The sequence below is a fragment of the Taudactylus pleione genome, unplaced genomic scaffold (assembly GCF_031769625.1).
Source record: "Taudactylus pleione unplaced genomic scaffold, aTauple2 ptg000070l, whole genome shotgun sequence".
Classification (NCBI taxonomy): Eukaryota; Metazoa; Chordata; class Amphibia; order Anura; family Myobatrachidae; genus Taudactylus; species Taudactylus pleione.
Window position 1 is genome coordinate 16,030,862 of NW_028284472.1, and position 288,358 is coordinate 16,319,219.

The window sequence follows — 288,358 nt, forward strand, 5'->3', positions numbered from 1 at the left end:
TATGAGGTAATGTATTAGATTATGGCAGTCTACCTGCAGCCTAATCATCCAAGGCTTCTTTCATAATAATAATGAATACATTACTGTAAAAAAAAAAAATACAAATAACATTAACAAGTATCTCCTTGGAGTGGAGCTTAGCATACATTATATTAAGAGAACACTGAAAATAATCCCTAATGTGTAATACTGTGTGAAAACATGTATGTGCATTAATATGTAAGCTACTGTCCATCCATCAGCAGTGACCAGTGACAGTAATTCTCACCATGTTGCTCATATGTAGAGTAGAGATTTAAAGTGCCCAATATACAGTATCCAAGTGTGACACGAAGTATCTCAGTGAGGCCGTGATACAATGTTGCAATTTCCAATAGAGATAGAACTGGATTAAACAGATGAATAATGCAGGCTGCTCCAGGATCAATAACCACATGTGTAACTGTTGTCATAGGCGCCCATGTAGCTGCTGTTAGGCTCGGAGCTACATATAAAGGACCTGGCAGTCAGCCTGACTGAGCCGCACGCTAAAGTGCACACAGCTGCGTCTTTTGTTAGTCGCCTGCCTGCGGGTTAATGCGGGATTATGCAAATGTAGCTACAAAGTACTTCCCATGTGTACATCTGAGACACCCACAATTAGCGCCCGTACACGCTGTAATACTGATTGATATGTCCTTATACGACTGCAGCGGTCGCACCATTGACACTTGCCCTATGTGCAGTTTCTCCGTCTGACCACGGCCTCCTACAATATGCCTGTGGCTGTGCTTCTGGGGTGAGGTATAAGAGATAGACAGTAATTAGATCAGGGATGGGGAACCTTTTTTCTGCCGAGGGCCATTTTGATATATATAACATTTGTGGGCAAGGTTCAGGCCATGCCCCCTCCATATGACGCCACACGGGCCGGGCCACGATCACCAGTGATTACAGAAATGCCCAGATCATCCTGAGGATGCTGCGGGGAGCTGTAAGTGCAGCGGTGTGACCGTCTGAAGTGTCCTAAGAGTGCTCCAGGCGGCACTGCTGTATAGATTCAGGCTGCAGGGTGCCATTCTAGGCACCCAACTACCCAGATGAGGCTAGCAGAAAAAAGCTCCAAGGGCCAGACCAAATGATTCTGGGGGCCTTATACGGCCCCGGGCCTGAGGTTCCCCACCCCTGAATTAAATAGACAATGTCTAGGTAGACACCGGATGTTAGACAGTCAATACTTCAATGGACAAAAGGTCGACATGTAAAAGATCGTCAGGTGCAAATGGTCGTCAGGACCAAAAGGTCGACACAAAAATGGTCACACAGGTTTTTTTTTCTAGTCCTAATTTTCACCCTAACCCTCCCCTTGGTGGCTAACACTAACCCTCCCTCCTGGTGCCTAACCATCGGTATAGGTGCCTGACCCTAACCGTCCATTCTAGTGCCTAACCCTACCGTAAGTGCCTAACCCTCCCTTCTGGTGCCCAACCGTCGGGATAGGTGCCTGACCCTAACCGTACCTTCTAGTGCCTAACCCTTACCCTCTGGTAAGTGCCTAACCTTGACACCAAACCTAACCCTAACCCTAAAAAAAAAAAAAAATCATGCGTTGACAATTTTTGTGTTGACCTTTTGTCCCTGTCGACCATTTGTACCAGTTGGCCTTTTCCATGTCGACTTTTTGTGTGTCAAACTTTTGTCCCTGTCAAACTTTTATCTGTGTAACATGTGGTGTCTAGACATTGTCTATCTACAGTCCGGAACCCATGCGTCTGTATACACAACCACTTGCACTGAAACACCAGCGACACTTCCATAACACGCCCACTACTAGCCGCCTCCCAGACCCCGCCCAGGAACACCCATCACTTATTCACAGCATTTCTGATATAGCCCATCTTAGGGGCAATAGCGCCTTTGTGTGTACACTCAGGGTAATGCATGCGTCATGAGAGATTTCAGAAAATTTTGCGCATGCGCAGTATCAAAAAATATCGCTCAACTGCATGGACATCAGAATCAAGACCGGTATCTGGTGTTCTAAGATTAGATTTTGTCAATCGGCATGCATGCGGGCTGTGTGTCCAGCCCAATCCTCGCTACTATGTTTTAATTTTTTACTTTTTATTAAAGTGAAGTGATGCAGGGAGCTCCGTCACCAGACACCTGCATCTTATGGAGGATGCCCCAGAATACTGCTCATGCAGCCTGGGAACATTTACACTTACTTAAAGAAAAAGTGATTCATTTATCTGTGACTATGGCCATGTGCAAATGAGACAGCCACCAGCAGAACGCAGACAGTGCGGGGAATAGGAGACCTCTTCTACTGCAGCTTAACCCCTGCCGTGCTGGAGGCAGCTTCACACTTTGGCCCTCATTCAGAGCCACTCGCTAGCGGCAGTACGCTCGTTCCGAGCGATGTTCGCACATCTGCGCATGCGTACGGTTTTTAGTACGCATGCGCGAACCGGTCAGTGCAGCCGAAAATCATTTGTACGCAATATAGCGAGTGCCTGCTATTTTGAGTGACAGAATGAGGTGTATGTGGGTGGTAACAGGGGAAGGTGCTTGAAAACGGGGAGTGGAGATCCGTTCGCAGGCGTGCTTAAAGGTCAAACGGGCGTTTTATTGGTGTGCATAATTAATACAGCAGCGTCAATGACCACGTCACTTGGTTTTTTTTAACTCAGAACTGCTCGCAAAATAGTAGTTGAAAAAACCAACCACAAGAATAGCGAGCAGTTCTTATCCTGTTCGATGTACTCGATTAATCTAATAAATAGCGGACATGACGTATGGTGCGAGCGGCCAGGGGGCGTTTTTATCAAATAAACGAGCGTATGTTTTGCTCGCTCGTTCAGACTTAGAGGTGTGAACAGACTGCAATGTGCGAACGGATCATTTGCATAGCCACCCCTTGTTTTTGAACGAACGAACGCAAATAGCGAACGGCTCTGAATGAGGGCCTTTGTGCCAATGGCAGGAGAGCAGATCTTCTCTACAAGTGATTTTCCTGCAGATGTCCACGAAGCCAGCTGATAAGTAGCTCTGTACTGGGCATATGAAAGTCATGTATGTTACATGTTAAGCAGACCTGGCTCCCTGAGTGTTGGACTAGAAGAATTATATAGCTGTATATTGAAAATACTAAGAGGTAGATTTACTAACCTGCGGTTTTGATAATCTGCGCCTTTGACCGATGGATTAAAAGCGGTGACAGAAATAAATGCTAAACCAGGCCGGTCTACAATCTATTTATGTTGCCTTTTTAAATCCATTGGTCAAAGACGGCGGTCATCGACAGCTTTGACAAACCTCAGGTTAGTAAGTCTACTTCTCAGTGAGACTATAAGTCACATGTTTTTATGACGGGGACAAAATGTTTTCTTTTATGGCCATTCACAGTTAGAAGCAAAGTAAGAAAGAAAGAAAAAAGTAACTTTGCATCTGGAACAAACTATACTGCAATGCACGGGGGGCAAATACATTTGCATGTAGCCCACAAATGGTGGACAGCTACATTTTTACACTGCAAATTAGATGAGAGTTTGGACACTCACCTCTTATCTCTCTGCACATTATACAGTACATGACCCCCACCTGCAGTGTAACATGCTTTACTTGTCTTTTATGTTTTACTTTGCTTTCAATCAGAATCAGCTCTTAGGGGTAAATTTACTAAGCTGGGAGTTCTATTTAAGAAGTGATGTTGCCCATAGCAACCAATCAGATTCTGCTTCTCATTTATCTAGCACCTTCTAGAACAGTGTTGGCTAACCTTGACACTCCAGCTGTTGTGGAACTATATATCCCAGCATGCCCTGCTACAGTTTTAGCATGCCCTAATAGCAAAACTGTAGCAGTGCATGCTGGGTTATGTAGTTCCATAACAGCTGGCGTGTCAAGGTTAACCAACACTGTTCTAGAAGATAATACCTGGAATCTGATTGGTTGCTATTAGGGATGTGCAGGCTCGGATAGGTTCGAGTTTGCACGTGGAGTTCGGATTTTTCCCTCCAAAAAAACGGAACTCAGAACGAGGCAAAACGTCATCTTACATGGACGAACATCATCATTCCTGGACAAAAGACCAGGAATGATGATGTTCGTCCATGTAAGATGACGTTTTGCCTCGTTCTGAGTTCCGTTTTTTTGGAGGGAAAAATCCGAACTCCACGTGCAAACTCGAACCTATCCGAGCCTGCACATCCCTAGTTGCTATGGGTAACATCACTTCTTAATAGAACTCCCATCTTAGTAAATTTACCCCTTATACCCTATTATGATTTATCTCCTTCTGATTGACTAGATAGGTCATACAGCAGGTTTTTGACGTTCCTGTCAAGCTGGGTACACACTAAGCGACGTGTACTAGTACAATATTTCGGGCAGAAGGGCCGACATTACGTACCTCGGGTACACATTAGAACAAGGTAATGAACAACGGAACGGTACCTTGTTCCTACCTGCAACAGGGTCACCTGCAACATGGTCCGGTTGGACGTGCAGCACGGCCGATCAGGCGATACCGCATTTGAGCATGCATATTGGCCGATATGTCGGCTGTAAATATGTTAATTCATGTCAACAGGGGCGCCGAGAGGAGGGGGGACTGGGTACAATTTACCCGGCCCGGGCTTCCAGAGTCCAGAGGGGCCCTGCAGGGGCCCAGGTCCAGCACCGCCCCCCCCCCCCCCACTTCCTCCCTCCCTCAGCAATCTCCTATGCCTGAAGGGGGGAGAGATCACACTGATCGCGCCCCCCTCTGGCTTTGCGCCGGGCTGAGGGTTTTTATTTATTTATTTTTTCAAGGGGGCGTGGCCACGCCTTCCACGATTAGGCCACTGCCCCCTCTTTACAGGGGCCCGGCGTGGCTCTCTATGCCCCTGCATGCCAAAGCACAGCCAGCATAAAGATGCCCACTGCTGCCTTCTCATATGCGTACTACGTCGCTTACCTGCATAAATATCGGTAACATCGATGCATATTGAGCTGCCATCTTGCCCTTGCGTCAGGTCTACTGATAGGCAGAGAGCTCTTATGCTGCGCAGGAGATTGCAAGGGCTAATTTATGCACGTCCATGTCAGACACGCCTGCGTTTCACTGACCGCCCCTCGTTACCTCCCCAAATGCTGACTGCCTGTCACACGCTTTGAGAGTGAATCCTCTGTGCATCCTTAAGCGCAATGTGATTGTTACGCACGCACAGTGAAGCTTATACATATGCGCACTGGCAGACAATCACACGATCTTCGTAAATATCAGCATTGCGCAAATCTCTGAATCAGTTCATAACTCGGATCTGAAAAATGGATCTTGCGTATTTCATATTGCATTAAAGTCCCTCCCTTGTGATTTCAGGTGCTATGAGGTGGTCAAAATTGACTGGAAATGAAAGTTATTTAATAGCACTATAGGAACAAAAATAGCTCCAAGCTGCTGTACATGTGTTTAGCTGTTTTTTATCAATTTTTTAAACAATCCGTACCCGAACCAAAACACTTTTTGACAGAACCAAAACCAGAACCAAAACATGACGATTATTTAGAACCAAAACACAGGGGTCTGCGCACTTCTCTACTTTCCATCGGTTTGGCCTTTAGTGAACCAGTGGGACGCAAACATCGGAGTGATAATATTCATTTTCATAAATATATACAGCAAACTGGAATTGTACACAGCGGTGAGTGTCTAACCTTCTCGCCATTGCGGAATCATATCTTTCATTTATTATTCAGGCTGCAAGCCCAACAATCTAATCATATTACTTTTCATTACTGACTTTCTTAGTTATCCCTGAACAGCAGTGCTTTATAGAGCAGAAATCAGAAAGGGCTACTGAGAAATTCAATTTACTGTATTTGCATTCAGCTTGACCTCTGGTGTTTGGGGAGAATTCTAAAGAAGGAAATGCTAAATATTATGTAAAAAATGATGAGCGATGGTACTGTCCCTGAAAGCAAAGATGTATGGAGGGGATCGGTATGAATCCCGGCGCTGGAACACCGGCAGTGAAGATCCTGATAGGTGAGTATTTTCTCTATTTGCTAACTTAACCCCACCCCTAATCCTCCCTTAGGGGTGCCTAACCCTAACCTCCCCATCCAAGTGCCTAACCCTAACCCCCCTGTAAGTGCCTGAACCTAACCCCCCCTTCCCCACAACCTAAATCTAAGTCTCCCGGGGGGTGCCTAACCCTAACCTTCCCCCCGGGAGCCTCTAACCTACCTCCCCACCCCTGCAGCTGTCCGTGCCTGACACCCGGCTTACCTCCCATCGTTATGCCGGGCGTCGGGCTCCCGGCATAGATAAAATGACAGGCATCGGGATCTCGACGCCTGTCATTAGACCCCTTCCGGGATTAGACAGTCAGGAGGCCGGTGGTCGGCATTTTGACCATCGGCTTCCTGACTGCATCCCGGATGGAGGCCCAGCATGTTGAGATTTTATTGCATCAAGCGATTCTTGAGTTGCCATTTTCCATCGTACATAGGCCCTGATTCAGAGGCACTCACTATTTGCGAGCGCTCGTTCTGAATCAGGGCGGGCCGTCATCGACATCGACAGTATAGTACAATATTGGCACACATTGCAAAACTAAACATGAGTGGTTCGGTTTTGTCTAAAACCCAACACACCCGAACTTAGGGATTCCGAGTCGAAACGAGTCCCGGCTTAGATCACTTTGAGGTTCTGAGGAGAACAGATTCCCAACTCGGGTCTTCTCGACAATTTTGGAACTCAGATCTGAAAACCAGGTCTCATATATTTCGTATTGTATTTAGGTTCCTCCCTCGTGATTTCTGGTCCTGTGAGGTGGTCAGAATTTACTGGAAATAATTGTTATTGATTTTAATAATACTAAAGGAACAAAACGTTCCGAGTCCAAGTTACATGATTTTAGTTGTTTTTATCATTTTTTTTTAAAGAAAACCAAAACACCTTTTTGGCCAAAACCAAAGCACGACGAGGATTTAGAACCAAAACTCAGGGGTCCTCGCACATCTCTGTGCATTAATTAGTTCATAGGTTCAGCACACCGTATAGATTTTTACAGCGCAAACATATGACAGTTGGGCTCATTGGGCGGGATGCACTAAACAGAAAATGCGGCAAAACCCTTGTTTACTGTATTTTCCGTATGCATCAATCACCAGGCCGCCGGGCAGCGATGCGGAGGGTAACGCCAGCTATTGCTGGCATTACCCTATAGAAGCCCATAGGCTTTGCGTTGCTATGAGGGATCGGATCGGATACCTCCCAGCATGCCCCACGGCCGCCGCGTCAGTCTGCGCATGCGCAGATGGACTCCCGGGTCATAAACTCGGAAGTCCACACGGTGGCAGGGATCGCAAAGGACAGCTCTTATCGGAAGAGCTGTCCTTTGCTGTACAGATCGCATATGTTAGTGCATATGCGATCTGTACAACTGCGGTATCCGGCGGTAAGTATTAGTGCATCCCGCCCAATGAGTGAAATATTCTTGTGAGCTAAAAGTCCCAGTTATTGAATAAATATAAATACACCAATAAAGAACACCTGGAGTATAAACTAGTCTAGTATATAGTGTAGATTCATCACGGGCCCCCTCTCGGTCCGCGCCCCCCCCCTCTGCTCTCACCCCCGCACCCTCCTCATTCCCCTCTCCACACCTGCTCCGTGGTCGCGCTGCGCAGGGCGGCACACCTCTGCCGGTTGGCTCCATTGCTCCTCACTGACTGATGCTGGGAGGAGGCGGTCACCAGTATCAGTCAATGAGGAGAGACGGAGGTGGAGCTGACCAGGAGGACACGACCACGGAGAGGGAGGACACAACCATGGATGGGGGGCTGCGACCACCAAGCAGGTAAGTGGAGGAGAGTGAAATGGGTGCGGGAGCGGAGTGCGGAGGGGGGGGCAGCGGACCGAGGTCTGGCACCATATGTGCAGGGGGAAGGCTGGGCCCCGGGTCAGTCCGGGCCCCATAGCAGCCGCACCCCATGCATCTACGGTAGTTACGCCTCTGTGCGTCCAGTACAAAGATAAGATATTCACAATCATCATCAACTTGTTTATTGGACCAAGCTGCGTTGCTAATGATGATTTGCATCTGCAAATAGTACCCTATTTATTAAAATTAATTAACAAGCACTACGGCCTGGGGCTTGTTCCCACTAAAGCAAGTACTGCGCTTAAGACTTCCGTTTTATGAGAGGGACGTTAGGTGCATTCCACTCTGAAAGAGAGAATCACTTTGTTTAGTTAGAGTCATACAGGCCAGAATTTACTTTTATGTTTTATTTATTTTGTGTTACATAATAAAACTAGCTGCGGTTACTTGTACCAGGGCCCTAGACTGATGTACTTCTACTTGGCTGCTGCATGATATGTGCATCCGTTTACCCCAGGGGCGTATTAAGAGGAGAGGGCCCGTGTGCATTGCCCGTCTGGGACCCCCTCCTCTCTCCCTGCTAGCTGGCAGCGTACTGACCGCAGCAGTAGACTCTGGGCACTAGTCTGTACCGAGAGTCTACTGCGCATGTGCAGGTCACCGGGAAAATGGCACAGCCACCATTTTCTCTGCAATTTCCCCACTGTGTATGCGCAAAACACTGGGAAAATGCCCGCGGCAGCCATTTTTCAGTCACTTAGTGCAGCACTGCTACAGTCGACGCAGAACTTCTGACAGGCATTACAAAATATGGATGCAGGTTGTGTCGGGGCCGATGGGCACCACACAACCTGCGCCCAATATAGATACGCCCCTGACCCTGATCTCGCCACAACAGTTAATCTGTAACAGTCTTATCTTGCCACTCGGTCAGTGGCCAGATTGTTGGGATACAAGACCTCATTCAGAGTCGGTCATTGCGGCCGCACGGTCGTAAAGGTAAAAGGGGCCGGATATGCAAATGAAGCGCTCGCAAGTTGCGTCGTTACGATAGGATCGTTAGCTGGACGAGGATGTGGCCGTAAGACTAAAAATACGCCTCCTTCTCGTTCGCATTACACGTCATCTCCGGGCATATAAGGATTAATCGAGACCATCGGGAACCATCAGAGCTGCTCGTAGAGCTTAAGGTTGACCATACCCTCTCTTAAGCACTACGATCATGTCAGTGTAAAAACCTCCCATGTCACATGTGCCATGACACTACTTAGTTAATTATGCACTCCCATAAAAATGCCGTTTGCATAGTCAGGCACGCCTGCGTTCGGATCTCCACTCCCCCGTTCACAAGCACCTTCCGCTGTTACCACCCACAAACGCCTCATTCTGTCACTCAAACTAATGACCTGGCTGTGTTCAAGGAGAGAGCAATTTCTGATCGTAATAGCTAGTTTGCGCACGCGCATTGCGAATTTTACGCATGCACAGTTTAGCAAACATCGGTGGCGTACGGCCGAGCGGCCGCAACGACCGACCCTGAATGAGGTCCACAGTATCTACAGTGCGGAAGGTTGTTAGACACATGTCTATTGGTAAATGGCTAAAATGAAGGATAGAAGTTTTGACGGATGGGTGGATATTAAACCCTTCTCCAGAACTGGGACCGTCAGTGCTGGTTTGTGGTGCCCAACGTCACTGTCACAGCAGTGAAATTAGAGCAATTACCAACACACCTGAAAAATGATAAAGAAAGGCTACAAAATATCAATGATATTACCTTGTGTATGGGAGTGCGGAGGAAAGTGGCAAACCTTTTCTGCTAATGGCTCCTACGTCTTTTCGTTTTATGTTCTTAGTGGTTGTAGTAGGTTTGTGAAATCCTTGGCTTTGTAGCACTGTTTAGTATCATTCCCGCATACTGGTACCCCATTACACATAAGATCCCAATCAGCCCCCCATATACTGTACTTAGAATGTGAATTTAAGTTCCGCATTCTGTGTTACGTTTCCACATACCAGATAGGCTGCAGGAATGAACTTTCAGTTACAGATAAAAAAATAATAATATTGGATTAAACTGATAAATCTGCTAATTCTAGGCCTGATTCTGAGGTGTCTGTAATGCTAGCGAATCTCCGGATGTCCGCTGCGAACAGAAAGTGAATAATACGCAAATGGCATGCTAATGCAACTATAGCACGCTTTAATGTGTATGCTCTATGCGATTGCTCACTCTTCCATACATGAGAGCAGCTGTCATCATTCCCTTTGGCATTTACCCCTATCCCATGCTAGGTGCAGGAAAACCGTCTCAATTTGGTGTCCTCTTTCAGAATAGCAAGTAACTCTGGCTACGCACCCAAGACACACCCACAAAATGGTTCTCTTGCATGTATTCCCGTTGTTACTGCCCGGCTGTCAGTTGTACCCAGAATCAGTGATGCGGTAAGGTCAATAGCTGGGGAGGCACACATGGAGATGGGTCTGAGTACTGGGAGCCTGTCTCACCCCCTACTCACTGTAACTCTCCCCTCACTACACTAATCTTCAGTGTCCATTGATTCTCCTACCTGCATCACTGTGTCTACTTTTGCTGCTGCTGGCTGAGCTCTGATCTCTAAACAGTGCAGTGCACTTCCTGGTCACATGACACATTCAAGGTGTCTGTCAGTGCTCAAGACACACCTCCATGCCTCGTATTAGCTCTCTTCCTGTGCAGCTTTCTGCCCATGGTGTGGCCCCGTCCCCAGCTCTGCAAGCAGGGTCTGACTATACAGAAGTGAGGCTCAGCTGTTGCTGCCTCATCATTCAGCCTCCTGCAGTCTACTGCTAACCCTGATTGCACACCCCTGCTCAGAATCACCCGTATAGAGTCCGGAGGGAAGGCTGAGTTGCGTACATTCACCCACGGCACATGCGCAGTATTACACATTTTTTTAAAATGCCACATTCGGTAGTATTCAAAGTTGCATGCAATTAAGAATCGGGCTCTCTGTATCTACCAGATCAGATAAATAATTTACAAAATTTTTGTAAAGTTTGATTCTGGAATATTTTGTTGTACATCCAGTCAAATTAATTCTCCCATCCCCAACTTCACTATAAACTAATTGTAATTCTGATTAATTGTCACAAATTATTTATGGCCTTTGTTGAGGTCTCCGACAATTTTATGGTTGGTCATATTTTATAAATAACAACATTTTTATGCAACATTCTTAAAATTCAGTCATTTTTTTTCCATCATACACCATCCAGAGAGAAACAGTTTAAAACGTCAAATTTAAGCACTGCAAGGAGACAAATGTACAAAAAAAGAAAAAAAAAAAAGATTTTTTTTAATGAGATTTTTTTTTCCAAGTACTGACAAATGAGATTAACAATAAACTGAGCATAATAAGTATAACCACCTCCATACTCCGTAGGATGACCCCTATTTACTGTAAATCTAGTTTATGCATCAGGGCTTGTCTTTGGTGTGTTTTAGCTAATTATGTATCTGAGGATTTGATCCAGTGAATGTTTTTGCATACAGCTGCCATTGCATGGAAGGTTTTTTTTGTTTTTAAGTTTTAAATAAAGCCACTGTACATTTTATACAGTGTCACAGATAAGTATTTTCATCAACAGTCATATTGCATAACTACATACAGTATATTCTTTGTCTCCAAATATAGTGTCATGCTCTGATAAAGTTAGCTAAGTATAAAATTACAAAATGGTTCTCCTGCTGTTTAACCCCCTGAGAGCACTAAAACATTTTAAGTGCATTATAGGCTACATGCATAATTATTGTGAGGGGTTAACATTTAAGGTCAGTTTGTTTAAAAAAATAGAAAACGTATATATATATTTATCACTGATCAGCTTGGATATGATAAGTTATTGGGCAGCTCCCTTCCGAACAGTACCAAAACTGCAACAACACAGCGAAACCTTTTGAGCGCAAATTCTAGTACTCAATCCCTCTGCATCTGTATTTCGGCAAATTAAAAGCTGAATTCCATAGGCCGGTTACAGTGAGACCAGCTAGATTACGGGTGGATGTTTAGATAAGCATTAAATTAGCAATTGTAGCAAAAATGTCCGGAAAGTCATGCATGTTACTTCTGAAATGAGCATTGCAATCTTTTTCTATTGCTCCTTGTGTCTGTCTACAATACATGTTGCCGACTCGTTCTAGAGAATGAAGGAAAATGGTTACACAGCACCTCTGTACATTGACATGAATACAGGTTTGTTTTGCAACTCATGTTTCAGTGTAACAAACAGTTATTCCAACACAATTACATTTTAGAACACACTGGGGATCAATCATATTGCTATAAAATGCATCGAACATTTAATTTTGCATGCGTAACCGCGCTATTTTTACCTCAATATATTTGCCTGCACAGCTACGCTAACAAGTGGAAATGTCATCCTAAAGACCGTCCTATCATAATATTTTTTAATTACTAATTCATTTAAACATTCGTCTCTCTCCTAACATTTTGTGTAATGTTAAAGTAGTGAAGATAGTACCAAGTCTGACTAATGCTACCTCCATGTTTTAAAAGTATTGAGAATTTTCCAGTTAACTCCCACAAAATGAAGTCTAATTTTTTCGCATATTCTGGTATTTTGCAAAAGACACACTATTCATTTCCCATACAGGATGTCCTCCTCTGAAAACAATAACTGTTATTGCAATCTATACCATAAACCATGAACAACTTGATACAGACAAATGTGACATGTAAACAAGACATCACAAAACACAACGTAAAAGGCTCTAGCACTGGGACACTGCATTTTTTTTAGCAAAGTAAATGACCCTAAATAAGACTTATTTACATGTTGACAGTATCATAAGTGTAATCCCTCAAAAATCAGTTAGATTTTGCCTTCATTTGTCTCACACTGTATAAATACACACTTTTGGTGTGTGTTGGGAACCATTTTAAACCATTCTACATTGGTATTTGATAACACATACTTAATTCTGATTATTTCTTACATTAAAGTATACATTTCATGTTCACACATGGCAGGCAGACATTTTGTAGGCTACACCAATGAATGAGGATACAGCCTAATAAATCAATAAGAACTATTGACATCACTGAAGTTTCAAAATGGCTGCCTCCATGTGTATAAACCACAGGCAGACTATGGGAGTACAAACATGAGATTGTCCTCTCTGACCATAATGTCTTCCATTACAAATCACTTTCAAACTGAGCAATGTAACACATGTGGGCACAGTTTTTTTTTTGAAAATACATAAATATAGACATAAAGGAAGGGAATTCAATTGTTTGTATTGCGGCTTTAGCTAAATGGCCGTCCGCCAGTGCAATTCAATTGTTGCTCCGATCGGGCGCGAGTGCCTCAGGGTCAAACATTTCTTCACGCAGCCTTCTGAAGTGGGGAGCAGAAGTGTGCGAAAAGTCTGTATGGGAATTGTTCCGTCGGGCCCCCATTAATTATTGCCGCCCAAAAAAACAATTAAATTCCTCCCAAAGAGGAATCAAGTGAGCAAAACATGTAACTCTTTTTTAATCAAGTGCATCTAAAAAATATAATTTTCTTGCTTTATCTGGCAGCTCAAAAGACCTCTTATTGTCACGATGGAACATGACATGTATATATTTAATAATAAAGAATTATAACCAGTACCTGGTCTCGAGCTACCATTGTACATAGCAATAATTCTGCTCATGATAAATGATTTAAAATGATAAAATAAATATTTCTTGCAGCACTGCAATTTGCTATTAAAATATATATTCTGCCAGCTAGTGCTTTATATAGTTAGCAGCAGTATGGCTGTGTTAGGCATCAGTACATATACTAGATGGTGACAGCAATTAATGAAAATTAAAAAAAATGTAAATAAAAAAATAACACAAGTTCTGACAACTTTGCATAGAATTCGCTCCCTTCACGTACTCTCTGGTTTGTTGTTAGCGTGATAATTACCCTGATAATCACATATTGAACATTATTTTAATTCTGAATTTCAGAGCAACCAGTATTTTTCCTTTAAAAACAAATGGCTAAAATGGAATCATGTTTTCTGTTTTGTGGAAATGAAAAGGCTTCTGAGAGATATTTGATCCTTGCTTCGCAATGTTTGCAGCTGATTTGATCTGTAAGGAAAAAAATAATTGATAGTGGTTGATGTGACAGATCCTGTTATACCAATAATATATCACATGCAGTGTGTACTAACATTACCATTTTTGAAGTGCAACTGTCACCAAGGAATGTTATGATTAATTAGCACATAATAACGACTTGCACAAAATTCATGCTATTTGCTATAGAGCAGGGGCAGAACTATGGAAGACAATGGAGGCGCCTGCCGCCGGGCTCCAGCACCGAAGGGGCACCTCCTCCATTGCCTACAATATATTCACCCCACTTAGGACTGTATTCACCCCACATTATGGCCGCCCAATACATGGCACCTCTTCCTGACAACTAAGAAGCCACCATACACTAGTGGAGAGCTCCGTGTCAGACCATCAACTGCTGCCTCTGTCTAACTAGAGCCTGTCCCTACTCATTGGTGTTGCTGCTCCTCAGCATCTTCTTATGTCAGTGTGACCCGTCCGCGCCCCCCTCACCCACAACTCTCTGTCTCACTCCTCCATACAGTGTCAGCGGCTGAGACGGAGGGGCACCAAATAAGAACTTGCCTCCGGGCATCTGGTATGAACTTACACCACTGCTATAGAGGTTAAGGTAATGGGTAAGATTTGCAGGTGCACGTGGCATTGAGTTGTCTGGACAGGAAGCACTGCCATGATGGTGGGTTCTCCACAACTATTCAGTGTCTGAGGCAAAACATACTTTTGATTCTGCTAGTTTGTGAAAAGGGGGGGCTTGTAGACCGGTTATATACTCTAGGCGGGTTTCTTATGGTTGGTTAGAAGACCCAATACCAATTTTAGTGGCTGTTGTCCACAGTTGCGTAATTGCTTCATGTAAAGGAAGTGTCTCTGGGCGCCAGCTATCAGGAAAGGTTGTGAGGCACAGAGAGGGATGAAGGCGCCTCCAGAATATAAGAGACCAGGGGCCAAATGTAATAGGGTGAGAGTTTAGAAAATGTGAGAGTTCAGCAGTAAGCGCTCTCACTTTTTAAACTGGGCCAATGTAATAGAGCCCGAGAACAGGCAAACTCGCTTGTTTTTAGACTCAAAAAACTCTCATGATTTAGACTCTCATCCAGATGTTTTCCCATTTCGAAGATAAAACTCGACCAATGTGAGAGGTTACTGCTATACTCTGACATTTTCTAAACTCTCACCCTATTACATTTGGCCCCAGGTATTTGTAGTCTTGGCCAGGCGCCGGGTTTGAGCCGTGAATGGCCATTTACACTGTACATCGAGCATCCCGCCCCCTGCTGCACTTCACTTTTTGGGTGGTTAGGAGTGCACGTCTACTCTTTCTTCCATATTTGCATCCTCTCTGTCGCATAGCGTGTCCCTCTGCCAGGGAGAGCGCTTCTAGCGGGGGAAAGGGTGAAGCAAAAATCATGAACAAATAGTGATGAGATTTATCAATACCATGCGGTCAGTGTGCTGCTCACCCTAACCCTCCCTTGTATGAAACAAAACCCTCTGTCACATCCAGATAAATATTCGAATGCTTGAATAAGCTTGAGAAGATATACTGTAAGCACACTGTTTTTTATTTGGTATAGTACTGGATAGAGCTGGTTTTTGCTGATAAGTTTATAATTGGTAGAGGTCGGTTGTCAGTCATTATCTGTTAGTCTATTAGTTGCCCCGTCGAGGCGGGGTTTAGCAGTAGTATATTAGGGCTGGAGGAGGAGTCGACTTCCTCTTTCCAGTTTGTGATCCTACCCACCCACCCGGCATATTGAGAAATTGGTTTGTACTTTGTACCAATATTTATTCGTTGGAATATATTGCGTTCCTTGTTCCAGCAGGTGAGGCGCAGCAGGCGGAAAGCAGTGCTCCTCGGCGGCTCAAATTAGCGCAGCAGAGCTTGGCTAGCATTCCCCCTTTGAGAGAGGCGAGTCAGTTACTACTTTAGGGGAGAACCAGGTCTTCATCCTAGGGAGGGACCAGCACTGTGCTAGTTAAGGAGAGGTGGTACTACCCAGGATGGTTTGCGCACGGGGTGGAAAACTCCACCCCATTTTTGGTAAAGCAAATTATTATGAGCTGTAGTCCGAGGTAGCACTGTTTTTTCACCACCAGGATTAATTAACTCAATGCTAATTCGATCTAAATAAATTTGTCTGTGACCTCTTTTTTCCAATTCTATACAGTTGTCTGTATCTTATTTATTAGTTAAGTTAAGCTTAAGAGTGGTGTTTAAAATAATAAAACTATGGGTGACTTAATGGAGGGGACAGAGCAGGATTAAGGTACACATGGAGCTATAGGGAACATACTGCTTTGGGGCCCCTTTCCACCTCTGTTTGTCCAATTACATAGTGACACAATGTAGGTTACGATTATCTGGGCCTATCATTGAACTACTGCCCCTAGGCAGAAGTCTAGGTAGCCTGCAGGATGATGAAGCCATGGGTAGATGTAAGCTCTACTAAGTTATGGAGTAGAACTATACTGTACGTAAGAATCAATATTTACAAACAAAAATATGGAGCGCGACAGTGGCTTGGGAGGTTCCGTGTACCTTTTACTAAACTTAGGCCATATTCTGGCTTGTATGATACTGTCCCATAACCACTTTTGCACTGAAAGAAATCTAGTTTATGTCTATTAGTTTCTTAAGGTGGACCGGTTGCCCTCACAATATGCAGCCGGCAAATGTACAGGATGAACCAGTATTCAAGAGACAGCAACCTGTCAACGTGCTGGGAATCAGTGACATCACTACGCATGAGTCTCTATTTGCGCGGTCAGTTAATAGACTGTATGCTGATACATTTCATCTGCTTCAGCTGTGTGTAGACAATTAAAAAAATCACAATAACCAAATATAGGCTTGTGCGCTTCTACAGTGCAACAATGCTGCAGCAAATCCATGGTGACCACTGCAATAAGTGCAAGACAATAGTGTTTAGGTAAATGCTACTTGAATTTCCAATATTTTCCTGTTGAGGCATGTTTGGCTAGTAGCGGCAAAGTCCACTAGGTGGTTCCAAAGTGCCAATATATTAACATGCAGTAAAATTTACCTTCCTATTACGCCGGGGGAGTATAAAAAAGGTTATATGTCCCAGGTAATTTATTATAGTTTCAAAATATTGCCCATAAAAATGCATATTTACACTCGGCACAAAGGAAAATTGCATTCGCATTTTACAGTGGTCACCATTTAGGCAGCTTAAAGTTAGTTGCCACCTATAGCTGACTTAATTTATTTTCCATTCAAACTTCCTTCTTTCTTTTCCAACAATGACTTTTGAACATCAGGCGCAGGTGTTTTCTTTTGTTACCAAGTCATGTGACACACAGCTGCTTCCTAGATACAATGATACGATTGAAGAGCAGGGCTGAGATGTTGTAACCAAGGGCAATGTAAACAATCAATTCTGCTCTACGATATAAAATACATAGCTACAAAGCACAGACAGAAGCCAGAAAGCTAAAGCACTAACTTAGGGAACATTGTAGGGCTTTCATCAGCCACACAAAATTAATGTTCTTTCATGAATTATATAAAAATAATAATAATAAAAATAATAATAATAATAATACTAAAAATAATAATAATAATAATAATAATAATAATACTACTAAAAATAATAATAATAATAATAATAATAATAATAATAATAATACTAAAAATAATAATAATAATAATAATAATACTAAAAATAATAATAATAATAATAATTATTATTATTATTATTATTATTATTATTATCCTTTCACTTTAAAAAGGGACATATGGCACATTGATGTCATGATGTTGGACTTTTGTTTCAGCTCCCTGGATATGTTCCAGTGATCATGATGCTACATGGGTTATGAAACATATTGAGAGACACAACCCAACAGTAAAGAAATTTCTAAATAAAGCCTAATGTGGAAACATGTGCTAGCCAAAGGATGGTCTATGGAATGCCAGCATTAAGACGGCATTTAATGAATACAGATCTTTTGCTTAAGTCATGTTGAAAGACCAAAACAGCTGCAAACGAGGGCAGTTACCAGCCATATTTCCACCAAACAGAGTCGTTATGAAAATGAGGTAATAGAAAATTGAACTGTATACATGTTTATAAAAGGTATAAAAATCTTGCACCTCAATGTTTAATAAAAAAAAAAAAAAATACCCCTTCTTAACATGACTTGCAACTTTGGCCAGCCCAAGCGGCTGATTCTCCCTTCTTTCCCTGCGAATGTCCAACCTTTGACAATTATTATCAGTTTCTCAGACGGAGGTCACATGGTCTGCATTTTCCTGAATCTCTATGCACTCAATCTCCTCTCTCTCCTTCCGTCTGGCTCTCTTCTTTTTCTTGTGGCGTTTCTTCGAAGGAGGGAAGAAGGTTAAGAAAACAGGCAAGATGACGAAACAGTGCAATAGGGTACAACTGCCAGTCAGCAGCAAGCATTTGAACAGTGTGGAGGTCAAGTTTGAAGGCACAAACAGAAGGGGTACCAGCCCAACGAGAAACGTTACAACATTCTGCATAATAGCTGTGCCATGCTCCTTGAGTGAGTCTTGTATGCATAGAGTTCTTGTGTGTTCAGTGGCTAGGACAAATGTATAAAGCAGAGGGGAACAGTGATCTATGGCAAAATTCAAAGAGTACATAAGGCACAGTATGGATACACAATCCATGTCAACATTCCATAACGTCATTAAACCCAACACGCCCAACTCAATAGAAATGACGGTGATTATCAACCAGAAGTTCCCTAAAGGGTTAATGACCAAGAACAAGGTTAAAATTAACACCAGCAACACACTAAAACCAGAGATCAGGACTGGCATAGTCACGGCCAAGCCATAGTGGTCCATAAACACGAAGGTGGGGTTGAAGACGATAAACTTGATGCTCTGTATTAAAGAGAGCGGCCTTAGCTTTTCCAGTAACTCAACTACTTCCCTTTGGGTGTTCTCACTAGTCCTCGCTACCAGATACATCCGGGAAGCTATAATGTTCAGCTCATCTCCTGACCTGGAAATAATTATGTCATTCTTGAAGTGCTGAAATTCTGCTTTCTTCAGAAAAACATTTTGGAGGACATTGATAAAATCACTTTTGTTGGATGCAGAAATATTGGCAACCTTCAGAAATTGGTAGAACTGCTCGGTCCAAGACTCTGTGTTGAATCCATAACTTAAGGTCTTCAAGTCTTCCTGAACCGTCAAGTTCCAGTATTCAAGTGGTTCGTAAATATAGAATCCGATCACAGGACTGTAGTTGCTGAAATACTTCTGCTGTATAAAAGCATAAGAAACACTAGGGGAGTCACTTGCTAAAAGATTTATAATATTTGACCCACCACTAATTTGGAGGCAGCCCATGAATGAGAAGGAGGCATAGATGAGGTATAGTATGACCACAAAGGGCTTTACATATGTATTTGTGATCCATTCATTGTAATGTTCTCTTAGGAAATGCTGTATGAAGTGGTTCTCATAGGGGTCTGGCTCATGGTGGGTGGAATGCTGGTGTCCGTCACTCATCATGGTTTGGAACCATATTGGTTGTCTATCTAAATATTCTTCAGAGGGAATTTTACAACAAAATACACTGTGGTAACGGTTTTGCTCCAGTTGGCCAGCAAAGACCAGGCACGAGCCGTAGAAGGAGAAGACGTAGAAATAGTTCAGGACAATTGTAATGCACATGTTCTGGCAAAATATCTTGACGGCCTCGATGTTTGTAAATGGGCTGGCTCCCATTCCAAAAGTGATGATGTAGAGAGAGCTTGTCATGGTGTATGAGACCATCACATCAGAGTAAGCGTCAGCCACTCTGTCCTTAAAAGGCAGACTCTCCCTGGTTCTTCGCCACCCAGAAAGAAGCTCAAAGACTCCTTTTGTCCCATGACCTGGAAAAAAAAAAAGTTTTTTAAATTACAGTCTACAGTTTATATTTAATTTGCCCTAGGTCAAGAAGTAATATTCAAGTTAGTGCTGTGGCCATTACAGTTTTATCTCCTGCCTTGCCTTTTTCCAAACCTGCCCAAGTACTTCTTGACACTCCTGACTCCTCACCACACCCCTCTCCTTGATCCACCATGATCTACACATCTTTGCAATCCAGGCAAACTCTGGATCCGCAACCACCAGAATCCCATTCCCTGCTGCATGAATTCCAGTAAGCAGCCTATCATCTGGCCTGTAGGTTCAATCTTTTACCTGATGGCCCCTGATACCAGCAGCTCAACTTGGCTGGGTTCCCTGGAATTACATGAAGAGAGAGGCAGCTCATTCTCATCAGCCTACAGCTGCCAGATGCACTGTCTGTGGGTCTGGATATAGCTATTTTGCTGCTTGCCCTGCTGCACTTCTTTTCCACCTCAATCCCCTTACTATTGGTGCCAGATTCACCAGGGATACCACAGTCTCAAGCCGATACTCGCCTACTTGATCCAGCTACCACCTCTCACAGGCAGTGGTAATTCTGTCCCCTCTCACCTGCACCCTCTAATACCTCCAACTACTGACACATCTTCGCATGACCTACCCACATTATTAAACTGACATGGTTATATCCCTTTATATGCACATAACCATAATTTTGCATCAGGACAATGGTGAGAGGTATGTGGTGCAAATGCATCATCATGTCCCTGCACTCTGCATCCCCATGGGCAGGGCTGTGATGATGTGAATAACTATGCCACACCCCCGCCACTCCCACGAGGATCTCTCTGCATCTCCCAGGGCACAGAGTATGGTTATTGGTAGCTCTGTTATAGATGCAAACTTCAACTTTAGGTTTAGTCTCCCTTTAATGCAATATATCAAAATGTGATTTCATTCTGCTATAAGATGTTGTACTGCATTAAATTGTTACATTTATCAAAGTGAATCTGGATAGCTGGAGTTATAGCAAAAAACACATAAAGGTCAATGAAATATTAAATAAAAATCGCAGCCCACTAAGTAATTTTTATATTAAAAAATATATTTTTTGCAAATGTTATGAGGATGAGTGTGTTCTCTAAGTGCATCAGAGTTTTAAAGTTGCATCTGCCTGACACTAAGAGGCAAAATACACATGACGGCTCCACTTCATGAATTAATGATGAAGGTGAGATATTGTAATTGGTACAGCTACAAGCTGGATCTGTGCAAACTCCTGAATATTTTATTCTCTAAGCGATGACTAGGTGTCATTCATTTTCAACACTTCAGTAAAGCAATCAATCAACATGATGGTGAGGTGAATAATCCATGGCAAAGTTTGCATAGTCTAACAAAAAAAATATATATTTTTTTGTGGAATGAATAAAAATTAAAAATTTTGGGGTAAAAAACTGCACTATTTTTATGTGATTATGAATGTTATGGTCGCTGTCATTTGTGGTGAATCTTCAAACAAATAGTGTATACAAAATAAAGGAAGAGTTTCTGGATGTTTTTTGGCTTTAAATATTTTTATAGAATGTCTGGTGAGAAAAGATGAGGTACAACTTCGCGTCCCATTGGGAAAAAAAAAAAAAGAAAAAAAAAAAAAGCAATACCAAAGTTCTGTAAAGGAATTATTTGAAAAATTATAATACACTTTTTTTTCCAGTTAATTTTAATAAAAAAAAAAAAATGGCCAAAATGGCTTTTTGAAAAACATATATGACCATGGAGAAAATATCGGCTTTCCTTCATAACTTGTCCCATAAAACACACCCAAATCTGGCGGGATTAGTGTATACAGTATTTATAATAAAGTATTTCCTCAAACATCAGAGACCCCTCCCAATGCCTTTCGCACCTTTACTTGGCCTTAACCATGACATTTGCATTCTGAGAACACAATTTACCCCATTATTTCTCTGTCCATTGGGATCACATAGTCCATGTGTGGTATGTTAGTTCAACATTCTATCATTTCTACAAGGTTGACATGTCGACATGATAGAATGTTGACCAAATGTACTTGGTGGCCCAAAGGTCGCTTACCTGGTCCTGGCGACTGCAGGGTCTTTTTCCGGGTCCAGGCGGGAATGTGTGTAGCAGTTCTGCCACAAACGTCTGAAGAGTGACGGTAAGTATTATTCCCCTATCCTTAATCCTAATCCCTATCCCTAACCCTCCAGCTAGTGCCTAATCCTACTAACCCCAAACCGCAGCCTAACCCTAACTCCCCCAACAGCCTAACCCTAACTGTCGGCATTCTGATGACAACATTGTGATATGGACATTATGAATTTCGACACGGTTACTGTCGCCCATGTCACTGGATCCCCTTGCCACCACCTTTCCTACCATCCTCTTAGTGATTTTTATTCGGTGATTGTTCTTTCCTGGCCATACTGTTAATGAGATCTGTCTTGTATGTTCATACTGAATGTATATGCATGTGGGTATATATATACAGTATATATATACAAGTCCAGTTTTGTCCCGGCACTCCCCTCCAATGTCAAAGGACAGCTTGCTCCTGGTGCCCTCCACTGGGGTACGAATTTATTTCTACAGTATATATATATATATATATATATATAATTATTATTATCATTTATTTATATGGCACCACAAGTGTTCCGCAGCTCCTTACAAAGTACATAAACAAATAGGTTGATTTATAGTGACTTACAGTACAGCACAGTACAATACAATACAATACAGGACATGGGTAATATACATTGCTACATTCGTGACCATAACACCCAGATAAGCAACAATGCAAAGCAACCAAGTGTTAGGTGCCCTGGTAGAGAGCAAGAAGTAGATGAAGGTAGAGTAAGGAGAAGCACAAGAGGGTAGAGGGCCCTGCTCATAGGAGCTTACATTCTAAAGGGGAGGGACAGACAAACAGGGGTGACAACAATGGGGTAGGCATAATGCAAAAACGTGTTTAATTTCACCATAACAGGTATAAAATACAGGGGAAACCAGCCATCTAATGATCAAAAAGCATGAGGCAAAAGTGAGTACTTATCCAAGTTTAACGTGGCAGCAGCACACTATAACCCTCAGTGTCCAAAGTCTCATGTAGTAGGAGCATGTCCAGCAGCTGTTTCAGGGGAAGGAAGGTGACCATGAAACAGCTGTCGGATGCGTAAAAGGGATAATGCTGAGAGGAATCACAGACAAAGCCAGGGTCAGTACACTGGGAGGGCATAGGTACGTAACAGGGATAATGCTGAGAGGAATCATAGACAAAGCCAGGGTCAGCACACTGGGAGTGGGAGGGCATGGGCACGTAACAGGGATAATGCTGAGAGGAATCACAGACAAAGCCAGGGCCAGTACACTGGGAGGGCATGGGTACGTGACAGGGATAATGCTGAGAGGAATCACAGACAAAGCCAGGGTCAGTACACTGGGAGGGCATGGGTACGTAACAGGGATAATGCTGAGAGGAATCACAGACAAAGGCAGGGTCAGTACACTGGGAGGGCATGGGTACGTAACAGGGATAATGCTGAGAGGAATCACAGGCAAAGCCAGGGCCAGGACACTGGGAGGACATGGGTACGTAACAGGGATAATGCTGAGAGAAATCACAGACAAAGGCAGGGTCAGTACACTGGGAGGGCATGGGTACATGACAGGGATAATGCTGAGAGAAATCACAGACAAAGGCAGGGTCAGTACACTGGGAGGGCATGGGTACGTAACAGGGATAATGCTGAGAGAAATCACAGACAAAGCCAGGGTCAGTACACTGGGAGGGCATGGGTACGTAACAGGGATAATGCTGAGAGGAATCACAGACAAAGCCAGGGTCAGTACACTGGGAGGGCATGGGTACGTGACAGGGATAATGCTGAGAGGAATCACAGACAAAGGCAGGGTCAGTACACTGGGAGGGCATGGGTACGTTACAGGGATAATGCTGAGAGGAATCACAGACAAAGGCAGGGTCAGTACACTGGGAGGGCATGGGTACGTAACAGGGATAATGCTGAGAGGAATCACAGACAAAGCCAGGGTCAGTACACTGGGAGGGCATGGGTACATAACAGGGATAATGCTGAGAGGAATCACAGACAAAGCCAGGGTCAGTACACTGGGAGGGCATGGGTACGTAACAGGGATAATGCTGAGAGGAATCACAGACAAAGCCAGGGTCAGTACACTGGGAGGGCATGGGTACGTAACAGGGATAAAGCTGAGAGGAATCACAGACAAAGCCAGGGCCAGTACACTGGGAGGGCATGGGTACGTAACAGGGATAATGCTGAGAGGAATCACAGACAAAGCCAAGGTCAGTACACTGGGAGGGCATGGGTACGTAACAGGGATAATGCTGAGAGGAATCACAGACAAAGCCAGGGTCAGTACACTGGGAGGGCATGGGTACGTGACAGGGATAATGCTGAGAGGAATCACAGACAAAGCCAGGGCCAGTACACTGGGAGGGCATGGGTACGTAACAGGGATAATGCTGAGAGGAATCACAGACAAAGCCGGGGTCAGTACACTGGGAGTGGGAGGGCATGGGCACGTAACAGGGATAATGCTGAGAGGAATCACAGACAAAGCCAGGGTCAGTACACTGGGAGGGCATGGGCACATAACAGGTATAATGCTGAGAGGAATCACAGACAAAGCCAGGGTCAGTACACTGGGAGGGCATGGGTACGTAACAGGGATAATGCTGAGAGGAATCACAGACAAAGCCAGGGCGAGTACACTGGGAGGGCATGGGTACGTAACAGGGATAATGCTGAGAGGAATCACAGACAAAGCCAGGGCCAGTACACTGGGAGGGCATGGGTACATAACAGGGATAATGCTGAGAGGAATCACAGACAAAGCCAGGGTCGGCATATGGAGATGTGATGACAATAAGCCACAGTAATTTTGCAGAGAGGAGTCAGATACTAGCTGGGTCATACACAGGAGCTGGAGCTAGGTAAATTTGGCAGGGCAGTCCCGCTTTTTTGACACTGTCCCGCTGTCCCACACGCTGGCCACAGGGCCCGCGGTGGAAAGGGAGGTTGGGAAGCGCCCTCTCACCCGCTGTTTTGCTTACAAGAGCAAGCAGTAAATAGATGCCATACATTAGCATGCAGTGTCTACTCAGTAGAAAGAGGGTCTGGAGGCATGCTCAGCAGCAGCTCCCGGATTGCTGGGCATGCCCCTATCAGGATAAAAACTAAGGCATGGAGTGTGGGCATGGCATTTCCCATGAGTCCATGCTCCTGTCACAAGGACATGCCCATTTGGACATCTCTATTTGCACTTCCCGTAGGTAGTCAGCCTAATACCCTGGTAGTGGTCGCCATTGATAGGTGTTAATGGTGTGAGATGGAGGTCAGTCCACATCATGAATAGCTTAACCAGGGATTGGTTTATTAAACAGGTGGAACAGAAATATGTGAGACAACACAGGGTTAATGCAGCACAACTCAGGAACATGCAGGTAATACTGATGGAGCTAGGAATGGGTTAATTGCAGGTGGCGTGCAGTGTCTGGAGCATTCACCAGCACAAACATGTAGAGGTAGCAGTGGGACATGTAGTGCAGTCAGCGGTGGTGACACAATGGTATGCAGGGGCACTGTTATGTCTCAGTGGCACAGTCTCTCTTTGCAGGCACTCGTGGACTAAATATTTTTTGTATTTTGGTGACTAGAGTGCTCTCCGATTTGTGTGACTGTCTCTGGAATGATCTCCGTATTGTATACAGTGTATTGGAGTGCTCTGTGCATTGCATGGCTTCTGTGTGCTCCCTGTATTTTATATAGGTCCCAAATACACAGTAGATACCATTATTGTGAGCCTGAATATAAAGATTAGTGGGGTTTATATGAGTGCATTAGCCTATGGGGGCCTGTACCCTTCATTAGTCCAGGTGTGTAAACTTAGATCTTAGAAATGTCTAGCCCATATAACCAAATAGTAATCATGACACAATTACTAGCTGTTAGGATCTGTGACAGTGGATCATCTTGGTGGCAGGACCCAGCTATAGTTGTCACTAGGATACTGCATCTTGTCCTGATCCATGTTCCGGCTGCTGCAGGCAGCCAGATTCCTGTCTTGTCTTTATACAGCTCTAGCTGTTTGTCTGTGTGCTGGATTCAGCTGCACACAAATTAATCATGTCTTGTCTGTGTGCACAGTTCAGGTGCACACTAGCAGTCATTAGGAAGTGCTCTCTGCAGGAAATGCCTTTGTTTGCATCCTTCACTCCCTTCACTCCATGCCGACTATAACTTTGTTGTGACTTCTGGTTCCAGTGAGAGGTTATCCTTCTGTGTGTTCCAGCTTCTCGTGTTCAGTGTTTTGTGATCTCCCTGCAAGTTACATCTAACCAGTGGCTTCCGCTTCCCAGCGTTTGTGTGATTTACCTGCAAGTGACAACAGAGCAGTTTCGGCCACACCTCAGTGTCTGTGTGGATTCACAGCAAGTACATTAAAGCAGTGTCAGCTGCATTTCATTATTGTGGACTTTTGTTTATTCATTCCAGCACTCTCCGAAGCCTCTCTGTGTCTGTGTGGCCAATCAGCTAATAACACCAAGCTGTATGCACTACTATTGAGTGCTATGTGCACTATCTAAAATTTACAACTCTTGTCTGTATATTCAAGCAAGCAATAACATTTACAGCAATTCCTGATATCACTCAGTGCATACCAGCTATTCAGGCTGCAATGAGCCAAGTGCACATTGCAATTCTTGGCTGTATATTCAAGCAAGCAACAACTTTTACAGCAATTCCTGATATCACTCAATGCATACCAGCTACTCAGGCTGCAACTAGCCAAGTGCATACCAGTCCTCAAGACTGCAACTAGCCAAGTGCATACCAGCTATTCAGGCTGCAATTAGCCAAGTGCATACCAGTCCTCAAGACTGCAACTAGCCAAGTGCATACCAGCTATTCAAGCTGCAGCTAGCCAAGTGCATATCAGTCCTCAAGACTGCAACTAGCCAAGTGCATACCAGCTATTCAGACTGCAACTAGCCAAGTGCATACCAGCTATTCAGGCTGCACCTAGCCAAGTGCATACCAGTTCTCAAGACTGCAACTAGCCAAGTGCATACCAGCTATTCAGGCTGCACCTAGCCAAGTGCATACCAGTTCTCAAGACTGCAACTAGCCAAGTGCATACCAGCTATTCAGGCTGCAACTAGCCAAGTGCATACCAGTCCTCAAGACTGCAACTAAACAAGTACAATTCAACTAGGAGCCATCTTGTCCTCACAATTCCTTATCGATCGACTCTTTTATCAATTGACTCTTTAAGTATCTATTATCAATTGTCTCTTGATCAATCTATTCACTATACTCCCCTGAGCTTCATGTTCCTGGTATGATTCAATTATGAATCTTTTCTGAGATTCATAACACTAGCACTATATGTACAATCCTTTATATATATTTACTGCTAGGACAACCCAAGAATGCCAAGAAATCCACATGAGGCTCATGTCATAGAAAAAAATTCTGCTGACCCCAAATTCCTGTGGTATCATGGACAATCCTGGGAATGGAGATATACACAGAGGTGCACACATTTCTATCTAGTGAAAGGTGACCATGCAAGCTAAGGGCGACCAGGGGTCCAAGCCAGTAATGTCCTGGACAGCACCAGTCTTGGGCAAACAAATCCAGACAAAGCTACTGGCAGAAAATAAGTTTATCTAGACCCATTGTAGGCTAAAGCAATATTCAGCTAATTAATGAATTCATGCTTCTGGTGTTTACTGCAGAAATATGGCACCGGAGATATTACAGACAAGGCCATTAAGAGCCGGCTCATTACCGATGAGGTGACCTAATCGGGGGAGGTGCAGCCATGCCCCCTTTGAGAAAATGAAAACCCTACTTGCAGCGCTGTGAATCGGTGCTGCGCGCTGGTGATGCAGGTGCTGTGAGCTCCTTAGCCCGGCACTAATGCAGGGGGGGGGAGGCGTGATCAGTCTGATCACTCCCATCCACAGGCAGAGTAGAGGAGACTGATGCTACTCACCATAATAAGGGTGCGGGAGACAGACATGAAGGTAAGTAAATGCAGCAAAGGGTGCCGTGTAAGCCCCCGTTACCCAGGGGCCCATGTGCGCCGCTCACCCTGCACCCATTATAACTACGCCACTGGAGGTAAGTAATATATTATATAACTGCTACATGGAAGTTATGTTATGAACTCCTGGCTAATGAAGTTAGAAAGAATATTCTCATTCTATTTCATTTGTTACTTATCGCTTCAGATATAGTTCATTCTTAGTATCTCCTGAAGGCAGAACTGCAATTTAAGTTAACACCGAAAAAAGAAATTTTAATTAGTGAGATGTTAGGCAAGCACCAGCTCATGCTGTGAAATAAATAATGCATCGCCACATTAGTCAAGTGAAAGCCCTTATCAATAGCATTGCGGATAGTTGCAGAATCCAGAGTCAATTAGAGTGATGTGCTTTTGAAGAAAGATTTATATCTTTGGGAGAATTCACAAGGTTTGATTTCGTAGGCAGAAAACCGAAAGATGATGTTTATTTCAGAAGCTGTATGATGGGCCTTATAGGATTAAATAAGTATCCATTAATCAATGAAACCATGGGAATGTGTTTCCTATTATATGCTTGTGCTAATTATCAATGCTTTAAGGGCACTGTGCTCCCCTGTTTCTTCTAATCTTTGCAATCGAGAGATATATTGTCAAAAGAGCCTATGACCTTAGTCATGGATGTTATCTGCCCCTCTCTTCTAAACACGCTCTTGTTAATACAACCCAAGCAAACGACACAACACATTGAAGCTGGGTGGTTCTCTTTACCTGTAGATGAGAGAACTCACCATTAAGAGATGAAGGTCACAGGATGAACGAGTACCCAGAATTGGAAAGATCTGTGTGGTTGGACACAACAGGAGGCAAGTCCAGTGAGCATGTGGGCAATTATTCATTCAGAAATATAAGGAGGTCTTCTTGGATTCCGGATCCATGGAGATTTTCATAGAATTGGGCTTCAGCTGCAAGTTGAAACTACACTTGGCTGTGAAGATCATACCAATGGCCTTATAAGATTTGGGTGGATGACCTATAACACTGTGACCAATGAGACTATCTGGGTGATGATGTGTATTGATTAGGGTCACTGGGTACTGATATCATTCAGTCCAATCTGGGGGTAAATGTCAGTTTTACATGCACAACACAGTTAACAGTTAAAGGTCTAAAAAAAATATACAGGTTGTGGAACAAGCCAATCTATATGTGTACAGCAAATAAAACAAAGGGGATTTTGTCATGATTTGATCAAAGCATGTAAGCCTGCTGCCCAGCGTCAAGGGACCCCTTCATTTCCTGCAGGTCCCTACACTAGAATATATGCCCAGCACACCATTACACTGCAGTTAAATGGTGTGCTGGGCATATATGCTAGTGTAGGGACCTGAAGAAAATGAAGGGGTCCTTTGATGCTGTGCTGCAGGCTTATATGCTTTGATCAAATCATGACATTGCTGCACACGCATATATTTACAGTATATTATTGTTAGCGCCGATAGCAAAAGTTTTTCTGTTTTGTATACATTTATGGCATTAATATTGCCACGCTGCTGGTACCATGTATGATATGGGTAAAACCGAGTGCGGGCTTATTTCTTTTCTGTGGAACAAGCCAAGCCTGATGACTCGGCTGCAGCCAGCAAAATCAACAATGATATATGTTACTTCTAAAAGAGAGGAGATTAAGTCCAGGCCAGAAGGAATTCCAAGGTTTCAGCAGGGTCTGTGACTTGGAAATAAGAAAACAAGTCTGGACAAGAAAGAGAACCATGGTTAATGCAGAGTCTTTGACAAATAGGCAGAGATGCTACCATGTCACAGAGAATGTCCCTTTCCAATAGACTTGCTACCTGGCATTCTGCCACCAAGAGGCAGTAAATACCTGCTGTCCGAGCATTCTAGTCACTAACATTGGGTCACAAATTTATTTGCCCCAGTCATCTTACAAGCATACAGTATATCAATTCTCTCTTTAAGGACTTACTGGAGACACCAGTTCTCATATGTCTGGATAATATCCTCATTTTCTCCAGCCCGCTTGAGGAACAACACAACCATGTGAGAGAAGCATTATAGAAGCTCTTGGATAGATGACTATGTCCCAAGAAGGTGGGAGCTTCCTTAAACCAGATCAGTGTTAGCACCCTGGAACACATAATTTCAGCTTATGGCTTAGAAGTGGATCAGAAGAAGCATTTTACTTGGATGAAGTCAATACAGATTTTTGTGGGGTTTAGGACCTACTGCAATAATTACTCAAGAGTTGTTAGCCAGATAACCACCGTGACCAGGCTCCACTGTAGCCGATGTCGGATACAGTGGAGTGATTTTTATCTTCTGCACATGCGTCAATGTTGCACGGCACATGCATCCAGATAGCATGTGCAAAGACTCGGTGTTGCAAAAGAGGCACATGTGAGACCCACAGTCTCGGGGTGGTGACAAGCAGGTGGCTCAGAGCACGCACAGAGATGGTCCGTCGTTTGGGCCTCTTATGGGAGTGTCGCTAAAAATCGTTCCACACAAAGACGCTCAACCACTCACATAGGAGGCCATACTCAGACGGGAGGGCTAGTGCAAGTTTCGATTGTGTAACCGATAGTGCATCGAAAGAGATCCTGTAATGAGAACACAAGTTATGATGATTGGCAGGGCATTCCACCACCAGGAAAATATTCAATTTAATGCTGTTTGAATTCTGTTGGCCATCTGTAATTTGGGATGTCAATTCTTGTCCAATCTTGCACTGCCTGTTTATGCACCAAGGTGCCACAAACCCTGTCATCCAGGCTTCTGGTGGGCTTGTCTATTCCAGAAAGAACATGTCTCCATGGCTTTCATCATTGACCTCCCCAGCTCCGATGGAACTGGGAATTTCACTAGACACATCACTTTTTCCACTCCCAATCAAACAGACAGCCAAAGTGCACTGACAAATCCATCAAGTAGTTTCTATCACGATTTGTCGAGTGTGGACAGAGTTATCATGGAACAAGTTGGTACAGGTATCCATGGGGGTATACCAATTGTAGCTTCAACATGGTTTCCACGTGGAGGTCGTCCCTGTTTTCTAAGCCCACTTCTGCAGACAAACATGTGCGGGATCTCTAAGGAGGTAATCTAGCCGACAGTGTCTTCAAAGCTTCTCCCACCACCAAATTATCTGACCTGAAAACTGATAGTCTGTTCTTTAGCTAACTTCCCCATAGTTCTATCACAATTAATACTGGAAATTGCTTTAGCAGGTCTACCCCCAAACTCCTTGGCAATGACATGAAAGCATACCAATGTATCACTGTAGCTTAGAGAACCTGTCGCCCAGCAAAAGGAAGACTATCCAGATAATTGCAGACACCGTTGTTACCATATTCTTATTTTACTACCTATTACAGGAAGGTGCTAACTGCTTCAAATAATTTACATGATATAGTAAAACCCATAAGAAGATATCTACCTATAAAAATAGTGCCACTCAAGTTTATGCCCAAGCAGATGGATTGTCACCAGTAATGCTCCTTTCCCCCAGATTATTGACTTTTTGTATGGCCTTGTTCAAAGAGGTTTAAACTGCCTCCCATACTTAGGAGTCATTGGCATCATTAACTGACATCCCTATGGAGAATCATACTCAGTGCACCTGACTGTTTTTAGTACTTATTGTCTGTTGAAAATTGAGGAAAAAGTAGCAAAATTGAGCAAAAAGTACACAATCGAGGTTAAACAGGCAAAAGACAGGTATGATATGAGTCTACCTCGCCATGCTTAATCTGCGACTTTATATCAACTCCATTGCAACAAAAAATTAACCCTAAGTACCTAGTTTACTATATGCAAACTAATACACAAAATTGAGTTGAGTAGCACAATGAAGGAAAAAGTAGCAAATTTGAGGAAAAAGTAGCAAAACTGAGCAAAAACTCTTCAGCCTGGGAATCACGCCAGGAGCGATTGTATGAGGACACATTTTTAAAGTCTATGGGTGCAGGCAGGATATGCCGTGTGGGCCCTCCGAGACTCAGGGACCCATGTGCAATGCCCACCCTGCACTCTTTATAGTTACACCCATAGTTATTTAGCAATTGGCCCAATATTACAGCATGTGTAGCTGTAAAATGACCATTATATATGTGTATATACATATATATATATGGTCAGAACAGCAACAGCAGCAGGAGATCCTGGCCAGCATTAGCATAATTCTATCACGCATTCTGTTTCGACACCTCAGTGCACTTACTGAGTCAGAAAACAGAAACCTCCAGCAGGATTAATATGCAATTTATGGTTTGTGGATTTACTTTTAATACTAAAAAAAATTCTTGATGTTTTTATTATATCACCAGCGGGACTCTGGAGAAAGTCAATGAAGCAGAAAATTATATAAAACACAAATTCAGTATTGATTCTACAATCTGTCATACTCTCGATATCAATTCCTTTTGCCTTCTTTCACAGAGCAGAAAAAAAAATATTATTGTTTTTATTGCAAAGCCTTCGGGAAACTTTCATCTACGTCTTACAAAGTGTTGGGGTTGTGCACGATACATTATTAATACCCTGCTGAAATAATTTAAACTACTAACCAGTTTATTTTATAGATTGTATGAAGTGACTCTGGAGCAGACTGTATAAATGAGATTGAAATGTACTGTAGTTTTGCTTTCACGGTTCGGGTGTGAAATGATCTGGATGGGCAAATAATACCGGTTCGGTTTATCAGGTACCTCACCGACCCAGCAGAAAAGAATGGTTACCATCTACTGCTGCGCTTTTGATCGATGACCGCACAAAGATATTGGATGATGGGTTAACCTAGCTTCTTACTGTAGGTATCCCCAGTGTTTGCCGAGCTATAGTTCCAAGCATGGTTAAATGGGCGATCGGTATGAAAAACCGCCGGACGCATATTCAAATCCCGATGGCGGAAGAACTATTACTAATCTAACACCCCTAACCCTCCCTTAGGGGTGCCTAACCCTAACCCCCCCCAAGTGCCTAACCCTAACCCCCCTATAAGTGCCTAAACCTAGCCCCCCCTTCCAATAACCTAACCCTCCCGTGGGGGTGCCTAACCTTAAGTCCCCCCCGGCTGCCCCTAATTCAGCCCTCTCCCCCCCCCCCCGTGGCTGTCCGCACCCGGCGCTCGACCTACCTTCAGTCGGTACGCCGGGCGTCGGGCTCCCGATGTAGGTAAAATGAGACCCCTGCTGGGATTAGACAGTCGGGAAGCCGGCGGTCAGCATTTCAACTGTCGGCTTCCTGACTGCATCCCGTTAAATGGATACAACCTAATGCTTCTTCTGTAGATTTACTACACTTTAATTTAAAAGTGTAAAATTTTTCATAGATGTCATGGTTCTAACTAGAGATGTGGGGTTCAGGTCTCCAGAAATCCGAATCCACACGAATTTCATGAATCCGGACAGACCAGAGTCCTGAGGAGATCCGGAGAGGTCGAATCGCAGTTCTCATCTTCCCGCGGTTTAGAATTTGGATTTTAAAGCCGGGATTTGGATTGCAAAAATTACATGATTTCAGCTGTTTTTTGTTTTTGTTTTTTTTTAAACCCAGATTCAAAACCAAACAAAAATGTGGGAGCAGCACACATCTCTAATTCAAACACATGCAATGGTGCTCATACACTATCGTTCACACTAAATAATTATCAGACTTAATATCCAATATTTATCATTTCATTTCGCCACTTATAGCGGCAATAAGAAATTATGGTTCGGGCAGATGTATTACAATACACATGCAGGGATACAGACTTCGACAGGAACACGTCCCTGTGATGTGTTAGAAGTGAAGTCATCACTTCTCCTTTGGGAGCCGGACACGCTACTGCACATGCGCGGTTTGCTGACTGCACATGTGCAAACGCCCATTGCCGAGGTGGAACCCTGCAAATCTGTCTTCTGATAACTATTGCGGCTATCAGCATCTGACGATGACATCAGCTATTGGGGCCAAGCTCTCTTCGAATTTCGGTGCTTGGTACTGTAAATTTGTCAATTAAGCAGCTCCCATAGAAAACTTATGGGGGCTGCTTTTGTGGGCTCTTATATCAGCTGGGCCCCCCCTACCTATATAAATACAGTTAATAGGGCCCCTGGGCAACTGGAAACCCTCCCTTTATTTTCCTATGAATGTGTGTGTGTATATATATATATATTAGGGGTGAGCGGGTTCGGATTTCTGAAATCCGAACCCCCCCGAGCTCCCCCAATCCGAGGCAGATCCGAGTCAGGCTCGACTTTTCCCGCCTGACTCGGATCTGAAATTGAGGCAAAACGTCATCATCCCGCCTTCCGGGTCTCGCGGGTTTTGGATCCTATATAAGGTACCCGCGTCGGCGCCATTTTCTCCCTCGGCTGTGGACAGTGAAGAGGGAGGGTGGGAGTTAGGGCTGGCTGGGCTGTGTAGTGTAGTGTAGTGCAGAGTAGTGTTGTGCTGTGCTGTGCTGCGCTGTGCTGCTGTTGTCCATAGGGGCTGTGTCCACTACTTCAAAGTCCATAGGGGCTGGCTGTGTTGTGCTGTGCTGCTGTTGTTTATAGGGGCTGTGTCCACTACTTCAAAGTCCATAGGGGCTGGCTGGACTGTGTTGTGCAGTCAGTTCTCCATAGGGGCTGTGTCCACTCCAAAGTCCTGTGCAGTGTCCCAGTCCTAAAGGTGTGCTGTAGTGTTGTCCAGGGGGTGCTCTGTCCATCAGGGGTGCTCCCCCCAAGTGCTAAAAAAATTATATTTTTTCTGTGTTTGTGAATTGTGTGCGCAGTAGCCGCACGTGCATCAACAAAGTAGTGCCAAGCGTGCGCCTGTGTCATAAGTAAAGGGCCGGCTGGCTTGACCGTTAAAGGGTGCTGTAACCCCCAAAGTACACTCCAAACCAAATAACAAAATATTTTTTCTGTGTTTGTGAATTGTGTGCGCAGTAGCCGCACGTGCATCAACAAAGTAGTGCCAAGCGTGCGCCTGTGTCATACGTAAAGGGCCGGCTGGCTTGACCGTTAAAGGGTGCTGTAACCCCCAAAGTACACTCCAAACCAAATAACAAAATATTTTTTCTGTGTTTGTGAATTGTGTGCGCAGTAGCCGCACGTGCATCAACAAAGTAGTGCCAAGCGTGCGCCTGTGTCATACGTAAAGGGCCGGCTGGCTTGACCGTTAAAGGGTGCTGTAACCCCCAAAGTACACTCCAAACCAAATAACAAAATATTTTTTCTGTGTTTGTGAATTGTGTGCGCAGTAGCCGCACGTGCATCAACAAAGTAGTGCCAAGCGTGCGCCTGTGTCATAAGTAAAGGGCCGGCTGGCTTGACCGTTAAAGGGTGCTGTAACCCCCAAAGTACACTCCAAACCAAATAACAAAATATTTTTTCTGTGTTTGTGAATTGTGTGCGCAGTAGCCGCACGTGCATCAACAAAGTAGTGCCAAGCGTGCGCCTGTGTCATACGTAAAGGGCCGGCTGGCTTGACCGTTAAAGGGTGCTGTAACCCCCAAAGTACACTCCAAACCAAATAACAAAATATTTTTTCTGTGTTTGTGAATTGTGTGCGCAGTAGCCGCACGTGCATCAACAAAGTAGTGCCAAGCGTGCGCCTGTGTCATAAGTAAAGGGCCGGCTGGCTTGACCGTTAAAGGGTGCTGTAACCCCCAAAGTACACTCCAGTCCAAACCAAAAAAATATATATTTTCTGTGTTTGTGAATTATGTGCGCAGTAGCCGCACGTGCATCAACAAAGTAGTGCCAAGCGTGCGCCTGTGTCATAAGTAAAGGGCCGGCTGGCTTGACCGTTAAAGGGTGCTGTAACCCCCAAAGTACACTCCAAACCAAATAACAAAATATTTTTTCTGTGTTTGTGAATTGTGTGCGCAGTAGCCGCACGTGCATCAACAAAGTAGTGCCAAGCGTGCGCCTGTGTCATAAGTAAAGGGCCGGCTGGCTTGACCGTTAAAGGGTGCTGTAACCCCCAAAGTACACTCCAGTCCAAACCAAAAAAATATATATTTTCTGTGTTTGTGAATTGTGTGCGCAGTAGCCGCACGTGCATCAACAAAGGAGCAGCGCCAAGTGTGCGCCTGTGTCCCATAAGTAAAGAGCCGGCTGGCTCATTTCTTAAAGGGTGGTGTAACCCACAAAGTGCACTACTCTCCAGCAAAAAATAAAAAAATATTTTCTGTGTTTGTGTGCGCCTTAGCCGCACGTATATATCAAATCGATATAACATAAATGGAGGACCAAACTTTCTCCGATAAAAATAAAATAGAGAAAGATCAAGAACCACTTCCTCTTAGTGCTGAAGCTGCTGCCACTAGTCATGACATAGACGATAACATGCCATCAACGTCGTCTGCCAAGGCCGATGCCCAATGTCATAGTAGAAGCCACATACAATCCCAAATGACAAAGTTCAGGAAAATGACCTTAAAAAAAACATTTAAATCATCTGAAGAGAAACGTAAACTTGTCAATATGCCATTTATGACACGGAGTGGCAAGGAACGGCTAAGGTCTTTCCCTATGTTCATGACTAGTGGTTCAGCTTCACATGACGATGGAAGCCCTCCTCCCACTAAAAAAATCAAACGAGTTAAGCTGGCAAAAGCACAGCGAAGAACTGTGCGTTCTAAGAAGATATCACAAATCCCCAAGGAGAGTCCAAGTGTGGTGGCGGTTGCAATGCCTGACCTCCCCAGCACTGGACGGGAAGAGGTGGCTCTTTCCACCATTTGCACGCCCCCTGCAAGTGCTGAAAGGAGCACCCACAGTCCACTTGCTGATATGCAAATTGAAGATGTCACTGTTGAAGTACAACAGGATGAGGATACTGGTGTAGCTGGCGCTGAGGAGGAAGTTGGCGAGGAGGATTCTGATGGTGATGTGGTTTGTTTAAATCAGGCTCCGGGGGAGACAGTTGTTGTCCGTGGGATGAAAAAGCCCATCACGGTCATGCCTGGGCAGAAGACCAAACATTCCACCTCTTTGGTCTGGCAATATTTCTATCCAAATCCGGACAACAACTGTCTTGCCATATGTACCTTATGTAAAGGTGGAATAAGTAGGGGTAGGGACGTTAACCACCTAGGAACATCCTCCCTTATACGGCACCTGCAGCGCGTTCATAATAAGTTACTGTCAAGTTCAGAAACTTTGGCTAAGACCGTAAGCAGTCCAGGGACACCTAAATCCCGTTGTCCTGTTGTATCCAAGCGCCTGCAAACCACACCGTCAACTCCCTCCTCGTCAATTTCCTCCTTAGTCAGGATCGGAAGTAGTCCTGCAGGCCATGTCACTGGCATGACTGACTCTCCTATCCGGGATTCCTCTGGAGGATCCTGCATTGCTACGCCTCCTGCTGCCGCTGCTGCTGCTGCTGGGAGTCGTTCATCATCCCAGAGAGGAAGTAGGAACACCAGTACTTTTACTAAACAATTGACCCTCCAACAGTCCTTAGCGAGGAGGATGAAGTACGACAGCAGTCATCCTGAAGCAAAACGTATAACTGAGGCCTTGACTGCTATGTTGGTGTTAGACGTGTGTCCGGTATCCGCCATTAGTGCAGTGGGATTTAGACAATTGATGGAGGTAGTGTGTCCCCGGTTCCAAATCCCGTCTAGATTCCACTTCACTAGGCAGGCGATACCGAGACTGTACAGAAACGTCAGAAAAAGTGTCCTCAGTGTCCTGAAAAATACCGTTGTACCCGATGTCCACTTAACCACGGACATGTGGACAAGTGGAACAGCGCAGACTAAGGACTATATGACTGTGACAGCCCACTGGGTAGATGTATCACCTTACGCAGCAACAGCAGCAGGGTCACCAGTCGCAGCATCTCAGAAACGCCAGCTCGTTCCAAGGCAGGCTACGCTGTGTATCACCGGTTTCAGTAAGAGGCACACCGCCGACAACCTCTTAGAAAAATTGAGGGAAATCATCGCACAGTGGCTTACCCCACTTAGACTCTCCTGGGGATTTGTGATATCTGACAACGCCACCAATATTGTGCGGGCATTACATCTGGGCAAATTCCAGCACGTCCCATGTTTTGCTCACACAATAAACTTGGTGGTGCAGAATTTTCTGAAAAGCGACAGGGGCGTGCAGGAGACGCTTTGGGTGGCCCGAAAAATTTCTGGCCACTCGCCATTCAGCGACTGTGTGCCGAAGACTGGAGCGCCAGCAAACACTCTTGAACCTGCCCCGCCATCACCTGAAGCAAGAGGTTGTGACGCGGTGGAACTCAACCCTCTTTATGCTTCAGAGGATGGAGGAGCAGCAAAAGGCCATTCAAGCCTATACATCCACCTATGACATAGGCAAAGGAGGGGGTATGCACCTGACTCAAGCGCAGTGGAGAATGATTTCCGTGTTGTGCAAGGTTCTCCAGCCCTTCGAACTTGCCACACGTGAAGTCAGTTCAGACACTGCCAGCTTGAGTCAGGTCATTCCCCTCATCAGGCTTTTGCAGAAGCAGCTGGAGAAAGTGAAGGAGGAGCTAAGACGGAGCGATTCTGCTCGGCATATGGGACTTGTGGATGAAGCCCTTCATTCGCTTTGCCAGGATTCCAGGGTGGTCAATCTGTTGAAATCAGACCACTACATTTTGGCCACCGTGCTCGATCCTAGGTTTAAAGCCTATGTGGTGTCTCTCTTTCCGGCCGACACAAGCCTGCAGAGGTGCAAAGACCTGCTGGTGAACACACTGTCAGCTGAAGCGGAACGTGACACGTCAACAGCTCCTTCTTCATTTTCTCCCGCAACTGGGGCTGCCAGGAAAAAACTTAGGTATCCTAAGCAACCCGCTGGCGGTGATGCAGGGCAGGCAGGACCAAGTTTGGACATCTGGTCCGGACTGAAGGACCTGGCAACAATTTCTGACATGTCTACTGTCACTGCATATGATACTGTCACCATTGACAGAATGGTGGAGGATTACATCGGTGACAGCATCCAAGTAGGCATGTCAGACAGTCCATACCTGTACTGGCAGGAAAAAGAGGCAATTTGGAGGCCCCTGTACAAACTGGCTCTATTTTACCTGAGTTGCCCCCCCTCCAGTGTGTACTCCGAAAGAGTGTTTAGTGCAGCCGGGAACCTTGTCAGCGAAAGGCGTAGGAGGTTGCTTCCACAGAATGTGGAGAAGATGATGTTCATCAAAATGAATTATCAGCTCTTCCAGGGAGACCAGCCTCCAGAAAGTACAGAGGGACCTGTGGTGGTGGATTCAAGTGGGGACGAGTTAATACTCTGTGAGGATGAGGATGTACACACTGAAGAGGGTGAGGAATCGGTGGATGAGGAGGATGAGGATGACATCTTGCCTCCGTAGAGCCAGTTTGTGCAGGGACAGATTAATTGCCAGCTTGTTTTGTGGGGGCCCAAACGAACCAATCATTTCAGCCACAGTTGTGTGGCAGGCCCTGGCGCTGAAATGATTGGTTTGTTAAAGTGTGCATGTCCTGTTTATACAACATAAGGGTGGGTGGGAGGGCCCAAGGACAATTCCATCTTGCACCTCTTTTTTTTCTTTGCATTATGTACAGTTTGGGGCCTAGCTTTTCAAACTGCCATCCTGTCTGCCACTGCAGTATCACGCCTAGATGGGTCACGTGTTTGTGCCGCCCACTCGTGTCGCTTAGCATAGTCATCCAGCTACCTCGGTGCAACCTTTTGGACATAAAAACACTATTGTGAGGTGTGAGGTGTTCAGAATAGACTGGAAATGAGTGGAAATTAAGGTTATTGAGGTTAATAATAGCATAGGAGCAGAAAAACCTACAAATTCTGTGATTTTAGCTGTTTTTATGCTTTTTTAAAAAAAAATACTGATCCAAAACACAAAACCCAGAACCCAAAACACGGAAAGGTGGTTTTGGCAAAACCAATCCAGATCCAAAACATGAAGAAAGATCCAGATCCAAAACCAAAACACGAAAAGTGGCCGGTGCACACCCCTAATATATATATATATATACTGTTTATATTTGTGTGATATTTTCAGGTGACTTATTGATACTACAGGGACAGTTTAACAAAAAAGCCATAGGTGCTCACTCTGTGTGTTACGATCTGGGTTTCAGGAGACTTCTGGGACAAAATATTCTATTGCCAGCACATGGGTTCCCTGGTAAATAGTGATTAAATACCTCTGAGATTAGCACCCTGTGCATTAAATCTTTAGACTACCTGTCGCCGACACACAGTAGAGGCAGCCATTTTGTGGACCGTGCCAACATTCATGCAAATGTAGTGTATCATTTCAAATAGGAACCAGTGACGTCACTAAGTGCATTCAAGACAAGTAACCACGACCAACTATGAAGCGTAACAAATGCTCATGTATCACCTGTTCTTAGCGAGTTAGGTTGCGTTCACACGGAAATTGTCCTGTCCTACTGTGGGCAGCAAGCAGAATAAAGAGGCAAAATGTGACATAGGAAAATACATATGTAGTAAAATGCTGAAGTCTATGTTTTTTTCTGTATGGATTTGCCAAATAACTCTAGACATAAAACACTGCATACTAAGATCAGGAATATGGTTAGATGGAGCTACCATACTACAATCCAGTCATAGACCTATGGCTCTTTTTACAGAGCTAGATTTAGACCTCATGGGGCCACAGGCAATATACCGGTTCGGGCTCTGCCATTAGTTTTCAGCAAAGGAATGGGACAGATAACATTCTGTGCAATTTACTGCAGAAGAGTATACAGACTTCAGTTAAATCAGATAATGTATTGGCATTTGCTAATAGACTGGCATACGCCTCTGACCTGCATGACCTGTTCAGTTTCACTTGACATCATTAAGTCTGTGTGGCCACAGGATTTGTGATAAAATGATGCAAAGTTGAAACATTGGCAAAATAACATAAAGAAAACAGCAAAAGGCCCAGTCTCAGGCCAATTATGTGCTGGTGTAGGCTGTTTGCAGATCAAAGACCATAGAAAAGAGGCTCAACAGCACATTGAGTGGATCTAATGAGGTGAAATGGACAGCCCCAAAGACCACATGGGTGATAGATGGACACACATTAATGTCAAACAAGGCCAGATTGACCATGGGGTGAATGGGGCTAGAGCCCCAGGCCTACATATAATAATAGCCATGCTTCTCAGTTGGTCACACGGACATCCATAAACCATAAGTGCTAAAATTGTAACTGCAATTGTTCTACATTCACGCATTTAGGGAGACATTGGGGTTAATAGTGTAGGGGGTGTAAATGCCCACATGGTACTGGCCACACCCACATAGCACTGGTCACACCCTCACAACACTGGCCACACCCACATATCACTGGTCACCCCCACACGTCACTGGCCACACTCACATGGTACTGGCCACACCCACACAGCACTGATCACATCCATACAGCCCTGGTCACACCCACATATCACTGGTCAACAGCACCACTCACACACACGTGGTACTGGTCACACCTCCTCCACTTCTCACAATAAATCATTGATCATTTTTAGCCCCAGCCTAAATCTCATTGCTTGGCGTGCCAAATGCACCAAGATAATAAGACCTGCCAATGCTTGTGAATTCAAAACAAGCATGCCCAATAGGAACTGGTGTCATTTGATATCCTAGACCCACATCAGCTTGGTAAAAGCTGGATTAACCCTTGTTCACCACTCAATCAATCATGTTTCTATTATAATACATTATTACCCATGGCAAAGAATGGTATTCCCAGCAGAGTTGAGTTATATCTTCCATCAGTAACGAAAAAGATCCCTGCCGCTGTGACACTGGAGATACAGATCGTCAGTACTCCCAGTAGGCCCAGAAAGGGCTTGCTACGAAGACAGTCTTTCATAGAGCTGGAGACAGTGGCAGCCAGAAGGACCAGCATAAGACTCACCACAATCTTACTTCTAGTCAACTCTATGGTTTTCTGAAAGTCTATAAGCAAGCTGAAAGATGTCAATGAATACATCTGGATGTCTGCATGTTCATCTTGCAGCTGGTGAATGAGTGTGCAAAATTCCGTCTCCCACTGCTCATTGATGTGATCCTGGGTTGCAGAGTCATAGTTTTGGAGGTAGTAGGTCATTTGGATGGCTCTTGCAGACTTCACCCTTTGATCCTTGCTGTTCGGCACCTCGGCAACGCCGCCCAGCTGGTGTCCAATAAAACTCTGTCTTCCATTCTGTGGAACCATAAAACAAACAATTGTATTTAATAAAGGCAAAAGGGACATGTTCATTTAATGGGCAAAGTGTTAATATCCTATGAGGGGAATTCAAATCCACGGCATCGAAGCCAGAATGATACATCACGACCACCAGCATCGCGAGTTTTCCCTTTGCTCTGCATAGAGGTGCGAGGGAAATCTTGCGATGTTGGCACTACCTTCACTGGCCGATAAGTGCGCAACCAGACATGGCACAGAATTGAGGGTCTCATTCAGAGGGTCGATGGTGCCCAAGTGCGCATGCGCACGACAGAGGGAGCTCCGTCGTGCGCATGCGCGAGACCCGGCGAGCGACAGGGAAGCCGTCGCTCGGGGTCTCGCACCAAAGGGGGCGTGCTGTCGATGGTGAGTGACAGCACGCCCCCTTTGGTGGGCGTGTCGGGGGCGTGGCTGCCAGATGGAGGCGTTCCCTTGGGAACGCCTACCGTCTGGGTCCGGCCCCACTGACATCACTAGTGATGTCAGTGGGAGTGATTTTGGCTCTGATAGAGCCAAAATCACTCCAGGGCTTGCGGCAACGAGACCCTACCGCAAGGGTCTCGTCGCAAGCCCAATGGTCGCGATGGTCTTGACCATCGCGACCATCATCATGGACGCTTGCATAAGCTGTGGGTGGTAACCCACAGCTATGTGAGCGTCCAAAAGGCCGCTCCAATTTTAGGTAGCCCGGCCCTGATTCAGAGCGAGCGCTCTGGTCAGAGCGTCTGGCTCTGAATCAGGCCCTGAATTTCCTAAGCGTTGCCAAAACAAGTCTGTGGATTGTGGCATGCAAATACAATGCAATTTTGTTGTTGTTTTATTTTATGCCATAAAGAAGGAAATGACAATTGAGAGATATCTAGACTGTTTTTTTATATAATGTTTCATATTAGAAATTAAAGGTGAAATCTTAACAGGAATTACTCCAATAAACTTTAAAATGACATATAGGGGAAAATGTATAATCAAGTGGATTTATTGAAAAGATTTTCAAATGATACAATTACAATGAACAAAGAAACATGCAAAAATTAAAAATAAGTATTAAGAACATAAACAAGTTGGTAATAGAAGTACACAGATAAATACTGTAGTGTCAGGCAATTAGTAACAGGACAACAGAATGACAAACAGTATGAAGAAATTACATTACTCCCAGGAATATGAACGTAAAAAGACAACTCTCCCATACAACCAAATAGAAGTATGAAAGGCAGCGAAGTCACATGGACACACACACAGGAAAACAATGGGAGGTTCAGCAATGGGAGGACTCCAAGTCTAGTGCTTATCTCATTGAAACCCAAAGAGACCAAATTCTATCATATTTTAAGGGGCACTTATGTTTAGTGTATATGAAACTCTCATGGGAGACAGCAGTATTAACTAAACCAATCCAGGAGGAGAGATTGGGGGCCTGGGGAGCCATCCGGGCTCTAGCAATACACACCTTAGCCAGAGTAAGAAGAACTTTAACATGGGTTTGTAGGTAATGATTCAACGCATCCGACCCTAGCCAAAAATACAAAGCCTCAGAGAAGAAATTGACTGCCGTCTCCCAAAATCAGTTATACAACCCAGTACATGAGTCCAGAAGCAGGAAACCATAGGGCAAGATCAAAAGTATTGGGGTAATTGCTAAGACGTTAAAAAAAACAATATGTGGAGGTGTGTCTCACGTCAACCAATCAGATTCTAGCTATCATTTATCTCGTACACTCTAGAATTGATAGAACTTAATTGGTTGCTATGTGCCACACTTATGTTTTCCCCTTCCAAAGTTTTACTAAACCTACCCCATAGAGTTGTTCATTTTTAAATTTTTGGATTTATGATGCTATTTATGCTAAGTGTAGTGTGATAACCATGGGAAACACTATGCAATGAGCACAGAGGTGGGAATGTTCATAGCTTTATACCTCACTCCCCCACCTCCTCTGCCATCACATGTCTATCAAGGAGTATGGTGACTGTAAATCCGGTTTCACTATCCTGGAAACAAACAAACTACAAAGCTTCAAAAGAGAGACACATTTACAATGGAAGTCAGATGTACTGTACTGTGGGCCTGATTCAGAGACGGTCGATGGTTCCCGACTACGCATCCGCCGCCTCCGGCGTGCGCATGTGCAAGACCCGTACTGCGATGTCAGCTCAGACGCAATGGGTCTCGCTACAACACGGGGCGGCTGTCGATGATGATTGACAGCACGCCCCGTTTTGTAGGCGGGGAGGGGGGGTGGCTGCACAAACGCCTGGCGTTTGTGGGCGGCCCTGCTGACATCACTCGTGATGTCAGTAGTGGACTTCCTGCTCTATTAGGTCTCCTCGCAAGCCCGATGGTCGTGACCATTGCCAGGCCGCTGGCAAAAGCTGTGGGTGGTCACCCACAGCTTAGCGAGCGGTCTGGAGGTCGATAAAAATAAAAATAAATCCCCGCCCTGATTCAGAGCGAGCGCTCGCAAACAGTGAGCGGGTCTGAATCAGGCCCTGTGTCTCTTCCACACAGGGATTCTGCTAAATTAACACTGAGTTACATGTGAACCTCTGGGAAAAATGTTTCATTTTCACTTTGTAATAAAAGGCATAACACTAGCTGTTAGAAATGTTCCATCTGGGATTGCACCTTTAATATCTGTTTCTTAAATGTGAATAATTGTGTTTTCATGTTTATAATTCAGGAGGTAGAGGTATTAAAAGAGAAATATTTACAAATCTCTAGCGATATTGGTGAGCTAAAAAATAATACAAAAAAATCAAAGAACAAATGTCAGTATTCTCAGCAACTGTAGTAAAGGAAACTATCATTCATCATTTTCTTTTGCCTCTGTGCTAATTTATGGACTGTCTTGCTGAATATATGCACTGTGGGTCTGAGGGCCTGATTCAGAACCGCTCGCAAGCGCTCGCAAGCGGGTCGATGGTGGCCCAGTGCGCATGCGCACGACGGAGCCGGCTCCGTCGGGCGCATGCACGAGACCCGGATAGTGACGGGCAAGCCGTCGCTCCGGGTCTTGTACCAAAGGGGGCGTGCTGTTGATGTTGAGTGACAGGACGTCTCCTATGGTTGGTGGGCCGGGGGCATGGCTGCACAGACGGAGGCGTTCCCATGGGAACGCCTACCATCTGGGGCTGGCCCCACTGACATCACAAGTGATGTCAGTGGGAGTGCTTTCGGCTCTGGTAGAGCCGAAAGCACTCTAGGGCTTGCGGCAACGAGACACTACCACAAGGGTCTCGTTGCAAGCCCGATGGTCGCGGTGGTCTTGACCATCGCGACCATCTTCTTGGCCGCTCGTTATAGCTGTGGGTGGTTACCCACAGCTATGCGAGCGGCCAGGAGGCCGCTCTAAAAAAAATAGAAGGCCGGCCCAGATTCAGAGCGAGCGCTCTGTCAGAGCGTCCGGCTCTGAATCAGGCCCTGAGTCAGCACGGATCGATATTGCATTCATGGCTGCGTAATTGCACGCAGGTCTGCTGCGAAAATATGCTAATGTTTGCAACAGCTCAGCCAGCATAGAGACGCCCGCTACCGATTTCTCACATCCGTAATACATCGCAGTCCTTTGTAAAGTCGACATTGAACACTATCAACATGCTGCCTGCCGAAATGACGACTGTGTCAACATTCTCATGTCGACTCAATGCAAGTTTACCTGATATCTATCGACCGAACACAACACACCCATTCTACCTAGGAGTGATAGCTGAGTTTATCCAAATAGAAAGCTTTGGAACCAATTGCCCGGCTACTACACACAAATGTATGGCATATATACATTCTACCCTAGTATAGTCTACCAACTACACTGTACAATATATTTACTGATTTATTAGTTCTGTCACTGCTGGTGAAAGGTGACATGAAAAATCTAATATTTAAAATTTCTCCTTGGTATGATTATCAGCTTGTTATTGATGATTTATATCTCTACAGAGTGCAAATGACTATTATAACAACCACAGTCACATGGCTCATGATAGTAAGAGACAGAGCCGGCCCTAGCCAAATTAGTGCCCTGGGCAAGATTTTGCGTGGTGACCCCCCCCCATGGGATCCTGAAAACGGGTGTGGCCTCATGGAAGGGGCGTGGTCTCACTGTGCTATAGCCCCCTTCCCCCATTGTACTGTGCACCGCACAGCACCCCTCTCCCAGAACAGATCACACCACTCATCATCCAACACAGCACACCACCCATCGCTACTCTTCCAGATCATCACCCCTCTCCCAGCTCCACATCCACCACCCTAGTCCTCACCCAGCAAGTAACCCAAGTTTGCTGGGAGTAGTTATTTTCACATAAAAATACTGCTTAATGCTATTCTTCACCACTTGTATTAATGCGCTAATTGGCACCAATTGGCACAACTTAAGCACCCCAAATACCTTCATTAGGGCTAATCGGGGGCATCTATAGTGATCCTCAATGTTAGTGCATCTTTTCGGGGGTGTCAGGCTGAGTCCCCCATTTTTTACAGGACTTGTCGCCTGTTTCAGTTTCGCCGGGTGCCGTTTTTGCGTTCTAATTGAATACAGCGAATAGCGGGAGTGCACCCGATACTTTTCCGCATGCAAAATACGCGATGTAGGCGAAAAGTCCAGCATGTGAAAAAGTATTGCGGGTGCGAAACTAATTCAATTGAGCTGGTCACACATCTAAAGATTATCTGTCTAGTTGATTGGTTGGAATGAAAATCTGGTAATGTATGGGAGTAACTGATGATCAGCAATTTGCTCCTAAATGCCAGAAAACAGATGAAAATGGTCGGTCAGACAAGTTTGTTAAATGTTTGATCTAAACAATTTGTTCAAACAACAGTTTTTGTCCATTTTCCGGCGTTTGGGAGCAAATTGCTGATTGTCATTTGCTGTCATACCTTACCAGATTTTCATTCCAACCAATCAACTAGTTGGCTGGTTGGACAGAAAATCTTTAGATGTGTGGCCAATTTACGGCCCATAGTTGGCAAGCATCCCTGGGTCTCCTTCCAATTAGGAGCCATTTTGAGAATGCGACTTTGTTTAATGAAACTAGCATACGTCATGTGAAAGCGCACACCACAGAAATACAAGATCTAAATAGAGAGTGTGAGGCTTTTATACAAAATACAAAATGGAAGAAGTGTATGAAAAAGTGGGGAAACCATCCTGTTAGTGGCTGTAAGGAAGTGCTGGAGGTTTCTAAAAGGTGTCACGTAACTGATTTTTGCACTTTTTATTAATGGTTGAAAAATTATAGCCAGCAAGTGTTTTCCAGCAAATTAAATTAAAGTCTTTCCAGCATTTTGTGGTCTGCAGAGTAATGTTTTAAACAAGTTTGTAAAAAGATGGATTCAACACTTTTACCTCTCATCAGCAGGGCCGTAGAGAGCCACGGTGGGCCCAGGTACAGAGGGGGCGTGACCTAATTGCAGGAGGCATGGCCACGCCCCCTCAAGCAAAAAATAAGTTTTGCAGTGCCGCGAAGCCGAGGGGGGGCGCAAAGTCAGGGGGGCGCGATCAGTGTGATCGCTCCCCCCCCCACAGGCAAAGTAGACTGCAGCTCAGCAGCCATGAGCAGTCTCCCACTGCAGCTCAGCACACGCTGTGTGCTGGGCTGCTGAGAGAGAAGGGAGGGAGGAACGGTGCCGGACCCGGGCCTCCGCCAGCCCCTCAGAAAGCCCGGGCCCGGGTAATCTGTACCCGTTCCCCCATCTCGGCGCCCCTGCTCATCAGTACAACACCCCCACATAGCTGACCAACATCATTTATCCCTCCACATAGCTGACCCACATCATTTACACCTCCACATACCTGTTCCACATCATATACACCTCCACATACCTGTCCCACATCATTTACACCCCCACATACCTGTCCACATTATTTACGCCTCCACCTACCTGTCCCACATCATTTACACCCCCACATACCTGTCCCACATTATTTACACCTCCATGTACCTGTCCCCCATCATTACACCTCCACATACCTGTCCCACATCGTTTACACCTCCACATACCTGTCCTACATCATTTAAACCTCTACATACCTGTCCTACATCACTTACACCTCCACATACCTGTCCCACATCGTTTACACCTCCACATACCTGTCCTACATCATTTATACTTCCACATACCTGTCCCAAATCATTTACACCTCCACATACCTGTCCCACATTATTTACACCTCCACATACCTGTCCCACATCAATTGCACCTCCACATACCTGTTCCAAATAATTTACACCTCCACATACCTGTCCTACATCATTTACACCTCCACATACCTGTCCCACATCATTTACACCTCCACATACCTGTACCACATCATTTACACGTCCACATACCTGTCCCAAATTATTTACACCTCCACATACCTGTCCCACATTATTTACACCTCCACATACCTGTCCCACATAATTTACACCTCCACATACCTGTCCCAAATCATTTACACCTCCACATACCTGTCCTACATCAATTGCACCTCCACATACCTGTTCCAAATAATTTACACCTCCACATACCTGTCCTACATCATTTACACCTCCACATACCTGTCCCACATCATTTACACCTCCACATACCTGTACCACATCATTTACATGTCCACATACCTGTCCCAAATTATTTACACCTCCACATACCTGTCCCACATTATTTACACCTCCACATACCTGTCCCACATAATTTACACCTCCACATACCTGTCCCAAATCATTTACACCTTCACATACCAGTCCCATATTATTTGCACCTCCACATACCTGTCCCACATCATTTACACCTCCACATACATGTCCCACATTATTTACACCTCCACATACCTGTCCCACATCAATTGCACCTCCACATACCTGTTCCAAATAATTTACACCTCCACATACCTGTCCTACATCATTTACACCTCCACATACCTGTCCCACATCATTTACACCTCCACATACCTGTACCACATCATTTACACCTCCACATACTTGTCCCAAATTATTTACACCTCCACATACCTGTCCCACATTATTTACACCTCCACATACCTGTCCCACATAATTTACACCTCCACATACCTGTCCCAAATCATTTACACCTTCACATACCTGTCCCATATTATTTGCACCTCCACATACCTGTCCCACATCATTTACACCTCCACATACATGTCCCACATCTTTTACACCTCCACATACCTGTCCCACATCATTTTCACCTCCACATACCTGTCCCACATCATTACACCTCCACATACCTGTCCCAAATAATTAACACCTCCACATACCTGTCCCACATCATTACACCTCCACATACCTGTCCCACATCATTACACCACCACATACCTGTCCCACATCATTTACACCACCACATACCTGTCCCACATCATTTACACCTCCACATACCTGTCCTACATCATTACACCTCCACATACCTGTCCCACATCATTACACTTCCACATACCTGTCCCACATCATTTAAATCTCCACATACCTGTCCCAAATCATTTACACCTCCACATACCTGTCCCATATAATTTACACCGCCACATACCTGTCCCAAATCATTTACACCTCCACATACCTGTCCCACATTATTTACACCTCCACATACCTGTCCCATATCAATTGCACCTCCACATACCTGTTCCAAATAATTTACACCTCCACATACCTGTCCTACATCATTTACACCTCCACATACCTGTCCCACATCATTTACACCTCCACATACCAGTACCACATCATTTACACCTCCACATACCTGTCCCAAATTATTTACACCTCCACATACCTGTCCCACATTATTTACACCTCCACATACCTGTCCCACATAATTTACACCTCCACATACCTGTCCCAAATCATTTACACCTTCACATACCTGTCCCATATTATTTGCACCTCCACATACCTGTCCCACATCATTTACACCTCCACATACATGTCCCACATTATTTACACCTCCACATACCTGTCCCACATCAATTGCACCTCCACATACCAGTCCCACATCGTTTACACCTCCACATACCTGTCCTACATCATTTAAACCTCTACATACCTGTCCTACATCACTTACACCTCCACATACCTGTCCCACATCGTTTACACCTCCACATACCTGTCCTACATCATTTATACTTCCACATACCTGTCCCAAATCATTTACACCTCCACATACCTGTCCCACATTATTTACACCTCCACATACCTGTCCCACATCAATTGCACCTCCACATACCTGTTCCAAATAATTTACACCTCCACATACCTGTCCTACATCATTTACACCTCCACATACCTGTCCCACATCATTTACACCTCCACATACCTGTACCACATCATTTACACGTCCACATACCTGTCCCAAATTATTTACACCTCCACATACCTGTCCCACATTATTTACACCTCCACATACCTGTCCCACATAATTTACACCTCCACATACCTGTCCCACATCATTTACACCTCCACATACCTGTCCCACATCAATTGCACCTCCACATACCTGTTCCAAATAATTTACACCTCCACATACCTGTCCTACATCATTTACACCTCCACATACCTGTCCCACATCATTTACACCTCCACATACCTGTACCACATCATTTACATGTCCACATACCTGTCCCAAATTATTTACACCTCCACATACCTGTCCCACATTATTTACACCTCCACATACCTGTCCCACATAATTTACACCTCCACATACCTGTCCCAAATCATTTACACCTTCACATACCTGTCCCATATTATTTGCACCTCCACATACCTGTCCCACATCATTTACACCTCCACATACATGTCCCACATTATTTACACCTCCACATACCTGTCCCACATCAATTGCACCTCCACATACCTGTTCCAAATAATTTACACCTCCACATACCTGTCCTACATCATTTACACCTCCACATACCTGTCCCACATCATTTACACCTCCACATACCTGTACCACATCATTTACACCTCCACATACTTGTCCCAAATTATTTACACCTCCACATACCTGTCCCACATTATTTACACCTCCACATACCTGTCCCACATAATTTACACCTCCACATACCTGTCCCAAATCATTTACACCTTCACATACCTGTCCCATATTATTTGCACCTCCACATACCTGTCCCACATCATTTACACCTCCACATACATGTCCCACATCTTTTACACCTCCACATACCTGTCCCACATCATTTTCACCTCCACATACCTGTCCCACATCATTACACCTCCACATACCTGTCCCAAATAATTAACACCTCCACATACCTGTCCCACATCATTACACCTCCACATACCTGTCCCACATCATTACACCATCACATACCTGTCCCACATCATTTACACCACCACATACCTGTCCCACATCATTTACACCTCCACATACCTGTCCCACATTATTTACACCTCCACATACCTGTCCCACATAATTTACACCTCCACATACCTGTCCCAAATCATTTACACCTTCACATACCTGTCCCATATTATTTGCACCTCCACATACCTGTCCCACATCATTTACACCTCCACATACATGTCCCACATCTTTTACACCTCCACATACCTGTCCCACATCATTTTCACCTCCACATACCTGTCCCACATCATTACACCTCCACATACCTGTCCCAAATAATTAACACCTCCACATACCTGTCCCACATCATTACACCTCCACATACCTGTCCCACATCATTACACCATCACATACCTGTCCCACATCATTTACACCACCACATACCTGTCCCACATCATTTACACCTCCACATACCTGTCCTACATCATTACACCTCCACATACCTGTCCCACATCATTACACTTCCACATACCTGTCCCACATCATTTAAATCTCCACATACCTGTCCCAAATCATTTACACCTCCACATACCTGTCCTATATAATTTACACCGCCACATACCTGTCCCAAATCATTTACACCTCCACATACCTGTCCCACATTATTTACACCTCCACATACCTGTCCCATATCAATTGCACCTCCACATACCTGTTCCAAATAATTTACACCTCCACATACCTGTCCTACATCATTTACACCTCCACATACCTGTCCCACATCATTTACACCTCCACATACCTGTACCACATCATTTACACGTCCACATACCTGTCCCAAATTATTTACACCTCCACATACCTGTCCCATATAATTTACACCTCCACATACCTGTCCCAAATCATTTACACCTTCACATACCTGTCCCATATTATTTGCACCTCCACATACCTGTCCCACATCATTTACATCTCCACATACATGTCCCACATTATTTACACCTCCACATACCTGTCCCACATCAATTGCACCTCCACATACCTGTTCCAAATAATTTACACCTCCACATACCTGTCCTACATCATTTACACCTCCACATACCTGTCCCACATCATTTACACCTCCACATACCAGTACCACATCATTTACACCTCCACATACCTGTCCCAAATTCTTTACACCTCCACATACCTGTCCCACATTATTTACACCTCCACATACCTGTCCCACATTATTTACACCTCCACATACCTGTCCCAAATCATTTACACCTTCACATACCTGTCCCATATTATTTGCACCTCCACATACCTGTCCCACATCATTTACACCTCCACATACATGTCCCACATCTTTTACACCTCCACATACCTGTCCCACATCATTTTCACCTCCACATACCTGTCCCGCATCATTACACCTCCACATACCTGTCCCAAATAATTAACACGTCCACATACCTGTCCCACATCATTACACCTCCACATACCTGTCCCACATCATTACACCTCCACATACCTGTCCCACATCATTTACACCACCACAAACCTGTCCCACATCATTTACACCTCCACATACCTGTCCTACATCATTACACCTCCACATACCTGTCCCACATCATTACACCTCCACATACCTGTCCCACATCATTTAAATCTCCACATACCTGTCCCAAATCATTTACACCTCCACATACCTGTCCCATATAATGTACACCGCCACATACCTGTCCCACATCATTTATACCTCCACATACCTGTCCCACATTATTTACACCTCCATATACCTGTCCCACATCATTTACACAACCACATACCTGTCACACATTATTTACACCTCCATATACCTGTCCTACATCATTTATACCTCCACATACCTGTCCCACATTATTTACACCTCCCTATACCTGTCCCACATCATTTACACAACCACATACCTGTCACACATTATTTACACCTCCATATACCTGTCCTACATCATTTACACCTCCATATACCTGTCCCACATCATTTATACCTCCACATACCTGTCCCACATCATTTATACCTCCACATAGCTGTCCCACATTATTTACACAACCACATACGTGTCCAACATCATTTACACCTCCACATACCTGTCCCACATCGTTTACACCTTCACATACCTGTCCCACATTATTTAGACCTCCACATACCTGTCCCACATCATTTACACCTCTACATAACTGTCCCACATAATTTACAGCTCTATATACCTGTCCCACATCTTTTAACCCATTATTGAGCTTTTTAGAGAAATTAACATGAAAACTGACATGTCTTAATTGCCAATATACGCTAATTAACACTCTTTCCTCTTGCATAATTATTCATTGGGAGGGGTGCACCAGAGGTTCTGCGATGTGTCCCGACATTTTACCTTAAAATAAAGATTTTCCCTACCTTTTTTTATCTGCTTAAGGGACTGTGCGCAAAAAACATGAATATCCTCTGAAAAAACAATGCAAGTTTGGTATTGGATTGCAAATGAAATTTGCAGTGCGAGTTTTCAGTGAGAACGGCTCGCAGAATCCAACTCGCACCTAATTGGGTTGACCCCCTAATGTCCAGATGCATTGCCATTGTTTAGAGATTTTTACCTAGAAATGCCCATTCAAAACTCACTATAATTGCTAGTTTTCTGTCCATTATAGATTCCCTGTTTTAGTATTTATCAAGTTAGTATTTACAGAAGATAAGTATTTAAATGACGAGAAAAGTGTTCTATTATTACATAATCTTATACTCTTCACATGTCTTTTTAAAGTCCTTTTTTCCCCATAACTCTCGTACCTGTTGCAAATTCTTATTTTTAAATAACTATTCTGTCTGTACGTTGTGTTTATAAATACAGATAAAAGAGATTGTTGCCCAGAACACAACAGTAAATTTCATTTTTATAGTGGCTGCGATGTTGCTTTTGTAAGCTAAGTAAATGTCTTTAGGCTCAAATAATGCTGCACTTGCCGGCTTGCTGCGTATGGAACAGATAAAACATCTGTGTGCTTTAGAGGTTTTAGGTTGTTATTCTTTATAAATATGCAACACACACATTATATAGAGTTTACACTCTGCTGCAATGCTATCTGAATAATGTACCCTAAACAACAAAATATTATGCTTTTTCTCATCTATCTATCTATCTATCTATCTCATATCTATCTATCTATCTATCTATCTATCTATCTATCTATCTATCTATCTATCTATCTCATATCTATCTATCTATCTATCTCATATCTATCTATAATCTTATATCCTTATCCTTCTGGACCACTCTGCGGTCTTTGACACTGTGGATCACCCTCCCCTACTGCGCACCCTTCAGACCATGGGCTTCTCTGACACCGTCCTTTCTTGGTTCAACTCCTACCTCGCCAACCGATCCTTCTCTGTCTCTACCTCTGGTTCCACCTCCCCAAGGGACGTCCCCAAGGGTTCTGTACTTAGCCCTCTACTATTTCTCTGTACTCATCAGTTTCTTTGGCCTCCAGTATTACTCCTAAGATGATGACACTCAACTTTACATCTCCACTCTCGTGATCTCTCCCATTCCCTTCTCTCTCGGGTGTTTAGTTGCCTCTCTGCCATCTCCTCCTGGATGTACGAACACTTTCTCAAACTCAATATGAAATAAGCTGAACTCATTGTCTTCCCTCCATCTAGAATCTCTACCCCTCTTGACCTCTCTATAATTGTCAACAACACCACTATCTCATCTGTTCCCAGGATGCCACCAAAACCATTGTCCACTGACTGATCATCTCTCGCCTTGACTTCTGCAACAATCTCCTCACTGGACTCACTTTCTCCCATCTTGCTCCTCTCCAATCTACACTTAATGCTGCAGCTAGATTTATCTTCCACTCCCACAACTCCACATCTGCCTCCCCTCTCTGCAAAGCCCTTCACTGGCTCCCCTTCCCCTGCAGACTCCTTCCTGAACTTCTTACTACCACGTAGAAGGTCCTCTCCAACTCCACAGCTCCATACATCTTCAACCTCATCATAAAACCCACCTGTTCATAAAATCATAGCTGTCCTCCACTTAACCATGTCACCACATAGTCTACCTCTTAACTCACCTTACACTGGCCAACTGGTTAATCCCTTATGTCTTCCGTTTGTTTCCCCCTTCCCTTTAGATTGTAAGCTCCATGATCAAGGCCTTCCGCCCTCCTGTTCTCATCGCCTACTTCTCTTGCACACCTGCTACACATCCTCCTTGGGTTCTCTGCTCTGGATCCCAATCATCTGTTTTTGTTTTTTTCAGGCGAACTAGACCTTTAATTTGTGCCCGCGCTGAAAGCTACTATCTATCTACTCATATCTATCTATCTATCTATCTATCTATCTATCTATCTATCTATCTATCTAATATCTTTCTATCTATCTATCTCATATCTATCTACCTATCTCATATCTATCTATCTATCTATCTATCTCATATCTATCTATCTATCTATCTATCTATCTATCTCATATCTATCTATCTATCTATATCATATCTATCTATCTATCTATCTATCTATCACATATCTATCTATCTATCTATCTATCTATCTATCACATATTTATCTATCTATCTATCACATATCTATCTATCTATCTATCTATCTCATATCTATCTAGCTATCTATCTATCTCATATCTTTCTATCTATCTATCTCATATCTATCTACCTATCTCATATCTATCTATTTATCTATCTATCTATCTCATATCTATCTATCTATCTATCTATCTATCTATCTATCTATCTATCACATATCTATCTATCTATCACATATCTATCTATCTATCTATCTATCTATCTATCTATCTATCTCATATCTATCTATCTATCTATCTATCTATCTCATATCTATCTATCTATCTATCTATCTATCTATCTATCTATCTATCTCATATCTATCTATCTATCTATCTATCACATATCTATCTATCTATCACATATCTATCTATCTATCTATTTATCTATCACATATCTATCTATCTATCTATCTATCTATCTATCTCATATCTATCTAGCTATCTATCTATCTCATATCTTTCTATCTATCTATCTTATATCTATCTACCTATCTCATATCTATCTAGCTATCTATCTAGCTATCTATCTCATATCTATCTATCTATCTATTTATCTCATATCTATCTATCTATCTATCTATCTATCTATCTATCTATCTATCTATCACATATCTATCTATCTATCACATATCTATCAATCTATCTATCTATCTATCTATCTATCTATCTATCTATCTATCTATCTATCTATCTCTCATCTATCTATCTCTCATCTATCTATCTATCTATCTATCTATCTATCTATCTATCTATCTATCTATCTATCAAGAGCTAGCAGTAGCCATTACAGTAAAACATTGCAAAATAGATAGGGTCTCTCATGGGAGAGCTCCCAATCCAAAACATCGAGAAGTTAATTACTGCTTATTCACCTGGATTAGCTGTTCTCCTGTGCTACAGTATAGCACCCTAGAAATTGCGGTAATAAAAAAAAATATTATTAAAATGGCACCGGTTTTGCTATCCACAGATTTACTAAGGCCAAACCGCAAAAAACTCACCGTCAAAACACATTTTAGAATAGAATAGTACAGGGCTGGCTTTTAGAAACTGCCACCAAATCGCCACCGAACCGCCGGGGTTTAGAACCCGCCGCTTAGTAAGTTCTGCCCAGTATCTCCAGGGAGCAGAGTTTTCGCTCATCTGTCCTGGGGATTTTTTTCGGCAATCATCCCTGAATAAATATTTGCTATTGCGGCAATGAGCATCTACAGAAGACCTGTCTCTTTGGGGCTATTTGCTATAGCTAGTTAGACCCCTCAGCACAAAAGATTAGCTGCTATCAACAGTAATACACCCTTACCGGGCATAACAAAATGTTCTATTTCCATGTATTTCTTATACCTTGTGCAATGCCAAATGGCTCAGCTGAGCAGCCTTTCAGAGATTTATTATGCAGATTTGTCTCGCTTTCGCTACAACTCCAGGCAGTACAAAACAGTGATGTCGCTTTTGCAATACAAACAGAATAACATTACACAAGGTGCCAAAATATAAATATACAATGTAGTGCAAATGTATCCTGGTGTTGTGCTTTGAATTTAATGACACATAATGCTCCAAGGCTCAGAGCTCTGCTATTAATACAGCTCTATGCTACATCCAGGTCTTATTATTAATTCAGTTATAAAAAAGGGACATAAAAAGGAACAACTTAAGCACACAAGGAGTACTGGGTAACAATAGATGGATTGCACTAATCAACTGTATAAATAGATCCACTTCGCAAGCAGCGGCTTTAGGTAACGTCTATGTAAATGAATGTGCTTCCTCTGAGCTCAGGGCTCAGTCGCTGCTGACCGATGTTACTGAACTTTTTTTGCTGCTAACATCTGAAAATCCCATTATAATAGGATTATGTCTCTACCTATATCTCATGCTTTGATGTTCACTTCCCGTACAAGAGATAGCATTAAGCGCTAGGCAACAAAAGGACATTAAAAGTGCGCAGTACTTTACATGCTGATTAGCCTTTCTCTGAGCACGCAATGGGGCTAATTCTGTATTGCTCGCTGCTGAGACCAATTTAGTGTCTTTGACCATACTCGCATCTGCAATAATATGTTAATGCTAGTATCAGACCTTCAGTGGTGTACAGCTGTAAGTCTGACTGTGCAGGGACCTATATACCCACTTAGAGTCTTAAAATTGGTGCGTCTTTAAATGCTACCATCAAAACTTGCACCAACTCCATGCTAGGTGCAGATTCCCTGTCAGAGTACAGCCTCCAATGTGAACCTGTCAGAGTACAGTCTCCAATGTGAACCTGTCAGAGTACAGCCTCCAATGTGAACCTGTCAGAGTACAGCCTCCAATGTGAACGAGTGATGTTCTTGTTATTACTAGTTACTAATCTTAAATGGTGCTCCAACCAATCAGCTTCTGTCATTTTTCAAATACATGACAGTTAGGAGATGATTGGTTGGAGCACCATTTAAGATTGGTAACACATACTTACCTACTTTAGAGATATCCTTTCCGGGAGCAGCTTCGAGAGCTGCCGCGAGAGGCCGGTTTGAGGGGCGGGGCCGGACTGATGGGGCAATTAGGCACCACCACTTTCCCAGAAAAGTCCGCGATTCACAGACCCGAGAGGAGGGGACGGGGCTAAGTGATGCCTTTTAGCCCCGCCCCACTACTCGTGGGCCCGCAAATTCCCCATTAAATCTCCCCATCCTGCCCGCTTCACAAGCAAGTGGGCAGGATGCGGGAGATCTGGCTACACTTCCGGGGCTGCGGGGGGCTATCCAAAAAACCGTGAGCCTCCCGCGACTTACAGGAGTGTAGGCAAGTATGTGGTAACAAGTGATAACAAGATAACAAGAATATCACTCAATGATAAATCTGGGCCATGCCCAGGACACTCTCATAATACACCCATAAGATTATTTTCATATATCTGCATGCGCAGCAGCAAGAAATTGCTTAAGTCTGTGACCATCGATATTGCGTGTGACTCAGAACAAGCCCACTGTACACAGGGATGGCAGGCCAAATACATATGCAGTACAGATGGCCATTGACTATCGATTGTTTGCCACCAATGGTCAATGGTCCGATTGTTTCCCGCCATCTGTAGTAGCTTTTTTTTTTTCCAGACCCAGGGGACACTGCACTTAGCCCAACATCGCACCGCATAGATCCCCTCCCTTCCCTAATTGGCCTGATGCCCACCATGACAATAGTTCAAACCATTGATGGTTTTCCGTCAATGATTTTATGCCATCAATGCAATGGTGAAACCTTTGATGACCATCCCAGCGCATACAGATTCATACACTGTGGCTTCAGTCGCAGCAAACAGCCACTCTCAGTGCGCCAGGTTCTTTCTCGCTTAAAATGTGCATCTTATTCATATATTTAAAACTGTAAGTGACAAAACTTTAGTACTTTGCTAGTTTGCGATGATCAATTTGTTGTGCAAAATTTCTACCTCTGTGTGCAAACAAGTCTGAATCTGTATATGAAGTGCTATGATGCAGCGGCCGTGGCATTTTCTCACGCCAAGTCCCGTTGTGCTCCTTTTGCCCCTTTGCACACAGATAGAACTAATTCCCGTGTAGTTAATGTCGCAGCCCAGCATCTGTAGTACAGAGTGAGTGGTGTTTCGCTGGTTCTGCGATGCAAACGAGATGCAAAAAGAAAGAAAAAGACTGTACGTTACTCCTCTCGGTGCGTCTTAGTTGCGCTGGGTGTCTTGCGCGATGCGGCGTCTAGATGCTCGGTGTATGTGGACACATCTGTATGTGTGAACAATCCCTCAAAACCAGGAAGCAGAACATATGAGAACCACGAGAGTTGAGCAAGACATTAAAATTACGAAGTTGTATAAATGTTGGCATTTGAGACAAAATATACACGATTTGTCATTCCAATTTGACAAAACGTACTGATATCATTTAGTGTGTACCCGGCCTTAGTGTGTATTTTTACAGTAGAGTTAGGCCAGGTACACACCAGAGGGATATCAGCACAATTTGACAAATCAGGTATATCGTATAGTGTGTATGCACAATTGTGTCATATATTGTATCCTCTGGTTGGCCTTGGTGCACGATCAATCAGAAGATACAGTGAATGATGTGGTGCACGTCGTGTAGTGTGTACGGCCAACCGGACGACCAGGACATATGTCGATCCGATTTGGCCTCTGAAGACGTCACCTCTCCCAGTCAGTGATCTTAAAGATGGTCATTATAGTGTGTACAGGAGCAACGATACATCATATATGATCAAATGACACGTTAAATCGTTCTGTCCCTTGAAGGATTGCACAATGCTCAATATTGTTTGTTCTGGGCTCAAGAGAAATAGGGTCAACCATCGTGCCAACTGCCCGTCGTTCTGATATGTACCCAGCCTTACACACATGAGATCTGGAGTGCACAAGGGCAGTCCATGAGAGAAGGGGGCCCATATGCACGCTCAGTGCAGGCCCCTTCTGTCTTGCTGGCACAAGGCACTGAGTACACTCTAGCACTGTGTCTGAGTCCATTGCGCATGTGCAAGACTCTGGGAAAATGGTGGTGGCTCCATTTTCCCGGTGACTTCTCTACTGCACATGCGCAGATCTCTGCAACACTCAGTGGAGAGGTAAATATAATTTATAGGTGCATGGAGTGGACCTCTCTGGACCCAGGTGCCCATGGGCACCACACACCCTGCACCCATTATAGATATAACCACGGGTGTTTATAATATAGGATAAGTTCCCCATGATCACAGCTTTATCTCACATATCTTGAAAACGGAATTTTCTCCAAATGTCACTCTTACAATGACAGTATACAAAGCCACCTGCACTAAGGGTTGGTGGTCCCCTAGGAGTATGGATGGACATGCTATAAATAATGACGATAAACGTGTCCCAGTATACTAATCTACTCCACAGTATACAACATAAACACAAGACTCCCCCCATGTTTAAAACATTTAAATTAAGAAATTGTGATGTCAGCTTGGTCTTTAATTAATTACTCAATAACAGTTATTGACGCAAGAGCTTGATTGATGGGAACACCTATTGGCAGCTATATTAGTCGCTCGTACGCTCCAGGGAGAATGGAAATACTTAGAATGTAGTGTACATTACAGGATTGGGGACTGCAGAATATAGGAACAGCCACATACTTCATATTATCCTACTATCTGCCCATTACACTATGCGATTGTCACTGCATGAAAAGACAATGGTGCTAATTGTTTAAATGAAAATGTTACAGCTATTGTGGAATTCCTCTTTCCGGTCAGTCTACATCAGGCCTGGCCAACCTGTGGCTCTCCAGCTGTTGTGAAACTATAAGTCCCAGCATGCCCTGCTACAGTTTTGCTATTAGGGGAGGCTAAAACTGTTGCAAGGCACGCTGGGACTTGTAGTTTCACAACAGCTGGAGAGCCACAGGTTGGCCAGGCCTGGTCTACATTATCTAGTCTTATAGTGGGCACGTCCACTGTCCTTAATTGGCTCACACCCAATTGCACTTACAATAAAGTGGCTGTGGCCTAGATCCGTAGTCACTAGACCAAGGAGTATTTGGTGGACTAGATGGTCATCATCCTTTAAATACATTTTCCCACACTGCCTAGTGCCAATTAGCTTTAGAAGTTATGTCTAATTAATGCAACTCATCTTGAATTGAGTACCAGAAGATTTACTATTTAGTACATGATATTGATATCTGATTACTGGCTGATAAACTGGCGGAGAGTAGAGTAAGACTAGCGCCTCCTAAGGTGACTAGGTCAGCAATTTGCAAGTTGCTTGGAGTGGGCTTAAGAATACTTCCCGAGCCCTGTTTTAAGGATACTTGTGTCTAATATTGTGATGAGCATAAATTTTCCACCTTTAGTTATATGATAGCTAGAAGAAAATGCTAATATATCTCATAAAGCAGCTCCTTACATTGAAGTCTAGTGGGGCTGATGCGTGAACATAAAATGGACGTACGCTTGCATGGCAAAGTTCTGGAAAGGCGTGTCCGTGCAAATGTGAACTATGCAGAACTGGACATAGGGCCTGATTCAGAGCCGCTCGTAAGCGGCCGCTCGTTCGTTCCGATCGATGTTTGCCCAACTGCACATGCGTACGGATCGTAATACGCATGCGCGAACCAGTCAGTGCGGCCGAATATCATTTGTTCGCTAAATAGCGAATGCCTGCTATTTTGAGTGACAGGAGGAGGCGTATGTGGGTGGTAACAGGGGAAGGTGCTTGAAAACGGGGAGTGGAGATCAGAACGCAGGCGTGCTTAAAGGTCAAAACGGGCGTTTTATGGGTGTGCATAATTAATACAGCAGCGTCATTGACCACGTCACTGGGTTATTTTATAGCCAGAACTTCTCGCATGATTGCGGTAGGAAAAACCAACCACAAGAATAGCGAGCAGTTCATACGCGGGTCGATGTACTCGATTAATCTCATAAATAGCGGACATGACGTAGGATGCGAGCGGCCAAGGGGCGTAGTTTCCAAAAAAACGACCGCAAATTTTGTTCGCTCGTTCAGACATAGAGGCGTGAACAGACTGCAAAGAGCGAACGGTTCATTTGAATAGCCACCCCTATTTTCAGAACGAACGACCGCAAATAGCGTCCGGCTCTGAATCAGGCCCATAAGCCAATATACTGTACACCTATCAGGAGGAGTATATTTTGCCCCTAGTATAAGTAGGCCCGTTATGGGCTGGTGTACAGGCGTGTGGCTGACGGTGAGGGTGAAACTATGCACAGGTGCAGGGGGTGTGGCCAAATCAGGAAAGGCATGACCATGCCTCCTTTTTTTTATAAAACAGAAAAACAATGAATAAGCTAATATTTGCGGCTATGCATGCTCAGAACAGGGGGCGGCTCCAGGGGAGAGGGGGCGTGGCTGCAGGGAACACCCCTCCTCTCTGCCCACTACTGCTGGTCGTGCCTGTATAGCAGCACAGCACAGCGTCGCCTCTGACAGCTGGAGCAGCAGTCTCCTCTGTCTCACTGGAAAAATGGTGGCTGGTGAGGAAGATGGCGCTGGTGTAAGGTAGAAGATGTGAGTGGTAAAGCAGGGCATACTTATCCAAAATAGATGGTCAATTGGAGGTTTGTCCTCATTGCTCAGATGTTAACTCGCTCAGTGGGAATATGGACGTTTCCATGATTATGTGGAAAAAAGGTTGATAAAACCAATGTGTAGTACAGTATAGAAGTTTCAAACAAACAAAATTGTTATAACACGTATTCTAAAAAGTGTGCCCGCTGTGCTGTTAGGCAGTGGGCAGAGCAGTGGAGGAGAATGTAGATCCATGTTCCCATTGGACCCTTTCATCCAGCCTGGGCAAATAGTTCCCACTCCCCCTCTCTTAGGCCCTGATTCAGACCTGCTCGCTGCCGGAGGCAGCTCACAGGTCTGATGGGCGTTTCTTTTCTTTTTTTGGGTCCTGCCTCCTGGCTGCTCGCTAAGCTGTGGGTGACCACCCACAGCTTTTGCGAGCGGCCAGGTGATGGTCGCGACCATCGGGCTTGCGACGAGACCCTTGTGGTAGGGTCTCGGCTTCCGCAAGCCCCAGTGAGCTTCCTGAGTGATGTCAGTAGGGCCACCCACAAATGGCAGGCACCTCCGTTTGGTCAGCCACCCCCCTCCCCACCTACAAACGGGGCGAGCTGTCGATCAACATCGACAGCCGCGCCGTTTGTAGCGAGCCCTGGAGTGAGTGAATTCCCGCCCATCGGCACTTCCCGCCCATCGACCCGCTTGCGAGCAGGTCTGAATCAGGCCCTTAGAGCCCCTATTCCCAGGCCTCTACAGAGGCCTAGGTACTTTCTTCCCACGCCCCGAGCATAGGAAGGTGCAAGTGGACGCTGATGATGAAGACTACATACAGTAGTAGTAAATCTTACATACGCAGATGCGGGCGCCTCTCATGCATGCCACTCTGCATATTGGCGCACATTATAATCGCTGACTTTATGTTTCTCCTGTCCAGGAGAAGCCCGGCGAGGATATGCAAATGAGCACTACATGGGCGGAGAATGGCTTTGACATCATTAGACCCATCCGTCGTAGTGGCAAAAAGGCACAAATTGTGGGTCTTAGGAGATGGCTAAACCTATACAATTCACGCCATGTTAGCCCCGCTCCCTCGTACTTCCACCTGGAACACTGATTGTGTGTAGTGAGATGAGTCTGTCTTAAACATTCCTCCTAAAACGCACCGTAACAGCGATTGTTTAACACATTTTATTTTTGTATTTTTTTTTGCAAATGTATAAAGCCTCTTCTTGCTGACAAATCCTCAGTTCACAGAGAGATGGCTTTACATTGTTATTCAGCGCAGCCTTGGCTGTCAGAACGCTTTACAGCGCGACGAGGAGGCCTGCGTGCATTCATCTGCACTATCTTCTGCCTTGTGAAAGTTTCTGACATTTAATCAGATCTTGCAGGATACTTGAGTTTCAAATAAAGACATTGAATTATTTACTGGCAGATACCAATCAGCCGATCTCTTTGGAACGCTCTGCATTTGCCATAAATATTGCCTGGGCCCGAGCGAATAAGTGCTCTGCATTGAGGAATATCTGATAAAGTAACATTTCTAAACACATCCTAGAAGTTCCACACAAGTGATAAGCCATCATCTTATGCTTACATTTATCATGCGATACCACTGGGTGCAAAGTCTGAAGCCAAGATTTATTACATGCAAAATTCTCCTGAACAATGGGGAAAAATACTGATACATTTCCATATAATCGCTGAACCCGCGTGCGTCTGAGTCACAGGAACAAGTTCAAAGGTCACTGCCCACTAGCTCATTTTTATATCTTGTGGTGTATCTATATCTCGCTTTTTACTGATTTTGATCACAATATGGCCCAACATTGTGTATAATGACGCACATAGGACCTCATTCAGAGTCTCTCGCTAGATGCAATCGCTCGCATCCAGCGTATGCAAATTTTTCAAAGTGACGCCATGGGAAGTGATCGCTCGCCAAGGCATAAGCACACCCAATTTGGCTGTGCGAGCGATCGCTCTGTGTATGCTGACACCCATTAGCCTATGTAGAGACGCCCACTAGCGCACGTCATCTCCAGGAAGTGTATTAAAACATTGGAACATCGAGCACCATCGGTAGCGATCGCAGCGCTTGTGGTTGCCTTACCCTGCCACAAGTACTGTGAGGACTTCAGTGTACAAAATAGGAATGTGACGTGTACTATGACGCTGCCTGTTTATTATGTACACCTTAAAAACGGCGATGAAACACTCAGGCACGCCTGCGTTCGCACCTCCACTCCCCCGTTGTTAGTGTCCTGCCCCTGTTACCACCCACAAACGGCCTCTCCTGTCACTTATTTCACTGGGCTGTCTTTGCTGGGCGAGCGAGTGGGTTGCAAACCATCGGGCCGCTTGCGAGAGCACAGCGCTTGTGAGAGACTCTGAATGAGGTCCACAATGTGAATTATAATCTAGTTATCTTTTCATTGAACGATTTGTTCCGATGGACCTGATATGTTGAGTAGAAAAGAGATCAACCTGAGCACAAACCTTGGCGGATACAATTGTTTTTAAGTATCAACCAATCAACATTTTTAAAGTTAGATAATGTGCAGTTGCCTTTCTGAGCTCTGCTGCCCACATCCCTGCGCAGGTCTGCACAGCAGCCACGCAGTCCGCAAATTCGCTTTTGAGAACAGTTAGGTCCTGACTCTGAGCTACATGCAATGCCAATTTCATTCTACTGCGTGCCCGCCAAAATCCCTGTCGTATGGTGCAAGCGTCCCATGGTGTGTACGCACAGAGGCGCAGTGGCGATTGAGGGGTACGGTATTAGAAATGTATTGGGCATACCTGGCTGGTGACTGGGAGGGGGCTATTCATTAGGCCACACTCTGACAAAGGGCGGGATGTACTAACCTTGCGGTGTACATGCCGCCGTGCATCGCATCCCTACTGATCGCATATGTACTAACGTATATGCGATCAGTAGCACAAAGGACAGCTCTTCCGACCCAGGAGTCCATCTGCACATGCACAGATGAGGTGGCGGCTGCGGGGCATGCTGGGAGGGATCCAATCGGATCCCTCATACCAGCACGATGCAGTAGAAGCCTATAGGCTTCTATAGGGTACTGCCGGCAAAAAGCTGGCATTACCCTCCGCATCGGAGCCCCGGCGCCAGCCGATGTTACATATGGAAAATGCAGTAAAACCCTGAAAACAGGGTTTTTAGCGCATTTTACATTTAGTACATCCCGGCCAGAGAGTCTGCAGCTAGCATGGGGATGGCGCAAGTTTTTGAATGGAGCTTCCGATTGTGGCATCTATAAATGCGCCAACCAGTATTACAGAGTCTAAACTGCATAAAGTAGGGGTCTCAGTCCTTGCACAGTCAGACACACGCTTGTACCCCAGGGGAAGGGCTGATACTAGCATTAGTATAAAGTCGCAGTCTCCAGGCCCCATAACAGCTGCTCTGCGAACGCCTACGTATGAGATAAAGAGCCATAGCCATCGGGCCCCCACCTATGGCCGTAGCTCAGCCTCTGGACATAACACTTCCATTGAAAAATGTTAAAACTTCCTTTAGGTATATTCACATACTGCAGCTGAATTAGAGGCCTCATTAATGGAGTTTTAGATTCAATATTAACATTTAATTTTTTTTAAGTTAAGTTTCACTATAATTTATCTCATATATCTTCAAGTCTGTAAAACTTGTTTACCGTACATTTTGTAATGTTGTTACTGCAGTATTGTTTTTGTATACAGCAATATATATTTTAGTTTCAATTAAAATATCTCCTTTGGCGCTATGAATGGTGGTATAGAAAAAACCTTTCGTCAAAAGAAGGGACAGGTGATACAGACCAGCAGGTGACAAGAGACTGGTCCCTCGCAGGTAGCAAACACAAACAGCAACAAAATGAAAGCGCTCACGTGTTCCAGATGTCCTATATAAATCACCAGTGGTTCACCGCTAACATAAACAACAAATATTGTATATACAGTACAAAGCCTATTTATTATGAGCAAAATAAAGAATTGTTAATACTGTACACTGTCAGTAAAACAATATGAACTCACAGTAGGAAATCACAAATCAAGTAAGTTTAGGCTTGTAATGGATATCACATAAATCTACGGCTACAGAACATACATGCCAACTTTCCCTGATTGTCAGCGAGACTCCCTGAAATAGTAGCAATCTCCCTGTCTCCCTGAAGAGTCTAGTAATCTCCCTGATTGCACCTTACCCCCATTATGAAGCGGTTATATTAAACCGCCCCCCAGAGATTTATACATTCAAATGGGATCATTAGTATCATTTCCCTGCATTAGTTATAAGGGACAATGGGCCTGATTCAGACCCGGATGCTATGCTGCGCTCGCTCGCATTGAGCGATTTTTCACAATCTGCGCATGCGTATGAGTCGCAATGCGCGTGCGCGAACCAGTCATTGCGATGGGAAAGTGCTCGCCCATAGCCCGCAGTCGGGCCGCTATTTTGAGTGAGAGATGGGTGGGTGGTAACAGGGGAAGGTGCTTGAAAACGGGGGTGTGGATGTGCGAATGCAGGCGTGCCCGACCGTCAGAACGGCATTTAATGGGTGTGCATAATTAGCAAAGTAGCGTCATTACACACGTGACTGGGATGTATTTTAGCCAGAACTGCTCGCAATGTTGTGGTGGGAAAAGGCTACCACAAGCGCTGCGAGCAGCTCCGATGGCTCTCGATGTTTCCAACTGATCCTACAACTGCCGGAGATGACATGTGTTGCGAGTGGCAAAGGGGCGTCTTTATACAGGTGCGAGTGCATAATGCGGCCGCTCGCTATTACTTAGTGGGCGGCTTTACGCGATGCAGTGCGACCACATGATTTAAATGGCCTGCCCCTTTTAGCCAGTGAGCGAACGCAAATAGCTTCCAGGTCTGAATCAAGCCCAATGATCCCTATGGCTACATGCATTGTTTGAGAAGTATGTAGCAGTATACGCCCATCACATGTATGACACGCCTCTCAGATGTAGCAGTATACGCCCATCACATGTATGACACGCCCCTCAGATATAGCAGTATACGCCCATCACATGTATGACACTCCTCTCAGATGTAGCAGTATACGCCCATCACATGTATGACACACCTCTCAGATGTAGCAGTATACGCCCATCACATGTATGACACGCCTCTCAGATGTAGCAGTATACGCCCATCACATGTATGACACGCCTCTCAGATGTAGCAGTATACGCCCATCACATGTATGACACGCCTCTCAGATGTAGCAGTATACGCCCATCACATGTATGACACGCCCCTCAGATGTAGCAGTATACGCCCATCACATGTATGACACGCCTCTCAGATGTAGCAGTATATGCCCATCACATGTATGACATGCCTCTCATATGTAGCAGTATACGCCCATCACATGTATGACACACCTCTCAGATGTAGCAGTATACGCCCATCACATGTATGACAAGCCTCTCAGATGTAGCAGTATACGCCCATCACATGTATGACACGCCTCTCAGATGTAGCAGTATACGCCCATCACATGTATGACACGCCTCTCAGATGTAGCAGTATACGCCCATCACATGTATGACACGCCTCTCAGATGTAGCAATATACGCCCATCACATGTATGACACGCCTCTCAGATGTAGCAGTATACGCCCATCACATGTATGACACGCCTCTCAGATGTAGCAGTATAAGCCCATCACATGTATGACACGCCTCTCAGATGTAGCAGTATATGCCCATCACATGTATGACACGCCTCTCAGATGTAGCAGTATATGCCCATCACATGTATGACACGCCTCTCAGATGTAGCAGTATATGCCCATCACATGTATGACATGCCTCTCAGATGTAGCAGTATACGCCCATCACATGTATGACATGCCTCTCAGATGTAGCAGTATACGCCCATCACATGTATGACACGCCTCTCAGATGTAGCAATATACGCCCATCACATGTATGACACACCTCTCAGATGTAGCAGTATACGCCCATCACATGTATGACACGCCTCTCAGATGTAGCAGTATAAGCCCATCACATGTATGACACGCCTCTCAGATGTAGCAGTATACGCCCATCACATGTATGACACGCCTCTCAGATGTAGCAGTATACGCCCATCACATGTATGACATGCCTCTCGGATGTAGCAGTATACGCCCATCACATGTATGACATGCCTCTCAGATGTAGCAGTATACGCCCATCACATGTATGACACGCCTCTCAGATGTAGCAGTACACACCCACTATACCACCACGCTCATAGGTGTTGCTTTCACACTCTCCCTGACATGATTTTCCAAAAGTAGCCAAGTATGCTGCAGAGTTGTTATGAATATGTCTCATTCTGGCAAAATAATACAAATGTTGCAATACCTAGTGCTCCTAATTCCTAATTGCAACATAACATTGTAACAGAGGGCCTGATTCAGAGCCGGACGCTATTTGCGCTCGCTCGTTCAGAAAAAGGGGCTGGCTATTTAAATTGAGCGCTCGCTCTTTGCGGTCTGTTGACGCCTCTATGTCTGAGCGAGCGAACGAAACATGCGCTCGCTATTTTGTAAAGACGCCCCTTGGCCGCTCGCATCATACGTCATCTCCGCTCTTTATTTGATTAATCGAGTACATCGAAAGGCGTATGAACTGCTCGCTATTCTTGTGGTAGCATTTTCCTACCGCAATGATGCGAGCAGTTCAGGCTAAAAGACAACCAAGTGACGTGGTCGATGACGCTGCTTTGTTAATTATGCACACCCTTAAGACGCCCGTTTTGACCGCTTGGCACTCCTGCGTTCGGATCTCCACTCCCCGTTTTCAAGCACCTTCCCCTGTTACCACCCACAAACGCCTCATCCTGTCACTCAAGTTAGCAGGCATTCACTATTTTGCGAACACACGATTTCCGACCTCACTGACTGGTTGGCGCATGCGCATTACAACCCATACGCTTGCACAGATGTGTGAACATTGTTCGGAGCGAACGAGCGGCCACTTACGAGCGGCTCTGAATCAGGCCCAGAGTCTCCAGCCGATCAGAATATCTTTAGAACAAAAAGTCTAATTAGACCTTCTTGCAGATATGTCTGCGATATGCCAAACACTGCATTCCTTTGATGTCAACTACAATATTTGTGGTTTTATCAGATTATATTTTTGTATTCCATGCACTCTCCCTGTAGTAGTGTGCACACATATTAATCCTCTTCTACCAATCAAACTGAAACAGGAAACTTTCTTTACCCGCTCATATAACTGAGGCAGTCTGGATTCAATGCTGCATCCTTTAGCGGAATCTCCCACCATAATAGTCTAACCAAGAATGATACAGCCTCAGCATACACTTAGGGGTATCTTTACTAAATTGATTCAGCAAGCAACACAGTCTTGCATTCGCATGCACCCGGTAGCTAATTTAGGCATGCCCCTGCAAAGGTGTTGCAACGCACTGGCACGTCTGCGTTCGCCCGACCACTCCCCCGTCACCACCTACAAATGGCACTTCCTGTCAATCACTCTCCTTTGGGTCTGCGTGGATTCTGCACACGCAGTTTCCACCATAGTTGGTAGTATGCGTACGCGCATTGCGATGCGTATGCATGCGCATTGCGATGCGTATGCATGCGCAGTGCAAAAACATCATCCGGGTGTGTGCGTTCTCTCGCTAGTGTTGCTTGCTGAATCAGGCCCTGAGATCTGTACAACTCTGAAGCACCCATAAATCCTCTAAGTTACCTGTGCAGGCTCTGATACAATGCGCAGATTGCTCAAAATCAAGAGACCCTTCTGCATCTATGAATCAGGCCCAGGGGGAGATGTATCAAAGCCTTGGAGAGAGATAAAGTGGAGAAACTGTGCAAAGCAATTAATCAGCTGATAAATGTCATTTATCTAGAACGGTCTTTGAAATGACTGCTGGGCGCTGATTGTCTGATTTGCGCAACTTCTCCCGTTTATCGCTCACCAAGGCTTGATACATCTCCCTTACAGTGGGCACAATTTCTCTTTTATATGCGAACTGGAAAACATTGGACCAAAGTTTATCCTCCCATAACATTCAGCTGCCAAGTTACAGCTTAAGACTATATGTAAAAGCAAAAATATTCTCTTTTCAATTATTCAAATTGTAATTCAGTTCCCGTTGCGTATACGTGAAATCCTCCATGTCCCACGGCGAGTAATGAGACTAAAAGCTATTTCTGATCTAGAAAGACACTAATGTCTTCATCAGTCAGCTGAATTAGCAGCCTGGAATGCACTGGTCACATACAGAATGCTTGTTTGATCATGCTCTCTGCAGATGAATGGTTATTATTAGTTATTGTACAGATGGACAACATGATAGTTCTTGGTCAATAAAATCTCGGAGATTGAGGGGAATTATTTGGACAATATACAATGGGAACAGAAAAAACAGATTTAGACTGCGGGGGGGGGGGGGGGTTAGGGTTAGGCTGCGGGGGTTTAGGTTTAGGCTGCAGGGGGGTTAGGTTTAGGCTGTGGGAGGCTTAGGGTGTGAGGGGGTAAATTTTAGACTGCAGGGGTTAGGGTTAGGCTGCTGGGGGGGTTGGGGTTAGGCTGTGGGAGGGGTTAGGTTTCGGCTGCGGGGTGGTTGGGGTTAGGCTGTGGGAGGGGTTAGGTTTAGGCTGCGGAGGAGAATTAGGGTTAGGCTGTGGAGGGGGTCAGGTTTAGGCTGCGGGAGGGGTTAGGGTTAGGCTGTGGGAGGATTAGGTTTAGGCTGCGGGACGGGGTTAGACTGTTGAAGGGGTTAGCTTTAGGCTGTGGGGGGGGTTCGGTTTAGGCTGCAGGGGGGTTAGGGTTAGGCACTAGAGGGAGGGTTAGGGGAGAAATACTGACATAATGGAGAATCAGAGCTCTGATGCGGAAGTGACGGTCATATGACCACCGGGAACCACCTCTAGGGACTTGTACTGAGCCGGCCCCTCTGCTCTCTTCAGTGACTGCCCTCCTGTATTATTGTCACTGAGGACAGAGCTGCAGCCTCCCCAGATGACAGGAAGCTCCGCCCATCACCACACATAACGGCTCCCTGAGCAGCAGGTACACCAGGGCATGCGTAATGGGTCTCCTCAGGGGGCAGCTGCCCTCATTACTGCAGGCTCTGGACCCCTCTCACTGCTCACAGCAATAGCTCCTATTCACAGCCTTCAACCTGCCTGGGAAAATTACCTAAACAATGGTGAAAACGCATCACAATGGGTTCAGTGGTTGCGGAGTTAATCGCATTCACAAAAATAAACCAACTGGCGTTCTCATTTCTAAGACATATAGGGCCGTATTCAATTAGTTTCGCGCCCGCAATAAAATTCTGCCTGCTGGACTTTTCGCCTACATAGTGTCTTTTGGCCACGGTATCTTATCGTGCGCCTCCCCGCTATTCACCGTATTCAATGCCAACAAGACGCGAAAACGGCAACACGCGAAGTCAGAACAGGCGGAAAGTGATGTCAGAATCGGGGAAATCAGCCTGAACCCCCCAAAAAGATGCAGAAACTTTGGGGATCAATGTAGTAGTGCCCGATTAGTCCTAATAAAACTGTTTGGGGTACTTAGGTTCGCACAATTGCCTCTAATTAGTGTCTGTGCACAAGTGGTGAAGAATGGCATTAAGCAGAATTTTTAGGAGAAAATAAGTAGTCCTGGCAAATTTGGGGTACCTGACAATAGGTGCTGGCATCTTTTAAAGTCTCTAAAGTGAAGTTTTAATAAAAGTTAAATTCCTCCCTCATAACAGCAGCTGCAATCCCAAAAACACTTGGCCCCTTCTTAGAGCACCCCCAGAACCTTATTTCGCTAGTTTTGGAAGTTGTCCCCCCACTTTGTGCTTTTTCACCCCCAAATTGTTAGTACTTTTTTGGGGTGTTCTGCATTGACTTTCCGCGTACGTGAAAAGCGGGTGGAATTGAATACGGAGATAAGTTTCCGACAGGCGAAGAGACGCAATTGGCGATACTTTTTCACGGATCTCTGCTTTTTACTTCTAATTGAATACAGCCCATAGATGGATAGAAGAAGATGCAGACTTGCCTCATTTGCTAGACCCTTAGACCCTTCTCTATCATTGATGCACTTATAAAGCATTACTTTACATTAATGCCATTTAGATGCTTGTGTTCCCAGTTTGTCTCGGTCCAGCTATAAGAATACTGCAGCATTTGCAAATAGAGATATATTGGAGACTATTTACATGCAGGACAAGGGTAAAACACATTGATTCTCGCAGCTGAAGGGATATTCTATAACATCTCAAGATCCTATTGTATGTTTGCATTGTGACAATCAATGGCGGCATTTGGGGTGTAAAACTTTGCTATTGATGGGAGAAACTGTGCTCCAGGCAGAAATAGACCATGTGTTCTGTGTCCACATATAAACAATTTTATTTTCCAGGACAATATTGTTCATATAAGGTTCAATGGATGGAGAAGGCATATATAGATTCAGAGCTGCGGGAAATCCACACGCCACTGAGCATGCGTGAACATTTTCTAAAAACCCCTACGGTGCATGCGTTATCCTAAGTGCACGCAACAAAGGTGCTGTTCTAATCGGAACAGACGGTATCAGAAATGTGGCAGAAAAATGATGGGCGCTCCTGGGCGGTGGCTAGTAGTGGACGCAAAAATAGTCCATTTAATGGGCGTGCTACTAGGAGTGTTGCAGGCGTGTCCAGAGAAGCAGCTGCACTCACAGGTGCAGGCGGTCGTGGTCAGACGGTGAAACGTGACATAGGACTGGTGAAAGTTTCCATTGAGGAAGAGGAGAAACGGGATTCCCCCAAAAAAACCCTGAGAGCAGCTGAGCAAAAACTGTAACTAATATACCCCTATTAGGGCAGGAGAGGCTACAGTTAGGTCAAAAGTACTTTGATTCACGAGACTTCAGGAGAGTACTTTAGTCCATCATAACAACTATCTTTAACATGCTTGCCGCTTTAAAAATACGGGCATACTCGCATGTATTCCAGCAGTGGCTCCGGCTCGCACGCTATTACATTTAGCCCCACATCTGTTTTGCATCAATTTGTAGGCAACTGGCCAAGAAAGATTAAAGTAATGTTCTGTCTGTTTCTGAACTAAGGCCCTCATTCAGAGCCGTTCGCTATTTGCGTTCGTTCAAAAACAAGGGGTGGCTATTCAAATGATCCGTTCGCAAATTGCAGTCTGTTCACACCTCTAAGTCTGAACGAGCGAGCAAAACATACGCTCGTTTATTTGTTAAAAACGCCCCCTGGCCGCTCGCACCATACGTCATGTCCGTTATTTATTAGATTAATCGAGTACATCGTACAGCGTATGAACTGCTCGCTATTCTTGTGGTTGGTTTTTTCAACCGCTATTTTGCGAGCAGTTCTGAGTTAAAAAAAAACAAGTGACGTGGTCAATGACGCTGCTGTATTAATTATGCACTCCCTTAAAACGCCCGTTTTGACCTTTAAGCACGCCTGCGTTCGAATTCCACTACCCCGTTTACAAGCACCTTCCCCTGTTACCACCCACATACGCCTCATTCTGTCACTCAAAATAGCAGGCACTCGCTATATAGCGTATAAACGATTTTCGGCCGCACTGACTGGTTCGCGCATGCGTACTAAAATCCGTACGCATGCGCAGATGTGCGAACATCGCTCGGAACGAGCGCACGGCCGCTAGCGAGCGGCTCTGAATGAGGGCCTAAGTTTGTTAGATAAGAGATAATATAGATAATTTCCTCACGTCTCTGGATCAGAGAGGTTTTTTGTTCAGGAGAGTCCTGTTGTTTGTTATACGGAGTGGGCTTTAAAATGGGAGCAACACAAATTTCATACTCCTTTATATACTTTATATACAACTGTATAATATCTTGCATTCTTGCACAGTGGTTCCGGATTATAAAGCGCTGGAACAGCGGTCTACCAGTAGTGATAATTTAAAATAATTCTGCATTAGTCAGAAAGGTACACAAACAACATAATAAACAGTAACCCCTTCAACGCCATATGTCTGTCAACCGTTTTCACCAGACCGATATTCGTAAACAAAAGAAAGTACATCCTCTTTCAAATCAGGACATAATTAACAATCATCAAATCCCCACCAAGTCCTAAAATTTCATCCGATCTAATGAAACAAATAACTAATTGCAGATTTTATTTTGTCATAATTTGCCAAAGCTCATTATAGATTATCAGCAAAACGTGCACTGTTCCTGTGCCTCCCAATTATCCTGATTTCAGCAGGACAATCACGATTTGAAGACACTACCTCTCCGCCTCTCTCATGGACATGTCCGTAGTTGTCTGTAAAGCTTTAAGCAGGTGCGCGAGGCATTGATCTGATGTTTGGACAGGAGAATGGGGCAGCGAAGATCTTAAAAAAAATGCTGGTAATAAACCTCTCATGACTTAGAAATGGCACGATTCACGGATTGGAAATGTTCCAATGTACGGATGTGTCCTCTTGCATTTATGCCAATCGCGCTACAAGCGTGCTCACGCATCGCGTCATGCTCTTAGCCACAGCCACGTGTGATTCGCTATGCCATGCCGCACACTACCATCGCACCATGCAATCCTATGGAGTCACGCGTGCAAGAGGACACATCTGTATGTGCTAACTGAGGTCTAATTCTCTAGACCAGGGGTATTCAACATGCGATAATAACAATGATAATTAACTACTGACAACTTGTCGTTACAGGAGCTAGAAAGTAAAATAAATATAATGACACAGAGAAAATAATAAAAGATGTCCTGTAGACCAGTTTTGAGCAGTCAATTTCATTTTAAAGCAAATGTTAATGAGCTCTTTTCTACAGTAGGTACTCAAAAGGTCATAGGTTATCTTCAGTGAAAGAGTATAGTCTGAGCAGAAGAGCTACCACGACTATAGACAGAACGTTACCCAGTCTGAAGTTTAATACAAAAAAATAATTCATCACTGACTTAAACATGTAACTAACATGTCTATCCTGGTGATGTCTATAAGTATAATTGGTGTATCCGGGATCTCAGAGCAATGAGAGCTTTTCAGCAGCAGAGATTACAACACTTTTGCACAATAAATTGACAGATAGGATCATATATGATACATGGGTTTATCACGTACATGTGGTAGAGCTATTCATAATCAGCTGGATTGTAAGCAAATAGTGAAATCTGTCATAAATCACTTACCCAAACAGGCAATGCACAGTACTCTAATGAGCCACACAGGCCAATAATTCAAATACAGAACATAAAATTGAGTCGGTGGTATGGTGGATAGCATTGCTGCTTTTGCACTGCAGCACAGAGACTGGGGCTGACATATCCTTGTCAAAAAGTAATTCATGTTTCAATTAATTCATCATTACTAGTAGTAACACACGTAGGACCTGACACAAAGATGTACGCTAACCCGATGGGTCCTGGAATCTCGCACACGGGGCCCGCTTCAGACCCGCTTACTAGGCTGCGTTCGCACGTAGCCTGCCGATGTTTGCATTGTGCGCAAGCATTGCAGTGCGCGAACCAGTCCAAACGATTGCGAAGCGATCGCCCCTTATGCATAGACGCCTCGCTAGCTTGAGTGACAGGATGAGCTGCTTGTGGGTGGTGACAGGGGTTCGTCGATGGAAACGGGGGAGTGGTGGTGCGAACGCAGGCATGTCTGAGCGTCTTAACGCCGTTTCAGAGGCGTGCATAATTAAGACGCATCATCATAGTACACGTCACATGGTAGAATTTCACACTGAAGCACTCACAGTGCTTGCGGTAGGGTACTGTATACTCGATGTTACTGATTGTTGCATACACTTCCTGGAGAGGACATGTATACATGGGTGTTTTAAGACAGGCTGGTGGGTATCTAAATACACACCGCGATAGCACACCAAGACATAGTGAGCATGCTAGTGATCGCGTGATATCCATAATTTGACTGCGTGCAAACGCATCTAGCGAGCGGGTCTGAATCGGGCCCACAGTTCCCCCAAGCTTCTGCCTGATTGACAGGCAGAAGCATTTTGGTGGGTGGTGTGGGGGTGAGGATGGCATGCGTTGCTGGAAATGGGGGCAAGTTGCCCCCGTATTCTGGGAGTGCTGAGGCCACGGCTGCATCCATGGATGCAGAGGTCCTGGCCTCCATGGACGCAGACTTCCTGGCTTCGCAAGCTAAGGCTTACTCAGATGGCTGGTGCAAAGGAACATCGCAACAATCGGTCACGGTGGTGATCCCAGATTGAGACCTCGGTTGCAGTACTGGGATCGCTGATGCTGACTGGAGGTGTTTCTTCTCTTCAGACGCCTCCTGCAGCATTATCATTTTAGATGGACAGTATTGCACAGCCACTTGTCTGCAGCTGTACAACACCGTCCATCGCTCAATCTGGGGTCTACTAAGCTGTGTTAGGAGATAAAGTCAACGGTGATAAGGTACCAGCCAATCAGCTCCCAACTGTCATTTTTCAAACACAGCCTGTGACTTGGCTGTTAGGAGCTGATTGGCTGGTACCTTATCACCGTTCACTTTATCTCCTAACAAAGCTTAGTAAATAGACCTCTCAGGCACTTAGCCCACGCTAACTGAATGTACAGTACAGCCCTTAGATACCGTTAATAATAGAATGAATAAATAATAATTATAATGATAGGGTACAGTCATTATTTATTATTTCTAGAACATACAGTATGTTACTAGTGGATACTATACTTAGGTAAATGTCAAGATTAAGAATACAACTTGTTTCTATGGAAAGTCGTACGTAAAAACTTTGCAAATTTGGACAAAATTGGCTTTTACAACTATTTTTTGGACCAAAATTCAGAATTATATAAACCAACTGACTCAACAATGAAACAAGTGTACATGAAACAATGGACCTGATTCAGACCCGCTCGCTAGGATGTGATCGCTCGTTGCTGGCCGATATTTGCGTTTTGCGCATGCGTATGCATCACATTGCGCGTGCGTGAACCCCTGCGACTGATCAGGAAGCGCTCGCTCACTCAGCATAGACAGCCCAGTGGAATGAGTGACACGAGAGGCCGATTGTGGGTGGTAACAGGGGCGGTCCACGGGAAACGGGGGTGGGGGTGCGAACGCAGGCATGCCTGAGTGTTTAAACGCCGTTTCAGAGGCGTGCATAATTAACAGGCAGCGTCATATTACACACCTCATCTGGCTGTATATCACACTGAAGTGCTCGCAGTTCTTGCGGAAAGGTATAGTCAACCTCAAGCTCTGTGAGCACATCCGATGGTGCTCGATGTACCAATGTTTTCATGCACTTCCTGGAGATGACGTGCACAAGTGGGGATCTTATGAATGGTGGATGGGCGTCTGCATACACTAAGTGACCGCTCGCCAAGACATAGTGGGCGTGCTAATGCCTTGCCGTGCGATCGCCTGCCTTGTTGGGCGTGCACTGAATTTGCCTACGCTGGGAGAGAGCGGCCGCATCTAGCGAGCGGCTCTGAATCAGGCCCAATGTCAGATTATAGCATTACAGCTACTTGTGATTGGTCGGCTGTCATCTAGTTTATGGGATGAATTTATAAGAAAGGAGCCCCGATAATTATTGTTCGAGAGGCGTGATAATAGGAAGATGAACTTGCCCTAACAAAATACTTACATATATATGTAATAAAATAATGTCATGTGCACTAGATGGCTGTAACCCATAGCAACCAAACAGCTTTGGTTATTTTTCTAGGGCAGCTTACAAAATGAAATAATGACACCTAAATGAACGAATCTCGCAAATCTGCATGCAAAGTTTGCCTAAACCTCTTGCACTCAGACAGAAAATGTGCACTTTACATGATAAAGTTTTACGTAGTGCCACCTGAGTGCCCTTTGCTGCTGATGCATGAAGATGTGTCTTTTCCGGCTCTCGCATTCCAATTTGCTCACCTCTGTTCACTTGCTTTTGGATTGTTTTTCTGTTTGATCTGAACATCAAAGACAGTTTCAGGGAAGATCCCATTTGTTCTGCATGATTTCTGAGCTAAACTCTAACAATGAGGCATACGTTTGTATTGTACAGAGACGGGGGTAGGGGGTGGGGTGGAATTATGATGGGATATTTTTAGTTTCTTGGCTTAAATAGAAAATCAGAGAAACATGAAAAAGCTGTTTGTCATTGAGAAGTAGATAATTCCACCAGACAGATAAGCAGTAATGTTTAAAGGTATGGAGTGAATGCAAAAATCATCCTATTAAAAAGCTTTACAATATTATTATTGCAAACTATACAAAGTTACAAAAATGTCAAGTTAAAAGCCCTGATTTCCCATTCGGCTGATTCGTGCCATCGGCGGCCATCAGCGATGGCCGATCCGTCAATGGATCGGGGGAAAGGCTTAAAGTCCCCAAATCGCCTATCTGATCATTTTTTGCCCAGGATTGGTGAATCAAGGATTACTTACATGCTGAATTTCCCTGACCAGCCTTCGGCAGAAGGTGGAATTGTGGCAATACATCGCAGATGTATGGGCCCCATAGGTGTCAATTTATGGTACGCCAGAGCTCTGATTCTCTCATAGATGAAAGTCCACATTTTATAGACAAAGTTTTTCTGCTAAAATACTATATTATTGCCTTTTTGTTAGTACTACCCTTTTAATAGTCGCCAGTTGCACCTCCCATTTATTTTTCACTGACAAATTTGTAACTCCCCATAAATAACCCATATTGCCGCATATATATCTCTGCACCACCTGCACCCATACTTACTCTCCCGTGATATCCTCCAGGCTTCCAAATCTCAGATGGTTCTCATGGACGCTCAGAAGACTAGTCAAGTCTCCTGGAGACTTACCACAGCCGCCACCTTCCCGAGTGACATGACTGTATATGAGTTGAGTTATTGTGGTCTCAGCTCCAGCTTTACAATGGCGGTAATTGTTATATTGTATAGTGGGGGTCAGGGTACAGTAACTGTGACACAATTGCACGATCATGTCCCCCAAACCACCCACTTCTGCTGTACCACATCCCCCCACCTTGCCGACCTGACTGCCTCCTCCCAAAGAGAGCAGACCAGAAGTCAGCAAACCGGAAACCCCCCCTACGTTTGCCTATGAGTATGCCTTCACCCCAACTACTATTGCAGTTCTGCTGACACTGCATGCTCTGCTCCAATGCTGCTCAGACATTAAGGGGCTGCTTCTAAGTTGCAATCGAGTCGCCATGCGCACAGAACTCGTGGATTTCAGCAATCTGTGCATCAAAGAAATTGGCTTCTGCGCAGAGCCGTAACTAGACTTTTTGGTGCCCTGGGCCAGAAAGAGCATTAGCGCCTCACATTTTTCAAATAGGGACATTAGATGCACGCCAGAAAAAAGGGGTGTGGCTTCATGGGGAAGGGGCATGACAAATCTTATTTGTCCCGTATAATGATGAATGGGCCCTGATCTTGTTGTACCACTGTTATCCAGGTGTCACTGCTAAACACAATGTGAATCCAATGGCTGCAGTCATAATACAATAATTATACAATATAACTAACCAGCTCCGGCAAAGTTACTCAAGGTGTGCTGGTAACACCTGGGACTTGAATCGGTGGCTGTGTTCAGGGCTGCCATCAGAAATTGTGGGGCAGATAACTCCATGTGTAAGATGACTGACTGCCAGTGGGAAGTGATAGGTTTGAGTCCGGGTTTGATAGTATTTTGAAATGTGCGTGTTAAATAAAAGGGAATGTGACTGAAGGTGCTTGGGGAGGAGGCCAGATGGAGGGGGAGTTGGCCAGGAAGGAGATAGGGGCGGCCAGGAGATGCCAGGGATAAAAGAAAAGCAAGCTACAAATGATAATAATTACAAACAGAAAATTGACAGGCCCGAGCAGTGCCCCCTGCCCTGCGGTGCCCTGTGCAGTGGCACATGTCCCACCACCCTATTTATAGCCCTGATTCTGCGCATATGTCAGATCAGATAGCCACACACGGGTAGAGACCGCTGGTGCATATCGATTGATCTGTCTGTCCAGAATACATTATCCGTGAAATGACCGTTTCTAGGAGGAAATCCCGCGGGAGAGTTAGTTATGGATGTGTAAGTCAACTACCTTGATAAATCATCTGATCATACAGTATATACACACATTGACACATACATATACACATATACACAATAACACATTCATATATATATATACACACACTAAAGCACTACATACATTCTTACTATTGATGCAGCAGTTGCTGCTGGCACAGAGTCTGACTGCAAAAGGACCCGGCTTCTCCTCCATTCATAAGGCATAACCCCCGACACACTTATTCCCCCCCCTTACACTGCCCGCATTGGGGGTGGAGCCAATATGACAAGCCCCGCCCCCATATTAACGCAAATCGCTGCAAATGTCATAGGGGTGGGGCTTGTTGTAATGGCTCCGCCCCCAATGCGGGCAGTAAGGGAGGTAATGTGTGTCGGGGCCATGCGCTAGTGTGAAGCCGGTGGCCCCCTCTCCCACTTAGAAAGCTGATGCAGCACTGACTGTGCTGCTGCATGCAGTAGAATAGCCGCGGCTGCAGAGCCTCCTCCAGGGAACAGGTTCTGCTGGCACCTGTTCTCGGCAGGGTCACATCGACCCTGTGGGGGCCCCTCTGTGTGTGGGGGCCCAGGGACGATCGCCCCTGTCGACCCCGTTTAATCTGGCCCTGTCCCCAGGGTTCAACAGTAATGTAAATACATGTCAAAGGTATAGTCCTACTATGAGAAGGGTCTGCAGGAGTATCAGGAAAGAAAAAACCCTGTGTGGGGGCACAAACTTCAAAAGCAAATAAACTTTTGCTACTGTATGAATAAGTAAAACTTAACTTTTAATATATCAAATGAAAAATAACTTAATTATAGGGTACATATCATATGTCGGCATATCATTGGGCACATTTTATAGAGCAGTGTACTAATCCATAAAAGATCATAAATAATTAATTTGTTAATATCATCCGTCACAGGATTTAACTGAGCATTTCATCAAGTGTATTATCCCTTTGCATTCAATCAAATTGTCTCTCAAAGAGATAGAGAATGCAGACAGATATTTTTCTATAGGCTGGACTATGCCTAAGGATAGAGGACCTCACATATGTATGTAGGAGGTTTAGCTTTTTCTGCCTTAGGCCCGTATTTAATTTGGGCGAAAAGCCGAGATCGCCGAAAAAGTTTCGCGGATGACGTCATTTTGCCAGGCGGAAAAGTATCGCCGTATTCAATTGCAAAGATTTTCCGCCTAGGTGGAAATTCAATGCTATGTAATAGGCAGAAAAGTTTCGCCTATGAATAGCAGGCGGAAAAAAGTGCAGAATTGGGGTTTTGTGGTGCAACATTGCGGGAGCCCCCGTGCAGCCTTAAGACAGTCCCCCAAAGGTAAACTGCATTAAAAAAAAATCTTAAAAAAGATGTAAGAACACCCCAAAAATAACTTTCTATTTGGGGGCGAAAAACAACAAAGTTGGGGGACAAAGTTAAAAACTAGCGAAACAGACTCCAGGGAGGTCCCCAAGTATGCCCCAGGTGTTTTTTGGATTGCAGGTGCTTGTGGAAGATGGATTTTTCATGATTTTTTAAACCCTACTTTAGGAACTTTTAAATATGCTACCCCCCATTCTCAAGTACCCCAAATTTGCTGGGACTAGTTATTTTTAGGTATGTGCACTGGACCATTTTTGCCGAATTTGGATTTGGTTCTAATTCGTCGTCCGGCTTTGGATTTGGATTTGCCAAACTGCAGTGACTGGCTTTGGATTTGGATTTTTTGACAAAAATTTACAAGAAAAAGCTAAAAATCACATAAATTGGGCTGTTTTTTCTTCCTAGAGTATTATTAACCTCAATAACCTTAATTCCAGTCATTTACAGTCAATTTAGACCACCTCACAGTTTAAATTATAGTTTTCACCATTATTGGCCAGAGGTTGGAGTGAGCTGACTGGTTACCAAGCAACAAAGCAGCGGCACAGACACCACTGTTTAAAGCACATCTATGACACATTGCCACACCGCAGTGGCATAAATGAAAAGTAGTGCACCCAACCAGTGGGGTACGGCCAGCAGAATCACAGTACTTGTTTACAAAGTGGGCTACGGCCCTAGGAGTCACAGTGCACAATCTTATTCACAATACACCGCACATAGTGCCCCTGATTCACATTACATCATAAAGTAGTGTCTCTTATTTATGTTACGACACACAGTAGTGCCCCTTTTGCACAATGCCCACAGTAGTGACACTTTTACACGATGCCCAAAGTAGTGACCCTATTACTCAATGCCCAAAGTAGTGACCCTTATACACAAAGCCCACAGTAGTAATGCCCCTTATACAATGCCCCCAGCAGTGGTGTCCCTTACACAATGCCCCCAGTAGTGGTGCCCCCTATGCAGTCCCCTTAGTAGTAGGGCCCCCTATGCAGTGCCCCCAGCAGTAGTATGCCCCCCAGTAGCAGTGCCCCCATTAGCATGCCCCAATTAGTAGTATGCCCCACAGTAGCAGTGCCCCCATTAACATGCCCCCAGTAGTATGCCCCCCAGTAGCAGTGCCCCCATTAGCTTGCCCCCAGTAGTATGCCCCCCAGTAGTATGTCCCCCAGCAGCAGTGCTCCCATTAGCATGCCCCCAGTAGTATGCCCCCCAGTAGTAGTGCCCCCATTAGCATGACCCCAGTAGTGTGCCCCCCAGTAGCAGTGACCCGTTAGCATGACCCCAGTAGTGCCCCCTTAAAAACACACAAACAAATAAAGAAAAAAAGAAAACTTACCTGAATCCCTGCACCTGCCGCCGTCCGTCCCGCTCTGCTGCTGTATTACGCGCGGAGGGAGCCGGAAGACGGAGCTCATGAGTGAGCTCCAACTGGCTCCCTCCGTGCAGCAGCCAATGAGAGTCTGCCTGACTCTCATTGGCTGCTATTACAAACACACAGCTACCGCTGCCGGCTGTGTGTTTGTGCCTGTGTAGGGCAGACCGCTATCACAGAGTTCTGCCCTACACTAGAGGAGTCCTGACGTTTTATTCTCTCGCGAGAATCCGACATCAGGAGGCCGCTGTTCGGCCCGGAACGGGGATCTGAGTCAGGCGGGGAACACCCGAACAGGGTTCGGCTGGACTCGGATCCTCTGAATGTTCTTCTCAGTATCACAAATTAAATAATTAGCACCACCTGTGGATCTTCCAGCCAGTAAAAAATAACCTGTGCTAGGAAATCTGGAAAACATGCACTATTAGGGAAGCACTGCTATAGAGCCCAATATGTACATATATGTCCAGGGCAGTGCTAGGTTCTTCTGCTGCTCCTCCAAGCTCATGGACTTGCTGCAATGGTCTGGAATGGTGCCCACATCTAATATAAAAACATCCAGTTCAGGAAGGATGGGCCTACTGTTGCATCTAATGGCTTATCGTGATTGCTGGTCCTGTGTATGCTGGAATTAAGATACACAATACACTTTGTATGACACATATTAAAGCTGGTTAAGTACTAATTCTGCCCTCTTTGTGGACTGGCCACACTCGCTCTAAAATCAAGCATTTGGAAACCTCCCTCTAGAAATCCTGCGTTTGCCACTGTATAGCACCTATTTAGACCATTTAAAGTGGCCAAATACCTTCAGCAGGGCTAATCGGGGGTACCCATAGTGAACTCCCATGTCAGTGCAACTTTTGGAGGGTATCAGGATGATTTCCCCAAATCTGACAGGACTTTTCGCCTGTTGCAGTTTCGCCAGGTGCCGTTTTCGCATCCTTTCAAATTGAATACGGGGATAAGCAGGGACGCGCGCAATACTTTTTCACCTGCAAAATATGCGATGTAGGCGAAAAAGTCCGGCAGGCGAAAAAGTATCGCGGGTGCGAAACATATTGAATACGGGCCTTAGTCCACACATATCATAGAAAACTGCGAGAAAATGTTGTAACTGGTTTAATATTTTTCCCCATATCGGGAACTTGTTTTCTACAGCCCTAATAATGTACCATGTGGGTACAATTATTGACCACCAGTATTTATAAAAAGAGTTAGCCAATAACCTTATGGTTTTGTGTATTTGATACTTTTTCTTTCTTGATACCCCTGCACACCCTTCTCTTAGGCTCATAGTAGGAGTATACCTTTGACATAAGTTGGATATTCTCTATAATGTCATCATTCACCCACCCAAGACACATTTATTAAAATATAGAATGCATACAACACTCGAGGGGAGATATACGTATGAAGCCTTGGAGAGATATAGAGCAGAGACATTATCCAAAGCAACCAATCAGCTTCTGTCATTTCAAAGACCATGCTGAATAAATGATCATTACAAGCTGGGCCTGAATCAGTGGTGGACGCTATGGCAGCTGCGCCTGGGTCTTTTTACGTAGCCGCAGTTTGGTCTTTATGCTAATGCTGCAGCCAATGGGCTTCCTACTGAGATGCCCCCAAGCTGCTGTGCTAATCCGCCGCTGTGCTTAATTAAGACGCACCATCAGAGTGTGCACCTACCCTATGGCAAGGGCAATTTCTCCGTCTGAACAAGGCCGCTGGGGTCAGTGCAACTGTGTCGCTAACCGTGGCACGCCCTCGTGTCGCTAACCGTGGCACAACCTTTGGCCAACTGCATCCGGCATTGACATTACATGCATCTGGCATTGACATTACATGCACTTCTGAATTAGGCTCTGAATCAGGTTTCTCTCACATTAATCAATTATATCCCCAGCAGAGAAACTGGTTTCTCATTTCTAGAACATGTTACTATGGGGCCTATTCATCATCGGAGGCTGTATGGCCCCCGATGATTAAGTATTGATCTTGCTGCGAGGGATACTTCAGTATCCAACTCACAGCGGGGGAAAAAGTGACACCGGAGCAATTCATCATTGCTTCGGTGCCGGGACAGCTGCTCTGAAAAGCGTGACCCAAGGTCTCCCATGTGCACAGCCATCGGGGAGTCCGTGAGAATGCGGCGGAGGGATCCGCTCGGATCCCTCTTCGCATCCCAGGAACTCCTTCCCATAAGGAGCGAGGCAACGAGAGCAAGCGCCGTCTGAAGATGGCACTTGTTCTCGGAGTTTGCTGAATGTCAGGGGTCCTATCGGACCCATGATGATGAATGGACCGGTAACCTAAATATGCGGAAACTAGCTTTTCCACATGGTTACTGGGCCATTTATCGTTTAATGAATAGGCCCCTATGTTACTAGTAGAGACCATATTTCGGTAATTGTCAAAATTCTAAGAACATCACTTTTCCGATTTTCAAAAGCCACACTGAAAAATGTTGCAAATTTGAAACAAAATTGTTTTTTAGAAGTCGATTTTTTACCATATTTCAGAACTGTTGAACCAATCGACTCAACAAACAAAACATAAGTACATGAAACAATGGCAGATTACATTACAGTTGACTGTGATTGGTTATAACACTATGCGTCCAGGGTGCCTTGACCAAGCCAAGACACTTTCAGAATAATTGTTGTAAGACCTGAGATGAGAGTCTGGGAAGGGTCACCAAGGACCTGAATCAGAAGTGGGCGCATTGCTGATGTCGGACGTGGTGGAGTGATTCTTTTACTACCGCGCATGCATCTAAGTGGCACCGCCCATGCATCTAAGTGGCACCACCCATGCAACTTAGTGGCACCACGCATGCCTATCCAATTGTGTCCACATACAGTTGCTGATCTAATTTTAGGCGCATTCAGGGAGAAGTGTAATGAAAATGTATTGGACGTTCCTGGGCGGTGGCAGGGAGGTGTCTTAGCGGATGCGCAGAGACAGTTCATATTATGGGTGTGTCGATGAAAGTGGTTATCTATACAGACGCTGGACTGCTCGCACAGAAGGCCATACTCAGATGTAGAAACTGAATCTGCCATAGGACTGGTGAAAGTTTCGTTGGTGCGACTGACATTGCCTCTAAGGATATACCGAAATATATTTTCGAGGTCAGTTAAAAGCTCAAGGGCATCTGCTCTGGCATGGAAAGGGGTTCTATTCACTGCAGCCAGTTTAAGAAAAATAAAATCTGGCAATGGAGAGCACCTTAGAGTGAGCAGCTGGTGATATGGGTGGTATCACTGCTCATTAGGCCATGCTAATCTGTTAGGTCTGCCAGTGATTACCTGCAGCTCTGCAAGTTTCATATAAACTGAGTACCTGCTGGTGATCATTGTCCTTTCACCCTGGGGTCATGTGAGAGTCAGTCCAAGAAGCCAGGGCAAAAGAGGTTCTGTACAGTGATTTAATAGGTTGCCTACAAATGAAATCCTGATCCAGAGATGGACGGATTTGCAGAGACGCACACAAGCGGCTGTGCAAATCCGTCCATCTCAGGTGCAAATGCAGAAGGACGTGTCAGACACCTCCTTGCTGCCTTTGCGATCCCTGCACTGAGCCTGACGTCGCAGGCTTGGATAGCGATGGTTGCTGGTTTGTTCAGGCTGCGGGAGCTGAAGCCTCCCGCTGCCTAACCAGGAGCTGGTCACTTAAGAGGCCAGGAATCTGCGTGCGCCGATGTAAACCGTGGCCTCATTCATTACTGGTAAATGTGGGCGACACTCCCCCATTTCCGGGAATGGCGACCAAGGACGCTCCCGATCCGCCCCCCAAACGCTTGGGGGGGGGTCTGCGAGGGTAATCGCAGGACCCGTTCTTCACATCCGCAGAATGGGTCACGCGCAGGCGCAGACCGGGAAACAGTGGAGATGTACATTCATCATTGGATGAACGTACAACTCTGAATCAGGCCCTGAGTGCATTACTGTAGGTGTAGTCTGAATGGTAAAACAGCCTCAGTGGTAATAGAGGACTACACTAAGGGCCTGTTTCGGATTTGTTAAAGTACAAATCTGCCGGTTCTGGATCTGCGTGATCGCTTGCAGTCCCCTCCTAGCTGCAGCATGATTACCATGCTGTGGTGTTTGGGGGCGAAGTGGGAGTGGTGAACAGGACCAGTCTACAGGCGTGCTGAGCCCATGGTCGGCATCGGCGGATGAAGACTTCCTGGACCCGGTAGAGGGATTCCGACGGCCAGGCTGTGTAAGCTTCAGATGGTTGATATGATGATCCGAAACATGCAGGAGGTGCATACTTACCTACTTTCCCGAAATGGCCGGGATCCTCCCAAAAATCATGTGTGGCACCTGGCACCCCGGAAGATTAAACAAGTCTCCCGGCCGGCGCCATGAGACAAACCCTGATAATTGCTAGGCTAGATTATGAATAAATATGCCATAGTACATGTGCCAACCATGTGCATCAGGGAACAGTGATCCCTTAAAGGGGGTATAAGTTTTTAGAAGTGGAGATGTTGCTCATAGCAACTTAACATTTAACTAACACCTTCTAGAAGATAATAGCTAGAATCTGATTGGTTGCTATGGGCAACATCTCCAGTTCTAAAAACTCTCATTTTAGTAGATTTACCCCTAAGTCTCCAGATCACAACACGTAATTTATGTTATTTGTGGGTATAACGAACTGGTAAATCATTTACTTGACTCCCAGCCTTGTACATACTGGGAGGAAAAAAATTCAACGTCCGTGTAAATGACTTGCCTGCGGCCTGCGCAGTCAGAAAGCCTGGTAGACGCAGCTGCTTGAGCGCAGGAGCACTGGGATTGAAAAGATATTGCTGCCGGCTTTGCACTGCACAGAGAATGCGTGTCGGTAATGACCTCCAGGCTATGCACTGCACAGAGAATGCGTGTCGGTAATGACCTCCAGGCTATGCACTGCACAGAGAATGCGTGTCGGTATTGACCTCCAGGCTATGCACTGCACAGAGAATGCGTGTCGGTAATGACCTCCAGGCTATGCACTGCACAGAGAATGCGTGTCGGTAATGACCTCCAGGCTATGCACTGCACAGAGAATGCGTGTCGGTAATGACCTCCAGGCTATGCACTGCACAGAGAATGCGTGTCGGTAATGACCTCCAGGCTATGCACTGCACAGAGAATGCGTGTCGGTAATGACCTCCAGGCTATGCACTGCACAGAGAATGTGTGTGGGTAATGACCTCCTGGCTATGCACTGCACAGAGAATGCGTGTAGGTAATGACCTCCAGGCTATGCACTGCACAGAGAATGCGTGTCGGTAATGACCTCCAGGCTATGCACTGCACAGAGAATGCGTGTCGGTAATGACCTCCAGGCTATGCACTGCACAGAGAATGCGTGTCGGTAATGACCTCCAGCTATGCACTGCACAGAGAATGCGTGTCGGTAATGACCTCCAGGCTATGCACTGCACAGAGAATGCGTGTCGGTAATGACCTCCAGGCTATGCACTGCACAGAGAATGCGTGTCGGTAATGACCTCCAGGCTATGCACTGCACAGAGAATGCGTGTCGGTAATGACCTCCAGGCTATGCACTGCACAGAGAATGCGTGTCGGTAATGACCTCCAGGCTATGCACTGCACAGAGAATGCGTGTCGGTAATGACCTCCAGCTATGCACTGCACAGAGAATGCGTGTCGGTAATGACCTCCAGGCTATGCACTGCACAGAGAATGCGTGTCGGTAATGACCTCCAGGCTATGCACTGCACAGAGAATGCGTGTCGGTAATGACCTCCAGGCTATGCACTGCACAGAGAATGCGTGTCGGTAATGACCTCCAGGCTATGCACTGCACAGAGAATGCGTGTCGGTAATGACCTCCAGGCTATGCAAATGTCTGTGTTGTTGGCAAAACGAAGCAAGAGCATTCTGTGGTGATATACGCTAGCTTTTGAGGCTTATACTGAAATCATACAGATTAGGAATCATTTAGCAGAAATTCAAACTGCAGGTTCAAATTGTTAAATCATCCTGAATCTGTATTTAATGGAGTTTTACATGGTAAATGTAACTTTATTATTTACTAGATGTTATTCCTGTTGCCTCCTGGGTTCTTGCTTTCTCTCTTTTTACCTATATCTCTGTAGTAGTCCATTCCTCCCTCCTTCTCTCTCCCTCCATTCCTCCCTCCATTCCTCCCTCCTTTTCTCCACCATCTCTGACTGTGGCCCGTATTCAATTTGGAGCGAAAAGCCGTTTTCGCGTGTTTTGGGCGAAAACCTTTCGCGGATGACGTCATTTTCACCTGTTTTGGTTTTACCCCGTATTCAATTTGAAAGACTTTCCGCCTAGGTGGAAAAGTCAATGCAATGTACCAGGTGAAAAAGTTTCGCCTATAAATAGCAGGCGGAAAAAAGTGCAGAATTGGGGTTTTGGGGTGCAACGTTGCGGGAACCCCCCTGCAGCCTTCAGACAGTCCCCCAAAGGTAAACTGTGTCAAAAATGTAAAAACAAACTTCAAGGACACCCCAAAAAATGACTTTGAAAAAGGGGGCAAAAAAATTAAATTGGGGTACAAAGTTAAAAAATAGCAAACTTGACTCTGGGGGGTTCCCCAAGTATGCCCCAGGTGTTTTTTTGATTGCAGGGGCTTGTGGCAGGTGGATTTTTCAAGATTTTTTCAACTTCACTTTAGCAACTTTTAAATATGCTGACCCCCATTTTCAAGTACCCCAAATTTGCTGGGATAACTTACTTTCTGCAAAAAATACTCCTGAATACTATTCTGCATCACATATAGAAAAACGCTATTTAGCAGCTATTGAGCCCGTTTAAAAACTCCAAATACCTTCAGCAAGCCAAATCGAGGGTTCCATAGTGAACCCCCATATCAGAGCATCTTTTTTGGGGGCGTCAGGCTGATTTCCCCATTTCTGACAGGACTTTTCGCCTGTTTAAGTTTCGCCGGGTTCCGTTTTCGTGTACTTTCAAATTGAATACGGAGATACGCGGGCACGCGCACGATACTTTTCCACCTGCAAAACAGGCAAAGTAGGCGAAAAGTCCGGGCCACGAAAAAGTATCGCGGCTCAGCTCAAATTGAATACGGCTCTATTTCTCTTAACAGCATTTGATTGTATGTGTCCTGTGCATCCCTGTGTGCATTTCCCCTTTACTTTATACATTTTTGGTTGTGAATAATGTTGTGATGTTATTGGGTGATTTTCAGGAGTGCCTCTGTTGTCATAATGAGGTGGTGTGTGCTGAGTAAGGGGCCATGAGTTTTATCATAAGTTTTAAAGTTCATTGCGTATGATAAATGGTGCTCAAGCCAATCAGCTCCCAACTTTCATTTTTCAAACAGATGACAGTTGGGAGCTGATTGGCTGGAGCACCGTTATCATACGCAATGAGCTTTAAAACTTGTTGCATATGATAAAACTCATTGATAAATTAAATATGGAAAATAACAGCAGTTTTGGAGACTGTAGATGTGTGTTACGCTAAGACTGGAATTATCATCACTGACACAGGTTGGAGGGGCCAGAGTTCAGACCATCTGTCATTACATTCCAACGTAATTACATAGTTTTTATCACTCTTCAGTTTTAGATAGATAAATTATATAGATTTACTGCTTTATCATTTTGTAATTGTAAAGTCCCTTTTATAACGGTAATTTTTATGCCATCATTTTCTGTTGGAATACATGTGATTTACATCTATCACTGTTGAAAAGTTCCATATTTTGCACAATTATATGAAAATAATTAAGGAACCTTCCCAATGCTAGTATGACTGCCCACTCTAATATAAGTGCTCCAGTAATTCTTACAGTCCTTTGTGGTGATAGGACTAGGGCAGGGGTCTTCAACCCTTAAGACAGTGTGGGCCACACAAAACAAATTAAACGAAGCCCGAGGGCCACTAAGCTATGCTGCGGTATTTAGACCCTGCTCCCTCCTCACACAATTATGTCCCATAACTGCCCCCTCCTACAATTTTAATTAGGTCCCAGAACAGCACCCCTCCTCCCACAATTATAATTATGCCCCATAACTATCCCTCCTACTCCATTGATTATGTCAGTCGAACCCATCCTCAAACAATTATGTCCCATAACTGCCCCTCCTCTGCAGTGCCCCCAGTAGTGCCCCTTATACAGTGCCCCCAGTGGCCACAGTAGTGGTGACCCCTATGCAGTGGCCCCAGTAGTGGTCCCCATTATGCAGTGCCCCGAGGAGTAGTCCGCCCATGCAGTGCCCCTTATATAGTGCCACCATTAGTAGTCCCCCTATGCAGTGGTCCCAGTAGTGGTCTCCATTATGCAGTGCCCCTTATATAGTGCCCCCAGTAGTAGTCCACCCTATGCAGTGCCCCTAGTAGTACCCCTTATATAATGCCCCCAGTAGTAGTCCCCCCTATGCAGTGCCCCCAGTAGTAGTCCCCCCTATGCAGTGCCCTTTATTCAGTGTCCCCAGTAGTGGTCCCCCCATGCAGTGCCCCAAGTAGTAGTCCCCCCTATGCAGTGTCCCCAGTAGTACCCCTTATATAATGCCCCCAGTAGTAGTTCCCCCTATGCAGTGCCCCCAGTAGTGGTCCCCCTTATGCAGAGCCTCCACCCCTTACTTATATTGGACAAAGACACACAAAAAAACCCCAACACTTACCTGAATCCCCGCACCTGCCGCTGTCCGCTCCTCCGCCCGGTGTCCTTTCGGCCCGCTCTGCACTATGTGAGAGACGTCTCCCATCACCCACAGCAGTGAGCCAGAAGGCGGAGCTCATGAGTGAGCTCCAGCCCGGCTCCTGCAGTGTTTCTTTGTAACTGCGGTCAACATTACACTAACCATCGGCGGGCCACCCGTGGTCCACGGGCCATGGGTTGAAGACCCATGGACTAGGGTAACCACCAGCTGCTAGGGAAAGGTAGTGCCCAGAGTGTCCACACACCCATATGACTGTTTTACTATTAACTCTGACAACCCAGCTCTGTTGGCGTGAGCCAGGTGTACACTACTGCTCTACCACTGTCCTCTCCTGGGGTAAACCTGGAATATATGCTACCTTACCATAGTTGGAAACATCTCAAGAACTCTACATCAACCCTATATTCATAAAACAATACAAAAAAAAGTATCACTATGAACAGGAAGTACAGTACTAGATGGTATTATGTTACTACTTTACAACACTGGACATCTCTTACAAAATGACATATACAGGATATAGTGTAAATAAATATAAATATACATTATGATATTAACTTTCACAAAAGAAAAGACCGCCATCTTATGCAATAAATTTACCGTCAGCCATTGCACATCTTGATTCAAAGTGGAAAAATCCAACGACCTTGGACCTTCATGGGCGGAGTTATGACACCGATTCACTTTTATTTATTAGCAAAATGCAGCACACACCATAACTTCCAACAGGAATGGCTGCTGGCGCCCTTTCAACTGGAAGCCACATGTCAGACGATTTGACTTGTTCATAATTCACAGCATATTCCTATGTGATCTGAATGCTGACTGCGAGCAATTACAATGATAGATGTAATCCATTAAGGTCGGACACCGCTTTTCCTGTTAAACTCATGTCTCTAGCCGCCCATAACTTTGTGTAGACCTGAGTCAGGCTGCGGCTTTGTGGCAATCCTGGGACACATTTTTCCATAAGACATTTTCCTTTGCTCTATGTTTGCAGTTCTTCCATGTATTGCTAAAAGAGATTTATTTTTGTATCATAAGGTAAAAAGAAAAATAACTCCTTCTAAAGGCAAGAAGATCATACACACAAGTTTCACCTGCAGATGTTCGTTCTGTGGCATTGGTTAAAATATCTGTAACACAATGCACTAAATACATATATGCAGGCCATACTTGCCGACAATCAGCTCCAGCCTTCCGGGAGGGAGTTGATTGTCGGCTAATAGCGGGGGGCGGGACGCCCATTTTGTGTCACACTGGGGCGGATCGCGTCATCGTGACTCCGCCCCCTCTTCACAATGCCGTGATTTTCGGCATTGTGAAGCAGGGGGCGGGGCCATGATGATGCGATTCTGCGCGAATCGCGTCACCGGGCCCCCCGCAGCGGGTATTTTTGATTTTTTCAGGGGGGAGGTGGGGAGGGTCGGAGACTTCCGGGAGGCTTGCCTGCCTTTCCGGGGGGCCGGGAGCGGCACCCGAAAATCGGGAGGCTCCCGGCCAAATCGGGAGGGTAGGCAAGCCTGATGCAGGTGTCAGGTCCCGTGAGACTCTGCTAACACCGGGCGTCATTTTTGCTTCATTTTTTTGCAGAAAATGTGCCTATGTCGCAATGCGATGTGACTAGAAGACACCACGAGACTGCGCTGATTCATTTGAGATGCGACACTTGTATATCTGAGTGCGACTGAGTCTCTGGGGTAAATTTACTAAAGTGAGAGTTTTTAGAAGTGAGTTTTAGAAGTGATGTTGCCCATAGCAACCAATCAGATGCTACTTAACATTTAACTAGCACCTTCTAGAAGATAATAGCTAGAATCTGATTGGTTGCCATGGGCAACATCTCTTCTAAAACTCACTTCTAAAAACTCTCACTTTAGTAAATTTACCCCTCTGAATCTGTATAAGAAGTGCAGAAAAAAAAGACGCAAATACAATCATTCGGTACCAGCAGAATATCATAGAACCTGGCGGCTCACTCACACCAGGCAAGTCGCACTGCATGGCGTATTGTGGCTAGATGTATGAGGACACATCTGTATATATACACTGTACATGACTCACTTTCATTTTATTTCAGTGAACAAACCCCCCTCCCCCAATATATAATAACTCCCCCTGCTGAATAGCAATTTGGTAAGGGACTCTTCTTTCTGATCCCAACTATTACTCTGTAGTCAATGCTGCTCCCTACAGTTAGGGATGAGTATTGCAGCCATTCAATTAATTCACAGGTTCAGTATATTAGTTTAACCTTACTTACTGTATGTCAACATGGTCATTAAGTTGACAATTGGACAAAGTGCACATTTCATATTTCGACATTTTCCATGTGTCGACATTGATGTCAACATTTTCCCCATGTAAATATCACTGGTGTCGATATTATAAATGTCGATATCGTCAATGCGACTGCATACTGATTTCACCACATGGTACATTATTACTGCGTCCACTCACATGCTGTCTTCCTTGCTCACCTATTAGGGCACTGAGGCTGTAAGCTTATACAGTGATGATGCCGACATAGTTAAAATGTCGACATTGAACATGCCAGCGCGTTCAGAATGTCGACAACTTCACAATGGCAACATGTGTTGACATTCTGCACGGGCCTGAGGCGGAGGGCTAGGGTTAGGCTGCGGGAGGGGAGGTTAAGGTTAGGCACTAGGGGGAAGGTTAGAGGTTAGGATAAGTCACACTTACTACCGAAAGTGACGCTTGATCTGCAGGAAGTCATCATTACCCATCGTCTGATCGGGAAGGCACCGCTGGAGCCGCCGTACCAGGTAACTCACCACTAGATCACCAGGGACATTTTGGCAACTTTCTAATATTGTTGACATTTCAGCAGTGTCGACATGGCCAATGTCAACATGCTACATGTTGACATTACAGCTATATCAACATTCTCATGTTGACAAACTATACCACACCCCCTACATTGTTCTAAGAGCCTAACATGATTTCTCAATGTACATAATCATTGATATTGAAAAGCTGCCATCTTAATTGCTCCAATGAGGTGAACTAGATTGATTTCCCTAAACTCTGATGAAAGAGAGCCCTGATAGACAACTTTCTTCAAAGCAGCAGAACACTGGTCATTGCTGCAATGAAAAAAAAAAAGATACAGCTTTGATGTCAGTGTGACAAGGAAACGCAAAGTATAACACGGAGACTTCTGATACCACAAACACGGGTCAAAACATGACAGATACAATTAGTGTATTTTTTAATGCAATCAACATTAAAAAAAAATACATGTACCAGCAGTGATGTGAATATTCATGTGAATGCCGTATGTTTTAGCACCATCTAAAAAAATGGTATGTAGTCAGGACAGGAAGCCGGCTGTCGAAATGCCGACCGCCGGCTTCCCGACTGTCAAATCCCGGCATGGGATTAATGATAGGCGTCGAAAACCCGACGCCTATCATTATCCACCTGCTGAAATACCGACACCCGGCATACCGAACGAAGGTAAGTCGGGCGGCAGGTGCGGACAGCTGTGGGGGGGGTGGAGGGTTAGGTTAGAGGTTTCCGGGGGGACCTTAGGGTTAGGCACCCCCCCCGGGATTGTTAGGGTCAGGCTAGGGGAAGTGGGGGTTAGGGTTAGGCACCCCCGGGAGGGTTAGGTTTAGGGAGCGGGGAGGGGGGTTAGGTTTAGGCACTTACAGGGGGAGAATGGGGTTAGGCACCCCTAAAGGAGGGTTAGGGTTAGGGGGGAGGGGGATTAGGGATAGTCAAAAATCGTACCTGTTGGGATCTGCTGGTGCCGGTCTTCCGGCGTCGGGATTTGAACTGCTGAATCAGGCTGCAAGTAGCTTATTGCAAACTGCAATGCAAATCCCCCAGTCTCATGTCACTGGACCTGATTGCAGTTGCTAATACGCACACAGATGGACTATTTTCGCAATCTGCGCATGCATGAAAGCAGCAGTGATGGGGACTGCGACTGCAGCAGCTACGCAGACTCATCGCAGAGTGATTGACAGGAAGTGCCGTTTGTGGGTGGTAACGGGGGGGGGTGGTCAGGGAAACGCAGGCGTGCCAGTGCATTTGCACACCATTGCAGGGGCGTGCACAAATTAGCCAGTGCGATACAGCACGCAGTCTGTGGTCTCATAGCATGCGTGGAGGTAAGCAATTTCTGAGTAAGGTCAGGGCTTGTGTAAGACATTCCCAAGTTTATAGTCTGCACCAGGGCTTAGAGGAGTGCAGGCAGACACCTTACTTCTTCTGCCATTATTACAAGGCAATCAGTTTGGAGACTAGCACATGTTAAACAAACACCTTTTATTCAACAATTAAAAAAAAAACCATGTACTATAAGATGAATGAGTTTTTTGCACGTGTTATCAATGTGTTTCGAGAGTATATAAAGTGCATTATATAGAACAGAGGCCCTGATTCAGAGCCGGACGCTATTTGCGCTCGCTCGTTCAGAAAAAAGGGGTGGCTATTCAAATGAACCGTTCGCTCTTTGCGGTCTGTTCACGCCTCTATGTCTGAACGAGCGAACAAAACTTGCAGTCGTAATTTTGAAAAATACGCCCCCTGGCCGCTCGCACCATACGTCATGTCCGCTATTTATTTGATTAATTGAGTACATCAAACAGCGTATGAACTGCTCGCTATTCTTGTGGTTGGTTTTTCCTACCGCAATCTTGCGAGCAGTTCTGACTATAAAACAACCAAGTGACGTGGTCAATGACGCTGCTTTGTTAATTATGCACACCCTTAAAATGCCCGTTTTGACCTTTAAGCACGCCTGCGTTCTGAATTCCACTCCCCGTTTTCAAGCACCTTCCCTTGTTACCACCCACATACGCCTCCTCCTGTCACTCAAAATAGCAGGCATTCGCTATTTAGCGAACAAACGATTTTCGGCTGCACTGACTGGTTCGCGCATGCGTATTACAATCCGTACGTACGCGCAGATGAGCGAACATCGCTCATAACGAACGAGCGGCCGCTTACGAGCGGCTCTGAATCAGGCCCACTGACAGAGGGCTTGATTCAGAGCCGGACGCTTTGACCAGAGCACTCGCTTTGAATCAGGGCCAGCCTAGCTTAAAATAGAGCGGCCTCCTGGCCACTCGCATAGCTGTGGGTGACCACCCACAGCTTATGCGAGCGGCCAAAAAGATGGTCGCGATGTACCATGATGTCATCAGTTACTGTCCAGCATCATTCCCTGCCATCTACGTGGGCGTAGAGGAAGAATATAATCTTGTGGCGAGCGCCCAGCCCCCCGCAAGGGGACAACTGTCTTCTTTTGGTGGACTGCATGGGCAGGAAACCGCACTTCCGCCCTGACTGCACGTCACTTGCAGGTACAGAAACAGAAGGGGATTTATACACTACCATAATGGCTGCAATTTATGACCGGTCGAGCTCCTCCACTTGTGCCCACAAATAAGATGTTTAAATGAGATTAAAGGGGTGTAGAGGACGTCTTGGAGATCAGTTGTCACCATAGCGCCTCCCCAGAAAAATGTAATTTTTATGCTGGCGAAAGTATATACTAGATGGGATGCCTCTTGTATCACGCAGGTACGTATAATGACTCTATACTCATACATACTGTATGTACACAATCACCTGTGCAATTAAAATATTAAAACACAAAAGTGACACATGTCAATTACAATTACTTGTGTGGTTAATTGATTTAATTAAGTGTAAGTGACATACCCTTCTCCGGGATACAGTCAATATCCTGACACAGGGGATGCCGGTGCTTAGAATACTGGTGCCGGAATCCCGACACCTGTCAGAATCCCGGCATGCTGACCGCCGGCTTCCCGGAGGTAAGTAGCGAGGTTAGGGGGAGGTTTAGGGTTATAAACTAGGGGGAGTGTTATAAACAAGGGGGAGGGTTAGGGTTAGAAACTAGGGAGAGGGTTATAAACTAGGGGGAGGGTTATAAACAAGGGGGAGGATTAGGGTTAGAAAATAGGGAGAGGGTTATAAACTAGGGGGAGGGTTAGGGTTAGGCACTAAGGGAGAAGGGTTATGTTTAGGGTTTGTGGGGAGGGGGAGGTTAAGTTTAGGCACTGGGTGGAGTTTAGGTTTAGGCACCGGGGAGGGTTAAGGGTAGGGGTAGGGAGAGGGGGAGAGTTAGGATACTGACTGGCAGATGTCAGTCTACAAACCCTGTCGGGATGCCGGGATTGGGATTCTGATTGCTGGGGTCCTGATTGCTGGCATCCCATACCCAACCCCCTTTTCCCGACACATTATATTTTGCTTGAGGATACTAAGGGCTCTATTCATAAAGAGCAAGTAGTGCAGGATGGTAATCATCACTATATATTGCATCATATAAATGACATACAGTATATAGTAGTAAAAAGTAGCCATTCAGTAATACTTACCTTCCCAGTGACGACTTGCTAGGCAACCCCCTCTGCAATCCTGGCAAGACCTGGATACTTAAATATCGCTATTCCGGAAAGTCTTGTGCAGACTGCGTACATGCCTTGTGCACCAGCATCCACTAACGTCAAGGTGGACCCTAAACACAAGGGGCAGAGCAATGGGTGAAGGAGCAAGAGCCATGAACTTCACTGCTCCTCTCCCCCCAGCCAGGTACATTTCAGCCCATTTTGCCATCTTCATATCAGGTCAGCCCTGCAGCACAGTCAATGCCAATATATCTTGCAGATATATCAGTGCATCTGCACGTGTGTACTGGCGGCCCACCGACCAACCCCTATGCCGGCCACAGGAACCGTTGAAAATGATATCACTTCCAATTCCTGTGGTCAGGTATGTCGGGTGGCGGATCGGTAAGTATATATCCACAATTTGTTTATGCAGAACACTTACCCATCGGGTGGCAGGCTGATCCACAGCTCATGTGTGTACCCAACCAGAACTACCATACACTAATCAGGGGCACCACTCTCCATGGATGATTAGTGAAACATGGCTTTTCACTTCTTCATGAGTAGAGCCCTAGCTTTTTAGGAGTGGCAACAGAGTGCAATCAAAAGCACCCATGTATGGGGCTGGAGATACCTTATAGCACCCTATACACAAAAGATAATAATAATAATAATAATAATAATAATAATAATAATAATAATAATAATATAATATATGTCATCCATGTGACAGCTCCTAAGAATCAGACATTTATGTTGTGGCCTCTTTTTCATTCCACGTTCAGCGCCGGTATGTAATAAAACTATACAAGGACAGCAATATCGTATAGTATAAGTCAGGTGGCAGGTGATATTACAGAATGCCAATCTTTCCATTACAACAACATTCTCCTTGCGGCATACAACAGATGAAATGAAATCTACAGCTGACTCATTTGTCAGATCTCTCAGGACTTGCTTCATGTCATTGTATCTAAATTTTGAAAAACTCATTACGGTAACTAGGTTAAAGAAGGCCGGGCAGATGGGATGTGAGAGGGGGGGGCTGCACGCAATATTCAGCGTGACAACACAGGATATGAGAACTGGGAAAAGGTGAAATGATCTAATGTGTCTTATAAGGTATAACAACAAATATTTGTCTCTGAACAGGATTTCTTGTTTGCAAATAAGTGTTGTTTAAAGGAGAACCGCACTTGGGAGAATATTGCTTTCTCCTTTCCTCCCTCCCAGCTTCCCTGCTTCCCTGCCTGTAGTTAATTCTGTAACAGACCCTGCTTGAGGCTTTTCCTGATTGACAGCTGAACAGAGAGCCGCAGCAGTTTCTCACACTTCTATTACTTTCTTATCTCTATTATGGACCGTACACACGGTCAGATCACATATCGTTGTCTGATCATCCTACATGTGCTGGATTATCGTTATCGAACATCCAGCACATGCACCATTCCCCCAACTACTATAACGACCCTCGATCAACGATCGAGGGTCCCTATAGTAACCAGGATAACATGGTCATTATCGACCAGGTTGGCCTGCATGCACGGGCGATGGTCGATATCGATATCGACCATCCATGCCCGTGCATCGTTTGGTCGTTTGTGGGGGCAAAAGCAGGACGATTTTAAATGATCAGACGATCAACTATAACGTTATTGTTAAAACCGTCCTTTAAATCTGACCGTGTGTTTGCACCATTCGGGAGAGTTAAGCTGGGTACACACCTAAAAGATATATCTGCAGATGATGGTTGTTAATACACACTGACCAACCGTCATCTGTTATCTGGCCGCGGGTCGCGTTGTGCCCCCGTTCCCGCGCGGCCTCTGCTTCACACACACATATCTGCCATCGACTGTACAGCAGAGCCGACGCGATATGTCTGTGAACGATGTCGTTCACAGACATATCGCTGGTACACTCTGGCCGACGGACACACAATATGTTGGCCGATCAATTGATATCTGCCAATATATCTGCCAGTGTAAACCCAGCATTAATTGGAAAACATTAAAATGTTGGGCCCACTGTAGGTGCAATTCTTCTATTAAAAAGATACTTGTTTAATTAAAATCTCATCATTTTTCTTTTGTTATTCCAATGAAAAACCCTTTGAGGATGAGCATGCGTTCTAGAAATCTGCAAGAAATCCGTTGTTATAAACGCAGCATTAATTCAGCATAAGTCACATAACAGCAACACTGTATTTTTTCTAAATTCAGCTTAACACAAACTAAGTATCAAACAAGGCAGACATAAAGGATAAAACCATCATAACAGTACATACTGTAAGTATAGTTCCAGTACAGTATATTGCTACAATGGCTGTTATATGTCTTGTCAGTTACTGTCACTGTCCTGTGATACAGACTAACATTGCTCTTTTGATACAGTACAATTATATGCAATATTGTTGTAGTTCAGGGGTATTCAACATGCGGCCCAGCAGCCCTCCAGCTGCTATTAGAGCTTGATAAAACTGTGTCAGGGTATGCTGGGATGTGTAGTACCACAACGGCTGGAGGGCCGCATGTTGAATACCCTATTTTTTACATCCTGAGATACTGTATATGTTTGTGTTTCAAATGTTCCATAGCAAAGGATGGCCACCAGAAATGGTCTTAGATTTGCTCTGATTTCTTATCCTTAAAAATATGGCCCCATTGTTGTTTTTATATTTTCGCTTTCAATGGAAAATGGCCGTGACATTAGAAATGATTGCTTTGTCGGCCCGGTATTTCTTAGTTGGACAAAATTGTTGGACTCTGCCCCCAGGGCTGCCATCAGAATTTATGGGGCCCGGGACTGCCAAAATAGGCAGGGCCCCAGGCCCCCCACAACACCCAGACACTTACCTTAGTTACCTAAGTCTTCTCCTGTTCTGGCTGCTCCTGAGTTCGCACACACTGTGGTTCCTCTTTCATTTAGTGGCGCGGCATGACATCATCATGACGCACCGGCTAACAAGAAAAACGTTATTGTATGGACCAGGCGGAGCAGGAGGGCGGCTGGGTGAGAAGTGACCCAGGAGTCACTTCTATTGTGTTGCAGCGGGAGTAGTAGTGGGCGTCGTGCAGGTAGGAGCAGGTCCCCGGCCAGACCTGCCACTCGCAAACAAGATAATTGCATATCTCCCAACATGACCCTCTCCAGGAGGGACACAATGCTCTGGTCCTGGACTTCCCTGGTAACTTATGATTGGTGGAGGCTCCAGAGGTGGGGCTGTAGCACAGTCCAAAATTCAAATAGGGGAGCCACACCAACTGCCAGTGAGTCCCAGCCAGTGATGTTTGGCAGCGTGTGAAATGACAGTTGGTGTGGCTCCCCTATTTGAATTTTGAACTGCGCTGCAGCCCCGCCTCTTACCAGGGAGGTCCAGGACCAGAGCATTGTGTCCCTCCTGGAGAGGATCATGTTGGGAGGTATGTAATTGTAGTAGCTGGCGGCCGGCACTACTAGGAGTGGGCAGGCCCCCCCCCCCCCCGAGTGTCCGGACACAGCTTTGTTAGGAGGTGGAACGGGAGGGTGTCCCTGGGCTTGTGCAGCGGCAGTGGCGGGGGTAGGAGAGGGCGGGCCCCCCATGTGTCCGGGCCTGGGACTCCAGTCCCGGCAGTCTCCCCCTGATGGTGGCCCTGTCTGCCCCCACTGCCTGAGCTAGTGTCCTTTGCTTTATATCAACACCTTGTGGGGATGAGACAGGGTTCTCCCTAGTTGTCCTTTCATTTTCCCCTTGACGAAAGAGCCTTTGGCATGTAAACTTTGCATTCCTACTTCCATTAAAGGGCTTTGTCTGGGAGGTAGAGAGGACAGGGTCACTTTATATGCTGACAACCTCCTGCCCTTTCTTGCTGATTCTCAATGATCTCTGCTCTCTGGTTTATCAGGATATGAATTATTTTGCTCCTTTCTCTGGGCTCTTTCGTAACAGGAATAAGTCGCGTATTCTTCCCCTTCGGTTGGACTGTCCCACGGCTTCTCATCCCTCTACACCCATCCAGTGGGTTACTAGCTAAAAAAAAATCTTTGTGGCTCTTATCGTTTCCCTGCAATTGGAATACATAAAGTCTAGGCTACATGCCTGGAGCCAGTTGCCGCTGACTGTAACGGGAAAAGTGAACCTTATTAAAGTCATTATCAATCTAAGTTATTGTAGGTTTTCCGCAATGCGCGTGCACAATCCCTGTAGCGAGTGAAAAATTCACTTGCTCCAGGGCTCACTACAAACGGGGCGGCTGACGATGTTGATCAACAGCCTGCCCCATTTTGTAGGCGGGGTGGGGGGGTGGCTGGACAAACGGAGGCGTTCCTGAAGGAACACCTGCCGTTTGTGGGCGGCCCTACTGACATCACCAGTGATGCCGAAAGCCGAAAGCTCACTGGGGCTTGAGGCAGACGAGACCCTACCACAAGGGTCTCGTCACAAGCCCGATGGTCGCGATGGTCATGACTATCGTGACCATCACCTGGCCGCTCATAAAAGCTATGGGTGGTCAACCACAGCTTAGCGAACGGCCAGGAGGCCGGATTTTTTTTTAAAAAAGCGGCTGCCCTCATTCAGAGCGAGCGCTCGCTTTTGCGAGCGGCTCTGAATGAGGTTCATAGTTTCATCTTAACACATATATATACACATATCTGTGATGTTGAAATTTTACTAGCACTAAAGAAAAGACTCATCTCTAAGGCCAGTGGGTAGGTGCCCTATCATAGTTTTTACTATTTGGATAAGAAAGGAACAGTTGATTGTAGGGGTGTGCACCGACCACTTTTCGTGTTTTGTATTTTGGATCTGGATCTTTCTTCGTGTTTTGGATCTGTATTGGTTCTGCCACACGACTGTGGGTCTGGGTCTGCCACACGACTGTGGGTCTGGGTCTGCCACACGACTGTAGCTGAAATGATTGGTTCCTTTGGGCCCCCACAAAACAAGCTGGCAATTAATCTGGCCCAAATTGGCTCTACAGAGGCAAGATGTCATCCTCATCCTCCTCATCCACCGATTCATCCCCCTCTTCAGTGTTGTGTACATCCTCATCCTTACAGAATATTAATTTGTCCCCGCTGGAATCCACCACCACAGGACCCTCTGTACTTTCTGGAGCCTGGTCTTCCCGGAAGAATTGATAATTAATTTTGATGAACATCATTTTGTGAAAGCAATCTCCTACGCCTTTCGCTGACAAGGTTCCCGGCTGCACTAAAAACTCTTTCGGAGTACTGTACACACTGGAGGGGGGGGCAACTTAGGTAAAATAGAGCCAGTTTGTACAGGGGCCTCCAAATTGCCTCTTGGATGCTGTCACCGATGTAATCCTCCACCATTTTGTCAATGGTGACAGCATCATATGCAGTGGCAGTAGACATATCAGAAATTGTTGGCAGGTCAATCAGTCCGGACCATATGTCCAAACTTGGTCCTGCCTGCCCTGCATCAACGCCAGTGAGTTGCTTAGGATATCTAAGTTGTTTCCTGGCAGCACCAGTTCCGGGAGAAAATGAAGAAGGAGCTGTTGCCGTGTCACATTCCGCTTCAGCTGACAGTGTTTTCACTAGCAGGTCTTTGCACCTCTGCAGGCTTGTGTCCGCCAGAAAGAGAGACACCACGTAGGCTTTAAACCTAGGATCGAGCATGGTGGCCAAAATCTAGTGGTCTGATTGCAACAGATTGACCACCCTCAAATCCTAGCAAAGCGAATGATGGGCTTCATCCACAAGTCCCACATACCGAGCGGAATTACTCCATCTTAGCTCCTCCTTCACTTTCTCCAGCTGCTTCTGCAAAAGCCTGATGAGGGGAATGACCTGACTCAAGCTGGCAGTGTCTGAACTGACTTCACGTGTGGCTAGTTCGAAGGGCTGGAGAACCTTGCACAACACGGAAATCATTCTCCACTGCGCTTGAGTCAAGTCATACCCCTTCCTTTGTCTATGTCATAGGTGGATGTATAGGCTTCAATGGCCTTTTGCTGCTCGTCCATCCTCTGAAGCATATAGAGGGTTGAGTTCCACCGCGTTACAACCTCTTGCTTCAGGTGATAGCAGGGCAGGTTCAAGAGTGCTTGCTGGCACTGCAGTCTTTGGCACGCAGTCGCTGAATGGCGAAAGTGGGCTGAAATTTTTCGGGCCACCCAAAGCGTCTCCTGCACACCCTTGTCGTTTTTCAGAAAATTCTGCACCACCAAATTTATTGTGTGAGCAAAACATGGGACGTGCTGGAATTTGCCCAGATGTAATGCCCACACAGTATTGGTGGTGTTGTCAGATATCACAAATCCCCAGGAGAGTCTAAGTGGGGTAAGCCATTGGGCGATGATTGCCCTCAGTTTCTCTAAGAGGTTGTCGGCGGTGTGCCTCTTACTGAAACCGGTGATACACAGCGTAGCCTGCCTTGGAACAAGCTGGCGTTTCTGAGATGCTGCTACTGGTGACGCTGCTGTTGTTGCTGCGTAATGCGATACATCTACCCAGTGGGCTGTCACAGTCATATAGTCCTTAGTCTGCCCTGTTCCACTTGTCCACATGTCCGTGGTTAAGTGGACATTGGGTACAACCGCATTTTTTAGGACACTGAGTACACTTTTTCTGACGTCTGTACATTCTCGGTATCGCCTGCCTAGTGAAGTGGAATCTAGACAGGATTTGGTACCAGGGATACACTACCGCCATCAATTGTCTAAATCCCACTGCACTAATGGCGGATACCGGACGCACGTCTAACACCAACATAGCTGTCAAGGCCTCAGTTATCTGCTTTGCAATAGGATGACTGCTGTCGTACTTCATCCTCCTTGCTAAGGACTGTTGGAGGGTCAATTGCTTAGTAAAAGAAGTAGTGGTGTTCCAACTTCCTCTCTGGGATGATGAACGACTCCCAGCAGCAACAGCAGCAGCAGTAGGCATAGCAATGCAGGATCCTCTGGAGGAATCCCGGATAGGAGAGGAGTCAGTCATGCCAGCGACATGGCCTGCAGGACTACTTCCTATCCTGACTGAGGAGTAAATTGACGAGGAGGGAGTTGACGGTGTGATTTGCAGGCACTTGGTAACAACAGGACAAAGGGATTTAGGTGTCCCTGGACTGCTTATGGTCTTAGCCACAGTTTCTGAACTTGACAGTAACTTTTTATGAAAGCGCTGCAGGTGACGTATAAGGGAGGATGTTCCTAGCTGGTTAACGTCCTTACCCCTACTTATTCCACCTTTACATAAGCTACATATGGCAAGACAATTGTTGTCCAGATTTGGATAGAAATATTTCCAGACCAAAGAGGTGGATTGTTTGGTATTCTGCCAAGGCATGACGATGGGCTTTTTCATCCCACGGACAACAACTGTCTCCCCCGGTGCCTGATTTAAACAAACCACATCACCATCAGAATCCTCCTCGTCAACCTCCTCCTCAGCGCCAGCTATTCCAATAATCTCATCCTGTTGTACTTCAACAGTGACTTCTTCAATTTGAATATCAGCAATTGGAGCTCCTTCCAGCACTTGCAGAGGGCGTGCAAATGGTGGAAGGAGTCACCTCTTCCCGCCCAGTCTTGGGAAGGTCAGGCATCGCAACCACCGACACACTTGGACTCCCCTTGGGGATTTGTGATATCTTCTTAGAACGCACAGTTCTTCGCTGTGCTTTTGCCAGCTTAACTCATTTCATTTTTCTAGCGGGAGGAGGAGGGCTTCCATCATCATGTGAAGCTGAACCACTAGTCATGAACATTGGGAAGGACCATAGCCTTCCTTGCCACTCCGTGCCGTAAATGGCATATTGTCAAGTTTACGTTTTTCCTCAGACGATTTAAATTTATTTTTTTGGATCATTTTACTGAACTTTGGCTTTTTGGATTTTACATGCCCTCTACTATGACATTGGGCATCGGCCTTGGCAGACGACGTTGATGGCATTTCATCGTCTATGTCATGACTAGTGGTAGCAGCTTCAGCACTAGGAGGAAGTGGTTCTTGATCTTTCCCTATTTTATCCTCCAAACTTTTGTCCTCCATTATTTTCATGGAGTGAAAAACCCCTGTAAAAATAATTTTGATGAAGGGTAGCGTACACCATACAGGACAGCCCCTGTAAAAATAATTTTTATGAAGGGCAGCGTACAACCCACAGGACAGCCCCTGTAAAAATTAGTTTGATGAAGGGTAGCGTACAACCCACAGGACAGCCCCTGTAAAAATTATATTGATGAAGGGCAGCATACAACACACAGGACAGCCCCTGTAAAAATTAGTTTGATGAAGGGCAGCGTACAACCCACAGGACAGCCCCTGTAAAAGTTATTTTGATGAAGGGCAGCATACAACACACAGGACAGCCCCTGTAAAAATTAGTTTGATGAAGGGCAGTGTACAACCCACAGGACAGCCCCTGTAAAAGTTATTTTGATGAAGCGCACCATACAACCCTCAGGACAGTCCCAGTAAAAATTATTTTGATGAAGGGCAGCATACAACTCACAGGACAGCCCCTGTAAAAAATTATTTTGATGAAGGGCAGCATACAACCCTCAGGACAGCCCCAGTAAAAATTATTTGGATGAAGGGCAGCGTACACCACACAGGACAGCCCCTGTAAAAATTATTTTGATGAAGGGCAGCTTTTCACACTGGGGGTGGGTGTAGAGAGCACCCCTGAAGAACAGAGCACCCCCTGGACAACACAGCATTACAGCCAGCCAGCCCCTATGGACAGGACAACAGCCAGCCCCTATATGGACAAGGACAACAGTAGCCAGCCAGCCCCGATGTATATGGACAACAGTAGCCAGCCAGCCCCTATGGTCAGCGTCTGCAACAGCTCCCAGCTCCCTCCCTCTTCACAGTAGCCAGCCAGCAGTATTTTATTATTTATAATTAGTAACACACAACACTGAGTGACAACAGTAGCCGACAGCTCCCAGCTCCCTAACTGCACACTCCACAGCTGGAATGAAAAATGGCGGTGATCACGGGACCTTTAAAGAATCCAAAACCCGCGAGAATCCGACAATGGGATGATGACGTTTTGCCTCGTTCTGGGAATCGAGTCTGGTGGGAAAACCCGAGCCGGACTCGGTTCCCGGCTCAGATCGGGGGGCTCGGATTTCGGAAATCCGAACCTGCTCATCCCTAATTGATTCATATGTTGTCAGCCCGATAGTGGACCAATCATTACAAAATTGTCGACAGTTTGCCAGCAGTACACTTATGAGAGTGCCAGTGATTCCAGTGCCCTACTAGCAAAGGAGCCATACAAAGCTTTGAGGTCCCTCCAGATAGGACAACCACCTGCAGGGAACACAGGGCCAGATTCAATTTGGATTGCAACTGCAACAGTGTACGCGGTTGGCAGATTGTTGCATACTGTGCATGAGTATTCATGGCAGTGTGCGTGCGCGAAGGCTACACTACGATCACACTGCGATTGCGCAGAGCACGGTAAGTCATCGCAGAGTGAATGACAGGTAGTCAGCGTTTGGGGGTGGTGACGGGGGAGTGGTTGGAGAAACGTAGACGTGCCTGCCCATTTGAACACCGTTACATGGGCGTGCATAAATTACCCACTGTGACGGCATGCGCAGCTTGTGTACTTACTGCGTGCAACGAGGTTATCAATGTCTGAGTAAGGTCTGACCTGCTGTAATTGTGCGTGAGGGGCCGATGGTACTCGATGTTCCCGATGTATACGCAAGACTGCAAGGTATTATGGATGTGAGATAGCGGTAGTGGGAGGCAGTGGGCATCTCTATGCTGGCAGTGCAACGGCATGGCGATAGCAATCAATAGCATTTTTCCGTAGCAGACCTGCGTGCGATTACGGAGCTGCGATCGCAATAGCGATCTGTAATGAATCAGGCCCACAGCCTGCACTGCTCTATACTAATCTGACTACATACAATTCTTCTGTTGCTGGTTGCTTTTCTTGTAATCACAATCACTGACATTTTTAAACCTTATTATATTCTGCGGTCCTGTAAAATGTGTATGTATTGGTGCCTTGTATTCTCTAGGTAGAATGAATGGTCCGCAAGAATAAAATAAATTATATCTAAAAGTGCACACAAGGCATTTACAGTATACATGCCTACTCTCCCGGGAATCGCGGGAGGCTCACGATTTTTCAGGTAACCCCCTGCGATCCCGGAAGAGTAGGCCTATCTCCCGCATCCCACCCACTTACTAGTGAAGTGGGCAGGATGGGGAGATTTTACCTGAGATTATCGGGTCCGTCGGGAAGGGGCGGGGCTAAATTAGGCAAATCGCGTCATTTAGCCCCGCCCCCTCCTCACGGACCCGCGAATCACGGGGGTTTTCTGTAAAGGGGCGGGCCCTAATGCCGTCTATCGTCTGGCCCCGCCCCCCGAAGAGGAGAGCAGCAGGTCCCCTCCTGCTGCTCCCGGAAAGCTGCCCAGCAAAGTAGGTAAGTATGGTTTACAGCTGTTGCACTTAGGAGGAGATGGGTGTCATCTTATTTTCCTCTACGTGCAGAATAACTTGCTGACCTCGGTTTATAATGAAACCAGAGGGATGGGAGCGTTTAACATCTAAAAATTTAGACTTATGAAAAGTTGGCACAACATCCTGTGTGTCTTAAAGAAATAATCTTAGGGGTCTATTTAGCAATATTTATCATAGGGGAATATTTTTGGCCACTATGGATGTGATTAGTAGTTTTATTTACATTTCACTGTATTCAGTAAAAGTCCTTTCAGAGACAGCGCTTGCGTAAGCACGCTGTCCCTGCGAAGTCCTCGCCAGCATTCTTTTTGTCCATCCAAAAATAAAGTCCTCCTTTATCCAGTATTGCATATGCTCTGACTCCAGGGCGGGCATGCACATCCTTGTGCCCTATCTCTGCACAACAGCATTGCATCTTCACACGCGTCGCTGCATATGAGCATAGCACACGCCCAATATAAGTTTGTACAGAAATGGGCTATATATATATATATGTGCCCCATTGAAATTATACATACTGTATTCCTGTGTGTGAATATACAGTGTATGATGAAAATAGCTGCTTGCTTTTAAAACATTGTATTGTATACGAACACACTCGCACGCGCACATATATAAGTGCTAGCTGGGATACACGACATTGCCCGGTTTGAAGAATGGACCTTGAAGTACATCTGCAGCCTCCATTTATTACATTGTCCTCGCAAATAACCCCATTCCCTTGAGACTGAAAAGGACCCCACTGTTTGCTAACATGGTTTTATCCCTGAAAAGGACCTATGTATCCATTTATATAGAGTATTTAGACACTGTTACAGGACAGAAATCATTTTAGCTTCCCAAATCACTGCAGTTTCAGAAATCACTGCAGAACAGAAATCATTGCAGAGCAGAAATCTCTGCAAACCAACATTGGAGACCATGGCATATAAAAATGTGCTTGGAGGAAATTAGTTACTGTTAGTGCAGGTGCAATGCGACAGTTGATCCTCTGACTCACTGCTCTTCTGTTTGAGCTCTGTCTGCCCCCCACTGGTTCATATCAGCCTCTGCCTTCAGAACAGTGCAGTTTTAGGCAATGGAAGACATCCTGAGCGTACTTGTATAAACCAAAATTTCAAATCAGATACTCCACGGGCCTACTTGGTAGGCACCCTGTAGACCTCCATGGCCCTGATGAACTTCAAACATAACCAAAAGTCGATTCCTGGTCAAACTACACCACCATGGCAAATTCGGTGGAGCTAGATACAAAACTTTGGCTGTGCACAAAGGACAAACAGACACACGCGAACACACACTTTTTTGCATATTATATAGATATACACACATTTATATTAGGGATGTGCAGGCTCGGATTGGTTTGGATTTTTCCGCCAAAATTGGGATTTTTTTCCCGCCAAAAATTGGGTCTCAGAAAGAGGCAAAACGTCATCTTTCATGGACAAACATCATCTTTCATGGACTGCCGCCTATAGGGACTGATGGGAAAATATCCATATCTCTGCAGTTTTCGTCAGAGAGAAGGATTTGTTACAGAGAACGCCTCATTCAAATGGCGTTATTTAAGACAAGCAGTTAAGGATTTGCTTAACATTTTTCTGCTTGCTGCATAGAAGATAATGGTAATTGCTGTAAAGAACAAATGCTTACTGTACTCTCTGCAATGCAATGATGTAGAGCATTAACGGAGACGATAGTTGTGTTATCTTCTCCGTTAAACCTTTCCTACAAAGATACTTACATGTGGAAACTTTTGATTTAAGTAACACTTTTGCTTGCTAAATAGGACCATAAGCCTCTTAACCAGTGGATCTAGATTTTATTTTCTAGATGTTACTCTAGGTGATTTTTTTATGGTTTGTATCACTTATTATGGTTGCAATGCATTGTTCTTTACTTTAAAAATGTACTTAGTGCATGTTAAGTCTATGCATATAGGAGCCTAACAGCTGTATAATAATTTCCTGTGATAAACAGGCACACACATAAAACTAGCATATGTGGGTAGGACCTTTGAATGTACCAATAAAAGTAACGTTTTATCTTCTTACCAGTAACCCAACCTTTCATGTCTGGATGCATTATTTCCACATAGGGCCAGATTCAGCAGAGATCACAACTGCGATTCCGCACGCAATCAGCCGATTGTTGCGTTCTGCACAAGGGTATGCACCACAGTGCACGTGTGCGAACCAGTCACTGCGATCGGGACTGCGATTGCAGTGACTACATAGACCCATCGCAGAGTGATTGACAGGAAGTGCCTTTTGGGGGAGGTGATGGGGGGTGGTTAGCAAAACGCAGGCGTGCCAGGGCGTTTGAATGCCGTTGCAGGGGCATGTCTAAATTAGGCCTCGCGATGCCATATGCAGCTCGAGTACTCAGTGCGTGAGATGAAGTTAGCAATTCCTAAGTAAGGTCAGACCTTGTGCAAGTGTGCGTGAGGCTGCGATGGTACTCTATTGTACCGATGGTTTTGGAGTCTTGCTAAACATTACGGAGGTGTGTAAGGTAAGGTGGACATCAGGGGCGTATTTAGAGAGAAGGGGACCCAGGTGCATCCCCCGTCATGGGCCCCCTCCTCTCACCCCGACGGCCGGTCACATCAGAATAAGTAGACTCTGGGCACTGGAGTGTGCCCAGAGTCTACTGCACCAGCGCAGATTGCGGGGAAATGGCGCACCACCATTTTCCCTGAGATTTCCTCACAGCACATGCGCAAAATGCCAGAAAATGGCCGCGGTCACCATTTTCCGGCGTTTTGAGCAGTGCTGAGAGACCCGACGTGGGACCTCAAAGTTATAGATAATCAGAAAAAAAAATTAGAGAATTATTATTACTGCGCTCACCCCTATATCTGTGGGTGTTTGTAAAAGTTAGATGACAATTGTATTATGGTAATGAATTGACCTTATGCATCTAAGTGTGAACACAATATGAATATGCCAAATAAACACAAGACTTTAGATAAAGAAGAAAAAGATTCTTTACTCATCCAATTAAATGAATGTAAAACAAACAACCAATTAAACGAATGTAAATCCAAAATGCAGGTCAAATGACTTCCGATAGCATATAGCACCCAGGGCCATAACTAGGGTAGTGCGGCCGGTGCCATGGCACAGGGCACTGCAGGGCAGGGGGCGCTGTTTGGACCTGGCAATTTTCCTGTCTATTATCATTCTCACTTGTAGCTTCCTCTTCTTTTATCCCCAGCAACTCCTGGCCTCCCCTATCTCTTCCCTGGCCCTTCCCCATGAGGCCATGGACATTTTTCAGGTGCACTATCTTATGTCCTTATTTGAAAATGGGGGAGGGGGGGGGTCGACAATACTCTCTCTGGCACAGGCCACCAAAAAGTCTAGTTACGGCTCTGATAGCACCTATGCCGAACCTGAATTGTCTCTACTCAATCACCACACAAAGCGCATGTGCCGCATGCAGCAACGATGATGAGTGGTAACAAAGTTATCAAATGGTGGTTATCGGTGTATCCTGATGCAATCAATATGCTCAGTGTCAACACATTATATCTTACTGTACCATACTCTAGTACTGATCCTTTTAAGTGGTATAAAGATGATATTAGGTGCCGTTTAGTTATGTCCACAGCCGGCGCAGATGTGTCAATTGTAGGCAGTAACACATGTGAATGCGGCGTCCCGCTTGTTGTTAGGAAGTCTGGGCCTGATTCAGACCCGCTCGCGAGCACCGAGCGCTCGCAAGCGGGCCGATGTTGCCCAAGTGCGCATGCGCATGACGGAGGCGGCTCCGTCGTGCGCATGCGCGAGACCCGAATAACGACGGCCAAGCCGTTGTTATGGGTCTCGCACCAAAGGGGGCGTGCTGTCGATGGTGATTGACAGCACGCCCCCTTTGGTGGGCATGCCGGGGGCGTGGCTGCCCAGACGGAGGCGTTCTCATGGGAACGCCTACCGTCTGGGGCCGGCCCCACTGACATCACTAGTCATGTCAGTGGGAGTGCTTTTGGCTCTGATAGAGCCAAAAGCACTCCAGGGCTTGCGGCAGCGAGAGCCTACCACAAGGGTCTCATCGCAAGCCCGATGGTCGCGATGGTCTTGACCATCGCGACCATCATTTTGGCCGCTCGCTATAGCTGTGGGTGGTCACCCACAGCTATGCGAGCGGCCAGGAGGCCGCTCCAAAAAGTAGGAGGGACGGCCCTGATTTAGAGCGAGCGCTCTGTCAGAGCGTCCGGCTCTGAATCAGGGCCTCTGTGCACAATAGTGAGTACTTACAGTTGGTGAGGCCCGGGTGTCATGGAGTGATGGCGAGACTAGGCGGGGGGCTCCGGACAAAGCTCAGATCCGGATTACAGACACCTGAGGTTCGTCTTCTTCAGACTGTTCCCCAGTGCCTTTTTCTCACGGAGACTCGCTCGTGTCTAGGGAGTGGACAGTCCGGACAGTTCCTGGACCTACCCTGCGGGGCGTCCTTATGTTGTGCTGCGATGGCATAGCGATCGCAATGGATTTGCAAATCACAGTCAGACTGTGTGCATAATCGCAGTCGCAATCGCAGTTGCGATCCATAGTGAGTCAGGCCCTTAGTCCCTTGATGCTAAAAATAATTGCCTGGGAAAACCAATATTTATATATTTTCTTGCTCGTGCTTGTTGCAGTGGTTTATGGGCCTGATTCAGACCCGTTCGCTAGGATGCGTTCGCACGCAGCCGTCAGCAACCTGCATATGCAAATCCACGATAGCTAGCAAGACATTGGCACGCCCACTATGTCTTGCCGTGTGATCGCGGTGTGTAATTAGACGCCCACCAGCCTGACACAAGACGCCCACTTTCCCTTAGTAACACACGTTATCAATCGGTAACATTGAGTACCATCGGACCCATATGCAGCACTTGTGGCTGCCCATACCCTACCGCAAGCACTGCGACTGCTGCTGTGTGTAATTCAGCCATGTGACGTGTATGCTGATGCTGCGTCTTAATTATGCACGTCCCCGAAACGGCATTCAGACGCACAGACACGCCTGCGTTCGCACCACCACACCCCTGTTACCATCGACCACCCCCTGTCACCACCCACAAATGGCTCGTCCTGTCACTCATTCTAGCAGGGCGTCTATGTACAAGGTGCGAACGCTTCGCGATCGCATGGACTAGTTCGCGCACGCACACTGCGTCTTGTATGCATGCGCAGTGTGGTACCCCCATAGTTATGGGGTTACCCCTTAGTAAATTAGGGAGGTATTAAGGTGTCCTGTAGCCCCTGTCACTTTATTTTTGTACTAAGTTAATACAGCACTATGGATCCCATAGAAAGATATAGTGAACTTTCACTGACCCTGCTTCCCCTGGACCATACTGAGCATGTGCAAACAGGGAAGTAGAAAATGCTCCTGGATCAGTAACCCATTTTTGCGGGAAAATCCTGCCCCACTCATTGGTAGCCCAGGTGTCCAGGCAGAGAACCTTGTAGGCGGCCTGTTGCTGGGGGCTTCACTGTCCATTCAGGGGAGCTGGACAAGCAGGGAGGAGAAAGAGGGGAGGTTATAAAAGAGCAATCCCCTGGAGGGAAGATGAGGTGCCCTGATGGGAAGCAGCTGGGCAGCAGGAGCTGCCATGTAGTTATTATGGAATTTAGAAATCATGCAGTAGGGGAAAGACTGCCTCTCCCCGGAAAAATAGCCGTCACTTATACCCCTTTCAGATATAGAACCCGGGAAATTTCCTGCTCAGACACGGGAATTTCTCCTGTGCAAATTCCCGGGTATTTGGTCAAGACCCCCCTTTCACACTACAGTGTCTACCAGGGAAATTCCCAGGTAGACCCCTTTCAGACAAGAGCAGGGTTTTTCTGCTTACCTGCCTCTTCTCTGCCGTCTGCTCCTCCTAGCCTATCCCCTCTCTGGCTGCTGCTGATGATGTCATCATTCAGCAGCCAAAAGCCGGCCAATCGTAATGCATTTTTTTTTTATTATAATTTTTTTAACATTTATTTTAATTTCCTGGTGGTCCAGCGGGAGTGCGGGCGGCCCACTGTGGCACAGCGGGCCAGTGCTGGGGGTGGTGAGCAGCAGCGCTGAGCGTCCTATAGGACGCTCTGCGCTGTCAGCTCAAAGCAGCAGCGCTGAAGCAGTTGATGTCTAAAAAATGGATATTGTGATGCAATGTACAGAGGTTATATGTCATTTGTTTTCTCGCATAATAAAATTGTGTTGTACCTTTCTCATTGTGTCTGTTTAAAAGGGAAACACATTGCTTGCCCCTCTGATCTACTACGAACCTGGGCCCTCATTCAGAGCCGGACGCTCTGAGCAGAGCGCTCGCTCTGAATGAGGGCCGTCCTCCATAAAAATGGAGCGTCCTCCTGGACGCTCGTATAGCTGTGGGTCACCACCCACAGCTCATACGAGCGTGCAGGATGATGGTCGCGATGGTCTTGACCATCGCGACCATCACCAGTGCGACCAGAAGCCTGTGGTCGGGTTTTTCGACCACAAGCCCTGGAGTGATTTTGGCTCTATCAGAGCCAAAATCACTCCCACTGACATCACTAGTGATGTCAGTGGGGCCGGCTTCTGACGGTAGGCGTTCCCTTGGGAACGCCTCCGTCTGGGAGGCACGCCCACCAAAGGGGGCGTGCTGTCAATCAACATCGACAGCACGCTCTCTTTGATCAGACACAACGAGCGAAGGAAAGTCCTTTGCTCATCGCGTCTGGCGCATGCGCACGACGGAGCTCCCTCCGTCGTGCGCATGCGCAGTGCACACCATCGACCCACTTGTGAGCGGACAGCCGCTTGCGAGTGGGTCTGAATCAGGCCCCTGGTCCCTAGTCTAACAATGGGACATGACAGCAGCAAACATCGGCAAGCTACGTGCAAACGCAGCCTAGCAAACGGGTCTGAATCAGGCCCTTGCGTTTACGCACGTAGTCTCACTGCGATGATATGCTAATCCATTGAGATCGCTATGCCATCGCAGAACATAAGGACGCCCACCTTACCTTACACACATCCGTAATACTTAGCAAGACTGCAAAACCATCGGTAACCTTGAGTACCATCGCAGCCTCACACACACTTGCACAAGGTCAGACCTTACTCAGGATTTGCTAACCTCATCGCACGCAGTGAAAGCCCAAGCTGCGTATGGCATCGCAGTGGATAATTTATGCACGCATTTCGCCAACCACCCACCTGTCACCTCCCGCAAACGGCACTTCCTGTCAATCACTCTGCGATGGGTCTGTGTAGTCTCTGCGATCACAGGGCTTCATTCAGAGCCACTCGTAAGCGGCCGCTCGTTCATTCTGAGCGATGTTCGCACATCTGCGCATGCGTACGGATTGTAATACGCATGCGCGAACCAGTCAGTGCGGCCGAAAATCGTGTGCTCGCTAAATAGCGAATGCCTGCTATTTTGAGTGACAGAATGAGGCGTATGTGGGTGGTAACAGGGGAAGGTGCTTGAAAACGGGGAGTGGAGATCCGAACGCAGGCGTGCTTAAAGGTCAAAACGGGTGTTTTATGGGTGTGCATAATTAATACAGCAGCGTCATTGACCACGTCACTGGGTTATTTTATAGCCAGAACTGCTCGCATGATTGCGGTAGGAAAAACCAACCACAAGAATAGCGAGCAGTTCATACGCTGTTCGATGTACTCGATTAATCTATTAAATAGCGGACATGACGTATGATGCGAGCGGCCAGGGGGCGTCTTTTTCCAAAATACGACCGCGTGTTTTGTTCGCTCGTTCAGACATAGAGGCGTGAACAGACCGCAAAGAGCGAACGGTTCATTTAAATAGCCACCCCCTTTTTCTGGACGAGCGAGCGCAAATAGCGTCCGGCTCTGAATCAGACCCACAGTCCCAATCGCAGTGGGTGGTTCACGCACGCGCACTGCATTGCATGCGCAGAAGGCAGAAATCAGCCGATAGCGTGCGTAATCGCAGTTGCGATCCTTAATGAATCAGGCCCTATATGCGAACGAGATCCACACAGAAGGTCAGATATTTAATATATAGGGGTCTATTTACTAAGCAGTGTTAGGAGACAGAGTGAAAAGTGACAAGGTACCAGCCAATCAGCTCCTAACTGTCATTTTTTAAACACAGCCTGTGAGATGACAGTTGGGAGCTGATTCCTCTACCTCCTCCTATTTATTAAAAGCGGGTCTGAATCGAGCCCTGAGTGCGGTCTGCGCTACACAGTAACACACACCGCCGTCGACAGTGTGTTTGTTTTAGCAGCCAATGGCTCCGGCAGTGGGTGATGGGAGAGACATCTTGACGTCTCTCTCATAGTGCAGAGCGGGACAGGAGGACGGAGGAGCGGACAGTGGCAGGCGCGGGGATTCAGGTAAGTGTTTTTTTATTTATTGTGTCTTTGTCTTATATATGTAAGGGGCACTGCATAGGGGTGGGGGCACTACATTGGGGGACTACTACTGGGGTACTATATAAGGGGCACTACTGGGGGTACTGCATAGCGGCAGGCACTACTGAGGGCACGGTATAAGGGGCACTACTGGGGGTACTGCATAGGGGGGCACTGTATAAGGGGCACTACTGGGGGCACTGCATAGGGGGACCACTACTGGGGACACTACATAGGGGGGACCACTACTGGGGGCACTGTATAAGGGGCACCACTGGGGGCACTGCATAAGGGGCACTACTGGGGGCACTGTATAAGAGGCACTGCTGGGGGCACTGTATAAGGGGCACTACTGGGAGCACTGCTGATCCGTGATGAATCAAGCCCTTAGTCCCATGCCACTCCAGGTGTAGAAATGCTCAGCACTAGAATAGGGACTATTATATTTTGCCGCTATCCCATGTAGGATGGTTACAGGACCATTTTAACAGCATTGTAGGCCCTGGGCAAAGCAATGCACTGGGCCCCTACCGACCCGTTCACGGGAAAAAAAATGTAAATGATCAATAAAATTAAACCTTTACATTTATTGGTAGTTTCAACAAAATCAATGTTTAAACATAAAAAACATGATGTAATGCAAGGATTACGGACCCTACCTCCCTCTTCTCTTCTCCAGCTCGCAGTGCAGTTCCTGCTCTGCACTGCAGTTGTGATTGCAGTATGGAGGGCCCCCTGAGAGAGAGGGACCCTCCCCCCCTTAATCCAGCTGTGTGACTGCAGGCTGGGAGGCAGGTAGAGAATGCTGCCTGGGCACTCTGAATGTTTGTAATTCACAATCAGAGCGGCCGGGGAGCACCTTTCTCTGCCTGCCCCCCAGCTGTTTGCCCTATGCATTGAGCGTCACACTCCTTTTAGATGCCCTCCCTAGCCAAGCCAGCCCCTGCTCGATGACCCTTAGAAACGTTGGACCCTGTGTGCCCATACGTTAAGATGTTCCTGGATGGTTATATCCATAGTGGCTTTTGGATGCAGTAATATCACAAGTCTCGTGTCTGCGGAATCATTTTAAACAGTCAGAAGAATCCAACAGAGTTGAAAAGGTATTTTAGTTCCTGAAGAAGTTGTGCGCTGCGCAGTGAAGCTTGGATAGATAAATATTTAAAGTACAGCTGAATGTATTATAAGAAATTTCAAAGGCTGACGGGAAAAAAATGCATAAAGATTGTCCCTTTTTAGAAAAAAAAAATATATAATTTATTTATCTCTTTTCTTTCCGACTCTATATTAGCAACCCAGTGAGCATATGTGTGCTACAACTTGCAATGTGCATTAATTGCTCTATGGGACATTATAAATACATGTCACTGCAGATGTAATGGGTGAACTATGCTGTTTTAGTCCTTTTACTGTATATACTGAGTGGTGCAGAGAGAGTACTAATTACCCCAGATCCAGATGTGCTCAAGGTGCCCAGCGGAGGGCCAGGGCCAGCTAGTGAGGGTGACAAATACCCCTCTTTGCAGGCGCACATAGGGGGTCATTCAGACCAGCTCGTGAGCGGCAGTACGCTCGCAAGCGGGTCGATGTTCCCCCACTGCGCATGCGCACGACGGAGGGAGCTCCGTCGTGCGCATGCGCGAGACCTGGCGAGCGACGGCCTCTCCATCTCTCCCGGTCTCGCACCAAAGGGGGCGTGCTGTCGATGTTGATTCCCATGGGAACGCCTACCGTCTGAAGCCGGCCCCACTGACATCACTAGTGATATCAGTGGGAGTGATTTTGGCTCTGATAGAGCCAAAATCACTCCTGGGCTTGCGGCAGCGAGACCCTACCGCAGGGTCTCGTCGCAAGCCCGATGGTCGCGATGGTCTTTGACCATCGCGACCATCATCATGGACGCTCGCTATAGCTGTGGGTGGTCACCCACAGCTATACGAGCGTCCAGGAGGACGCTCCATTTTCATGGAGGAGGGCCCTGATTCAGAGCGAGCGCTCTGGTCAGAGCGTCCGGCTCTGAATCAGGCCCATAGTATTTTTAATTTATTTTGCAGAGGGGCGTGACAAGAGCTCCCGAGTTTTCCCACACACCCTATGTATAACCTAGGCCCAATGACCTAGGTAGTGCAGCATGCCTTGTCCTGGTTCAAAGTCACTTGGATTTTTGTGCTTTGCTCCCATCTCATAATCAGTGCCACAATATGTATTTGAAAATGCTGCAAAAAGCAATAATGGAAAATTTCACTTTCACTCTAAGGGGCCCTATTTATTAAAGCAATTTTGAAGAAAATGCTGGGAAAACTGCAGTTTCAGAGGATTTCCGCTTATTTTTAAGTATCCCCTGATGTCTCTGATATCTGCTTTGCTCCCTCTGTTTTTGATTGGCTCAGCAGTCCTTATAGAAGTCTATGGGAGCTGCGATATTGCTTAATTTCAGCCGAATGCATGACCCCCCATAGCTAATTCCATAATGTGATAGCGTTCACCAGTATAGCCAATAGACTATAACATCACATTCTTTTCCGGATCCCCCTCCAGTAATGGCCGTTGGCACAAGTACCACCAGGTGGCAGTTATTTTACTGGATCCAAACCCGGACGTAAAGGGTCAGATTCCCAACGTGTTTTTTAATACACTGTCCCGATATATAATTTGTTATTGCTGCAATATGCGGTGATAAGAAACTATGCTCATCTGCGCATAAATGCAGCCGATGGTAAATCATACCCTACAACTTGTTTCAATTGTACCCAGGGGCACTGAGAGGGGGGTGGCAGGTACTGATTACCCAGGCCAGGGCTTGTTGGAAGGGCCCAGTGGGGGTCAGGGTCAGGAGCAGAGGGGGACAAATATCTGCCTTTGTAGAGCGACAGCGCAGAGCATAGTATATATTTTTTTTGGAGGGGGCTTGGGCACGCCTCCCTGATTTGACCACACCCCTCAGCAGGGCCATCTTAATGTATAGACACACTTGGCAGCTGACCAGGGCCCCACGGTTCTAGGGGCCTGTGAGCAAGGGCAGGCTGGGCCGGGAGCATCTACATGTAGTGTGCGCCCGCTCCTTCCATGCATAGTGCAGCCAGCTGAGTGCCAGGCAGAGAAAGATGCTCTCTGTAATTCACAATCAGAGCGGATAGGCAGCATATTCTACCTGCCTCCCAGCATGCAGCAATAGAGGCAGATTTAGGGGGTGGGAGCACAGAGGGCAATAAAGAGCAAGAAGCACTGCAAGCAGGCGAAAAGGAACATTTCACCTGCAATTGTATAAATAAAATTGTCGTGCCATTCATCAAAGATCATAGATTTCTCCTGCTTACCGGAATGGCCCGCTGTCCTCTTACACTAGTATGGGTACAGAATTCATCAAGCTCCAAAACTACATTATTTTCGGAGCTTGAGTGCGGGAGCATTCGCCATCTTCAGATGGCGAGTGCTCCCGCTACCTGCTCCTCCCCTATGGGAAGGAGTCCCGGGTCGCAAAAAGGGCCCTCTGCCCCTGTCCGGCTAGGGAGACAGCTGATTTTCGGATCAGCTGTCTCCGCGTGAAAATAAGTAGTCCTGTTAAAATTGGGGTACTTAATGGGTGCAAGCATGGTTTAAATTCGCTGAAGTGAAGTTTTAAGTGATGTCAAAAACGCACCTTCAGCAAGCACCTGCAATCCAAAACACACCTACCCCATACTTGCAGACCCCCCTAAAGTCTATTTTGCTACTTTTTATGTGTGTACCCCCACTTTGTACTTTTTCGCACCCATTTTCAAAGTCATTTTTTGATGTTTCTTTACACAGTTATGCTTTGGGGGGCTGTTCCAAGGGTGCAGAGTGGTTTCTGCACCTTTGCACCCCAAAACCGCAATTCTGCCATTTTTTCCGCCTGCTATTCATAGGCAAAACTTTTTCGCCTATTACATTGCGTTTACTTTCCGCGTACGCAAAAAGTCTTTGCAATTGAATTCGGCAAAAAGTTTCCTTCTGGCGAAATGACGTCATCCACAAATCTTTTTCGCAGATCACGGCTTTTTGCCGCTAATTGAATACGGCCCCTAATGTCAATCTTTATGCTGTTGAATCGCGTGCACACTGCGATCCCCTGCTGATCGCAGCTGCCGGTTCATACATGTGCACTGTGATCCATACGCATGCGCAGAGAACAAACATCGACCGGCTGCGTGCGAACGCAGCCGTGCGATCCAAGCTGAATAAGGCCCTTTGTCTCCACCATTTTGGGCATTTGCAAACCCATTGGCCCAATAATGCAGAATATGCTGTCTCATCCACTTAGATAAGATGGGATATCTAGCCCTCTGCTGGTCACATGACAATGTTTGTGCAGTCAGGCCCAGGACTATGGAAAGACCACACAGACACTTCTTACTGTCACCATATCAATATTCAAAATGTTGACTGTTATAATGCTGACACAAGAATATCCACAGTTATGTTGTCAACATTGTTGAAATGCATACCTCCCAACTGTCCCGCTTCCAGCGGGACAGTCCCGCTTTTCTGGGACTGTCCCGCTGTCCCGCCGCGGGCCGCAGTGTCCCGCGGTGGGGGGGAAGTTGGGGAGAGCACACCCACAGCTATAGCGAGCGGCCAAAAAGATGGTCGCGAAGGTCAAGACCATTGCGACCATCGGGCTTGCGACGAGACCCTTGTGGTATGGTCTCGTTGCAGCAAGCCCTGGAGTGCTTTCGGCTCTATCAGTGATATCAGTGGGGCCGGCCCCAGACGGTAGGCGTTTCGATGGGAACGCCTCCGTCTGGGCAGCAACGCCCCCGGCACGCCCACCAAAGGGGCCGTGCTGTCACTCACCATCGACAGCACGCCCCCTTTGTAGCAAGACCCATATCCGGGTCTCGCGCATGCGCACGACGGAGCCGGCTCCCTCGTGCGCATGCGCACTGGGCCAACATCGACCTGCTTGCGAGCGCTTGCGAGCGGGCCTGAATCAGGCCCTGTATCCAACCAGCACTGTTATCGACTCACACTATACCCCACACTGTGGGCCTGATTCAGACCCGGTCGCAAGCGCTGTGCGTTTGCAACCGGGTCGATGATGGCCCAGCGCGCATACGCATGACGGAGCCGGCTCCGTCGTGCTCATGCACCAGACCTGGATAGCGACGGGCACTCCGTCGCTCTTTGTCTCGCAACAAAAGGGGTGAGCTGTCGATGTTGAGTGACAGCACGCCCCCTTTGGTGGGCGGGCCGGGGGAGTGGCTGCCCAAACGGAGGCGTTCCCATGCGAACGCCTCCGTTTGGGGCGGCCCCACTAGCATCACGAGTGATGTCAGTGGGAGAGATTTCGGATCTGTTAGAGCCGAAATCTCTCTCGGGCTTGCGGCAACGAGACCCTACCACAAGGGTCTCGTCGCAAGGCCGATGGTTGCGATGGTCTTGACCATCGCGACCATCTTCCTGGCCGCTCGCTATAGCTGTGGGTGGTCACCCACAGCTATGCGAGCGGCCAGGAGGCCGGAAAAAAAAAAAAATAGCCCGGCCCTGATTCAGAGAGAGCGCTCTGTCAGAGCACTGTATCCAACCTACACTGTGTACCACACTGTGGGCCTGATTCAGCAAGGAACGCAGTTGCTAATACGTACGCAATCGGTCGATTAATTTGTACTGTGCATGCGTATGTATCGCAGTGCGCATGCACGAACTAGCAAATGCAATGGGAACTGCGTTTGCAGAGGCTACGCACACCCAGAGCAGAGTGATTGACAGGAAGTGAACGTTTGTCGGTGGTGACGGGGTGTGGTCGGGCGAACGCAGACGTGCCAGTGTGTTTCAACGCTGTAGCATGGGCGTACATAAATTATCCACTCCGATACCTGATGCCTCCTGAGGCCTCATAGCGTGCTCTGAAGTTAGCAATTCCTGAGTGAGGTCTGGGCTTCCTTAACTCTGCGTCTGGTTCCGATGTTACTCGATGTTACCGATTGTTTTGCTACAATATGTTGCCCTAGTATACGGACGTCGGTAAGGGGAAGTGGGCGTCCTTATGTCTGGCAACGTTCGCAATGTGAATGGAAATATTGAAATAGCACCGCTTATTTTGTGCATATAAGCAGACTAGCGATCCGTAGTGAGTCAGGCCCTGTATACGGCCTGCACTGTATCCAACCCACGCTGTGGGCCTGATTCAGACCCGGACGCTATGCTGCGCTCGCTCTGATCGATTTTTCGCAATCTGCGCATGCGTATAAGTCGCAATGCGTGTGCGCGAACCAGTCATTGCGATGGGAAATTGCTCGCCCGTAGCCCGCAGTCGGTCCGCTATTTTGAGTGACAGATAGTGCCGTTTGTGGGTGGTAACAGGGGAAGGTGCTTAAAAACGGGGGTGTGGTTGTGCGAACGCTGGCGTGCCCGACCGTCAGAACGATGTTTAATGGGTGTGCATAATTAGCAAAGTTTTAGCCAGAACTGCTCGCAATGTTGTGGTAGGAAAATGCAACCACAATGGCTGCGAGCAGCTCCGATGGCTCTCGATGGTCCCGATTAATCCTTCAACTGCCGGAGATGACGTGTGTTGCGAGAGGCAAAGGGGCATCTTTATACGGGTGCGAGCGCATACTGCGGACGCTCGCTATTACTTAGTGGGCGGCTTTACACGACACAATGCGACCACATCATTTAAATAGCCGGCGCCTTTTAACAAGCGAGCGTACGCTCATAGCATCCGGGTCTGAATCAGGCCCTGTGTCCCTCAATGTGGGTCTGATTCAGCATGGATCACTATTCTGCTAATGCGCACACTACGCAGTTGCTAATATCAGCGGTGATATGCAAAATTTGCATTCACATTGCGATCGCAGCCTGACACGAGGACGCCCACTTCCCCTCACTCACATCCTTACACTTTAGAAAAGTAGCAAACCATCGGTACAATCGCGTAACATCGGACCCATGCAATAGCGTTCAGACGCACTGGCACGCCTGCATTCACCCGACCACCCCCATCACCATCACCCACAAAAAGCACTTCCTGTCAATCACTCTGCAATGAGTCTGTGTCACCACTACGATCGCAGTTCCGTTTGAAGTATCTGTTTCGCGCACTGCGATGTGTACACATGTGCAGTGCAAAATAATCAGCCGATTGCGTGCGTATTATCAACTGTGATCCTTTCTGAATCAGGCCCTGTATCCGACCTGCACTGTATTCAACCCACACTGTATCCGACCTGCACTGTATCCCCCACTGTGGGCCTGATTCAGACCCGCTCACTAGTTGCAGCCGTTCGCTCCCAGTGTATGCAAATTCAGCTAAGTGACGTCAAGGCAGGTGATCGCACGGCAAGGCATAAGCACACCCACTATGTCTTGGCGTGCGATCGCGGTGTGTATGCAGACGCCCACCAGCCTGTCTTTAGACGCCCACTAGCGCACGTCATCTCCAGGAAGTGTATGCAACCATCAGTACATCGGGTTCCATGGAAAGTGAACGCAGCGCTTGAGTTTGACTGTACCCTACCACAAGCACTGCGAGCACTTCAGTGCATAATACAACCAGGTGACGTGTACTATGAAGACGCCTGTTAATTATGCACGCCACTGAAACGGCGTTAGGATGCTTAGGCACGCCTGCATTCGCACCTCCACTCCCCCGTTTCCAGTGGCTGCCCGTTACCACCCACAAATGGCTTGACCTGTCACTCATTCAGCTGGGCTGTCTATGCTGGGCAAGCGTATGCTTCCCGATCGCTCAGGCTAGTTCGCGCACGCGCACTGTGATGCATACGCATGCGCACTTTGCAAAACATCGCTAGCTCAGAGCGATCGCTTTCTAGCAAATGGGTCTGAATCAGGCCCTGCACCCGACCCGCACTGTATCCGACTCACACTGTATCCAACCCACACTGTATCCTGCACTTTTTCCGACCCACACAGTATCCAACCTGTACTGTATCCAACCTGTACTGTATCCAACCCGCACTGTATCCAACCCGCACTGTATCCAACCCGCACTGTATCTGACCTGCACTGTATCTGACCTGCACTGTATACGACCTGCACTGTTACTGACCCACAGGCACAGAACACTGGGCCTGATCCAGAGCCGCACACAAAAAGCGTGCGCCCGCTCTGAATCAGGACGGCCGCATGTTTTTTCAAATCCGGTCTCCTGGCTGCTCGCATAGCTGTGGGCGACCACCCACAGCTTTTGCGAGCGGCCAGGTGATGCTCGCGATGGTCGCGACCATCGGGCTTGCGACGAGACCCTCGTGGTAGGGTCTCGTTCCCGCAAGCCCCAGTGAGATTCTGGCTCTAATAGAGCCGGAAGCTCACCACTGACATCACTCGTGATGTCAGTGGGCCGCCCCCAAACGGCAGGCGTTCCTTCAGGAACGCCTCCGCTTGGCAAGCCACCCCCCCTCAACCCACCTACCAAACGCCTATCAACATCGACAGCCGCCCCTTTTGGATGCGAGCGCTGGTGCGAGTGATTTCTCGCTCGCTCCGGGGCTTGCGCGTGCGCACTGCCTAACAATCGACCTGCTTGCGAGTGCATAGCGCTTGCGAGTGGGTCTGAATCAGGCCTACTGTTTTTATGGTTGAAGAGATTTTGGGGAACTGCTCAACAAAAAGGCTGATTGATCTGGACTTTACATGGGCACAGAGTGCCAGTCATCAGTGGACCAGTGCCCACAGGATTTGGGCACTGAGAATAGGCATGTGCAGGGGACATGTGCATTTGTGTTGGGGGATTCATGTCTGCTGTTGCTATTTACATATGGTTTAGGTTTTTTTGTTTGTTGCTTGTTAACTACGACTACTTGTTTTGAGCAAGGAAATTCCACGTACGACTTTAAGTAAATTCTGTGCTGTATTGTTTTCTATTGAACGTACTTGCGAATTAGTCTGATTGGTTATTGCTAATACATTATTAATTTGCAAAACATTTGTAAACAGAAATAACTTCCATGTTTTTTTGTGCCTTTGCTCTGTTGGTTGCTTAGTTTAGCCGGCCAGCCTCTGTCCTATGTGGGTGAACAATATTGTGAGCTGTGAGGTGGTCAAAATTGACTGGAAATGACTGGAAATGAATGTTATTGAGGTTAATAATACTGTAGGAACAAACAAAAAAAAATCATGTGAAATTATGCTGCTTTTATCAATTAAATAAAAAATACAGATCCAAAACCAAAACACAAATGTTAATCCAGATCCAAAACCAAAACTAAAACACGGGGGTCAGCGCACATCTCTAGTTTATATACATTTCTGCATCAATGATCACAACTCTCAAATAAGCAACAGGTCTTAAGCAACCAAGTGTTAGGTGTACTAGAAGGAGTAAGGAGTAGATGAAATTATAAGAAAGGAGAAGCACAAGAGGGTAGAGGGCCCTGCTCGTGAAAGCTAACATTCTAAAGTGTAGAGGCAGACAAACAAGTGTGACACAGATGGGGTAGATACGGAGTAAGGAGCATGTAGCAGCGGGTTAGGATGAGAGCTGGAAGGCTTTGATGAAGTAGTGGGTCTGGAGAGCCTGAGGATTGTAGAGAGGTGGAGAGTCTGATGGGGAGAGGGAAAGAGTTACAGAGGTGTGGAGCAGCGCGGGCAACATCTTTAATATGGGAGTGGGAGGAAGTATTAATTTGGCAGAAGAGGTGGGGTGCATTTGTTGAACAAGGAGGGGGGACAGGAGAGTGAAGTGAGATGAGGTCAGAGATATAAATGGGAGAGGAATGGGTGAGGGCTTTGTAATTGAGTGTAAGATGTTTGAATTGGGTTCTGAAGGGGAAGGGGAACCAGTGGAGGGCTTGTAGGAGAGGGGAGGCAGATGTAGAACGTTTGGAGAGGAAGATGAGCTGAGCAGCAACATTGAGGATAGGCTGGAAAGGAGAGAAATGGGTGTTGGGGAGGCCAGATAGTAGGAGGTTACAGTAGTCCAATCTGGAGATGACCAATGAGTGGATGAGGGTTTCAGTAGCATCCTGGGTGACAAAGGGTCTGATATTGGAAATATTTTGAGATGGAAACGGCAGGACTGCGAGAGGTGCTGGGTATATGGTTTGAAGGAGAGGGAGAATAAAAGGATAACTCCAAGACAATGCACTTTGGGGCTAGAGTAGATAGTTGTGCCATCAATTGATAAAGAAATAGTGGGAGATCTGCAGAATGCCAACATTAAGGTTAGGCTGTGAAGGGGAAGTAGAGTTAGGGTCAGGTCGCGGGGATAGAGTTAGGGCTAGGCTGCGGGAAGGAGAGTTAGGGCTAAGCTGTGTAGGGGAGGGTAAGGATGTGGGCGGGTTAGGCTGCAGAAGGGTTAGGGTTAAGCTGTGGGGGGAGGATGGGATAGGTTTACTGGCAGGGATAAGTGTTAGCGTAGAAACTGCTGGGACCACTGGAGAGATGACACCCCCAAAACTCCACATCACTGGAGAGATGACAACACCAAGACTCCACATCACCTGACACCGCCAGACCTGGAAGATACCACGGCACCACTGGACCTTAACGGAGGTGTGTGATCACTGTATCTACTGTTTACCTATTTCTTTTAAAAAAAGCTTTCCCTTTACGAGACTAGATTTTCTAGTTGGGTACCTCAGCTCTCTGCATCGGGAGTTGGTGGTACACTCCCTCATCATGCCGGCCAAAGCGAAGTGCCTTCTCAGGAGAGCCCCACAAAAGTAGCACAGCACAGTCGGTGTAATGGTTAGCATTACTGCCTCACAGCACTGAGGTTGTGGGTTTGATTCCCACCACAGCTCTAACTGTGTGTAGTTTGTATATTCTCCCTGTGCTTGCGGGGGTTTCCTCCGGGTGCTCCGGTTTCCTCCCACACTCGAAAAATATACTGGTAGGTTAATTGGCTCCCAACTAAAATTAACCCTAGTTTGTATATGCGGTAGGGAATAGAGGGCTTGATTCAGGCCTGCTCGCTAGATGCATACGCTCGCTCCCAGCGTATGCAAATTCGGCTACGTGACGGCAAGGCAGGCGATCGCAAGGCATAAGCATGACCACTATGTCTTGACGTGCGATCGCTTTGTGTATGCAGACGCCCACCAGCCTGTCTTAAGACGCCCACTTGCGCATGTCATCTCCAGGAAGTGTATGCAACCATCAGTACATCGAATGCATTCACAGCGCTTGAGGTTAACTATAACCTACCGCAAGCACAGTGAGCACTTCAGTGTAAAAACCAGCCAGGTAATGTGTACTATGACGCTGCCTGTTAATTATACACGCCTTTGAAACGGCGTTAAGACGCTCAGGCACGCCTGCGTGCGCACCACCACTCCCCCGTTTCTAGTGGCCTGCCCGTTACCACCCACAAATGGCCTCTCCTGTCACTCACTTTGCTGGGCTGTCTATGCTCGGCGAACTCTTGCACTGGTTCGGGCATTGCGATGCGCACATTGCCAGCTACGAGTGAATGCTATCTAGCGAGCGGGTCTGAATCAAGCCCATAGATTGAAAGCTCCACTGGGGCAGGAACTGATGTGAATGGCCAAATATGCTCTGTAAAGCGCTGCGGAATATGTGTGCGCTACAGTATATAAATAACTGGCAATAAATAAGTACTCCAAATAAAATACATAAGTAACCTGTGCGGGTTCGATATTATATGTCGGCAGTCATAATGTTGAAATTGACCTTTTCGATATTCATCATGTAGACAGTGATGAATTGTCGACATGTTAGAATGTTCACATATATCGACCCTGGTGGCCCAGTGAGGACTTACCTGCTCCTGGCCCCTGCAGAGGCTTCAGATTCATCTTCTGAGTCAGTCATGCAACTGTGATGCTCGGCGTTTGGTTAAGAATTTCTCCTCTATCCCTAATTCCTGCCCATAACTATTCCTTTAGTGCCTAATCCTAACCTTATCCCCGCAGCTAAACCATACTTGCCGACATTCCGCTCCTTCCTTCCGGGAGGGAGCTAAATGCCTGCAAACAGTGGGGGGCATGGCCTGGGCAATGGGTCCATGCTGGGGGCGGAGCCACACGATTGCATCATCGTGGCCCCGCCCCCTCTTCACAATGCCGAAAATAAAGGCATTGTGAAGCAGGGGGCGGAGCCACGATGACGCAATTCAGCGCGAATCGCGTCATCCCGGGGGTTTCTAGTAGGTAGTCGGGTGGGGGGGGATAGGCAGCAGCCGGAAGGCTTGCCTGTCTTTCCGGGGGGTCGGGAGCAGCAACGATATTCGGGAGGCTCCCGACCAAATCGGGAGGCTAGGCAAGCCTGAGCTAAACCCTATACTCCCCCAGGGTCTAACTGGCCTACAGGGATACAGGGGAAATCCCTGGTGGGCCCCACCACCTCTACTGTTAGGTTGAACCTTGTTTTTAAAATGCCATGTAATTAGCCTTTGGTAGACCTCATCCAGTCCTCAATGAGTTTTAGACACTGGCTGGTGTGTACAGGGGGTATCCTATCATATGTAGAGTGCATTCATGTGGTATATATAGACAAGTTCACCATCATGTGCTTTACTATTATACATATGTAACCTTATACTGCATTCCCAGGACTACGGTGTATTCGCTACATGAACTATCAGTATTTACTGTACATATTTATAAAGGGGCCCAGACCTTGTAGTGAAGTAGCCATGTTGTCTGCAGGCTATATCCTATCCAATGGTTGGCATAGCTTCTGTGGGGGCTGGCAACACCTCCTGTAGTGGTGTTCCCGGTCTGACACTGCCTCTCCCCACAGCCTAACCCATCCGCAGCCTAACCCTGTCGACATTTCAACAGTGTCGACATGACTGTTGACATTTTGAATGTCAACATTGTCCATGTCGACCTTCTGACTACGTCCCACCTGTGACTTAGCAGGCATTGGCAAACCACAAACTATGCATCTTATCTCTACGGCAGAGGTGATGCTACTTTGAAGGTCCGTGCCCAGTATGAAGTCACTTGGCCAGGGGACTTGTAATAGCCTTAAGGCACACATCTACTAAATGACTGCACAGTTACGACATTGTAATCGTGCAGTCGTTTGTCAGTCTGTGATGTGCCTACACTGAACGAGCAGTCAGTGTAGGCACATCAATCATCTGCAAACATGCTCAACCTGACGTTATCGTCAGGTAGTGCAGCATGTTTATTGCACGATGACAGATGTCTAAGTGACCAGCGGTCGTTTAAGACATTTTTGCAAACGATTTGTGAACGATTGAACGATAACGATATCGTTATCGCTCAATAGCTCAAATAAATCGTCTAGTGGATGCGTGCCTTTACATGAGAGGCATCATTATCCCATGCATAATCCATCCTCAGTCAGAGAAGCTGCCATGATTCTTTAAAATAAAAAAAGCCATGTTTCTCAGCCTCCTGTTTTAGAACTAGGCCATTCCCTCCCCTGCAGTGCTAATTTCTAAATCATTGAGATGAATCTCACAGCCTCCTTCTGTTACACTTTACATCTGAAAAGCTAAACAGGGAACCTAGTGTTATACAGTACAGACAGTACTTCAGTCACGTAGGACCCCTGAGGCACATCTGTGGGCTCAATACACACATGCCACCGAAGTTTTAGAATAAATCTCAACATTACACAGGTTCATGGTGTAAATAAATAAATATCACATGATGAATAGAGTATTTTACTGCAATACGATTAATAATCCTTACAGAGACGAAGGTATAAAGGGGAGCACAGACTCTTTCCTATACTAAGCCTTGGAGAGAGAAAAAGTGGACGGAGATAAAGTACCAGCCAGTCAGCTCCTAACTGTCACTGTACCATGCTGTGTTTGAAAAATGACAGTTAGGAGCTTTTTGGTTGGTACTTTATCTCTCTTCACTTTCTCTCTCTCCAAGGCTTAATACATTGGGGTCTATTTACTAAGCCTTGTATGGAGATAAAGTGGACGGACATAAAGTACCAGCCAACCGGTTCCTAACTGTCATTTTTTGAATACAGCCTGTGACATGGCAGTTAGGAGCTGATTGGCTGGTACTTTATCTCCATTCACGTTATCTCCATCCAAGGCTTAGTTAATAGACCTTACAGACCCCTCAGTCTCCAGTAAAGTCCAAAATATTATCTGCAATAATATGACTAATGGACGGGATGATATGCTGGCTGATATGGTTGCTCAGACTGCCGGCGGTACCATGGTAATAAGCTGTTTTTTTTTTTTTTACCTATTGTGACATCATGTAACTGTAGTGTTACTCCTCATTCATCCGCTTCTATGACATGGCACCTGGGTCTGCAGGGCAGATCTTTGCTCTGGACTAAAGGCAGATTTTGGCATATGAGGGCATTTATTATACATTATGATGCTGTTATAATTGCACAGTGACCACACCAGGAGAAATGGCCCTTTCAGCTCCAGGTCTGGCATACTTCATAAGATGCCTTCAATTTTCTATAGCCAGTGTCACAGCCAGGCGTTTACACATACCACCCAACATCTGGGGGGCATTGGCTTATAGCACCCTACCCAATATCCGCCACTTTGAGGGCATGCCCAGCTCTCTTCAGCTGCTGGACTTTTCCCAAGCTCTTTCCCGCACTGCTTAGTTGCCAGACATCTATTCGGGTGCGGATCACTAGGTCTACAATAAAAAGGTAGACAATGTGTAGGTAGACAATACAAGTTAGACAGGCAATAGGTCGACAGGGTCTGAAGGTTGGCAAACTAAAGGTTGACTAGTAAGAAGGTTGACCGGGTCATTAGGTCAACACACAAATGGTCGACACATGTTTTTTTTTTCTAGACCTAATCTTCACCCTAACCCTCCCCTTGGTGCCTAACCATAACCCTCCCTCCTGGTGCCTAACCCTAACCGTTGGGGTAGGTGCCTGACCCTAGCCGTCCCTTCTAGTGCCTAACCCCGACCCTCCGGTAAGTGCCTAACCCTAACTCCTGGTGCCTAACCCTAGCCATCGGGGTAAGTGCCTAACCCTAAATGTCAGAGTAAGTGCCTAACCTTCCGGTAAGTGCCTAACCCTAAAATAGAAAAATGTGTCGACCATTTTTGTGTCGACCTAACGGCTCTGTCGACCTTTATTGTGTGGATGTTTACACCCTGTCAACCTTCAGACACTGTTGACCTATTGCCTGTCTAATTTGTATTGTCTACCTAAACATTGTCTACCTTTTTACTGCAGACCTAAAGACCGTATACCCATCTATTCACCCAAAGTGCTGAGTCCCACAGGTGGGACAGCAGGACAGCACCCGAAAACTTATAACAGTAATGGTCAAGAAGGATCCAAATGATGTAGTACTACAGGAAGAACATTTTCATCTGGCAGCATCTGGCAGAGAATCAGCTCCAATATAATTTAAAAACAGAACCTGGGATTAGTCAAAAATTAATTTCTCCAGTTTGGCCCAGTCTTTGGGCAAAATTTACTAAGGGGCGGTTTGGTGGTGGTTTTGCTATCCGCAGATTTACTAAGGCCAAAGCCACTGCAAAACCACTGTCAAAACAAATTTTAGAATAGAACAGGGCTGTCATTTACAACCTGCTGCCAAACCGCCACCCCTGCGGGTTTAGAACCCGCCGCTTAATAAATTTTGCCCTTTGTCTTATCAAAGTTGTAGTTTTGACATCTAGACAAAATGGTTTGCGTACACTCCGATAATTGGCGAACTGCGCATACGCAGGATCTGCACTGTACATATGTAGGTCTCTTTTTGCGACTGCGGTTGCAGTGCCCCCAAGCTGCAGCATGATTGACATGCTGCTGCGGATTGGTGGTAGGTCATTGGCAGCGATGGCCAGCGTCCCCGAAACAACCCCCGTTTCCTGAAAGTGACGAGGCATCTTCCGCAGACTTACTGGCCTCAGCTACGGAGCTGTGACGGCCATTCTGCGCAGGCTTAGGATCACGCAGATGGCCGATGTTGCAAACAATGGTTGCCCATGCTGCGTCTTCAGACTAAGCACACGGATCTGCTATGCCATTGGGGGTCGTCTCTTGTCCTCAGACGCCTCCTATGGCATAGATTCTTAGAAAAGGTTGCACACTAATAACACACATGATACTGACTTGTGAAGGAATCAACATAATATGAATGTGGGTTTTACAGCATCGCAAATTCATTCATGTGTTAAACTTGCAGCCGTTCACTACAAACGTCGGCCTCTGGGACAAGTATGGTTTCCATAATACAGACATTTACCTAAAAGATGTCAGATTGTGCTTTTTGTGCTGGCAGATTGCCTCTCAGTCCAGTCTCCATTCATTAAGTGAGTGACCTAATTTGCCTGTATAAGAAAAAAATACAGTATCTTTGTAGAAAAACATTTTACAAATGTAGCAGTTTTCTACTTTCATTCAGTGATAGAAATGAGCCGCCCTCCAGCTGTTAAACTACAAATCCAGGCATGCCTTGCAACAGTTTTAGCATGGTCAAAAAGCAAACCTGTGGCAAAGCATGCTGGTATGTGTAGTTCTACAACAGCTGGAGGAGCTGCTTATTGGTCACCCCTAATTATAGATTAACAATAGAGGCCCTGATTCAGAGCCGGACGCTCTGACAGAGCGCTCGCTCTGAATCAGGGCCGTCCTTCTTAATTTTTAGAGCGGCCTCCTGGCCGCTCGCATAGCTGTGGGTGACCACCCACAGCTATAGCGAGCGGCCAGGAAGATGGTCGCGATGGTCAAGACCATCGCGACCATCAGGCTTGCGACGAGACCCTTGTGGTAGGGTCTCGTTGCCGCAAGCCCTGGAGTGCTTTCGGCTCTATCACGCCCACCAAAGGGGGCATGCTGTCACTCACCATCGACAGCACGCCCCCTTTGGTACGAGACCCGGAGTGACGGCTTGCCCGTCGCTATCCGGGTCTCACGCATACGCACGATGGAGCCGGCTCCGTCGTACGCAAGCGCACTGGGCCAACATCGACCCGCTTGCGAGCGCTCAGGTCCAGAGTTCCATATATATGCATGTTAGATGCAGGTACTGTCATTTACACACTGTAGCATGATACACATGTGCTTCTATATGTAACGAGGCTCAATGTGAGATGGAGACCAGCACTTGCACAAGTCCAACCAATTTAGTAGCGTCCTGTTTAGCACATTAAGGGCCTGATTCGGACATGGATGCAGTTACGATGTTGGACGCGGTGGAGCGATGTTTTTCTTCAGCGCATGCGTCTGAGTGGCACCGCGCAAGCTTTCCAGATTTTGTTTGTACAGAGCTGCAGATCTAATTTACACGCATGACAGCAGAAATGTGTGGAGCGTTCCTGGGTGGCGACTGAGAGGTTATAGGGGGGTGGCTAAAAAGACGCATGGAGATGTTCCGTGACGCAGATGCATATTTGCCGACATTCTAAATCCCCTCCCCGGGAGAAGCCCCGGAGAGGAGATTCTGTGACATCTTTGGGGGGGCGGGGCCAGACTGTATACATTATTAGGCCCCGTTCCCACCGCCATAAAAATGCCACCATTCATGGGTCCGCGACCAGGGGCGGGGCTAAATGACGCGATTCGCATCCCTACTCGAGGACCCGAAAAATCCCCGTAGAATCTCCCCATCCTGCCCACTTCACTAGGAAGTGGGTGGGATGCTGGAGATATGCCTACTCTTCCGGGGGTGCGGGGGAGTTACCCAAAAAATCGGAGCCTCCCGCGACTTTCGGGAGGGTAGGCATGTATGCGCAGATTTGTCGCAGGAAAGCGGTTGCATGCAGAAACACACAGCCGCTCACATAGGAAGCCATACTAAGGCGGATAATCTGTACCTACTATATGGCTGCTGTAAGGTTAGAATGTGCGACCGATTGTGGCCAGACGCTAACGCAGCTTCTATAGTGGGCCTCTCAGTCCTTGCACATTCCGATGCACAGATGTACACCAGGGAAAGGCTTTGTGGTGACATTAGCATAAAGTCACAGACGTGACAGCAGCAAAATACACAGGGACGGCCGCGACGGTCTACGGCTCAGAATCGAGCCCTAAAAAGCAGGTGTAGTGTTTATGCATTATTCGCTGGTTTTTGATTCGCTGTGCAGGTCTTCACTGTCCTCTTACTAACACATACAGATATGTCCTTATACATCTAGCCTCAATTGGCCACATGGCGTGAGATGCCTGGTGCGAGTGAGCTGCCAGGTCCCGTGCGACTCTGCTAGCACCGGATGTCTTTTATTTTGCTTCTTTTTTTTCCTGAAAATGCATCTTACGTCACAATGCGACTGTGCTGATTAATCTGATATGCGACACTTGTATATCTGTGTGCGACTGTGGGGTCTATTTACTAAGCCTTGGATGGAGATAAAGTGAACAGAAATAAAGGGGTCTATTTACTAAGCAGTGTTAGGAGTCAGAGTGAAAAGTGATAACAAAGCGATAAGGTGCCAGCCAATCAGCTCCTGTCATTTTTCAAACACAGCCTGTGAGATGACAGTTGGGAGCTGATTGGCTGGCACCTTATCACAGACTTATCACTTTTCACTCTGTCTCCTAACACTGCTTAGTAAATAGATTCCAAAGTTTCAGTCAGTCGGCTCCTAACTGCCATGTCACAGGCTCTGTTTGAAAAATGACAATTAGGAGCTGGTTGACTGGTACTTTATCTCCGTCAAAGGTTAAGTTAATAGACCCATGAGTCTGTAGACTAAGCACAACAGAACTTGGAGTGGAAAAAAGTTGCGGCCGCTGCATTGTAAAATTTCGTATATAGATTAAGAGGGTTATATTTACTAAAGTGCGGGTTTATAGAAGTGGAGGTGTTGCCCATAGCTACCAATCAGATCCTACTTATCATTTATCTAGCAACTTCTAGAAGATAATAGCTAGAATCTGATTGGTTGCTATGGGCAACACCTGTACTTCTATAAACCAACACTTTAGTAAATATACCCCAGAGACTCAGTTGCACACATTTTAGCTGCGCCAAGTGTCTTAGTTTATGAAAATTTGTGACAAAACTATAGATCATACTTGGCTACTTTGGAAAAAGCATATCAGGGAGATTGTGAAAGCAACACCTATGAGCGCGGCGGTAAAGTGGGCGTGTACTGCTACATCTGAGGGGCGTAACATACATGTGATGGGTGTGTACTGCTACATCTGAGGGGCGTGTCATACATGTGATGGGTGTGTACTGATACATCTGAGGGGCGTGTCATAACACTGACTTACATCTACATGTAAACGAGACCCAAAGCGGTTAATAAGATCTATTTGTTGAAGAAAACACAATGATACTTTTCAGAAGATGCAAGTAGCCATAGGGATCATTGGCCCTCATTCAGAGCCGTTCGCTATTTGCGGTCGTTCGTTTAAAAACAAGGGGTGGCTATTCAAATGATCCGTACGCACATTGCAGTCTGTTCACACCTCTAAGTCTGAACGAACGAGCAAAACATACGCTCGTTTATTTGTTAAAAACGCCCCCTGGCCGCTCGCATCCTACGTCATGTCCGCTATTTATTAGATTAATCGAGTACATCGACCAGCGTATGAACTGCTCGCTATTCTTGTGGTTGGTGTTTGCTTCCACAAATTTGCGAGCAGTTCTGGCTCTAAAATAACCCAGTGACGTGATCAATGACGCTGCTGTTTTAAATATACACACCCATAAAACGCCCGTTTTGACCTTTAAGCACGCCTGCGTTCGGATCTCCACTCCCCATTTTCAAGCACCTTCCCCTGTTACCACCCACATACGCCTCATTCTGTCACTCAAAATAGCAGGCACTCGCTATATAGCGTACAAACGATTTTCGGCCGCACTGACTGGTTCGCGCATGCGTACTAAAAAGCGTACGCATGCGCAGATGTGCAAACATCGCTCGGAACGAGCGTACTGCCGCTAACGAGCGGCTCTGAATGAGGGCCATTGTGCCTTATAACCAATGCAGGGAAATGATACTAATGATCCCAATTAAATGTCTATACTTCTGTGCCCGATTCATACATGTTGCATTTCCCTGATTTGCAAACCCGACCAATATATGATCGGCGATTCAGGGATTCTTAGCATGCAGAATTTCCCCGATTCCCAGACGGGTCGGCATGCATGGCCTGCATAAGACACAATATTTAGGAAAAAGTATGCTGTGCTTCCCATCATGCCAAGCATCTTGCGCCATATGGCGAAAAGTATGAGGACACATCTGTACAAGCATTCTGCAGCGATGCGCAGAAGGAACTGTAATCCTCTTCCCCAGGATCCTTAATATTAGTTAATCCTCACTGGAATCTAGACTTGCATACCCATTTTTGAAGGATGACTATGGTGTTCCTAAGTTTGTAGTTAATTTGGATGAACACCAATTTCTCTACATTTTTCAGTGTAGGAGCTTCCTATGTCGATCACTCACAAGGTTCCAGGATGTGCTAAACACTTTTTCAGAGTACACCCTGGAGGGTGGGCAGCTTAAGTACTCCATAGCTAGTGTGTACAAGCTGCTCCAAATTTCCTTCTTTCCCTCCCAAAATTCCAATGGACACTCTGTGATGCTAATTTGTGTATTAAACTATTCCTCAGCCATTCTACAAATGGACGCTGCATCACACTGAGAAGTGATACAGTTGTTACTGTCAAAATTGAGCATTTAATTTAAGCCTGCGCAGATATTAACCTTTTGATTCATCGTCTGTGAATCTCTGTGAAAAACTGTTTTTACTGACATTATTATTATTACTACTAATAATAGCTCTAGTAGAAGCTGAAGCAGAGGATGTGGCACTTGAGACTTGGTATGTTAACTTTCCCATAAGCATCTCTTTATCTCTTTACATGTCTTAAGATCTGGGTCACTTGGAAAAAAACACACGACATGGGACTTAAACATAGGATCAAGCATGGTTGACTAAATGTAGTCATCGTTTTGCAAGATCTTGCACACCTTTGGGTCATTGTGAAGGGAGTGAAGACATTTATCTATTAAGCCAACATACTTTGCAGAATTGCTTGCTTTCATCATATCCTGCTTCAGCTTCCCTAAATCCTTTTCGAGTAGTTTAATTAGGGGTATGACTTGACTCTGGCTGGTAGTGTCAGAACTCATTTTGTTTGTTAAACTTTAAAATGGCTTTAGTAGCTTGCATACAACTGAAAGGATTCTCCTGTGTGCTGCAGAAAGGTAACATGTCCCCCTTCTCCCTATATCATGGTTAAATGTGTAGCTCCTGATGGCTTGCTGCTGTTTCTCCAGCTACTCAAGCATATAAAGTCTGGAATTCCAGGTCATATTTTTCGCAGATAATGCAATTCTCTACAGGCTATAGCGGAATGCCAAAAATGCCCCCAAATTTTATGGGCAATGGGCATCTCCTGCACGGAATGTGTTTAAAATTGGGCATTCGATTTGGCATTCGATCTGCATGCACAATGTTGGCTCTGTTATCCAGAGATCCAGTAGAGAGTTTTAGTGGGGTGTGCCATTTCAATATAACAGTACGAAGTTTTTGCAACAAATTTACTCCATTATGTGTCTTTGTGAAGCCAGCAATACATAAAGTAGCTTGCCTGTGAATGAGTTGGCATGGTGTGCTAGCACTGCTGTGCTGACATCATGAAGATGAATATGATGATGATGCTACTGCTGGAGCTGCTGCTGAGGGCGATACAACTAGCTAGAGTGTTGTCACGGTCATGTAGTCTCTTATCCACATATATGTTGTTAAGTGGATAATGGTTACAATGTTCTTTTCAAGGGAATTAATGACTTTGGATTTGATCACCCTGTATAGCTGTGGGATTGCCTTTCGAGATTAATGGAACCGAGATGGAATTTAGTAGTGTGGACACATGACTTCTACTAATCAGCAGAAACCTGTTGTGTTTATTGCAGATCTCGGATGCAGAGCAAGTGCCATCATGGCTGTCATGATTTTGCTGATCTGCAGTGCAACAGGATGATGGCTGGCATTATTTCTTCCCCTACCAAATGATTGTTTGACAGACAACTGATGGACTCACTCTGGTTCCTTTTCTGAGATGATAATCTACCCCCACCCCCCGCCCAGAAGTGAGATTGCTTTTGATTTAATGATACATGACTGCTTGATACTGTTCCTGAGAAGGCCAAAGATGAGGGTATTGGCGGTGAAGATTGCATGGGAAATGTAACCGTGCTGCTAGTAGCTGGTGCTGGATTGCTTATTGCATGTGATTTCACTTTTTCAGATGAAGTACTTGCATGATTACACTGCACATTACATACTATATTAGCAAAGTGGTGCCTAGATTGTTAACATTCCTAACTCAGCTTATTGTAGTGTGACCAATGGCTTGACAAACATTGTCTGGGTTGGGGTATAAACAGTTTCACACCTGAAAATTGGATTTCTTGGTAATTTGGCCAGGCATTACAACAATGCACTTATCATGGGCATGAGGTGGGACATTCATCATCATCATTATCATCATCGTCTCTTTCAAGTACAACACATTCATCATCATCATTGTCCCCATTGTCAGATACACAATTATCGCCACCATCCTTTTGCAGATCTACTACATCTAAATTTCCATTCTCCTAAATCTTCCTTAATATTACTCATCCTCACATTTTCAGATGATTTAGAAATTGTGGGAGAATGTTGCTCAGAACTTATCAAGGTTTCAAAAATGTGATCTCACACATGCCGCTCATGGACACCCATGGGCTCTCTGGATTCTTCTGTGAAAACTCACTTTGTTTTTCGGCCACAGTGTTATTATTTTAAGTTATGGATATGTCTGTTTTGGAGGTGACACCAGTCACACTACTAGTACTACACTTAAGCGAGAAGCGAGTGCTTGGACAGTTGCTGGAGATGCATGATTGTGTTGGCCACTCACTTTGGCCTGGGTTTGTTTCTACTAGTACCATGTCAAGCAAAAAGTCGCCATGGTCTGAACCATTTTTTTCCATGGAATGGTATGGAACGTTAGCTAGTTTCCTTCTTTTGGCCAGATCTCTACATTCATCATGTCGGGGTCATCTGTATTTGCTGATCCATGTCGGGACCCTTGGGGCAAGTTGAAGCTGGTTGACAGCTGAAACTAGTTGCTTTAATGGAACTTATGCTCATTTTATATGACCAGGACAAGAGTAGCATGACCCTGGCAACAGAGACTAGACTGGAATTAGGGACTGAAATCCACTGTAATAAAACCCTGGAACCAATCATGGCAAATTCAGCCTCAGTACCTGAACCCCAGGAACTAGAAGCTGGTGCCCACTACTGGGAACTCAGAGAATAGACAAGTAGAGACTCAGAACCAAATAGAAACTACACTGGTATCAAGAACTCAGAACTGGGACTAAAGGTGGAGAGCTCAAACCTGTGCATCAGAAGACACTCAGATCCAGGCCCAACTCACCAGCACCGAACTGAACTGGAAATGTAACCTGAGACTTAGCAATAGCCCTAGCTACCAGATAACCAAAACTCAGAGACCAAACACCTGCACCTAAGGTGTGCTAACAGATGGACCGGTATGAAGGTTAGTAGCCAGACAGGGGCTAGATGGAGGCAGAGTCCTTGCTGGAGGAGAATCCCAGGATGGAATGAGGAGTACTTTGCAGCAGCAGTAGGTGGATTTGCTGGAGCACAAGTGGAGTTCCAGGAGGGAACACAGATGACAGGAGTGCATAACATGCTTGCAGGTAGGCAAAGGTAATAGCAGATGTCAGGAGCGTTGCAGTGACACAAGTATACTTGTAGGTTAACGGAAGTGCTTCCAGATGCACATAAGTACTTGCAGGTGACAGGAGTGATTGAAGGACAAGAGTAACTTGTAGGTAAATGGGAGCGCTTGCAGGAGACTGGACATTTAGCATAGTCACCACTGATAACACAGGCAATAGAAGAATATAGGATTCTTTCAGATGACACTGGCACTAGAAGTATGCAAGATAATTGCTGATAATATAGGAACAGAGCAGAAAGCAGCTGATACATGGAGCCAGAGAACTATCCTCAGAGAAGGCAGTGAGTTGTTCTGGTCATGAGTAAATCATTGAAGCAGGTTTAAATAGGGTACTCATTACAGTCAGATTGCAATCCTGGTCCTGATTGGCCTGCAGTGTTCACCTAACAGGAATCCAGCATGGCTGCACCCATGCAGCCAGCCCTTTTGTTTACAACAGTGACACAGGACACAGGAGTGCCACAGCCAGCCAGAAGGGGCACAGATGGTTGTACGGTGTGTATGTAGACGCCCACCAGCCTGTCTTAAGACACCCACTTTCCCTTCGCAATACACGTCATCTCCAGGAAGTGTATGCAACCATCGGTAACATCGAGAACCATCGGATGCATACGCAGCACTTGTGGCTGACCATACCCTACCACAAACACTGCGAGTGCTCCAGTGTAAAATTCAGCCATGTGACGTGTATTATGATGCTGCCTCTTAATTATGCACGCCTCTGAAACGGCGTTAAGATGCTCAGGTGCGCTTGCGTTCGCACCACCACCACTCCCCCCGTTTCCATCGACCAACCCCTGTCAGCACCCACAAACGGCTCGTCCTGTCACTCGTTCTAGCAAGGTGGCTATGCGCAGCGAGTGAACGCAACGCGATCGCAAGGAACGGTTCGTGCACGCGCACTGCGTTGCGTACGCATAATCAGATTGCAAACACCGGCAGGCTGCGTGCGAACGCATCCTAGCGAGCGGGTCTGAATCTAGCCCTAAGTTCATCAGAAAACCGCAAGCACAGAGAACTATGGGAAACTTACGTTTAACCTGCTTCACCTTTAGACTGGATTATGTGATTAAAAAGAAGGGAGAGCCGAGATTTCCGGGATAATGGCGTTCTGCCTCGTAACAAGGTCCGATTTTGGCGCTAAGATTCAATAAATGACTCGGTACTTCTAAGTGCCCCTTAATTCGGTTCTGTCAGATGACTAGAAGCCCAAACGGCTCATCTTTAATCTATACTGCAAAATATTTTATCTAATAATGAAAACATTTAGGCTACCATATAGGCACCATTGATCTATTATCATCCATAAGGCACAGCTGGATTTAAGCTTTGGGTGGCCTGGGGCATTTAAGACTGGGGACCCCTAAAGACCAACATTTACTATATAGGGATTGGGTCATAGTATGTAAGCTTTCAGCTTGCACATGAACAGGGGGCCACACATCATTTCCCCATCATTTCCTCAGTTGCTGGGCTGCCCCAATCATCACGCACACAGCAGGTGAGAGCATTTCCTCCTTACCTTTCCTCCAGCCCACAGGTGGGACAGTACCCAAAAAACACAACTATCCCACCAAAATCATTATGGTTAGGGGAATATGCATACATAGATAGTCACACACATATACACATACATTTATAGACTCACACACATATACACATACATAGTCACACACATAAACACATACATTTATAGAGTCACACACATATACACATACTGCACATAGATAGTCACACACATATACACATACATTTATAGTCACACATATATACATACATAGTCACACACATATACACATACATTTATAGTCACACACATATACACATACATACATAGTCACACACATATACACATATATTTATAGTCACACACATATACACATACATAGATAGTCAAACCCATATACACATACATTTATAGTCACACACATAAACACATACATAGTCACACACATATACACATACATTTATAGAGTCACACACATATACACATACTAAACATAGATAGTCACACGCATATAGACATACATTTATAGAGTCACACATACATAGATAGTCACACACATATACACATACATTTATAGTCACACACATAAACATATACATAGTCACACACATATACACATACATTTATAGAGTCACACACATATACACATACTATACATAGATAGTCACACGCATATAGACATACATTTATAGAGTCACACATACATAGATAGTCACACACATATACACATACATTTATTGAGTCACAGACATATACACTTACATACATAGTCACACATATGTACACATACATTTATAGAGTCACACACATATACACATACATAGATAGTCACACACATATACACATACATTTATAGTCACACACATATACACATACATAGTCACACACATATACACATACATTTATAGAGTCACACACATATACACATACTATACTGTACATAGATAGTCACACACATATAGACATACATTTATAGAGTCACACACATATACACATACATAGCTAGTCACACACATATACACATACATTTATAGAGTCACACACATATACACATACTGTACATAGTCACACACACATACACATACATTTATAGGCACACACATATACACATACTGTACATAGATAGTCACACATATACACATACATTTAGAGTCACACACATATACACATACTGTTCATAGATAGTCACACACATATACACATACATTTATAGTCACACACATATACACATACTGTACATAGATAGTCATACACATACATTTATAGAGTCACACACATATACACATATACAAGTAATTTTTGCCACAATACTACTGCTTTACTGTTTTTTTTCTCACCACGGCATAAATTGGATCTTTTTATTGTAATTATAAATTGTGTAATACCTATTGTTTTACAATTATCTCTGCATTTAGTTGAGTCACTGGTTTTTCTTTACAGTATAACTTGTCTTGTTAAAATAAATACAATATATTCCAATACTCAAACTCCATTTATCATAAATAGATAGCTGCTGTTTTTGCGCCTATGTGCACCCACGTGCACACTCTTCATTTGAAAACAAAAATTGGATGAGCCCTTAGGAGTAGAGGCAATTCCGGGTGGTGGTGACACCCTTGCGGCACTTACCGACCTCTCTTGCGCCCCTGTCCTCATCACGTTGGGGGCTTGCTCAGCGTTCCAGGAGCTACTGAGTTGCTCTCAGCCTCTCCGGACACAGGGGGGTGTGGATGACGCACACATGCTCGGTGACACCATCCAAGGGTGCAATACCAAAATAGCAGAGCGGCTTTTATGGTACGATAGCACTTTTCTGGTAATGCAGCAGGAGGCGACTGCCAAAGTTAGCAAGTATGCTCCGCGCTGATACAGGGTGCCACAAGATAAACTTCTCTTCCATTACTTCACAAATAATATTTAGCTTAGTCATTCAGGATTTGACAGGTTCATCAGTCCCTTTAATAACCCTATAAAGCACAATAATAATTAGATCACAGAGTTTAAAATCCAATAAGAACCTTGGCAACATGCTGCAATGTTGCAGAAGGAGCCGCATCTCTAGCTAAAAGGCAGCAATGACTGAGAGCTTGGCAGACTTGCCTTTCAGAAATACACTGTGTGGATTGGTGGTCATATACACAGGGGGAGGTCCAGTGATGTCACAGCAGCTCAAATAACTGCATTCTTAGCTTTTTTGGTTAGTCAGATTAAAGGGGCCTATCCATTTGCCGACTTTCTGCACGATGCGACCAAAACCAGGAGGTTTCGGTCGGAACGTGCAGAAAGTCTCCTAGTGGATAGCCGGCAAGGACCAGAGATGCGCGTGCATGCTGGGTCCTTGCCGACCCCGACTATCTATCTATCGAACATGCCGGTCAACCTGACGATGGTGGTCAGGTTCGGCATGTTAATAGATAGGGAGGTTGGGCTCCTGCACTGAAGACATTCAGTGAACGTCTTTCAGTGCGGTGCCCGCACCTCAGCGACATGAAAGTCTGAACGCTGGGCGTTCAGACTTTCATGTCGTTAAATGGATAGGCCCCTTAACATTTAAAAAAATTATTTTAATTGTTTGATTTGTATCTGAAAATTAAAAATTTTGGGATTTAATTGCCGTTTAAGAATGAAAAGGACACTTCATGATAATGAACTCAACTGTAGTGGAGCAAACGCAAAATTCAATTTTCAAACTTGACTCCAACACTGCCATAGAAATCATCCACTGATTGGCTGAGAGTGTCCTACTCTTAGCCAATCAGCGCTTCACCATTGTCTAGTGCAGTGGCCCAGGTGGGAACTGTCCGATGTCGGGTAGCGCTGTGCAGAGTGTACAGTGTGTCCGTGGGCTTGGGTGACTGCGTTTTTTAGTTTTGCCAAGACCCTGGACTTCTACCTGGACAAGTGGACCGAGCACATCCCAGGACAAGGTAAGTATGAAGTGTGAGTGTGCGTAATAAAGGGTTACAACATTCGGTGTTTCCTGTAGTTTTAGTAATATTTTCATTACATTGGAACCATTGGTCCTATCGGGCATGCTGGCACTTCTGGTTCTCCAAGTGACGGCATGCCGGGGCAGGCTTGCTGCAACCTGTAGTTCCAATGTAATGAACAATATTAAATCTATCTTTTACTCCAATACCCCCACATCCTACGCCTCCAGGTGTGAGGGAAAGAGCTGGTAGATCCTTGGGAGGGGGACCCCATTTTAATTTGGGGGTCCCCACTTTCCAAGGATTTCCATCCCTGGGCTGACCAATTTGTAGCTGGTTTACATTATGGCAGGGGGACCCCATATTATGTGTCTTCCCGCTATAGTGTAAGTTCCCCGGTAGGTTCAGTTCAGTGCTGGTTACTGGACAAATGGTAGCACCCCACAACGGTTTTACCCCCGATTCTCTAATACTGATCTTGCTTAGAGGCCAGGGGCTGGTTATGCTTTTGGGGGGGGGGGGGGTACCCCATGCCATTTTTTTTATATCAACTCTTTCCTTACATGTTTTAACACCAAAGCTGACTGTCAGCGGATTCATGCTTTGATCTGTCAGCAGAGCCTATTGTAAATGGGGCAAATCGACTGATCTCGCACACGCCAAAAATCACTGAGTATCACCATTGACTGTAGACAGCCGGTCAAATACGCTGATTTGTAAATTTGGTTTTTTAATCGTAAAACATTCCAGCGATGTTCAGCCATTTCATTTAAAAGTCAAACACCATTCTTAGTAAATGTTCCCCATCAATTCTGTGGCATTCCCGCTGTTCTGGAACGATTCCAAACACTGTAAACCCCCCTCAGTATTTAGTACTGCTGGTACTGACTTGTCAACATCTCCACTGGTTCTATTTAGAAAAAAAAAAAAAAACTAATCACGTGCTAGATACACTAGTCTACTATATACCCCATGAACCCTACTGGCTAATCACAGCACCGATGGTGTAATGGTTAGCATTACTGCCTCACAGCACTGAGGTCATGGGTGTGATTCCCACTCCGGCCCTAACTGTGTGGAGTTTGTATATTCTCCCTGTGCTTGCGTGGGTTTCCTCCCACGCTCCAAAAATATACTGGTAGGTTAACTGATCCTCAACAAAAATGAACCCTAGTGTGTGCATGTACATATGGTAGGGAATATAGGGCCTGATTCAGACCCACTCGCGAGCGGCTGTCCGCTCGCAAGTGGGTCAATGTTATGGACTGAGCATGCGCACGACGGAGGGAGCTCCGTCGTGCGCATGCGCCAGACGCGACGAGCGAAGGAAAGTCCTTCGCTCGTTGTGTCCGATCAAAGGGGGCGTGCTGTCAATGTTGATTTCGATGGTTGCGATGGTCTCGACCATCGCGGCCATCACAAAGCACGCTCGTATAGCCTGTGGGTGGTGACCCACAGCTATACGAGCGTCCAGGAGGACGCTCCATGAAAATGGAGCCCGGCCCTCATTCAGAGCGTGCGCTCTGCTCAGAGCGTACGGCTCTGAATGAGGGCCATAGATTGTAAGCTCCACTGGGGCAGTGACTGATGTAAAATGGACAAATATTCTCTGTAAAGCGCTGCGTAATATGTGTGCGCTATATAAATAACTGATAATAAATTACATCGGTGGGATCATACCCTGACAAAAATAATTACTGATGTATCTTGTTTTCAATGGTACTGGACATCTTTAACCTGACCGATAACATTCTGCCATGGTGAAACTGCCGCCCAATGCCAATGGCTCTGGAAAAACGTCCATGCACTTAGGGGCTGATTCAGCAGAGGACACACAAGCAGCTTTGCAATTCCATCCTTGCTTAAATGCAGATGCAGCAGGTGTCTGACACCTCCTGCTGCAGAGCCGTAGCTAGGGTGGTGCGGCCGGTGCCACCACACCGGCTTCAACTGCCCTGAGGGCGGAACACTGGCTGCCCACCTCATTCTCTCTCTAGTCTCTGCTGGCGCTGGGCGGCCGTTGCTTAAAGCGCGATGCAGGAGAACATTCATCAACCGCAGCCTCCGGCTCCCCACTAGTGACACACTGTGACAGTGACTCAGTCTGAGCCTCCGCCTCCCGATTCCCGGCGACCTAAAGCCCTGCATCTATTGGGACAGGAGAGATGTCATGATGTCTCCCCGCCCAAGGCTCTCACAGTTCCTTGGGTGAAGTCACTCTGTGAAGGAGCTGCTGCTGTGGGGTGAATGAGGCAGGGAGTGCCGCGTTGCAGCTGCGCTGTGTGGACACTGGACAGTGACAGAACCTGCCAGGTGAGGTCCGGTCCACTGTGTTAACACTATTACAGACAGGGGCGGACGGTGGGATGGTGGTATCCAGGAGCAATAGCCAGCGACCTGTCCCAGCCATTGCAACTCCTAGTGAGTGAGTCACTGCCTGTGAGTGACAGTGAAAGCTGGGAATAAGCTCAGGTTGGGTTGTGTTGTACTTATAGTGCCTGTGTTTGAGCTTAAGTAATTTGGTGAGAGCAGCAGCTCCATATTATGTGAGATATACCGTATGTATTATTGTTGTTCTGTTAATCTGTCTATGTATAGAATTCTTATTAAATATATTTTAAAAAATACAAGAGTATATATATATATATATATATATATATATTGGCAGTTTGGGGGGCGGCACAAATGCTTTTTCTCGCACAGGGCACCAAAATGTCTAGTTACGGCTCTGTCCTGCTGCAACCGAGGTTGCGGCCTGGTATCATCATTGTGGCCATCGGTTGCGATGTTGGATTGCGCCATAGCTTACGCAGACTGTCCGGCGTGCAAGGCCAGGAATCTGCGTCCACTGCCACTTGCGACACGGCCCCAGTTTCCGGGAATGCAGCCCGTACACACCCCTGCAGCGCCCCGTAAATGCCTCTGCCTGTCAATCATGCAGAAGGATACAGAGGCCTGCATGCGATCGCGCTGAATCAGGCCCGTAGTCCTAGTTAGTCCCGCTGTACAGGAACAGCACTCTCCAGTCCCAGCTTCTCCCTCCCACAACAATTCCAACCACTCCAGCAACTAGTTGGTAAACTCCCCAGGCTCCCCACCCAATGTATCATTGTAGGGCTGCGTAACTTTGCATAACAAAATGACCCAACAGCCTGAACAATAAACTTAGGGCCTGATTCAGACCCACTCGTGAGCGGCTGTCCGCTCGCAAGTGGGTCGATGGTCTGCACTGAGCATGCGCACGACGGAGGGAGCTCCGTCGTGCGCATGCGCCAGACGCGACGAGCGAAGGACTTTCCTTCGCTCGTTGTGTGTGATCAAAGGGGGCGTGCTGTCGATGGTGATTGACAGCACGCCCCCTTTGGTTGGCGTGCCGGGGGCGTGCCTCCCTGATGGGGGCGTTCCCAAGGGAACGCCTACCGTCAGAAGCCGGCCCACTGACATCACTAGTGATGTCAGTGGGAGTGATTTTGGCTCTGATAGAGCCAAAATCACTCCGGGCCTTGCGGTTGAAAACCTCAACTGCAGGCTCCGGCTCGCAGTGACGATGGTCGCGATGGTCACGACCATCGCGGCCATCAAACTGCACGCTCGTATAGGCTGTGGGTGGTGACCCACAGCTATACGAGCGTCCAGGAGGACGCTCCAAAATTATGGAGGGCGGCCCTCATTCAGAGCGTGCGCTCTGCTCAGAGCGTACGGCTCTGAATAAGGGCCTTAGTCAATTTGTACAACAAAATTATCCAAAATCCTGATCAGCATAATACAATGGACTAAGCGTATTTGAATAACAAGATTATCCAATAACCAGATCAGGGATAGCGGAGGGAAAGGATGTTCGAACATTGCCTAAATTGCACATGCAGCTGATGCGGATGCTCCTTTAAATGTGTACAGCTCTGCGTATATATGGGGAAATATGCTATTTTTCTGTGGTCTTTTATTAGTTACTTACGAACATTTGCTTTCACCTCTGCATCCGCTCCAGTGTCAGTATCACAGTATAATTGTTATAAACTTCATTCCCAGAGAGAGAACTCTGCTCCTCAGCTAAAAATGATTTTAAAACTGTATCACCAAACAGCTATAATAGTATGTTTTTGAGACATTAAGGGGCATTTATGAACTTGCATACGTGGACATTGAGAGGGTGTGGGGGCGTTTAGTGATTACCTGGGGTGGTCTGAAGAGCCTTACGGGGACCCAGCCGGGGGAAGCAGAGCAACGCACCCCCTTGGCATACATCACTGCACGCACATTATTCAAAGGACCACGTATTTCGGTGGAGGCCCCCATGCTCTGCCTTGCTCCTTCTCTATCATTGGTCTAAGATAATAACCACAAGTGCAAAGAGGGGTGAGAGAGTGTCCTTAAGAAAGAGAGCAGTTCGTGCAAGCAGAGGGGCTTATGCAGAGTCGCATGCAAGTCAGCCGCAATTACACTTGCATTGCGTGCACCAAACTAAATGTGGACATTTGCCAGTATGTTGAGTAAGACGCCTCTACATGCCTGTACTGCCCCTACCCATACACTTAGCTTCATAGCTGTCACTAGGGTCAGTGCTCACTAGCACCAGTGCTAGCTTTGGTGCAAGAGATCCAACTGAAAATATAGCCTGCAGGTCCGTCAACATGCCCTCCACACACTCTTGGTAATCTCAGCTCACGTGCAAAGCCATCAGCCATAAAACCATGTATAAAACAGGGAATGCATGTGTGAAGACTATGGTCTACACCAGTGGTGTCAACTCGGGCCACCCAGCTGCAGTGGAACTACACATCATAGAATGCACTCCCACAGTTTTTCTATTAGGGCATGCTAACACTGTGGCAGGGCGTGCTGGGATGTGTAGTTCCACTGCAGCTGGATGGCCCAACTTTGACACCCCTGGTCTACACTATGGTCCTTAACTTCACAGTGTAGTATAACAGGTTTTCAACTACCAGCTTATATCCCATTATATACATCACGCTGCTATTTTACCTGTCTGGGGGCAATCTAACAAACATGGACTACTGTATGTGCAGTCCCCTGATCTATTGTTACAGAATAAATACATAGACCTAGGCGGGAAGTAGTGTTACTGGAGAAACCACGCTCACTTGTCACCCATGTCAATGCAGTAGATAGTAATGTGTCACTACATAATAAGATCTGTGTGGCACCACTCTTATTGATTGACAAGTTTCGGGAGCCTTGCTAAAATCTAGAAATTGGATGCACTCAACGTCATTTAATGAACTAAATCATGAGTAAAAAAAAAAAAAAATAGCCTTTAGTACATTGATGTAGTAATATAAGGTAATAATATTCATATACTGCCAACTGTGTGCATTTGCATTATTAAAATGGGACGATACACTACCATGCACCCTTGTCAGATGCTGCGGCAGTGCAGTCGTAACCCTCTAGAGATACAGTGGCTCCTAAATGCACACAAATCACAGGTGTGTAGTGCACTGTGCTACTGTCTGCTGCAATCAGCGACAGTAACCTGAGAGCACAACAACCTAATATACAGCAGTCAAGGGCACAGAAGACTGTTGTAAATAACTGGTCACTAATGAGTGGCTTGTACAATAAATCCAAAGCAGCGCAGTGCAGTTCAGGACCAACTAATAGCAGACTCCAAATTTATTTCTGACATCACAATTCACAAAGACTCATTAGACTGTATAGGGAGCACAATCACACATGTAAAAGATACAGTAAATTAATGCTGTATTTCCACTAATGATAAAGCAATAATAATAATAATAATAATAATAAGTCTAACAATAAAAGTCTTCTGCATTGGAATATGCTACAACTTTACCATCCCTTCCTAGTCTTCAATAGTAACTTATTAAATTAGCCCATATAAACAGCTGCACATGTTGCATGCTTTTCAAAAATAAAATATCCACACAGGCCAGGTATGAATGTCTACAGGAAAGCAGAGTGTTGTATGGAAACAAGCATTGTACTTTATAGAAGACAGACTGAGTGTATTTTCTATATTGCATTTACTTCTTATGTATTGTGTACAGTAGATAATCTATTTATATCACTCTATGCCCTTAGATAGCAACGCATTCAGGCATACGGTATAAAGAATACTGAATATCTCAATCATTACATCCTATTACCTTTACTTGCTAATGTAAATATAATAAAGCTTTGACCCTGCTTCACTTTAATAAAACATGGCCCTCTGATATATATATATATATATATATATATATGTGTAACCTCACACCTGTTAGGCATACAGATATGCCCAGCAATATTGTTGCCGAAGGCGTGAGCGTGAGATGCGCATAGCGTGAGATGCACACCCGCGAGTGGTAACACACACTGCTCACGTGACCCCGCCTCCATAGGAATGCATGGTGCGATCGCAGTGCGCACCATAGCGTATCGTGGTGTATCCAGTCACGGGGAATTGTATGGCGCGATGCGTGCGCACGTTTGTGGTGCGATCAGCCACAATGTAACTGGGCGCATCTGTACATATGTGTGTAGGAAACTTACATATACATATATGATACCTGTTAGACATACATACGTGTTTCTATGTGTGTGTGTATATGTGTGTAGGAAAGCAACATATACATGAATGACACCTGTTGGGTGTGTGTGTAGAAAGGCTACATATACGTACATACTTGACACCTGTTGGGTGTGTGTGTAGGAAGGCTACATATACATACATGACACCTGTTAGGTGTGTATGTAGGAAGGCTACATATGCATACATGACACCTGTTGGATGTGTGTGTAGGAAGGCTACATATACATACATGACACCTGTTGGGTGTGTGTAGGAAGGCTACATATACATACATGACACCTGTTGGGTGTGTATGTAGGAAGGCTACATATACATACATGATACCTGTTGGGTGTGTGTGTGTGTAGGAAGGCTACATATACATACATGACACCTGTTGGGTGTGTGTGTAGGAAGGCTACATATACATACATGACACCTGTTGGGTGTGTATGTAGGAAGGCTACATATACATATATACATGACACATGTTGGGTGTGTGTAGGAAGGCTACATATACATACATGATACCTGTTGGGTGTGTGTGTAGGAAGGCTACATATATATACATGATACCTGTTGGGTGTGTTTGTAGGAAGGCTACATATACATACATGATACCTGGTGGGTGTGTGTGTAGGAAGGCTACATATACATACATGACACCTGTTGGGTGTGTGTGTAGGAAGGCTACATATACATACATGACACCTGTTGGCTAGGTGTGGGACATACCTTTAGCTTAGTGTTGGGGTAGCTGACAGGCACCTTGGCTGATGAACTATTAGACAGGGCTGCCTGCCTGATGTCCTCCAGCACTGCTATTATATCATCCAGCAGACACCTCTTCTCCTCATTGCCCAGCACACACAGGTGGGAGAAGGAGTAGTTGTAGCCCCTGTAGCTCACCCTCATGTCCAGCACAGCCTTGTGGATGTGCAGGATGTGCTCAGCCTGCTGCAGGAGGTTCCCCCCGGGCTTGGAGAGCAGTATCACCCGGCCATACCTTCCTGGGGTGTGCAGGTCTGAGTACAGCTGCTTCTTGGACTGCTCCAGAGGGAAGAGGCTGCTGGCCAGGCTCCTCTCTATCTTGGCCAGGCTGTGGCTGGGGGCCACCAGGGCTTCCAGGTCCCTCTCAGCCTGGTAGCGGCTGAGGAAGAGGAAGCCGAAGATGATCGTGAGGACAGCAGGGAGGGTGAGGAAGAAGACCGGGTGCCTGCTGACAAACAAGCCCAGCTGGTAGAAGAATGACTTCAGCCCTCTGTGGATCACTTGCCGCAGCATCCTCCAGCAGATCCTGCTCACTAATGCTCCAGGTCTCCTTAGGAAGCACATGTGACAGATATTTGGGGGTTGCCCTCCTCACTCACTTCCCAGGCACCCTACTACCCCTGCTCAGACTGCAGCAAGTTGCAGCAAGCCTGCCAAATATTGATCTGGGGGGGCTCCAAGACTGCCCCTCTCCCCCCTCCTCCCTCCCTGCTCTGATCACTGCCTGTACTGGGGATTATTTGCTGTTGCGGTAACAAAGCTGCTCCCTTTGATGTTTGCAGATCAGAGGATACAGGAGAGATACATTGCCGCCTGATTGATACGCGGAGCTTGTCCTCTAACGTCCCCAAGAAAGGGGCTGCTGAGTTATGTTGCATTCCTCCCAGGCACAGGTGTATCTGTCACTTGCACAATGACCAGGGACATTATTGCACTGCATGTAACTGGTCCAGGCATGGTCTGGAGGAGGCTGTGAGTTTAAAATCCATTTTACTGCAGTGTAGGAGCAATGAAATGAGGGAGGGGGCGGGGGTCTTTCTCTTGCTGGTGTTCCACTCTCTCTGCCTGGATGGGAATCCCTTCTCTAAGCATGCAGGATGTTGCAGTATTCCTCACACTGCAATTCATAAAGCCACAGCCAGGAGAGCTCTGTCATTGCATAGACACTGTGTTATTGTGTGTGGATGTGCAGTAGCAGGAGGATGTAGTGGAAGAGGGGGGGGGGGGGGGGGGTGGCTGCAATGTGCTGCATATCTTTGTCATTCATCTACAGAGAAGTCCAGGCTTACAGGTGATTCCCTGCTCTCTGTGTGGTGTCTTTATGTAGCAGGAACCTGCAGCCCCCCGTCTCCTCCTTTGTTTACACTAAAGCTCACCCCTATCCCTTCATCCTCCCTCCGCTCCACGTGGGAAGCAGAGCGGGAACCTGCAGAGCACTATCCAGGGAATCATTGTGGAGCAGTACAGAGTATATAGCATATACACAGTCACCCAAAGGGATGTTTCTAATATGGAGTTAAATGATTAAATGACTGTTTATTAGCACTGCAGAAGCCCCTGTGTTGCTGTATAATGGGCAATGTGATCTGTAGATTTCTCCAAGGTTAAAGGTACAAGAGAGAGAAATGGCCGCGATAGCTCCCAGAATCGCAGACGCTATTTCCCTTCATTTAAAAGGATGCAATTGCGACCATATGTGAAGCAGCAGCTATCTCAAAGGCCCCCATGATCGCTATTGCAATGCGATCTGGGCATGACACTACCAGCCATAATCGCTATTGCAATATGCGACCATAGCGCCCGGATGTATAATCCGGGACATTCAGGGACACGGTCTCCGAAAAGAGCCCGTCCCTGCGATCTACTCGGAGAGCTGCGGGGCTGCTGCCCATGTGCAGTCGCACTGAATGCACATGCACGGCCACCATTGCCAGGAAGGGTACAGCTACAGTGGCTAACGCCATCTTCAGATGGTGATAGCTGTGGGGGCCAATAAGCGGAATTCATCGCATTCCAGATGTTGGTAAATTTGGCAGCATCGCATCCCCCATAGAAACCTATGGGGATGCGGCTGCCTGTGGGAATGGGATGCAATCGGAAAACCGAATGTCTTAATCCCGACAGCCGGCTTCCCGATTGCTTTATCCCGGCGTGGGATAAATGACCGGCGTCTATATCTAGACGCCTGTCATTTACCCAATGCCGGGAGACCGGCGCCCGGCATCCCGATCGAAGGGATGCCGGGCGCCGCCAGGGGACAGCCGCGGGGGGGAGGGTTAGGTTTAGGGCACCTGGTGGGGACTTAGGGTTAGGCACCCCCCGGGAGGGTTAGGCTAGGGAGAGGGAGGGTTAGGGTTAGGCACCCCCGGGGGGGATTTAGCGTTAGGCATCCCCCCCGGGGGACTTAGGTTTAGGCAGCGGGGAAGAGGGGGTTAGGGTTAGGCACTTAGAGGGGGGATTAGGGTTAGGCACTTGGGGGGGAGGTTAGGGTTAGGCACCCCTAAGGAGGGTTAGGGGGTTAGGTTAGTAGATACTTACCTAGCCACGATCGGGATTTCCAGCGCTGTCGGGCTTCCGCTGCCGGGAACTCTGCTTTTGTCGGCCAGGCGCTGACGGGATTCGAACTGTCGGCCACAGGGCCGGCGGTGTTTCATACTGATTCCGTGGGAATGGATGGATTACAGCAGGTATCGGAGATAGTGATACCTGCTGCGGTCTCTCCTTAATACATCCGGGTGAAACGTAATATTTGAGGTTAACCCCCGAAAACCGGTGTTTTGGGGATTATACCTCAAATATACAATGATAAATGGGCCCCAATAAGCATGATATTTGGCACCTGGTTTACGTTACAGACACATCTGTCCTGCGCCCCATGTTTGTAACCATTCATCTTATTTGTAACAAATACATTCGATATCAGGTATCAATAAAACTGCTGAAAGCTCTTCAGTACAGCAGAAACAACTTCCAGCCTCATCCACGAAAAAGAGGTTTTGCTTTAACAGACACACAAAAGCATAATACAGGACCTAGCGGTGAAGACATCAGCAGGGAATTGGCATTTCAGGCATCACAAGTGGTTCACTAGTGTCGCGGACCGTCACCGTCGACCCCATCATCAGCATTAGGATACCATGGTTTATATAGTGCAAGCATTTTTGCCTCACAGCCCTGAGTTAGATTCTTGAACAAGGCACTATCTGTCTGTAGTTTGTATGTTTCTGATCCAGTTTCCTCCCACATTCCAAAAACACACACTATTAGGCAGAACCGCCAAGAGCCTCGCCGGGCCCGGGTGACAGGCGGCTTGTCCTAATCGCAGGAGATGTGACCATGCCCCCATAGCAAAAAAACACAGAAAATTTGTTTTTGCAACGCTGGGAGGGGGGCGCTGTGAGACAGCCAATGGGGGCCGCAATCAGCGTGAGCGCTCACCCCATAGGCATAGGAGACTGCTCCAGCTGCTGTTTAGTAGTTCCGAGCAGTATCCCAATGCAGCCCAGCACACAGCAGCATGTGCTGGGCTGCTGTGTTGTAGAAGGGAGGGGGGGTAGTGCCGGACCCGGGCCCCAACAGCAAACCCGGGCCCGGGTAATTTGTACCTGCTCCCCCCCCCCTCTCGGCGCCCCTGCTATTAGGCAGGGCTGTAGCAAGACCTATGGTGGCCCCAGAGCAAAACTTTTTTGTTGTTTATAATACTTACTATATGTTAATCGCCATTAACTAATCCTGTATGTCATCTGCAAACATGCAAATTATTTCGCAGCTTAATCATTATGATTGTAAATGATCTAATGTTTACACTATCTCCCTTCTTAGTTGACAGACATGATTAAATGAATGGTGGTCAGCCTATAGTAAGTATTATAAATGAAACAATCTAATGTTTAAATAATTATAGTCTCTCTAATCCTAATTGTGTATAATATAATGTGGTATTTAAGAAGGCTACGATTCACTAACAAATCAGTCTAGTAGTATGCTCTTTTCAGGATACATGGGTGAATTGGTAGGCTTGTGGCCATACGCATAGCCACACATCCTCCCCGCGTTAGTGAGTAGTGACCTCTGCCCCCCAGGCCCATGTAAGCAGATGGGCTGCCCTGCAGCAGCACACTGTAAGATGAAAAGCTGACCAGGGAGCTCGGGAGGTGACACACTGGCAGCGTAACTGGCTGCATGGGGAGGGCTGGGCCCCAGATTTGTCCAGGGCCCCAAAGCAGCTGCACCTACTGTAGCTATGCCCTTGCTATTAGGTTATTTGACTTCTGAAATAAAACTAACCCTAGTGTGTATGTGCATCCCCATGTGAAGGCCTGAAACATTCTTCAGTATGTAAAGTTCTACAGAATATGTGTGTGCTACATATATTTATGCTATGTACTAGTATATTATGGGGTCTATTTACTAAGCAGTGTTAGGAGACAGAGTGAAAAGTGATAAGAAAGTGATAAGGTGCCAGCCAATCAGCTCCCAACTGTCATTTTTCAAACACAGCCTGTGAGATGACAGTTGGGAGCTGATTGGCTGGCACCTTATCACTTTCTTATCACTTTTCACTCTGTCTCCTAACACTGCTTAGTAAATAGACCCCTGCACAAACTCCGCCAATCTAGTCACTGACAGGCGTAAGTGAGGGAAATCTGCATGTGTATGGCCACATATGCATATGCCACCTTCATGGGCACTCGCAGGGCAGATCCACACAATGTTCTGCTATGCAAACTGATATGATAGTCACCGTGCATCTGCCCCATAGTGTATGATGTGTTTGATATATAGTAATAGGAAATAAGAAAATAAGCTTTGGTGAAATGCCCAAGTAGATCCCTTTTGTCAAAAAGACTGCCCATGTACTGTATGCAAGAGAGACGGATAGATGGCATATATCTACCGCGCCATTTACAGGTATAGGACGCTAGATCTCCCAAACGTAACATTACCCTGGGACAGAATGTTAATAGAGCTCTGTGGTACTTTACTCAGTCAAAGGTCATTTCACCTACCCAACATAGGCTCATTGAATGGGAATGCAATGCATTTATAGTCTACATGTAATTAGGGGATAGGAACAAAAGTAGGGGACGAAAATACAAAATGACAGTCTAATAACTCCCCACTCCGATAAAGTGGCAATCATTTCATATAGTGCTAGTATAGTACTACTTTCTGAGTAGACAAAGGAAATAACCTTGGACAGGGAAGCTATTTCATACATTTTCAACATACGATTTACTATAACCAAGCAGAGGAGAGAATATGGCCACAGCCCTTTATTCACTTACTAGTAATATGGATGTGGCATATGCTGGGTCACCTCAGCCTCACCCTGCTGTACTAACACTTTGCTGGGGCTTCTCCTCCTATTGTCTGCACTATCTGTGTGCAAACCGTAGGGGAGGGGTACATATATCACAGCTGTACTCTCCCGCCCCACTCTAGGGGGCATTGATGGGACGGATCACAATTGATTATTATTAAAGATGTGCGCTAACCCCCGTGTTTTGGTTTTGGATCTGTATCTCTTCTTGTTTTGGATCTGGATTGGTTTTGCCAAAACCGCCCTTGCATGTTTTGGGTTTTGGTTTTGGATCTGTATTTTTTCTTAAAAAATCATAGAAACAGCTAAAATCAGATAATTTGGGCCAGTTTTTGTTCCTACAGTATTATTAACCTCAATAACATTTATTTCCACTCGTTTCCTGACAATTTTTACCACTTCACAGCTCATAATATTGTTTTCATCCAGTTTAGGCCCAAAATTTGCAACAAGCTAGCTGGCTGACTAAGCTAAGCGGCAGCAGTGGGCGGCACAAGCACATGGCAGTTCAACTTCCAACATGGCACATCAGGAAACAAATGTTTTTATTATTCAAAGGCCTGAGGGAGTTGGAGTATGTATGTAGTTGAAGGCAGGGACTGGAAGGGTTGATTGGTAGTAAATGTAATTTAATTTTTTGATTCTGAAGTAAATTTATGAGCGAGAAGAGGAGGGAAGGCATTTACAAAAAAGTTTTTACTCATTCACATCAGTCCTTGCCCCAGAAGAATCCTTGAGTGGTATGCCTGCTGCTGCTGGGAGTGGATTTTCATCCCAGGAGGGGACCAGGAAGACTTTTAGTAGTGCTTTCCAAAATAATTAACTGTTAAATAATCCTTTGCAAAGATTCCACTTAAAAAGCATTTCCCAACCTGTACAGGGACATTAAAAAAAACATAGTTAATGGCCTCCAAATTGCCGTTGAACCCACTGTCCATTTAATCAGCACAGATGGAGAACGGAACAGAGCAAATGCAAGATTTCAGATTTGAGCTCTTACGTTGTGTCTTTCATGAGAATCCTGTGCCTGCTTCTGCTGCTAGGAGTGAATTTTCATCCCAGAAGGGGACCAGGAAGAGTGCTTTCCCAAAACAATTGACTGTTAAATAATCCTTTGTAAAGTTCCACTTGAAACTTTTTCCCAACCTGTACAGGGACATTAAAAAAACATAGTTAGTTAGTGGCCTTCAAACTGCCGTTGTACCCACTGTCCACTTGACCAGCACAGATGGACAAGTGGAACAGAGCAAATGCAAGTTTTCAGATTGAAGGTTTAGGTCTTACGTTGTGTCTTTCTTGAGTATCCTTGAGCGCCATGCCTGCTGCTGGGAGTGGATTTTCATCCCAGAAGGGATAAGATGTTGTTTCTTCTTCCCAACGGACACAGATCTGAAGAGATGTATAGATCTATTGATAAGCAAATTGTCAGCTCACGTGGCACGTGATGCAGCGATGGCTTCTCCTTCAGTTTCTCCAGCAAGTGCATCTGCTGAGGAAAATCTAAGCTTTCAAAACACCCACTGGTGATGCAGTTGAGTCAACACAACCTAGTTTTGACATCTGGTTGGGTCAGAATTGCCTACAATTAATGACACCTCTACCATGACTCCATCTGATACGGTCACCATTCAAAGAATGGTTGAGGACTATTTAAAAAATGTTGTGGAAAAGATGATGTCCATCAAAATGAACTACAAATTCTACGAGAAAGACCTTTACCGTCAATTACAGGTTGAGTCTCCCATATCCAAATATTCTGAAATATGGAATATTCCGAAATACGGATTTTTTTTGTTGGCATGACTCCGATAATTAAACCCTTGATTTTTGATGGTTCAACGTACACAAACTTTGTTTAAGGCACAAATTATTAAGAATATTGTATAAAATGACCTTCAGGCTGTGTGTATAAGGTATAAATGAAACATAAATGAACATTATTTCTGTACACAAACTTTGTTTGAGCCTCAAAATTATTGAAAATATTGTATAAAATTACCTGCAGGCTGTGTGTATAAGGTGTATATAACACATAAATGCATTCTGTGTGTATATTTGGGTCCTATTCCCAAGATATTTCATTATGGTATGCAATTATTCCAAAATACAGAATACTGGTCCCAAGCATTTTGGATATGGGAGACTCAACCTGTACGTGCAAAAATTACAGAGGCACCTGTAATGGTGGATTCCAGCGGGGACAAATTAATATTGTGTGAAGATGATGTATACATCACCCCAGATTACACCAGCACGAAAGCTTATATCGTCATCCCATCCCCTGTTGTGTATATATTACAGCTGCGCTCCCTGTTAGATTTGGGATTCATTGTCCACTTTAGTGGATGTGAGCTCCATTTTAGTCCATATCACCACTCCCCCTACACATCTTCTGACCTGGGCTACAGGAGGAGCAGCTGCACTCTGGAATACGGTTGCATGGAGTTGACCCTCTGACTTGCTGAAAGTCAGGTAGAGGAGCCATGGGTAGGGACTAGGGACACTATAATCAGAGAACGCAGCTTTAGCTGTTTTATTCCATTTTTTAAACATATCCTCTATTTTCACCTTTTAAAAATATGTTTATGTGAATCTCAGCTGAGGTGTTTGTGATGTCATTATATTTAATATATTGTGCACGTTATTTACCACTTTGGTGTGGTCTTGTAGTCGGCGTGTAGACTAATCATTTATTCATGATTGAGGAAAGAAGTGAAAAGTTTTTTATTGCTGACTTTGTGTTTTAATTCAATTGTAAAATTGTGAAGTTTCCACTAGTGTCACAAGATTTTTTTAAGAATAAGAAAAGAATAATACACTGCGCTACCACTTACAGTGTCACAATATATTTTATGAATACACCCCTGCAGTCCCTGCCCCTGGATGGACACAGAAACCCCTAGATGGACACAGCAGCCCCTGCCCTGGATGGACACAGCATCCCCTGGATGGGCACAGCAGCCCCTGCCCTGGATGGACACAGCAGCCCCTGCCCTGGATGGACACAGCAGCCCCTGCCCTGGATGGACACAGCAGCCCCTGCCCTGGATGGACACAGCAGCCCCTGCCCCTGGATGGACACAGCAGCCCCTGCCCTGGATGGACACAGCAGCCCCTGCCCTGGATGACACAGCAGCCCCTGCCCCTGGATGGACACAGCAGCCCCTGCCCTGGATGGACACAGCAGCCCCTGCCCTGGATGGACACAGCAGCCCCTGCCCTGGATGGACACAGCAGCCCCGGCCCTGGATGGACACAGCAGCCCCGGCCCTGGATGGACACAGCAGCGCCTGCCCCTGGATGGACACAGCAGCCCCTGCCCCTGGATAGACACAGCAGCCCCTGCCCCTGGATGGACACAGCAGCCCCTGGATGGACACAGCAGCCCCTGCCCTGGATGGACACAGCAGCCACTGCCCCTGGATGGACACAAAAATTGCTGAATACTGCCAGTACAATACTAAGTATCACTCCAAGATTCTGTGATACTAAAATAAATATACCGCCGGCTACTATTTTTAATGATAAATGTAGCCCATAATGTCCTTTTACCATCTAGATTTAGATGATGGTCATAGTGGTTTTTCCGTCTGGGCTGGATTAATATGAGAATCAATTCCTGCCTCAGTGATGTAACTGATTCCTTGTGAATTGCTGCATCTCCATGAGTAATGCCACAGTGGCAAAAATAATCCGTTATATTTTTCAGCAGCATATAGAGATTGTGCCAGGGAAACTCTCAATTATCTTAATATCTTCTTAATATAACGTACTGTGGGCTTGATTCAGTTGTGCGCGCAAGTGCACTGCTGAGCGCAGAGTCCCGATTATCGGGAATCTGCGCGTGCGCTGGAGCCATTTTGCGAGTGTGCAGAATGGGTCCTGCTCAATCGCACGCAAGCTCTTGAATGCCTCTGCCTGATTGACAGGCAGAGGCATTTAAGGGGTGGCCGGTGTTCCCGGAAACGGGCGTGTCCGGCCCGTTTTCCGGGAGTGGCCAGCCCAGAGACTGCGTGGACGTACGCAGTCTTCTGGGCTCGCAAGCCGGCCGCCTGAGTAAGCTGAGGCTTATTCAGCTGTCCGACCGCGATCATTGATCATCGATGGTCGCGATTGTTATCCCAGCCTGCGACCTCTGTCACAGTGCTGGGATCGTAAATGCAGCAGGGGGTGTCATACACTTACTGCTGCATTTCCATTATTGCAAGGATTGCAATTGCAAAGCTGCCTGCAATTGCTTGCAATCCTTGCTGAATCACCCCCTGTATGCTTTAATATACTGTAATACACTACAATCAAATAAGAGGACAATAAAATCAGATTCTAGCTATCATCTATTTAGTACTTTAATCTATAATATGATCTAATTGCCTGCTATAGGCATCACATCCACTTAGCATGATAAAGGTTTGATACTGTAAATCTCCACTTTAGTGAAAATAGGAGAACAGGTGAGCAACACAAATCACAGGAGGGATCGCAGAGGGAACTTTATGCAACTGCGCTGCAATGCATGCGCAATCTTCCAATAATCGCTCAACAGTGTAAATATCGGAACTGCGTCCATCTCTGAATCAGGCAAATTGTCATAATGTTGACATTTAACATGTCGACATGTTTATTAATGTATGTTGACATTAACCATGTTGACATTCAGCACGTCGACGACTGCTGTAATGTTGACTTTGTTGGAATGTTCATAGTGTCTTTTTACTGTAAATGCATCCCTAAACAGTAACTCTAACGTTAACCCTAACTAGAGATGAAAGATGATGTTTGTCCATGAAAGATGATGGTTTGCCTCTTTATGAGACCCGGTTTTTGTTGGGAAAAATCCGAATTTGGTGGGAAAATCTGAACAAATTCGAGCCAGCACATCTCTAACCCTAATGGTAACCCTAACGCTAACCCTAGACCTAATTCTAACCCTAAAGTTAACCCTAATGCTAAACCTAGCCCTAAAACTAACTCTAACGGTAACCCTAATGCTAACCCTAGCCTTAATCCTAACCCTATGATATGGTGGCCTAATGGTAACCCTAATGCTAGCTCCAATCCTAAAACTAACGGTAACCCTAACACTAAACCTAGCCCTAATCCTAACCCAAACTGTAACCATAGCCCTAATCCTAACCCTAACTCTAGCTCTAATCCTAACCCTAACTGTAACCCTAGCGGTAACCATGACCCTAATCTTAACCCTAATTCTAGCTCTAATCCTAACCCTAACTCTAGATCTAATGCTAACCCTAACTCTAGCTCTAATGCTAACCCTAACTCTAGATCTAACACTAACTCTACGATGAAATACAAAATTTTTATCCCTTGAAAATTCCTGGGGCTGCGGTGACAGATATCTGTCATGTACATGACAGATTTTTGCAAACGACGGATGATGAACGATATTGCATGACATCATTCTGGGAGTGGATTTATTTTTAATGTTTCTATTAATTTTCATTAAAAATATCGTTCGTCGTTTACCGCTTATAAACTGACAGATATTTCTAATATCTGTCAGCGATAAGCGATAATTGACCAACATGTTGGAGAGATGAAAGACACAATTTGTCGGCCGCTGGAGCGTGCCTCTGTCATCGTTCAGGGCCTATCCATGACAGATAATTTGAACGACTGAACGATATATCGTTCATCGTTCAAATTTATTTGCTAATGGATAGGCCCCTTAACTCTAGCTCTAATCCTAACCCTAACTCTAGCTCTAATCCTAACCCTAACTCTAGCTCTAATCCTAACTCTAGCTCTAATCCTAACCCTAACTCTAGCTCTAATCCTAACTCTAGCTCTAATCCTAACTCTAGCTCTAATCCCAACCCTAACTCTAGCTCTAATCCTAACTCTAGCTCTAATCCTAACCCTAACTCTAGCTCTAATCCTAACTCTAGCTCTAATCCTAACCCTAACTCTAATCCTAACTCTAGCTCTATTCCTAACTCTAGCTCTAATCCTAACCCTAACTCTAGCTCTAGCTCTAATCCTAAACCTAACTCTAGCTCTAATCTTAACCCTAACTCTAGCTCTAATCCTAAACCTAACTCTAGCTCTAATCCTAACCCTAACTCTAGCTCTAATCCTAACCCTAATTCTAGCTCTAATCCTAACCCTAACTCTAAAACTAATCCTAACGCTAACCCTTAGCCTAATTCAAATGTCAACATTATTATAATGTACTGTAGACATTTAATATGTCAACATTCTGTCAGTTTTCCCTGTGACGGCAGTTACAGTATGATGTCCATATATTAACCACATCAACATCATGAATGCCGACCTTCTGGTGTGGAAATTATGAAAACTGCGGATATGGTGGCTGTATTCTGCAAATAAAACACCTGTATTTTCCAATAACCTAGGATTCCTCCACATCCAAGTTTACCTGGAAAATGCCATATTTTGGCAGCAGAACCCTGGAATGTTTTCTCCCTCCGGCAAGAATTCACACACCAGGATGACAAGGGAATATCTGGCCTAAACTGTATTTACAGTTATAAATGTCCTGTAATGCATGTCTTCCATATTGATTGGGTAACTAACATAGGCATGATTTTGATATATTGCTACAATATCCTCACCCATTTGTGTTTGGAAATCTCAGGATTTATGACCCCAGCAAACCATCATTCTTCAATGTGTACTCGATAGCTAACTAAAAAAAAAGTCACTTTGATGCGGGAAACACAGCCCTTCTCATCCATTTATATAGTAAGAATGTAAAAATAAACAGGGGTCTGACAGCCAGATGACTTCAGTGATTTAGATGTTGTATTAACACATACAGGAATATCTGACCTTCATTTATAACTACTGAATTTGCCCAGCACAAACCTTGGAGGTTATCAATTATAGGATCAATTTCATGTTCACTATGTAAAATGGATGCACAGATAAAACAAATGGCATCGCGCTTACCCGAATAGTGGGGGCTGAATTCATATACGGGCAGAGAGGTTAGGAGGAGATGAAACAAACATGACTCGGGCCATGGAACTAGAAATTGTTAGGGGTCAGGAAGAGATAGGCTAAGCAAATACAGTTGGATGAATAGAGTTAAGGGACCTATCTATTTGCAGATCTTTCTGAAAGACAAAAGATTTATCTTTTGAAAATCCCTGGGGCTGCTGTGACAGATATCTGTCATGTACATGACAGATTTTTGCAAACGACGATCGATATTGCATGACATCATTCTGGGAGTGGATTTTTTTTTTTATGTTTCTATTCATTTTCATTAAAAAAAATAGTTTGTCGTTCGTCGTTCACCACGACAGATATTTCTAATATCTGTCAGCGATAAACGATAATTGACCAACATGTTGGAGAGACAAAAAACCAAATTTGTCGGCAGCGGGAGTGCGCATTTTTATCGTTCAGAGGCCCTCATTCAGAGCGTACGCTCTGAGCAGAGCGCACGCTCTGAATGATGGCCGCCCTCCATAAAAATGGAGCGTCCTCCCGGACGCTCGTATAGCTGTGGGTCACCACCCACAGCCTATTCGAGCGTGCAGTTTGATGGCCGCGATGGTCTTGACCATCACGACCATCGAAACTGCGAGCCGGAGCCTGCGGTTGAGGTTTTCAACCGCAAGGCCCGGAGTGATTTTGGCTTTATCAGAGCCAAAATCACTCCCACTGACATCACTAGTGATGTCAGTGGGCCGGCTTCTGACGGTAGGCGTTCCCTTGGGAACGCCCCCGTCAGGGAGGCACGCCCCCGGCACGCCCACCAAAGGGGGCGTGCTGTCAATCAACTTCGACAGCACGCCCCCTTTGATCAGACACAACGAGCGAAGGAAAGTCCTTCGCTCGTCGCGTCTGGCGCATGCGCACGACGGAGCTCCCTCCGTCGTGCGCATGCTCAGTGCAGACCATCGACCCACTTGCGAGCGGACAGCCGCTCGCGAGTGGGTCTGAATCAGGCCCACAGCCTATCCATTAGCAGATAAGTTGAACGACTGAACGATAAATCGTTCATCGTTCAAATTTATTTGCTAATGGATAGGCCCCTTGAGTGGCATCACTAGAGGGGTCCTGGGGGGGGAAGCAGTCGGGAAGCTGACGGTCGCAATGCCGACCGCCGGCTTCCCAACTGTATAATCCCTGCAATGTACAAATTAGACAGACGCCGGGAGCCCTTGGATTGGTAAACCGGGTGCCAGGCGCTGACAGCGCGCGGGGGGGGGGGTTAGGGGCTCCCGGGGGGGTCTTAGGGTTAGGCACCCCCTGGGAGGTTAGGGTTAGGCATCCCCGGGGGGGAGGTTAGGGTTAGGCACCCCCTGGGAGACTTAGGGATAAGCCGCAGGGAATGGGGGGTTAGCTTTAGGCACTTAAAGGGGAGGGGTTAGGGTTAGGCACTTGGGGGGGGTTAGGGTTGGGCACCCCTAAAGGAGGGTTTGGGTTATGGGGGGATTAGGTTAGCTATACTTACCTTAATGGACAATCGGGATTTTCACCTGTGCCGGGCTGCCGCTGTCGGGATTAGAACCACCGGCCGCATGATACTGATTCCATCCGGGAGGAGTCACTATCCGAGTGGGTGACACCAAAATGCCGGCTTCTCCTCATTGACTTGGAGTCTGGCACTGCACTGTTATGTTATTGTGCAGTGCCCAACTCCCGATGACTCATTGACTTGGAGTCTGGCACTGCACTGTTATGTTATTGTGCAGTGCCCAGCTCCCGATGACTCATTGACTTGGAGTCTGGCACTGCACTGTGATGTTATTGTGCAGTGCCCAGCTCCCGATGAGTCATTGACTTGGAGTCTGGCACTGCACTGTGATGTTATTGTGCAGTGTCCAGCTCCTGATGACTGAGGAGCCAGCAGCAGTGCGAGTCTCTGGGGGCAGCCCGGCTTTTCCAGGAGGGCTACACATGCCCCCATAGTAATAAAACTGGGAGTGTGCAGCGAGGTCACGCCCCTTCCCCATGAGGGTGGCTAATTGGAGCACTGGCTGTCACTGACCTCAGTGACGCCACAGACTAGGGTCACTTTTGCCTCAGCAGAGCTGGATTAACAATAGGGACCAGAGCGGTTGCCCACTGGGTCCCCAAACACTCTGGGACCCCGGACACATAGCTATTGTACATCACCAACATGAGGGCACTGTAGCATAATGTGAACTGGGAGCATTTTGGTGCTGGTAGTATTTACACAATATGGGGAGGGGCTCTAGATTGCACACCATAATAGATTTTAAAGTAATATATCACTTTTTATGTTCGTGTATTTTTCACATATATTTTTTACCTTTATTACTATTTCCCACACTTATTAGCTACCTTCACACACCTGATGCTTTATAACACTTATTAGCTACCTTCACACAACTGATGCTTTATAACACTTATTAGCTACCTTCACACACCTGATACTTTATAACACTTATTAGCTACCTTTACACACCTGATGCTTTATAACACTTATTAGCAACCTTCACACACCTGATACTTTATAACACTTATTAGCTACCTTCACACACCTGATACTTTATAACACTTATTAGCAACCTTCACACACCTGATACTTTATAACACTTATTAGCTAACTTCACACACCTGATACTTTATAACACTTATTAGCTACCTTCACACACCTGATGCTTTATAACACTTATTAGCTACCTTCACACACCTGATGCTTTATAACACTTATTAGCAACCTTCACACACCTGATGCTTTATAACACTTATTAGCTACCTTCACACACCTGATACTTTATAACACTTATTAGCAACCTTCACACACCTGATGCTTTATAACACTTATTAGCTACCTTCACACACCTGATGCTTTATAACACTTATTAGCAACCTTCACACACCTGATACTTTATAACACTTATTAGCTACCTTCACACACTTGATACTTACAACACTTATTAGCTACCTTCAAACACCTGATACTTTATAACACTTATTAGCTACCTTCACACACCTGATACTTTATAACACTTATTAGCTACCTTCACACACCTGATGCTTTATAACACTTATTAGCTACCTTCACACACCTGATACTTTATAACACTTATTAGCTACCTTCACACACCAGATACTTTATAACACTTATTAGCTACCTTCACACACCTGATGCTTTATAACACTTATTAGCTACCTTCACACAGCTGATGCTTTATAACACTTATTAGCTACCTTCACACACCTGATACTTTATAACACTTATTAGCTACCTTCACACACCTGATACTTTATAACACTTATTAGCTGCCTTCACACACCTGATACTTTATAACACTTATTAGCTACCTTCACACACCTGATACTTTATAACACTTATTAGCTACCTTCACACACCTGATGCTTTATAACACTTATTAGCTACCTTCACACACCTGATACTGTATAACACTCATTAGCTACCTTCACACACCTGATGCTTTATAACACTTATTAGCTACCTTCACACACCTGATGCTTTATAACACTTATTAGCTGCCTTCACACACCTGATGCTTTATAACACTTATTAGCTAACTTCACACACCTGATACTTTATAACACTTATTAGCTACCTTCACACACCTGATGCTTTATAACACTTATTAGCTACCTTCACACACCTGATGCTTTATAACACTTATTAGCTACCTTCACACACCTGATACTTTATAACACTTATTAGCTACCTTCACACACCTGATGCTTTATAACACTTATTAGCTACCTTCACACACCTGATGCTTTATAACACTTATTAGCTACCTTCACACACCTGATGCTTTATAACACTTATTAGCTACCTTCACACACCTGATGCTTTATAACACTTATTAGCTACCTTCACACACCTGATGCTTTATAACACTTATTAGCTACCTTCACACACCTGATGCTTTATAACACTTATTAGCTACCTTCACACACCTGATGCTTTATAACACTTATTAGCAACCTTCACACACCTCACGCTTTATAACACTTATTAGCTACCTTCACACACCTGATGCTTTATAACACTTATTAGCTACCTTCACACACACCTCACGCTTTATAACACTTATTAGCTACCTTCACACACCTGATGCTTTATAACACTTATTAGCTACCTTCACACACCTGTTACTTTATAACACTTATTAGCTGCCTTCACACACCTGATGCTTTATAACACTTATTAGCTACCTTCACACACCTGATACTTTATAACACTTATTAGCTACCTTCACACACCTGATGCTTTATAACACTTATTAGCAACCTTCACACACCTCACGCTTTATAACACTTATTAGCTACCTTCACACACCTGATGCTTTATAACACTTATTAGCTACCTTCACACACACCTCACGCTTTATAACACTTATTAGCTACCTTCACACACCTGATGCTTTATAACACTTATTAGCTACCTTCACACACCTGATACTTTATAACACTTATTAGCTACCTTCACACACCTGATGCTTTATAACACTTATTAGCTACCTTCACACACCTGATACTTTATAACACTTATTAGCTACCTTCACACACCAGATACTTTATAACACTTATTAGCTACCTTCACACACCTGATGCTTTATAACACTTATGAGCTACCTTCACACAGCTGATGCTTTATAACACTTATTAGCTACCTTCACACACCTGATACTTTATAACACTTATTAGCTACCTTCACACACCTGATACTTTATAACACTTATTAGCTGCCTTCACACACCTGATACTTTATAACACTTATTAGCTACCTTCACACACCTGATACTTTATAACACTTATTAGCTACCTTCACACACCTGATGCTTTATAACACTTATTAGCTACCTTCACACACCTGATACTTTATAACACTTATTAGCTACCTTCACACACCTGATACTGTATAACACTCATTAGCTACCTTCACACACCTGATGCTTTATAACACTTATTAGCTACCTTCACACACCTGATGCTTTATAACACTTATTAGCTGCCTTCACACACCTGATGCTTTATAACACTTATTAGCTACCTTCACACACCTGATGCTTTATAACACTTATTAGCTACCTTCACACACCTGATGCTTTATAACACTTATTAGCAACCTTCACACACCTCACGCTTTATAACACTTATTAGCTACCTTCACACACCTGATGCTTTATAACACTTATTAGCTACCTTCACACACACCTCACGCTTTATAACACTTATTAGCTACCTTCACACACCTGATGCTTTATAACACTTATTAGCTACCTTCACACACCTGTTACTTTATAACACTTATTAGCTGCCTTCACACACCTGATGCTTTATAACACTTATTAGCTACCTTCACACACCTGATACTTTATAACACTTATTAGCTACCTTCACACACCTGATGCTTTATAACACTTATTAGCTACCTTCACACACCTGATACTTTATAACACTTATTAGCTACCTTCACACACCTGATACTTTATAACACTTATTAGCTGCCTTCACACACCTGATACTTTATAACACTAATTAGCAACCTTCACACACCTGATGCTTTATAACACTTATTAGCTACCTTCACACACCTGATGCTTTATAACACTTATTAGCAACCTTCACACACCTGATACTTTATAACACTTATTAGCTACCTTCACACACTTGATACTTACAACACTTATTAGCTACCTTCAAACACCTGATACTTTATAACACTTATTAGCTACCTTCACACACCTGATACTTTATAACACTTATTAGCTACCTTCACACACCTGATGCTTTATAACACTTATTAGCTACCTTCACACACCTGATACTTTATAACACTTATTAGCTACCTTCACACACCAGATACTTTATAACACTTATTAGCTACCTTCACACACCTGATGCTTTATAACACTTATTAGCTACCTTCACACAGCTGATGCTTTATAACACTTATTAGCTACCTTCACACACCTGATACTTTATAACACTTATTAGCTGCCTTCACACACCTGATACTTTATAACACTTATTAGCTACCTTCACACACCTGACACTTTATAACACTTATTAGCTACCTTCACACACCTGATGCTTTATAACACTTATTAGCTACCTTCACACACCTGATACTGTATAACACTCATTAGCTACCTTCACACACCTGATGCTTTATAACACTTATTAGCTACCTTCACACACCACCTGATGCTTTATAACACTTATTAGCTGCCTTCACACACCTGATGCTTTATAACACTTATTAGCTACCTTCACACACCTGTACTTTATAACACTTATTAGCTACCTTCACACACCTGATGCTTTATAACACTTATTAGCTACCCTTCACACACCTGATGCTTTATAACACTTATTAGCTACCTTCACACACCTGATACTTTATAACACTTATTAGCTACCTTCACACACCTGATGCTTTATAACACTTATTAGCTACCTTCACACACCTGATGCTTTATAACACTTATTAGCTACCTTCACACACACCTGATGCTTTATAACACTTATTAGCTACCTTCACACACCTGATGCTTTATAACACTTATTAGCTACCTTCACATACCTGATGCTTTATAACACTTATTAGCTACCTTCACACACCTGATGCTTTATAACACTTATTAGCAACCTTCACACACCTCACGCTTTATAACACTTATTAGCTACCTTCACACATCTGATGCTTTATAACACTTATTAGCTACCTTCACACACACCTCACGCTTTATAACACTTATTAGCTACCTTCACACACCTGATGCTTTATAACACTTATTAGCTACCTTCACACACCTGTTACTTTATAACACTTATTAGCTGCCTTCACACACCTGATGCTTTATAACACTTATTAGCTACCTTCACACACCTGATACTTTATAACACTTATTAGCTACCTTAACACACCTGATGCTTTATAACACTTATTAGCAACCTTCACACACCTCACGCTTTATAACACTTATTAGCTACCTTCACACACCTGATGCTTTATAACACTTATTAGCTACCTTCACACACACCTCACGCTTTATAACACTTATTAGCTACCTTCACACACCTGATGCTTTATCAACACTTATTAGCTACCTTCACACACCTGATACTTTATAACACTTATTAGCTACCTTCACACACCTGATGCTTTATAACACTTATTAGCTACCTTCTACACACCTGATACTTTATAACACTTATTAGCTACCTTCACACACCAGATACTTTATAACACTTATTAGCTACCTTCACACACCTGATGCTTTATAACACTTATTAGCTACCTTCACACAGCTGATGCTTTATAACACTTATTAGCTACCTTCACACACCTGATACTTTATAACACTTATTAGCTACCTTCACACACCTGATACTTTATAACACTTATTAGCTGCCTTCACACACCTGATACTTTATAACACTTATTAGCTACCTTCACACACCTGTTACTTTATAACACTTATTAGCTGCCTTCACACACCTGATGCTTTATAACACTTATTAGCTACCTTCACACACCTGATACTTTATAACACTTATTAGCTACCTTCACACACCTGATGCTTTATAACACTTATTAGCAACCTTCACACACCTCACGCTTTATAACACTTATTAGCTACCTTCACACACCTGATGCTTTATAACACTTATTAGCTACCTTCACACACACCTCACGCTTTATAACACTTATTAGCTACCTTCACACACCTGATGCTTTATAACACTTATTAGCTACCTTCACACACCTGATACTTTATAACACTTATTAGCTACCTTCACACACCTGATGCTTTATAACACTTATTAGCTACCTTCACACACCTGATACTTTATAACACTTATTAGCTACCTTCACACACCAGATACTTTATAACACTTATTAGCTACCTTCACACACCTGATGCTTTATAACACTTATTAGCTACCTTCACACAGCTGATGCTTTATAACACTTATTAGCTACCTTCACACACCTGATACTTTATAACACTTATTAGCTACCTTCACACACCTGATACTTTATAACACTTATTAGCTGCCTTCACACACCTGATACTTTATAACACTTATTAGCTACCTTCACACACCTGATACTTTATAACACTTATTAGCTACCTTCACACACCTGATGCTTTATAACACTTATTAGCTACCTTCACACACCTGATACTTTATAACACTTATTAGCTACCTTCACACACCTGATACTGTATAACACTCATTAGCTACCTTCACACACCTGATGCTTTATAACACTTATTAGCTACCTTCACACACCTGATGCTTTATAACACTTATAAGCTGCCTTCACACACCTGATGCTTTATAACACTTATTAGCTACCTTCACACACCTGATACTTTATAACACTTATTAGCTACCTTCACACACCTGATGCTTTATAACACTTATTAGCTACCTTCACACACCTGATGCTTTATAACACTTATTAGCTACCTTCACACACCTGATACTTTATAACACTTATTAGCTACCTTCACACACCTGATGCTTTATAACACTTATTAGCTACCTTCACACACCTGATGCTTTATAACACTTATTAGCTACCTTCACACACCTGATGCTTTATAACACTTATTAGCTACCTTCACACACCTGATGCTTTATAACACTTATTAGCTACCTTCACACACCTGATGCTTTATAACACTTATTAGCTACCTTCACACACCTGATGCTTTATAACACTTATTAGCAACCTTCACACACCTCACGCTTTATAACACTTATTAGCTACCTTCACACACCTGATGCTTTATAACACTTATTAGCTACCTTCACACACACCTCACGCTTTATAACACTTATTAGCTACCTTCACACACCTGATGCTTTATAACACTTATTAGCTACCTTCACACACCTGTTACTTTATAACACTTATTAGCTGCCTTCACACACCTGATGCTTTATAACACTTATTAGCTACCTTCACACACCTGATACTTTATAACACTTATTAGCTACCTTCACACACCTGATGCTTTATAACACTTATTAGCTACCTTCACACACCTGATACTTTATAACACTTATTAGCTACCTTCACACACCTGATACTTTATAACACTTATTAGCTGCCTTCACACACCTGATACTTTATAACACTTATAAGCTACCTTCACACACCTGATACTTTATAACACTTATTAGCTACCTTCACACACCTGATGCTTTATAACACTTATTAGCTACCTTCACACACCTGATGCTTTATAACACTTATTAGCTACCTTCACACACCTGATGCTTTATAACACTTATTAGCTGCCTTCACACACCTGATGCTTTATAACACTTATTAGCTACCTTCACACACCTGATGCTTTATAACACTTATTAGCTACCTTCACACACCTGATGCTTTATAACACTTATTAGCTACCTTCACACACCTGATACTTTATAACACTTATTAGCTACCTTCACACACCTGATGCTTTATAACACTTATTAGCTACCTTCACACACCTGATGCTTTATAACACTTATTAGCTACCTTCACACACCTGATGCTTTATAACACTTATTAGCTACCTTCACACACCTGATGCTTTATAACACTTATTAGCTACCTTCACACACCTGATGCTTTATAACACTTATTAGCAACCTTCACACACCTCACGCTTTATAACACTTATTAGCTACCTTCACACACCTGATGCTTTATAACACTTATTAGCTACCTTCACACACACCTCACGCTTTATAACACTTATTAGCTACCTTCACACACCTGATGCTTTATAACACTTATTAGCTACCTTCACACACCTGATGCTTTATAACACTTATTAGCTACCTTCACACACACCTGATGCTTTATAACACTTATTAGCTACCTTCACACACCTGATGCTTTATAACACTTATTAGCTACCTTCACACACCTGATACTTTATAACACTTATTAGCTACCTTCACACACCTGATACTGTATAACACTCATTAGCTACCTTCACACACCTGATGCTTTATAACACTTATTAGCTACCTTCACACACCTGATGCTTTATAACACTTATTAGCTGCCTTCACACACCTGATGCTTTATAACACTTATTAGCTACCTTCACACACCTGATACTTTATAACACTTATTAGCTACCTTCACACACCTGATGCTTTATAACACTTATTAGCTACCTTCACACACCTGATACTTTATAACACTTATTAGCTACCTTCACACACCTGATGCTTTATAACACTTATTAGCTACCTTCACACACCTGATGCTTTATAACACTTATTAGCTACCTTCACACACCTGATACTTTATAACACTTATTAGCTACCTTCACACACCTGATGCTTTATAACACGTATTAGCTACCTTCACACACCTGATGCTTTATAACACTTATTAGCTACCTTCACACACCTGATGCTTTATAACACTTATTAGCTACCTTCACACACCTGATGCTTTATAACACTTATTAGCTACCTTCACACACCTGATGCTTTATAACACTTATTAGCTACCTTCACACACCTGATGCTTTATAACACTTATTAGCAACCTTCACACACCTCACGCTTTATAACACTTATTAGCTACCTTCACACACCTGATGCTTTATAACACTTATTAGCTACCTTCACACACACCTCACGCTTTATAACACTTATTAGCTACCTTCACACACCTGATGCTTTATAACACTTATTAGCTACCTTCACACACCTGTTACTTTATAACACTTATTAGCTGCCTTCACACACCTGATGCTTTATAACACTTATTAGCTACCTTCACACACCTGATACTGTATAACACTCATTAGCTACCTTCACACACCTGATGCTTTATAACACTTATTAGCTACCTTCACACACCTGATGCTTTATAACACTTATTAGCTGCCTTCACACACCTGATGCTTTATAACACTTATTAGCTAACTTCACACACCTGATACTTTATAACACTTATTAGCTACCTTCACACACCTGATGCTTTATAACACTTATTAGCTACCTTCACACACCTGATGCTTTATAACACTTATTAGCTACCTTCACACACCTGATACTTTATAACACTTATTAGCTACCTTCACACACCTGATGCTTTATAACACTTATTAGCTACCTTCACACACCTGATGCTTTATAACACTTATTAGCTACCTTCACACACCTGATGCTTTATAACACTTATTAGCTACCTTCACACACCTGATGCTTTATAACACTTATTAGCTACCTTCACACACCTGATGCTTTATAACACTTATTAGCTACCTTCACACACCTGATGCTTTATAACACTTATTAGCAACCTTCACACACCTCACGCTTTATAACACTTATTAGCTACCTTCACACACCTGATGCTTTATAACACTTATTAGCTACCTTCACACACACCTCACGCTTTATAACACTTATTAGCTACCTTCACACACCTGATGCTTTATAACACTTATTAGCTACCTTCACACACCTGTTACTTTATAACACTTATTAGCTGCCTTCACACACCTGATGCTTTATAACACTTATTAGCTACCTTCACACACCTGATACTTTATAACACTTATTAGCTACCTTCACACACCTGATGCTTTATAACACTTATTAGCAACCTTCACACACCTCACGCTTTATAACACTTATTAGCTACCTTCACACACCTGATGCTTTATAACACTTATTAGCTACCTTCACACACACCTCACGCTTTATAACACTTATTAGCTACCTTCACACACCTGATGCTTTATAACACTTATTAGCTACCTTCACACACCTGATACTTTATAACACTTATTAGCTACCTTCACACACCTGATGCTTTATAACACTTATTAGCTACCTTCACACACCTGATACTTTATAACACTTATTAGCTACCTTCACACACCAGATACTTTATAACACTTATTAGCTACCTTCACACACCTGATGCTTTATAACACTTATGAGCTACCTTCACACAGCTGATGCTTTATAACACTTATTAGCTACCTTCACACACCTGATACTTTATAACACTTATTAGCTACCTTCACACACCTGATACTTTATAACACTTATTAGCTGCCTTCACACACCTGATACTTTATAACACTTATTAGCTACCTTCACACACCTGATACTTTATAACACTTATTAGCTACCTTCACACACCTGATGCTTTATAACACTTATTAGCTACCTTCACACACCTGATACTTTATAACACTTATTAGCTACCTTCACACACCTGATACTGTATAACACTCATTAGCTACCTTCACACACCTGATGCTTTATAACACTTATTAGCTACCTTCACACACCTGATGCTTTATAACACTTATTAGCTGCCTTCACACACCTGATGCTTTATAACACTTATTAGCTACCTTCACACACCTGATGCTTTATAACACTTATTAGCTACCTTCACACACCTGATGCTTTATAACACTTATTAGCAACCTTCACACACCTCACGCTTTATAACACTTATTAGCTACCTTCACACACCTGATGCTTTATAACACTTATTAGCTACCTTCACACACACCTCACGCTTTATAACACTTATTAGCTACCTTCACACACCTGATGCTTTATAACACTTATTAGCTACCTTCACACACCTGTTACTTTATAACACTTATTAGCTGCCTTCACACACCTGATGCTTTATAACACTTATTAGCTACCTTCACACACCTGATACTTTATAACACTTATTAGCTACCTTCACACACCTGATGCTTTATAACACTTATTAGCTACCTTCACACACCTGATACTTTATAACACTTATTAGCTACCTTCACACACCTGATACTTTATAACACTTATTAGCTGCCTTCACACACCTGATACTTTATAACACTAATTAGCAACCTTCACACACCTGATGCTTTATAACACTTATTAGCTACCTTCACACACCTGATGCTTTATAACACTTATTAGCAACCTTCACACACCTGATACTTTATAACACTTATTAGCTACCTTCACACACTTGATACTTACAACACTTATTAGCTACCTTCAAACACCTGATACTTTATAACACTTATTAGCTACCTTCACACACCTGATACTTTATAACACTTATTAGCTACCTTCACACACCTGATGCTTTATAACACTTATTAGCTACCTTCACACACCTGATACTTTATAACACTTATTAGCTACCTTCACACACCAGATACTTTATAACACTTATTAGCTACCTTCACACACCTGATGCTTTATAACACTTATTAGCTACCTTCACACAGCTGATGCTTTATAACACTTATTAGCTACCTTCACACACCTGATACTTTATAACACTTATTAGCTGCCTTCACACACCTGATACTTTATAACACTTATTAGCTACCTTCACACACCTGACACTTTATAACACTTATTAGCTACCTTCACACACCTGATGCTTTATAACACTTATTAGCTACCTTCACACACCTGATACTGTATAACACTCATTAGCTACCTTCACACACCTGATGCTTTATAACACTTATTAGCTACCTTCACACACCTGATGCTTTATAACACTTATTAGCTGCCTTCACACACCTGATGCTTTATAACACTTATTAGCTACCTTCACACACCTGATACTTTATAACACTTATTAGCTACCTTCACACACCTGATGCTTTATAACACTTATTAGCTACCTTCACACACCTGATGCTTTATAACACTTATTAGCTACCTTCACACACCTGATACTTTATAACACTTATTAGCTACCTTCACACACCTGATGCTTTATAACACTTATTAGCTACCTTCACACACCTGATGCTTTATAACACTTATTAGCTACCTTCACACACCTGATGCTTTATAACACTTATTAGCTACCTTCACACACCTGATGCTTTATAACACTTATTAGCTACCTTCACATACCTGATGCTTTATAACACTTATTAGCTACCTTCACACACCTGATGCTTTATAACACTTATTAGCAACCTTCACACACCTCACGCTTTATAACACTTATTAGCTACCTTCACACATCTGATGCTTTATAACACTTATTAGCTACCTTCACACACACCTCACGCTTTATAACACTTATTAGCTACCTTCACACACCTGATGCTTTATAACACTTATTAGCTACCTTCACACACCTGTTACTTTATAACACTTATTAGCTGCCTTCACACACCTGATGCTTTATAACACTTATTAGCTACCTTCACACACCTGATACTTTATAACACTTATTAGCTACCTTAACACACCTGATGCTTTATAACACTTATTAGCAACCTTCACACACCTCACGCTTTATAACACTTATTAGCTACCTTCACACACCTGATGCTTTATAACACTTATTAGCTACCTTCACACACACCTCACGCTTTATAACACTTATTAGCTACCTTCACACACCTGATGCTTTATAACACTTATTAGCTACCTTCACACACCTGATACTTTATAACACTTATTAGCTACCTTCACACACCTGATGCTTTATAACACTTATTAGCTACCTTCACACACCTGATACTTTATAACACTTATTAGCTACCTTCACACACCAGATACTTTATAACACTTATTAGCTACCTTCACACACCTGATGCTTTATAACACTTATTAGCTACCTTCACACAGCTGATGCTTTATAACACTTATTAGCTACCTTCACACACCTGATACTTTATAACACTTATTAGCTACCTTCACACACCTGATACTTTATAACACTTATTAGCTGCCTTCACACACCTGATACTTTATAACACTTATTAGCTACCTTCACACACCTGTTACTTTATAACACTTATTAGCTGCCTTCACACACCTGATGCTTTATAACACTTATTAGCTACCTTCACACACCTGATACTTTATAACACTTATTAGCTACCTTCACACACCTGATGCTTTATAACACTTATTAGCAACCTTCACACACCTCACGCTTTATAACACTTATTAGCTACCTTCACACACCTGATGCTTTATAACACTTATTAGCTACCTTCACACACACCTCACGCTTTATAACACTTATTAGCTACCTTCACACACCTGATGCTTTATAACACTTATTAGCTACCTTCACACACCTGATACTTTATAACACTTATTAGCTACCTTCACACACCTGATGCTTTATAACACTTATTAGCTACCTTCACACACCTGATACTTTATAACACTTATTAGCTACCTTCACACACCAGATACTTTATAACACTTATTAGCTACCTTCACACACCTGATGCTTTATAACACTTATTAGCTACCTTCACACAGCTGATGCTTTATAACACTTATTAGCTACCTTCACACACCTGATACTTTATAACACTTATTAGCTACCTTCACACACCTGATACTTTATAACACTTATTAGCTGCCTTCACACACCTGATACTTTATAACACTTATTAGCTACCTTCACACACCTGATACTTTATAACACTTATTAGCTACCTTCACACACCTGATGCTTTATAACACTTATTAGCTACCTTCACACACCTGATACTTTATAACACTTATTAGCTACCTTCACACACCTGATACTGTATAACACTCATTAGCTACCTTCACACACCTGATGCTTTATAACACTTATTAGCTACCTTCACACACCTGATGCTTTATAACACTTATAAGCTGCCTTCACACACCTGATGCTTTATAACACTTATTAGCTACCTTCACACACCTGATACTTTATAACACTTATTAGCTACCTTCACACACCTGATGCTTTATAACACTTATTAGCTACCTTCACACACCTGATGCTTTATAACACTTATTAGCTACCTTCACACACCTGATACTTTATAACACTTATTAGCTACCTTCACACACCTGATGCTTTATAACACTTATTAGCTACCTTCACACACCTGATGCTTTATAACACTTATTAGCTACCTTCACACACCTGATGCTTTATAACACTTATTAGCTACCTTCACACACCTGATGCTTTATAACACTTATTAGCTACCTTCACACACCTGATGCTTTATAACACTTATTAGCTACCTTCACACACCTGATGCTTTATAACACTTATTAGCAACCTTCACACACCTCACGCTTTATAACACTTATTAGCTACCTTCACACACCTGATGCTTTATAACACTTATTAGCTACCTTCACACACACCTCACGCTTTATAACACTTATTAGCTACCTTCACACACCTGATGCTTTATAACACTTATTAGCTACCTTCACACACCTGTTACTTTATAACACTTATTAGCTGCCTTCACACACCTGATGCTTTATAACACTTATTAGCTACCTTCACACACCTGATACTTTATAACACTTATTAGCTACCTTCACACACCTGATGCTTTATAACACTTATTAGCTACCTTCACACACCTGATACTTTATAACACTTATTAGCTACCTTCACACACCTGATACTTTATAACACTTATTAGCTGCCTTCACACACCTGATACTTTATAACACTTATAAGCTACCTTCACACACCTGATACTTTATAACACTTATTAGCTACCTTCACACACCTGATGCTTTATAACACTTATTAGCTACCTTCACACACCTGATGCTTTATAACACTTATTAGCTACCTTCACACACCTGATGCTTTATAACACTTATTAGCTGCCTTCACACACCTGATGCTTTATAACACTTATTAGCTACCTTCACACACCTGATGCTTTATAACACTTATTAGCTACCTTCACACACCTGATGCTTTATAACACTTATTAGCTACCTTCACACACCTGATACTTTATAACACTTATTAGCTACCTTCACACACCTGATGCTTTATAACACTTATTAGCTACCTTCACACACCTGATGCTTTATAACACTTATTAGCTACCTTCACACACCTGATGCTTTATAACACTTATTAGCTACCTTCACACACCTGATGCTTTATAACACTTATTAGCTACCTTCACACACCTGATGCTTTATAACACTTATTAGCAACCTTCACACACCTCACGCTTTATAACACTTATTAGCTACCTTCACACACCTGATGCTTTATAACACTTATTAGCTACCTTCACACACACCTCACGCTTTATAACACTTATTAGCTACCTTCACACACCTGATGCTTTATAACACTTATTAGCTACCTTCACACACCTGATGCTTTATAACACTTATTAGCTACCTTCACACACACCTGATGCTTTATAACACTTATTAGCTACCTTCACACACCTGATGCTTTATAACACTTATTAGCTACCTTCACACACCTGATACTTTATAACACTTATTAGCTACCTTCACACACCTGATACTGTATAACACTCATTAGCTACCTTCACACACCTGATGCTTTATAACACTTATTAGCTACCTTCACACACCTGATGCTTTATAACACTTATTAGCTGCCTTCACACACCTGATGCTTTATAACACTTATTAGCTACCTTCACACACCTGATACTTTATAACACTTATTAGCTACCTTCACACACCTGATGCTTTATAACACTTATTAGCTACCTTCACACACCTGATACTTTATAACACTTATTAGCTACCTTCACACACCTGATGCTTTATAACACTTATTAGCTACCTTCACACACCTGATGCTTTATAACACTTATTAGCTACCTTCACACACCTGATACTTTATAACACTTATTAGCTACCTTCACACACCTGATGCTTTATAACACGTATTAGCTACCTTCACACACCTGATGCTTTATAACACTTATTAGCTACCTTCACACACCTGATGCTTTATAACACTTATTAGCTACCTTCACACACCTGATGCTTTATAACACTTATTAGCTACCTTCACACACCTGATGCTTTATAACACTTATTAGCTACCTTCACACACCTGATGCTTTATAACACTTATTAGCAACCTTCACACACCTCACGCTTTATAACACTTATTAGCTACCTTCACACACCTGATGCTTTATAACACTTATTAGCTACCTTCACACACACCTCACGCTTTATAACACTTATTAGCTACCTTCACACACCTGATGCTTTATAACACTTATTAGCTACCTTCACACACCTGTTACTTTATAACACTTATTAGCTGCCTTCACACACCTGATGCTTTATAACACTTATTAGCTACCTTCACACACCTGATACTTTATAACACTTATTAGCTACCTTCACACACCTGATGCTTTATAACACTTATTAGCTACCTTCACACACCTGATACTTTATAACACTTATTAGCTACCTTCACACACCTGATACTTTATAACACTTATTAGCTGCCTTCACACACCTGATACTTTATAACACTTATTAGCTACCTTCACACACCTGATACTTTATAACACTTATTAGCTACCTTCACACACCTGATGCTTTATAACACTTATTAGCTACCTTCACACACCTGATGCTTTATAACACTTATTAGCTACCTTCACACACCTGATGCTTTATAACACTTATTAGCTGCCTTCACACACCTGATGCTTTATAACACTTATTAGCTACCTTCACACACCTGATGCTTTATAACACTTATTAGCTACCTTCACACACCTGATGCTTTATAACACTTATTAGCTACCTTCACACACCTGATACTTTATAACACTTATTAGCTACCTTCACACACCTGATGCTTTATAACACTTATTAGCTACCTTCACACACCTGATGCTTTATAACACTTATTAGCTACCTTCACACACCTGATGCTTTATAACACTTATTAGCTACCTTCACACACCTGATGCTTTATAACACTTATTAGCTACCTTCACACACCTGATGCTTTATAACACTTATTAGCTACCTTCACACACCTGATGCTTTATAACACTTATTAGCAACCTTCACACACCTCACGCTTTATAACACTTATTAGCTACCTTCACACACCTGATGCTTTATAACACTTATTAGCTACCTTCACACACACCTCACGCTTTATAACACTTATTAGCTACCTTCACACACCTGATGCTTTATAACACTTATTAGCTACCTTCACACACCTGATGCTTTATAACACTTATTAGCTACCTTCACACACACCTGATGCTTTATAACACTTATTAGCTACCTTCACACACCTGATGCTTTATAACACTTATTAGCTACCTTCACACACCTGATACTTTATAACACTTATTAGCTACCTTCACACACACCTCACGCTTTATAACACTTATTAGCTACCTTCACACACCTGATGCTTTATAACACTTATTAGCTACCTTCACACACCTGATGCTTTATAACACTTATTAGCTACCTTCACACACACCTGATGCTTTATAACACTTATTAGCTACCTTCACACACCTGATGCTTTATAACACTTATTAGCTACCTTCACACACCTGATACTTTATAACACTTATTAGCTACCTTCACACACCTGATACTTTATAACACTTATTAGCTACCTTCACACACCTGATACTTTATAACACTTATTAGCTACCTTCACATACCTGATGCTTTATAACACTTATTAGCTACCTTCACACACCTGATGCTTTATAACACTTCACTGTCACTCTTTTTCGTGTCATGCCCTGGGGAGGTCTTTGGCTGTGCTGTTCTTTGGGGTGCCCTGCACCCCAGATGGTGAACCCCAGAGTGTTAGGGACCTGCTCGACAAGGTGACCTGGACGCTGGGGGGCAGGCCCGTATCATTGGTCAGTGATATGCTAACTACCTCTGAAATTCTATTTAATGACATAATACATTTAAATTTGAACAGTAATGATGGCATAGTGCATCTGCAATTTCTCTTCCTGAGTATATGCACATTATACTTTTTAATAACATCGCCAGCATCTCAAATTTTATTGGTAGAGAGGCCCACACAATTTAGTTGCCCTGGGCCCCCCACAAACCTTAATCTGGCCCTATGTCTCAGTAATGTTTCCTATTGAATGGACTGTCTGCGTTATCATCAACATCAGTCTGGGCCAAAAAAGTTTGTGTCCGTTATATTTGAAGGTGACAAATGCTCCTTAAGTGCCTGATTCAGGGGTGCACGCTAACTGCACGCAAAGCCAATATGCACACAGTTGGCCGATGTTGGAAGTACTGCGTATGCGTCCGAGTCGCACTACGCATAAGTTCCTATGGTAACCACATGGAGAAGCTGAACTAATTTGGATGCAGGGAGAGTGGATTTTAGTGGGCATTACTGGGTGGTAATAGTCAGGTGCGGGCGTGCTGTGGGCTGGTGTAAGTTTCGATGGTGCACAATGTTGCGTATAAAGAGTGCGCACCAAGACGGATTTGCAATCCTGCAAGTGGGCATCTCATATTGAACAAATATGGCCGCACCACATGGGCGTCAACCTCTGAATCAGACCCTTATTGCTTATAGCAACTGGCTAAAAGAATCCACCACTTACAAAGTGAGTGTTACGTAATGCATGAGTAGGTAGACATGACATTTCTGGAAGTAAGCAGACTTGTTCAAAGCCCAGTGGGTAGTTGTAGCGAACCTCCCAAAATTAACGGTAGAAGCGCTGAGAGTATTAGGGTCAGCCCGAGGCATAGCCACGCCCTTAATAGTCTGTGGTCACACCCACTACAGCGTCCATCATAGCTTATCCATGGGAGCGCTATATGCATGACAGGTGGTGGCCACGCATCCATTCCCCAATTGGCTACATGCTGTATAGTAGCAGGGCCTGGAATTTTCCATGGCAGCCCTGCATTTAGACACAGAAATAGGAAAAATCCAAACCCAGCCTCTATATGCCAAGAAAGCTCTGCTTTTTGGCAAAACTCTGCCATGTTCAAGGTACACGAACAAGGGCCGTTTCAATAGAAGTTAAGACAGTTGGAAATTATGGTTGTAGGCAAGTGCAGATAAGTGTAAGCAGGCAAGCACGGCAATACTTCAGCACGCTCAAAGCTCCCGCCAGTCAAACAGCTGTAACATATGAATTATTTTGTTTGACTCTACTTTAATTAGGGAGAAACAAAACTAGTTATAATACTTATTTGTGCTTAATAGCTGTCTGCAGTTTTGACTTGCAGAGACTCGTATTCTATGACACTTTATGGACAGCTAAAGAGACGGCTTAATTATATACAAACTAGGATTGATTAGTTGGAGTTTTATTACACTTCCGTTAGAGCACTAATTAAACACAATGTACTGTAAATAATATAGCTGTGCTGGTGATCAGGCAGGCTTATCTTGCTCATTGCCATTCACTCGGATAGTCATGGAAATGCACTTTCAGTAATGGTGATCAGTCTGATTTACATTCTGCCAGGTTGAGGGGATAAATAAGTATTTTGATGGGTGATCAGATGGGATATGTGAGCGGGGAGGCAAAATTCAAATAGGCTTTGCTACCCACATACAGTATGATCGGAATCGGTATGATTTACTGCCTGACCCATGCCCGGCGGTTGGAATACTGACAGCGGCATCCCGGCAGAGGAGGAAATCCCGATCGTCAAAGGTAAGAATATACTAACCTATTTCTACCCCATAACCCTAACCCTCCCTTAGGAGTGCCTAACCCTAACCTTCCCCCCCAGTGCCTAACCCTAATCCCCCCTCTAAGTGCCTAAACCTAACCCCCCTTCCCCGCCGCCTAAACCTAAGTCCCCCGGGGGGTGCCTATACCTAAGTCCCCCCCGGGGGTGCCTAATGTAAACCCCCCCTTCCCCTAGCCTAAACCTAACCTCCCTGGGGGGGCCTAACCCAAAGTCCCACCCGGGAACCCTAAACCTAACCCTTTCTTCCCCGAGGCTATCCGCGCTCGGCGCCCGGCATCCCTTTGATCGGAATGCCAGGCGTCGGGCTCCCAGCGTATGTCTAATGACAGGCATATCGACACCTGTCTTTAGACCCTGGCCAGGATATGACAGTCGGGAAGCCGGCTGTCGGGATTAGGTCCGCCGGCTTCCTGACTGCATAACATATGATCAAATGCTGCTTCCTAGTGGCAAGTTTTTGAATGTTCCAATACTTGTTCCATAAAAAAAAATATTTTAATGCTTTGCGCATATTTAAAATGACTGTACAGCATGTGCGGCACCTTAGTTGGCCAAATTGACTGAGCTATCCCAAACTGGGCCAACACTGTTGCATATGTGGGCTTTTCTTAACCAGTGATCACCAATTCCAAAAAAATCATTCTGAGTTTTATCTTTCAAGCATAATAAATGCTGGTAAATGAAATGGATGCAGATTCATTCACTCAATTAGAACTGGTTGTACATACATTTTTGTGATATAAATATAATCGTCTCCTTCTTGAACATGTGCACCAACGCCTGTCTGCATCTGGATTTGAGAGTATCTTATGCTTTTTGTTAGTCGTATTTTTTCACGGATGCTGGAGGCCTGATGTAAAGTCACTTTATGATGATAATGACTCAGACCGCACCAACTAGCTGATTTTGATTGGCTGCTTATGTATTGACCTCTACCGATTTTAGTACTTCGTTCCTAAGCATTACGGCTATATTATAATCAAGTAGTCCAGGAATGGCCAACCTGTGGCTCTCCAGCTGTTGTAAAACTACAAGTCCCAGCATGCACTGCTTCAGTTTTGCTATTAAGGAATGCTAAAACTGTGGTAGGGCATGCTGGGGTGTGTAGTTTCACAACAGCTGGAGAGCCACAGATTGTCCAGGCCTGAAGTGGTCTATCCGGATAACTTATTTGTTTCTTTTTCCGTTTGAACTATTGCAGGAAATATAATTTCCTTTGGATTTTTAATGAAGTCGACATCTTTGTGATGTCATGACCTTTTTCATAGAAATGTTATTTATTTATTAACAGTTTCTTATATAGCGCAGCATATTCCATTGCGCTTTACAGTTGGAACATTAATAGAACAAAACTGGGTAATAACAGACAGATATATAGGTAGGAAGGCCCTGCTCGCAAGCTTACAATCTATATAGAAATTTGACTTTTTAATTTATTAACAGCCATGATAATGTTCTCTCACATTTTATGACTTATCGTTACATTATATTGTGTATGAATAGAGCAATATGACTCGCATTTTCTACTAACTCTATCAAGCCGCACATAGGACTTACATATATCCATTCGTCTGCCTGATGGAAGCCGCTTTACATCACCATAAGGGCTCCCAGAACTTTGCTATAGACAGAGAGAGAGTCATTGTTTTAAATAAGTATCCTTTTCCCTTGTCACTACAGTATTGTACCATAAATCTACTGTACATTCTCTTTATCCATACAAACCAATTGAGAGCAGACCTCTGTCATTATTGGTACTTTGATATATACTACAGAATTGAGACCCGTCATTCCAGTAATCTGAAAGATGTCAGATTAACCATTTCAACACATCACCTGATCCCTTGTTACTTTTTTCAGCCGCACCACCTGGAATCTTTCTTCCAGTTCTGCCATGTCTCCTAACCCCCCCTTTTGTGCATTACACTGACATCGCCCAACCTAGGGCCTGATTGAGTGTCGCACACAGGTCCCAATGTGGCCGCATCTAGTAAAAAACGGATGCGCTGTAGCGTACATGTGCATATTGGCGTACCTCCAGGTGGACGGATCACCGATATTTCTCTCCACCTATGAAATGGACGGTTTTGGGGTGTTAAATGGGCGGTAATTGGATGCGCACATTTAAGAGAAATGTACTCCATATTCTGTTGGGCATATGCCAAGTCAACACCTGTTTGATTCATAACTCTTGCGCCTGGCGTGGGGTAGGTGTAAGTGCCTATACTAGTGATGACGGAATCGGTATGAAATACCGCCGGCCGCATGGTTTGATTCCCCACAGGTTAGTAATAACTAACCTAACCTAACCCCCCCTAACCCTAACCCTCCTTAGGGGTGCCTAACCCTAACCTCCCCCCCAAGTGCCTAACCCTAATCCCCCCTGTAAGTGCCTAACACTGCAAGAGGACAGCCGCGAGGAGGGAAGGGTTAGGTTTAGCGCACCTGGGGAGGACTTAGGGTTAGGAAACCTCCCGGAAGGGTTAGGCTAGGGGGAGGGAGGGTTAGGGTTAGGCACCTCGGGGGGGTCTTAGGGTTAGGCACCCCCCCGGGGGACTTAGGTTTAGGCAGCGGGGAAGGGGGGGCCCTTCCCTGCTGACTAAACCTAAGTCCCCTGGGGGGTGCCTAACCCTAAGTCCCCCCCTGGGGTGCCTAACCCTAACCCTCCCTCCCCCTAGCCTAACCCTCCTGGGAAGGGGGCCCTTCCTCGCTGCCTAAATCTAAGTCCCCCGGGGGGGGTGCCTAACCCTAACCCTCCCTCCTCGCGACGCCCGGCATCCCTTCGATAGGGATGCCGGGCGCCTGTCTCCCGGCGTCGGGAAAATGACAGGCGTTTAGATATAGACACCTGTCACTTAACCCACGCCGGGATAAAGCAGTCGGGAAGCCGGCTGTCGGGATCACGTCAGCCGGTTTCTCGATTGCATCCCAGTGATGACGTCTGTGCCAGTGGATGGAGCAAGCCGGGCATATGCCTGAGCTTTAAGATGTACACATACCCGCACTAGCATTCTGTTTGCTAGCAATTCACATTCCAAATGCGTCCGCATTCTGACCTGCGTGCGTGTCAGAATACCATTTAATCCCTTTTTAACCCTTTCCACCACATCACTCCCAGCATATCATCTAACCTTTTACACAACACTAACAACCCCCCCACCCCCTCCTCTGAATGGCTCACTGCTCTGTGCCGCAGAATTTATCACAGAACTGCCAATTAAATAATATGAGAGATTGTAGCTGAACTCAAATGGAGGCAATAAAGTAGCTGAGTTATAAATAGCCCTCGGAGCTGTCCGGTAGATCCTGATTTGATTTACAAGGTCAGAAAATAAAGTCCTGCTCTGAATTTATTTTACCACAATTGGAAATAGAGTAAGTCCTTATTTAGACCCATGTTGAGGTCTTGTCAGAGTATCTGTGAGAATACAAATATACTGTATCACTAACCGTCCTTCATGTATAACACCACCAAAGCTGGGCATCGGTATAATACCCTACTGTATTGCAGATGGAGATTGCTGCGGACACGTAGGTTGCATTAAGTACAATGCACAGTGTATATTTTATTTGTAGCTATGATAAAGGCATCTGGAATCCAGAGTGTAACCAGAATAATGCAGACGTACCTATTACGTTTTTGCATAACAGAATTGATTTACTGCACGTTAACAGAACCAGTTAACGTACAGGTTTGCAGAGATTGTCATTCAGTATAAATGAGCCTATATCCCTGTCTCGTACACACTCATCTGCATTCTGGATCTGGAATGTGTCTGTGTAATTCATTCTGCAATTGCTATTACAGGACTGCCAGTCTGACTGCAAATGTGCATGCTGTAATATTGGCTCTTGCAGAATGTACTTTATTTATTTATTTATTTATTACCAGTTATTTCTATCGCGCACACATATTCCGCAGCACTTTACAGAGAATATTTGGCCACTCACATCAGTCCCTGCCCCAGTGGAGCTTACAATCTATGTTCCCTACCACATGCACACACATACACAGTAGGGTTAATTTTTGATGGGAGCCTATTAACTTACCAGTATATTTTTGGAGTGTGGGAGGAAACTGGAGCACCTGGAGGAAACCCACGCAAGCACAGGGAGAATATACAAACTCTGCACAGTTAGGGCTGTGGTGGGATTCGAACCCACAACCTCAGTGCTGTGAGGCAGTAATGCTAGCCATTACACCGTCTGACTTTAGTGCAACGCTCTTCAGTACGTTACATTTTTCGGATTTTTCCTAACATACAGCCTATAGCTACATTTAATCATGAGGGTGCCGGGACATTGGGACTATATCTATTGTGACTTCTTTTTTTTTTTATTGTTAGTATTGGTTGAAAAGCGATTTTCTTTATGGAAATACAAAATACTCACGTAAAGCAGCAAAAGGCACCATATTACCAAGTATACTGTAGGCCAACACCCTGGTTCCCATCATCTCTGAGGTCTTAGCAAATTCTTTTTCAGAAAACTGCTCTGTGGCATCTGCTAAAAAGGAGGGCACATTTTCCACCTGGTCCCAGATTTAAACACTCTGGCACCCGGCAACAAAATCTTTCCCCCAGTGAGCAAGGGACACCCACAGTCTTCTCAGCTCATCCCATCAGAAGATGGCAAGTTTGCATCCCTACAGGTGCCACCAGGGGCGCCGAGAGGGGGGGAGCAGGTACAAATTACCCGGGCCCAGGCTTGCTGGAGGGGCCCAGTGGGGGCCCTGGTCCGGCACCGCCCCCCCCCCCTCCCTCCTACATCACAGCAGCCCAGCACACGCTGCTGTATGCTGGGCTGCAGTGGGAGATTGCTCGCAGCAGCTGGAGCAGTCTCCTATGCCTATGGGGGGAGCGATCATGCTGATCGTGACCCCCATTGGCTGTGCGCCAGGCTGAGGGGGCTCACAGTGCCCCCCTCCCAGTGAAGCGGCGCTGCTAAAATGTTTTTTTTATTCTGTGTTTTTTTCCTAAGGGGACGTGGCCACGCCTCCCCTGATTAGGCCATGCCCCCTGTCACCCGGGCCCGCCGCAGCTCTTGGCTGCCCTGGGTGCCACAATCTACATGGAAATCTATGCAAGAATAAACTCAAGTGGTAAATGCACTCTGGAAGGCTTATGTTTGCGCTTTTATCAGTGCTGGATTCCTACTAGACATGTGAGGCAGGTTCCTACTAGTAGGGATGAGCGCCAACCCCCGTGTTTTGGTTTTGGATCTGTATCTCCTTCAAGGTTTTGGATCTGGATTTGGTTTTGCAAAACCACCCTCAAGTGTTTTGGTTTTGGATCTGGATTTTTTAAATAAAAAATAGATAAAAAGTTTTAAAAACAGCTAAAATCATGTAATTTGTGCAATCCAAAACACGAAATTCGGATTTAAAATCAAAAAGATCAGAAATGCAACCCGGATTTACCCGGATCTCCTCAGGAGATTAGAAGAACCGCGGGTGGATTCAGATTTCTGGAGAACCGAACCGCACATCTCTAGTTCCTAGGGACGGCATTATCTGGGGGCGGCATAGCTGTCCCCCTACATCAAAGCTTTCCAGTGCCTTAATTAAGGAGTGGGTCTCAGGAGTAGTGGCAGTTCTAGGGGCGGGAAAGCAGGTCTACCGCCCGGGGCGCTGTGGCCTGAGGGAGTGGCCACATTCACCCTGCCGGCACCGTCCAATCTGACGGCACCCATCATATTTACAAACTTCAGCGGCCGTGGCACCATTTGTTCCCTCCCACTGAGAGTCCCAATCTCCCAGAATGCTGGTGCGCATGGCATTCTAGGAGAGGCCACGTGCAAGAGAGGATGGAGGGGCAGTAGCAAGGAGGAGGGACCCATCTGCCTTCACAAGGTAAAAATTAGGTAATTAGTGTCTACTTAAGTGTCCACACTGGGTGCTAGAAAATAGCTGAGGATTTCTACCCCTATACATCCGCTTGTCAGAGCCGCCATCATCACTATTAATACACATTTACACCATCCCTATCCTGGGTCATCACAAAAATGGTCGACGCATGTTTTTTTTAGGGTTAGGTTTAGGATTAGGCACTAACCCCTACAGTTAGGGTTAGCACTTACCCCGACGGTTAGGGTTAGGCTCCAGGAGGGAGGGTTAGGGTTAGGCACTTACCAGCGGGTTAGGCACTAGAACTTCTAGTGTGGTTAGGGTCAGGCACCTACCCCAACGGTTAGGGTTAAGCACCAGGAGGGAGGGTTAGGGTTATGGTGAAGATTTGGGTTAGAAAAAAACAAAACACATGTGTCAACTATTTCTTATATCGATCTTTTGACCATGTCGACCATTTGTACATGCCGACCCTATTACGTGTCGACATTTGGTGTGTCAACCTTTTGTCCCTGTCGACCTTTTGTCCCTGTCGAGCTATTGACTATCTAACATCTGGTGTCTATCTAGACGCTGTCGACCTTTTTACTGTAGACATTTCAATCCACATCCCCTTCAACCAATGTAATAAAACCTTCAAACTCACAAAAGCAACACATGTAATAAAAGAATAAATCCAATTCTAATATCCACTTACCATCAATATTATAGGGGCCTATTCATCAAACGATAAATGGCCTGGTAACCATGTGGAAACGCTAGCCTCTGCATATTTAAGTTACCGGGCCATTCATCATCAGGGATCTGATAGAACCCCTTGATATTCAGCAAACTCCGAAAACTGAAAGTTTTCGGAGTTTGCTGCCGAGAACAAGCGCCATCTTCAGACGGCGCTTGTTCTCGGATCCCAGGGATGCGAAGAGTGATCCGAGCGGATCCCTCCGCCGCCTCCTCGCTAACCTCCCCGGCGGCTGTGGACATGCGTGACCTGAGGTCACACATCTGTAGCCAGAACGACGGGGAGCAGGTAAGCAATGCAGCTACATCTGTAGCTGCGATGCTAACCACGGGGACAACTGGTTTTCGGAGCAGTTGTCCCTTCACCGGAGCAATGATGAATTGCTCCGGTGTCAAGTTTCCCCCGCTGCGAGTTGGATACTTAAGTATCCCTTGCAGTGAGATCAATCCTTCATCATCGGAGGCCATACGGCCTTCGATGATGAATAGGCCCCATAATCTTTTATTTATATGGCGCCACCAAGTTCCGGTAGTGCCATACATGGAAAATTACAATGATACATACAGACAACCAATAAAATATAATGAAACAGACAGTAAAAGGAGAAAAATCAAACAGTGACAGTAATTAGCTGCAGCATTCAATGACCTAGTGCAGGGTGTCACAAACCAGGTCCTCAAAGAACCCTAACAGTCCAGATTTTAAGCATATCCATTTTTGTGCACAGATGATATAATCAAACTGACTGTTGTACTAATTAAGACACCTGTGCTTAAGCATGGAGATCCTTAAAACCTGGATTGTTAGGGTGCCTTGAGGACCGAGTCTGGGAAATACTGACCTAGTGCCCTGTGAAGGGAGGTTAGAAAGGATGGAGAAAGTGAGCGCACGAGACAATAATAGTACAGAGGCCGTGTTTGTTATATAGCGTTCCACTGAAACAGCCTGCGGGTTCTGTCCTCCACCCGCGGGCCGCAGTGTCACGCCCCAAAGAGTGACGAAAAGCGTATGCGTAATAAAGACACAAACTATTTTCATTGGCCACGCCTCCTTTTTGGGCGCGCGCGCAGAATGCCCTTGCTCTAGGTCCGGCGCCCTGCCTGCCACCAGACCTAGAGTGAACACTATTATAGTCATGATCAATATATGTCTAATTTTTTCTATATGGGGTAAATTTACTAAAGGTCGATTAGGCAGATACATTTGGGGAGTGGGGCTGATGGCACTGCTATGGGAGGGTGAGACGGGCAGTAGGGGCTCAGGGAGCTGATAATACTGTTATGGGGGAGGGGGAGGCAGCTACATATGGGGAGTGGGGGCTGATGGCAATACTATGGGAGGGTGAGACAAAGACATGGAAAGTAGGGGCTCAGGGAGCTGATGATACTGCTATGGGGGGAGGAGGAGGCAGATATATGTGGGAGCTAATGACACTGTTATGGGGGGGAGGCAGAGACAAGGGTGTGTGGGAGCTCAGGGCTGAGGACACTGCTATGGGGGGGGAGGAGGAGGCTGATATATGTGGGGGCTGATGACCTGTTATTGGGGGGAGGCAGAGACAAGGGTGTGTGGGAGCTCAAGGCTGAGGACACTGTCATTGGGGGAGGGCAGAAGGCAGAAACATGGGGAGTGGGGGCTCAGGGTGTTTATGCCACTGCTTTGGGGGGGAGGGGGAGAGATATTGGAAGTGGGGCCCAGGGGGATAGGACACTGCTATAGGCATCAGTGGATTCCATCATCCACATTGGTAAGAAGGGACCCAGGCCCTCATTCAGAGGCGGTCGGAGGATGCAAGCGGTCGCTCAGAAACTGGGCGGCCGCTTGCATCCTGACCACCCGCCTCTGTTTCGGTCATTAGGCTGTGGGTTTACACCCACAGCTCTAACAACCGCTAGGGTGACGGTCGCAATGGTCATAGACCATCGCGACCATCGGGGCTTACGACGAGACCCTAGGGTAGGGTCTCACTTGTTGTAAGCCCAGGAGAGCTTCTGGCTCTGTCAGAGCCGGAAGCTCTCCACTGACATCACTAGTGATGTCAGTGGGGCCTCCCCCAAACGGCAGGCGTTCCCATGGGAACGCCTCCGTTTGGGCTGCCACTCCCCCGGCCCGCCTTCCAAACGGGGCGAGCTGTCAATCAACATCGACAGCTCGTCCCCTTAGGAAAGAGACCCGGTACGACCGGCACTGTCGGTCGTAGCGGGTCTCACGCATGTGCACGAAGGAGCCGGCTCCCTCGTGCACATGCGCACTGGACAAACATCGAGGCGGCCGTGCGGTCGTAGACCGTACGGCTGCCTCTGAATGAAGCCCCCAGTGTGTGCACTAGTGATGATGATGGTCAGCAGCATAGAAGGGGGTAGGAAGTAACAACAAAGTGCAACCATTGGCTACCATTCTACTGAGATGTTGCTGGGTGAGGGGTAATGGGTGCTTTGTTTTTGGGGTGCTGGGCTGGGAGAGGTGTTGGTAAGGGGTGCTGTGCTGAGTGAGGGGTGCTGGGTGATGGGCGCTGTGTTGGGTGACGGGTGCTGTGCAGTGAGGGAAGAGGAGTGCTGTAAGGGGAGAATTTTCCCTATAGAATGCCTTCTGGGTTGGGGCTATAAGGAACTTTCCCCTAAAACCTGTCCCTTTTTTCTTTAGTTACAGCAGTGTGCTGCGAGGGGAGAACCTGGGATTTTCTGCTGGGGGCACCAGAGAAAATCTTGCCTAGGGCACCAAATTGGTCAGGGCCGGCTCTGCGCCCACTGAGTGGACAATGTTTGCATGCACTACTAGCCACCTCCCAGTCACCACCCAGGACACCCATCACTTTTCTACCACACTTCTGTTACCGTCTGACCTGACAGCAAAAGCGCCTTTGTACGTACACTGCGTGTAACGCATGTGCCATAGGGGCTTTACATTTTTTTGGTACAGACGCAGTTGCAAACAATTGCTGAACTACGTGAACATCGGCATTGCGTGCGGATTGCGTGCGACTCAAGCCCTATACTGTATGTGGCAGTGACAATATTTGACAGAAAGCAATATTAATACATTAAATACTGTATAATAAAAAAAATTAGTAATTGAAATACATTGGAAGCATCAAGGGAAATCAATTATTACGGTGGATATACATTTTTACAGATAATAATATATAGGCAAATTAATAAAAAAATAGTGATAAAAATGATTGCAGTTATATTAACAAAAGGGGTGATTTCCCAAACCTAAAAGTATAAAAATTGGCTAAAGTGAAAATGGAAAAAGTTTTTTTTTTCTTTGTGATATATGTTTTTATTGTGAAAGACACATGGTATATACAAGTCTACTCAAAACATGCAGCTCTTCACAGAAACATGTGTCAAATGTTGATAGAGGGAAAAAAACAATATTTCCAATGAAAGGAGGGGTCCATAGGAAGGCTATGGGGTCTATTCATCAATACTAAAATTGTATAGTGCTAATTTAGTTTAGAGCTCGCATTGACTTTTCCATAAATATCTGAGCAATTCATCATGGCTCCTCTACATAAGTATCTCTTCCAAATAACTGTCATATCTGCAGACACAGTTTTTCGGAATAGAGCTACTTTCCTCCTGCTTCCCTTACTTACCACTGCCTGGTTTCCTGTCTGCACATGTGCTGCCTTCCATATCGTATACATGTATAGAGCCGCCAGCACAACCAATCAGCACCCAGCATCCCCTGTCCTTTGGGACCCATTATCTCTGCCTCCTGCCCTAAACTATCACTTCCGAAAAACTGCTGTTTCTAAGCAGTTTTTCGGAAGGGAAAGACTTTTATCCCAGTTTTTCACTCCACAACTTGAAGACAGATCATACACCCCCCCTCATGGGTGTATGATCCGACCCCCTTTCCCCACCTCCAGTGAGTGTACAATCCAGCACCCCTGCGGGTGTATGATCTGCCTCACCTCTCCCTGCCGGTGTCTGACCCCTCCCCCTCACCCCCCCACGGGTGTGCGATCCGAACCCCCACCCCGGCAGGTGTCCGACCCCTCCCCTACTTGCAGGTGTCCGACCCCCTTCCTCCGCGGGTGTCCGGCCCCCCTCCTTCCCGCCGCTGCATCTCCTTAGCCCAGCTTATGTCTGCTGTGCCCTGGTGCTCTCAGCTCCATGGGGAATGCAGTGCAGACACCACAGGGAGGGATCTGAATAGATCCCTCTGCTGTGGCTGCCTTCAAAAACTTCACAGGCTGCCATGTACACAGCAGCAGTGGTGTAACTATGGATTTTGGAGCCCAGGGCAAGTTTAAGAATGGCGTCCGTCCCCCCCACCACCACCACCATACGCACAGGAAAAAAAAATTATGTGTGCAACAAAAAAATGGGCGCAGTCACATACAGAAGGGGCGTGGTCACATAACAAAGAGGTGTGGCCACTGAAAATGGGGTGTGCCGACACACCACGCCACCCTTTTCTCGGCACTCTGGGAACATTCCTTTCCATTCCATATGCATCTTACCTATACGGTGATTTCTCACAATGTGGTATCTCTGAAGAGATGTATCCTCCCTGGAACAACGGCATCTTCAGTCGGTATTCAATATTCATGTACTGTAAGTCACATCATCCAGAAGATGCTTGTTTGTGTACGAATATTAACAAGGTCATCATCATACAACAGCGACTCAACGAGGCTCCTTCCCCCTGTATAACTTCCTTCCCCCTGTGTCTCTCAGCCACACAATCTCCCCCTTGTGTTGTCTCTCAGCACACCATCACCTCTCTCCCTGCGTCGTCTCTCAGCCACACCATCGCCTCCCCCTGAGTCGTCTCTCAGCAACACCACCGCCTACCCCCTGCATCATCTCTCAGCACACCATCACCTCCCCCTGCGTCATCTCTCAGCCACAACACCGCCTACTCCCCTGTGTCGTCTCTCAGCATGCCATTGTCTCAGTCCCTGCGTTGTCTCTCAGCACATCATCATCTCCCTCCCTGCGTCGTCTCTCAGCCACACTATTGCCGTCCCCCTGCATCGTCTCTCAGCACACCATCACCTCCCCCCTGTGTCATCTCTCAGCCACACTATCATCTCCCCTACCTGCGTCGTCTCTCAGCCACACCATCGCCTCCTCCCTCTGTGTCATCTCTCAGCCACACCATCGCCTCCCCTCGTGTCATCTCTCAGCACACCATCACAGCACAGCACACACACACTGACACAGACCTTCTGCTGGGCCTGCATGGCGCCCAGGGCATGTTGCCGTGCAACAAAAATCCTGATTTAGTGGGAAGAGTCAGTGTAACTTCTGGACTCCTTAAACAGCAAGCACGGGCCCCAGACAGCCCTGAATTCCCCAAGGTTATCGGCACCGGACAAGATAATATAACAGGATATGGGGCCTGCAGTCTTATTCAGAAGGAGGGATTGACAGGAGTGTCTCTACCCATGATCTCCTTAGTCAGATCTCAGCATAGTGCAAAGACCATGTAGCCTGAATGTCACCAAAGGTAGACACGCATGAAGAACTAAGCAACTGGCCCACATGTGATATACCTGCCCATGTTCATGAATTGAATGTAGAGGGAGTAGTACCTAGGGAGAATTCAGAGTTGTCAACGGAGGAGACATAGGATCGCCTCTGCCCTCTGGAGATGGTTCCAACAAACCAGTGTTGGGCCTATACTTGGATGAGAAACAGTAGGCAGCTTAGGCAGCCAAGGGAAAAGTCAGATAGGCATGGAAAGCATGTGTTCTTCAATCAGGGCCAATTGCTCTCTTTCCGGTTCTCCAGGTATCAATTAGACATGAGCAGTTTGGTTTCGGCTCGGATCTTCCCACTAAGGACCTCATTCAGAGGTGGTCGCAAGAAGCGATCGCTCTCTCTGAATGAGGGCAGGCGCTTCTTGTTTTTTGGTGCGGCCTCCTGGTCGCAAGCTAAGGTGTGGGTTACCACCCACAGCTTAGCTAGCGACCAGGGTGATGGTCGCGATGGTGATCACCATTGCGACCATCGGGGCTTGCGACCAGACCCTAAGGTTGGGTCTGGGCACTCGCAAGCCCCAGGGAGCTTTCTGCTCTGATGGAGCAGGAAGCTCCCCACTGACATCACTGATGATGTCAGTGCGGCCGCCCACAAAATGGTAGGCGTTCGTTAAGGAACGCCTCCATTTTGGAAACCACCCCCCCGGCCCGCCTACAAAAAGGGGCGAGCTGTCGAACGACATCGACAGCCGCCCCTTTTGTAGCGAGCTCCGGAGCGAGAGAGTTTCTCTCTCGCTCCGGGGCTTGCGCATGTGCAGTGCGGCCGCTGCGCGTGCGCAGGGCTATCCATCGACCCAGTTGCGAGCACATTGATGCTTGCAACCGGGTCTGAATGACTCCCTAAGTTCAGATCTCAGAATGAGGCAAAACTTGGTGAGAAGATACAAGCCAAAACCAAACCGCTCATCTGTAGTTTCAATTCCTGAATTTTGGATCCTCGTCAGATTATGCCACCACCATGTAACTATACCAGTTTAGATTAAGCCCCTGACACTAGCACCTTATACTGAAAGACTCTTAATTTATCAACAGTGACCTTTGCATTTTACAGACTGTGCTAAAACTGTCACATCATTTGCTGATTAAACTGAGCAGACCATGGAATAACTGGATATTCTATTGCTGCTACATTTTGCTATCCGGTGCCGTAAACGAGAGATTAATTCCATTCAAACTCAGGAGCTACCACATAATACAGTGAACGCCTGGAATCCTTTTACCTACTCACTGATTCACAGTTGAGTGAAGACGTATTCTGATTACGCTGCACATCTAATTCTGGTCATTCGCTAATTCTTTGAGTTTTCTGCCAACTTGGGAGCATTGCTGTAAAAGTTTCAGAATTATTTCTGTATTTTATCAATCACGGATTTAATTATTCCTGATATGTTGTAAACTGACTGCATCATTATTGCTCTCATATGTGTTCTTAGTAACGTTTTACACATTTTATGAAACTTGAGGTGGTTCATTGCTCCATTTACCTTCAGTGTGGGACATGCACGCTCTTCGTATATCTGTATACTGTAGATATATATATTCATTCTTTGCCCTCAGAGTTATAACCCTCTCCTATTCGAGAGCAGCTATCTAATTAAGTCAGTAAAAGCATAATAACTTATAATTATACTCTTACAACATTATTGTATACTCAAACTATGCTTGATTTGTTTGTCAGTAAGTCAGTAACTACTGTAGGGTAGTGCGACCTGGCACATGGCCATGGCACAGGTCACCGCAGGGCAGGGGGCGCTGTTTGGGCCTGTCAATTTTCTGTTTATTATCATTCTCACTTGTAGATTTCTCTTCTTTTATCCCCAGCATCTCCTGGCCTCCCCTATCTCTTCCCTGGCCCGTTGCCATCAGGCCATGGCCCTTTTTCAGGTGCACTATCTTATGTCCCTATTTAAAAAATGGGGGGGGGGGGCGCCAATGCTCTCTCTGGCACAGGGCACCAAAAAGTCTACTTACGTCTCTGATTATACATTATACTACTCCAATTATTTTTGATTTGTTTGTCTGGTTTTGCAGACCCCTTCCTTTGCGTCTGAGTCCAGCTTTTCTGATAACTTTAACACAAGCCAATGTTTTTGCTTTATTTTTATCCCTTTCATCCTTTTTTCTTTCCCTTATAATACGTAAGCAGAGGATGCCTATCTATGAGTATATTCTTTTTTCTCACTAAAGGGCATATTCATCATTACCCTCCCAAAGGCACCCTTGCTGTGAGTTGCGGCAGTGGATACTAAACTACTGGGGCAATTCAATATTGGTTGGGTGCGGGGATATCTGCTCTGAGAAGCAGCTGCCCTGTCTAAGACTGCTGATTTCACTGCTACTTAGTAGCAGTACAATGTTACACTGATGGCTTTGACCTGGAAGTGTTACTGCGTCTGCATGAACGGAGTCCACAGATGCATGCGTACTTCCGGACGGGTACTAATAGGATCCCTTTTGCATCCCAGACCTCCTTTTCATAGGAAGTAGCGGTGCTCTGGGCACTAATGCCATCTGATGATGGTATCCATTGTCACGGTCTGTGTAGTTCCTCCTCCCTACCTCTGGTGTCGCTCTTGCCTGAGGCTTGTCTAGCCTATTCCATTCTGGCTAGTTTGATTACCCTAATCAGACAGCAGTGGGTTGCACCTAGGAACTAGCTTTATATTCCCTCAGAACTGAACAATCATGGCCAGGTCATCTAGTCTACCTCTGAGACTGTGCTCCAGATTCCCAGATATCCTCTGCTTGTTTACTACCTTGGATCTTGGCTCGCTTCTACCAATTTTTCTTCTGCTTCCTGTGTAAGTTATCCTGGACACTATTATTATTACATTGCACCAACTTACCTGGACTTTGTTTATCTGTATATCAGTTACTCTGGACTTTTTATTTTTTTCATCAGTACAGGTTGAGTCTCCCATATCCAAATATTCCGAAATACGGAATATTCCGAAATTCGGAATATTTTTAGCATGACGACTGAGAAAGTGAAACCTTTGCTTTCTGATGGTTCAATGTACACAAACATTGTTTAAAGCACAAATTATTAAAAATATAGTATAAAATAACCTTCAGGCTGTGTGTATAAGGTGTATATGAAACATAAATGAATTTCATGTATGTACACAAACTTTTTTTGATGCACAAAATTATTAAAAATATTGTATAAAATTACCTTCAGGCTGTGTGTATAAGGTGTATATAACACATAAATGCATTCTGTGTTTAGATTTGGGTCCCATTCCCAAGATATTTCATTATTTTATGCAAATATTCCAAAATACGGAATATTCCGATATCCAAAATACCCCTGGTCCCAAGCATTTTGGATATGGGAGACTCAACCTGTATTATATTACATTGCACGAACTTACCTGGACTTGTTTAATTTAGGGGTGTGCACCGGCCACTTTTCGTGTTTTGTGTTTTGGTTTTGGATCTGGATCTTTCTTCGTGTTTTGGATCTGGATTGGTTTTGCCAAAACCATCCTTCCGTGTTTTGGGTTCTGGGTTTTGTGTTTTGGATCTGTATTTTTTTGAAAAAAAGCATAAAAACAGCTAAAATCACAGAATTTGTGGTTTTTTTCTGCTCCTATGCTATTATTAACCTCAATAACCTTAATTTCCACTCATTTACAGTCTATTCTGAACACCTCCCACCTCACAATAGTGTTTTTATGTCCAAAAGGTTGCATCGAGGTAGCTGGATGACTATGCTAAGAGATACGAGTGGGCGGCACAAACACGTGGTCCATCTAGGAGTGGCACTGCAGTGGCAGACAGGATGGCAGTTTGAAAAACTAGGCCCCAAACTACACATAATGCAAAGAAAAAAAAGAGGTGCAAGATGGAATTGTCCTTGGGCCCTCCCACCCACCCTTATGTTGTATAAACAGGACATGCACACTTTAACAAACCAAACATTTCAGCGCCAGGGTCTGCCACACGACTGTGGCTGAAATGATTGGTTCGTTTGGGCCCCCACAAAACAAGCTGGCAATTAATCTGTCCCTGCACAAACTGGCTCTACGGAGGCAAGATGTCGTCCTCATCCTCCTCATCCACCGATTCCTCACCCTCTTCAGTGTTGTGTACATCCTCATCCTCACAGAGTATTAATTCGTCCCCGCTGGAATCCACACCCACAGGTCCCTCTGTACGTTCTGGAGGCTGGTCTCCCTGGAAGAGTTGATAATTCATTTTATGAACATCATCTTCTCCACATTTTGTGGAAGCAACCTCCTACGCCTTTCGCTGACAAGGTTCCCGGCTGCACTAAACACTCTTTCGGAGTACACACTGGAGGGGGGGCAACTCAGGTAAAATAGAGCCAGTTTGTACAGGGACCTCCAAATTGCTTCTTTTTCCTGCCATTACAGGTACGGACTGTCTGACATGCCTACTTGGATGCTGTCACCGATGTAATCCTTTAACAGACAGACGCACGCTTGTCGCTGCTGCTTTGAGGATGCAAGTGCGGCTACAGCCCACACAATTCACAAAGACAGAAAAAAGAAGAATATTTTTATTGTTTGTGTAGCACACTTTGAGGGTGTCACCACCCTTTAACAGACAGACGCACGCTGCTTTGAGGATGCAAGTGCGGCTACAGCCCACACAATTCACAAAGACAGAAAAAAAAAGAACAATATTTTTATTGTTTGTGTAGCACACTTTGAGGGTGTCACCACCCTTTAACAGACAGATGCACGCTTGTCGCTGCTGCTTTGAGGATGCAAGTGCGGCTACAGCCCACACAATTCACAAAGACAGAAAAAAAAACCCAATATTTTTATTGTTTGTGTAGCACACTTTGAGGGTGTCACCACCCTTTAACAGACAGACGCACGCTTGTCGCTGCTGCTTTAAGGATGCAGGTGCCGCTACAGCCCACACATTTCACAAAGACAGGAAAAAAAAGAACAATATTTTTATTGTTTGTGTAGCACACTTTGAGGGTGTCACCACCCTTTAACAGACAGACGCATGCTTGTCGCTGCTGCTTTAAGGATGCAGGTGCGGCTACAGCCCACATTTCACAAAGACAGAAAAAAAAAGAACAATATTTTTATTGTTTGTGTAGCACACTTTGAGGGTGTCACCACCCTTTAACAGACAGACGCACGCTTGTCGCTGCTGCTTTAAGGATGCAAGTGCGGCTACAGCCCACACATTTCACAAAGACAGAAAAAAAAAGAACAATATTTTTATTGTTTGTGTAGCACACTTTGAGGGTGTCACCACCCTTTAACAGACAGACGCACGCTTGTCGCTGCTGCTTTAAGGATGCAGGTGCGGCTACAGCCCACACATTTCACAAAGACAGAAAAAAAAAGAACAATATTTTTATTGTTTGTGCAGCACACTTTGAGGGTGTCACCACCCTTTAACAGACAGACGCACGCTTGTTGCTGCTGCTTTAAGGATGCAGGTGCAGCTACAGCCCACACATTTCACAAAGACAGAAAAAAAAAGAACAATATTTTTATTGTTTGTGTAGCACACTTTGAGGGTGTCACCACCCTTTAACAGACAGACGCACGCTTGTCGCTGCTGCTTTGAGGATGCAGGTGGAATCTAGACGGGATTTGGAACCGGGGACACACTACCCCCATCAATTGTCTAAATCCCACTGCACTAATGGCGGATACCGGACGCACGTCTAACACCAACATAGCAGTCAAGGCCTCAGTTATACGTTTTGCTTCAGGATGACTGCTGTCGTACTTCATCCTCATCGCTAGGGACTGTTGGAGGGTCAATTGTTTAGTAAAAGTAGTGATGTTCCTACTTCCTCTCTGGGATGATGAACAACTCCCAGCAGCAGCAACAGCACTATGAGGAAGTGGTTCTTGATCTTTCCCTATTTTATTTTTATCGGAGAAAGTTTGGTCCTCCATTTATGTTATATTGATATATACGTGCGGCTAAAGCGCACACAAACACAGAAAATATTTTTTTATTTTTGCTGGAGAGTAGTGCACTTTGTGGGTTACACCACCCTTTAAGAAATGAGCCAGCCGGCTCTTTACTTATGGGACACAGGCGCACGCTTGGCGCTGCTCCTTTGTTGATGCACGTGCAGCCACAGTGCACACAATTCACAAACACAGAAAATAATTTTTTTTTGGGTTTGGACTGGAGTGTACTTTGGGGGTTACAGCACCCTTTAACGGTCAAGCCAGCCGGCCCTTTACTTATGACACAGGCGCACGCTTGGCACTACTTTGTTGATGCACGTGCGGCTGCTGCGCACACAATTCACAAACACAGAAAATAATTTTTTTTTTGGTTTGGACTGGAGTGTACTTTGGGGGTTACAGCACCCTTTAACGGTCAAGCCAGCCGGCCCTTTACTTATGACACAGGCGCACGCTTGGCACTACTTTGTTGATGCACGTGCGGCTACTGCGCACACAATTCACAAACACAGAAAATAATTTTTTTTTTGGTTTGAACTGGAGTGTACTTTGGGGGTTACAGCACCCTTTAACGGTCAAGCCAGCCGGCCCTTTACTTATGACACAGGCGCACGCTTGGCACTACTTTGTTGATGCACGTGCGGCTACTGCGCACACAATTCACAAAAACAGAAAATAATTTTTTTTTTGGTTTGGACTGGAGTGTATTCTTTGGGGGTTACAGCACCCTTTAACGGTCAAGCCAGCCGGCCCTTTACTTATGACACAGGCGCACGCTTGGCACTACTTTGTTTATGCACGTGCGGCTACTGCGCACACAATTCACAAACACACAAAAAATATTATATTTTTAGCACTTGGGGGGAGCACCCCTGATGGACAGAGCACCCCCTGGACAACACTACAGCACCCCTTTAGGACTGGGACACTGCACAGGACTTTGGAGTGGACACAGCCCCTATGGAGAACTGACTGCACAACACAGTCCAGCCAGCCCCTATGGACTTTGAAGTAGTGGACACAGCCCCTATTAACAACAGCAGCACAGCACAGCCAGCCCCTATGGACTTTGAAGTAGTGGACAACAGCAGCACAGCACAGCACAACACTACTCTGCACTACGCTACACTACACAGCCCAGCCAGCCCTAACTCCCACCCTCCCTCTTCACTGTCCACTGCCGAGTGAGAAAATGGCGCCGACGCAGGTACCTTATATAGGATCCAAAACCCGCGAGACTCGGAAGGCGGGATGATGACGTTTTGCCTCGATTTCAGATCCGAGTCAGGCGGGAAAAGTCGAGCCTGACTCGGATCGGCCTCGGATCGGGGGGGGGCTCGGGGGGGTTCGGATTTCAGAAATCCAAACCCGCTCACCCCTAGTTTAATTGCATATCAGTTACTCTGGACTTTGCTGCTATCAGCAATTACCACGTTTACTTCACATCAGAATCTATTTATGCAGTGCATTGCTACCTTGGACTTCTGTATTTAACTTTGCATATCCAGTCCGGTTCCATTAATCCTGCCAGCTTACCTGTGTTCATAGACTCCCTGTTAATAGTTCCATTCCGAACCCAGTGATTCTCCGTCTGCATTGGTCTGTTCAACCTGACCATTTCATCATTCATGAGTAAACCTTGTTGTTTAATAAATTATTATTTCAGTACACCTGATGGCTGTATTAACCTTATTTTGAATACTTCATGCACACGTACACACAAAGAACCCTGGATTATGACATCCATTCCTTTCAGCTTTTGGAGTTTGATGAATCAAGGTCCACATACTAGTATTTGGAGTCGGCGGGACGCATTGGGGCTGCATGGTAAGCAGAAGATATCTATAATGAATAGCCCGTTGCTTCAGTCCCATAAAAGTAGGTGAGAAATAATCTTTTCACCTCCTTTAAGGAATGATGAATGGGCCTCTATACCCTAAGACAAAGGATCTTTGAGAACCCAAGTTCTTTAAATCTCTATATAAAAACCTCTAATTGTTGTTCTGATAGATCCATCCTTGTATAATTGCTTCTGTTCCTGTGATTTGCAAAAAGGATGTTATTGTTCCAAAGTCCAAAATGAGAACCAGAGTAATCCAAATAGCTGTTTTTGGTGCAGATGTGTCAAGCATTGTAAAAATTTGAGAAGTGAACTAAAGGAGAATTTGCCCATAGCAACCAGACAGGTGCTACCTATCATTTTACAAAATGTACTTGATAAATTCTACCTCAGAGTTGATTGGTTGCTATTGACAACTTCTCCACTGATCCGCTTCTCCACTCTTTGGACTGCTTAATACATTAGTCCCCATCCTCAAGGTACAGTAAGTGTAAGTAACAATTTATTTGCATGTTACAAAATACTGTATGTGATGTCCAAAAAGAGAAACAAATAATACATTTTATGTCCAACTGCTATGAAAGTAAACATAAAATTGTTATCATTGATGTTAATATTTGAAATCAAAATTTCCAATTCATCTTCATTCCCTTTCCAAAATGATGGGTATATCATCAATGTACAGCATTGCTTATAGAAAATCTATTGTGGGGCCCTCAACTAGATAATCTACAATGATCTCCAGTCCTTGACTATGCAGAATGGAGGTAAATAAGGACTGTACATTTACATAGACCCCAATTCCCATTTAATGTTCTCTAAAATGTGAAAAGCTTGAGTAGAATATTTGATATAAAATTCTTTAAATATATCTCAGCATACTCTGACACATCTCCAATGTTCAACCAAATCCCCAATACAAAGGTCAATGAGAGGGCATTAACAAGATTCTTAGGTATCTTTGGAAGATTGTAAATACTGGGAAATCTAAGAACAGTGTAGAATGTTGGGAGTCCCCAGGTGCCGCTGCGCTGCTAGTGTCCTGGCCCCAGGCTTCTCCCCTCAAGTGCAGGCAGCTGTGACTCCACTGGGGGTGCATGCAACAACCTGCAAGGAAATTTAATGGGACAGGCGTGCCACATGTGACGTCATGTTTGGCGCAAGTATTGAACTTTTCCCCTATATATGGGAGTCCCTGTGCACTAGGCAGGTGCCAGAGTATAGGCTCCAAAACCATACTCCAGCGTTCCCAGTGATTCCTACTGTTCGTTCCTGAGCTTGGCTTTGCTTGTGACCTGATTCCATCTCCTCCCTGGTACTGCAATTGGTATTCCAGCTTTGACCTTGTCTATTCTCTGTAACCTGTTTACTTCTGCTCCCTGGTGCCATCTTGTCCATTTGGTTCTGACCCGGCTTGTTGACTACGTTGTACACCTTCATAATTCTCTGCTTTAATCCAGAGAACACCAGCACCTGTACAAAGGAACCAAGTCTGAGGGCCACGACCTGCATGTTGGACTCAGCCAAGTCCAAACCTCCTTGCGAGGGGGGTCCCTGGTGAATACCGCCAGCACGTTAGAGTCCGTGCCTTAGTGCTGGGTCTCGCCACTTCCCAAAGAATGGGCTAGCATCCACTACCCATCTGTGAGTTGTGACAAATGTACAGTGATATTGCTCATAATTCTCTAATTTCTCTAATGTTGTTTATCGACAAGAGCTTCACATTCTAATATACATGTTGTTGTATGAGCTGTAACAGAAGTTCTAAAGTTCACCCTCTCTGTCCTGCCTGTTTAATTACTAAATGATCATCTGACTCTAATGTTTTGACAGACAGTTTTTCTCTATTAGACAAATTAGATTTAAAAGTTATCTGAGTGGAACTAAATGCCAACTTTTTTATTCCAACTTTTTTTTTTTTTAAATCCAACTCAAAATATATTTCTACATGGCTCCTTTTGACTCCAAAGGAAAACAATTATTTGCATTTATTATTTGTAATTTAATCCTATTGCAGCCTTCAACTGGTCATTTCTTTCTATTTCGTTTTACATCGTTCCCTTTTATTGTGATTTTAAAGGCAATTTACATCAATAAATAGATTAAAGGCATTAGGGCTACAGGAAAATACCTTTGTTTAAGTAGATCTAATTCATGTAATATCTATTCATGAAGGTCTATCAGTCCTCCTTAAAATTTACTACTCAGCCCTTTTGACCTCTCAACTACTCTCTATGCAGTTCACCCTCCTCGGGGTAAATTTACTTAGGTTTGAGATGGTATTCGATTTTGTGAATCTATAAAATCGAATTGAAATCAAACTGCAAAATCCATTAACAAAACCCTCATTTACTAATATTCGATTTTGCATTCGATTTTCAAATCGAATTAGATTTTGGTCGATTTTAAGAAGGAACCTCAAATCTATATTAAAGTCGAATGCAAAATCGAACTCAACTTCCTCATTACTTCCTACTGGGCCAAATGCATCACATGCACACTAAATAACAGGGGAAAACAATTGGAAACACTTGTGCATGCTCTAGAAAAGTGAAAGTGATTTATAATTTCTTCATAAATATAATTTGCTCAGCTTAAATATATATATATATATATATAATTTTTTTGTTTATATATATATACATACATATATATAGTATATATATGTGCTAATAAATAGAAGAAACACGGGGGCGCATTTTTAATAAGCAAACAGACAATACAGGTAAACAGCTTGCGTGCCACAGGTGGCGGTCAAATACCGCAAATTCATCAGCATAAATGTCATGAATACCATGTATCATACAGACACAGCAAGGATCTCCTTCACGATGGAGCAGGAATATGCCAGGCCATGCCCCTACCGGTTTCGTCATATTGTATCCATATACAGTTATATGGATATATATACTGTATACATGCGTGTGTATATACATATAATTTTTTTAAAAACATTTATTTTTGTTCGCCTGGCAATGCTGGCTGAACCCCACCAAGGGGGGGGCTGTATGCACCTTTGACTTACGTTCGGTTTGCAAATCGAATGTTAGTAAATGAAGGGATCCTATATTCAACTATGGGAAAACATGCCTATATTGCCTATATATTTGCCTATATTCAATTTTGAGTGAAATTCAGTTGTCTGTTCTATCTGACATTCGATTTTGGCTTTAGTAAATCTCCAATATCAAAATCAAATGGAAATCGAACCAAAATCGAATGGCAAATTGAACAGAAAACTGAATTTCACTCAAAAAAGAATCGATCTTAAGTAAATATACCCCCTGGTTACACCCCTTCTTATTAGACTGCAAGCCCACATGGGCCCTCATCACTTGTGCTCTCCTCCTAGCATGCTCCCAGCCACCGGTGCACCTCTGTTATCATTTCCAACCAGTGATTTTGATCCTGATTTACTTCACATTACTTCCCCTCTCATAACTTATCCACACTTACCTACTCTGAAATTCTCCTCTCAGAGAGAAGCCCGAAGAGTAGATGCAGCAGAGCACTTCATGGGGCGAGGTTGGGCTCGCACCGGTTGCTGCAAAATGTCTCCAACTAATGGTCTGTTTGGAGGGGAGCTAAAATATTGTAATTCACATAATTTTGGCCCAGCCTCCTCCTCACGGACTGGTGATTCGGGCAGTATTTTCTCATCTTAGGAAGTGGGCAGGATGCAGGAGATCCACCCACTCTTTCAGGGGTGAGGGGGACTACCCAAAAATAGTGAATCTCCTGCACCTTCTGGGAGAGTAGGTAAGTATGGAGTTATCATTGCTTGCTTTTCTATACTAATAATAATATTGTAATGGTTGTGTCTCTACATAGAAATTTTTTTTTATTGAGAAATGTACTCCTTGGGACTGTGTATGAACTATGGAGACAAAATATTTTTTCTCTGTATTTTTATCTGGATTCTTGTCTGTCTGTGTGTTCGATCCGGCATCACGCACAAACTATTGGACGAATTTGGATTGCATTTTCAATATTGTATAGATTAGTCAGCCAGAAAGAAACTGGGGTATGTATTATCTCAATGCGACATCAGGGAGAGGAGCAATAAAGGAAAAACCAGATGCTTGACACTTGGCGTGTGCAATGTGCAGGCTCCTCAAGCCAAAACTCATAGATGTATATAAGTATAATATTTTGGGGACAAATATAATTTTAGGGACTGTTTAAAAATTTTTTTATCGGAATTTGCACAGGCTCCTCAAGTTCAAAATTACCATATCTATAGAAAATATATATATACATATTGTGACAGGATCACCAGAGATGGCGATAGTGAGCCATGGATTCTTTGTGGGGCTGGAGGGATCCACCCACACAGGGAATTAAAAGCCAGGTGTTAGCTCACCTAACTGCTGCAAAGTGGATTCAGTCCAGGGAGGACTGAAGCAGACCAGTCAGACAGCTCACTGTGCTAGCAAGCCATTGAGGCCGGGGAGGCCTGAGCCTAGACATGTAGGAGACAGGGAAGGCTACCAAACTCTGGAACTGAGCTATGTTACCTGCAAGGAAACAGGCCAGACTGTGAGGCTGTGGCAGCCAGCCAAGAAAAGACCAGGCCGGAGCCTGTGTTAACCTGCAGGAAGCAGGACTAAGCTGACTTTAAGCTTTTATTTGCAGACTAGCTGCCCAAGGTTAGTCAGGGTGAAAAAGTAAGTCAGTGTCTGAATGGGGCTAGTCGTTTGTTATTTTTGTTTCCAGATTTATGCCGACAGTAAAGCACTTTTATTTTATTTATAACCTGAAATGCTATGTGTGGACCCTGATTCAAGCAACTAACACTGCACTAATGACACTCTACCAAGCTATTTACCCCTGTGTTATCACAATATATTGAACACCCTGAACACAAACAGTTATATATATATATATATATATATATATATATATAGATAGATATATGCATATATAAATACATAGAAATAAATCTCAAGATCTATTTCGCAGGAAAATGTAACTATATATTAAGCACTAAAAGGCAGCTTATTTTGACTCATGAAGTTGCAGTATACATGTCAATCTAGTAGATGATGCATCAAGACAAATACTACATATAATAGAGTCGCTGCTCATGTTACTTGCAACCTATCAGTGTTACTGTGGGTTAAGTAGCAACGGATTTGGGATGTACAAAATAGTGCAGCTGGACTTCCAGCACAAGGCATTGCACTGAAAGTTGGTGTTCCAATTATGCTTTTGCAGAACTTGACTATGCCCAAGTTATGCAACGGAGTCCTACTTAAAGTCACTGCTCTACAGAGGAACCTAATTGAGGCGCAGATTCTAATGGGATCTGGTGCATGTGAGAATGTGTTTATACCACATATTGGGTTGGGTATGGGAGACTGGCATTCGGGATGCCAGCTGTCAAAAGACCAACAGCGGCATCCTGATGCTCAAAATCCTGACAGGAGCTAGGTAGGGGTGAGCGGGTTCGGATTTCTGAAATCCGAACCCCCCCGAGCCCCCCCGATCCGAGTCAGATCCGAGTCAGGCTCGACTTTTCCCGCCTGACTCGGATCTGAAATCGAGGCAAAACGTCATCATCCGGCCTTCCGGGTCTCGCGGGTTTTGGATCCTATATAAGGTACCCGCGTCGGCGCCATTTTCTCACTCGGCTGTGGACAGTGAAGAGGGAGGGTGGGAGTTAGGGCTGGCTGGGCTGTGTAGTGTAGTGTAGTGCAGAGTAGTGTTGTGCTGTGCTGTGCTGCGCTGTGCTGCTGTTGTCCACTACTTCAAAGTCCATAGGGGCTGGCTGTGTTGTGCTGTGCTGCTGTTGTTAATAGGGGCTGTGTCCACTACTTCAAAGTCCATAGGGGCTGGCTGGACTGTGTTGTGCAGTCAGTTCTCCATAGGGGCTGTGTCCACTCCAAAGTCCTGTGCAGTGTCCCAGTCCTAAAGGGGTGCTGTAGTGTTGTCCAGGGGGTGCTCTGTCCATCAGGGGTGCTCCCCCCAAGTGCTAAAAAAGTAATATTTTTTCTGTGTTTGTGAATTGTGTGCACAGTAGCCGCACGTGCATCAACAAAGTAGTGCCAAGCATGCGCCTGTGTCATAAGTAAAGGGCCGGCTGGCTTGACCGTTAAAGGGTGCTGTAACCCCCAAAGTACACTCCAGTCCAAACCAAAAAAAATATATATTTTCTGTGTTTGTGAATTGTGTGCGCAGTAGCCGCACGTGCATCAACAAAGTAGTGCCAAGCGTGCGCCTGTGTCATAAGTAAAGGGCCGGCTGGCTTGACCGTCAAAGGGTGCTGTAACCCCCAAAGTACACTCCAAAACAAAAAAATATATATTTTCTGTGTTTGTGAATTATGGCCCTGATTCAGAGCCGGACGCAAGTGGCTGCTCGTTCGCTCCGAGCGATGTTTGCCCAACTGCGCATGCGTACGGATCGTAATACGCATGCGCGAACCACTCAGTGCGGCCGAAATTCATGTGTTCGCAAAATAGCGAATGCCTGATAATTTGAGTGACAGAAAGAGGCGTTTGTGGGTGGTAACAGGGGAAGGTGCTTGAAAACGGGGAGTGGAGATCCGATCGCAGGCGTGCTTAAAGGTCAAAACGGGCGTTTTATGGGTGTGCATAATTAATACAGCAGCGTCATTGACCACGTCACTGGGTTATTTTATAGCCAGAACTGCTCGCAAAATTGTGGTAGCAAAAACCAACCACAAGAATAGCGAGCAGTTCATACCCTGGTCGATGTACTCGATTAATCTAATAAATAGCGGACATGACGTAGGATGCGAGCAGCCAGGGGGCGTATTTTTCCAAAAAACGAACGCAAGTTTTGTTCGCTCGTTCAGACCTAGAGGCGTCAACAGACCGCAAACAGCGAACGGTTCATTTGAATAGCCACCCCTTGTTTTAGAATGAACGACGGCAAATAGCGAGTGGCTCTGAATGAGGGCCTATGTGCGCAGTAGCCGCACGTGCATTAACAAAGTAGTGCCAAGCGTGCGCCTGTGTCATAAGTAAAGGGCCGGCTGGCTTGACCGTTAAAGGGTGCTGTAACCCCCAAAGTACACTCCAAACCAAATAACAAAATATTTTTTCTGTGTTTGTGAATTGTGTGCGCAGTAGCCGCACGTGCATCAACAAAGTAGTGCCAAGCGTGCGCCTGTGTCATAAGTAAAGGGCCGGCTGGCTTGACCGTTAAAGGGTGCTGTAACCCCCAAAGTACACTCCAAACCAAATAAAAAAATATTTTCTGTGTTTGTGAATTGTGTGTGTAGTAGCCGCACGTGCATCAACAAAGTAGTGCCAAGCATGCGCCTGCGTCATAAGTAAAGGGCCGGCTGGCTTGACCGGTAAAGGGTGCTGTAACCCCCAAAGTACACTCCAGTCCAAATCAAAAAAAAAAAATATTTTCTGTGTTTGTGAATTGTGTGCGCAGTAGCCGCACGTGCATCAACAAAGTAGTGCCAAGCGTGCGCCTGTGTCATAAGTAAAGGGCCGGCTGGCTTGACCGTTAAAGGGTGCTGTAACCCCCAAAGTACACTCCAAACCAAATAACAAAATATTTTCTATTTTCTGTGTTTGTCAATTGTGTGCGTAGTAGCCGCACGTGCATCAACAAAGTAGTGCCAAGCATGCGCCTGTGTCATAAGTAAAGGGCCGGCTGGCTTGACCGTTAAAGGGTGCTGTAACCCCCAAAGTACACTCCAGTCCAAACCAAAAAAAAAAAATATTTTCTGTGTTTGTGAATTGTGTGCGCAGTAGCCGCACGTGCATCAACAAAGTAGTGCCAAGCGTGCGCCTGTGTCATAAGTAAAGGGCCGGCTGGCTTGACCGTTAAAGGGTGCTGTAACCCCCAAAGTACACTCCAAACCAAAAAAATATATATTTTCTGTGTTTGTGAATTATGGCCCTGATTCAGAGCCGGACGCAAGTGGCTGCTCGTTCGCTCCGAGCGATGTTTGCCCAACTGCGCATGCGTATGGATCGTAATACGCATGCGCGAACCACTCAGTGCGGCCGAAATTCATGTGTTCGCAAAATAGCGAATGCCTGATAATTTGAGTGACAGAAAGAGGCGTTTGTGGGTGGTAACAGGGGAAGGTGCTTGAAAACGGGGAGTGGAGATCCGATCGCAGGCGTGCTTAAAGGTCAAAACGGGCATTTTATGGGTGTGCATAATTAATACAGCAGCGTCATTGACCACGTCACTGGGTTATTTTATAGCCAGAACTGCTCGCAAAATTGTGGTAGCAAAAACCAACCACAAGAATAGCGAGCAGTTCATACCCTGGTCGATGTACTCGATTAATCTAATAAATAGCGGACATGACGTAGGATGCGAGCAGCCAGGGGGCGTATTTTTCCAAAAAACGAACGCAAGTTTTGTTCGCTCGTTCAGACCTAGAGGCGTCAACAGACCGCAAACAGCGAACGGTTCATTTGAATAGCCACCCCTTGTTTTAGAACGAACGACGGCAAATAGCGAGTGGCTCTGAATGAGGGCCTATGTGCGCAGTAGCCGCACGTGCATTAACAAAGTAGTGCCAGGCGTGCGCCTGTGTCATAAGTAAAGGGCCGGCTGGCTTGACCGTTAAAGGGTGCTGTAACCCCCAAAGTACACTCCAAACCAAATAACAAAATATTTTTTCTGTGTTTGTGAATTGTGTGCGCAGTAGCCGCACGTGCATCAACAAAGTAGTGCCAAGCGTGCGCCTGTGTCATAAGTAAAGGGCCGGCTGGCTTGACCGTTAAAGGGTGCTGTAACCCCCAAAGTACACTCCAAACCAAATAAAAAAATATTTTCTGTGTTTGTGAATTGTGTGCGCAGTAGCCGCACGTGCATCAACAAAGTAGTGCCAAGCGTGCGCCTGTGTCATAAGTAAAGGGCCGGCTGGCTTGACCGTTAAAGGGTGCTGTAACCCCCAAAGTACACTCCAAACCAAATAACAAAATATTTTCTATTTTCTGTGTTTGTCAATTGTGTGCGTAGTAGCCGCACGTGCATCAACAAAGTAGTGCCAAGCATGCGCCTGTGTCATAAGTAAAGGGCCGGCTGGCTTGACCGTTAAAGGGTGCTGTAACCCCCAAAGTACACTCCAGTCCAAACCAAAAAAAAAAAATATTTTCTGTGTTTGTGAATTGTGTGCGCAGTAGCCGCACGTGCATCAACAAAGTAGTGCCAAGCGTGCGCCTGTGTCATAAGTAAAGGGCCGGCTGGCTTGACCGTTAAAGGGTGCTGTAACCCCCAAAGTACACTCCAAACCAAAAAAATATATATTTTCTGTGTTTGTGAATTATGGCCCTGATTCAGAGCCGGACGCAAGTGGCTGCTCGTTCGCTCCGAGCGATGTTTGCCCAACTGCGCATGCGTATGGATCGTAATACGCATGCGCGAACCACTCAGTGCGGCCGAAATTCATGTGTTCGCAAAATAGCGAATGCCTGATAATTTGAGTGACAGAAAGAGGCGTTTGTGGGTGGTAACAGGGGAAGGTGCTTGAAAACGGGGAGTGGAGATCCGATCGCAGGCGTGCTTAAAGGTCAAAACGGGCATTTTATGGGTGTGCATAATTAATACAGCAGCGTCATTGACCACGTCACTGGGTTATTTTATAGCCAGAACTGCTCGCAAAATTGTGGTAGCAAAAACCAACCACAAGAATAGCGAGCAGTTCATACCCTGGTCGATGTACTCGATTAATCTAATAAATAGCGGACATGACGTAGGATGCGAGCAGCCAGGGGGCGTATTTTTCCAAAAAACGAACGCAAGTTTTGTTCGCTCGTTCAGACCTAGAGGCGTCAACAGACCGCAAACAGCGAACGGTTCATTTGAATAGCCACCCCTTGTTTTAGAACGAACGACGGCAAATAGCGAGTGGCTCTGAATGAGGGCCTATGTGCGCAGTAGCCGCACGTGCATCAACAAAGTAGTGCCAAGCGTGCGCCTTTCTCATAAGTAAAGGGCCGGCTGGCTTGACCGTTAAAGGGTGCTGTAACCCCCAAAGTACACTCCAAACCAAATAACAAAATATTTTTTCTGTGTTTGTGAATTGTGTGCGCAGTAGCCGCACGTGCATCAACAAAGTAGTGCCAAGCGTGCGCCTGTGTCATAAGTAAAGGGCAGGCTGGCTTGATCGTTAAAGGGTGCTGTAACCCCCAAAGTACACTCCAAACCAAAAAAATATATATTTTCTGCGTTTGTGAATTGAGTGCGCAGTAGCCGCACGTGCATCAACAAAGTCATGCCAAGCGTGCGCCTGTGTCATAAGTAAAGGGCCGGCTGGCTTGACCGTTAAAGGGTACTGTAACCCCCAAAGTACACTCCAGTCCAAACCAAAAAAAAAATTATTTTCTGTGTTTGTGAATTGTGTGCACAGTAGCCGCACGTGCATCAACAAAGTAGTGCCAAGCATGCGCCTGTGTCATAAGTAAAGGGCCGGCTGGCTTGACCGTTAAAGGGTGCTGTAACCCCCAAAGTACACTCCAGTCCAAACCAAAAAAAAAATATATTTTCTGTGTTTGTGAATTGTGTGCGCAGTAGCCGCACGTGCATCAACAAAGTAGTGCCAAGCGTGCGCCTGTGTCATAAGTAAAGGGCCGGCTGGCTTGACCGTCAAAGGGTGCTGTAACCCCCAAAGTACACTCCAAACCAAAAAAATATATATTTTCTGTGTTTGTGAATTATGGCCCTGATTCAGAGCCGGACGCAAGTGGCTGCTCGTTCGCTCCGAGCGATGTTTGCCCAACTGCGCATGCGTACGGATCGTAATACGCATGCGCGAACCACTCAGTGCGGCCGAAATTCATGTGTTCGCAAAATAGCGAATGCCTGATAATTTGAGTGACAGAAAGAGGCGTTTGTGGGTGGTAACAGGGGAAGGTGCTTGAAAACGGGGAGTGGAGATCCGATCGCAGGCGTGCTTAAAGGTCAAAACGGGCGTTTTATGGGTGTGCATAATTAATACAGCAGCGTCATTGACCACGTCACTGGGTTATTTTATAGCCAGAACTGCTCGCAAAATTGTGGTAGCAAAAACCAACCACAAGAATAGCGAGCAGTTCATACCCTGGTCGATGTACTCGATTAATCTAATAAATAGCGGACATGACGTAGGATGCGAGCAGCCAGGGGGCGTATTTTTCCAAAAAACGAACGCAAGTTTTGTTCGCTCGTTCAGACCTAGAGGCGTCAACAGACCGCAAACAGCGAACGGTTCATTTGAATAGCCACCCCTTGTTTTAGAATGAACGACAGCAAATAGCGAGTGGCTCTGAATGAGGGCCTATGTGCGCAGTAGCCGCACGTGCATTAACAAAGTAGTGCCAAGCGTGCGCCTGTGTCATAAGTAAAGGGCCGGCTGGCTTGACCGTTAAAGGGTGCTGTAACCCCCAAAGTACACTCCAAACCAAATAACAAAATATTTTTTCTGTGTTTGTGAATTGTGTGCGCAGTAGCCGCACGTGCATCAACAAAGTAGTGCCAAGCGTGCGCCTGTGTCATAAGTAAAGGGCCGGCTGGCTTGACCGTTAAAGGGTGCTGTAACCCCCAAAGTACACTCCAAACCAAATAAAAAAATATTTTCTGTGTTTGTGAATTGTGTGCGTAGTAGCCGCACGTGCATCAACAAAGTAGTGCCAAGCATGCGCCTGCGTCATAAGTAAAGGGCCGGCTGGCTTGACCGGTAAAGGGTGCTGTAACCCCCAAAGTACACTCCAGTCCAAATCAAAAAAAACAAATATTTTCTGTGTTTGTGAATTGTGTGCGCAGTAGCCGCACGTGCATCAACAAAGTAGTGCCAAGCGTGCGCCTGTGTCATAAGTAAAGGGCCGGCTGGCTTGACCGTTAAAGGGTGCTGTAACCCCCAAAGTACACTCCAAACCAAATAACAAAATATTTTCTATTTTCTGTGTTTGTCAATTGTGTGCGTAGTAGCCGCACGTGCATCAACAAAGTAGTGCCAAGCATGCGCCTGTGTCATAAGTAAAGGGCCGGCTGGCTTGACCGTTAAAGGGTGCTGTAACCCCCAAAGTACACTCCAGTCCAAACCAAAAAAAAAAAATATTTTCTGTGTTTGTGAATTGTGTGCGCAGTAGCCGCACGTGCATCAACAAAGTAGTGCCAAGCGTGCGCCTGTGTCATAAGTAAAGGGCCGGCTGGCTTGACCGTTAAAGGGTGCTGTAACCCCCAAAGTACACTCCAAACCAAAAAAATATATATTTTCTGTGTTTGTGAATTATGGCCCTGATTCAGAGCCGGACGCAAGTGGCTGCTCGTTCGCTCCGAGCGATGTTTGCCCAACTGCGCATGCGTACGGATCGTAATACGCATGCGCGAACCACTCAGTGCGGCCGAAATTCATGTGTTCGCAAAATAGCGAATGCCTGATAATTTGAGTGACAGAAAGAGGCGTTTGTGGGTGGTAACAGGGGAAGGTGCTTGAAAACGGGGAGTGGAGATCCGATCGCAGGCGTGCTTAAAGGTCAAAACGGGCGTTTTATGGGTGTGCATAATTAATACAGCAGCGTCATTGACCACGTCACTGGGTTATTTTATAGCCAGAACTGCTCGCAAAATTGTGGTAGCAAAAACCAACCACAAGAATAGCGAGCAGTTCATACCCTGGTCGATGTACTCGATTAATCTAATAAATAGCGGACATGACGTAGGATGCGAGCAGCCAGGGGGCGTATTTTTCCAAAAAACGAACGCAAGTTTTGTTCGCTCGTTCAGACCTAGAGGCGTCAACAGACCGCAAACAGCGAACGGTTCATTTGAATAGCCACCCCTTGTTTTAGAACGAACGACGGCAAATAGCGAGTGGCTCTGAATGAGGGCCTATGTGCGCAGTAGCCGCACGTGCATTAACAAAGTAGTGCCAAGCGTGCGCCTGTGTCATAAGTAAAGGGCCGGCTGGCTTGACCGTTAAAGGGTGCTGTAACCCCCAAAGTACACTCCAAACCAAATAACAAAATATTTTTTCTGTGTTTGTGAATTGTGTGCGCAGTAGCCGCACGTGCATCAACAAAGTAGTGCCAAGCGTGCGCCTGTGTCATAAGTAAAGGGCCGGCTGGCTTGACCGTTAAAGGGTGCTGTAACCCCCAAAGTACACTCCAAACCAAATAAAAAAATATTTTCTGTGTTTGTGAATTGTGTGCGTAGTAGCCGCACGTGCATCAACAAAGTAGTGCCAAGCATGCGCCTGCGTCATAAGTAAAGGGCCGGCTGGCTTGACCGGTAAAGGGTGCTGTAACCCCCAAAGTACACTCCAGTCCAAATCAAAAAAAAAAAATATTTTCTGTGTTTGTGAATTGTGTGCGCAGTAGCCGCACGTGCATCAACAAAGTAGTGCCAAGCGTGCGCCTGTGTCATAAGTAAAGGGCCGGCTGGCTTGACCGTTAAAGGGTGCTGTAACCCCCAAAGTACACTCCAAACCAAATAACAAAATATTTTCTATTTTCTGTGTTTGTCAATTGTGTGCGTAGTAGCCGCACGTGCATCAACAAAGTAGTGCCAAGCATGCGCCTGTGTCATAAGTAAAGGGCCGGCTGGCTTGACCGTTAAAGGGTGCTGTAACCCCCAAAGTACACTCCAGTCCAAACCAAAAAAAAAAAATATTTTCTGTGTTTGTGAATTGTGTGCGCAGTAGCCGCACGTGCATCAACAAAGTAGTGCCAAGCGTGCGCCTGTGTCATAAGTAAAGGGCCGGCTGGCTTGACCGTTAAAGGGTGCTGTAACCCCCAAAGTACACTCCAAACCAAAAAAATATATATTTTCTGTGTTTGTGAATTATGGCCCTGATTCAGAGCCGGACGCAAGTGGCTGCTCGTTCGCTCCGAGCGATGTTTGCCCAACTGCGCATGCGTATGGATCGTAATACGCATGCGCGAACCACTCAGTGCGGCCGAAATTCATGTGTTCGCAAAATAGCGAATGCCTGATAATTTGAGTGACAGAAAGAGGCGTTTGTGGGTGGTAACAGGGGAAGGTGCTTGAAAACGGGGAGTGGAGATCCGATCGCAGGCGTGCTTAAAGGTCAAAACGGGCATTTTATGGGTGTGCATAATTAATACAGCAGCGTCATTGACCACGTCACTGGGTTATTTTATAGCCAGAACTGCTCGCAAAATTGTGGTAGCAAAAACCAACCACAAGAATAGCGAGCAGTTCATACCCTGGTCGATGTACTCGATTAATCTAATAAATAGCGGACATGACGTAGGATGCGAGCAGCCAGGGGGCGTATTTTTCCAAAAAACGAACGCAAGTTTTGTTCGCTCGTTCAGACCTAGAGGCGTCAACAGACCGCAAACAGCGAACGGTTCATTTGAATAGCCACCCCTTGTTTTAGAACGAACGACGGCAAATAGCGAGTGGCTCTGAATGAGGGCCTATGTGCGCAGTAGCCGCACGTGCATTAACAAAGTAGTGCCAAGCGTGCGCCTGTGTCATAAGTAAAGGGCCGGCTGGCTTGACCGTTAAAGGGTGCTGTAACCCCCAAAGTACACTCCAAACCAAATAACAAAATATTTTTTCTGTGTTTGTGAATTGTGTGCGCAGTAGCCGCACGTGCATCAACAAAGTAGTGCCAAGCGTGCGCCTGTGTCATAAGTAAAGGGCCGGCTGGCTTGACCGTTAAAGGGTGCTGTAACCCCCAAAGTACACTCCAAACCAAATAAAAAAATATTTTCTGTGTTTGTGAATTGTGTGCGTAGTAGCCGCACGTGCATCAACAAAGTAGTGCCAAGCATGCGCCTGCGTCATAAGTAAAGGGCCGGCTGGCTTGACCGGTAAAGGGTGCTGTAACCCCCAAAGTACACTCCAGTCCAAATCAAAAAAAAAAAATATTTTCTGTGTTTGTGAATTGTGTGCGCAGTAGCCGCACGTGCATCAACAAAGTAGTGCCAAGCGTGCGCCTGTGTCATAAGTAAAGGGCCGGCTGGCTTGACCGTTAAAGGGTGCTGTAACCCCCAAAGTACACTCCAAACCAAATAACAAAATATTTTCTATTTTCTGTGTTTGTCAATTGTGTGCGTAGTAGCCGCACGTGCATCAACAAAGTAGTGCCAAGCATGCGCCTGTGTCATAAGTAAAGGGCCGGCTGGCTTGACCGTTAAAGGGTGCTGTAACCCCCAAAGTACACTCCAGTCCAAACCAAAAAAAAAAAATATTTTCTGTGTTTGTGAATTGTGTGCGCAGTAGCCGCACGTGCATCAACAAAGTAGTGCCAAGCGTGCGCCTGTGTCATAAGTAAAGGGCCGGCTGGCTTGACCGTTAAAGGGTGCTGTAACCCCCAAAGTACACTCCAAACCAAAAAAATATATATTTTCTGTGTTTGTGAATTATGGCCCTGATTCAGAGCCGGACGCAAGTGGCTGCTCCTTCGCTCCGAGCGATGTTTGCCCAACTGCGCATGCGTATGGATCATAATACGCATGCGCGAACCACTCAGTGCGGCCGAAATTCATGTGTTCGCAAAATAGCGAATGCCTGATAATTTGAGTGACAGAAAGAGGCGTTTGTGGGTGGTAACAGGGGAAGGTGCTTGAAAACGGGGAGTGGAGATCCGATCGCAGGCGTGCTTAAAGGTCAAAACGGGCATTTTATGGGTGTGCATAATTAATACAGCAGCGTCATTGACCACGTCACTGGGTTATTTTATAGCCAGAACTGCTCGCAAAATTGTGGTAGCAAAAACCAACCACAAGAATAGCGAGCAGTTCATACCCTGGTCGATGTACTCGATTAATCTAATAAATAGCGGACATGACGTAGGATGCGAGCAGCCAGGGGGCGTATTTTTCCAAAAAACGAACGCAAGTTTTGTTCGCTCGTTCAGACCTAGAGGCGTCAACAGACCGCAAACAGCGAACGGTTCATTTGAATAGCCACCCCTTGTTTTAGAACGAACGACGGCAAATAGCGAGTGGCTCTGAATGAGGGCCTATGTGCGCAGTAGCCGCACGTGCATCAACAAAGTAGTGCCAAGCGTGCGCCTTTCTCATAAGTAAAGGGCCGGCTGGCTTGACCGTTAAAGGGTGCTGTAACCCCCAAAGTACACTCCAAACCAAATAACAAAATATTTTTTCTGTGTTTGTGAATTGTGTGCGCAGTAGCCGCACGTGCATCAACAAAGTAGTGCCAAGCGTGCGCCTGTGTCATAAGTAAAGGGCAGGCTGGCTTGATCGTTAAAGGGTGCTGTAACCCCCAAAGTACACTCCAAACCAAAAAAATATATATTTTCTGCGTTTGTGAATTGAGTGCGCAGTAGCCGCACGTGCATCAACAAAGTCATGCCAAGCGTGCGCCTGTGTCATAAGTAAAGGGCCGGCTGGCTTGACCGTTAAAGGGTACTGTAACCCCCAAAGTACACTCCAGTCCAAACCAAAAAAAAAATTATTTTCTGTGTTTGTGAATTGTGTGCGCAGTAGCCGCACGTGCATCAACAAAGTAGTGCCAAGCGTACGCCTGTGTCATAAGTAAAGGGCCAGCTGGCTTGACCATTAAAGGGTGCTGTAACCCCCAAAGTACACTCCAAACCAAATAACAAAATATTTTTTCTGTGTTTGTGAATTGTGTGCGCAGTAGCCGCACGTGCATCAACAAAGCAGTGCCAAGCGTGCGCCTGTGTCATAAGTAAAGAGCCGGCTGGCTTGACCGTTAAAGGGTGCTGTAACCCCCAAAGTACACTCCAGTCCAAACCAAAAAAAAATTTATTTTCTGTGTTTGTGAATTGTGTGCGCAGTAGCCGCACGTGCATCAACAAAGTAGTGCCAAGCGTGCGCCTGTGTCATAACTAAAGGGCTGGCTGGCTTGACCAATAAAGGGGGCTAAAACCCCCAAAGTACACTCCAAACCAAATAACAAAATATTTTCTGTGTTTGTGAATTATGGGCCTGATTCAGACCCACTCGCGAGCGGCTGTCCGCTCGCAAGTGGGTCGATGGTCTGCACTGAGCATGCGCACGACGGAGGGAGCTCCGTCGTGCGCATGCGCCAGACACGACGAGCGAAGGACTTTCCTTCGCTCGTTGTGTCCGATCAAAGGGGGCGTGCTGTCAATGTTGATTGACAGCACGCCCCCTTTGGTGGGCGTGCCGGGGGCGTGCCTCCCTGACGGGGGCGTTCCCACGGGAACGCCTCCCGTCAGAAGCCGGCCCACTGACATCACTAGTGATGTAAGTGGGAGTGATTTTGGCTCTGATAGAGCCAAAATCACTCCGGAGTTTGCGGTTGAAAACCTCAACCGCAGGCTCCGGCTCGCAATTTCGATGGTCGCGATGGTCACGACCATCGCGGCCATCAAAATGTACGCTCGTATAGCCTGTGGGTGGTGACCCACAGCTATACGAGCGTCCAGGAGGACGCTCCATGAAAATGGAGCCCGGCCCTCATTCAGAGCGTGCGCTCTGCTCAGAGCGTACGGCTCTGAATGAGGGCCTATGTGCGTAGTAGCCGCACGTGCATCAACAAAGTAGTGCCAAGCGTGCGCCTGTGTCATAAGTAAAGGGCCGGCTGGCTTGACCGTTAAAGGGTGCTGTAACCCCCAAAGTACACTCCAGTCCAAACCAAATAAAAAAATATTTTCTGTGTTTGTGAATTGTGTGCGCAGTAGCCGCACGTGCATCAACAAATTAGTGCCAAGCGTGCGCCTGTGTCATAAGTAAAGGGCCGGCTGGCTTGACCGTTAAAGGGTGCTGTAACCCCCAAAGTACACTCCAAACCAAATAACAAAATATTTTTTCTGTGTTTGTGAATTGTGTGCGCAGTAGCCGCACGTGCATCAACAAAGTAGTGCCAAGCGTGCGCCTGTGTCATAAGTAAAGGGCCGGCTGGCTTGACCGTTAAAGGGTGCTGTAACCCCAAAAGTACACTCCAAACCAAATAACAAACTATTTTCTGTGTTTGTGAATTGTGTGCGTAGTAGCCGCACGTGCATCAACAAAGTAGTGCCAAGCGTGCGCCTGTGTCATAAGTAAAGGGCCGGCTGGCTTGACCGTTAAAGGGTGCTGTAACCCCCAAAGTACACTCCAGTCCAAACCAAATAAAAAAATTATTTTCTGTGTTTGTGAATTGTGTGCGCAGTAGCCGCACGTGCATCAACAAAGTAGTGCCAAGCGTGTGCCTGTGTCATAAGTAAAATGCCGGCTGGCTTGACCATTAAAGGGTGCTGTAACCCCCAAAGTACACTCCAAACCAAATAACAAAATATTTTTTCTGTGTTTGTGAATTGTGTGCGCAGTAGCCGCACGTGCATCAACAAAGTAGTGCCAAGCGTGCGCCTGTGTCATAAGTAAAGGGCCGGCTGGCTTGACCGTTAAAGGGTGCTGTAACCCCCAAAGTACACTCCAGTCCAAACCAAATAAAAAAATATTTTCTGTGTTTGTGAATTGTGTGCGCAGTAGCCGCACGTGCAGCAACAATGTAGTGCCAAGCGTGCGCCTGTGTCATAAGTAAAGGGCCGGCTGGCTTGACCATTAAAGGGTGCTGTAACCCCCAAAGTACACTCCAAACCAAATAACAAAATATTTTTTCTGTGTTTGTGAATTGTGTGCGCAGTAGCCGCACGTGCATCAACAAAGTAGTGCCAAGCGTGCGCCTGTGTCATAAGTAAAGGGCCGGCTGGCTTGACCGTTAAAGGGTGCTGTAACCCCAAAAGTACACTCCAAACCAAATAACAAACTATTTTCTGTGTTTGTGAATTGTGTGCGTAGTAGCCGCACGTGCATCAACAAAGTAGTGCCAAGCGTGCGCCTGTGTCATAAGTAAAGGGCCGGCTGGCTTGACCGTTAAAGGGTGCTGTAACCCCCAAAGTACACTCCAGTCCAAACCAAAAAAAAAAATATTTTCTGTGTTTGTGACTTGTCTGCACTGTGGCTGCACGTGCATCAACAAAGGAGCAGCGCCAAGCGTGCGCCTGTGTCCCATAAGTAAAGAGCCGGCTGGCTCATTTCTTAAAGGGTGGTGTAACCCACAAAGTGCACTACTCTCCAGCAAAAATAAAAAAATATTTTCTGTGTTTGTGTGCGCTTTAGCCGCACGTATATATCAATATAACATAAATGGAGGACCAAACTTTCTCCGATAAAAATAAAATAGGGAAAGATCAAGAACCACTTCCTCCTAGTGCTGTTGCTGCTGCTGGGAGTTGTTCATCATCCCAGAGAGGAAGTAGGAACATCACTACTTTTACTAAACAATTGACCCTCCAACAGTCCCTAGCGATGAAGATGAAGTACGACAGCAGTCATCCTGAAGCAAAACGTATAACTGAGGCCTTGACTGCTATGTTGGTGTTAGACGTGCATCCGGTATCCGCCATTAGTGCAGTGGGATTTAGACAATTGATGGAGGTAGTGTGTCCCCGGTTCCAAATCCCGTCTAGATTCCACCTGCATCCTCAAAGCAGCAGCGACAAGCATGCGTCTGTCTGTTAAAGGATGGTGTAACCCTCAAAGTGTGCTCCACAAACAATAAAAATGTTCATCTTCTTTTTTCTGTCTTTGTGAATTGTGTGGGCTGTAGCCGCACTTGCATCCTCAAAGCAGCAGCGACAAGCGTGCGTCTGTCTGTTAAAGGGTGTTGTAACCCTCAAAGTGCGCTCCACAAACAATAAAAATATTATTCTTTTTTTTTCGGTCTTTGTGAAATGTGTGGGCTGTAGCCGCACCTGCATCCTTAAAGCAGCAGCGACAAGCGTGCGTCTGTCTGTTAAAGGGTGGTGACACCCTCAAAGTGTGCTACACAAACAATAAAAATATTGTTCTTTTTTTTTCTGTCTTTGTGAAATGTGTGGGCTGTAGCCGCACCTGCATCCTTAAAGCAGCAGTGACAAGCGTGCGTCTGTCTGTTAAAGTGTGGTGACACCCTCAAAGTGTGCTACACAAACAATAAAAATATTGTTCTTTTTTTTTTCTGTCTTTGTGAAATGTGTGGGCTGTAGCCGCACCTGCATCCTTAAAGCAGCAGCGACAAGCGTGCGTCTGTCTGTTAAAGGGTGGTGACACCCTCAAAGTGTGCTACACAAACAATAAAAATATTGTTCTTTTTTTTTCTGTCTTTGTGAATTGTGTGGGCTGTAGCCGCACTTGCATCCTCAAAGCAGCAGCGACAAGCGTGTGTCTGTCTGTTAAAGGGTGGTGACACCCTCAAAGTGTGCTACACAAACAATAAAAATATTCTTCTTTTTTCTGTCTTTGTGAATTGTGTGGGCTGTAGCCGCACTAGCATCCTCAAAGCAGCAGCGACAAGCGTGCGTCTGTCTGTTAAAGGGTGGTGACACCCTCAACTTGTGCTACACAAACAATAAAAATATTCTTCTTTTTTCTGCCTTTGTGAATTGTGTGGGCTGTAGCCGCACTTGCATCCTCAAAGCAGCAGCGACAAGCGTGCGTCTGTCTGTTAAAGGGTGGTGTAGCCCTCAAAGTGCTCCAAAAAATAAAAAACTATTTTTTTTATGTGTTTGTGACTTGTGTGCGATGTAGCCGCACGTGCATCAACATAGTAGCAGCGCCAAGCGTGCGCCTGTGTCATAAGTCAAGGGCTGGTTTGGACATCTGGTCCGGACTGAAGGACGTGCCAACAATTTTTGACAAGTCTACTGTCACTGCATATGATACTGTCCTCAAAGCAGCAGCGACAAGCGTGCGTCTGTCTGTTAAAGGGTGGTGACTCCCTCAAAGTGTGCTACACAAACAATAAAAATATTGTTCTTTTTTTTTCGGTCTTTGTGAAATGTGTGGGCTGTAGCCGCACCTGCATCCTTAAAGCAGCAGCGACAAGCGTGCGTCTGTCTGTTAAAGGGTGGTGACACCCTCAAAGTGTGCTACACAAACAATAAAAATATTGTTCTTTTTTTTTCTGTCTTTGTGAAATGTGTGGGCTGTAGCCGCACCTGCATCCTTAAAGCAGCAGTGACAAGCGTGCGTCTGTCTGTTAAAGGGTGGTGACACCCTCAAAGTGTGCTACACAAACAATAAAAATATTGTTCTTTTTTTTTTCTGTCTTTGTGAAATGTGTGGGCTGTAGCCGCACCTGCATCCTTAAAGCAGCAGCGACAAGCGTGCGTCTGTCTGTTAAAGGGTGGTGACACCCTCAAAGTGTGCTACACAAACAATAAAAATATTGTTCTTTTTTTTTCTGTCTTTGTGAATTGTGTGGGCTGTAGCCGCACTTGCATCCTCAAAGCAGCAGCGACAAGCGTGTGTCTGTCTGTTAAAGGGTGGTGACACCCTCAAAGTGTGCTACACAAACAATAAAAATATTCTTCTTTTTTCTGTCTTTGTGAATTGTGTGGGCTGTAGCCGCACTAGCATCCTCAAAGTAGCAGCGACAAGCGTGCGTCTGTCTGTTAAAGGGTGGTGACACCCTCAACTTGTGCTACACAAACAATAAAAATATTCTTCTTTTTTCTGCCTTTGTGAATTGTGTGGGCTGTAGCCGCACTTGCATCCTCAAAGCAGCAGCGACAAGCGTGCGTCTGTCTGTTAAAGGGTGGTGTAGCCCTCAAAGTGCTCCAAAAAATAAAAAACTATTTTTTTAATGTGTTTGTGACTTGTGTGCGATGTAGCCGCACGTGCATCAACATAGTAGCAGCGCCAAGCGTGCGCCTGTGTCATAAGTCAAGGGCTGGTTTGGACATCTGGTCCGGACTGAAGGACGTGCCAACAATTTCTGACAAGTCTACTGTCACTGCATATGATACTGTCCTCAAAGCAGCAGCGACAAGCGTGCGTCTGTCTGTTAAAGGGTGGTGACTCCCTCAAAGTGTGCTACACAAACAATAAAAATATTGTTCTTTTTTTTTCTGTCTTTGTGAATTGTGTGGGCTGTAGCTGCACTTGCATCCTCAAAGCAGCAGCGACAAGCGTGCGTCTGTCTGTTAAAGGGTGGTGTAGCCCTCAAAGTGTGCTACACAAACAATAAAAATATTCTTCTTCTTTTTTCTGTCTTTGTGAATTGTGTGGGCTGTAGCCGCACTTGCATCCTCAAAGCAGCAGCGACAAGCGTGCATCTGTCTGTTAAAGGGTGGTGACACCCTCAAAGTGTGCTACACAAACAATAAAAATATTCTTCTTTTTTTTTCTGTCTTTGTGAATTGTGTGGGCTGTAGCTGCACTTGCATCCTCAAAGCAGCAGCGACAAGCGTGCGTCTGTCTGTTAAAGGGTGGTGTTACCCTCAAAGTGCGCTCCACAAACAATAAAAATATTCTTTTTTTTTTTTCTGTCTTTGTGAATTGTGTGGGCTGTAGCCGCACTTGCATCCTCAAAGCAGCAGCGACAAGCGTGCGTCTGTCTGTTAAAGGATTACATCGGTGACAGCATCCAAGTAGGCATGTCAGACATTCCGTACCTGTACTGGCAGGAAAAAGAAGCAATTTGGAGGTCCCTGTACAAACTGGCTCTATTTTACCTGAGTTGCCCCCCCTCCAGTGTGTACTCCGAAAGAGTGTTTAGTGCAGCCGGGAACCTTGTCAGCGAAAGGCGTAGGAGGTTGCTTCCACAAAATGTGGAGAAGATGATGTTCATAAAATGAATTATCAACTCTTCCAGGGAGACCAGCCTCCAGAACGTACAGAGGGACCTGTGGTTGTGGATTCCAGCGGGGACGAATTAATACTCTGTGAGGATGAGGATGTACACAACACTGAAGAGGGTGAGGAATCGGTGGATGAGGAGGATGAGGACGACATCTTGCCTCCGTAGAGCCAGTTTGTGCAGGGACAGATTAATTGCCAGCTTGTTTTGTGGGGGCCCAAACAAACCAATCATTTCAGCCACAGTCGTGTGGCAGACCCTGGCGCTGAAATGTTTGGTTTGTTAAAGTGTGCATGTCCTGTTTATACAACATAAGGGTGGGTGGGAGGGCCCAAGGACAATTCCATCTTGCACCTCTTTTTTTTCTTTGCATTATGTATAGTTTGGGGCCTAGTTTTTCAAACTGCCATCCTGTCTGCCACTGCAGTGCCACTCCTAGATGGACCACGTGTTTGTGCCGCCCATTGTATCTCTTAGCATAGTCATCCAGCTACCTCGGTGCAACCTTTTGGACATAAAAACACTATTGTGAGGTGTTCAGAATAGACTGGAAATGAGTGGAAATTAAGGTTATTGAGGTTAATAATAGCATAGGAGCAGAAAAACCCACAAATTCTGTGATTTTAGCTGTTTTTATGCTTTTTTTCAAAAAAATACAGATCCAAAACACAAAACCCAGAACCCAAAACACGGAAGGGTGGTTTTGGCAAAACCAATCCAGATCCAAAACACGAAGAAAGATCCAGATCCAAAACCAAAACACGAAAAGTGGCCGGTGCACACCCCTAGAGCTAGGTAAGTAACCTAACCCTCCCCCCTTCACCGTCTAACCTTAACCCTCCCTTCCTGCATCCTAACCATAACCCTCCACACCATGCACCCTTATCCTAACCCTCCTGGTTAGTGCCTAAACCTATCACTCCCCCCTTAGAGCCTAACCCTTACCCTCCTTGTTTGTGCCGTGCCTAACCCTAACCCCTTCCTGGTGGTGCCTAACCCATCCCCGGGGGTGCCTAACCCTAACTTCCCACCCCCACAGCCTAACCATAACCCCCCCGTGCTGCCTAAACCTAACCCTACCCCCGCAGCTAACAGCTAACCTGGGCTGCTATACTTACGATCGGGTTGTCGGCTGTCGAGATTACGGCATCAGTATCACACCCGATGTTGGGATTCGGGCGCCAGTGCTGTGGCTGCAGGTTCAGGATTCTCACCGCAGGGATTTCGCCCGCCGGCATCCCGATCATAGGTAAACTGACTACATCTCTCAACCCTTATCCCAACAATTTTCCTTTTCAATTCAAGCGCCTGCAGTTTCCTGTAATCATCTGCTTCGATATGACGATAAATAAGTCGCAGGGAAAAAAACTCAGGGCTGCATACGTACAGTAGATCTCAGGACCAGTTGCTTCTACCATGGGCAGCTTTATGTGGCTTGCTCACAGGTAAGTAGCCCCAAGCATCTTTTTGTGTTAATCACTGATGGAAAAACTGCAAATATTGTTTACAAAGACATTTTGTGATCAATGTCTACAATATCAAATATACATCACAATATTTGATGCCACTACTGTCTTTGTAAAATTAGTTCTGCTGAGCAATAACAGACGTCCATGCGAGCGAAGCTCTGGGAAAATGCCAGTACTAGATCAAGGGGTCTATTTACTAAGAAGTGTTAGGAGACAGAGTGAAAAGTGATAAGGTGCCAGCCAATCAGCTCCCAACTGTCATTTTTCAAACACAGCGAGATGGCAGTTGGGAGCTGATTGGCTGGCACCTTATTACTGACTTATCACTTTTCACTCTGTCTCCTAACACTGCTTAGTAAATAGACCCCATAGTGAGTCACTCTAAACTACCCTTCAATCCCTATTGTCCTATAATTAAGAATCCTATGAATAAATGTGCTATCCTATAATTATGAATCCTATGTACAGTAGTTGTATAATTTAATCTCTGTACGGCACTGCAGACACCTTGTGGCAAGAAGTTGGTGAGATAAGGGAAATCCACCCACTCTTTCAGGGTAAGGGGGGCTACCCAAAAATCGTGAGTCTCCTTCACCTCCTGGGAGAGTAGGTAATGATGGAGTAATCACTATTTGCTTATACTAGATATAGTGAGTCGCTCTACACTACCCTTTAATTCTTGGTATCCTATATGTTGATGTATAACTGTGTAATTTAATCTCTGTACGGCACTGCACACACCTTGTGGCGTCATATAAATAATAGATAATAATGATAAGAAGTAAAAGTCTGCCTATTATAAATGTCAATAAATAAAAAATGCCTATTTATGTGAAATGAAACATATATGCACATATACAAAAAGAATGTTAACAATAAAAATAATAATAAAAAGAAAAAACCAATATATGAGGCCCAAGACGCAACAGTCACTTTTGCAGCCCCCTGTGGAAAAAGGTCAACCAAATCCTTCTATAAACAATCTGCTATCACCCTTTCCAGCATATGACCATACACTAAAGGTGGGTACACATTATAGCGATATATCTTCAGATGATGGCGGTTCATACACACTGAACGACTATCATCTGCATGCTGCAGAGGATCGGGCAGGTAGGGGGCATGGCCTAAACGCGGGAGGCGTGGCCACGTCCCCTTCGGGGAAAAAAAACGTTTTCAACTTAGGCACCCCCGGGGGGGAGGTTAGGGTTAGGCACCCCCCCAGGAGACTTAGGTTTAGGCAGCCGGGAAGGGGGGCTTAGGTTTAGGCACTTAGAGGGGGGATTAGGGTTAGGCACTGGGGGGAAGGTTAGGGTTAGGCACCCCTAGGGGAGGGTTAGGGGGGGGGGGATTAGGGTTACTTACCTTAATCACCGTTTGGGATTTTCACCCATGTCAGGCTGCCGCTGTTGGCATTTGAACCGCCGGCCGCATGGCGGTAAATCATACCGATCCCTGGGCAACATAGTAAAGCAATCGGTAACATCGAGTAACATCGGACCCATACACACAGTTAAGGCAGGTCAGACCTCACCCAGGAATTGCTGACTTCAGCGCACGCTATGAGACCTCAGGTTACATATGGTATCACAGTGGCTAATTTATGCACTAGCACGCCTGCATTCGCTCGAGTCCCCGCCCCCACCAACAAACTGCACTACCATCACTGTGCCATGGGTCTGCGTATCCTCTATGATCACTTTCCCAATCGCATTGGCTAGTTCGTGCTCTGCGCAGTACGCAACAATCGGCCGATTGCGTGCGTATAAGCAACTGCGTTCCTTGCTGAATCAGGCCCTAAGTATCGTTTGTGTATTTTGTATGTGTTTATATCCACTGCTTTTTTGTCTTATTCATCTATGTAGACCTTGGCTGAGCACCAGCTCCTGTGGTTTTCTTGTGAAAAAGAATAAATATAATCAAAAGCAGCATACCCATTCCTTACTATCCTCAAAGCATGTAAATTACTGTATATAGATGAAATTCTCAGGGTCAGAGGAGCGACAAGTAACAAAATGATGTAGACCCTGCCTGCCTTGCAAAAACCTTTACTTTAATGGATGTATTCTTCTCCCCATGTATTAAACACCTTTTCAACATATGACTGAAAGTTATATAGGAAGAATGTATTTTAAAGAATGTTGTGGTGGCAATGTGCGGTTGTTACTAGAGATCCCCTTGCGATGGCGCACTGTCCATATCACAAAACATTGAATTGCTCCCTATGACTTTGACATTAATGATCTTTGGGCCTGATTCAGAGCCGCTCGCTAGATGCGATCGCTTGCACCCAGTGTATGCAAATTCGGTTAAGTGACGGCATGGCAGGCGCTCGCTCGGAAAGGCATAAGCACGCCCACTTTGTTTGGGCGAGCGATCACTTTGTCTCTATAGACGCCCTTTAGCTTATGAGGAGACGCCCACTAGCGCACGTCATCTCCAGGAAGTGTATTAAAACATTGGTACATCGAGGATGTACCAATCCTCAATGTACCAATCGCAGCACTTGCGGTTGCCTTACCCTACCGTGAGGACTTCAGTGTAAAAAACAGGCATTTGACGTTTACTATGACGCTGCGTGTTAATTATGCACGCCTTAAAAACGGCGTTGAAACACTCAGGCACGCCTGCATTCGCACCTCCACTCCCCCATTATTAGAGTCCTGCCCCTGTTACCACCCACAAACGGCCTCTCCTGTCACTCATTACATTGGGCTGTCTTTGCTGGGCGAGCAAGCGGATACCGATCGCTCTGAGTAGTTTACACACGCGCAGAACGAATCGTACGCATGCGCGGTCGCTTACCATCGGCTGCGAGCGGCTCTGCATGAGCTCCTTTGTCTTATCAGAGAAGATGAGAGCTGCCATGATGACTGCTAGTAAGTGAGAGTTCTTATTCTGTCTATTCCCAGACGGCAAAGTCTATAAAAAGTAAAGTCTAACCTGATACTAACTTAGGAAATCAACAGGTCCATCTAGTCTGGGCTTTTTGAGTATTTTTGTTTTTGGATAATTTAAATGTTAGTCTGAAATTTCTTAGGGTTACTTTAAGAGACGTGTCTAAAGCTGGCCACACATCTAAAGATTATCTGTCCAACCAGCCAACTAGTTGATTGGTTGGAATGAAAATCTGGTAATGTATGGGAGTAACTGATGATCAGCAATTTGCTCCTAAATGCCAGAAAACAGATGAAAATGGTCGTTCAGACAAGTTTGTTAAATGTTTGATCTAAACAATTTGTTCAAACAACAGATTTTGTTCATTTTCCGGCGTTTGGGAGCAAATTGCTGATTGTCATTTGCTTTCATACCTTACCAGATTTTCATTTCAACCAATCAACTAGTTGGCTGGTTGGCTGCAAGTTGGTCTAGTGTGTGGCCAGCTTAACTACCCCAGTTTGTCAACCCTGGCAAAAGTTCCAGATGGTCCTGTCCTAACCCTCATCACCACCATCAAGCTAATCAACTAACTTGTAAAGGGTATATGTTGAATTGGTGACTTTGAGAAGGTTGACAGTCACAATGTCGACACCACCATGCTGACAAGCTTTAATGTCGACAGTCAGAATGTTGACACAGCCATTAGATCGACAATCAATATGTTTTAACATGATTAAAATGTTGACATGTTCAGAATGTCAACGTTTACCATGTTGACACCAAAATGTCGACAATTGTTTTTTTAGTTATTTTAGCCTAACCTAACCCTAAACCCAACCCTGACCCCAGCCCTTAACTAACCCTAAACTTAACTCTAACTCTAAGCCTAACCCTAAAACTAACCCTTACCCTAGCCCTAAACTAACCCTAACCTTAACCCTAACTCTAAGCTTAACCCTAAACCTAACCCTGAGGCTAGCCCTAAACCTAACCCTAACCTTAAACCTAGCCTTAACCCTAACTCTAAGCCTAACCCTAAACCTAGCTTTAAACCTAAACCCAGTGGCATCACAAAGGGGGGTGCTGACTGCACCTGGGTGTCAGCCGCCGAGGGCTGAAACCAAAATGCCGACTCCTCCTCAGTGACAGGAGCTGGGTGCTGTACTGTAGCATTAAGTGCAGCACAGTGTTGTCTCATCTCCCGGACCCCCGGATTGACTTAAACGGGTTCGGGAAGCAAGGCCATGCCCCCTTTTTCCAACTACCCCTCCTGCCTGCACCGAGTGTCACCTAATGGAGGTATGCCACTGCCTGAACCTAAACCTAATTTAAGCTTAACCCTTGCCCTAAACCTAGCCCTAACCCTAAACCTAACCCTTAAAATTAACAAAAAAATTGACATGTTGACATGTTAAATGTCGACATACTGAAAGTGTTGACATTTTAACCATGTCGACCTAAATCTATATCTTCATATTATTTGTCAACCTATTGACATTCAGAACCTGTTGTCATTCTGGTGTCGCATTTTGACTGTCAACCTTCTGAATAACGACAAGTCGACCAGATACCCTGGTAAAATGTTTAGAAGCTGCTGGCATCACTCTGTCTACATACTGTCGTCTACAAGCCAGGAACATTTATTATTCCACTAAAGGTGAGAACTGCTACTGCCCAGCTGTGACTCGAGACACAGATAGGGGCCATGGGCAACTGTAGAATGTGGTGACCAGGTAGGAGGTCTTCATTTAAAGTACATCGCCCCTATCATAAAGCCTATTAATGGTGTAGAGTTATTAGACATTGTGCTGACTCTAATAGTATATAGTCTGCTGGAAGAAAAACGTAGTAATTTAATCGTAAAGCACATTAAACACATACTCAGCACAATGCAAATGAACACAACTTAATATGCAAGTTGTGACACTGAACTGGCAACTGCAAGTGTTGTGATATTAATCATCAGCAGCCTGTGAGACTTTTTATGACCATATTGAGATTTTTCTTTTTCTTTTAATAGCTTGATTTTATTTTGCTGTTAAATTATCACCCTGGAAAACATATCAATGTGTTGCCAAGTAAACCCACCCTCCAAGACTATTTGCTTGAGCAAATATAGTAGGGAAATAAGATTGGCACTCTGGAAATCCTGGCAAGTAATGTCTGGGTGCCTTCCTCATTTCAGAGAGTGGTAACAATGAATCCCAGAAGGCATACTAGGGGGTTGAGGTCCCGGTTCGACCACCCATTGGTGTGCGCTGGGCAGAACTTTGAGCCGGGGAGCCTGTTCTGAGCCTTCCACTGGATGGATTCGGACAAAAACTTCACAGAGTGGTAACATTGGATCCCAGAAGACATACTACGTGGTTGAGGTCAGACCTCCTGTTGGTGTTTGCTGGGCAGAACTTTGACCCTGGGAGCCTATTCTGGGCTTTCCACTGGATGGATTTGGATGAAAACTTCACAGAGCGGTGACAATTGGTATGGGATGCCTAATGGAGCGATTAGGATCCCGGTCACACCTCACAGCAGAGTGCACCGGGCAGAACTTTGGTCCAGGGAGCCTGTATATTTTTGGAGTGTGGGAGCAAACCCGAGTACCCGGAGGAAACCCACGCAAGCACAGGGAGAATATACAAACTCCACACAGTTAGGGCCATGGGGGAATCGAACCCAATTAATAAAATAATACAATATTCAGTGTGTGTACTGTCTTTATTTGAATAGTATTTCCACAGTGGGGGTACTTGTGTCGGCTGCCTGCTGGCACTAGTAATTCTACAAGTTCCAAAGGGCAGGCATGCTGGTACCTTAAGTCCCACCATGAAAAACAATATTATACATTTATTTATACCATTACCCCTGCGTCCACCGCCCAGTGGTGCAGGGAAGAGCCCTGGGCTATCATCCTGGGCATGGGGTATGCTTGGTTGGGGGGACCCCTTTATTGGGGGGTCCCCACATACTGAGGAATCCCCAACCTGGACTAACTAGTTGGGGGCTGGTAAATGCTGTGGCATTTCTCCCCCCTCCCCTGCTAGTTGAGCCCAGTGCTGGTTTAAGGCAATACGGGGGAACCCTACGTATTTTTGTCCCTGTATATCCTGAACCAGGACCGACTCATAGAGCCCGGTGCTGGTTATACTTTCGGAGGGGGGGGGGACCCCACATCATTGTTTTAATTAACCATTTAATTTTTTTTTTTACACTGAGATGCATGCACAGATCACAGAGGCCCTGATTCAGAGCCGGACGCTCTGATAGAGCGCTTGCTCTGAATCAGGGCCGTCCCTGCTCCTTTATGGAGCGGCCTCCTGGCCGCTCGCATAGCTGTGGGTGACCACCCACAGCTATAGCGAGCGGCCAAAATGATGGTCGCGATGGTCAAGACCATCGCGACCATCGGGCTTGCGACGAGACCCTGCGGTAGGGTCTCGCTGCCGCAAGCCCAGGAGTGCTTTTGGCTCTATCAGAGCCTAAAGCACTCCCACTGACATCACTAGTGATGTCAGTGGGGCCGGACCCAGACGGTAGGCGTTCCCATGGGAACGCCTTCGTCTGGGCAGCCACACCCACCAAAGGGGGCATGCTGTCAATCACCATCGACAGCACGCCCCCTTTGGTGCGAGACCCATAACGACGGCTTGGCCGTTGTTATTCAGGTCTCGCGCATGCGCACGACGGAGCCGCCTCCATGGTGCGCATGCGCACTTGGCCATCATCGACCCGCTTGCGAGCGCTCAGTGCTCGCGAGCGGGTCAGAATCAGGCCCAGTGTGTGCAATCACGATTCTTGGTAAATGCCTGTGTTGTATTCTTGTCTATGGAAAGTACCTGCAGGTTTGGCCAGTGGTGTATTTATTTTATATTTGTGTTTTTTCACCTGTGTTTTGCAGAAAGAATCATGATTTTACACATGTGATTGCCTTTAGTAACTCTCCATGTTTTTAAATGCTGTACCAATTATTTAGTTCCATGATTAAAATATTCTCTTGTCATCCTGGTCTGATGTAGCTTTGCACCACTATGAGTTTGCAGAGGTGGCCCTCAAGTAATCAAGCACCTTTTCTATGAAATCTTCATACATGATGCAGTTGCATGTCCACCGTACAATCCATGTTAGTGTACAGCTCTATACCACCAGCCAAGTAAGGCAAGAATAGTGTTCACCGTAAGCCCTTAGTTGTGCTCAGCGCTCACTCACATGTTGCCAGCACATCTAACAGAGAGAAGCCTGAACTAATTCAGACCCCAACAGGGCAGTTTCTAGGGTCTGAGGCTCCCAGTGCGAGCAGTCAAAATGCCGAAGGCGCGCGCACAAAAATTGGGGTGTGGCCTAGCTGTCACAAACCCACGCCGCACTTGTGTGTGCATGCCTTTGGTGCGACCCCATTAGTAGTGCCCCCTATAGTCTTGTGCCCCCTGTAGTCATGTCCACATTAGTAATGTCCCCAACAGTGATGTCCCCAGTAGTAGTGCCCAGGTGCCCCCAGTGGTAGTGTTTCCCCCAGCAGAAGTGCCCCCAGAGTAATGTCCCCAGTAGTAGTGCCCAGGTGCCCCCAGTGGTAGTGTTTCCCCCAGCAGAAGTGCCCCCAGAGTAATGTCCCCAGTAGTAGTGCCCGGGTGCCCCCAGTGGTAGTGTTTGCCCCCAGCAGAAGTGCCCCCAGAGTAATGTCCCCAGTAGTAGTGCCCAGGTGCCCCCAGTAGTAGTGCCTCCCCCAGCAGACATGCCCCCCCCTCCAAGTATTGTCCCTAGTAAAAGCCGCGTGCACACACACAAAAAAAAAACCACTAATACTTACCATAAGCCCCGCTCCGGCGTCCACTCCGCTTGGCTGCTCCTCTGCACTATGGGAAAGACGTCATGAGTCACGTCTTTCCCATAGTGCACACTGGGGGAGCCGGAAGCCGGAGCTTCCGTCTCCGGCTGCTCTGCTCTGCCCTGCCCTGCCGGGCGCCCGCTGGTAACTGAATCTCAGCAGGCGCCCGGCAGTTCACAGGCTTTCTACAGCAGGGGTCGGAGGAGGCGCGCCCCGTGCGATTGCACGGGTCGCCCGGCCCTAGAAACGGCCCTGGACCCCAATATGGTTTGTGCTCTATAGCCCTAACAGTGCTCAATTTAGCCATGTGGAGGATATTCTGGAACATAAAGATGGGATTGCATTTAATGGGCTGCACAACCTCTTATTGCAGTAACAAATTTTCAAGGACTAGACTGAATAACGTAGAAATCAGAACAATGGCACACTAGGCCAATACATGCCAAAGTCACAAAGAGAAATAAACTAGGTAAATTAATGTAATACAGTATATTGTATATTAAAAATGTGTGATTCCCCGTATCCGTACCTCCCAACAGAACCATTGTGATCAATATTAGTATTCAATGCTTTGTGAAAAATGCAGCTTTGTATAAGAAGCTGTTTCTGGTGACACTGTAATTTGGTACAGCCCAGATGTCTGTCACATCTCGCGTTTGTGGAGCACTGTAGTGGCATTTGTGGTGGGTCAGTAGGCTACTCCAACCGATGGCTGGACTTGGTGGGACAGGTGGTTCTAGGTACATATTAGGCACACCAATGCACACCAATACACGTAGGGTGTGATTTACAGTTGTATAATAGACCAACTCATGATTGTGCAAATGCACTTTGTTTTACTATGTGTGAGCGCTACAGTATGCAGTAAAACAAAGTGGAATTTAGAGTGAATGGCAACTTTTATTTCAGCCTTCTATATATAAACAGGAAGGACTGTGATGCGAAAGAGCCATTTTTGAAGGTATGGGTGTGGATACTGTATGTACATGTGACAAGACCCCTGGAGGTGCGGCCACAGTATTTAGACTAGAGCAGATGGAACCTCCAAATATCCTGCTTATGAGAAGTAAAATTTGCAGCGGTGTTCAGCCTGAGATAAATAAACATACTGATGATCATCATTATTATTAGAGATGTGTGGTCCGGCTTTCCTTAAAAAAAAGCAAAAAACCTGAACTTTGGGGTTCCGAGTTTAATCCAGTAGTGGCTTGGATCAATTTTGAGGTCCCGGGTAGAACCGTGTCCAAGCTCAGTTCTGCTGTAGTTTCAGAACTTGGATTTAAAAAACGAATCTCTGGTTTTGGATTGCATGTAAACTGGTCCAAATTACATGATTTTAGCTGTTTTTATCAATTTTAAAGAAATTGAAAACCGAATCCGCACCACAACACTAGAGATTGGCTTGGCCAAAACCAAAGCCATAATATCTGAGGTTGATTTTGCCAAAACACATCTCTAATCAGTGCACATCTCTAATCTTCGGCACGTATCATTACTATGGTTAAAAAAACCTTAACCTACCCCCCATAAATTAGCATGTGCTTGACAGACATGCATGAGAAGCTGTACAGGCGTGTGACTATGCATCAGGTGTACTTGGCATATGTACTATACATAAGAGGTTGTACCGATGTGTGAGTGTGCATCCAGTGTATTTGGCATATGTACTATACATGAGAGGTTGTACTGATGTGTGAGTGTGCATCCAGTGTATTTGGCATATGTTCTATATATGAGAGGCTATACAGGTGTGTGACTATGCATCCAGTGTAATTGGCATATGTACTATACATGAGAGGTTGTACCGGTGTGTGACTATGCATCCAGTGTATTTGGCATATGTTCTATATATGAGAGGCTATACAGGTGTGTGACTATGCATCCAGTGTATTTGGCATATGTTCTATATATGAGAGGCTATACAGGTGTGTGACTATGCATCCAGTGTATTTGGCATATGTTATATATATGAGAGGCTATACAGGTGTGTGACTATGCATCCAGTGTAGTTGGCATATGTACTATATATGAGAGGCTATACAGGTGTGTGACTATGCATCCAGTGTATTTGGCATATGTTCTATATATGAGAGGCTATACAAGTGTGTGACTATGCATCCAATGTAATTGGCATATGTACTATACATGAGAGGTTGTACAGGTGTGTGACTATGCATCCAGTGTAATTGGCATATGTACTATATATGAGAGGCTATACAGGTGTGTGACTATGCATCCAGTGTATTTGGCATATGTACTATATATGAGAGGCTATACAGGTGTGTGAGTGTGCATCCAGTGTATTTGGCATATGTACTATATATGAGAGGCTATACAGGTGTGTGAGTGTGCATCCAGTGTATTTGGCATATGTACTATATATGAGAGGCTATACAGGCGTGTGAGTGTACATCCAGTGTATTTGGCATATGTACTATATATGAGAGGCTATACAGGTGTGTGAGTGTACATCCAGTGTATTTGGCATATGTACTATACATGAGAGGCTATACAGGCATGTGAGTGTACATCCAGTGTAGTTGGCATATGTACTATACATGAGAGGCTATACAGGTGTGTGACTATGCATCCAGTGTATTTGGCATATGTACTATATATGAGAGGCTATACAGGTGTGTGACTATGCATCCAGTGTATTTGGCATATGTTCTATATATGAGAGGCTATACAGGTGTGTGACTATGCATCCAGTGTATTTGGCATATGTTCTATATATGAGAGGCTATACAGGTGTGTGACTATGCATCCAGTGTATTTGGCATATGTACTATATATGAGAGGCTATACAGGTGTGTGACTATGCATCCAGTGTATTTGGCATATGTTCTATATATGAGAGGCTATACAGGTGTGTGACTATGCATCCAGTGTAATTGGCATATGTACTATACATGAGAGGTTATACAGGTGTGTGACTATGCATCCAGTGTAATTGGCATATGTACTATATATGAGAGGCTATACAGGTGTGTGACTGTGCATCCAGTGTATTTGGCATATGTACTATATATGAGAGGCTATACAGGTGTGTGAGTGTACATCCAGTGTATTTGGCATATGTACTATATATGAGAGGCTATACAGGTGTGTGAGTGTACATCCAGTGTATTTGGCATATGTACTATACATGAGAGGCTATACAGGTGTGTGAGTGTACATCCAGTGTAGTTGGCATATGTACTATACATGAGAGGCTATACAGGCGTGTGACTGTACATCCAGTGTATTTGGCATATGTACTATATATGAGAGGCTATACAGGCGTGTGAGTGTGCATCCAATGTAGTTGGGATATGTACTATATATGAGAGGCTATACAGGTGTGTGACTATGCATCCAGTGTATTTGGCATATGTACTATACATGAGAGGCTATACAGGCGTGTTAGTGTACATCCAGTGTACTTGGCATATGTACTATATATGAGAGGTTGTACCGGTGTGTTACTATGCATCCAGTGTATTTGGCATATGTACTATACATGAGAGGTTGTACCGGCGTGTTAGTGTGCATTCAGTGTACTTGGCATATGGACACTGTATAGGTGAGTGCGTGTGTGTGTGCCTCGGGGTGTATGAAGAAAGAGCATATTTTTATTATGTCACTCTTTGTTCTCTGTCAGAGTTGTCATGTTACAGACAGTAGGAGGGTACTGTACAGAGTTATTACTCTCTCATAAAATCCCAGAAGGCAAAATGAATGAGGTCAGGCACAAATTGCTCATCAATAAGGATATGATTGTGCTACTTAGACACTGGATATTTATGCGTGAGTGATACAGATGTGTCCTCATACACTATTGCTGCAGTCAGGCCAATCATCCCTTCTCCTCGTACCAGGTCTTGACTTTGTCACGTGTGATGTGACAAAAGTGCTTCTCCAGACTGCACTGATTAATATGATATACAACACTTGTACATCGGTGTGTCACTAAGTAAATCTGTATACGAAGTGCTATGATGCAGTGGCCATGGCTTTTTTTCACGACAAGTTCCATATACAGATTTTGTCACATCGCATTTGCAAGTAAGATGCACAATAGATGTAGTGAAGCATGAACCTTGGTGCAAGCTAATGTACTTAACTAAAATATGTGTGGATCACAATATGGAGTGCACTGCAAGCAATATCATTATATTAAAAACACATTTATTTAAACAATCATATAACAGGTAAAATAATTAATATACAGAAAAACAATCAATTTTTAAATCAATGAGGCAACACCATGAAAACAGGTCTCTGAATCAGAGAGCGTTACAACATTCCTATATATAGGAGTTAACTCTCTCCCTGCTGGTTCACTACAATAAGAAGCAAATGCAATAATTCTGTCCAGATAACTGGCCAGCTAGGGAGGAAAAAAAAGAACTTTAAACAATCTGGTCACTGTATAGAATGAGACAAGGTGGGAGACTAACGCTTTTGTTAAATGTCCTTCTGCTGACTGGTAAGCCAGGGTGGAGTCCGTTCCTTCTTCCCACCAACTGGTGGTCTGGGTAAGGTTCAGCTGCGCCTCTGTGGGTGCGGGCAAGCGGTGTACTTGGATTCTGTGGATGGACAGCCACTGTGTATTTTACAGTGTGCAGCTTGGTGCTGTCCTGTCTTAAGCACGGCTCTGTAATCCTGTACACCTGGCAGCAGCTTCTGGGATATGAACAATTGGCCTCACTTCTGGCAGTAACTATGCCAATGCGTTTCCCCCGTCCAGTGGGCTTCAGATAAATTCCATTCAGAAAGGGGATCCATTTATATAGCCCTCATGATGATAGTCGTTTCTTAATTGGTCATTATTGTTTCCAATTATGAGTAAAAAATAAATTTTATCGCTACCTTACATAGCTGATTGTTATACTTTATAAAATCCAGATGTGATCCCTAAAGAGTGTGTAGATGTGGGGTGCGCTTTGTATTTTGAAAGTTGCTTAATTGTTACATCTTACTATATGTTTCCAATTAAAGTTGTCATAACCAATAGACAGAACCTTAGCTGAATCTTAATTAGTATCATCCTTCATTAGTTGAGCTGGAATAGCTAATTCCTTAATTTATAATGATGGGATTTAAACTGGGCATTCTCAAACACATTATTATATTTAGATGGAAATATAATATCTATGCTAGTGTATTAGTTATATTAATATAGAAATTTTTTAAATATATTTTTTGTACTAAAATACAACTATATATACAGGTATATTCTAATATATAAATATAGAGTTACAATAAGTTTAAAATATATGTTATGAATGTTTATAAGTTATAAAAACATTAAAAAAAATAGTTTTTAATCTATTTTGTGTAATAAGGTGCTGTCTATATAACATTTATAACATATATATAATGCATATATATAACATTTAAAATGCATATACATCATGCATTTTGATCTACCGGCTAAATGAACTTCATTTTAAATAGTATGGAATATATACTGACTCACAACTTCTTTTGGTTCGAGGGAATATTCTATAGGCAAATAAGTGGGATGGCAATGGGAACAAAATTCGCCCCAGGATATGCTAATCTATTTGTAGTGGAATGGGAGAACACCACCGTTTGGAGCAATAATCTGTATATCAGCAATCTTTATATGTGGAAGAGATTTATAGATGATGTCCTATTCATATGGTCAGGATTGGAAGAAGAGCTGCAGAATTTTATCACTCATTTGAACAACAATGATTTGAACTTGGTCTTCACTTCAACAGTAAGTAAATCGTAAATAACCTTTCTAGATTTAGAAATTTACATTAAAGGTGGATACCTGGAGACTGGAACACACATCAAAAAAGTAAACTGCAATACGGCTCAATGGCATCCCCAAGGGACAATTCAAAATAATCCAGAGATATTGTTCCAAGAAGGAAAATTTTAATCAGCAAGCAATAGAAATGAAACAAAGATTTGTGGAAAAAGGATATGACAAGCAGAACTCCTAGTTTCGCAGATAGACCATTCAACATTACTGAAACCAAAAAAGAAAAAAGGAGACTATAATGACCTAGCCTTTGTTTCCAGATTTAATAAGAACTCGAGAAAGTTTGAAAAAATTCTCCAAAGACATTGGTCAATCCTAGTAAATGATGAAAACTAGCACAAATCCTATCAGAGACACCAAATCTTATATATAAAAGAGCCAGAAACCTGAAAACTAGAACTGTTCATAGCGCCATACCACCAAAAGAAGGTAAGCAAAAAACAAAAGAAAAATGGCTATGACACCAAGAATTGTTTTTACGCATGCACCAAGTGTCAAGGGTGCAAAATAACCCATCACAGAAAGACCACAGGACAAGATACATTCAAATCCTTCAGCAATGGGAAAGAATTCAAGATCAAAGAAAGAATGACATGTGACACTAAGGGGGTAATGTACTTGTTAGAGTGCCCCTGCAAGATATATATAGGCAGAACGATAAGGTCACTCAAAATAAAAATATCGGAGCACATCCAGAACATCAAAAAAGGAGTGGACACTCATAGCGTATCTGTCCATTTTAAAAGTATTTCATAAGAGTGATGCCTCATTATTGAAATTTCAAGCTATAAAGAAAGTGACAGAGAATTGGAGAGGAAGCGACTTTATAGTCTCCATCTCCAAAGAAGAGGCGAAATGGATCTACATGTCGGACACCATGACGCCAAGAGACATGACCATAGACTTGATTTAGGAACCTTTCTGGAAGACTCATAACATATGGAAATAGGCTATTGGTCTATACATACGATCAGTATCAAATATCATAAATGTGATATTTTCTTTTTTGAATCTACAGCCTTTTATGTCCCCATAATCTCTTTGCCATGGATCTTCTTCTAATTATGATGTATATGCATTTTAAATGTTATATAGACAGCACCTTATTACACAAAAATGGATTAAAAATTTTTTTTTTTCATTTTTGTATCTTATAAACTTTCATAACGTATATTTTAAAATTATCGTAACTCTATATTTATATTTTAGAATATACCTGTTTATACAGCTGTATTTTTTTTTTTACAAAAAATTATTTAAAAATTGTCTATAATAATATAACCAATACACTAGCATAGTTATTATATTTCCATATAAATATAATAATGTGTTTGAGTATGCCTGTTTATAAATCATATTATTATAAATTAAGGAATTAGATATTCCAGCTCAACTAATGAAGGAAGATACTAATTAAGATTCAGCTAATGTTCTGTTTATTGGTTATGACATTAATTGGAAACATATTGTAAGAATGTAACAGTTAAGCACTTTCAAAACACACAGCGCACCCAACATCTATACACTCACACACTCTTTAGGGATCACATTTGGATATTTATAAAGCTAAAGAATCAGCTATGTAAGGTAGCGATAAAACCTCTCTTTTACTCATAATTTTAAACAATAATGACCAATTAAGAAACTACTATCATCATGAGGGCTATATAAATAGATCCCCTTTCTGAATGGAATTTATCCTAGCCCTGATGAAGACGGTTGGATGGGGGAAACGCGTTGGAATAGCTACTGCCAAAAGTGAGGCAGATTGTCCATATCCCAGAAGTGACAAGCAAAGCTGCTGCCAGGTTTACGGGAATATGGAGCCATGCTTAACACAGGACGGCACCAAGCTGCACGCTGCAACATAGACAGTGGCCGTCCATCCACGGCATCCAAGTACACCTCTTGCCCGCACCCACAGAGGACGCAGCTGAAACTTACCCGGACCATCAGTTGGTGGGAAGAAGGACCGGGCTCCACCCTGGCTTACCGGTCAGCAGAAGAACATTTAACAATTTAAAGTTCTAATATTGTTTCCTCCCTAGTTGGCCAGCTATTTGGACAGAATTATTGCATTCGCTTTTTATTTTAGTGAACAAGCAGGGAGAGTGTTAACTACTATATATAGGAATGTTGTAACACTTTCTGATTCAAAGACCCGTTTTCATAGTGTTACCTCATTGATTTAAAAATTGATGGTTTTACTATACATGAATTATTTTACCTATTATATGATTGTTTAAATAAATGTGTTTTTAATAGAATTATATCAATTGCACTCCATATTGTGATCCACACATATTTTAGTTAAGCACACTAGCTTGCACTGAGGTTCATGCTTCACTACATCTGATCTTATATTTATAAAGAAGGGAAACTTTATGCATTGAATCTAATTGGGCTGCATCAGAGTGCTATACAATCACTTATCATATGCACAGGTGACTCACAATTCTACATAAAATGCACATTTGCCTGAAAAGGATGCTACACCACTTGGCGTGACTCACTCATGCCGCTTGGTGTATTGAGGGGTATGCGTTCAGCATCCTGGCGGTCTGGATGCCGATGCTCCTATTACTAGCGCTGAAATCCCAAAGGCGGGCAGAATACCTGCACCAGCATCCTGACCGGATTCGAGTCTGATTGAGTTTGTTTCTTTTTAAACTCGATTTGCATCACCGAAACTCTGGTGATTTGAGGCTTCTGAAACTCTCAGATTTACTAAGAAGTGTGCTTAGGTCAAATCGAGTTTTCCAATGGTCTATTAGATGGAGATTTCTCACCCGAGTTGCAAGTTTAGATGCCTGTCACTCTACAGAACATGGGTCCCAGCCAATCAGCGGCCGCTACATGTAGAACCGCCTCTGATTGGCTGATGGGGCATGTGAATTCCAGAAGAGTAGCGTCTTCTGGCATTCCGCGTAGTGTAGGTGTATGTGATAACACATACATCTATACATGTCCGAGCTGGAACGGGTGTCGATTTGTTATTTTGCCAAAACCCATGGATGCTACAAAGACCAGCACAAGAACGAAGGTGAGTATAGGATATTTTTTACAGGTACACCCATTGGATTACTACTTGGAGAAGTTGACAGAACATCTGGCAGCATGTAAATATGTGTGAGTGTGGCAGGTAGGTGTATGTAATAAAATTGTACTTCACACTACGGGATGTGTGTTTTGTGGATTTTTAAACGCTGGCATCTGTAGTTCCACTGTAAAAAACAATGTCACGACCAGGGTTTCTAGAGATGGTGGTCAACGGGTAATACCTGTGAGGTCGCTGTGGCGGGGGGTGTCTGGCAGTGGCGCTGGTGTTTGGCGTGGGGCATTGGCCGTGCATGGTTCTGTGCGAGCACATTGTCACTCTGGGCTGGTGAGGCCTGGCAGGGCTTCCGTTCCGCCCGGCATGGGTGCCGCCATCTTGCCTCCGGCCATGTGATTCAGTTGTCCATTCCTGGTTGGTCACGTGCTCTCTCCGGCCAGTCACGGTGCGGCACTTGGTATTTAGGGAGGTCCAGAGCCTCCCTTCATTGCCAGTGCAATGTGTTTCTCAGCGACAGCTGAGAGAGAGTTCCTGTGCTCATTACCTGCCTCCTTGGAAACGCTACCTAGCCTGCTTACCTTACCTGCTCCAACCGCTGGACTTCCCTGCACCCTCCATTTACCTTCCTCCTGCCTGAGTACCTGAGTCTGCTGCCACCCTGCACCTTGCCTCCACTTACACTCCGCTGGATTATATCTCCTCTGCCTGCATATCATTTCAGCTAATCATACCTGCATACTGGACTGTTTCCCAAGTGCACTTTAGTGCTTTCCCTTGACTTTTGCCATATTCATGTCTACTAAACCACTCATTAAAAGTTCCACATTTTCATTTAAATCTGCTTCTGTGTCTGCTCCTAGCAACACCCCAACACCCCGGGTCCACAACAAAACCAGAACCTCACAGACAATAGTTTCTATCTATTTTCACTACTTTTACCCCTGTACCTACAGCCCAGGGGTGATAATGCTTTGGCCGTGGAGACCCGGTGAAAGGGTCCCCTGGCTCTTGCAATAAACCCCGACTGGATTTGAGTCTGGTGCTGGTTTTAAAAATAGGGGGACCTCTACACAATTTTTCCCCCTTATTTCTAAAACCAGGACAGGCTCAGCAGCCCAGTGCTGGTTCCTAAAATAATGGGGTACCCTACTCATCCCCCCCCCCATATTTTTAGAAACCAGGACTGGCTGAGAAGTCCGGGGCTAGTTATTCTTTTTGGTGGAACCCTACATAATTTTTTTATATTAACTCTTTAGATAAGGTTTACATGCAGAAACATACACAAACCACACTGATCTGTGTATGTTTCTGCCAAACTCGCAGCTCAGGAGGTGGTTTATTTGAACTTCTATTTAGCTGCAAGTTTGTTACAATTACACACCTTGAATCTTAGTAAATTCCCAGGTTTTATCTTTTTCATGAAAAGTACTTCCAAGTTTGGCCAATGGTGAGTTTATTTGAGTTTGCAATCTCACCCGAGTTTTTCAGTGAAAAGAGAGAAATCTCACCCGAGTCTGCCTTTAGTAAATTCGCGAGTTGAAAAAAATGCATGAACTCACCCAAGATTGCAATCTCGACCAAACTGAAATCTTAGTAAATTTACCCCTAGGTGTATATGAGGACACATCTCTATACAGCTGTAGAACTCTGATACAGGCTATTGGCAGAATTCAATTAGGCGTGGGGTTTTACAGGATCCTTGCAGCCTCAGAAGCATTAAAATGCAGATGCATTAACCCATGGTTTACTGCATGGGGACAATGCAGATTAAATGAATAGCTCGGGGCGTGAAACGCAGAGCTAAATCCCACACGGCAATCCCCGAACCTAATTGAACTTCCCCTATATATGCAAAAATTTCAAATGAAACTGCACTATTCTCACACCTTGGTTTATACAGGCCATAACCCCACTCCAGCCAACCGTACCCCTATTCTGCATTTAAACCATCCTGACCCAGTGGGCCATGCACTCTGTGCACGCTGCCTGACTGGGACTAATTAAGTTATGACAATCTACTTGAGCTGACAAGTGACTTCCAAAAGTTTACTCATATCAGAAATACAGTGAGAGATTCCACAAGAAGGAACTTGATCATTTTTGTTATGTGCTTGTCTAGTTTATATTTGGAGCTCTGGTAGGTAGACTAGCTATGTCATAATGTAGATATAAAGTGCAGTCACTACTTTGCATTACATTTTGCTAAGACCTGCTGTCATTCCGGCACCCATCCAGCGATCTTTCTTCCATATTAATGGCAGCAGACAAATGTAAACTGGTCCCTTTTATGAGAGAAACAACAGACATATTGCAAAATACACTTATGAATTATGTATGAAGTATTGTTACAACTGGAGAGAAGATACATAATTTAGCAAATGTGTAATCGTACAAGTGGAACAATAAAGTTTATCTACCAAAAACAAGCACATTTAAATCAAATCTGCTTCCATCCCCTACTATGGAAATGTGTGCCAGACAGTTTATGCAATATTACAGCTTTCCAGTTTTTATTTTATTTTTAATCTCTTTTATTTATATCCCTATTTGTTATTTTAGTCATCATATTGTTGTTTTATTAAAAAAAATTAGAAAAAAATTATGACTTTGAACTATTTATTTGCCTCTATTCTGCCTTTTCCATTTTTAAAAAAAGAAAAGAAAAAGTTTTTAGATATCATTTCTATGATGTAAAAATATTTTTTTAGGTCTCTCTGTGCAAATCACCATCTGAATCTGTTGCAGTTCCTAGTACATTTCCCTGTGTTTTCAAGCAAACCTGCGACTAGGATCTCTACATTCTCAGGTTTATCACCAGTGTTTAATTATTCAGTTTGTCACCAGTGTTTAAGTATTTAGTTCATCACCAGTGTTCAAGTATTCCTTACATCACCAGTGTTCAGGTATTCTGTTCATCACCAGTGTTCAAGTATTCCATTCATCACCAGTGTTCAAGTATTCCATTCATCACCAGTTTTCAAGTATTTAATCACCAGTGTTCAAGTATTCTGTTCATCACCAGGGTTCAAGTATTCTGTGCATATCCAGTGTTCAAGTGTTCAGTTCATTGCCTGTATTCTGTTGCTCTCTTGTGTACTAGTTACAGTGTCATCCTTGTTTACTTGTCTACTAGTCACTCGATGCGGAGAAACCAACATCCCAATTGGAGGGGTCACTGGTGAAGACCACCGAGTGGGTTAGACTCCCCACCTCTGGCTAGGTCTTGTCAACACCTGGGTTTGACCTTTATTGGGGAAACTAGGACTGTCACTTCCCTAGCCATCTGAATCCCCTGGCTCACCGTCCTATGCTCAAAACCCATCTCTTTACCTGCATCTACTTTATCTCCACCTGATACATCCCCTACCACTTATTCCACCAACTCCTTTGGTCTCCCTCTGCTCTTTCCCTCTCTATACTGTCATATCTCATGTATCAAGCTTGTCAACCCGGTATCTACCCATTTCCACACTATCCACCCTTTGTGCTATTACTAACCATATAATTGTTACATGATTTGCATGATGTGCACATGCTTTCGACTGTATGGTTATACCTGCTTTAAGAATTTACATTTGTCCTGTCTTGCTGCACAACAGTTTTCCCAAGACTTCACATTCATATGTTTTCTGTTTTATTCTGTTTCATTTAACTGTTCCTGGCTTGTTCAGTGCTGCTAAACCTGTGGTGGTGTTATGATTCTCCTGGATAATATATATAAGACCACTAGAGTCACACTAGGAAGGAATTCTGCCTATAACAGCTGCCCATTGTTCCCTTAGAGTTTAATACACTCATGGGTACTTAGGATGCCTCCAGGTATTAACCTCAGGAACAGTTGGGGCTTAAATAATTATCAGGAGATCGCAGTTTATGCTGGAGGATATGGATGCAGGACTATTATTGATACAAGCTGAAACCTCCATAGCAGGTAGTGACAATATGACCTAAGGGGTGGATCACAGGGCTGAACTGGGGTAGTGATGGTGATATGGGTTACGTCCACTGAGCAGAGCTGAGATGGAGTTGCATTGCAGGTGGTAATAGCATAGGAGGTAAATAAACTCCAGATAACTCAAACACTGAAGGCTACAGATGATAAATCAGCAGAGACAGTACTAGAGATGATTCCAACACAGATTGGGTAATCAGGAGCACTTTCAAACAGAAGGATGCAGACAGTAAGGTATATTCCAAACACAAAGTGACAGGAACTGGACCTGCAGGTTTACACAAGGTATAAGTTATCACTGGCCAGGAAGTGTGGGGCTGGCTGCCTTTTAACAGGGAGTTGCACCAATAGGACACAGGCAGAGACACCAGCCCCTAATTAAAACAAATAGAAGCAGCTGCAATGCTGTATGTATAGCCAGCGTCCTGGCTACTAGTACAGCCACAGCTCCCCAGTGTCCCGGCCACTTAGTAACAGCCAAGACCACAATTCCCTGTCTTCCTGGCCACCTAGCCGGGACTCACATTAAAGATGAGCTGTGATGGCGGCTTATAACAGGTGCCTAACTTACTTTGAGGATCACTCAAAATTTAGCAATTTTAAACTGTCAACGCAGAAAATTCTGCTAGTGTGACACCGCCGAGGTAAAGCCAATTGCTTCTATTGGAAGCCACATTAAAAAAATTTTATTTATTGGAGGAGATACACAGCAGGAAAACCAGTTGTATGGAACCACCCTAAGATGAATGCATTCTCTCTGCTTTATTGCCTTAAATTTTTTTTAGGAGACCTACTTTCTTTAGTACTTAAAAAATTAACATGTACATCTGAAATGCAGTCGTGATTGTAATTGAATTTTGCCTGTCTGGAACTTGGAATAAACAAACAAGATAAAATTTTACAAGCCAAATGTAAAGAGATCAAAAGTGTTATTGTAGAATACAATTATTGATGGCACTTAACATGACATGAGCCAAAATGTGATGTATTCTTTTAAATGTGATGTGTTTTATTCTTTCGTCCTTTAAAAGCCTTGAAATGTTTGTCTAAAATGAATGCTGTATAGTTATTGGCATTGACAGAACCTTCTACTTTAGTATGACACAGTCAGAAACTTTCCTGTGTATACAGTACTTGCAGTATCATTGCACACAAAGGCTATATATGTGGGGGTATTAAGGATATTGAATTAGAACCTCTATACACTCCTGCCTGTACCTTCTAATATCCTGCCTATAAACCTCTAAGGATGACGCTATTTTGCGTACGCAGTCATATAGTAAATAAAGACTCCAGACCTTGAACCTGTGGTTCCAATGCACAAAGTGATATTTCAAGTAAAAGTACAGTCAGTTACACGCTATGATCTAAGTACAATTTAGCACAAAGAATTATACAGACCCAAGTACAGTTATACATACGTAGCGCTCTGGACCAGATGTAGGCATCAGCAAGAAACCCCCCATCAATCAGCATTCAGCAAGAAGACTCAGACTGGGGTCACAACACACGTTTATACTCTCACAGAAACAGACAACACAATAGAGAGGCTTGTCGCTGATGCCATTGGTTCCCAAGGAGGATGCATCTGTTGCAGAGCATTTAACAGGTTGATTCAAATAGACACAGTCCAGCCTCTAACAACTGGTTGTCTCTGGTTTCCTGTTCATGCACATCCTAACAGTTGGTCATATAATGTACATTTCGGTGCTTTAAGTCTCTGCGGTCCATAAGTTGAGAATGCATGTTGCGATCTTCACACTGACGATACCAGAATGCTGTTGAAAGAGTGCAGATCAGTATAATATCAAACATGACTACTTATCATGTATTAAACCTTAGCTACCAAATAACCTTTATTTCACAGCAATTATAATAAATGAAGAAACTTGAATCTTATACTTTAAAGCTTATGAGACCTTTTATGTGAATATGTACTGTGTAAGTATTTGGGGTTTGATATAAAGACGCTAGTTAACTTGGGGCAGATGGGTGCACATGAAGCTAACAAACAGCGTTTTCATACAGGATCTTATGCATTCGCTCATATGCGACTAGTTAACAGCGCAATTGTGCGTATTAATGTGTGTATGAGAAATGGTGAAAGATGCAATCACATGATGCTAATAGTAATATCGCCATACTTAAGTGTGAGTTTAGCTAAAATGGCGCTGGGCGGCCATTCGCAAAATGGCGTTTTGCGATCTGGTTTACAAGATGGCGTCTTGCAGCCAGTCGCAAGATGGCGTCGTTACGACCTAATTTTAAGCTGGTCTTGTCTCAGCCAATTATCCAGCTTCGACAGTATCTATCCATCTACCTAATTGATATCCAGGGGCAGATTGGGATCGGGAAAGAATTTTGAAACATAGGCAGGACCGACACAAACATAGTCAGGATTAGAAACTGTTAGCCCTAGTCACAATACAATACAGAGAGCATTGACAATACCACAATATAATATAGAAGGCATCTCAGTGATCACCATACAGTACAGTGAGCATTCCAATGATCAACATACAGGACATTGAGCATCCCCGACCAAAGACACTCCAATCCTGGGCCTCTTCTAAAGTTATTTGAGTTGAGTTAACCTCCACTTGAAGGAATTACGAGAATGTAAGGTGTCAGAATGTAAAGTGGACCATGTATAATTATAAAAAAAAACAAAAACAAACATTCACACATAAGAACTTGGCAAGGAAGGAAAAGTAGGGAGTAGGTTGACATGTGAGGGCACCATAATAGGTGGCTAGTTTTGTAGGTACTGGTGCTGACCGATTGGCACATGCTGGTATGTATGGCTAATGATACTGCTATTTTTTGAGTGCATAGGTAGGCAAATGAGGTATGGCACAGCGTATACGGAAGAAGCAATGGTACTTTATGCTGTGGGGGCACAAGTTTACTGTGTAGACCCTGGTTGGCATTTATAGCCACTGGCGATATTATTAAAAATTGGTGGTCTGTTCATGCAGCAATGAGAAGCCTTGTTTCCTGAAGCACCTCTGCTTTGTCATATTCGGAAATATATCAAATCTTGGAGAGAGAGATACAGTGGAGATGTTACCCTGTGGTAAACGGGCTTGTTTATCTTTGCTGCAGCACCTCTCTGGCCAGGGGCGTCTTAACAGAGGAGGGGGCCCGTGTGCACTCCCCGTGCGGGGCCCCCTCTTCTCCCCCCCCCGGTGGCCGGCAGCCGAATGAAGCCGGCAGCCGAATGAAGCGGCTGGCCAGCCGAATGAAGCGGCTGGCCAGCCACAGCAGCATTAGTAGACTCCGGGGACTAGAGTGTGCCCAGAGTTTACTGCTCATGCGCAGAACGCAGGAAACATGGCCGCGGCAGCCATTTTCCGGCGTTCTGTAGACTATGGGCACTAGAGTGTGCCCGGAGTCTACTGTGCATGCGTAGAACACTGGAAAAATGTCTGCGGCGGCCATTTTCCCGTATTATGAGCAGCGCCGACACCTGACGCGGGACCACGGACAGGTAAGTTAAATAAATATGAGTGCAGGGTGTGCGGTGCGGGGCCCCCCTGGACCCGGGGGCCCGTGTGCCCTGCACACACTGCACCCATTATAGATACGCCACTGTCTCGGGCTATAACTTGAAATAAGGCAATTTCTCGGTTTTCTAAACTTACTATACTTTAAAACACACAATAACCTTTGCAAAACACAGATATAATGTAATAGCAACACAGATTATTACTCAGTATATTTAGCCAAAGTGCGCACAAAGTTCTGTTATTGGACTTCTCTGTTACCGATGATCACTGACCTATAACATGCATGTATTTGTAATCCACAATTGGTAATAATAATAATTGGTAATATACAATGGAGAAGTCTTATGGGGGTATCCACTTAGCGATTTAGCCAAGCGATTGCACGATAACGACATCGTTATCGTGCAATCGCTTGCAAATCGCGCATGCAGCGTGCATGCATCAGGCATGTTTTGGTCAGAAGCGACCAGCGATGCGCTAACCCGCTGGTCGCTTCTGACATCCGACATCGCCCGTACATGCAGGTCAACCTGACGATCTCGTCAGGTTCAGCATGTGCAGGGATGAGGGATGTGCCGGGACTGAACGAGTGAACGTTCAGTCTAGGCACATCACTGGCTATACCAACGACAGCACGATTGCAATGTCGTAATCGTGCTGTCATTTGTATATTGTCAAGTGGATACCCCCCCATAAGATTTTTCCAGCAAGGCCCCTAATTGGGAGCATGTCCAATTAGTTTCGCACCCGCGATATATTTTCTAATGCCGGACTCCCGTTATTCGCCGTATTCAATTAAAAAGGACGCGAAAATGGCACCCGGGAAAACTGAAACAGGCGAAAAGTCCTGTCAAAAATGGGGAATTCAGCCTGAAACCCCCCCAAAGATGCACTAACATTGGGGATCACTGTAGATGCCCCCAATTAGCCCTAATGAAGGTATTTAGGGTGCTTAAGTAGTGACAATTGGTGTCAATTAGCACAATTAACATAAGTGGTGAAGAATAGCATTGAGCAGTATTTTTATATGAATATAACTACTCCCAGCAAATTTGGGGTACTTGAAAATGGGTGCTAGCATATTTTTAAGTTGCTAAAGTGAAGTTTTACATTATATTAAAAATCCACCTTCCGCAAGCACCTGCAATAAAAAAAACACCTGCCCCATACTTGGGGACCCCCCTGAAGTCTATTTCGCTAGTTTTTAAGTTTGTCCCCCAACTTTGCACTTTTTCGCCCCCAAAATGAAAGTACTTTTTTGGGCTATTCTAAGTCTTGTTTTTTTTATTTTTTGACACAGTTTATCTTTTGGGGACTGTCCCAAGGGTGCAGGGGGGTTTCCTGAAGTCTGCACCCCAAAACCGCAATTCTGCACTTTTTTCCGCCTGCTATTCATAGGCAAAACTTTTCCGCTGATTACACTGCATTGACTTTTCGCGTACGCGAAGTCTTTGGAATTGAATACAGCGGAAACTTTCCGCCTGGCGAAATGACGTCATCCGCGATACTTTTCCGCGGATTCTGACTTTTTACTTCTAATTGAATACAGCCCTTAGAGGGGTATTCAATATGGGAGTGAAAACATAGTTTTTGCGTTAATATCGGAGGTATGACGTCATTATCGCAGGTTCTACTTCTACACCGTATTCAATTTCAAAGACTTATCACAGTTTTGAAAAGTCTTTGATAAAAAACGGGGATAACTTTTCACCATTGAATAGGTGTCGAAAAAAAGTGCAGAATTGGGGTTTAGGGGTGCAGGCTTAAAAAAAATAGCCTGCATCCCTGGGAATGACATTTAAAAAAGAACTGTGTCAAAAAAAATTTAAAAAAAATAGGGACACCCCAAAAAATGTATTTAAAAATTGGGGTAAAAAAAAAAAATGGGAAAAAATTGTTTAACAATAGGGAAATAGGTTCAGGGCTATTCTGCATGTATGCGGCAGGTGTTTTCTAGAATAGAATTATAGCTGCAGGTGCACAAATGCAGAATTTTTAAAAACTGACTTTAGGGACATCAAAATATGCTAGTACCCATTTTCATGTACCCCAAATTTGATGGGACCACTTAAAAAAGTGAAAAAAATAACCTAAGTGCTCTTCTGCAACACTTCTTCAATGTCGGTAAAAAAACACCTGCTGCGGCTATTTAAATCCCCGACTTTCATTTAAAGGCTAAAACGGTGGTACCCATAGTGATCCCCCATGTTTTTACAACTTTAGGGGGGTCTTACAATTTTTTTAAGGGAAAATTCATAACTTTACGCAAATCCAACTTCAGAGGTTCCCGTTTTCATTAATTTTATATTGAATACGGGGATAAGCGGGTGCGCGCCCGATACTTTAACGCAGGTAAAAACTTTGATATAAAACGTTAACTTCGACAGTGAAGTTAACGTTTCATATTGAATACCCCTCTTAGTGTTAGAATTGCTTCCCCATACAATAGTATGGGGAGAGAGATTCAGAGGAGAACGTAAACTTATGGCTTCCGTTTCGATTCTCAACTTCATTTTTCCATCTCGAGATGGTGAAATGAGCTGAAGCTTACCTCAGTAGGGGTAAGGGAGCAGTGATGTTCACTACTCCTTCTCTGTCACTTCACCCCTTTGTGTCCAGCATCCATCCTGTGACATTTGTGACGTAGGAACGCAAAGCACTGCCAGTGCATACGCAGTGTAAAGAAAGCTTACCGGACCTGCAATACTTCACTCTCTGTGCTGCTTTCCGGGATAGAAGAGGGGACACTTACTGTAGGTCATTGCCGGACAAGTATTACTGAATGGCTAAATAACACTACTATATATCACATATATAGTGGTAATTACCAGTAGCCACTTCATCTTATACATAAATAGACCCCATGACATGAAGGGGCTATGTGACTTTCAGTGTAATGTCTATCTATCTCATATCTATCTATCTATATATCTATCTCATATCTAAATATCTATCTCATATCTATCTATCTCATATCTATCTATCTATCTATCTATCTATCTATCTCATATCTATCTATCTATCTCATATCTATCTATCTATCTATCTCATATCTATCTATCTATCTATCTATCTATCTATCTCATATCTATCTATCTCATATCTATCTATCTCATATCAATCTAGCTATCTATCTATCTCATATCTATCTTTCTATCTATCTCATATCAATCTATCTATCTATCTCATATCAATCTATCAATCTATCTATCTATCATACCTATCTATCTCATATCTATCTATCTTATATTTATCTATCTGTCTGTCTATCCATCTATCTATCTATCTATCTATCTATCTATCTATTGCTCATAATATATATATACAATGTATGTATGTGTGTGTGGGGGGGTTAGCTGGAAAAAACTTAAGAACTTGATGGAAGTTGAACAATGTTTCCATTTTGCTATAAATACTAATAGAAGCCGTTCACCCAAAGTCTTTATATTGTAGCAGTCAACCCTGTTTTCTTGTAAGCAAAAAGACGTATTATTTATTACATATCACTCAGCATTTACTTCAATATGTTACTTATTGGTGTGTGATAGCTGAATACAGTAACACATTAAATCATTTAAAGATGTTACTTTTGTCAAGGTTACAAAAAATAAAAGTACAGCCAGGAATGATTGGCAAATACAAAACTTATTTGTAAAATAGAGAAGTAATATCTGTTTTATTTTAAGAAAGAATTTGGAGATTGGCCTGCTCAAATTTAAGGGTTGAATCTCACTTAAAAAATAATCACAAAGTTATGAAGGTAATGTATCAAATCTTGGAGAGAGATATACAGTGGAGATGTTGCCCTGTGGTAAACGGGCTTGTTTATCTTTGCTGCAGCACCTCTCTGGCTATAACTTGAAAATAAGGCAATTTCTTGGTTGTCTAAATATACTATACTTTAAAACACACAATAACCTTTGCAAAACACAGATATAATGTAATAGCAACACAGATTATTACTCAGTAGATTTATCCAAAGTGCGCACAAAGTTCTGTTATTGGACTTCTCTGCTACTGGATGATCACTGACCTATAACATGCATGTATTTGTAATCCACAATTGGTAATAGTGATAAGCTTAGAATCTAATGCTGTTCTTTTCTGATTGCAGAGAGCAATAGCTTTGGCTTTCCAATGATAAGGTACAATAAATGCAGTTCCACTTGCAATATTTCCCAATTATCGTCAGCACTGCACAGTAGCAATAACACCCCCAAAATGTCCTTTAACTCAGTATTCACACAAAATGACTGCCGCTCTTTACACTGACAAACTCAGGCACTGTTTCTCTAGTAGCTCAAACAAGAAGAATATCACACTGTTTACTCAAACTCAGTCTCTTGTACAAGTCATAATTACACAGAATTTGAAATATATCAGATCTCAGTATCTCTCAGCAATTCTCAGTATCTGTCGATAATTCTCAGCATCTCTAATACACTCTTGCAATAGCTCTGTAATAGTTCTCAGTAGCTTTCAAACAGTTCTCAATTGCTCCTAAACAATTCTTAGTAGCGCTGCAGCTCAGTAGGAATGTCTCCATTCTACAGCTCTTTTCCTCACAGCTTCCACGGATCTTAACTTCGACTCCCAGTGCTGACACTATCTCTGGCTCTCAGCTGGCACTTCAGCCACCTTACCAGTCAGCTTCTAGACAATGCTAAATAAATAACAGGTTGCTATGGACTTCTCCACTTGATATCTCTTGAAGGTTTGACACATCTCTTATGTGAATGATGGTGCGTACACACATAGCGATCCAAATGAGCGATTTGAATTATAACGATATCGTTATCACTTAAATTGTTAATTTTTAGGTCCCTACAAACTCACCGATGACCAGCGATGAGCGGCCATGTATGTACGATACCAATATCATCCATCGGCCATGCATGCAGGTCGACTTGTTTGATATCGAGCAAGTTACTATAGGGACCTATAGTTGTCGGTGAGTAGGTGGTGTGCTGGATGATCAATATCGATCATCCAGCACACCAGGGAGGGTGCAGGATGATCAGCAGTGATATCGTATCGCTGGCTGATCGCTACATGTGTACGCACCATTACAACCCCAATCACTGTGTACTGGATGGGGTTCCACCTTAGGAAACTTTATGTCTAAGTAGACTGCAAGACAGACCTTACATAGTAATGCACAGGTGGGCACAATATGGCCTACAGGATGGATGTAGCCCACAAGGCAATTTTGTCCAGTCCATTGCCTCTTGTTCTTTCACAAACTGTATGCATCCTGGTACAGGTTGCTAAGGATTTATTTGCTAATATAGACTCTACAGTTTTGCTGGATCATCAAGACTGCATCTTTGCATACTGGTTAGGTTTGTTTCCAGCCAGGATCGATAGAGCACACAGCATTAGTTGAAGGGCTGATCATCCGGTACAGCAACAGACGTGCATATACTGTGTTATGTAGACATATCAATGGTTATTGCCGGCTGTTGCTTTCGGTCTTGTTATTCAGGCCACTGTCCTTATTCCCAGACTAATGCTCCTTTAATATCCCTAGGAATGTGCACTTGTAGTGACAATAGACTGCCCCCCATGATGACTGAGACCCATGTTCCACTTCTTCTGTTATCACCAAATATTCTGTCAAACTGCAAAAAAACTGGCAAATATTTTTCAGTAAAAGATTTTCTTCTGTCAGGATAGAGAAATGTAAAGGCTTTATATAGCTAATAGCAGCATTAAAAAAATGCCACTTTCTGTAACCATGCCTTATTACCACCTCATTTACACTATGCTTGGTATCCACATATTGAGGCCAAATATGTGTGTGCAAGTCCACACACAGTTATTAAGCTTGTTATTTTGTTATTACTACAATTCCTGTCTCATGTTTGTATGGCATTGCCGACATTGTGGTCCTTCTGCAACGTGATACAGCTGGCGACACAATTTCAAGAAACAGAATTTGTAAATACCAAATATTTTGTTTGCATCCCTCAACAATTTACCAAGACTTTTCCAGTGCTGCCCCAACCCCCCCCCCCACCCAGCAGAGATAATTGCCCCACCCCCTCCCTGCTCTAGTGACATAAATGATGCACACACTGAGGGGCACGGCACGCGATGCGGAGTAGCGTTTGCTTAAGCTAAGTATCTGTCAGGTGCCCACAGAGAAGATACAGAATCTGCTGCACTCGTGCTGTGTCCTTGACAAACACTGGAGTGGTGGAAAGAGGGCAAAGGAGGTAACTAAAAAAAATATATTAAAACTGACACTTTGCATAAAATCAGTCAGACTGATTTGTTTCAATAAATAATTGATATATGTTGGTTGTTGGATGAGAAGTTGTGCAGGTTTAAAATTTACAGTAAATGCATGAGTGACATTGTGCAGTGTTAAATGGAAATTTAATGCTTGCCACCTTTATATAAAACAAGAACTAATGCAATAAATAAATAAACAAATACATAAATAAATAAATAAATAAAACCCCAACTTTGCAATTATATAGTATCTGCAGGAAAAACAACATAATAAAACGTACAAAAAAATGACTAAACTACTAAACCGACAAAAGAATAACAATACACTTTAAATAAAAAAAAAATGTAAACAAAACGTATTTATTATTAAAAGGAAATCTAAAAAATATATAGTAACTTTATCTATTTTAGAAAACAGCTACATTTTATAAGTGGTATAAAACCCAACTGGAGGGGCGAATTCTGATATTATCTAATAGAACAAATATTAGATCTAATCTGCAGGTGAGGAGGCATTTCGGGAATAGTGATCACAAGGTGGTAATGTATGACTTGCCTTTTCAGTACAGTTTTTTAAGGGAACTGCAAAACTATGATTTGTAAAATGTGTAATCATCTCAGAAAAGCTCTGAAGCTTACAGACTGGGAAATTGCATTCTTAAAAATAAGCATGTAGACTATATGGGATATTTTTACAGATGTTTTACATATTTATTCCCTATTTAACTACGATAAATAACCACTTTAGCACTCGCTAAAGGGGTTGTGTCAACCTTTCAATATTTAACAAACAGCGGTAATCTAAGATCACCACTGTTTGTCACTGTATCGCTCTTGCCATCTTTAGAGTAATACGGTCCCCATTGCCGCCACTGGGGACCCTGCAGCAGCCTTAATGGCTTCAGTTGGCATCGTGACTGTCGGCTTCTTGATTGCATCCCAACCAGACACATGGCAAGGGCGGGCTGGGGGCAATTGCCCCCCCCCCTTACCACCAGCCATGTGCTGCTTATTGCTATAATGAGGCAGCACGCAGCCATATTATGTTACATAGCAGCACAGTGTTGTTACTGTAAACACAGTGGTGTGTTGCATAGTTTTTATTTTCCCACTGTGTTTTGGAACCAAAATAAGCTTTTCTTTTCTAATACTTCTTTTGAAAAACATAGCTTCCAAAATGATATGCACCCCCATCATTAATATTCAGAGAAGCCTCCCTTGGCTCATATAACAACACTGAGCTGCTTTCAGTAATGCTCAGTAAGGCTGAAGGACCTCAAACCACTTCTCCATGCAGAACACGTCCTTGATATTATTGATTCGTCACTTGTGGACTGCCCTCATTCATGCATTCTTACATGTCCAAAAAGTTTAATTTTTGTCTCATCCGAACACATCACACAATTCCAACTACAAGATTCAAGTAAACTTTGCAGCTCTAAATCTGTACATCTCAGGCTACAGTACTTTTTTGCTTTTACAGGAGCCCGGAAGCGAAAAATTGTTGGTGCACCCCCGCTTACATTCACTACCAACATCTCAGTCCCAGCAGTCCTCACACATACTCCCCCTAATCAATATTCACTGCCAACACCCAAGCAGCACCCAGACCACACACTCTCCTCCCCCTGCATTCACTGCCAAAACTCCAGCAGCACCTAGACACATACTCTCCCCGCTCCCTCCTCCACATTCACTTCTAACACCCTAGCCGCACCCTGACACACACCCTCTCCCCTTGCATTTACTAATAACAACCTAGAAGCACCTGTCACTCTCAGCTCCACCTCACACAGTCACCAGTGAGTCGGCAGCAGTGCGGCTCTGCACCAGACCTGAAAACTGGACAAAGTGCATCCCGTATTGCATCAATACAGGATGCAGCATGTCCCTTTCAAATAAGGGACAATCCTGCATAATAGGGGATGGGTGGCAACCTTAGTTGCAGTGTATGCCTCATTTAGAGTTAAGGGGCCCATATATCAACAGTTAATTGGGGCAATTCAGCGGTAATGTAAGGGGTTCACCAATCGTCGATTGTGATTGAAAATTGTCAGAATCTGTGAATCAGGATTTCCAACATGTTGGTTTGCAGACTATTTGTGGCTCTAGATCAGCAGTGTTTGGTAACAATCAGCCATTTTGCCAACTGTTATGGCAATACAACAACCACCAGACTTCTGTCTAGCTCTATTTTGGAGTAAACATAAATGTTCTGAGCAGCAACAGATATGAACTGAGCTCTACACCACACTAAACAATTTTGATGCTTACCTCATTTCTTTTTCCAGTATTATTATTATTATTATCCTTTATTTATATGGCGCCACAAGTGTTCCGCAGCGTCTTACACAGTACATAAACAAATAATTTGACAACTGACTTACAGTACAATATAGGACAAGGACATGGATAATATACATTGCTACATTGGTGACCATAACACCTAGATATGCAACAGAGCGTATGCAACCAAGTGTTAGGTGCCCTGGAGGGGGGTAAGAAGTAGATCAAAGTAAAGTAGGGAGAAGCACAAGAGGGAAGAGGGCCCTGCTCGTAAGAGCTTACATTCTAAAGGTGGTATGATTGTTCTGTCGCACAGCACTTTATGAAAATTACATTTATTTACATTTTGTCCACATGTGACTAGTAAAATGACAACCATTTCAGTTGATATATAAGCACTTGCTTGATTTTCAGATCTGATATTTGGTGAATATGATCGGCGATTTGCTGAAGAATATTTGTAATTTATGGACGCATATTGATCTATAAGAGAAACGTTAAATCGGAGAATAGAACATGGGATCAGTGAATCGTTTTTTTTGATGGTTGATTTATGGTCCTCATTAGCTATACCCTCAAATATCAGCTGCAACTTTGAAAAACCTTTTTGCACTGCACAGAAGGGAGACGCATTTACTGTAAGAGGCATGGGTATACTAAAAGTTCCATTTGCCCCACGTGCATCCCTTCTGCTGTTCGGCACCCTTTAGTCTCAATATTTTTGTGTACACTTGGCCACAGAGCAGCATGCACAGTGCTGAAAATAGAAAGATTCATCCCCAAAATGGAGTTTGGAGTTGCATACTCTTAGGGGTATACTTATCAAAGTTCAATTTTACATTCGATTTTACATTCGATTTGATGTTCGATTTAGCTCACCTCAAATCGAATCAAATCGAATGTACAAATCTATCATCAAATCCCACATTTACTAAAATTCCATTTGGTTCGATTTGCATCAATATATGGATGCAGCATGTCAGCTCAAATCAACGACCTGAGAGACCAGAGAGCAGCTACTAGCAAGAAGAGACCGGCATCTTACCAGTCTCGATTCGCCGATTCCAGACCTATAAATATCAGAACTGGCGAGTCAGGAACTTTCAGCATGCTGTTGTTTGCCAATCCCCTGAAAAATTGCTGATCATCGGAATCCACAGATTGGGGAATTAACCCTTATATTGTATGTATGGCCCACATAATACCAGATTGACTAACAATATGACTGCCAAGTAACATCCAGGGTCAGGGGGCAGGACTATCAGCCACCTGCCACAAAAACTTTATTAACATGTACATTCTTCTCACAACCCAGGGCAAGTGAAACATTACTAGATGCTCTGTACTAGGTTTCTCAAAATAAACATTGAGACAGGCCTGAATTATGGCAATAAGGGACAATTGAGTTGAGCGGACTCCTTATTACTATTCCATTCACAGATGAAGCAAAGTACTTTGCATATATTAGTGTACAGTAACGTGGAGGACCTCCAATATAGGGTTGCTAAGTTAACATTCCAAATAGAAAACCTTAATGAGCAGAGCCGTGATTTATGTCTACCAATTGCCAGAGGTATAGTTCAGGTCAAATGCGCTAATGCACTGATATAGATTAACTGCTTTGTTGTGTTCCTTGGAGAATTTAGTCCCCCAGGCATTAGGAAATCAGGAATATTGCTTTTGTTAAAACACAATGTGCAGGTCTTGTGTAAAAAGTAAGTTAATCATTATAGTCTAGGATGGGGAATTTTATCTGAAATACTTTACACACAAAGGGTAAGCTGATGGGTCAGCATTACATTGCATCTGGCTCTGTAATGTGATTTGTATCATTCAGTACTTATCAATGCCAGGGACAAGTTTATTACTACAAGAAAAGAGTTCTAGTATGACAGTGTACCCAGTGATGGAATTGCCCATACTTTACTTACCTATTTTTTCTTCCTCCTTTCCAGGAGACACCCCGAAAGCAGATACAGGTAATCACCCTGGGGACTGGGCCAGGTTTAATGCTTAGTTAGGCCCCTCATTGAATTGAGTCATATTGTCCCTGCCCCCTCCATGATTCCCTACATTATATCCCCATGCTGCCCACTTTACTAGGAAGTAGGTGAGATGTGGGAGATCCACCCACTCTTCCGAGGTTCAGGTGACTACCGGGAGAGTAGGTAAGTATGGAGTCATGATCCCTTTGAGGCTGTGCGGTAACCAGTCAGAAGGTCGATAGTAGCCATGTCAATAATCAAAATGGACATCCCTAGAATGTCGACATGTTCACAATGTCGACTTCTGGAATGTCGGCATGTTAAATGTCTACATTCTGTGGATACCAATGGGTAGAGTTAGGCGCCATCAAGAGGGTTAGGCTACATGGGTGGGGTTTTGGGGGGTTAGGGTTAGGCACTAGGACGAGGGTTAGAGATTAGGATTAGGGATAGGGGATAGAATACTCACCAGAACTCCACTGCAAAGATGTCACCACTGAAGCTGCTCCACACATGACCGCTGGGACATGGAAGAAGATGCTGGAGCCGCTGCTGCTGCCAGGAGTGGGTAAGACAGCATTAGATCACAAGGGGCAGTTTGTTGACAGTCCATCTTGTCGATATATCATCTATGTAGACATGATGAATGTTGACATCATCACTGTAGACCTGACACATGATGACATTATAACTGCCAGCCAATCATAAAACATCCAGGCTGTGCAATGCTTTCCCAGCCTCCCCAATCTCAAACACTGCTACTTGAAGCATGGGCTACTCATAAGAGTACAGCAGGGGATCCAGGAAGCTGAACCTGCATTACCCTAGTAGAATTTGGAGGTAGGCCTGGCAGTACATATTAATACATGTACATATACCATACCTAAGAAAATCAGTAAGAAATAACAAAAGTTGTTATAACCTGGGACCAGACAACAAATCACCTTTCATGATGGAAAAAGCATAAACAAAACAGAAAAAAAGTAACAACAATATCAAAGAGATATCTTAGAGCCTGATTCAGAGCAGCATACAGCGCCGCCACATTGCGTGCTTGGAAATAGCCGCGGTCTTCCCCTGTACAGATGTGTCCTTATATGCTATTGCCGCAGCCACGCCAAACAGACCTTCTCAGCATTCCTGGTCCTGTGTGACTTGGCTTGCACCGAGCATTTTGATTTCTTGAATGAGACTTCACTGATTCATTCACTTGTATATCTGTGTGTGACTGAGTCTGAATCTGTATACGAAGCGCATTTTGTCACGCCAAGTTCCGTTGTACAAATTCAGACTCAGCTGCACACAGATATACAAGTGTCAAATGAATCAGTGTAGTCTTGTAAACGGGTCGGGTTGCATAACATTGTAACTAAGAGGCACGTGCGAGCAAAAAAGACAACACCGCTAGGCGCGGCTCACTGCGTCTCGCCACCGCATGGCGTATTGAGGCTAGAAGTACGAGGACACGTCTATTTTCAGAGCTGGACATATCTATGCGGCTGCAGAGCCCCTAGAACAGCCGACATCACTATCAGCACAGATTTACACCACACCTATTCTGGATGCTCAAGATCCATCTGAGATTGTTGCCTCTTTGTGTATGCTTACCTCTGAATAGGCTGCAATTCTGTCTACACGCCAATGACACGACTAGGGCAAGCTTATGCTTAGTATGAATGCGCTATTGCTATCTGGTTACACCCATTTAGCCAGAAATGGCCATGGAGGACAACATTTCCATTAGGGAACACATTCCCTTCTCCTTCACGCAAACTCATCTGGGCCACTGACTCAGCTCATGTTACAATGTAACCATTATATTACCTTGACTGCTCTATCCGGTGCAGAAGATCTCCAACTCCGTCTGGGTGGATAGGCAATTAGGCCTGCGAGATAAGGATTGCCTTATCTAGCGAGGTTGCGAGCTCCACGGCCAGCTCTAGAGTGACAGACAGGCTTCCTGTCATATAATAACACTGCCAGGACCGACTTTTGGCTATAGAACGGTGCCAGTTGTGCCACCAACCAGTGCACACTCCCTATGCATGTCCTGTAAAGTAAAAAATTTAATAACAGGAGGAAAAAAAACACACACCCAACCAACAGACAACCCCATTAGGAAAATTCTTGGTACCCCTTATCGCCAATCCGTCTTTACGGTATTAGAAGAAATTAGAAAAATATGTATTTTTAAATAACAATCACATCTACAGATAACTGCATATTACCCAAACTGTTAATTTTATAGGGACACAATTTTTTGGAGATAATTAATGCCTAGATTTTGACATAAAATGTGCTCGAGCCTACATGAGCCTCAGTGTGTTGGTCTTCCCCTCCCCCAGTAAAATGCATCTTCTTCAACTGCTACTGTGTGTGCACAAAATACTTTTACTCATCCATACACATTCTCCGACTGCGACACATTTTACGACTCCTTGCATTCAGGGAGCAGGATGGGGTAGAGGGGTGCAGGCATGCCCAAAGTACAGAAAGGGGCGTGTGCATGCACAATGCGTCCTATGCAGAGCGCAAGTAAGAAGAAGGTGCAACTGATTGGAGAGGCATCACTTGCAAGTAATCAACACCTGGGGCATAATACAAATTGCTGACATTGCTTTTGATTGGCTGCTTGCATCTGGCTGAATGCGTCTGATTGGCTGAATCTGTTAGAATCCCTCCCATTTATCCTAATCCTTTATTAATGTTTATACTGCTATCAATCAAATTGTAGTGATATTGGTAATCATCCTGTAGCAAAATCGAATATTTCCCAACGATCTTTTAAAGGGGAAGGCGATGCATGGTGTGTGCGTGTTGAGTCATTTATATTTGTGTCTTGGTCTAATTTCCTTTTTATGTGGCAAATGTGACTTTATTAGGTATTTGTTAGGTATTCATAATACTGTCCAGTTGTACTATATTGTGTATGAATCGTGTACTGTATTTTTTAGCATTTACTACTACAATATACAAGCAACGGCATAAACCAGGCACATATACTACTGTGCACTCCAGGAGTAAAGTAGCATATCCTAACCATGCAGAGCAGAACGCATCTTGTATATATACGGCCAGTTCTGCATAGTAAGCAAAAGAGCTGTATTTGTCTTTTCAATTAAAATTGTGCTATAATGCATAAAATCTTGAATTTTGCTGAATTGTTTTATTCAGCTGTATATGCGTAGTGAAATGCACAGAAAATAATTCTTTTGAGGAGTGCTCAGATTTTTTTTTAATCTTGCCGTAGAATGAAGCTTTGCCTGATATCTCTCTTCACAGATGTCATTGTGCTAGGATGTGCCTTCAAAAGAGTTGATAGGATAACCTTCTATTTTATTTCATGCAGCCCCCCTCCCCCTCCCAGATGATCCGAGAAGCTCCACTGTACTGCCACTTAGCGCACCGAGAGTCTCTGCTGTCACCTGTCAGTTGCTGCACAAACCTGAGGAGCTTTCTGTCAAAAAGATTACATTTAAAATCATCTGTATATAGAATCCCTCTCAGCCTCCCAGTGTACAGTCTTTTTGCTGTTTAGGCTGTAACATTCTCTTCTTCTTTTGGGCACCACAATGAAATAGTTTATTGGCAGCAAAATATGAAGCAGTCCTTAGATATCACTTCATGGCAGGCAGCGATACATGAATGCCTCGGTTTGCACAATATAGGGGGTAGATTTACTAAAGTGAGCGTTTTTAGAAGTGAGTTTTAAAAGTGATGTTACCCATAGCAACCAATCAGATTCTAGCTATTATCTTCTAGAAGGTGCTAGTTAAATGTTAAGTAGAATCTGATTGGTTGCTATGGGCAACATCACTTTTAAAACTCACTTCTAAAAACTCTCAATTTAGTAAATTTACCGAGGGGTAAGGAAGATTTTAATGTAGACAAAATAGTATACTGTACTTGCCTACCGTGGGGGAATGTCTTCCAGATTAGCAACATTGAAGAGCGAGGGGACGGCCATGGTGATGTGATTTTCAACGCTACATCCCCTGAACCTCTCTCCTGGATCCATAGGCATACGTCTGCCTGGAAACCCCCTTCCCAAGCCCACACCATGACCACAATAGAAATAGTAATGTAATAGAATTTTACTAGTGCTGCATGTTCTTCACAATATCACAAATTAAATAATTAGCACCACCTGTGGATCTTTTAGCATGTATCAGTCAGTAATAAATAACCTGTGCACCAACTAGGAGATCTGGAAAACATTCACTGTTAGGGATGTGCTGCTATAGAGCCCAATATGTACATATATGTCCAGGGCAGTGCTAGGTTATTCTGCTGCTCCCCCGGACTTGCTCCCATGCCCTGGAATGGTGCCCACATCTAAAATAAAAACATTCAGCTCAGGCAGGATGGCCCTACTGCCGCATATAATGGCTTACTGTGAATGCTGGTCCTGAATATGCTGGAATTATGATGCACAATATACTTTGTATGACGCATTTTAAAGCTGGTTAAGTGATAATTCTGCCCTCTTCATGGACCGGCCACACTCACTCTAAAATTAAGCATTTGGAAACCACCCTCTAGAAATCCTGCGTTTGCCACTGGGATCCCCACCCTCAGGGCCATAACTAGGGTTGGGCAAGCATTGCCACCAAAAAAATTTGCAGGGCCTAGGGAGTGGCACCATTGGTGCCCTATGGCCCTTGTATATGCCATGCAGGGTGCCTGGAATGGCACCCTGAAGCCTGGAAAGCTGCCGTATGGTGTGTTCTTTGGATGCTACTGGCGGTCAGCTTCCTCCTTGTCCCAGCTGCAAGCCATTGCAGTGCCGCCAGGAGCATCCTTAGGGATGAACCTGTGTGTTCAGCTTCATCCCACTGTGACGACGGCCCCTGATCCTCACTGACTGTGACAACAAGACGTCACATGGTTTTGGGGGCGGGGCAAGCACAGGATGCCCTTAAACCAGCTACGGCCCTGGCCACCTTGGAGTGGAGCTGAAAAAAATGCAGAGAGATTTTTAGAAGAAAAGGGACATGGCTTCACCCCCTTTGTGTTTTCTGACATCGTGCAGTAGAAATGGATTTATTTGAATACACTCACCACTGATTAACACAAAGTACACTCTAATGTCGAATAAAAAACACTCATGAAGCCTTTTCTTCTTTTCCTTCCTCGCTGATCATCGGCACTTGTGCGGTACTGAACGCTGCATTCCTCTATTAGCCCTTTGCGCTGACAATACGGATTGTTTGCCACGGTCGGAACGGATAATTGTTATCATTTGTGTATTTAGCATTTTAATGACTCCTTCTCACATGCATACATGTTAATTAAAGTTACGTTTTATCTTTCCCTGGGAGGCTTACTTCTATATTAATCGGGTTCGAAGAAGGAAAAACAGTGGGCAACAATAAAACTGTACAGAAAACGTGAAATTAATATTCATCTGAAACATTTGTTTATTTGTTTAAAAAAAAAAAAAGATCTTAATCCTAGATAATGGTCATTAACATATAGCTGGAAATTTGTGTTCATTTATTATAGGGGGAACATTTGCTAAAGTGAGAGTTTTTAGAAGTGGAGATGTTGCCCATAGTAACCAATCAGAATCTAGCTATTATCTTCTAGAAGGTGCAAGTTAAATGTTAAGTAGAAGCTGATTGGTTGCTATGGGCAACAGCTCCACTTCTAAAAACTCTCACTTTAGTAAATATACCCCTAGGTGGGTAATTTTTTTCCCATCAGTAAAACGGAAACATTTACTACAAGGGTAAATTTAAGCTTCCATCAGCTCTGGTTAGAACACATGCCATATAACAAGACTCCACATCAGAGCCATCACAGGGCAGCAGTGTGCCCTGGTCTGTGGCCCCACCCCCTAAATCTGTGATGTGATGATGTCACGCCTCGGGGGCAGGGCCGGCAGCTCTCGGAAGTAGAGCACTGCCTGGACCATCCTAAGGATGCTCCAGGCAGTTCCACAGCCTGCAGAGTGCTATTCCAGGCACTCTACAAGCCTCATGCAGGTACCATGGGAGTGGGACAGCCACGGTGTCGCCCCCAGGGCCGGGCAGCCTGTGCGACAGCATCACTTGCACACCCCGTTACAGCTCTGCTCCAAATTCTTTATTCATCCATATTTAATCCCACAGTGAAACACTCAGGACTCTTTAAACTCTGTAAAGTCATATCTGAACAACTTTTCAATATAAACTCAGGCATGAATTCTGGAGGTACACAATTGTTCAGTATGATGCTGGTATTACAATATACTAAATGTGCGCAGACCCCTGTGTTTTGGTTTTGGCAAAGTCACCCTCAGCTGTTCTGGTTCGGATTCGGTTTGGGATTACTTTAAAATTGATAAAAACAGCTACATTAATGAAACTTGGACCTGTTTACATGCAATCCAAAACCGGGATTAGTTTCTCAATCTGAGTTCCTAATTTAAAGCAGACCAGAGCCAGGACCCGGTTCTACTCGGAATTCCAAAAGTGATTGATTCAACTCAGAACCCCTAAGTTCGGATGTGTTAGTTTTTCAGGAATACCCGAACTGCACATCTCTACAATATACTTCTCTTAAAGTGTGATGCATTACACTACGTTGCTGTCAGCTGAGTCTCTCCCCACCACACATAAAAAAAAAAGTGTTGGCCCAAAGTTATTTTGTGACAAAAAACCAAACACCTGCTTATACAGGGATGCGTATTGACTTGCGAAACAAGATGGCAGCATCTGCAGGGTTACCAAATTTGCATGTTATGGTGCCTTTTCCTCATTGTATGTAAAAGCTAGGTAACACATCATTATCACATGACCTGATCTCACAAGCTTTGCTTGCCGCCAGCCCAGGCTTCTGACTTCCCGGCTGTTGTAGTCTTGCTCAAGCCTCTGTGCATGATGTAATAGCAGGAGTACAGTACAACTACAACTCCCATAAACCCATGCACTGGTCACATGGTGTCATTGGAATAAGCAGTAAGTAGCAAATGCTTAGAGACAGCTTGAGGTCTTAGTAGCAGGATCTTGTCTTGCAGCAGAGCACTGGATGTTGTGGCAGGCCCAGCAATGTCAGATGTGTAGGAGGTAAAAATGGTGTGTACTGTATTCTCTATGTCTTTTATTGTAATCATTGTCACGTGTTTCTTGGCCCATATTTCAGGAAAACCAAACAGCACATCTCTATATTTTGTAGTCTATGCGGGAAATGTAATAACCTGCAAGATGAAGGCTTCAGTACCATTCCGCTGATATTTTAAAGGAGCAATCATTTAAAAGGCCTTTCACCATACTTCTCTACTCTCCCGGATCGACCGGGAGGCTCCCGAATCTCGGGTGGTACTCCTGGCCGCCTGGAAGAGCATTAAAGTTTCCAAGAGTTGCACCGTGCTCACCTGGCGCTGCCCACTTCCCAAGTAAAATGGGCAGTCTGGGCAGTCGATGACATGGTTAATCTTGGAATTGTATAGCGGGGCAGAGCCACTATTACGAATTTGTGCAATCACTCTCCCTTTGCTCTGCTCACATATGCAGGACCACACCCCCAGCAGGAGGGGGCAGCCAGAAAGTCGGGAAGTATGCCTTTCATCCCAGCTGTACCGTCAGGACCAGATTACCCCAATGAGACATCTGCCTAGGGCACGGCGTATACTGGGAAGCCCACCCACTGTTGCCTCCAGTTTTCTACCTAATGTAGCTCAAAAAGGGGACCGCTCTAGAGAATACACTCCCACTAAGCGTGGCCACAGAACCTTGGGCACCACACAGTTTGTCTGATGGCAACAGCGGAATGACTTCTGTGCTGGTGTCTGTTTTGTTTTTCAATGCTAATCTGGTTCAATTCCTTGTTCTGGTTTATAATATATTGTTTTGGCAAGAAAACAGCTCTTTAAAGGAAACAATATTAATTTATCAGGTAGTTACAAATTTTTTTTTGTCATTGCATTATATACTGTATAAAGTATCATAGTGCAGTATGCTACATTTCCACACAGTATATACCTGCACGGGACATCTAAAGGCGGGTATCCACTTGCCGATTAAAATTACCAAATGAACGATATCGTTATCGTTCAATCGCTCATTAATCATGCACAAATCGGGCATAAAAATGTCAGAAACGACCAGCGCTGCACGCTCCCGCTGGTCGTTTCCGACATCAATCATCACCTGAACATGCTGTTCAATCTGGCGATAACGACAGATTGACCATGTTCAGGGATGAGGGAGGGTGCCTACACTGAACAACATATCGTTCAGTGTAGGCACTGAAGGGGAAGAGGAACGACTGTACGATTACAATGTTGTAATCGTACTGTATTCCACTATCTGCTAGTGGATACGCACCTTTAGGTGAGAATATCCTATCACATACAGTCAGGTGCATAAATATTGGGACATTGACAGAATTTTCATATTTTGGCCTCTATTCACCAGCACAATGGATTTGAAATGAAACAAACAAGATGTGCTTTAACTGCAGACTTTCAGATTTAATTGAGGGTGAACGGTGTAGGAATTACAACGGTTTCTATATGTGCCTCCCACTTTTTAAGGGGCCAAAAGTAATGGGACTATCAACTCAAAAGTTATTTCATGGACAGGTGTGGGCTATTCCCTCGTTATTTCATTATCAATTAAGCAGGTAAAAGGTCTGGAGTCGATTCTAGGTGTGACATTTGCATTTGGAATCAGTTGCTGTCGACTCACAATATGAGATCCAAAGAGCTGTCACTATCAGTGAAGCAAGCCATTATTAGGCTGAAAAATCAAAACAAACCCATCAGAGAGATAACAAAAACATTCGGTGTGGCCAAATCAACTGTTTGGAACATTCTTAAAAAGAAAGAACGCAGCGGAGAGCTCAGCAACACCAAAAGACCCGGAAGACCATGGAAAACAACTGTGGTGGATGACAGAAGAATTATTTCCCTGGTGAAGAAAAACCCCTTAACAACAGTTGGCCAAATCAAGAACACTCTCCAGGAGGTAGGTGTATATGTGTCAATGTCAACAATCAAGAGAAGACTTCACAAGAGTGAAAATAGAGGGTTCACCTCAAGATGTAAACCATTGGTGAGCCTCAAAAACAGGAAGACCAGATTAGAGTTTGCCAAACAACATCTAAAAAAGCCATTACAGTTCTGGAACAACATCCTATGGACAAATGAGACAAAGATCAACTTGTACCAGAGTGATGGGAAGAGAAGAGTATGGAGAAGGAAAGGAACTGCTCATGATCCAATACATACCACCTCATCAGTGAAGCATAGTGGTGGTAGTGTCATGGCGTTGGCATGTATGACTGCCATTGGAACTGGTTCCCTTGTATTTATTGATGATGTGACTGCTGACAAAAGCAGCAGAATGAATTTAAGTGTTTCGAGCAATATTATATGCTCATATTCAGTCAAATGCTTCAGAACTCATTGGACGGCGCTTCACAGTGCAGATGGACAACGACACGAAGCATACTGCAAAAGCAACCAAAGAGTTTTTTAAGGCTAAAAAGTGGAATGTTATTGAATAGCCAAGTCAATCCCTTGACCTGAATCCGATTGAGCATGCATTTCACTTGATGAAGACAAAACTGAAGGGAAAATGCCCCCAGAACAAACAGGAACTGAAGACATTTGCAGTAGAGGCCTGGCAGAGCATCACCAGGGATGAAACCCAGCGTCTGGTGATGTCTATGCGTTCCAGACTTCATGCTGTAATTGCCTGCAAAGGATTTGCAACAAAGTATTAAAAAGTGAAAGTTAGATTTAGGATTGTTTAGTTTGTCCCATTACTTTTGGCCCCTTAAAAAGTGGGAGGCACATTATAGAAACCGTTGTAATTCCTACACCATTCACCTGATTTGGATGTAATTACCATCAAATTAAATCTGAAAGTCTGCAGTTAAAGCACATCTTGTTTGCTTCACTTCAAAGCCATTGTGGTGGTGAATAGAAGCCAAAATATGAAAATTCTGTCAATGTCAAAATATTTATGCACCTGACTGTACCTCCCAACAATCCCTACTTTGGCGGCACAGTCCTGATTTGATGAAGGCTCTGCAGGAGGAGAAAGTGAAATCGGTCAGAGAAACTATTTGGCACTCTTGATTATTCATTCCAGGCACTCACTGCTGCAATTATTTGGCTGCCCCCTTCTGGACTCAATATTGCTGCTCTAGACCTTTGTACATTTTTGCTGCTGCTGGGGTATACCACTGTCTGATATTGCTACTGGAGCCTTCTAATTATTCCTATGTGTAATTTACATTGCCGCCTGAGCCGTCTCCATTTGAGTGCTGAAGTTGGAGTTTGTTATTGGTGCAGTAGATGGGCATGGTGCGGTCATAGTAGCATTTACATCCACTGAGCAGCGCCAGTCACAGCAGCATTTACATCCACTGAGCAGCGCCGGGCCGAGAAGTGTGTCATTCAACTTTATCTTTTAATTTTTTGTAGTGCCTGGGATTCCTTTTATGCTTTTTTTTGTGATAAAACTGTATGGTGGCAAGAAAGGATGGGCAATAATCAGCACAGCCCAAAAAATGCACCAACCTAAACACACAACATGCATCGCGGGTGGTGTCTGCACTATGTGTGCTTAAAACACAAAAACTAGAGGGTATCCAACACAACCTTGTAACATAACAAATCACCCTGTAAGATGCAGTGCTATCCCCTAGTAAGGTGGTTTCATTCATCAATCAAGATGAGTGCACCCAAAAACAGATCAACTGCACGAGAGCTGAGTGATCTGATGTTCTTTTCTGCAACAAGTAAATAGCCAACAACCAATCAAACTAAAACTAAAGGGTGGGAGAGAGGACAAATCCTTCACAAAGAAACTTGAACCATGGGGGCAGGCAGAGCTCCAACAGAAGAGCAGCGATACGGAGGATCAACTGTCACACTGCACCTGCACCGACATTTACTAATTTCCTCCAAGCACATTTTTATACGCCTTGGTCTCCAATGTTGGTCTACAATGTAAAAATGAAGGTTACAGATGTACTTCAAGGTCCATTCTTCAACCCAGGCAACGCTGTGTATTCCAGCTAGTTTAAAATGAGCTATTAAAAAGAAACTTTCCAACAACACCAAATTGTGCCAAAACAAACTTTGCTTTTAAATAAGCAAACTTTTTAATTTTCTTTTCAGGATACATAATTGAATTAATCAGTAAGATGGAATTGGTTTATGTCAACACTTCTTTATAACTGCATGGAGGGCTTACTGCAAAATAAATTATATTTTCACTGAGCATTTAATGTTGAAGAGGAAAACCAAGAGAAAGTCAGGTTAGCATAAGATATAAATAAATACACACTGCACCTAACATACACATGAAATCAAAATGAAATATAACAAATAATTATAATAATGTAGTAAATTAAGGCAGTAAAATAACTTGCAGTACAATTCTTTAGTTAAGCTCCAATGACAGACCCCCTGATAAAATTAGAAATGATACCCAATAGGGTTATGGTTCACAAATTTATAGTAATAGCAATAACAAAACAAATATTAAAATAGTACAGAGCAGCATGTGTTCAGTAAAAGCTAAAACATCAATTTATAAAACAAATGAACCATACAAGAAAACTAAATGTAATATAATCTGAGACGTGTGTGAATCTGTTTCCATGCTAATTAGTGGTATAAAATACACATAAAAAGATATAAACACTCAAAAAGTAATATCACTCTCTTATTGAGGATGGCAACAGTATCTCTTTGGTTAATAATAAAATCTGTGAGCAAAAATAAGGGGCGTCCAATGGTGAAAGTAAATTTAATATTGCACCAAAATAAACCGCAAATAATTGTGAATGAGAAAAATGAGTGAGGACTGTATAGGTACAAAACTAAGCAAGTACCATTAGCTTGTGGCTGGTATTTGTAGTGTAACCGGTAGGGGTATATTTTCTAAAGTGCAGGTTTTTAGAAGTGGAGATGTTGTCTATTGCAACCAATCAGATTACACTTAACATTTATCTAACACCTTCTAGAATACAATAGCTAGAATCTGATTGGTTGCTATGGGCAACATCTCCACTTCTAAAAACCAGCACTTTAGTAAATATATCCTTTAGAGTTTGATTGTTTAGGCCAATCATTAGTTCTTTAGGGGGTGGGCATTACTGCAGTAGAAAGAATTCTGGTGGATAAGTATCTTCGCGGTGGCTATTGGTTAATTGTTTGCTTTGGTGTCTCTTTTGTTGCCACTCCCAACTTATTTCCGTTTACCATTTATGTTACTATCTTCCTCTATTTCTCTCCCGTTTTTAACCTTTAATTTTTCCAGTTTTTCCTTTCTCTTTTATTCCTTTTCTTTTCCTTTCCTTACGCTTTTTCCCCATCTATTATGCCCCATCCACTCAGGTGTATCTCTACTCCAGGCACTTTATTGAATTTTTTCACCCCCTGACATCTGCTTTATCTTACATACAGTGTTCAGCGCAACCTGCTGGTTCACAAGTACATCTGGTATCCATTTTCCCCTGTGCCAGTCTTCTGTTTCCTCATTTCCTTCTGTTCTTATCAAGTGGCTCTCCTGTTGTTCTGGGAGTCTTGCTGGTACCCCTCCAGCCCCTACATTGTCCAACATGTCACTGGTTTTTCCATCAGCAGCCATTTTAAGCTCTAATACCTCCCATTCCCATGGTGAGTGCCCATCTCATATGAATATATGCTGTTTATTCACAGCACATATGTGAGTACATATGTGGCAATGTTTGGCGATATTATGACAAATGTTTTCTTTGCAAGCATGACGGTCTTCACTCCATTAGTTTTGGAGTGAAGTATGAGAAGGTTTGGCTGGTTGTTGCTCAACGTCAACAGACTACTATACTGTGATACATCTTCACCCAAGCATGCCCAAGGTAGTTTGAAGCCAGGGTGTTTTGAGCCGCCGTGACAGCTATTATCTACTGCAGGTTCCAGCCAGAGCTGAGAAGGGTTAACAGGCAAAGACAGACACAGTGAGGTTTGGACCAGGCTGATTGCTCCCAGCTGGGAAGCCTCTGTGAACATGCAGCACTCAGCTGCTCATAGTGGTAATTACCAGTGGCTGGTTTCATTTGCTCACACGGGTTTGGCTCTGTCTTCTGATATAGGGCAGTCAGCCCATTTCTGCCTTGCCGGAGGTCAGTCATGCTATCCGGTCCCTGTTCCTGTATCTGTTGTTTGGTATTCCTGGTTCATGCCCTGGCTCTGTCTTGCGTTACATGTACCTGGAACATTCATTGTGCTGCAAATCCACTCTGCAAGCCATTGGTGTTGTGTACTGTTGCTATTCCATCCTGCAATATATGTACATATCTCTTGCTGCTATGATACTCTGCAAAACACACGCTGGTTTATAAATTACTATTCAATTCTGCATTATATGTTATGCTGCAATTTCCTACTGCCAGCTGCATGTGTATCTGAGTTTATTGCTATACCATCTTGCAATATATCTGTTGTTTGTGATTGCCACTATTTTATGTAGTTGTGTTTGTATGCAATCATATTCTGTTATTGTCCGCAGTGCGTGCTGCTCTGTGGTAATTACCCTGCAATATCATTACTTAGTATTGCTGACATTCACGCTACCTGTTATTAGTGTGCATTCTATCTTGCTTATGTCCACGGCTGCAGGCTGCTCTGTGGATAATATTACCTTTGTATTACTACTCAAGTTTTACCTTGCAAACCTCAGCTGTTTGTATAAGCCCCTACTGTCTGGAGGTTAAGACCTGGTGGCATCCTTAGTACCGGTGAGTGTGTTGTGCGGTTGTTATAGGCAGAAGCCCTCCCTAGAGTGACTTTAGGGGACTTATAAAAATACAGGGGAGATTCATTACACAGGGACTGTTATACCATTTTGAGGAAAATGCTGCATGTTCAATAAATTGTGCAAACTTCAACAGTAGATATATGTCTGCTTAGTGATGGAAAAAGCCCTTTGAGGACGGTTTAGTTCTTATTTGGGTTGTTTAATGTTGCATGATGGGTTATCCCCCATCTTTTGCTGTAAGTTTAAGAGTCAAATGAGAAAGTCTCTAAGCCTCACCACATGGTTAGGTTGTGTGGAGAACTCAAGGACAATCTACTGAACATTGTGATTTTCTGGTGGTATTTAATGGGGTTCATGTCTGGCCTTCCCCTTCAGGGTCAAGCCGTGTTCTTCAGCTTTTTACCAACGTTGTCTGGTCTTTTGGTTTTGGGGCACATGTAGGAGGCAAGCGATGTGCTGCCTTGTGGATCCAGCCCTTTCATGTTAAAGGTCTTATAGTTAATTTGCTGCTATTTTAATTGTTTACAATAATTGTGGTAACTAAATTATGGGAAACCTTGTAGAAGGACCAAAATATTCCATTTTGGCGTGACAACTTGGGTTTTGTTCAGTCTGTCAAAAACCCACTGGCCTCTTGTCCCTTTGCATTAAGACTACTGTGTTGTTGAAATGAGATTGGTATGTATGTATTATCGACATTCAGAATGTCCACAATAACAAGGGGGACAGCATTATGTCAAATACAGCATACCGACATGATAGTAATGCAATGTAAGGCATTGTCACCAGTAGCACATGCAAGGGGAGTTTTTGAGTACCATGAAATGCCTCCTGAAGGACCACAATTGGAGCCCTGTACCCTCACCATTTATTACTGTGATTCCTAGGCATAATTTTGACTCTGTCCTCTCCCATTTACCAGGATGTAGTTATGCCGCCGGTATGAATCCTGATGGGGGAAGCCCAACAAGGGACTTGAGATAGGCATCAAAATACAGACGCCTATCTTAATCTGATGTCGAAATCCAGAAGGATGCCAGCCCAAAAGAGATAGGTCTGGGGCCTCCTTAGCTGTTAGCCGCGGGGAGGGGGAGGGTTAGGTTTAGGTACCGTAGTGGGGTTAGCATTAGGTTTTTGGGGGGAGGTTAGGCGCCAATGGGGGGGTTAGGTTAGGCACAATGGCGGGAGACTTAGGTTTAGTCACTATTCAGGAGGGTTAGGGTGCAGGGTATGGAGGGTTAGGGTTAGGCTACAAGAAGGTAGGGTTGGGGTTAGATTATACTTACCCGACCCCTGTTGGGATAACAACCATTGGGATTCTACTGTTGGTATTTTGACAGTAGGCATCCCGACAGCCGGCATTACATACCAATTCCCATTTACCCACTAATTATGGCATCATGCACAACCTGATTATTAGAGCGATTTAATTGATGATCATTGATGAACCCAGTGAGTGAAATTTCCCACAAAGGCTTATTCTAGGTACACCCATGAATAGAGGTGCTCAAAAGTTTGAACCTTTTTGAAGTTTGACTGAATTGCATTGTTTGACAACCTCGATGGTGTTTGTGGTACAGTCAACTACTGTATGGGCTGGAATCTGCAGTTTGGGATCTGTTGTTCACACCCGCCATTCCGATTCAAGGTTCACTCATCATGTTCTAAATTTAAGTTTGTACTGTAGCTTGTCATTGGAGGTTCCAGTTGATTTTTTTTTAAAATTGATGTTCAACTTCTTTGATTATTAACCAGTTGTAAATTCTGAAGATTTTTAGAATTTTAGAACTGTCATACAGAAAGTTTTACAAGAATAATACTGTTCATTTACATTGTTAGACTCATTATTGTGGGTTTTGCCTTTTTGTTTTCCTCTGTTTGGACAGAATTTACTGTTATATTTATGATAAAGTAAGTACAAAATAGTGCCCACATTTTAGCATGCTAACAGAAGTTCTGTAAATTCAGCAAAGTCATTTAAAGTTCTATGAGGGTTAGAAGTAGCCATTATCTAGAAAGTTCACGCACCACTGCAGCACTGATAATGAGAGTGACTACTGTAACAGCTGAAAGCATGGTTGGCTAGCTGAGTGGAACAGTGATATTAAATTCTGGAAAGCCTACAGTAATAGCACAGTACTCTACCAGAAGTGGCAATTTTACTCTCTTCAGCGTACATACACAAGTCAAGTATTGGGAAGTTTAGAAACCATCTGGGATTTCTTTTCTGCTATTAAAATAAGCTCTAAAATTGTATATTCTGCTGAAAACTTCTAATGTGGCACCAGAAGGTACAGCAGGTAATGGAAAATATTAAGTATACACACAAAATCCATGTAGTGAGATTCAGCAAGTATATGGAGGGATTTTTGTGGATGAGCTTAAAGCAACAGTTTCAATCAAAGGAATGTAGGCAATGCGGATGGATTTGAGTTGTGTGGTTCCGGGATTTAAGGTCTGTTCTCTTAAGATAACAATAAGGAACGGAGTACAGTTGCTGTTATGTCTAAGGTAATTAATAGGGACTGCAAGGGGCATCAACTTTATTTTTCACACAGGGTGCAAGGGAAGATAAGGCCTGGCATGCAGTGGATAAACCAGACCATTCAGCCAATGGTGCAATAACTAAAATGTTGACTTCTTTTATGAACACTCCAACCAATCAACTAGTTGGCTGGTTGGATGTAAGTTGGTCTAGTGTGTGGCCAGCTTAAGTCCTCATACTATGAATGGCAGCTGCGGCTATGGGCGTCAGAATAGAACAGTTTGCGGGACAGGCTCCCACATGCAGTCGCACAGATTTTTATTTTACAAAAGCAGATTCTCGCATTAGCATAAACTAGCATGTGGCTTCCGCGGCCATATGGAAAAGTGGCGCAGATGCGTTTCAACTCATCAGTCACAAAGTCTTTTTACAACTCTAGGTAAATTTAATTCATTGGCTTGTACATATTTTTCTGCAACATTCATAAATATGTTGATTATTATTAGAGATGAGCAATTCGGTTTTGGCTCGGATGTTCAATATCTAATATTGAATCTTAGAACGAGGCAAAATGTCATCTTTCACGGACATCTGTGCCGAGATCTGAACTTGACGGGAAGATCTGAACCAAAACCGAACTGCTCATCTCTAATCAGGGCTGCCATCAGAAATCATGGGGCCCGGGACTTCCAAAATAGGCAGGCCCCCCCTTTCCAGCCTATGTCCCCCTTATCACCCCCTTGTTTTCCCAGCGTATGTCCCCCTTTCCACCCCCTTGTCTTACCTTTTGCATGATCCTCTGTTAGCTGGTCCGGCGGGTCTCAGTCCCACGCGGCCGGCGGCTCCTCTCTTTGGCAGGGAGCGCGACGTGACGTCACGGGGTCAGCATCGCGCTCCCAGCAGTCCTTTAGGTAGGAGTAACTGTGTCACAGCAGGAACTCCTGCTGCGCCGCCGAGCTCTATGGTCTTGCTCGGTGACGCAGCGGCAATTCCTGCTATGACACAGTTAATAATGGTAACGGGTATGCGACGTGGGCTGGCTGGCGGCGGTACTAGTAGCGGGCAGGGCCTCCAGAGTGTCCGGCTGCTGCCATGGCTTATTCAGCGTCAGGGTTAGGAGCAGGCGGGCCCCCAGAGTGGTGTATTGAGTGAACAGACAACCTTTATCAGGCAACAAATGTCAACAAGACTGATTGATGATGTAAAAACTGCAAATGGAAAAAAAAAAATAAGAATGTCATTTCGTAAAAGTCAAAAGACATTAACGCTATCTGAAGCCACAATCTGCTTCTGATGATCTGTGGTATCTGCCTGATCCATTGCACTTGTTTTCCATTTGTCATTTGACTCACACATTTGTCATACGACACTACTGTAACTGTTTGTGTCTAGGATGAACAGATTTTATCAGAGTTCAACCTTTATAAAACATTAGAACAGCACTCACAATAAATATATATTAGATAAGCATTAGTGGAAAGCATAGAATAAACACACACACACCAGGCTTGCCTACCCTCCCGATTTGGCCGGGAGCCTTCCAATTTTCGGGTGCAACTCACGGCCACCCGAAAAGGAAGGAGAGCCTTCCAGAAGCCACCAACCCTCCTGACCTCCCCCCAGAATAAACTAGAAACTCCCGCAGTGGAGGGGCCGGTGACGCGATTCGCGCTGTTTCACGTCATCATGGCCCTGCTTCACAATGACGAAAATAACGGCATTGTGAAGAGGGGGCAGAGCAACGATGACGCGACCGCGTGGCCCCGCCCCCAATGTGACATAAATGTCCGGACACGCCCCCTTCGCTGTTAGCTGACAATCAGCTTCCTCCCGGAAGGAGGGAGCAGATTGTCGGCAAGTATTTATTTTTATTTATTAACAGTTTCTTATATAGCGCAGCATATTCCGTTGCACTTTACAATTGGAAACATTTATAGAACAAAACAGGGTAATAACAGACAGACATAGAGGTAAGAGGGCCCTGCTGGCAAGCTTACAATCTATAGGGAAATAGGCCTTCATACACAAGGATAGGTGCTATACAGTCAGATGCTTAAATATTGGGACATTGACAGAATTTTCATATTTTGGCCTCTATTCACCACCACAATGGCTTTGAAATGAAACAAACAAGATGTGCTTTAACTGCAGACTTTCAGATTTAATTTGAGGGTAATTACATCCAAATCAGGTGAACGGTGTAGGAATTACAACGGTTTCTATATGTGCCTCCCACTTTTTAAGGGGCCAAAAGTAATGGGACTATCAACTCAAAAGCTATTTCATGGACAGGTGTGGGCTATTCCCTCGTTATTTCATTATCAATTAAGCAGGTAAAAGGTCTGGAGTTGATTCTAGGTGTGTCTGGAGACTCCTGATTTGTCGGGTAGTCCCCCATGACCATGGAAGAGCTGGTGTATCTCCTGCACAGACCTTTGAGGGTATATTTACTAAAAATCGATTAAGTTCGATTTTTGATCGATTTTGTGTCTCGGGGTCCAAATCTGACATTTACCAACGGATGATTTAAAAAATAAAATTTAATTATGTAAAAAAATCATCTCTAAGTGAATGTGTGATTTAGACCCTGAAACACAAAATCGACCACAGTGAGTGACCAAAAATCGAACAAAAATCAGCCCAATTCGACTTTCAGTAAATTTACCCCTAAATCACACATTTACAATGAAATTATTTTTGACATTGTTTTAAAAGAATTATGTCAAAAATCATCTGTTAGTAAATGTATGATTTAGACTCTGAAAATCAACCAAAAATCCACCAAAACCAACCTACTGTACAGTAAATATACCCCTTGGGTTTTCTGTGTACCATTTTTCAGTATGAACTTACCATTTCTGTATTTTTGTTTTACATATCACAATAAATTGATATTCATTTTTTGGCACTTAAAGCTAATGCACTAAAGGACCAGCATCCTGATGTTTTATATGTTTTATTTCAGAAAAATAAATGTGCCTCCCCATCCCCTTTCTAGTAGGTCAGGTGCGCATGCAGGGGGGGTTTCTGAGTACCCAGAAACTGCCCGCCAATCAGTGGCGGTTTCAGTAAGTGCGCAGAACGCAGTGAGGGCCTGATTCAGGAAGGCAAGCTAGTGTGGTACCCCTGGAGTGTTGCTGTCCAGTTAATATATTAGTTAAATATGTAAATTCATATATGTACACGAAACTGAATATATATAAAATGCATTGTATTTAATGACAGGCTAGTTGATGTATTTACACAGATAAGTAAAACCTCATCACTAAACACAACTCAAGTCCTAGAAATTAAGCGTATTTTACACTAGTGCACTGCTGAACGCAGATTCCCGATGTTTGGAATCTGCGCAGGAACCAGACCCGTTCTGCGTATGTGAGGACAGGTCTACGAGTCCACTTGCAAACTGGCTGCAGACTGTCAGTGATTGATAGTCTTCTGCCATTTGGGGGCAGGGAAGGGGGCGACGACAGCCTCCGTTACCCAAAACGGAGGCCTGTCACCACTGTAGGGGGAGGGAAGAGGCCAGATCTCCACTGAGTGATGGAGATTTCCTGGCCTCTTCCTCTAAACTGCGCAGCCGGCTGCGGGACCCTATGGGTCACCACAGCTGCCCGATGGTACGCAGATTAACCGATGCTGCGTTGAACAACGCAGCTCGGTTAAGTAATGCACAGGGGGCGTGAAGCCTCCTGCTGCATTACTGTATCTGCAAGGATCGCAATTACAAAGCTGCCTGAGTGCATACATCATATCTATAGCCTGCAAGCATACATCATATCTATAGCCTGCGTGTATACATCATATATCAATAGCCTGCATGCATACATCATATCTATAGCCTGAGTGCATACATCATATCTATAGCCTGCAAGCATACATCATATCTATAGCCTGCAAGCATACATCATATCTATAGCCTGCGTGTATACATCATATATCAATAGCCTGCATGCATACATCATATCTATAGCCTGAGTGCATACATCATATCTATAGCCTGAGTGCATACATCATATCTATAGCCTGAGTGCAGCTTTGCAATTACGATCCTTACAGAATCAGGCCCTGAGTGCGGTCCGCACTACACAGTCAAACACACTCTCGTACTGCCCGGCGGCGGTGTTTTTGTTTTAGCAGCTAAAGGGAGTCAGACAGACTCTCATTCGCTGCTGCATCCACGGAGGGAGTCGGGCTGGAGCTCACTCATGAGCTCCGCCTTCCAGCTCCAGCAGTGGGTGATGGGAGAGACGTCATGACTTCTCTCCCATAGTGCAGACCACAGAGCAGGTCAGGAGGCCGGAGGAGCGGACAGCGACGTGTGTGGCAGGAGCAGGAATTCAGGTAAGTGTTGTTTTTCTTTTTTTGTGTGTGTCCTATTTATGTAAAGGGCACTGCATGGAGGGGACACTACTGAGGGCACTATATAAGGGGCACTGCATAGCGGAGACTACTTCTGGGGGCACTGCATAGCGTGAACCACTACTGGGGGCACTGCATAGGAGGGACTACTACTGGGGGCACTGTATAAGGAGCACTACTGGGGGCACTGTGTAAGGGGCACTACTGGGGGTTCTTCAATAAATCATGCTGGCTGTATTTATTTGCCTGCTGCAGTAATGTTTTTTAGTGATAGTGGTATGTATGTTTCTGAATGTGTCAGTCAATGGGCCGTATTCAATTAGATGCGAAAAGCCGTGATCGGCAAAAAAGTATCGCCGATTGCAGCTTATCGCCAGGCGGAAACTATTCACAGTATTCAATTGCAAAGACTTTTCGCGTACGCGGATAGTCAATGCAATATAATAGGCAAAAAAGTTTCACCTATGAATACCCAGCGGAAAAAAGTGCAGAATTGTGGATTTGGGGTGCATAGGTGCGGAAGCCACTGTGCACCCTTTGGACAGCGCCCCAAAGGATAACTGCGTCAAAAAAAATGCAAAAAAAAAGAGGAACACCCCAAAAAAGCACTTTGAAAATGGGGGCGAAAAAGTACAAAGTGGGGGTACAAAGGCAAAAACTAGCTAAATAGACTTTTTGGGGGTCTGATAGTATGCGGGAGGTGTTTTTTTTAATCACAGGTGTTTGCTGAAGGTGCGTTTTTTGCAGCACTAAAAACTTGACTTTAGCGATTTTTAACTATGCTAGCACCCATTTTCAAGTACCCCAAATTTGACAGGACTACTTATATTCACCCCCAAAAAATACTTAATGCTATTCTTCACTACTTGTGCAAAGCCGCTATTATGGAGCAATTGACAGCACTTAAGTACCCCAAATAGCTTCAGTAGGGCTAATCGCGGACATCTACATTGATCCCCAATGTTAGTGCATCTTTTGGTGGGTGTTTCCTCAATTCTGCCAACACTCTTCGCCTGTTAAAGTTTCGTCGGGATGCGTTTTCGCGTCCTTTGGAATTGAATACGGCGAATAGAGGGAGCACGCGCAATACTTTTTCACATGCAAAACTGGCAATGTCGGCAAAAACTGCGGCATGCGAAAAAGTATCGTGGGTGCGAAAATAATTGAATATGGTCCAATGTGTATATACCCCGTCATAGGCTGAGTGGTATATTTTACTATAGTGGTCCTAAATCCTGTGTAAGCTGTTTCTATATAATTAAGGTGTGTGCTAATCTTTAATGTGCATAGATACAATGGTTTATTATATTCACAGTAACAAGCTGTCTCCTTAGAACATTGGATTAACCACGATCAGTCTCAAATAGCTGAAAGCTAAGTATACAGTAGTAACTGAGTTTCACTGTATATACTTTTCTGAATATTTGTCTATTCAGAGTTGAATGCTAGGTTCATTAAGTCAATCAACAATTTTAAATGCAGCCTTAAAAATAAACAGGTTAAAATTATTTAAAAAAATAAAGGTGTGATACAGTTTTTTTCTGGAATGTCCCTGAAGCCTTCAGTATATTATCTGCACAATCAGCAGCTTGAAGGTGAGAATTGCTGAGCAGTCAAGGAACGAGATGGATCGAGATGGATTTATATCATAAACAAGATTTCCCATATAATTTTTTTTGGTGTATTCTGTTTTTATTAAAGGTTCCAAATAAACAAGTATACAGAAGCATTATAATACAAGCATATCTGTACCCAAACAGGTAATATAGCAGGAGTATACATAAATTGGAATCAAACACAATAAAATTTGTTCAGTAAATACTAAATAATATATACAAACATAATGAAAGCAGAACAGAAAAAAAGAAAAGAACTAGGGGGGTTGTGGTACAGGGGGAGGGGGGGAGGAAGGTAAGGTCACCATATACAGGGTACACTGATGGGGCAGGTTAAAAAGAAGCCAAAACATATTACCTGGGATGGTGGGTTGAAGACACATAATTTTTACATTCTGTGGTGGACTTATATTCCAGCCATGGGAACCAAGTTCTGGTGAAAGTAGAGGGCTTATCAGTAGAAGATCTTCCATGGACATGTAGTAATTGATACTCTGGAACCAATCTTTACAGTAGGGAGTGGTGCAGGAATTCCAGAGAAATGGAATAACTACCCTGGCCGCATTACTAAGATGGCGTAGCAAGGATTTTTAATAGGACCCTAATGGGGTATGTGAGTGATTAAGCAGCCAACATGTGGGATCAGTAGCGATTGGGGAACCTACAATTTGTTGCGAAATGGAGATAACCTCAGACCAAAATTTAGATAATCGAGGGCAATCCCACCATATATGTCATAGAGACCCTGGGGCTGAAAGACATCTCCAACAAGAACCAGCTACTGTATCGTTGAGAGCATGGCATGAAGTGTCTATACCACCGCATTAAAATCTTATATTGAGCTTCCTAAACAATTGTGCAGACAGAGCTATTGTACAGTGGGTTTTGACAAATATTATTTGGCATTCTTGTTCTGTGAAGGAAACACCAAGGTCT

At 44.6% G+C, this 288,358-nt stretch overlaps 1 protein-coding gene across 2 annotated transcripts; it reads right to left on the reverse strand.

The window, feature by feature from the left end:
* Positions 1–18,221: 18,221 nt before the first annotated feature.
* Positions 18,222–153,636, reverse strand: PTCHD4 (patched domain containing 4). Of its 2 annotated transcripts, none has more exons than XM_088467366.1 (3): positions 153,211–153,636; positions 41,624–42,104; positions 18,222–19,855 (listed from the first exon to the last, which is right to left on the reverse strand). In XM_088467366.1, exons 1-3 carry the CDS (start codon positions 153,634–153,636, stop codon positions 18,222–18,224), a joined length of 2,541 nt encoding a protein of 846 aa, XP_088323492.1. The 2 variants fall into 2 exon arrangements, with proteins under 2 accessions (XP_088323492.1, XP_088323493.1); XM_088467367.1 differs by having other exon boundaries at positions 153,037–153,600.
* Positions 153,637–288,358: the final 134,722 nt, after the last annotated feature.

Bases quoted from the DNA above. Each gene is read 5' to 3' on its own strand.
- PTCHD4 (XM_088467367.1), bottom strand. From the start codon at position 153,585: ATGCTGCGGCAAGTGATCCACAGAGGGCTGAAGTCATTCTTCTACCAG. The intron at 42,105-153,036 runs GTATGTCCCACA...ATGGTTCCACAG, and splicing joins ACCCCAACACTAAGCTAAAG to AATGGAAGACAGAGTTTTAT. The intron at 19,856-41,623 runs GTAATAATGTAT...TTTTTTTTCCAG, and splicing joins AATACCATTCTTTGCCATGG to GTCATGGGACAAAAGGAGTC.